Source organism: Phacochoerus africanus, chromosome 8, assembly GCF_016906955.1.
Source record: "Phacochoerus africanus isolate WHEZ1 chromosome 8, ROS_Pafr_v1, whole genome shotgun sequence".
Lineage (NCBI taxonomy): Eukaryota > Metazoa > Chordata > Mammalia > Artiodactyla > Suidae > Phacochoerus > Phacochoerus africanus.
This window is the reverse complement of record NC_062551.1, coordinates 81075241-81359419: the sequence shown is the minus strand read 5'-3', so window position 1 is coordinate 81359419 and position 284179 is coordinate 81075241. Positions and strand designations below refer to the sequence as shown.

The 284179-nt window shown below is 45.8% G+C and overlaps 12 protein-coding genes, 1 non-coding gene and 1 pseudogene across 33 annotated transcripts; 6 read left to right on the top strand and 8 right to left on the bottom strand.

The window, feature by feature from the left end:
- Positions 1-5443: 5443 nt before the first annotated feature.
- Positions 5444-5549, bottom strand: LOC125134764 (U6 spliceosomal RNA). The gene has a single exon (XR_007136768.1). It is a non-coding gene; the product is annotated as a U6 spliceosomal RNA (small nuclear RNA).
- A 27137-nt stretch (positions 5550-32686) lies between these two features.
- Positions 32687-34592, top strand: LOC125133338 (RNA transcription, translation and transport factor protein-like; annotated as a pseudogene).
- A 10720-nt stretch (positions 34593-45312) lies between these two features.
- SRSF10 (serine and arginine rich splicing factor 10) lies at positions 45313-57758 on the top strand. Of its 9 annotated transcripts, none has more exons than XM_047792507.1 (7): positions 45315-45512; positions 46963-47067; positions 50618-50721; positions 52481-52643; positions 53140-53193; positions 53325-53426; positions 56737-57758. In XM_047792507.1, exons 1-7 carry the CDS (start codon positions 45448-45450, stop codon positions 56795-56797), a joined length of 654 nt encoding a protein of 217 aa, XP_047648463.1. In that variant the 5' UTR covers positions 45315-45447; the 3' UTR covers positions 56798-57758. The 9 variants fall into 9 exon arrangements, with proteins under 9 accessions (XP_047648466.1, XP_047648462.1, XP_047648461.1 ...); XM_047792508.1 differs by lacking the exon at positions 56737-57758 and adding an exon at positions 55994-56497; XM_047792510.1 differs by lacking the exon at positions 53325-53426 and having other exon boundaries at positions 45313-45512; positions 53143-53193; positions 56504-57758.
- A 2871-nt stretch (positions 57759-60629) lies between these two features.
- Positions 60630-64230, bottom strand: PNRC2 (proline rich nuclear receptor coactivator 2). The gene is made up of 3 exons (XM_047792501.1): positions 64058-64230; positions 62947-63152; positions 60630-62657 (listed from the first exon to the last, which is right to left on the bottom strand). The coding sequence occupies exon 3, from the start codon at positions 62637-62639 to the stop codon at positions 62220-62222; it is 420 nt and encodes a 139-aa protein (XP_047648457.1). The 5' UTR covers positions 62640-62657; positions 62947-63152; positions 64058-64230; the 3' UTR covers positions 60630-62219.
- Positions 64066-65158, bottom strand: LOC125133872 (uncharacterized). Its single transcript, XM_047792502.1, has one exon. It carries the CDS (start codon positions 64674-64676, stop codon positions 64281-64283), a length of 396 nt encoding a protein of 131 aa, XP_047648458.1. The 5' UTR covers positions 64677-65158; the 3' UTR covers positions 64066-64280.
- A 29485-nt stretch (positions 65159-94643) lies between these two features.
- Positions 94644-126872, top strand: CNR2 (cannabinoid receptor 2). Of its 3 annotated transcripts, none has more exons than XM_047792496.1 (2): positions 94644-94775; positions 124618-126872. In XM_047792496.1, exon 2 carries the CDS (start codon positions 124663-124665, stop codon positions 125743-125745), a length of 1083 nt encoding a protein of 360 aa, XP_047648452.1. In that variant the 5' UTR covers positions 94644-94775; positions 124618-124662; the 3' UTR covers positions 125746-126872. The 3 variants fall into 3 exon arrangements, with proteins under 3 accessions (XP_047648452.1, XP_047648451.1, XP_047648450.1); XM_047792495.1 differs by lacking the exon at positions 94644-94775 and adding an exon at positions 104936-105082; XM_047792494.1 differs by lacking the exon at positions 94644-94775 and adding an exon at positions 113342-113951.
- Positions 126873-129961: 3089 nt separating this feature from the next.
- On the top strand, positions 129962-147922 carry FUCA1 (alpha-L-fucosidase 1). The gene is made up of 8 exons (XM_047792493.1): positions 129962-130409; positions 135695-135829; positions 138613-138750; positions 140456-140561; positions 143442-143642; positions 145279-145469; positions 146829-146928; positions 147152-147922. Exons 1-8 carry the CDS (start codon positions 130018-130020, stop codon positions 147290-147292), a joined length of 1404 nt encoding a protein of 467 aa, XP_047648449.1. The 5' UTR covers positions 129962-130017; the 3' UTR covers positions 147293-147922.
- Positions 147923-155677: 7755 nt separating this feature from the next.
- On the top strand, positions 155678-174864 carry HMGCL (3-hydroxy-3-methylglutaryl-CoA lyase). 5 transcript variants are annotated; one of them, XM_047792484.1, is made up of 9 exons: positions 155678-155805; positions 160037-160120; positions 163276-163383; positions 164098-164193; positions 166207-166355; positions 169015-169078; positions 171267-171455; positions 172842-172967; positions 174196-174864. In XM_047792484.1, exons 1-9 carry the CDS (start codon positions 155722-155724, stop codon positions 174295-174297), a joined length of 1002 nt encoding a protein of 333 aa, XP_047648440.1. In that variant the 5' UTR covers positions 155678-155721; the 3' UTR covers positions 174298-174864. The 5 variants fall into 5 exon arrangements, with proteins under 5 accessions (XP_047648440.1, XP_047648438.1, XP_047648443.1 ...); XM_047792482.1 differs by having other exon boundaries at positions 155699-155847; XM_047792485.1 differs by lacking the exon at positions 155678-155805 and adding an exon at positions 156935-158092.
- A 481-nt stretch (positions 174865-175345) lies between these two features.
- On the top strand, positions 175346-180420 carry GALE (UDP-galactose-4-epimerase). Of its 4 annotated transcripts, none has more exons than XM_047792480.1 (11): positions 175346-175460; positions 177550-177753; positions 177888-178003; positions 178084-178197; positions 178452-178628; positions 178894-179007; positions 179101-179167; positions 179261-179346; positions 179462-179539; positions 179756-179870; positions 180039-180420. In XM_047792480.1, exons 2-11 carry the CDS (start codon positions 177633-177635, stop codon positions 180095-180097), a joined length of 1047 nt encoding a protein of 348 aa, XP_047648436.1. In that variant the 5' UTR covers positions 175346-175460; positions 177550-177632; the 3' UTR covers positions 180098-180420. The 4 variants fall into 4 exon arrangements, with proteins under 4 accessions (XP_047648436.1, XP_047648437.1, XP_047648434.1 ...); XM_047792478.1 differs by lacking the exon at positions 175346-175460 and adding an exon at positions 175866-175958; XM_047792479.1 differs by lacking the exon at positions 175346-175460 and adding an exon at positions 175895-175958 and having other exon boundaries at positions 176596-177753.
- Positions 180421-180473: 53 nt separating this feature from the next.
- Positions 180474-184914, bottom strand: LYPLA2 (lysophospholipase 2). 2 transcript variants are annotated; one of them, XM_047792489.1, is made up of 11 exons: positions 184774-184884; positions 183676-183743; positions 183231-183334; positions 182944-182975; positions 182748-182813; positions 182231-182278; positions 182070-182140; positions 181857-181930; positions 181676-181777; positions 181420-181593; positions 180474-181330 (listed from the first exon to the last, which is right to left on the bottom strand). In XM_047792489.1, exons 3-11 carry the CDS (start codon positions 183306-183308, stop codon positions 181280-181282), a joined length of 696 nt encoding a protein of 231 aa, XP_047648445.1. In that variant the 5' UTR covers positions 183309-183334; positions 183676-183743; positions 184774-184884; the 3' UTR covers positions 180474-181279. The 2 variants fall into 2 exon arrangements, with proteins under 2 accessions (XP_047648445.1, XP_047648444.1); XM_047792488.1 differs by lacking the exon at positions 183676-183743 and having other exon boundaries at positions 184774-184914.
- Positions 184915-187254: 2340 nt separating this feature from the next.
- On the bottom strand, positions 187255-194365 carry PITHD1 (PITH domain containing 1). 2 transcript variants are annotated; one of them, XM_047792477.1, is made up of 6 exons: positions 194008-194307; positions 193336-193379; positions 192884-192961; positions 189648-189752; positions 188744-188852; positions 187255-188199 (listed from the first exon to the last, which is right to left on the bottom strand). In XM_047792477.1, exons 1-6 carry the CDS (start codon positions 194203-194205, stop codon positions 188098-188100), a joined length of 636 nt encoding a protein of 211 aa, XP_047648433.1. In that variant the 5' UTR covers positions 194206-194307; the 3' UTR covers positions 187255-188097. The 2 variants fall into 2 exon arrangements, with proteins under 2 accessions (XP_047648433.1, XP_047648432.1); XM_047792476.1 differs by lacking the exon at positions 193336-193379 and having other exon boundaries at positions 192884-192953; positions 194008-194365.
- Positions 194366-205489: 11124 nt separating this feature from the next.
- On the bottom strand, positions 205490-218596 carry ELOA (elongin A). The gene is made up of 11 exons (XM_047792475.1): positions 218404-218596; positions 213893-213949; positions 212985-213091; positions 210962-212156; positions 210478-210592; positions 209535-209690; positions 209336-209433; positions 208287-208467; positions 207872-207983; positions 207115-207296; positions 205490-205896 (listed from the first exon to the last, which is right to left on the bottom strand). The coding sequence occupies exons 1-11, from the start codon at positions 218554-218556 to the stop codon at positions 205835-205837; spliced, it is 2418 nt and encodes an 805-aa protein (XP_047648431.1). The 5' UTR covers positions 218557-218596; the 3' UTR covers positions 205490-205834.
- Positions 218597-258028: 39432 nt separating this feature from the next.
- Positions 258029-262269, bottom strand: RPL11 (ribosomal protein L11). Of its 2 annotated transcripts, XM_047792452.1 has the most exons (6): positions 262187-262266; positions 261291-261441; positions 260332-260438; positions 259922-260053; positions 258534-258644; positions 258029-258107 (listed from the first exon to the last, which is right to left on the bottom strand). In XM_047792452.1, exons 1-6 carry the CDS (start codon positions 262190-262192, stop codon positions 258078-258080), a joined length of 537 nt encoding a protein of 178 aa, XP_047648408.1. In that variant the 5' UTR covers positions 262193-262266; the 3' UTR covers positions 258029-258077. The 2 variants fall into 2 exon arrangements, with proteins under 2 accessions (XP_047648408.1, XP_047648407.1); XM_047792451.1 differs by having other exon boundaries at positions 258029-258644; positions 262187-262269.
- Positions 262270-265738: 3469 nt separating this feature from the next.
- On the bottom strand, positions 265739-275449 carry LOC125133846 (elongation factor 1-alpha 1-like). Its single transcript, XM_047792454.1, has 7 exons — positions 275242-275449; positions 272426-272605; positions 272033-272329; positions 269576-269726; positions 269233-269489; positions 267753-267987; positions 265739-266001 (listed from the first exon to the last, which is right to left on the bottom strand). The coding sequence occupies exons 1-7, from the start codon at positions 275383-275385 to the stop codon at positions 265880-265882; spliced, it is 1386 nt and encodes a 461-aa protein (XP_047648410.1). The 5' UTR covers positions 275386-275449; the 3' UTR covers positions 265739-265879.
- Positions 275450-284179: the final 8730 nt, after the last annotated feature.

The following is a 284179-nucleotide window of genomic DNA, read 5'->3' as shown; positions in this document are numbered from 1 at the left end:
GAATGAGTAACTAGTCTCCCAGGCACTGGGAATATGTCAGAGAAGGTCTTCGTTGTTTGAAGACTAACAGAGTTTAGCGGCCGCCTGGACCTAACAATCATTAAATATTATCTATTAAGTCTTTGACGACAGAGAAGAGATTTACTACACAGTACAGTCCTAGGTGGGGTCAGTGGAAGGACAGGAGGAGCTGAGCGCCCAAGATGGTGTCAGTTATGCCAACAGCCAGACACATACATATGTAGTAAAACTATAAAGTAAAGCCCAATGGGACTTAATCAAACTGACGAGCTTTTGCACAGCAAAGGAAACCATAAAAAAAAAAAAAAAGACAACTTACAGAATGGGAGAAAATAGTTTCAAACGATGCACCTGACAAGGGCTTAATCTCTAAACTATATAAACAATTTATACAACTCAACAGTGAAAAAGCCAACAACCCAATGAACAAATGGGCAAAAGACCTGAACAGACATTTCTCCAAAGAAGATATACAGATGGCCAACAAGTACATGAAAAAATGCTCAACATCCCTGATTATTAGAGAAATGCAAATCAAAACTACTATGAGGTACCACCTCACAACAGTCAGAGTGGCCATCATTAAGAAATCCACAAATATGGAGTTCCCGTCGTGGCGCAGTGGTTAATGAATCCAACTAGGAACCATGAGGTTGCGGGTTCGGTCCCTGCCCTTGCTCAGTGGGTTAATGATCCAGCGTTTCCGTGAGCTGTAGTGTAGGTTGCAGACGCGGCTCGGATCCTGCGTTGCTGTGGCTCTGGCGTAGGCCAGTGGCTACAGCTCCAATTCGACCCCTAGCCTGGGAACCTCCATATGCCGCGGGAGCGGCCCAAAGAAATAGCAAAAAGACAAAAAAAAAAAGAAAAGAAAAAAGAAATCCACAAATAACAAATGCTGGAGAGGGTGTGGAGATAAGGGAACCCTCCTACACTGTTGGTGGGAATGTAAATTGGTATAAACACTATGGAAAACAGTATGGAGGTACCTTAGCAAACTACACATACAACTACTATATGACCCAGCAATCCCACTCTTGGGCATATATCTGGACAAAACTTTCCTTGAAAAAACACATGCACCTGCATGTTCATTGAAGCGCTATTCACAATAGCCAAGACATGGAAACAACCTAAATGTCCAACACAGATGAATGGATTAGAAAGATGTGGTATATATACACAATTGAATACTACTCAGCCATAAAAAGAACAAAATAATGCCATTTGCAACAGCATGGATGGAACCAGAGACTCTCAGAAAGAGAAAGTCAGAAAGAGAAAGACAAATATCATATGATATCACTTATATCTGGAATCTAACATATGGCACAAATGAACCTTTCCACAGAAAAGAAAATCATGGACTTGGAGAAGAGACTTGTGATGGCCAAGAGGGAGGAGAAGGGAGAGGGATGGACTGGGAATTTGGGGTTAATAGATGCAAACTATTGCCTTTGGAATGGATAAGCAATGAGATCCTACTGTATAGCACTGGGAACTATATCTAGTCACTTTTGATGGAGCATGATAATATGAGAAGAAAGAATGTATATATGTATGTGTGACTGGGTCACCTTGCTGTACAGTAGAAAATTGACAGAACACTGTAAACCAGCTATAGTGGGAAAAAAATCATTAAAATTTTTAAAAAATTAAGTAAAGCCAAGGTTGTATTATTATAAAAAACAGGATAGTAGTTATCTGGGGTGGGAGGAGGGGAGATGATGGAATTGTGGGAGTTTCCATTGTGGCTCAGCAGGTTAAGAACTCGAAAGATGCATGAAGATGCAGGTCCATGAAGATGCGGGTTTGATCCCTGGCCTTGCTCAGTGGGTTAAGGATCTGGCATTGCTGTGGCTGTGGCATAGGCCAGCAGCTGCAGCTTCAATTCAACCCCTAGCCCGGGAACTTCCATATGCCACAGGTGCAGCCCCCAAAAGAAAAAAGTTTAAAAATGGAATCATGACGGTGGAGAAGATATGCTAGGACTTGCAGGGTGTTTACACTGTTCTAAGTCTTGACCTTGGAGTGGGATAATACACCACTGTCCTCTTTATAACAATTAGTTAAAATATATCTATGTGTACTTTTTATATAAGTAAGAGTCTGGAGAAAGATATGTAACAAATGCCTAACTTAGTATTAAGATTCAAAATATACAAAGAATTACCAAAATCAAAAGAAAAAGACAAACGTATTAGTCAGGAGACAGCAAACACACAGCAATTTGCACAGGGAAAGCTTAATGTAAAGAATTGTTATTGGATAATAGGGGACGGATAATAATTAACGACTAAGGTGTAAAGAGAATTCAAAGGAATGAAGCAATAGCAAATACAGGGATCAGGCATTACCTGCAGGACTCTGGTAGAGCACTCAGGGAAAGAGAGAATCTGGAAAAGATTCAGACCTCATTAGAGAAGATGCTGCTGCCCTGGATGGAGGAGAAGTTTTCTAAGATCCCGCAGGCCAGGGCTGGCGAGCCGAAAACTGCCCACTTGGGTGACAACAAAACTCACTGGGAAACCACGCATTGGGGAAGAAGAGCTGGGAGGCCACTCAGTGGGTGCCCGCAGAACTCACTTAGAAGATGCCCACAGGGGGCCCCTGAAACTCAGTGGGAAGCCGCCCACAGTGACTCTAAAATGTGAGCATCACTGATTTTCCCACATCCCGGTCACTACACACTGCTGGCTGCCCCATGTCACAGGAGCAAGAAAAGAACACAGAGATCATGGAAAGCCCCCTTCCTCCAGGAGTGTCCCCTGAGCGTGCTCTACAGACAAGGCCTAACGTCATGCCAGCCAGCAAAGGAAGAAATACTCACAGGGTCCAGGGTAACTGTCCCAAAGCAGGGCGATGAAGGGTAGGTAGCTTCAATGCTGAGACACAGTGACTTGTTAACTGGCACCACAAACAATAACCCAGACTGTCCTTCGAAGGATAGAAGAGAAACCAGTAAAACTGCTACCTCCAGGGAGAAGTTCAACAGGCAGGAAGGTAAAGCTGCATGTTTCACAGGGGCAGACCCAGGGGAACTGCCAGGAGTGAGATGCCCCCAAAGAAATCTGCCCAAGAGTGTTTCCTGCCCGAAGCCCAATGACATCAGCAGAAAGAGGCTGGATTTTAAGACCATCAAGCAGAAATAGGGTGGGCAGCCAGAGGAGGCGTCTTCCACTCTACAGAACTGTGGGGTGGGGTCCCCAGAAAGAAGACCTCCAAAACATCCACAAAATCATCCTTTATGGGACAGTCATCCTTCGACTTCCACCACATCCGAGGCACTAACACCAGATTATCACTGACGCTACCAAGAAAGACCTTTCCCTCCCCCTGCCCCAGTCCTAGAGGGACCAATAGTGGCCAGGAGGGGGGAAGGAAGGAAAGGGAAATTTTATTTGTTTATTTATCTATCCATCTATTTATTTGCCACACCTGCGGCATGCATAAATTCCCAGACCAGGGATGGGACCCTCGCCACGGCTGAGACCTGAGCCACAACACCTGATCCTTAACTGCTAGGCCACCAGGGAGCTCCCAAAAGGGAAACTTTTAAGTTGGATGAGAGTCTGAAGTTTTGATATCAGACTGGACTAGGACTTTTTATCAGCCTATCTGCCAAACCCACCATGAGGTCAGCCCTATATAAAGATGGTGAAGGATGAAGCTCATGCCTCCTGGCCCTTTCCTGCACCTCCAAACCACATCCATTCATTTTCCTAAGGCTGATTTCTAGCGATCCTCTTTCATAATTAAATGAAATGTTTTGGTGGGGCGTGGGGGGTTTCCTGGAAGAATTAAAGACTTCCTGTGCTGCAAATATTGTTTATGCCACTGTTGCTAAGAAACTCCTTTGTGATATTAATCCCCTTTGCAAACCAACTCTCTAGAGGTGCTCATTTCACTTAAAAGATTGTTTTTTAAAACCTGAAAATTCTTCCCAATTCAACGTAGTTCATATTGTCTCTGGGATCGCCCTATACTACAGCCCTATACTAAAGTTCAGAAGCATTTAAAGGCTTTTTTTCTAAAAAGACAAATTTCACTAAAATACATGCCGCCACCAGCATTAAGCGGCCTAAATCACTCTCCTTCCGCTAATAAACATCGTAGAAATTCCAACCTGTAAACTAATCTGAGCTTACACCGTCTTGTCAGAAGAAGATGCATAAAACATAATCCTGATTTACCCGTATTACTGAAAGAAAAAAGAAGAAAACAAGCCCCAAAAGACCTGCAAAAACACTCATAAAGTTTTAAGTTTCTGCCAAGCACCACAAAACAAATAATTCCACATAGCCCTCCCTGCTCCTGCTATCGGTTTATACCCTGGTTGTCAGTTCATTTTCAAGGTCAACAAAGGAAAACTGCTTTAGACTCACGCAGGAAAAAACCTTACCTTGTTCTCCTGAGCTCATAAACTGCTGGGAAGCACGAGGGCTTTTCTATGTGGGTCTGAGAGTCAATCCCCGAGAAGAAATCTACCCAGTGCAAAGAGTCAAGGGGTCAGACTCTTTTCTTAAAGCACGCAGCAGACACAACAAGACTAGTGAAAAAAACAAAGGGCACCAAACATTCTCTCTGTACAACATCACTGAGTTAAAACTTCACACACATCCACTAACAAAGTAATCAAAGTTACTCAATAATCCCATTTTCTTCATAGGAAGCCAAAACCTAAAAGAAGCAACTCTGGGAGTACCCATTGCAGCTCAACGGTAACGAACCTAGTAGGCAGGAGGACACAGGTTCGATCCCTGGCCTCGCTTAGTGGGTTAAGGATCCAGCATTGCCGTGAGCTGTGGTGTAGGTCGCAGATGCCACTTGGATCAGCGTTACTGTGGCTATAGTGTAGGCTGGCAGTTACAGCTCTTATTCAACCCCTGGCCTGGGAATTTCCATATGCCCCAGGTGTGGCCCTAGGAAAAAAAATATATATATACCAAAAAAAAAAAATGGTGTTTGATGAGCTAAAAAACTAGTAATAAACATATAAATAAATAAGAAAAGAAAAAATTTATTTTAATGAAGAGTGACTTTCTAAGTCACCGGTATCTGCAAGATACTTGGGGGTGGGGGTGTCGTTTTGTTTTGTTTGGGGCTTAAGCAACAAACGTTCATTTCCCATAAATCTGGAGGCTGAGAAGTTCAAGGTCAAGATGCCTGCAGATGTGGCATCTGGTGAGAACCCACTTCCTGGGAGGGCTTCTTGTCTTCTGCTGTGTCCTCACAAGTGGAAAGGGTGAGGGGACTCAAAACCATGGAACACTACGATACAAACCAAAAAAGCAAGTTGGATTTTCCTTGTGGCTCAGCAGGTTAAGGATCCAGCATTGTCGCTGCTGTGGATCTGGTTACAGCGGTGGTGTGGGTTCCATCCTTGGCTGGGGAACTTCTGGATGCCACTGATGCAGCCCAAAAAACAACAACAGAACACTTCATGAATGTTCATCTGATCCTTGTGCACAGGCCACTCTAATCTTCTCTGCATTGTTCCAATTGTAGTCTAAAGGTGCTTTGGGGAGTTCCCATGGTGGCTCAGTGGGTTGAGAACCCAACTAGTATCCATGAGGATGCGGGTTCCATCCCTGGCCTCACTCAGTGGGTTAAGAATCTGGAGTTGCTGTGGCTGTAGTGTAGGCTGGCAGCTGCAGTTCCAATCCGACCCCTGGCCCAGGAATTTCCATGTGCTGCAGGTGCAGCCCTAAAAATAAATAATAAATACTCCATGGAAGTGAGTCCTCCCACTTCTGGATCCCAGTCACTCACTTGTCCTCTGATCAAATGGAAAACCAGTGCATGAATTCCCTTTGGACTAGTTAGCACTCTAACCTCACATGTCCTTTGCTTCTTGCCAGAGATTGTTCTCTATTCCTGTCTCCATAACTCAGCGGCTTCTACCAGGGATTCAGCCCTGACTGTGAAATCCTAGTTTCTAAAAAAAGAGTACAAGGCTATTGGTTGGTCCAAAATGAGTGTGTCAAATTATTTTGTTAAATACATTGATCTCCTGAGCAGACCACTGACTAGAGGAATATTGGGCTGTCCCTGTCATTAGTAGCTTTATCCTGCTTTTCAATCTCCCAATCCAGGACTGTCCCCAAAACCTCACTAGATAAACCTTAAGTCTAAACACCCAAGTTCTGGAGACTGTGTCTATCTTTAAAAAAAAAAAATGCTATTCTAATGTATTTATACCTCACTTTATGTTAATCTTGGCTCAGAATGAACAGAAAACTCAGTCAAACAAGTAATTCAAATACAATCATAAACCAGCAACAATCTACCCATGCACCCAGCCATTCACTCAGCCCACAAATATTATTGAGCACTTATTAAGTGCCCAGGCCCTGTATTAATTGCTTGGAATAGTCCTGTGTGCAAAACAGGCAAAACCCCTGCCCTTATGAAGCTGCCGTTATAGTAGGGTAGGGAGAAGTGGGGGGGAACAGGGAGGGAGTACTGCTTGGTTGGTGCTGGTATTTCTGAGGCGGGTGCGGTGAAGCTGTTTCTGGAAATATTAAAAACACTGCAAAGTGGGAGTTCCCTGGTGGCCTAGCGGTTAAGGACTCTGTGCCACTGCTGTGACTCGGATTACTGTTGTGGCTCAGCTTTGATCCCTGGTCCAGGAAATTCTGCATGCTGCAACCTCCCTCAGGCATTGTCTATGCAGAGTCTAACAGGGACCAGGTGGCAAAGTAGAAAGATCTTTTTCAGAGTTCCAGCCCCAGCATCATAGAGAATATAGGAAGGTGGGTCGGAGCTAAAATAACCTGTAACTGGCACAATAACACATAGATAAGTTAGAAGATGATGAGGGCTACGGGAGAGAGAAAAGAGTCAAATAAAGAGGATCAGGAGCTGGGGCACCATGTTGCATATTAAATAGGTTGAGCAGGGAGTTCAATCCCTGGCCCAGGAGTTTCCATACCTTGGGTGTGGCCAATAAATAAATTAATTAATTAATTAAGGTGATCAGGGCGGGCCTCACTGAGGTGGTATTTGGGCTATAACTTTCTAACATGGTCCTATCCTAGATGTCTTCAAGGCAGATACTGCACTGCCAGTAATTGTCTAGGGCCAGCAAAATTCAGGCTTTTCTTACCCAAATTCATATTTAAAAGACAGAACTGCTCCAACTTCTCACATTTCACTTTCCAATCCTATGTAAACTGACTCTCAGGGGCAAAGTCCTTTCTTAAAAAACTGAAAAGATACCTGATCTGAGGGATTGATCACAGGTGGAATCACGTGGCATGACTCCATATTCCAAGAACATTCTAGAGAAAACGTCTTCTCTGAAACAGAGGCTTACTGGATATAAACACACACACACACACGTGCACGCGCGGGCGCATTTTTAAGATTACAAGAATATTGATACCAAGGATTGGAAATAAGTGAATTAGTAAAGCCGTCCAGTCATCTCAGAAACCATTTTAAACCTTGGCATAGTCCACTATCTAAAAATATAAGATATTTTTCAGATAAAAAGTAAAAGCCTGGGTAGAGTGACTCACAGAATCAAATAGCCTTGAGGTACAAATTAAAACCACGAGGCAATGCCACAATACTCCCATCAGAATGGCTGAAGTACATTAGAAAGAATGAAATGATGCCATTTGCAGCAACATAGATGGACAGAGAGATTATCACACTGAGCAAAGTAAGTCAAACAGAGAAAGACAAACATCATATGGTATCACTTATACGTGGAATCTAAAATATGGCACAGGGGTTCCCATCCGGCTCAGCGGAAATGAATCCAGCTAGGAACCACGAGGGTTTGGGTTCGATCCCTGGCCTTGATTAGTGGGTTAAGGATCTGGCGTTGCCGTGAGCTGCGGTGTAGTTAGCAGACAAGGCTCAGATCTCACATGGCTGTGGCTCTGGTGTAGGCAGGTGGCTACAGCTCCAATTCGACCCCTAGCCTGGGAACCTCCATATGCCGCAGGTGCAGTCCTAGAAAAGACCAAAAAAAAAAAAAAAAAAGACTGACCGCAAGTGTTCACAGGACCTAGAGCAGCTGGAATGCTCATACCTTGCTTGTAGGAATATAAATAAATAAATATAATTAATTAATTAACTAATTAATTAATTAAAATGGTGGGACTTCTTTAGAAACCCGTTTAGCAGATTTTCCTGAAGCTAAATATGTGGCTACCTAGATGGACATTAAGAAGGAAAACACTTAAAGTACGAAAAAGTTTGTCCTATTAGATTTGTGCCTGTGTTTCCTCTTATGTGAAAAATGCCTTAAATCTTCCTTCGGACAAATTAAAGTAGGGCCTAATCAAAAAGGCAGTTAACTGGATATGTACATAAAGTGGCAAAAAAAAAAGGAAACAAATGATTTTAACATAATGCTTATCCAACTAGAATTTGATCGTTATTCTTCAGAATAACTGAGGAGAGTATAGCAGTTAGGCTGGCACTCAGTATTTGGGCAGACAGTTCAAAAATTATGCTTCTCTGTCTCCATAATAAAATATAAATATCTGAAACCACCTAACCAAGTTGATGGCAAAAGCCACTTAATTAACTGCCAGATATTTTTCAGACAGCTTGTCAGCTACACAAGTTTCCCCCTCCCCCAAACCACCGAAGCACAGTTCAGGAGATATAAAAAAACATTTGATTTGTAAAGAAACAACACAAGGAGTTCCCATTGTGGCTCAGTGGTAACAAATCTGACTAGTATCCATGAGGATGAGGGTTTGATCCCTGGCCTTGCTCAGTGGGTTAAGGATCCAGCATTGCCCTGAGCCGTGGTGTAGGTCACAGATGTGGCTCAGATCCTGCATTCCTGTGTCTGTGATGTAGGCTGGCAGTTGTAGCTCCAATTAGACCCCTTGTCTGGGAACTTCTGCATGCCGTGGGCACGGCCCTAAAAAAGCAAAAAAAAAAAAAAAAGAGAGAGAGAGAATATATACAGAGATTTTCCACTTAAATTTCAATGTCTACCAATTCACAGAAAGAAAAACTCCAAAAAAAAAGAATATCAAGTCTTCTCTCCACCAACAGTTGTCACCGGCTGTAGTGAAGGTGGTTTTTTTGTTTTTGTTTTTGTTTTTGTTTTTGTTATTTTTTTGTCTTTTTAGGGCCATACCCACAGCATATGGAAGTTCCCAGGCTAGGGGTTGAATGGGAGCTATAGCTGCCAGCCTACGCCACAGCAACAGCACTGCTGGATCTGAGCTGCATCTGAGACTTGCATTGAAGCTCATGGCAACACCAGATCCCAAACCCACAGAGCAAGGCCAGGGATCAAACCTGCGTCCTCATGGATACTAGTTGGGTTGGTTTCCACTGAGCCACAGTGGGAACTCCTCAAAAGATCAGTTTTGACTGGCCACTGTGAACCACACAGTCCATCACTGGACTGCATTGTCTTCTTGTGCCCAAGTAATTTTTCACATGTTATCAACCCCATATAACCAATAAGCATAAAACCAGTGAGAATCTTAAAAGCACCACTAAGAAGCCAACAATTACAAAAGAAGCAAATGTCGGAAGTTCTCTTGTGGCACAGTGGTTAAGGATCCAGCACTGCAGCAGCTGTGGTGCAGGCCGCAGCTGTGGTGCAGGCCACAACTGTGGCGAGGGTTTGACCCCTGGCCTGGGAACTTCCACATGTGACAGGTGAGGCAAAACAAAGCAAAACAAAAGAAGAGAATGTAGAAATAACATGTATTTTGAAAGTGGTGAGAAAATGAGGAACAGAAACTTGCAGGTGCCTCTGAACAGTGGGAGCAGTTTTCAAGCACAAAAAATAAAGCATGCAATGTAGGAAAAGAGCCGTGTCTATCTAGCCCAAACTAAGCAGAAAAATAAAAAGGAAATTGAGACGGATGAAATGGAAAAAAGTTTCAATCTGCAGCTAAATCATCAGAATCAAATCCGGTATCAATCAGCTAATTTGTCTGGATGCAAGAAGTGGGAGGAGTTAAAGTTCAAGTCCAGGGGTTCCCGTTGTGGCTCAGTGATTGACGAATCCGACTAGGAACCATGAGGTTGCAGGTTCAATCCCTAGCCTCGCTCAGTGGGTTAAGGATCCAGCATTGCCGTGAGCTGTGGTGTAGGTCGCAGACACGGCTTGGATCTGGCGTTGCTGTGGCTCTAGCATAGGCCGGCAGCGACAGCTCTGATTAGACCCCTAACCTGGGAAACTCCATATGCCTCTGGTGCAGCCCTGGAAAAGGCAAAAGATAAATAAATAAATAAATAAAGTTTAAGTCCAAATTGATGTCAGCCCTTATGAATTTAAGAAGAGGGAAGGGGATGAGCCCCCCAGGCTGGGAGGCACCCACCCCACCCCAGGTAACCCCAGGTGACTGGATGGCTCCTGGTGACTGCCCCACCCCCACCAAGCAGCTCCCCTCAACCTCTTAGAGAGAAGAAACACTGAGAAGAGGCAGTCTCCCTAAACTAAATCCACAGCCCTGAGGACCTGAGAAAGAGAGAAGAGTAAATAATCCTTCCGCTCGCATCGTAACCCTTGCAGGGCTTTTGCACAGCCAACACCACCCGCCAGGTGCCTGCCCTGGAGGAAGGTAAAGATTTGTCCTAAGGCACTGTGGGTGGGAGGAAGCAAGGCAGACCCAAAAACCAAACCAAACAAGTCCTTATCAAGGAGCCAGTTATCCAAACATATATACAAACCTAAAAAAAGGAAGCAAAATAATTTTCCTCCAGACCCACTCCAACCCACAACGCAGGCCTCCTCCAACCCAGGCTGCAGATACCTCCATATGCCACGGGTGTGGGACTAAAAAATAATAATAATAATAATAATAATAATAATTAAATGATTAATTAATAATTAAAAAATTTTTTTAATTTGTGGCTTTTTAGGGCCGCACCCACGGCATATGGAGGTTCCCAGGCTAGGGGTCAAATTGGAGCTATTGCTGCCGCCTACACCACAGCTCACAGCAACGCTGGATCCTTAACCCACTGAGCAAGGCCAGGGATCGAACCCACAACCTCATGGTTCCTAATCGGATTCGTTTCTGCTGTGCCATGACGGGAACTCCCTTGCTTCTTTTTTTTTCTTTTTCTTTTTTTTTTGTAGATAAAAATTTTTTTAAACGTTTTGAATAGGTTGTGGGATGGCTAAACTTATCTACCTGAAGTAAATACCGTTTGCTTTTGGGGTACTCCACTTCACTTAGCAGGTGCTCCATTCCAATTATCTGGGAAAAAATCTCTAGAACAACAAAGATTCACCTTAACACAATAATAGGGAAGGCAACATAATTAACTACAAATACTATAGCAAATACTAAGCCTACATAGAAGAACTGAATATCACTTGGAACTCTGGGTTGAAATTATCACCCTTGGTCACCAAAGGGGCAGGCGGAGAGCCTTCTGGTCCTGGATTCTTGGCTTCGTGCCCTGTTTCCAAATCTCTCCCCACCCCCCACCCCCATGGGACTTCCTTAAATTCCCAAAAGTCTGACCTCATCCTGAAAGCCCATTCACATACCCATCAAGTGCAAGAGGGGCCTTCCACACCACTTTCCATTTACTAGAATTTTCTTTTCACCCCCTTACTCGTCAAAAGGAACGTTCCCCCCCTGCTGGAAAAAAGAAAAGAAATTCCTTTCAGTCGAGAGGGCAGTGACCATGACCTCCAGAAAGGGTCCCCAGTAAAGAGATTCATGGCTGAACAGGATAGATTTGCCACCATAACATACTGGGGTGTGTGACTATGGTTCGTGTGCACAAACGCAGTCCCATTAAGAGAGAGAAAGACTGTGGCCCAACAGCTGACATGTGTGAAGCATGCCAGCTGCCTCCTGTCAGGGGTTCCTGGCCCCCTCTTGTGTCACTCTGAGGGCTGCAAGGAGGTGGTGGCACTGGTGTTCTCTGGCCACGTTGATCCACTCCGGACTGCACATCTTGTAGCCCCTCTTGGACCAAAGCCCCCAAAGTGGCCTAAAACACTGCCCAAACCACTGCTGCTCAAGGCACCAGTGCATCGGTCATCATCACGCTGACCTGGACGCAAGGGTGCCTCTGGCTCACCCCTCATTCGGTCTGCAGCTTTGAGTTCCCCAGGCCATTGCCAACTCCTTAGCAACTACCAAAGATAAACAAAGCCAGACATGAGCTAAAACCGCAGAAATAGATTTCATTTAGTAACTACGGACAGTAGGGATGTTGCTGAGCTCCATCCACTTTGCACAGAGGTCACTGGGCACTTAGAGGGAGAAGGAGAGAGTGGGAGGGGAGACTGGGACTTGGAGGCCCTACCCTTCCTGATGTCGCCTTCTGGGGGGATGACTCTCGGGGACCTTGGGAAAGACACTCCTGAGCTTACATCTCAAAGGGACAGAGGGCAAAGAAGCCCTTTTTTATAAATGCTCTAAGAAAGGGAGGTCAGAGGCCTTTGCCAGGTGTTGGCTAAAACAAACAGTAAATTCTTTGCACAGCCCAGAACTTTTCCAGATAGGAACACAAAAGGGGACTCTGAGGAGTTCCCTGGTGGCTCAGTGGGTTAGGGACCTGGTCTTATCACTGCTGCAGCTCAGGTCATTACTGTGGCCCAGATTTGATCCCTGGCCCAGGAACTTCCACGTGCCATGGGTGCAGCCAAACAAAAGGGGGGCAGTGCTCCCAGATCTCAGGGACACCACCTTAGGCTGCTTGAAGCCATGCTAGGGTCGATCAGGTCTCTTAGTGTAAGGGTTTGGAGAGAGTCATCAAGCACCAAGAGGTCTTGCATGTCTCCCTACCCGTCCCCCAGATCCCTATCCCTGGGCTACTGACCTTGCTGTTGCTACTTGCCTGCCGACCCCCCACCTTAATTCTTGTCCACAAGCCGCCAATAGCACCATCCCAATGGCCACTTACGCATCTAACTCTGCTGCCTGCCTGTCGGCCACTGGCAGGGAAAGGACTCACTTCTCCTGGCTTGGGTTTCTGGTGCTACAACTCTCTCAGCTTCTGCACCAGAGTGTTCTCCTTCCCCAGCATAACCATGAGCCACCACCAAGGGTTTCCAGCCACAGCCTCCCTCTGTGTGTGGGAAGCCACTGACCACACCCATCCTAGGCCCCATATCTGAGCCTGGCATGGCCAGATTCCTCCTTCCCTGTTGTCAGCTCTCCCTGGAACACAATGCCACCTACAGTTGAACCTATATGGATTGACTAACTATTCCACTTCCACTCCAGATACGCTTGAGTAAATTCAGTCCCCCCCAGTGAGAACAAAGTTCAAATTATTTCCCTTGCTGCTCCTGGGTCGTAAATAAACAGTTCTAACTATGCAGGACGGTACAATTTTATAATATTATCCAAGGTGGATCCTGTTCCTGAATCCTTTCCCTCATCCAGACGCAGCCAAGGCATTTGAAGCTTACCCTCTGGGAAGCGATGAAAGACGCACCGAAACAGAAAGTCCATTCTTAGCTGTTGAGTTTCAAAATAGACCTTTGAAATTCATGGCAACGGCCATATTTGAAAAGGGGGCGGGGGCGGAGTGAGAAGCAGGTTGAATTTTAAAATCTAAGTCATGCAATATTCAAAGCATAAATCTTATGTCTCAATAAATTCAGAAGAAGGTGTAAGAACGTAAAAGCAGGGTTTTCCAGCCGCAGGATTGAGAGGAGAGAGGTGGGCTGGGGAAAGAGCAGGGAAGCTTCAGTGTCGGTGTGTCACTGGGAAGGGGCTCTGCTTCCTGCCATCTTCAATCCCTGGCCCCTTCTCAAGAGTGGATATGATGGGAGACTCCCTTAAAGGCTCAAGAGCAGAGAAGGCCAGAGGTCCACGTACCAAGAAGCTCACAAAATCAAGCCCCGGGCCCTTCGCTTGCATAAACTCTGAACCTAGTAATGATTGATTTTTTTTTTTGTCTTTTGTCTTTGTTGTTGTTGTTGTTGCTATTTCTTGGGCCGCTCCCGCGCCATATGGAGGTTCCCAGGCTAGGGGTTGAATTGGAGCTGTAGCCACCGGCCTACGCCAGAGCCACAGCAACGCGGGATCCGAGCCGCGTCTGCAACCTACACCACAGCTCACAGCAACGCCGGATCGTTAACCCACTGAGCAAGGGCAGGGACCGAACCCGCAATCTCATGGTTCCTAGTCGGATTCGTTAACCACTGCGCCACGACGGGAACTCCCTGATTTTTTTTTTTTTTTTTTTTTTTAAAGAGGGCTCCCAGGCTGTATAAGCTCCAGGATGAGGCCCTGAGCCCCACCTCCCAAGCAGAGCCTGGTGAAGCAGCGGGCCTCAGAGACCCTAAGAAGCTCAGTCTAGCCTGTTGGAGGAAAAGATCACAAGGAGCAGAGACTCATCCTTGCTGAGGCCCCAACCAACCCAACGGCTGTAGCAGTTGTAAGAGTGGCCCCAGCCAAGACCAGCAGAAGAGCCGCCCAACCCAGCTCAGCCCAGCCCAGCCCAAATAGCTGACCCACTGAATCCTGAGCAAATAAACTAATTGTTGTAATAAGCCACTAAGCTTGAAAAATCAGAAACAGATAACTAATACAGTGGTTTTGTATAAGCCCTTTTGATTTGCTAAAAATATTTACTGGGAAAAAGAAGTAAACACCACAATCATTTCTATAGCACGAGGAGTTCCTGTCATGGCTCAGTGGAAACGAATCCGACTAGGAAAACTGAGGTTGCAATCCCGCATTGCTGTGAGCTGTGATATAGGTCACAGACGAGGCTCGAATCCGGTGTTGCAGTGGCTCTGGCTCTGGTGTAGGCCGGTGGCTACAGCTCCAGTTCAACCCCTAGCCTGGGAACCTACGTATGCTGCGAGTACGGCCCTAAAAAGCAAAAAAAAAAAGTTCAACATGTAGACAGAGCTGTAAATTGGGACTCAGGGTTATGAGTTTCTTCCTTCCCTCCTTCCTTCCTTTCTTTCCCAACAATCTTTCTTTCTTTCTCTCTCTCTCTCTCTCTTTCTTGGCTGCACCCATGGCATATGGAAGTTCGCGGGCCAGGGATTGAATCTGAGCCTCGGTTGTGACCTACAGCACAGTTGCAGCAGCGCAGGATGGATACTTAACCTGCTGTGCCACGACAAGAACTCCGGGATGTGAATTTCAGACTGCTGCAGGCAAATATTATTTTGTCCTCTGTGATTCAGATGCCACACGTGTGTGCTAGGCAAAGTAAGTCAGAAAGAGAAAGACAAACACCATATGATATTAGTTATGCATGGAATCTAATACACAACACGAACATATCTACAAAACAAAAATAGACTCACAGTCATAGAGAACAGACTGGCGGTTGCCAAGGTGGAGGGAGGTGGGAGAGTGAAGGACTGGGTGTTTGGGATTAGCAGAGGCAAACTTATACATAGAATGGATAGACTACAAGATCCTAGTATATAGCACAGAGACCTATATTCACTATCCTGTGATAAACCTAATGGAAAAGAATTTATATACGTATAACTGAATCACTTTGCTGTATGGCAGAAATTAACACAACATTGTAAATCAACTCTAATCCAATAAATTTTTTAAAAAGAAACAAATGTGACATGTGAATTTTGGACATCAAGTGTAGGGGAGGATAAATGTTTCTTCTATCCTAGGAATTAAGTTTCTCAGGGCTCTGGAACAAGAGACAGACTAACAAGAGAAAATAAACAGAGCTGTGTTAATATGCATATTTTGTATAAACATGGGTGCAACTCAGAGATAAGGAACTCAAAGAGGTGACTTAGAACTCGGGCTTATGTAGCATCTTCAACAAAGAACAATAAAGTTGTAGAGCAATAGCAGGACAAAGGAAAACGGTTTTAGGCTTCAAAGAGCCACAAACTGTATGAAGATAATGATATAGGGACAAATTAATGGAGTAAGGTCTGTTTGCAGATTTTTTTTTTTGTCTTTTGTCTTTTTGTTGTTGTTGCTCTTTCTTGGGCCGCTCCCGCGGCATATGGAGATTCCCAGGCTAGAGGTCCAATCGGAGCTGTAGCCGCCGGCCTACGCCAGAGCCACAGCAACGCGGGATCCGAGCCGCGTCTGCAACCTACACCACAGCTCACGGCAACGCCGGATTGTTAACCCACTGAGCAAGGGCAGGGACCGAACCCGCAACCTCATGGTTCCTAGTCGGATTCGTTAACCACTTCGCCACGACGGGAACTCCTGTTTGCAGATTCTTTTGGTGCTGTCTCTGGGCTGGTAGGAATCTAGAGTCTTAGAGCAAAGGAAAATTTATATCCTGCCTTTAAGCCAAGATGGAGAAGGTATGGAGTGCTTTTCCTGCATTAGTTGTTTCCTTTTTTTTTTTTTTCTTTCTACCAGGGTTTGAATGGGAGCTACAGCTGCTGTCTACACCAGAGCCACAGCAACACCAGATCCAAGCTGCAGCTGCAATCTACACTGCACCTTATAGCAAGGTGCAGGATTCTGAATCCACTAAGCCAGGCCAGGGATCAAACCAGAATCCTCACAAAGATAACATTGGGTGCTTAACTCTCTGAGCCCCAAAGGGAATTTTGCATTTGCTATTTCTTAATTGCCTTCAGGTCAAAATAGCTGTTACATTAAAAAGATATGTGTTGGAGTTCCCATCGCAGCACAGCGGAAACAAATCTGACGAAGAACCATGAGTTTGCAGGTTTGATCCATGGCCTTGCTCAGTGGGTTAAGGATCTAGCGTTGCCATGAGTTGTGGTGTAGGTGGCAGACTCAGCTTGGATCTGGCATTGCTTTGGCTGTGGCTGGCAGCTACAGCTCTGATTTGACCCCCAGCCATGGGTTCAGACCTAAAAAAAAAAGAATTCAACTTCAGGGAGTTCCTGTTGTGGCTCAGTAGGTTAACAACCCGACATAGTGTCTGTGAGGATGTGGGTTCCACTCCTCAGTGGGTGGATCCATTGTTGACCCAAGGTGTGGAGTTTAGCTCTCGGATGGGGCTCAGATTTGTCGTTGCTGCGAGTGTGGCATCAGCTCCAGCGGCTGCTCCAATTCCACCCTTAGCACAGAAACTTCCATATGCTGCAGATGCAGCCCTAAAGAGAAAACAAAAAGAATCCAACCACAGTGGTTTGGTTTGCTGCGAAGGCCCAAGATGAATACCTGGCCCAGCACAGCAGGTTAAAGGATTCAATCCCTGGCCTGGGAACTTCCATATGCCGCAGGTGTGGCCATTAAAAAAAAAAAAGAAGGAGTTCCCGTCGTGGCGAAGTGGTTAACGAATCCGACTAGGAACCATGAGGTTGCGGGTTCGATCCCTGCCCTTGCTCAGTGGGTTAACGATCCGGCGTTGCCGTGAGCTGTGGTGTAGGTCGCAGACGCGGCTCGGATCCCGCATTGCTGTGGCTCTGGTGTAGGCCGGCGGCTACAGCTCCGATTGGACCCCTAGCCTGGGAATCTCCATATGCCGCGGGAGCGGCCCAAGAAATAGCTAAAAAGACAAAAAAAAAAAAAAGAAGAAGAAGAGGAAAAAAAATGCAAAAGCAAAAAATGAATAATGATGGTTTTACTGAAAGTTTTCAGGAGGGAATTAGATTATACATCACAGAGCCAAATTTCAAAAATCTTGATTCTGTAGGGAAGGAAAAACAATTTTCCTTTTATATTTATGGGTTCTTGGCTAAGACCCCTGTAATAAAAGGCAGAGAAAAGCATAAAAGAGGAAAAGCAAACAGAAGTTTATTGACATGTGTAGTTCATGTATACACGGGAGATACCCCAGAATAATGAGTACCCCAAAGAGGTGGCTTTAGAATTCAGAATTAAATACCATCTTCATGGAGAAAAAGGAGAAAGGATGTAGGCTTCTTAGGGGAGAGTACATGATTTATAGGAAGGATGAATGGATCCTTAGGAGAATGTATGGAAGATAAGAGAGTTTGTGGCAAAGTTGTCTGGGTGTGATACTGACGTCCAGTCTCCTCTCCTATGAATGAAACTGCCCTGGTTGATGAAATTCCCAGGGAGGGGATTCAGGAGATTTGAGTTCCTTTTGGAGGATGTATCTTTTAGGTAGACCAGGGAGTTCAGAGAAACATCTCCCTGCATGTGTTGTTTTTCAGATGCCTACAGTTTGAAATAATAGATACACCAAAGCAGTGTAATTTGGGGTGTGGCGTGTCCTAAATGTCTACAGTCATGTTTTGGCATGGCTTGTTCTGCAGCCCTTCAGGTCTTTCTTAGATTTTCTCTGCCTTTAGCAGCTGCCACAGTTCTTCCTCTCTCAGTGTCTTTCCTCTCTCTGTCTCTCTCTCTTTTACCTTCCAACCCCTCTTCGCCCTCTCAGTTGCTGATCCACCCCCGCCCCCCCGCCTCACCCCCCAGGTCTAGCTAACCCTTTCTTTCTTTTTTTTTTTTTTTTAAGGGCTGCACCTGCAGCATATGGAAGTTCCCAGGCTAAGAGCCAAATGGGAGCTGCTGCTGACGACTATACCACAGCCACAGCAATGCCAGATCAGAGCCTCATCTGAGACCTACATCAAAGCTCATGGCAACACTGGATCCTTAACCCACTGATCGAGGCCAGGGATCGAACCTGCATCCTCATGGATACTAGTCCAGTTCTTAACCCGCTGAGTGACAATGGGAATTCTTAGGTATCCCTTTCTTATAATGAGCAGTGACGCCACCTAACACTGTCCTTAGATGATTATCTACAACTAACTATTAAAATACTTTTGGTCTCAAGGACCAGACCTCACCAAGCCTTTGGGGAATTAAATGAGAAAAGTATGCCTAGCACCCAGACAGAGCAGATATGGCAAATATGTGTTCCTCTTTTTGCCTTCCCTTCCCCTGGACTGTGGTGGATACGTAGAAATGGAGGATGGGACAGAAAGCAAGCTGTCCTAAGGAGAACTGGGATGTGGGGATCTGTGATTCTGAGTCCTTTTCCCACTACGCACACAACTTGCCCGAGTCCCCACAATCTCCCTTTACCCTACTGCCCGAAAACATTCTTCCTTGTGGCCACCTCCCTACCTCTTTCTCCACTTGTTCTTAGCTACCTACCAGTAGATATTCATAGACTTCCCTAAATAGGCAGGCAAGTTACTCACGGATAAAGGACCCTGCTATTTCTCCTTGCTGCCTTGAAATCCCAGCCTCTACCCTTCTCACAAGGTACTGGTAGTATCACCAAACTGAACTTGGGTCCACACACCCAACATATAGCAAAGCCAATCTACTGGCATTATTACGGCAGCTGCCCAGCAGCCCCAAGGCCGAAGTGTACCAGCTCTGGGGACAGCCCTGTGGCTGTAGTGTACCAGCTCCAGCAGCTCTTTTACCCGGCAAGAAACCAAGCGAGCATTCGGAGAGTTGGAGAACCTGGGCTTATTACACCGGTGGGTTCAGAGGAGATCGCTCTCCGGAGTCTGAGCCCCAAAGAAGGGTTTCACAAGGCTTTTATGGCCTAGCTCTTCCAGGTCTGTACTTGGCAGACCAGCGTGGGGACAGGCAAGGTAGTAGATGCAGAAGCAAGTTTACAGAAGCAGATGCGTGGGGGCGGGGTGGTTGGGGCAGTTGGCCAGACTTTGCTTAGTCATCATGGCCGGGGTCTGTCCTTTCTAGCTTTTTATCGGGACATTTCTCCTACAGCATAGGTTGTGGTGAAAGTTTATTTCAGGGTGCTAAGCAAGGAGAACAGGCACTTCATGCTCAAAGCACCCAAACTCCCAGATGGAGTTCAGAGAAAGCTAATTTATTTTTTATTTTATTTTATTTTATTTTTTGTCTTTTTAGAGCTGCACCTGCAGCATATGGAGGTTTCCAGGCTAGGGGTTTAATCGGAGTTGTAGCTGCTGGCCTATGCCAGAGCCACAGCAACGGGGGATCCAAGCCACGTCTGCAACCTATACCACAGCTCACGGAACGCTGGATCCTTAACCCACTGAGCGAGGCCAGGGATCGAACCCGAAACCTCATGGTTCTTAGTTGGATTCATATCCACTGCGCCATGCCAGAAACTCCAGAGAAGTGTTTTTTAAAGTCAACATTTGTGGCAAGGGTTGCAGCTCATTGACTTTCTTCGGATTGGTTTGTGGTGAGGTCATGGGGTGGTATTTCAGGAATCTTAATCATCAACCTTCTCTTTCCAGCCAGTCTGGGGTCCACAAGATTGTGGTCTGCAAGTAGTTACCACCCTCTGTCTGGGTGGGGGCCTTCGTTTCTGCAGAACAACTCAAAGTTTGCATCAGACCCTTGTATATATTCTTTGAGGAGGAAGTAGGGCTGTCTTATCAACAGAACTATTGTTTCTTGACTGCTTTTTCTTTGTCCCACATTCCCTCACTTCCTTAATTAGCAATTGTTTTGAGTCTGTTCTTCGGAAGTTCTAGGAGACTAAAGCCTTTGCCTACAAATAAGAAACAGGGGACACAGAGGAGACTTTGTACCTGGGAGGGCCCCTGTGGGATCCTGCTTGGTTTCCCTTTTTTTTTGATACTCCTCAACCCTGGGTGGAACAGGTCAGGACAACAAAGGGAATACAGATTTGAATAGAGGTTAACCAGAAACTCCACAGGGAACTCGGTTTTAGGGGAGCTCAGTTTCAGTAGTTCTAGTTAGTCTCTTCGAGCAAAAACCAACTGCATGCCTCAAAACAGGCTCTGTGGCAATTTCTTCTAAAGTTAAACTTATATTTACCCCATGACTCAGCCATTCCATTCCTAGTATTACCCAGGAGAAATGAAAGTATAAGTTCACACAGAGATTTATACACAAATGTACATAGCACCTTTATTTGCTATAATTAAAGATGGGAAACAACCTGGATGTCCTCAACAAGAGAATGGACAAGCTGTGGTCGCGTCACCGAGTCCGAGCTCATACTGCTCACCTCGCAACAGGCCAACAAATCAAGAGACCAGGTGCTGGGCAAGAATAGCGACTTTATTTAGAAAGCCAGCCGGCTGAGAAGATGGTGGACTAGTATCCTAAAGAAGCATCTTACCCGAGTTAGAATTCAGCATTCTTTTGTATTAAAGGGGGAATGATCAGTGCCTGGTTGTTGCAAACTTCTTGATGTTGGACTCCTTTGTTCTTGCAGGTGTTTGTATAGGTCAGGTCAGGATGTTCCCATAAAACTCCCACAAGACAAATGGTATTCTCTCTTCAGCAGAGAACATCTCCAGGTGAATGGAAAAGTGTGATATACCTTTCAAGGTCAGAGCCTTGAGAATGGGCTATCCTGTATATTTCAGGCTGTAGGCAACATTCTTTTACAAAAGGACACAGCCAGCATGACTAAGCTTAGCAGGCAACAGAGCCGCAACGGTTAGAACTAAAGGACGAGTCCCAGTATGGAGTCAGGTTTGCTCTCTGTCACAGCCCCTCCTTACCATGACACCAGCCATAAGAAGGAATAAACAGGCAACCACACAGATGAATCTCAAAAACGTTGTGCTGAACAAAAGAAGACCACAAAAGGGCACGTACTCCACGGTTCTATTTACAAAATCTTCTAGAAAAGGCAAAACAAAAGCATGGTGACAGCAGACCAGCGGCTGCCTGGGGGGGGGGGGGGAATAAATGCAAAGCAGCAGGAAGAAAGTTTGGGGGTTGGTGGGAAAGGTTTGTATCTTAGTGGTCATTACTCAAGTGTATACATTGCCAAATCTCACCCAACTGTGCACTAAAATGGGTGTATTATATGCAAAATCCTCAGCAAAACTGAGCTTTTATTTTATTTTATTTTATTTATTTTGCTTTTTTAGAGCCGCAGCCATGGCATATGGAAGTTGCCAGACCAGGAGTCAAAGCTGAGCTGCAGCTTCCAGCCTATACCACAGTCACAGAAACACCAGATCCGAGCCACATCTTTGACCTACACCACAGCTCACAGCAACGCCGGATCCTTAACCCACTGCGTGAGGCCAGGGATTAAAACCGCATCCTCATAGCCACTAGTCAGGTTCGTTACAGCTAAGCTATGACCAGAACTCCCAAGTTGAGCTTTTGAAAAACTTCTGGGAGTTCCCACTGTGGCGCAACGGGATTGGCAGTGCCTCTGCAGCACCAGGAGGTAGGTTCGATCCCTTGGTGTGGCAATGGGTTAAAGGATCCAGTGTTGCCACAGCTGTGGCTTAGGTCACAAATGTGACTTGGATCTGATCCCTGGCTTGAGATCAGAACTCCATGTGCACTGGGCAGCCAAAAACAAACAAAACAAAAAAACCCAACAACTGTCTGTGTTTGCAGGGCTCTCAGAGGCAGGCTCTATTACACCTCAAATGCAACAACTGAAAGGAGTTATTCCAGTATCCCAAGGAAAAGCATCCCCAACCCCAAATTTGGGGGACCCCAGAGAATGCCCTCCACGCCCTCCAGAAATCTTTCTCACCCGGTTTGTGTTTGTGCAAATTGGGCTGATTGAAAGAGGTTTCCTAACTTAGTTCCCTCCTGCTGCAGCTGAGAGCAGGCCTGAACTATTTCAGGCCCAAGGGCAACATCCTTGAGAAGTTCTATCTGGAAGGAGTGGGAGCTCGCCATGGCAACCTGTCCTGGGCCCAGTCCTGGCCAGGCTCCAAGGCACACAAATAAAGCCTTTGGAATGCGGTGCAGGGCAAAGGGTGGGGAGGAGAGAAAGTTGCCAAGTTTCCATGAAAACCAATAATGTGAGGCCTCAGGCCCTGGGAGCTGGGGTGGGTCGGGGAGGGGGCAGAGACACAGAATCAGGAACCGCTCAGGGAACTATAACACGTTCAGAGACAGACAGATCCGCGCGCGCACACACACACACACACACACACACACTCTTGCCCTGCTTGGAGGAACGCTGCTTCTTCAAAAAGAGGCTTGATAAAATGAGAACCCTGGCTCTAGAGCCTGACAAACAGCCATTCCAGTGCCCGGTGACGCGTCCCAGTAACCTCGGGGAAGATTCTGAACTGGTTATCCATTTAGCCCACTCCTTCCCTCCTCCCCCTGTTTGCCTCGAGGTCACCTTCTCCCTGAGACCTTTCCCTGTAACCTTACCTCACATTGCAGCTTCCTCTGCCCTAAACTCCTGCTCTGCTTTATTTTTCTCCTGGCACTTAGCACCACCTGACTTGATATATTTTACTTACTCATCTCATTTGTTGTTGCCTTGTTAATATCAGTTCCACAAGGGCAAGGATTTTTGTCTGTCTGTCCCTGCTTTCTCTCCAGTGTCTAGATCAGTGCCTGGCACATACTAGGTACCCAAGAGACATTACGGAGCATGGGCTTCTCGGAACATCAGTTTTGTCGTCGGCAAAATGGCTATACTTCTACCCCCACAGGGTTGATGGGAGAGTTGGAGGAGTGGGCTTCAAGATGTGAATTAGGTGCCCAGCCCTTCCTGGGAGCACTAGTGAGACACACAGAGCCTTCATTTGGTGAGCTTAACAGTGAGAAGGCCCCTCATTACTGCACTTCTGCACTTTGGTCCATATTTAAGAACAACTTTCCTGAGAGTTCTCTTATGGCTCAGCAGGTCAAGGATCCAGCACTGTCACTGCAGCGGTGTGAGTGGCTGCTGTAGCATGGGTTGGATCCCTGGCCCAGGAACTTCCACATGCCATGGGCACAACCAAAAGAAAAACAAACAAACAAGAACAACTTTCCTGGATCTCTGCCTTGCCACTCTGACCCCTGAGTCCAAGAACTTACCTGTGTGTCCTTGCTCTGCAAAAATCACCAGAATTTTTTTTTTTTTTTTTTTAGGGCCGCACCCGTGGCATACGGAAGTTCCCAGGCTAGGGGCTGAAGCAGGGCTGCAGCTGCCAGCCTACACCATAGCCATAGCCATGCAGATCCGAGCTGCCTCTGCAACCTACACCACAGCTCACGGCAAGGCCAGGGATTGAACCTGCATCCTCATGAATACTAGTCGGGTTCTTTACCCGCTGAGCCACAACTCTGAAAATCACTAGATATTAAGGACAATGGAATCAGAGATTCAATCTGCGGAGAACATTTTTCTCCTCAATATTTCTGGGGAAATTTAGAAATGAACTAATACATTCAGAGAAAAACAAGTTCTCAAAAAAATGTGTAGATAATGGGTACAGGAAATGTTTAACCTGTAAAAGGAGAGAACAGGTATTTCTTGCCTCCAGGAAATGTGCCAGGTGTTAGCTACCTGACACATCTCATGTTGCTCCATCCTGTGTCACCCTTACAAGGAAGGGTCTAAGAATGACGAAACTGAGGTCAGGACACTGACCTGAGGCCTCAGAGCATTCACCAGTGGGATAGGAGCTGAACCCAGCATAGAACACAGCCTGTGTTCTTCCTGCTGTTCCACCCCTCCTCTTCTGAAAATTCATTGGGTAAAAGGCCTCTTTGCCAAGCTAGTGACTTTGGATACATTCTGTAGGCAATTCTAAAAATAAAGGAAGCAACTGAATATAAACATATGGTAACTACTAAGGAAGGAGGAATTATTTCTGCCTGAGATAAATTAGAAAAATTGAATCGAGGGAGTTCCCATTGCAGCTCAGTGGTAATGAACCCGAATAGTATCCATGAGGATTCGGGTTCAATTCCTGGCCTCGCTCAGTGGGTTAAGAATCTGTTGCGGTGAGCTGTGGTGTAGGTTGCAGACACAGCTTGGATCCGGTGTTGCTGTGGCTGTGGTGTAGGCCGGCAGCTACAGCTCCTATTCGACTCCTAGCCTGGGAACTTCCATATGCCACAGGTGTCTAAAAAGACGAAAAAAAAAAGGAAAGAAAGAAAGAAAAAGAAAGAAAAAGGTACTGAGAGGAGGTGAGACTGTTCTGGAACTTGTGTTTCTGTTTCATTAACTCATCTTTGCTGACATTATCACTGGCTGTTGGTTCTAACACATGGTAATGAACAGCACTTTCTATTCATATGAGTTTTTCCATCTTGTCATATTTTCAGCAGGTCATTCCTTTGGGATCTTTTATTTTTATTTATAGCCTTTTACATCATTTCATTGCCAGAATTTAGCATGTTCTGGCAATAGCCACTTTTGGGGGATGGGGCTGGAGCCTCCAACACTACAGACATTTAAGAAAGCAGAGCGCATGAAATTTGGAGTCTATTGGAACCAAGGCTCATGGTCAGTGACTTCACATAGGTAGCTTGAAATTAGCCAAGGTGAAAGCCTGCCTATCACAGAAACTGACAAATGCTACAAATCAATGCTCTTTTCTCCCCTGAGAGAGCTGGTTGTTAAGCATTACATCAATATACATCTGGCTTAGCTATCGTGAAAGAGCAGAGAGAATCCTGGATGGAATTTAGAAAAGTTGGGTTTTAGCCTGGTGACCTTACCAACCCACTTCAACCTTAGACAAGTCATCTGCCCTCTCTGGGCCTCGGTTTCCTTATCTGTGAAATGGAAGGAGATGGACTAGATTTGAAAACCAGGATTGTTAGGCTCAGAGTTATTCCTCAAAAAGAAAACAGCTTGGAAGTTCTTAAAACAATTTTCAATTTTTTTTTTTTTTAAAAAGGAGTGTGGTGTAACAGGATTGGCAGTGTCTCTGGAACACAGCTCACAACTGCAGCTCAGATCTGATCCCTGTCTTGGGAACTCTGTATGCCACGGGGTGGCCAGGAAGAAAGACAGAAAGAAAGCAAGAGAGAGAGGGAGGGAGGGAGGAAGCAGGAAAGGAAAGAAAATCATGCATGGATACCCCACAAGGTTAACTTAAGTAATAAATTGTTTAGTAGTTAAAATCTTGCAAAATCTGGAGCTCAGGGGAAAGCAGTTCCCATCAATCCACTATAGTGAGCATCTGAAATGGGGCAGTCACAGCTGGTCACTGATGCTATCGTGCTGAAGGAGACAGTCCCTCTCCCAGGAGCTTACAGAATAGGAAGGCAGACAGACAACCAGGCAGGCAGTGTAACAAATGGGATCTGTGCTCTGATGGAGAGAGAACCAGACTTTCAGAGACCATGCAGCAAGGGTGCTACCACTATTAGGAGAGTCTTCTTAGGAGAAAAGACCTCTAATGAGAATGAAAGCTGAGAGGTCAAACAGGGTAGGAACAATGGTGGAATTGCAGGCACGGAAAGTAGCTGCAAAGCACGAGACTAATTGATGCTGGAGAGGCACATACGGCCTTTTGCTATCAGGTAAGGAGTTCAGAATTTATCTTTAGAATATCAGGAAGCCATTGAAACGTGTGTAAACAGGACAGTAATTTGAGCTTTAGCAAGCTCATTCATATAGACACAGATTCGTGGACATGAAGAACAGACTTGTGGTTGTCAAGGAGGAGGGGGCTGGCGGAGTGCTGGAGTGGGAGGTCAGGGTTAGATGTAAGTTATTATATATAGAATGGATAAACAACAAGGTCCTACTGTATAGCACGGGGAACTGCACTATGTGATATCCTATGATAAACCATCATGCAAAAGAATATTTTTAAAAAGAATGTCTATATTATAAACCCAAATCACGGTGTCGTACAGCAGAAGTTAACACAAATTATACATCAACTGCACATGAATAAATAGGAGTTCCCTAGCAGCCTAGCAGTTAGGGATTCAGCATTGTCACTGACATGGCTCAGGTTCAATCCCTGGCCCAGGAAGTTCTAAATACTGTGGGCGTGGCCAAAATTTTTTTAAAAATTAATACAAAATACAAAGAAAGCTCATTCAAGCAGGAATGGAAAGGAAGTAACACTGGAAGCTGAGGGACCAGTTCAGAGGCTCTTGCAGCAAAACAGAGTCTGGAGACCCAGAGGAGAAAGTGAATGCATTAGGGTGGGTATAAGTACCCTGAGGCTGCTGTAACAAAGTACCACAAATTTAGCATCTTAAATAATGGAAATGTATTTGCTCACAGTTCTGGAGGCTAGAAGTCCAAAATCATGGTGTCAGCAGGGCCACACTCCTTCTGAGACTCTGGGTACTACTTCCTACTTTGTCTTGGCTTCTGGTGAGGCCATTGGTTCTTGTGTTCCTTGGTTTGCTGCTGCATGTCTCTAATTTCCGCCTCTGTGTTCTCCCTGTGGCTCTCTGTCTCTTCACATCATCGTCTATGACATCAGAAGCGCTGGATTAAGGATCCACTCTTCAGCATAATATCATCTTAACTAATTACATCTAGAACAACCCTATTTCCAAATAAGGTTACATTCTAAGGTTCTGGGGACTAGGAGTTTAACATAGCTTGGGGTGGGGGGAACCACAATTCAACTTGCAACAGGGGGAGATTTAAAAATTGAGTCAAGGGAGTTCCTGGTGTGGCTCAGCGATAATGGACCCCACTAGTATCCATGAGGACTGGGGTTTAATCCCTGGCCCCGATCAGTGGGTTAAGGATACCACATTGCTGTGAGCTGTGGTGCAGGTCGCAGACATGGCTCAGATCCAGCATTGGATCCAATTCAACTGACCCCTAGCCTGGGAACTTCCATGTGCCATGGGTGTGGCCCTAAAAAAAAAAAAGAATCAATCAACTGATAGATTGATTATGTATTGGGGGAGGGGCAAATAAAGGATAAAAGTCAAGGGTTGCACGGTTGATTTCTGAGTCAATGGTGGTCAAATGAACCAAGTCAGGAACACAGGAAGAGAAGTCGATTTCAGGAAGGAGGTGATGAGTTTCATTTAGGTTTAGTTCCATTTTGGTTTAGTTTCATTTGGGTTCATTTAGGAATGTGCTCAGCTGCAAAAAAAAAAAAAAAAAACCCCAAAAACCCAAGGCTAGCTTATTTTTCCCCCACATAGCAAGTCTGAAGTACACAGTCCAGAGGTAGTACAGTTGCACCCTGTACCCCCCCACACCCCATCGTCATCAGGAAATCACACTCCTGTCTTTCCAGTTGCCAACCTTAACCGTGGAGACTCACCCTCCTCTCTGTGCGTCCTGGTCATCCACAGGCTAGTACAACTCCAGCACCACCACTATGTTCCAGAGAAGCAGAACAAGGGGGCGCAAACAGGAGGAAACTGTCAGAAAAGCAAAACATCCAAGAAATCCTAAGCCCGTGTGTCATCTGACACCTCTGCCTGCAAAGGAGACTGAAGAGGACAGTGCTTTTTAAATTTTTTAATTTTTATTTTTTTATTTTTAAGACCACACCCACAGCATATGGAGGTTCCCAGGCTAGGGGTCAAATCAGAGCTGTAGCCACTGGCCTACACCACAGCCACAGCAATGCCAGATCCTTAACCCACTGAGCAAGGCCAGGGATTGAACCTATACTCCTGAATGCTAGTCAGATTCGTTTCCACAGAGCCACAATGGGAACTCCGACAGTCCTTTTTTTAGCTGGCAGTTTGCCACTCTGAACAAATGGCACACAGCCTGAGCCTGACCACAAAGGAGACTGGGAAACACCTTTCTGGGGAAATGGGACTCATGAGGCTAGAAATTCCCAGAGAAGGATTATGTGTAGCATTCAAGTGGAGCAAATCCAGTAGATGATGACTATGCATCTTGTAACCGAGCAGGACCCTGCGAGGCCTTCCCAGAGTGGCCCCCACTCTGGTCCTCCACTTGCCTTTTGATCTATAGAAAACTTTAGTCAAAGAACCAATTTAATCAGAAGAGTGAAAGAAAAAATACAGAGAAAAAAGAAAACAGGTAATAATTCAGACATTCAACAAAGTCAAGGACCTTCAGTTCATCAAAGACTGTAGATGATATTCTGAGCCATGTCCTTGGAGCTGCTCTGCAGGTGCTGAAGCCCCCACCAGGTAGAAGTCAACCGGATGCTGCCCACAGGCATGAAGACCCCAGACTGGTTGGAACCAGCAGGTTGATGACACTGACTCCTAGTGACCTCACCACCCGCCATTCAGGAAAATGTCCACGAGCTGATCACACCCTCCTCCTCTGTCGGGAGCCATAAGGCTGCTCCAGTAAAGAAAGCAAAGCCACAGTCGGCACCTGCATGAGGCTTGTCTGGTTAGCAGAGCTACATACAAGCTGAAGAAAGAAGAAGGATTGCAGAGCAATCCCTTGAAAGACATCGGCTCCAGGAAAATAAAAATGATATCCCCTAAAAAATATGTTAATCTATTTTTCTGTGTTTATCCTTCTTTTTCTATCTCCTATTCACAGCTTTCTTACAGTTAAAGATTTGCCCTGGGTATGTAAAACACTTGAACCAAAACAGAATGAAGTTATTTAAACAATGTAATGGAAAAAGCCTTTGTTTTGGAGTAACAATTTATGGCACCTATTTTGTGAGAGTATACAGGGGAAACTTATGATTTCAGTCCCCTTACTTAAAAAGAAGTTTGGGGCTGGGAAAAATGTTGTTTGGCCTATAAATTGCTATTTTCTATAATAGATATATTTTTATCAAATAACAGTGTCACCTGTAACTTTCATCCCTTGTGGGGGCATTTGTTAATTTTTGGGTATAATACTCCTTTCTATTGAAATTGGTGGTTTGGAACCTACGTAAATCAGCACAATAGGTTAAATGCTTAGCTTACTGGCGCCAAATAAATCGTAGTTTTAAGAACGTCATGAGCCCAAGGCTTTCATGCGTTTTGTTAACTACATACACCTTTAGTTAAAGAATGTTAGGTATCATAGTTTATTACTTATTAAAGCTTTGTTCTTAATATAGAATAGAATAGCTACTGTTGTTGACCTTTTAAAAAAAATACGGTGTGAAACTTTAAGTTTGTAATCTTGAAGGAAAATCTAAAGTTGAAAGGAACATGTTTTAACTAACCTTTTTTTTTGTATCTCAGGTGGAGGGAACAAAAGGGCTTTAAATCAAATGTTAATGTCAAATCTTACACAAAACCTGATTGTGATAGGGTATAAAAACTGATGCTTTTCATTTAATAAATTGGGTCATCTGCAGCATGCAGCTGAGGAGTTGGCTCCAATTCTTTCCGCGCCGTTTGTAGCCCATCCTCTCCTTCGGCACTCCCTGGTTGCTGGGGCTGGACCTCGGCACTCCTCAAACACTCTAAGACCCCTCAACACCCCCTCTAAGGGAGGGCATAATCCTTGAGGCATTAGCCTGCCTGCTGTGTTCCCCTCTTTGCCTGGCAATTTTTTTTTCTTTTTTTTTGGTCCTTTTCAGGTCGCACCCAAGGCATATAGAGTTTCCCAGACTAGGGGTCGAATGGGAGCTGTATCTGTTGGCCTACGCCAGAGCCACAGCAACATGGGATCAAGCCATGTCTGCAAACTATACCACAGATCATGGCAACGCCAAATCCTTAACCCACTGAGCAAGGCCAGGGATAGAACCTAAGTCCTCATGGATGCTAGTCAGATTTGTTTCCACTGAGTCACAACGGGAACTCCCTTGCCCAGCAGTTAGAGCTAAATTTTCTGTTTCCTCCAACTCCACCTCCAAGTTTCTACTTGGTGTCGGTGTACAGAGGTAGCCAATATTTCAGCAACAGTATCTATAGTTGGGGAGTGCTATCCAGGCTCAGGAGCATAGAAGTGTGTTATGGGAGTTCCCCTCATGGAGCAGCGGAAACAAATCCAGCTAGGAACCGTGGGGTTGCAGGTTTGATCCCTGGCTTTGTTCAGTGGGTTAAGGATCCAGCATTGCCGTGAGTTGTGGTGTAGGTTGTAGTCGTGGCTCCGATCCTGCGTTGCTGTGACTGTAGCTCATATGTAGCTCTGATTGGACCCCTAGCCTGGGAACCTCTATATACTTCGAGTGCGGCCCTAAAAAGCAAAAAAAAAGTAAATAAATAACCAAACAAACAAATAAATAAATAAATGGTGTTATGAGTTGAATTGTGTCTCCCCAAAATTTATATGCAGATATCCTTACCTGCAGTATTCACAGGGTGTCCTCATTTGGAGATAGGGTCTTTCCAGAGGTAATCAGGTTAAAAAGAGATCACTAGGGTGGGCCCTAATCCAACATGACTGGTATCCTGCTAAAAAGGGGAAATCTGGACACAGAGAAAATGCCATGTAAAGGTAAAGGCAGCAAGCCAAGGAACATCAAAGATTGCCAGCAAGCCCCGAGAAGCTGGGAGAGAGGGTGGGACAGACTTTCCCTCTCAGGCTTCAGAAGGAACGAGCCCCATCATACCTTGATCTCAGACATCTAGCCTCCAGAAGTGGGAGACAATACATTTCTGTTGTTTAAGCCACCCAGTCTGTGGTGTTTTGTTACAGCAGCCTCAGGAAGCTAATACCAACATAACTCAAGACACGGAAGTAGATAAGCTTGTCTAGAAAGATTGTGGGTTTTTTTGGAAATGTATAAAAATGTTTATCATTTTTTTATTTTTAAAATTTTATCGAAGTACAGTTGATTGACAATGTTGTGTTAATTTCTGCTGCACAGCAAAGTGATTCAGTTATACATATGTACTTGTCCATTCTTTTTCCGATTCTTTTCCCATATAGATGATCACAGAATATTGGGTAGAGTTCCCTGAGTGCTACAGAGAGGTCCCCCATTGGCCAACCATTCCATATACAATAGTGTGCATATGCTAACTCCCAAATCCCAACCCAATCCATCCCTCCTCCAACCTTTCCCCTTTGGTAACCACAAGCTTGTTTTCAGAAGTCTGTAAATCTTCTTCTGTTTTGTAAATAAGTTGATTTGCATCATTCTTTCTTAGGTTCCTCATATAAGTGATCTTTGTCTTTCTCCAACTGACTTACTTCACTTCATATGATAATCTCTAGGTTAGAAAGACCGTATTGATACAAAGGGAAGGGCAGGGAAAGAGAGGAAGGGTTAATGCCTGGGGACATATTGAAAGGAAGCCACCTCTTTCTCTGGGAGAGGAGAGAGGAAAAGCCAGATGCAGGTGAGATAAGGATTCCTGGGCAGGGAATCTATGAGGAAGCACTCCCAGGAATAACCTTGAGGGAAGTGGGAAGAGAGAGCAGGAAGGGAAGGGGGCTGAACAAGAATGCCACTACAACAAAGTGCCACAAAGGGTACCCTGACTTGGGTTCACCACCCCGCCCCAGGGAGCTCTCACACCTCAGAGTTACTGGGGTATTTATACTCCCAAAACCATCACTCAAAGGTCAAGCGCTGCCCTTTGTATGTGGAGATGGGGAGGCCGTAACTTCCCTGCCACCTGCAGTTCTCAAGGCTGGCAAAGTGATTCCAGCAACCTGACGGCAGTCCTCAGACAGGGACACAGGTGCCTGCCAGCAGCTGCTCAGATTTGAACCCTAGCCTGGGACATTCCTTATGCTGCCAATGCAGCCCTAAAAAAGCAAAAAAAAAAAAAAAAAGAAGAGAGAGAGTAACCCATGAAAGATTTGTATCCTCTTCTATTCTATAGGTAGGATATTTGAGGAGAGTGAAGAAGCTTTAAAGTATAAAAAAGAAAGCTGATGAGGAAAATACAGAAAGATTGCCAGGCAACAGCCAAGACTCAGTTTGAGAGAGAGACCATGACCTTGTTATGGCACAAACACCAACAGCATCCAGGCTTAACAGGACGGTGGGGCAAAAGAAGACAGTGATTGGCAAAGATGTGGTGAAGGCATTGGGTCTTTATTGGGCAGGAAAGGAACTTAGAAGAGAAAAAGTGATTAGAAAGGGGGACAACAGGGAGGCCAGGAGCTTGGCAGTTTTAACAAATTTGAAGAACAGGTCTAGTGGTAGCAACTGGGTAAAAAATGTGGAAGGATGAGAGGATGTGGTCACAGATGTAAGAAATGAAGGAGCCCTGGGTGATGCAAAGTCCAGAGTGTGATCATGACCGTGGGTACCTTAGAAGGAGCAGAGGTGAAACTCACAGGAGTTGAGGAAGGCAAAGAATAAATAGGCTGCTCTCAGCACATGGTTGGTGCCTGCCTCTCTCACTCCACGCCTCTCCTCTCCTGGTGGAAGTCTGGGGGACCAAGCCAGAAGCCAGTACCACTGCAGCCCTGCCAGCTACACTGTAAAGATGAAACAGAATTTAGAAACTATTGTTGGGCTTGAAGACCAGAAAATCAGACATGATGAGATTGAAGACAAATAATTTAAGAAACATCCACAGCAGTAACTAGCCCAAGTTCTTTGAAAAGTATGTCAGAGACATGAACTGTTCTTTTAAGATTCCAGATCACCAAGTAGCAATTGATGAGCTTCTCGGTTTAACTGTTAGACTTGAATGTGGAACATACAAGGACTTGTGACCAGATGTAGGTCATATGCAGACAGTGCAACTAAAAAATGCAGCGTCATTGATCATGGATGTGCACAATCCTGGTTGGAAAGCTGATGTAAAGGCTTTGCTAATCTTCTTTAGGTTCAGCATCATGATAATTACCTGGTAACCGTTGAGGCAATTCATATGGTGGTCCAGGAGTTCCTGACACAGGATGCAGTTGCTGGAGCAGATGAAACAAAAGAAGGTTTGCCTGTTGCTTTAGATGATCATATTCTTGGTTTTGACACAGGAAATGCATTCTCACGAAGCTGCTCAAATTCTGCTGCACAGAGACGAGCTCAGAGAGCTGCAGATAAAAATTAATGTCGCCATAGTGATTGTTCAGGCCATTCTTTGGGGGGGGGGCAGTGCACTGTGACATATGAAAGTTCCCAGGCCAGCTTCAGCTGCAACCTATGACACAGCTGTGGCAATGCCTGCTCCTTAACCCACTGCTCCGGGCCGGGGATCAAACCCATGCTGCTGCAAAGACAACACCAGATCCTTAACCTACTACACCACATTCTTTTTTTTTTTTTTAATCTTTTTATCTTTTTAGGGCTGTACCCATGGCCAATGGAAGTTCCCAGGCTAGGTATTGAATTGGAGCTGTAACTGCTGCCCTACACCACAGGCACAGCAACACTAGATCCAAGCCTCATCTGTGAACTACACCACAGCTCAGGGCAAAGCCAAATCCTTAACCCACTGAGTGAGGCCAGGGATCGAACCTGCATCTTTATGGATACTAATCGAGTTCATTACCACTGAGCCACAACAGGAACTCATTGCACCACATTTTTTTATTTGTTTGTTTGTTTTGTTTTGTTTTTTTATTTTTTGTCTTTTTGCTATTTCTTGGGCCGCTCCCACGGCATATGGAGGTTCCCAGGCTAGGGGTCGAATCGGAGCTGTAGCCACCAGCCTACTCCAGAGCCACAGCAACACGGGATCCGAGCTGCATCTGCGACCTACACCACAGCTCATGGCAACGCCAGATCCCCAACCCACTGAGCAAGGCCAGGGATTGAACCCGAAACCCCATGGTTCCTAGTCGGATTCCTTAACCACTGAGCCACGACGGGAAGTCCAAGACTGCACTACATTCTTGATGAGCCAAAGATAGACTACACACTGGAGAGAGTTGGAGGATGAATATTTTAGGATTTCAGCTTCTCACCTACTTAGTACACTTGGGAGCCATGTACACTCTGGCTTGTATTTGGAAATCAAACATCACGTTTTCGAGGCAGGAATCCCAGAAAGTGGATGATAGTCTAGAGATTTACCATCATTGCTTTTTCTTTCACAAAGTCCTGGAAAGTGGAGAGAAGAAAAGAGAAATAACAGGGTGGATATGGAATAGGTCATCTACATGGAAACCGAAGACTCACAGGAAGGCTCAGAGCCAAGAGCCAAATATAGCCCCGCTAACAGTAACAAGCGTCTCCGGCAAGTACTGAGCGCTTACTATGGGCCAGTGCTACACTGAGTGCTCCCCAGGCTTTATCCCATTTCATCCTCCTTCTCTTCCTTCAGGTCTCAGCTTAAATGGCACCTTCCTCCTAAACCCCCTCCCCCACGTAGCTCTCCTTCATTGTCTTAAACCCTTCGTGGAACATCTATCAGTTTATAATTATTTTAGTGTTTGCTTTTTAGCTGAATGAGTGTTGAATGTCAGTAAACACTCTCCAGGGTAGTCACTAGTACTATCCCATTTTACACCTAAGACAATTTCAGCTCGGCGATAAAGTGATTTGCCCAAGAGTACAAAGCTAGCAAAGTAGCAAATCTGAGACTGGAGCCCAGGAGCCTCTGACTGTAAAGCCGTGATCGTAATGATAACATGTCCAAAAAAATCTTCAGTGAATGAGAGGGGATGACCAGGAAGTGGGGAGAGTGGGAGGCAGAGATGGGTATACTGGGTTACATGATAGTCGAGGACCTTCATACACGAGAAATGGTTCAAAAGTAGCCCTGGGCAGGAAGAGGGCTCTTCTCCTACCTCCTGACCCCAGGGATCTGAGATGTGGGCAAAGAGCAGCATCCTTTTGAGAGAGCTGCCAAGAAATCTCTTAGAGGAGTTCTGACTTTTTCTATTAGCCAAGAGACAAAGAGAAATTTCCATGAAGAGCTCACATTCCTTGATGGGTTTGCTTAGCATAGGACAAGGGTGCAGTGGGAAGCTTGAGGGGATCAAAGCAGCAGGAAGAGGCAACACAGAGCAGAATGCAAGCAGGGGCTTAAAAGAAGATAGATAGTGGGGAGGCTTATATCTGGAGCCTTAAACCAAGGATCAGAGAGTTGCAGAGGAGGTCAGGTTCAACTGGTCACATATTTGCAAAGAATCAGTCCTAACAGCCTTCTGATGGACAGAAGAAATTCAGAGCATTCCGGAAGAAGTCAGTCTTGTTCAAAGATGGCTGGGCTTTTGAAGACGGTCTCATCCAGGATCATGGACCGGTCAGAAATTCCAGAATGGTGCAGTGGGTTAAGGATTCTGTGTTGCCACAGCTATGGCGCAGGTTGCAACAACAATGTGGGTTTGATCCCTAGCCTGGAAACTTCCACATGCCAAAACAACAACAACAACCACAAAAGAACACTGACTAGTAACAGTTCTATTTAGTCCCTAGGACTATATCAGCAGTTAACACAGCAGAGGGAGGGCGAAAGCATGAGTGAACAGGATGCAGGCCAGGGAAGGCCTGCTATTTGCTTCTAACAGAATCAGACAGCACAACAGGGGTGAGCTTGGAAGTTCCTGGACAAAAACTGTCTTCTCAGCTCTGTAACTCCAGAATATAACAGATGCCCATGGCACACACCAGAAAGAAGTTTGCTAAATGCTTGTTGATTGAATGTTGACTGGTTTATACTATTTGCAGTGGACTTTAGCAGAGGCATCTGGTAATGTGAAGTATTATAGAGACACTGAAGTTCAAGATTAGGTTTGAATAAAGAGTGATCAGTAGGTCTCTCCCTCAAATCCTTGAAATGTAGAGTATTTTGTGTGTGTGTAGTAAAAAACACCATCACTTGTTTGGGCCCCGGCCTCGCTCAGTGGGTTAAGTTTATCCTGGCATTGCCATGAGCTGTGGTGAAGATCTGGTGTGGCTGTGGCTGTGTTGTAGGCTGGCGGCTGCAGCTCCAATTCAACCCCTAGCCTGGGAACTTCCCTAGGCTGCAGATGCAGCCCTTAAAAAACAAACAAACAAACAAACAAAACCTAAGATTTTCCACATCTTAACCACTTTTATGTGTACAGTTCAGTCATATTAAGTATATTCACATTGTTGTGAAACAGATCTCTAGAACTTTCTTCAGTTTGTAAATCTGAAACTCTATACTCACTAAATAACCTCCATTTTCCCCCTCCCCACCAGCCCCCAGTACCCACCGTTCCACTTTCTGTTTCTATGACTTTGACGACTTTACATATAAGTGGAATCATACGGCATTTACCTTTTTGTGATTGGCTTATTTTGTTTAGCATAATATCCTCAAGTTTCATCCATGTTGTAGCATATAACCGAATTTCTTTTCTTTTATTAAAGGTTAAATAATATTCCATCGTATGTATATACTAGAATTTGTTTCTCCATTCATCTGTGTTGATGGGCATTTAGCTTTCTTCTGCCTCTTGGCAATTGTAAATGTTGCTGCTATAAATATGGTGATACAAATATCTCTTTGAGATCCTGCTTTCAATTCTCTAAGGTGTATACTCAGAAGTAGAATTGCTGGATCACATGGTAGTTCTATATTTAATTCTTTGAGGAACTTCCATACTGTTTTTGTGTTTTGTTTGCTTGTTTGTTTTCCTCTTTTTAGGGCCGCACCCACAGCATAGGGAAGTTCTCAGACTAGGGGTCAAATTGGAGCAGCAACTCATGGCCTACACCACAGCCACAGCAATGCCAGATCCTTAACCCACTGAGCGGGCCTAGGATCAAACCCACATCCTCATGGATACTAGTCAGGTTTGCTACTGCTGAGCCACAACGGGAACTCCAATACTGTTGTCAATACTGGTTGCACTATGGCACAATCTTGACAACAGTGCCCAAGAGTTCCAATATCACCACAACTTCACCAACACTTCTTAGTGTCTATTGTTGTGTTTTGTTGTTGTTTTAAATAGCCTTTTTAATGGGTGTGAGGTGATATGTCATTGTTGTTTTGATTTGCTTTTCTCTGATCATTAGTGATGTTGAGCGTGTTTTCAAGTGAATGTTGGCCACTTGTACATCATCTTCAAAGAAACGTTTATACAAGTCTTTTTTTCATTTTTTGATTGTGGTATTGGGGGGGTTGGTTGGTTTGTTTTAGGAATTATTTATACTAGATATTAATCCCTTATCATACATATGATTTGTAACTAATTTCTCCTATTCCATAAGTTGCTTTCTCTCTCTGTTGATTGTGTTCTTTTTTTCTTTTTTTTTTTTTTCCTTTTTTTCTTTTTAGGGCCATGCCTGCGGGACATGGAAGTTCTCAGGCTAGGAGTTGAATCAGAGCTGCAGATACCGGCCTACACCGCAGTCATAGCAGTGACAAATCTGAGCTCATCAGCAACCTACACCAAAGTTCGCTGCAATGCCGGATCCTTGACCTACTGAGTGAGGACAGAGATCAAACCCCTTGACCTCATGGATACTAGCTGGGTTCTTAACCCACTGAGCCACAATGGGAACTCCCTTGGTTTCCTTAAAACCACAAATGCCCATCACCAGCAATTCATTATTTAAAATGGTGGTTTACATTTTCTATTACTAACATCTGAAAAGTATAAGCATTTTACTGGAATACTCTCTGTTGTTCAATTTGATTGGTTTCAGAGTGGACTCAACAAAAAAATAGTTTTTGAATCTGCAAAGATGACCAGACCTGGACTGCATGGTTTTTTTTTTTACTGAGGGATTATCCCAGAAGTGAGATCCTTTCTGACTCCTCTTCAGCTATAATTGACTGGGATTAGGCCTTAGCTTCAGAAGTTGAGCAATATGTGAAATCACCTCTCAAGATGGTATGAATTAAATAGTCCCTAGGGCGAGAAATCTTTAATTTCGCCACCTATAATTCCCATGCTCCTGGGAAATGGAGCTGTAAACAGGTACGGTTAGATCTTTAGATCACTGGAAAGTTAACTATTCACTCAAAAATTGTTAACAGTTCCCAGGCTCTGGGGCACTCCAATATGAAAAGCCAAGCTGGGAGAGCCACTGTGGTGCAATGGGATCAGCAGCGTCTTTGGAGCCCAGGGATGCAGGTTCAATCCCCAGCCGGGCACAGTGCATTAAGTACCCTGCGTTGCTGCAGCTGTGGCTTGGGTTGCAACTGCGGCTAAGATCTGATCCCTGGCCCGGGAACCCCATGTGCCAAGGGGCAGCGCAAAAATTTAAAAAAAAAAAAGAAAAGTCAAGTTGAAAAGGGAGAACCAGCCAGCAAGGGAGACTGAAAAAGAGTGTCCACCAAGATGGGGAGAAAGCTGTATAGTGTCCTAGAAACCAAGTGAAGGAAGTATATTAGACACAGGATTTGATGAAAGAAAAGAAAGCCAGTTCTAGGTATTTCAAACAGAAGAGATTAATAAAGGAATTGGCTACAAGAGTATTAGAATAGATGAAGGAACAGAAGAGGAGAGAGACAATTATTCAAAGATTATCAACTTCAGGAAACCAGCACCACTCTGGGCTAGAGGAGCAAAAATGTTACCCAAAGACAAAAAAAAAAGGGGGGGGGTAGTTCCCGTCGTGGCGCAGTGGTTAATGAATCCTACTAGGAACCATGAGGTTTTGGGTTCGATCCCTGGCCTTGCTCAGTGGGTTAAGGATCTGGCGTTGCCGTGAGCTGTGGTGTAGGTCGCAGACACAGCTTGGATCTGGCATTGCTGTGGCTCTGGCGTAGGCTGGCAGCTACAGCTCCGATTAGACCCTTAGCCTGGGAACCTCCATGTGCCGCAGGAGCGGCCTAAGAAATGGCAAAAAGACAAAAAAAAAAAAAAAAAGTTACCCAAGCTCAGGGGCAAAGTGTGCCTAAGGCTCCTGCTGGCTGTTAGAACCTAGTTGTCTGAGCAGGAACCCAGGAGCCTGCAATTTCAGGTTGCTGCTCCCCTCCCTGCAGCCACTACCCAGATCCACTCCTGCCACTGTCACTAGAGCCAATGCTTTCACCACCACCAATGCTGTCATCTCAGCTATACTGCTGCAAGCAATGCCAAAGTTTCCACAAGAAACCAGAATCCAAAATGTGGTCAATTCTTTCTTCTTTTCACCTTCCGTGTCTTTTATTGACAAAACCTAAACAGAAGCCAGCCTGCACGGGAGTCTGGAAAATACAATTTGTTTCTCTCTGATACAGAGCAGAGAACAGAAGGGCAGATAAGGGCGGAGAGCAATAGGCAAATAACCAGGACCGTCTCCCCTTTGGTTACTCAGCATCCATTCTCCTTCTTCAAAGACTAAATTGAAGTTACCAATGCTGCCTGCATCTTATAAACCTTTCATAGCTCTCCATTATCTTCAGAGTAAAGCCAAAACCTCACAGCTTGGAGGTTAAGAAGCTGCCAAGCTGGACCAAGTTTCTCACCACTCCAATTAGATTGATTGTTGTTCTCACCACTCCAATTAGATTGATAGTTCTTTTTCCAAATGCATCTCCCTCTAAGACTTTAAGCTTGGAGCTCCCTTTGTGGCTCAGTGGGTTAAGAACCTGATCAGTATCCCTGAGGATGCAGGTTCTATCCCTGGCCTCACTCAGTGGGTTAAAGGATCTGGCATTGCCATGAGCTGTGGTGTAGGGTGCAGACACAGCTCAGATCTGGTGTGGCTGTGGCTGTGGCTGTGGCCGGCAGCTGCAGCTCCCATTTGACCCCTAGCCTGGGAACTTCCATATGCTGTGGGTGCAGCAGTTTAAAAAAAAAAAGGAAAAAAAAAACAGTTTGAGCTTATCATTCCCCTACCCAAAAATACATTCCCCATATCATTTTTCTACCTCTTCTGCTCTAAGCCCACCCAATGTTCACAGTGTGGCTCAGGATAAATTCCTCCATGCAGCCCCTGAAAGGCCAGTAGAAGAAAAATCCCCCTCGTCCGGACTCGGAAGAGGCGGCACCCCAAATCACTCACGAGATGCGGTCTTGACGCAAACAGCAAGAGGATTTTTATTCCAAGCGCGCTGGGGCCCACAGTCGTACGCCACACAGGGGTAGAGGACTGCGGCCCCAAGTGCGGAGTCGGGACAGCTTTCATGGGGTTCACAACAAAGCCCGCGCTTCACAAACCAATCATTTCAAAATATCACAAACCAGTCATTTTAAAACTTCGAGAGCCCGGGCATCGTGGACCAATTAGTTTTAAGTTGTTCTGGAGTTACGTGTTTGTGCTTGTTCCTGGGCAGGGGAGACATATTGTCGCCAAGATAGATTTACCAGGATTTTCAACATTTTATGGCGCAACCGATCTTACTGGGGTCGGTTTAGCGATTAACTTCTCCTCCTTTTATCTTATGAAAGCAGCTTTACAGAAGCCAAACAAGGAGTTAGGAACCCTTTTCCCTGTTATCTCAAGCAGTTTCAGGAAGTTTCATGCCTAGAGGCACGTACTCAGGGGCCTGTTTTTTTCCCTTCCACATAGTTTTGTACAGAACAGAAAGCAAGCCCTAAAACAGCAAGAAGTATGATCTTTTACCTATAGGGAACAGGGTCTGGAATTCGAGGGCATTTAGAGCTTTTTATTAACTTCCTGGGTTCTGGGAGGGTTAGGTTGCATTTTCATCCTTTCACCCCCTCCCAAAGGCACCAGCCCTTGGGCCTCTTTCCAACCTCTGAATTCCTCTAGTCTGTGCTGCTTACAGGGACCAACTAGCCTTTCTGGTATCCCCACAACACCTAGTGGCATTCTGCCTCCAACCTATCCACTTACCTGCTGATTTCTGGTGGTGGAGGCTAGGGAAAATGAACTAGCAATTAATCGACAGTTATTAATGTGAAGCCACATCACTTACTACTCAATATCAGCTTCCTGCAGCCTCCCATAGACCCCACTAAGACTGCCTGTTTGATTCTGAAATCTAATTTGGAGCAGTTCGTCAATTCTTCATAGCAAACTTCAAAGGAGTACAGTTGGCCTCCAGAGACACTGTTCTCAGATTACCATCAAACTAGCAACCTGGTTGAGGGTATTATTAAACCACAGAGCTTGCTAGCTGATACCAAGTCAAAGCAGAAGCAAACAAAATGCTTTCAGCGGGTGTTGCTCCACAGGAATTGGGTGCCCTGAGAAAACTTTCAAGACACTAAAGTGTAAAGACTCAGAACTAAACAAATATGTGTTTAGCGGTCCTGAGTCTGCTCCCGACAAAGGTTAAAAGAAGCCAAGCAGTTATAAATCCTCCTTTTCTATGGAGGTTTTAAGGTGTGGCTCAGAATGCTAAGTCCCATCAACAAATTGTTCATCAACACAAAAGGCAATTTGCAAAGAACCTGCAAACATGGTTCTTGTCTCAGTTCTTCCCTAGACGAAGCACATCAGTTCCCTCTCTGGATCTCGCTTTCCTCACCTGGAAAGTGAGGAATTTGAGCTGTTTAATCCCCAAGGGTCCTTGCGATCATAAAATCTAAAGGTATCTTTAACTGCTTTCTGCTCTCCTTTTACAAAACATCCGATTATTCACTGATTTTTTTTTTTTTTTTTGGTCTTTTTAGGGCTGCACCGGAGGTATATGAAAGTTCTCAGGTCTAATCAGAGCTACAGCTGCTGGCCTACGTCGCAGCCTCAGCAACGCTGGATCCAAGCTGCATCTGCGACCAGCACCACAGCTCTCGGCAATGCCGGATCCCTGACCCACTGAGCGAGGGCAGGGATCAAACCTGCATCCTCATGGCTACTGGTCAGATTTTTGTCTGCTGTGCCACAACAGGAACTCCATGCATTGAAGATTATTAACTGGCTTTTTGGAGGGTGGGCTGCACTTGAGCAGCATATGGAAGTTCCCAGGCTAGGGGTCAAATCGAAGCTGCAGCTGCCAGCCACAGCCACAGCAACACAAGATTCGACCCACATCTGCAACCTACACCATAGCTCACACAGCAACACCTGATCCTTAACCCACTAAGTGGGGCCAGGGATCGAACCCACATGCTCAAAAATACTAGTCACGTTGCTTACGGCTAAGACACAACAGGAACTCCCTAATAATCATCTGTTATCCTGAGAGCCACCACATATGACTGTTGAGGTTGTACAGTAAACAAATCCACAGGGCACCATCTATATTAGAGTCTGTGTAAACTCTCCTCCTTTGTTGAGTGGCACACAGCCTGAATATTCAAAAATAGCAGCCTTGACTATCCTCTTTGATTTGGAAATATTTAAGATTTCATCTTTTTTTTCTTTTTTGGCCGCCCCTTGACATGTGGAGTTCCCAGGCTAGGGATCAGATCTGAGCCACAAGTGCAATACTGGATCCTTTAACCCACTGTGCCCGGCCAGGGCTAGAACTTATATTCTGGTGCTGCAGAGACACCTCTAGTCCCATTGGGCCATAATGGGAACTCCATTTTCTTAGCATCCATTGTTTCCTGACCATGGGGTCCTCCAACAGAGATGAAACTACATTAATATCTGGTACTGAGCTAAGTACCAGACCATGGGGTCCTCCAACAGAGATGAAACTACATTAATATCTGGTACTGAGCTAAGTACTCTTGTATTGCTTTACTTGTAATGATTCCACTTGTAATCATGGCCATCAAATGAGAACAATAACATTTTTTTTTCTTTTTAGGGCTGCACCCACAGCATATGGAAGTTCCCAGGCTAGGGATCAAATCAGAGCCACAGCTGCTGGCCTAAACCACAGCTGCTGGCCTACACCACAGCCACAGCCACGGCAACGCCAGATCCGAGCTGTATCTATGGACCTAGGCCACAGATCAAAGCAATGACAGATCCTTAACCTACTGAGCAAGGCCAGGGATCGAACCTGCAACTTCATGGATGCTAGTTAGATTCTTTATCCACTGAGCCTCAACGGGAACTCCAGAATAATAACATTAATACACTATTTATTGATCACCTACTATGTGTAAGACTCTTTTCATGTATTACCACATTTAATCCTTGTAAAATCCTATCAGTTATAAATGTTTCATCCTTATCTTTGGATGAGAAAGTTGAGGCTCAGGGGTACTAACTAAATGCTAAGTCATATGCTAGTATGACTCCCAATTTTAATGCTTACAGAAATGCTTAGAAATGTGGAAATGTTCTAGAAGGAATGAGTTCTGAATAGTGTGACCACAGGGGATGTTTGTTGCTTTTGTAGGTTTATTTCCAAAATGTTAACAATAAATGCAGGGCATTTATATCTAGGAAAAATGTTAAGATATTAAAATGAGGCTAAGATATAACAAGCGATTTTTTTTTTTTTGCCTTAGGCAGATTCGACGTAGCAATCCATGTATTAGCATAGATCATCTCAGGAATAATATGAGCAAATGCATTAGTGGTTAATCTACCCACAAAGCAAAACTAGTGGGAGGCTGTGGTTCAAAGAAGAGCCTGTAATTAGGTAAATTGATAATGTGTTTACATGTGTGCCCCAAAGTGTCTGATCCACAAGGAAGGAATAGCTAAAAGGGAACACTGAGTCCTCTTCTGTCTGGGAAACTTGGCTTGTTGCCTGCTCATCGGAGTGAGAAGATGTCTAGGAAATACCAGGCACGTCTTATTAAACACATTTAAAGAGCAGGCTTCTAGATGATTATTTGCCTATGGAGACAAAGATAGTGCCCAGCCCCATCCTTGGCAATTGTCGGAATGAAACCGTTGTAGCCATAAAATTAAGCTTGATGAATTGACTCAAGGATTTGGCTTTGCTTACAGAGACAGGCTGATAATTCCAACACATGATATGTCTGCCATTGCCCACAAATCAGGAAAGAAGCTGTTTCGGGGTCAAGGAAATCCATAGACTTCACTTTCCGCTTTACCTTGGGGTGTTATTTGTGCAATTCTGAGAACAGCACCCAAGGAAAGTTGTTTTCTGACATCAATCTCAATGAAACATAATTTCTTCAAGAAGAGGCACAGTGCCAACAGACTGTTCTCAGAGATTAATATTTGGTTTTCAAAAAAATTACCAACTCTGGTATTCTGTGGTGCTCTTGACTACACATGGTAGCACTTTTTGTGAGGAAGGGTTGTACTTGCAAAATTCCTTGGTGTATCTCCTCGTCCACCTCCCACCACTTGCTGCAGATTTATAATTTGGTAAACTGCCCATCTCAGGCCCCAGATGAAAGGTGTTTACTTTCTCTAATTTTCCCAGTATCTTTTTCAAGACTCTGGGATCCTAAAGCACAAAAGATCAAAGGTGCACTTGGTGTGTGAGGCAGGAAGCAACTCCAGTGAGGGAAGTATTTGTACCTCACTTTCTCCTATTGTTTCTCAAGGCATTATGAGTAATAATAATAATCGCTAACATTCATGGAGGCTTCATGGCTGTGCCACCTGTGCAGATGCAAAGGACCCTGCTCTCAGACTTAATGCTCTGCTACTGTGATCTTAATTTTTGAATGTTTTCATTTTGCCCCGAGATCCACAAATTATTGGAGAAACACTGCAATACACGAACAAGACATACCCGTGAAGTTGTTAGCAAGGAATACACTGTAGATGACAACAGAGACCAAGATGTGAGGTTTGCGTCCCATTTTGGTAGGGAACGGCCTTTAATTAGGAGCAAACAGCGTGGATAGGTGAGGAAATGACCAAGAAGGGTACGTGAGAAGTAGCCTGGGCAAAGGCGCTCAGGGAGTGAGCGCATCGCGTGCAAGACTCACTGGAGAGACAGGCCTATCTCTCTGCAAGGACACACATCTCCTTCCTTTTCACACTAACACCAGAGGCTGTAAATTCTTCTCTTGCCGGTCAGCGATCTAATATAACGTGGGCCAGATAGAAAAAAGTAAGGCACTCTTTCCGAATTATATTTAAACTCCGTCTAGTTTGTAAAAACCATACAGTCTAGCGTACTTTACAGCATCTGACCTGGGGGGTTAGGAGGGGGAAAAGAGGTGCAAGGCAGAAAAGGGCGGGAAAATAAAGCACTAAAGAAAGAGCGGGCTGCGGGAGGGAAAGAGGAGGAAGCTCGAGAGGCCAATGAATGAGACCGAGGCTGCGGCACGTACTCCAGCGGTCCGCATGCGCAGGCGCACGCCGGATGATCTCGCGGGAGGGAACCGTTGCAGGTAGGAGGGGGAGGCGGGAGTGAAGTCTCGCGAGAAGGGGCGGTTGCCGTAGCGGAGCCCTCTGGCTGTGTGTGTCTGAGGATCCGCCGCCAGAGCTGCGGACGGTTTGCTGAGCCCGTTAGTGTCCGTGCTGAGACTTACGCCGCAGTCATGTCTCGGTATCTGCGTCCCCCCAATACGTCTCTGTTCGTAAGGAACGTGGCCGACGATACCAGGTAGGTACAGGGGAGGTACCCCGGGGCCCTCGCGGGGAGGCCGCAGGCTCGGAAAGGACCCGTGCGGCGGTGGCGGCGGCGCGCTGGGCCGGGGGAGGGGAAGGGGTGAAGATGGCGGGTCCCGCGCCGGCTTTCGGGCCCGAAGTAGGCCGCGCTGTCGCTGTCGGCTCAACCGCCGCGTTGGGGCGAGGGCGGCGCCGCTAGTCCTCCGGGGCCGCCGCGAGAGCGCGGGCCGCGTGGCGGGGTTTCAGTCCCCTCCCCTTCGCAGTTCGGGGGAGGGGGAGCTTCCTCTTCGTTTTCCCTCCACGCGTCCAGCCCGCGCCGAACGTCCGCTCCCCGTTGATTTGAAGTTCACGTTTTTTGAGGTGCACGCATCCTCGGCCCAGAAAATTTTTTTTAGTTAAAAATTGCTTTGCGGTGAAATAACGGGAGCGAGGGAGGGGAATGTGGCGAAGCACTTGCTACGCTATTTTTGGTTGCCGTTGTGTTACATTTGCGTGGTTTTTTTTTTTTTTTTAATGTTGGAGGTGTTCGGAGAAAGGGAATGTTGAGATTAGAGAAAAAAAATAACGGTTAAACAGTACAAACTAGTTCTTCCCATTTCTCGGAAGTAGTGGTCACCCTTTGAAAAGGGAAGTTTAGGAAGCCTCTACCATTGATAGCTAAATTGGATTAATCCAGTCCGTTCCTTTGTTCTCACCAATTCCCTTAATTGCTTGGAGTTGCCGTCAGAATTTTTTGGAAGAGATCTTATTACAAGATGAAACTTTGTATCACAAATAATCATTTTACACAAAAATTAATTTTGGTAGCCTTGTGTGATGTTTTCCTGTCCTAATTCTAAGTAAGAAAGTAAGCAATAGTAATTTGCGTCTAGGAAACTTTCCCTTTTATGTCACTTTTACATTTATTAAGGAATTATGTATACTTGTGACTTTTATTTTTCAAACCATATCTCCCAACTGTGGCTAAAACTTAGAGGTAAAAATAAGTGCTTGGTAATTTTCAGAATACTAGAGTTGCTTTGATATTGTTAAAAAAAAATAGCAGTACTTAAATACAACTTAAGGCTATTGTGCCTTTTATGAAAAATGAAGGCTGTGGATAAAAACAAGTGCTAAGTTGGAATCAAGTTTCTTTAAATGTCTTTTTTCCTGTTGTTAATGTGAAGTAGTAATAAGTTTTATTATAAACTGCATTTTTATCTTCCAAAATCTTGGATTCTAGCTTTCCTTTTTCAAAAAGACATGTATATTCTTACAGATGGTTATTGATGTTGAGTGAAATTTAGAAAGCTTGTCCGTTTCTTGTCACCCAGGAACATAGCACAGTCTCTTTAATTACAGAAAGAAACCTGTTTCTGAAATATTTCAGAAAGAAACCTATTTCTTACAAATAAACTTTAAAAGTAGTAAACATAAAAATTTGGGGTCTTTTCATGATGTTTTAGGTCTGAAGATTTGCGACGTGAATTTGGTCGTTATGGTCCTATAGTTGATGTGTATGTTCCACTTGATTTCTACACTCGTCGTCCAAGAGGATTTGCATATGTTCAATATCCTTTCTTCAGATGGCTGATTAGTGAGGGGTGTTGAAGTTTGAAATTCAAGTTTATGTAAGAGGTAACATCTAAAAAGTAGTTGTTTTTTTTTGTCCGCTAATAAATGTTTTGTCTTTTTTTTTTAATTAATTCTGACTCACATTGTTCCTTTTCTTAAAGTTAATCCAAAAATAGTAAAATATTTAAATTCCCATTCGTGCTGTTGAAACTCAAATCAGTAATTATAATATGTGAGTTAAATTTGAGTACAATCTGGTTGCTGCCACCTTTAATGTAACTCAAAAGTTAATATGTTCTTGTGCTTAGCAATTAAAGTTTGGTATTCTTGTTTGTTTTGAGTCACTTGATCAAAAACAAGTTGTTTAACAATGAGGTAAACTTCTTTAATATTGTCCCCTAATTTGCTGTCCTCTGTTGTTACCTCAGAGAATGTAAAGCTGTACAGTTATGGCGACCCCAAAGAGAAAGCATGAAAGAACCTTTAGAGTAGAGTTCAACACTTAAGGCAAGTAGACAAGCCAAAGACCTCTTAAGGATCAGGCTTGAAGAGAAGGGAGAGTTTGGGAAAAGAAAATATAAAGAAAAGCTGGAAGAAGGACAAGCCTAATGGGAGACAAAGCCTCGCTTTATCTACAAAAGGGGGAAAAGGTTGTTTTTCAAAGTTAAAGATAAAGCCATCTGTCATATTTGGCCAAGCATCTCATGACAAGTCCTTCTGACAAGCACTTAAAGAGTTAAAGGTCAAGATGAAGTTGAATGATGGCCAAGATTAAAGGAGTCATACCTGATGTATCCTACAGAATAACTATTTTCCTTTTTTTTTTTTTTTTTTTTTAATGTTTTGTAAGCAGTTAATTTTCAAAATTACTCTGGTTTGGTCTAGTGACAAAACCTGTAACTTGATTTATGTGGGCCTTTAATGTTGTGATGTGGTTTTGTATGAATGCACTCTCTCTTAGCTTGTCAAGTGTACCAGGATATAATGTTGTTAAGCTTAAATTCAGCTTATTTCTGTTTTGGACCAGGTGGTCAGATGCCATAGGGTAGCAGGCAGTGCTCTTTGATTAGCATGAGGTTTGGGGGCAGGCTGACTCCACAGAGTCATGCTTAAAGGGGAGACAGGTGCATACACTGGGAACTACTTAGAAACAGCTCTTGTGGTCTTATTATGTCAAATCCACTAGAGATACTACTGTTTATAGATTTTAAAGTGACTGCTAATGGCACACACATACTCCTAACTTCTCAAACTTAGCTCTGTGAAGCCTGCTGGCCCTGGCTGCTTCAGTACATATGATCAGTTGGCCCAGAATGGGTTGCAGAAGAGGGGACCTGATCAGGATCTCTGGGAAATTGTTCCCTGATCCAAGAGTTTCAGGTGACATTACTTCCTTCAGTGGAGACCATCTCCCTGTGACAAAGGTTCCTGCTGTGGACTTCAAGCTAGAGAAAATTCTTATTGCTTAAATTCAGTGGATCTCTTGAAACTTAGCAGAGTCCTAGCAAGACTTAGGGGAAATGCCAAAAGCTGCTACTCCTGCCAGGCAAGTGATCAAGGACAGTTGTGGGAATTGGTTGCAAAGCTCTGGTACAGAGAGGATAAAAGCTTTATCTGGCTTGGTTTAAAAAAACAAAAACAAAAAAGTAGCAATGCATTCTGGCTTACAGTGTTGACCTGATTTTATCTGGTTAGGGGTGGCCTGGAAACCAGGATCAGAGTTTAACTCAGGGTATGTGATACTTGAGCCAAAAGAGAGTTATTGTCCACAGTAATCTAAAGATGGATTATATCTATTTTTATACACAAAATCTTTCTATGGTCTTAAATTAGTTAAAAGGAAATAGATATCTTTTGATTTTCCAAAGGACCCCCCACACACACACACCAATACAGCGTTCTTCTGTGACTGGCATCAGAATGATATTTGGCTGTCCCTGGTGTGATTCTTTTCTACCTGACCCCATTCCCAACTAGTCTTCTCTTAGCAGTAACATAGAACCTTGCTATGGTCCATCCAGCCCAGGATTCTGTTTTTGAGGATAGCCCCAGAGGATGATTTTTTCTTGTTGGTAATTTTTTGCACTTCTTGGTCTGATTCCTTTAAGAAGTTGTTCTGTCTCAGGAAATAACAAAGTAGTATTCCCATTAAGTGAATGTATACTTTTCAGTTATTTTAGAACCTAACCACATTAACTTTGAGGGATGTTCAGTTAGAGTGTTGAAGGTTTTAAACTCCTGATCAACCTTTGTCTTTTCATGATGAAAGCCTCATGATTTAGGACTTGAGAAAACCTTTCCTTCACTACACGTAATAAGCCTTAGGAAGAGAGAAATGAAATGGGACGCTGCTGTGGTCCTCAAGTCCTTCCAAAACTAGAAATAGGAAATCTAATGAGGCAGCCCTTTTAATCTCTGCAATAAAAGTATTAGTATCAGTCTTGGAGGAAGGGAGTGTATCACTGCAGAGATGTTTTTTAATCACCATTCAAGATCTGTACTCCTCTCTCAAATATAAGAAATACAAATGACAAGTTAAAATAGTGAATTTTAGTACAGAGTGAAAATCCACACCCAAACCTAGCCTAGCTCCCCTTCAAAAGCTTTCATATCAAACATTGCTCTGAATGTGTTTGGGTTCCATTAGAATGATGATTTTAGGAAAGGAGTTAAATTTGGCCAAAACACCTTTGTAAAGCTTACATAGAGGGAATAGGACAAAGCATCTTAGCTTCTCAGATCAAAAACAGGTATCAGCAGTTGCTTTAGGCTTATAAATACTATATGGAAATTCTCAAGTTGAAAACCAAGTCCCATATCCACTTCTTTGCGGGAAGCTACATATTAAGTGTTGTGGTTAGGGCTTTCCAATCCCGGGATCTTTAGAAATGGTCTGTTACTTCTTGACAGCATCCTTTTATAATCTGTGCGTGGATGTAATATGATTTTGGTATAGCAATGTCTTAATTATTGCTTGATTCTATTTTAATATCTACAAGTGGCTAGCCTACCAGTCTTCCCAGTGCAGTATAAGGAAGACAACTACATGAAATGATCGTGTTAGATAAGTCTGAGAAAAAATAGCAAGAATTAATTTGAGCTTAATGCTTTCATCTCTTGTAAGGTAAGGTATATTCCACTTGCTTACACAAGAACTATTGGCATTTTTTTTTCATTCAAAACAAAAATATGAAAAACAGTTTTGATTTTAAGAAATTTTTGTTTTCATATGCAAAGTAGAATTGGCATTTGTTTTTCTTTTTTGTCTTGTTTGACTTCAGGATTACTTGGTGATTCAGCTATAACAAACCTTATTTCAAGAATAGCTTTATAATATGTATTCACCTGTGTTTTCAAACGTATATCTTAGGAAATCACAAGTGCTTTAAAACTGTAAAGCATTTATAGCTAAATCAATCAACTAGTAATTGAGGTCTGGTTGATTTTCTAGTATTGAGAGATTGTGACTTGTTCCAGACTTACCAACTGAATTTTCAATCGTTATCAAAGTTTGCAAAACTTCCCAAGCCCCTTAACATTTAGCACATTTGAGGATGTTCGTGATGCTGAAGATGCTTTGCATAATTTGGACAGAAAATGGATTTGTGGACGCCAAATTGAAATACAGTTCGCACAGGGGGATCGGAAGAGTAAGTACCTTTATGCCTAATATCTGTATCATACATTATTTTTAGACATTATTTTGAGAGTCCTTCTTGGAAGTATTTGTATAATTTGTCTTATCTGTTCAGAACCCATAAAGATAGTTTTCGAGGAGATTATCTGAAATAATTTGCAAAATTTCAGGGTAGACAAAAGGATTAGGAATGAGGAGATCAGTGCTTTTCAGCTGTGGTGTGTTTAATATACTGAGCGAGGAATTGAATGGAATAAAATTGGGAAAATTTTGGTTCTCTTGAGCCATTTCCCTTCATAAAGATCTTCAAGGTATAATTGGGTGATTATCTGGGTCCTGGCTGTAGAAATGAACAGATAGAATTAGACTGGGAAAGACTATATAGAGTAGACCTAGAATCAGTTTTGTGTTAGTACTTGGTTTATATTATTATTCAGGAATATACCAGATGTTGGCTTCATGCTAATGAGGCAGAAGTACACTATGGATTTTGGAATCAACTAAACCCGTGGGTTTGAATTCTGGCTCAACCATTATGTTACTTTGAGCAAGATACGAAAAGATTGAGATTAAAGTAACTCCTGAAGAGAGGAAGAACCACCTAAGTAGACACAAGCTCTTGTGATTCTCTAGTTTTTGGGTGGGTGTTGGGTTCCTCCTGGTTGGTCACTGTGTTATTTATACACACACATAAAAGTATCTGCTTCTTTGGATTGAATGAGATAACAGAATTGAGGACTGTCTGGGGGTGTGTCTAAGGCACATGTTCTTTTCTTTGTCATAGTTTCTTAGAACTGTGTGACTATATGTTACCACATTTTGACAGTACACATCATTCATAGATCACCAGCAAGTATTTCATCATTAATTGTATACCTAATGAATGGAAACCATGGCAGGATAATTACAAATTAGTATATGGTTCAAAAATTATTCATATTTTGGAGTTCCCCTTGTGGCGCAGTGGAAACGAATCCGACTAGGAACCATGAGTTTGTGGAATCAATCTCTGGCCTCATTCAGTCGGTTAAGGATCTGGCATTGCTCTGGCTGTGGCGTAGACAGGGAGTTGTAGCTCCAATTGGACTCCTAGCCTGGGAACCTCCATTATGCCGTGGGTATGGCCCTAAAAAGTTCAAAAATAAATTGTATTTTAATTTGGAATTCTAAAAATACTTTCATGGTATATTTTCCTGATGTACAAGTAGTTGGCATATTTTTGGGTAACAAACTAGATGGTGAGAGGTCTTTGAAGAAAAAATAGTTGAGGTATTTTGAAATTATCTTTTTTTTTGTCTTTTTGTCTTTTTTTTTGTTGTTGTTGTTGCTGTTGCTATTTCTTGGGCCGCTCCCGCGCCATATGGAGGTTCCCAGGCTAGGGGTTGAATCGGAGCTGTAGCCACTGGCCTACGCCAGAGCCACAGCAACGAGGGATCCGAGCCGCGTCTGCAACCTACACCACAGCTCACGGCAACGCCGGATCATTAACCCACTGAGCAAGGGCAGGGACCGAACCCGCAACCTCATGGTTCCTAGTCGGATTTGTTAACCACTGCACCACGACAGGAACTCCGAAATTATCATTTTTAACATAAGTCTTCTGATAGACTTACTTGAAAATAAATACCTTTTCCAAGATCAATGTTCATAATTAGTCTTGACACGGATTTGGAGGTAGAGGGAAGAGGATGCACGAATTTTCCGTGTAATTTGGAGGCTTAAAAACTATATTTTTAATGTTCATAAATATTTATGTTCCATTTATTTCATAGCTCCAAATCAGATGAAAGCAAAGGAAGGGAGAAATGTGTACAGTTCTTCACGCTATGATGATTATGACAGATATAGGCGTTCTAGAAGCCGAAGTTACGAAAGAAGGAGATCAAGAAGTCGGTCCTTTGATTACAACTATAGAAGATCTTATAGCCCTAGAAAGTAAGTGTGATATGTAGCCCAGTGATCTGTCAGAAAAGATTTGTTAGCCTTTAATTTTTTTAAATCATTTTGTATACTTTTAATTACATGCATTGTTAATGCTTCATTGAGACTAAAAATATTTTAGTGCTTCATTTAAAAAGTTTTATGCTTCACTTTTTAAATTAGACACTATTTATTTATTGTTTTTTAGGGCCGCATCTGCAGCATATGGACATTCCCAGCCTAGAGGTCCAATCAGAGCTGCAGCTCCTGGCCTCCGCCACAGCCACAGCAACATGGGATCCGAGCCACCTCGTCTGTCACCTGCACTACAGCTCACAGCAGTGCTGGATCCTTAACCCACTGAACAAGGCCAGGGATTGAACCTGTGTCCTCATGGATGCTAGTCAGATTCATTTCCACTGAGCCACGACGGGAACTCCTAATTAGAAATTTTAAAAGACTTTATAAATAGACATGTGTCACTGTTTGCTTTTTCTGATGTACTTTTTAGCAGTAGACCGACTGGAAGACCACGGCGTAGCAGAAGCCATTCCGACAATGATAGGTAAATAACTTTGCTTTGAAAAAGACTATACATTTTTCAATTTCAGAGTGAACTTTTACTCTAAAAATAACAATTTGATTAATATAGAATCTAATTTTTACTCTAATTGTATCTCTCCTCTGTTTTGAAAGATTCAAACACCGAAATCGATCTTTTTCAAGATCTAAATCCAATTCAAGATCACGGTCCAAGTCCCAGCCCAAGAAAGAAATGAAGGCTAAATCACGTTCTAGGTCTGCATCTCACACCAAAACTAGAGGCACCTCTAAAACAGATTCCAAAACACATTATAAGTCTGGCTCAAGATATGAAAAGGAATCAAGGAAAAAAGAACCACCTAGATCCAAATCTCAGTCAAGATCACAGTCTAGGTCTAGGTCAAAATCTAGATCAAGGTCTTGGACTAGTCCTAAGTCCAGTGGCCACTGATAGTATAAAACCATGATATTTTTAGGCATGTATCATTCATTTACTCATAGTTTGGTTTACTTAAATTATCAGGAATACAATGTTGCAATGATGCTTAAAAAAACACTTGTCAGTTTTCCCTGTACCAAGCAATGGTTATAATTAAAATGATATGCTGTTGAGAAGCCACTCTTAAGAGTCCAGTTTGTTTAATGTTATGGGCAGCTACCAATTTGTGGTGTCTCTGTATATTTTTGTAAAGATTCTCATTTTTTATGCTTGAAGTATTGGTGAAAAGATGTTGGTTGACCATAATTTGCAACATTGTCTTATTAAAAATAAACTTTGATATCCATATTTGGTAGAACTGTTAACCTAGAAATGTAGCTTGCTAATAAAAGATAGAATGATACAAAAGTGAAGTTGTAGCCACAGTACAGCACTGACTGATCAGACACATTTAGGTTCAGGGTGGACCTTTGTCTTGTCAAGATTGTCTAGGCCCGTGATGATAATTTATGGCATAGTGTGGAATAGTTATTTTGTTAACCCCACTGTTTTGGGAAATAATGCCAACTGGGTTGAGTAGCATTTTCAGGGAGATTGAGTTTTTTGACTGAACATGGAGGCTTCACTGCTTTTTTCTGGTTTCTGTGAAGATTTGGAACATAACAAACGTCGGAAAAACTCACCTTGGGCAGGTTGATGATGGCAAAAATAATTTTAAGAGAAAAAGAATGCTCTTATGTAATTACTCTAAACTTTGAGGAGCATTGCTGACCATAATACGGCTTAGTCTTCTTACTGCTCTTAAAAGCAGGTAAATTGTTTCAAAGTAGGTTTTGTTTGTGTGTATGTATAGTGTAAAAGAACTGAATTTTGATGCTTACAGCACTTGGTGTGTGCGTTTGTATCAAAATTTGCCTGTCTCTTTATGAAGGAGGCTTGTTCTTCACACCTCAGTTTATTTGATGTGAGGCAAGTTGAAAGACAACACTCCCACTCTGATTCTGTGGTGCCATGAGATTTAAAGTAATATTGGAAAAAATTTTTAAGAAAGGCACATCTCTTGAGGTGTTATCAGTGTAGTACCTAATAAAAAAATAATACCCTTACCATTTATAATTTCTAGCATCTTTCTGTGAGATCATTTTGGGGACAATAAAAAGTGACATGTCCAATCTCATTTCAGAATAAAAGCTAGCATCTTTAAAATTTTCAGATTGCTTGCTTACAGGTATAAGTAAGAAGTGTTGTGGAGAAACAATTCCTTTCAGAGGATTACTTTTTTCAATTTTGGTTTTAGTAATCTAGGCCTTGCCTGTAAAGAACAAAAGATGGTTTTTAAATAACTGTTTGTGGAATGTGTTTAAAGGATTGATTCTAGAACCTTTGTATATTTGATAGTATTTCTAACTTTCATTTCTTTACTGTTTGCAGTTAATGTTCATGTTCTGCTATGCAATCATTTATATGCACGTTTCTTTAATTTTTTTAGATTTTTCTGGATGTATAGTTTAAACAACAAAAAGTCTATTTAAAACTGTAGCAGTAGTTTGCAGTTCTAGCAAAGAGGAAAGTTGTGGGGTTAAACTTTGTATTTTCTTTCTTATAGAAGCTTCTAAAAAGGTATTTTTATATGTTCTTTTTAACAAATATTGTGTACAACCTTTAAAACATCAATGTTTGGATCAAAACAAGACCCAGCTTATTTTCTGCTTGCTGTAAATTAAGCAAACATGCTATAATAAAAACAAAATGAAGGAAATAATGATTAACTGGAATTATTATAGTTTTGAATGAGATTCTAAAATAGCAATGGAAACAGTCCTTTGTAGATTGAGGAATATTTAAAATCAGTATTGAGCCAGGCACAACTATTACTTTGGAAATGATAGAATTTACCAAAAAGGTACATCTTTTTACATAGTACTTTAAATTTCCATATGTAATGTCAAAGTTGTTTTGTGATTGCTTATTAAGCCCCTTAAGTTCAATAACTTAGACGTTATTGGTAGTGTTGAGACACGCATTAAAATCAAATTTGAGTCAGCTAATTTTAGGTTTATATTTTCATTATTGGATGGACCAATAATTCTGCTCTTCCCCATCCTAAACAAGATGGATTTGGCTTTATTTTTAATGGCATGATTTAAAATAATTTTGCCTTGAACGTGGGTGAGCAGTTAATATTAAGTGATAATCACTTTGAGAAACTGGTTTTAGATGTTTTGTGGTTTGAGTTCTAGCTACTTTATAATGATGAGTATAGCTGCTAAGATTATTGAGTATTTATAATGTGCCAGACACTGTTCTAAAAGCTTTATGTGTTAACTCATTTACTCATGACAAAACCCTGTGATAAATATACTTTATTTTCTCCATATCACAGATGATGAGCATATGGAGGTGCACAGAAAAGGCTATAAAAGCAGATCCAGGATTTCAGCCCAGGCCTGATCCTTAGATGATTTTTTTAAAAGGATTAAAATTAGAGTAGATTGAGGAAATAGCCCATTAAAATTATTTTCAGTTTCTACATAGAAATTAGAAGGGTTGATTTTTTTTTTCTTTTTACTTGTGTCACTTATTTTTAGACTAAGACTACTTTCTTGAGAACTTTATATGTTATTTCTGAAGTGATGTACCTAACATGGCTTCAAAGGGACTGTTTGATAGTTGAACCCATGATAGTTAGGATCCTACTGATACTTGATGAGGATCCTTATAGAGGCTTTAATCTTGGATTGCATAGTTGAGTTCCATAATAATTGAGTATCTACTGTGTGTCTGGCACTGTGCTCAATAGTGGAATAGAACATATCAAGACTCAAGTGAGGGCCGACATTTCACCTCTCTTTACTTAAGGTCTCTGCATTTTTTTTTTTTTTTTTTTTTGAAGCCAAGTAAGCAAGAAGAAAAATGACAGATATTGCTTCAGTGAGAAAGGAAAGGTGCTACATAGAGTATGAGCTATTAAGTTACAACCCAGGGAAAAGACCTGGGAACTATTATACTATTCTCTTGAAAATTTGGCCCTGTAAGCTGCTACATCCAGTTCAACTAACAAAATCCTGTATACCACAGAGAAGAATAAAGAAAACCAAACTGACAAACATCCTTCTTTTATTTAAGACCAAACTGCAGCTGGAATACCCAGTACAGTTCTGCTTACTACACTTCAAGAAAGATCTGAGAAAGCGGAAAAAGAACCAAAGAAGGGCAGTTCAAGCGACCAAAGGGTGGGTGGAAGGTGCTGCAGTATGAATACTGTACGAATATTTTGACTCTGGTCTGAAAAGATAAAAGAATGTTATCGAAACTACATGGAATAATTGAAGTCCCTTCAAGTTTGAAAGTAAGCATTTTAGGACAAATAAAAGGAAATTCAACTTTGTACTTGTGGAAACTCATCCCTAAATCTGAATAGGTTTATACTGATTCATGGGTAACAGATCCATGTTAAGTTATTGGAAACTAGGATGTCTGAATGTCAAGGAAGACAGCCATAGTCTCTTACAGTGCCTCTATTGGTCTGTCTCAAACTGAATTGGGTGAGAAAAGGTATGGTCCAGTATAAACTTTCTTGGTTATCTTTTAAAGTCAGTTCTATTTTTGCTGTTGGCAAATCTTGCCTTTGTTTATTCCAGTGCCAGTGTTTTCCGCGTAATGGTTTGCTTTGTTGGCATCTGAGTTTACTTACCTGTATGCCACATGCGGTTTACATCTTCCCTAAACACTCTCCCAAGTAAATTCCAATTATAATACTTGACATCCAGCTAAGAGGGTCCATCTCTTCTCACCTCTTTCCTAGTCAGTATATTGAGCAAGCATTTGCTGAGCCCTGATGTGGGCAAAAATTGTACTGGGTAATTGGGGAGAAAAATAGGTAAAATACACTTATTCGATAAATGTCTACTGAGCACAATCTAGTGAATCATTACAGTATGGCCTCATTGTTTTGTTTGAGGTGTATTATAATATTTTACACCGTTTATATCCTATGTAATTACAAAACCCAACATACTATCAAAGATAAGTAATTTTGTGGTTATTTGCCATTAAAAGTATACAGTATTTGTTTGCATCCCATTAGTACAAATAATGAAAAAATGATGTTTTCATCTGTAATAAACTGATTTATTGTGCAGTGACTGTAATATACTAGTTATATTAAGTTGTTAACTCTGCCTCCTCAAACACATATTAGGAAATAGTCCCCCAAATAAGTATTTAACTTTGCATCAGATATAAAGGAGACTCTGGGTGCTATAATTTAGACTTATTTTGAGGCAGACAGAGAGCTGTTATCCCACTGATTTAGTATGTTCTGTAATTGAGAAAATGTTCACCAAATTATACTTTTTAGTGATTTACATGTACATTTTATAGGGGACATGTTCTGTGTATAGTTAATAAATAACTTTTATAGCATCACAAAATGTTTTGGATTCCTTAGTTCCTTATTAGGACATGAAGTTTACCTATACATCGATTTCATCACTTGCATATTTGATTTGTCTTATTTCTGCCACTTTTAAAATTTTCCATGTAAAGTTATTCATCTAAATATATGGAAGTGTTTTAAGCTTGTAATTTATAAAGATTTTGAAAATATAGCAGGATACACCGAAAGATATGAAATGGAGGTCTTTTTAACTCCTATTTAATTTTTTAGTTTTTTGAACTTACCCAAGATCACACAGCAAGTAAGTGGGAGATACTAGATTAGTGTTCATGGTTTTTCACTTGGTTCCTGTTTGTTTCTGTTATTTTTTAAAATAAATTTTTAATAACTTAATGTGGTTAATATAATGGAAACAAGTTCAATTAGAGGGAAGATTTAATAATTTATAAAAATAATTTAATTACAAAAAGTATTTTGTTTGTAGCTTTCCTGAATGAGAGGCTAAATGTAATCCAAGATCTCATAGCTGTTATGACTCACTCTCCAGCCTGGCTTTTCAAATTTTAGTCTCACTGTATTGCATTTTGACCATATTCTTGTTTGTAAAATTCTGAGATATTTTGAAGTGGGGAGGCTGTGACTTCAACAGCACAGTGGTCGCGCAGGAGTTAATTTTAACAGTGTTCCATAGGAGGTCTTTCTCGCTTTTAGGACTTCCATGCATAAACTGTCCTGATTGATAAATGAAGTAAGCAACCTGTTTGTCTTCAACTGCTGACATCTGTGCATAGCTAGCTGCTATAGAAAAGGTCCCTTCCCGGGTTTTTTTCATTTGCCCCCTCCAACAGATTTGGTTATGTTCATTGCATTATTTCTATGTATTCCTAACAGTTGTTTCACCCCTATGTTAAAGATGGGATTAATAAGCAAGGCATGTGAATTCATTTTATTGATAATTGACAGAGTAGTTTGTAAAGAAGTAGAAAAGGCGTTTGTGTCCAGTTTTTTGTAGATCTCTCTGAATGCTAGATAATGAAATAAACTGGTCTAGGATCCAAAAAATCTTGGATTTTTTTTTTTTTTTTTAGGTTTAGCTCTGCCTTACAGATTTGTGGCCAGGTAGGCTTTCCTCATTTGTATAAGAGGTTTGAGATGTACTCTGTCCCACTTGTTTTGCAAAGTAATTGCCTATGAGAATACAATTAAACACTAGAAAACTTACCAAAACCCTTCGGTTTTTTTCCACGTTGTGCTTGCTTCTGGGATGAAGAGAATTTATCAGAACTTAAAGGATAGGTTATGGACTCCATCCTACTATATACACTGGCAGATAATGCTCACACTATGGCTAACTAACTACAGCCCTACAGGGATAAGTAGATTCTTAACAACTTTTTGATTCTTCAGAGTACGATTTGGGAAATTTCTGTCACTGTACTTCCTGTCGGCTAACCATAACTTAATACTTTCTGAGTTAGGAGATGTTGATAGGATAATTAGCTAATTGCTAAGTTACTCTTAGCTATTAAAAATCTTTATAGGCAAAAAGCTGTAATTCTCAACACTTTTACCACTTGAGTCAATCTCAAACCAAATATCTAATATATACTGGAGTTCCCATCATGGCTCAACGGAAACGAATCTGACTAGTATCTCTGAGGATGCAGGTTCGATCCCTGGCCTCACTCAGTTAAGGATTGTGGTGTAGGTCAAAGATGTGGCTCGCATCTTGTGTTGGCTGTGGTACAGGCCAGTGGCTATAGCTCTGATTCAGCCCCTAGCCTGGGAACCTCTATATGCCATGGATTCAGCCCTTAAAAAAAAAAAAGTATATACTGTATTTACATGCAACATCAAAACCTAACAAATAAATACCTGGGGTGAGAATTGTAATCTACTGTGATTCCAGTGCAGTACAGAAAAGAACTTGGCACTGTTTGTTAGTAGAAATTACACTGGAAATATAACAGGATGAAAGTGAAGACTTTTATTTCCTATAGTTTGCATGAGAAAATACAGCCTGGCCCACAGATTCACTGCCTAATTAGCGTACAATTTAAAAGTTACACCTTTAGGAGTTGCCATCATGGCAAAGAAATGAAAGGAACCATGAGGTTGTGGGTTCCATCCCTGGCCTTGCTCAGTGGGTTAAGGATGTGGCGTTGTGAGCTGTGGTGTAGGTTGCAGACGTTGCTCGGATCTGGTGTGGTTGTAGCAAAGACCAGCAGCTACAGCTCGTTAGACCCCTAGCCTGGGAACCTCCATGTGCCTTGGGTGTGGCCCTAAAAAACAACAAAAAGAAGTTACACCTTTATATGTTAAGTATGGGAACACAAGGGTTCTTGTCAACTTGGAATTCTTTTTTGCTATTTAGAAAGTAGGAAAGAGAAGGGTAATTAAACCTGTTTTATTCAAATCAGGTGGTTTCGGAAGCTCTATGTATTTGCTGAGAGATCACAGGCAGTTGCTTTTTTGATGGTAGGGCTGCTAATCCTAATGTACGTGAGCACATTGGTTGCCTTTTAAAACCAACAGTCCTATTATTCTAAGTTGGGTTAATTATGTGCATTCTAAAAATACTACACATTGGTAAATTTTTATACGATAAAAACTAAGCCACTGGGGTAAAAAATAATTTTATTTTTTAAATTTCATGCTTCAAATTCATTGATGTACATTAAGTACTATGTCTTTAGGGTGTCATTGTTTGACTTGGGCAATATTACCTAATCTGAAGTTATTTGGAGAAATACAATTTAGCAATTCTGCTCTTAAAAAACAATCCCCCAAAAGCCGCCAAATCAGAAAGTAGGGCACTTAACAATCAAGTTTTAAATAGACCCCCCCACACACATTTTAATTTAGCTGTTATAATTAGCATTTATCTTTAAGGCAGGCAAAACATGTCATTAAGGTATTGCAAGAAATTACATCTTTTGCACTAAGTGGTCCCCTGGGTTACATCTTTTGACAAAAAAAATACACTGGCATTGTATATTATACTCATAGGTTACACAAATTGTTGAAAGCCAAAATGAATCTTTAGGGTTAGGGGGACCCCTTAATAATCTTTGGGCTTAAAGAAAAAATAATCCCGTACTGCATTTTCACATCTCAAAAATAGGAAGTGTTTTAGCAGCTTCAAACCTCAGTTATATAAAACTTCTTACACTAAGATTTGCTTTGAAATATAGTTTACAGTGAGATCAATTATAATATACATACACTGGCACTTTAGCACAAGGGCAAACTTTTAAAAGAAGTTATCTTAGACCTTTAAAATTAGGCCATAGTATAAAAAAAGTTGATGTCTTACATTCAGCAAATTCATACTAAAATATTCTATTTTTGTAGGATAAATGCCAATAAAATTTTACATATGCTACAAGTTTATTACATATATTTACATGGCTCTTTCCTAGCTACTTAAAACTTTCACATTATACAGCTCCCCACTTTAAACAAGCTTTGCAAGGATGATGTGAAGCCAGATCACTGTCAGAATAGCTTGTGCAGTGCCATAATACAAAAACGCATTTTGAAAGCTACTTGGTTAACACCAAATACTATTTCCATAAAAAATGATTTTGGTGCCTTTGTTGGCAGACATCTATCCACTGCATGTCATATACAAGGCCAGTGGGGTATACTATTTCATTCTAATAGCCCCTAGTGCCCTGTACACCATTTAGTTAACTAAAACAACTATAATCTTTTTTAAAAGTTCACATTTTTTTGGCAGTGCATCAGGTTGTTGATATGTAACTGGTCTGGATGTTTCTAGAACATTGAACTCAATATTCAACTAGTTTTCAACCCCTGTATGTTTTAATTTGATGCTTATCATCAGATTCACCAGCTTTCAACAAGTAAACCTACTGATCCATGAATGATAATCTTAATTTTCCCAACAAGCAATAGAAAAGGTTGATTCCTTTATCACTCCCCAAATCTGCACTTGAATGGTTTCATTTGAATGGTTAATCCATTGAAAACACTTAATTTAGTATTGATATCAAGTACAAATATCCTTAGTTAAGTTGCACTGATTCTATCATTACATCAATGCACATAACACATAAAACAAGATGAAGTCTAATTATATTTTCTACGCAAGCTATTTTACAGATTAATTCCCTTGTGTATTTAGTCTGAAACAATTGCCAATTATCCCTAAATATTGACTAACTTTGAACATTAGTACTTTATCTCATACCTGTACTTTAAGTAAGGTTTTTAGTTGAAATGTCATTATTTCTTTATCGGAAGGATTGAAGGAAACAGGAACCCAGTGGCTTGGTGGTTTAGGAAGAACACTTGGTGACGGTGGCTCACTAAATTTGGCTCCAGCATAGTTCTGATTAGTTTGAGACTTAAAAAGTAAGGTGGGACTTGATAAGCTAGAGTTCCAATTTTGATTATTTGGAAAATTTTTGTTCTTCCCCCCATTTTGCATGGCTTGCCATGCAGCTGCTGATGAATTGTAAGTATGTCCTCTTTCCTTTTTCTTATGAACAATCTTCATCTGGGAATTCTGATCCTTGGTCTTCTGTCTATTAAGCTGTTGTTGGTTCTTACTAACATTTCTAGATTGAGGGGCTGGAATGTTATACCTCTCTCCACCACCCATCTTCAGCTTCTTTGTCACCTGTAAGCGAATGGAAACAAAATGCTAAGTAAAATTCCACTTAAGATAGTTTAAAACTTTAAAAAAACTTCAGTAGTCACAATTTGTAACCCCAGAAACCTTGGGGGAAGACTCAAAGATGTGCTATTCAGCTGCTTTTTACTTAATTACAGTGCCCACACTTCATATGCACAGCCTTTGTTACTTCTTGAGAAAAATGAACTTACAAATTGGTATGATCCTCTACTTAAACAGTTTAGGATGAGTCCATAAAAATGTCTGCCCCATTTCAACATGAAGTCTTGGATACCTTTCAGTCTGCTTTTCAGATTGCAGGATTTCCACCACCTGTCCTCTTCCTTGCCGCAAAGCCCAGGATAATAGATGTTGCTTTCTGACAGATCCTTTCCTTTGTCTCAATACAGAAGTTTTCATGGGCCGATCTGCTGAGTTCAGCCTAGGAACTGAGGCCAACATCTGAGTCTCCTCAGCACACAACCTTGAGAGAAGTCCTAGCTAAAAAGCAAAGATTTCTAAATTATTTCACGTGGAAAACAGGAGAAAGCGATCATTTATTATTTGCTACAGAAATAGTTAAATGGCTACTTCCTAATTAAAAGGCAGAAAATAATGTCTCTAAAGGTGGCTTTGACCTTAGAACTGTCATCATCTAAGAACTCTTCTAAGCCTTGAGATCCAGGAACTCATAAGGAATTGGGGAAGGGTGTCCGCCAGATCTCTCAATAAGTCGTATCTTTTTTCTAGGAACTTTTCAGATTCCCACACGGATTCTGTGACCAAAACCAGTCAAACCACAGAAGCATTAACTTTCACAGCCATGCCAAGAAATGGGCATAAACTGTTTCCTAAAGAGGCTATGTTTTTAAAGTCTCACCATTACTTTCCAATCTTTGCACACATTACACATCCGTTTCCACAAAGCCTCCTCTCCAAACAGGTTTACGTGATGTAGTGTTTCCTTTAGTTTTGAACTCTTGACTCCTCCCCATTTTAAAAGAAGTTCCACAAGCCATAACTGAAGTCACTGTCCCATCTAATATGTATGAAAATGCCTCCCTATCAGGAACATTAAACATTCAAGATTTCATTTGCTATTCCAAGAAACCAAGTAACCATATAAATAATAAGCCCTCTTTTTTTTGAAAGAGCGAGAGGCCCTTCCAGACTATTTTAACAGCCCTAAAGAAACTACGAATTCCCGGATCGTGAGTCATTCCCAACATGAGCCTGGAAAGTTCTGCTCTTCCGATGCGGTGGGTTTCCGAGCCGCCCCGCGTTGCTCGGGCCCGGCCGGGGAACCCGGTCCTCCCCGCCGCCTGCGCCCGCCGGGCACTGGATCTGGCTTCCTACCCCCAACAATGGGGAGCGCGGCCGCCAACATGGCCGCGCCCGCCACTCACCGACTTCAAGCTCGGGACTACGACAGCGGCGGCTCCTGCTCGGCGTCGAAGCCCCCCTCCCCTTCCAGGGAGAGACGAGGCACGGAACGAGCGAAGCCAACGGGCACCGACGAGCCTGCTGCAGGCCACCTTATCGTCCCGGCCGACCTCCTCCTTCTGCCTCTACCGACAAAATGGAGGCGACAGTGAGCGCAGAAGCTGGGCCGGGAAGCGCGGCGGCCAATCAAAACACGCTTTCGCGCGGCCCGGCCAATGACACGCGGGCCGCCGCCTGTTGCTGGGGCCCGACGGGGCCGAGGGAGGGGAGGTGGCTGTGGCCGAGGGTTTCAAATCCTCCTCGAGAGGAGCATGTCGGGAACGACCGCTGCGGGCCCCGGCTGCCGCCCCTTCTCGGGCCCCCGAGTGGCACCAGCCCCTTGCGGGAGAAGCCCACCAGGCCCCGTCCGACCCCCAGGTCGCGGCCAGCACCAGCCCCTCGCGCCGATTCCAGGGTCCGAGAGACGCGCGCAAGCGGCGCCGGGGAGAAGGGCGTCGGCCGCCCACTCGAGCAGCGGCTTCCTCCCGCGCTGTCCGGCCAGTGGGTCCCGTGGCACTCGGAACCAAGTGGGTTCCGGGCCATGGGGAGTCACTGGAGGGGGCGTTGAGTTCCCGAGTTAAGTTCACTGAGCCGAGTAACCGATCTCTTACACATGGAAGATACTCATCAAAGTTGCTTTCCGAGGCTGGCCCCTGGCCACTTAGTCCAGACACTCCTCCCTCTCTGTTCCTCGGTCACGCTAGCGCCCCAGCTTGCGGTTCCTTCCTGCCCTCCTGGCCCCCAGCCTCGAAATTCTAAGAAGCTACCTCTTCTGTGAAGGCGTTTCCGACGCACGTGCGGGTCAAGTTAATCAGTTCCTCCTTTGTGTCTCACTGGTCTTGAACTTCAATCACACTATGTGGTAGCTACTTGTCCGCGAGTTCCCGCGCACACATCCTCCGGGTGGGGTTGGGGAGGAGGCAAAGCAGGGTTCCCTTTCTCTGAACACAGAGCACGTTGTAAGTGCCCCAAGAAGAGTTTGTTGAGAGGAGAGTTCCCTTACTTATAACCCTTTCTGCAGTGTGTAAATAAAGGGAGGAGAAAAGAGTTCAGTTCATTTGCCAGTGAGGTGCAGCAAAGAGGAAAAGGACAACTTCTTGGGAATAAATGGATAAGCAACCCAAAGCTCGTGTTTTAAAAGAGAACACCAGTTTCTATGAACATAGGAGTTTTTTGATTGGTTGGTTGGTTTTGCCACCTCATGGGGTCAGATCCAAGCCTTTAACCAGATCCATTAACCCACTGTATCCAGCTGGGGATCCAACCTGCATCCTGGCAATGCAGAGACAGCCTGCCCATCCCCTTGGGCCATAGCAGGAACTCCCTGGGCTTTTTCTGTTGGCCTTGCCCTCTAGCATGTGGAAGTTCCCCTGGCCAAGGATCAAACCTGCTCCATAGCAGTGACCCCAGCTGCTGCAGTGACAAGGCAGGATTTTTTGTTTGTTTTTTAGTCTTGTCTTTTTACTGCCGCACCTTAGGCTAATGGAGGTTCCCAGGCAAGGGGTCAAATCAGAGCTGTAGCTGCCGGCCTACACCACAGCCACAGCAGTGCCAGATCCCTGGGGCTACACCACAGCTCACCTTAACCCACTGAGTGAGGCCAGGGTCAGACCTGTGTCCTCATGGATACTAGTCAGATTCGTTTCTGCTGAGCCATGACAGGAACTCCAAGGCAGAATTTTTAATATGCTGCACCACAAGAGAACTCCCATATGAGCATTTTTGTCACAGGATTTATATATGCTTTTAATAAGTCCCACATAATTAGTCTTATTAGCTTCAGTTTTCCTGCTACCATCATCTCCCACCCCCAGGTTCTCTAGCCATGGACTTTAATAAGATTTCTTGGTTTTTGTTTTTGTTTGTTTAATTTAGGGCTGCATCTGCAGCATATGAAAGTTCCTAGGCTAGGGGTGCGAATCAGAGCTGCGGTCTACACCACAGCTACAGCAAACGCAGGATCCAAGCCAAGCCTGCAACCTTAAGACTTCTTAAGAAAACCACTTAAGCAACTGCATTTTAAAAGAGGAGTTTGTTAATCAAATTAATTTGGTGAAACGTGTAGAAGAGAAGAAATATTTTTGAGCGTGGGACTCTGTGATGGTAATTATTATAGTCAAATTAGATGTACACAGTAAGCAACTGCTAAATTACTAAAAGTATAATCTATTTCCTAAAAATTGAAGAAGCTGCTTTAGACATCTGGCCAGATTATAGCCAAACTGTATTTAATGGATTCAAGACAAAAAGACCCTTGCAATGTATTTTTAATATTGTGGTTTGTAAAATGAACAGTCTAGCTCCAGTCTAAGCACTTTCTTTTTCCTAATTCTTTTTTATTATCATTTTCCAAATATCTTTCAAAGTAGTCCCTCCTACACTTTCCCCTCTCTGTTCTTTCTACCTTCATGGATCTGATTGTGTTACTTTTTAAAAAATTTTTATTGTGCGTGTGTGTTTTAAACAACACTTCACTGGCCTCGAATTGTATTACATAATTAAATTGCTCTCCAAATCTTTTTGGTTTTTCTGGGGTTTTTTTGGCCACCCTGAGGCACATGGAGTTCCCTGGCCAGGGGTCAGATCCGAGCTGCACTTGCAACCTATGCCACAGCTGCAGCTTAAACTGCTGCAGAGACACCACAGACCCCATTGCATCACAGCAGGAACTCCAATCGCTCTTGAAATCTTATATGTAGAAACACACAGGCAGTGGACTGGATGCTTACAAACACACACATGATGTATTGGATACTTACTCCGCCTCTCTTTGCCTTATGCTAAATAGTTTTGCTTGCATCATTTAATTTTCACAAATTACGGGGTAGGTGCTGTCTTTATCTCCTCTGTACAGATAAAGAATCTGAGGCTCAGATAGTTTAAAGCTGAAAGCCACACACTGAGACTCCAGAGCCTGCTCTACGATCTGAGGCCCTTCTGTGTCCTCCCCAGGACCCAAAAGGTGGTTTGCCCGGATCAGACATTAACTGGCTGCTGACTAGGCTGCAGGAGCACCTTGGGCAGTACGAAGCATCCATCTTTTTTTTTTTTTTTTTGGCTTCACCTGAGGCAAATGGAATTTCGTAGGCCAGTGATCAAATCCCAACCACAACTTCAATCTCTGCCACAGATGCAACAATGCCATATACTTATCCTTTGTGCCAGACTGGGATTGAACCCATGCCACCTCAGAAACAGTGCTGTATCCGTAACCTGCTGAACCACAGCAGGAACTCAGAAGCCTCCATCTTGCCATCTGCCTGAAGCAGATTCTATGCCAGAAAGTCAGAGTCAGGCTGCCCTCAGGAGAGCACTCTTAAACCTTTACCATGTCCCAGACTTGCAGAAGCCTCACAATATACCTCCAGCCTCATCCTACATTAATATTTCCCAAGTGCCCACAACCATGCAGAACTGGAGAGCACGAGTTAAAAACCACAGCCTCTTCAGGACATCTGATACAGCCTCTGCCTGTCCCAGGCGGGTCTTTAAAGTCTGTTCCACTGCCGTGATCCAATTAGTGGTTCTCAGTTCAAATAGGAAAATGTTGATACACACACACAGCTCTCAGGATGTACATCAGCCACCAGTGCTGGGTGCCAAGTGCATCATAGATATGTGGGTGTTTATAAACTAAACATTTATTTAACAAAGATTTATCTGGAGCCTTCTTTGAGACAGGCACTCTGCCAAGCCCCGGGACTACAGTGAATGAGGCTCCATCCCAGCCCTAAAGGAACACAGAAGCTTTTCCCTTTATTACCTATCAGAGAGGGAAGCTGGTGTTTGGGGAGAGTCGTTTCCTCAGTTCTTCCTCTAAGAGTCAAGGACAGGCTGTGCTAATTGTAAACACAACAACCAACCTGCTACCATTGCTAAGGAGTGCAGGTTACAGACACTGTGCTCAGACCTTGTGGGGTAGAAGGAAAAAGGAGAGGATTTCCATACTCCACTGAATTCCTTTCCCCGGAGAAACTGCTTTGAATTATGTATCTGTGGAAGCTCAAAATCAAGAAACCCTTCTAAGTGCCTAATCTGTAAGTAGAAGTGGGACCAAAAAGGTGTTTCTGAACATCTGACTTTGCAGAACTGGCCAGCTGCGGGCTGATGCTTGTATTTAGACCTCACAAGGGCCAGAGCAGGTGAGACAAACACCCACATTTGCCGAACATTCGGAACAAGTCTAGCCGAACGGACTAGCTTTCAGGCTGGATCACTTTCAGGGTGGTTCTTTTTCTTCCTCAAGCTCGTTTATGAGTTCAGAGTACAGCTTTGAATGCTTGCAAGACTGCCAGCTGATGGCTTATTTCAGTTAGAGGAAGCAATTCTCAGGGCCAGCCAAGAGTAAAGTGGACTGCCTGCCTGATATCTTGACGTGCCTTAGGGCTCTGATCCCCTTGCCAAACTAGTATCAAAGCCCACACCCCTCCACACTCGGTGCGTTTGTTTCCTGGGGAAGCGTCTGTTCCGAGTTGCACAGTTCCGCTCATATTCCCCAGAAGTTGCATATCAGTCCTTGGCCACTGCAGGCACTTCGGTCTAATTATTAAGTTGGGGCACAGGAAGTCAGTGTGAAACTCCCATACCTCCTGTGACACTTGTAAGCACGCGGGACCCTGTGAGGCCCTCCCAGAGTGGACCCCCAGGCTAGGGGTCAAATCAGAGCTATAGCCACCGGCCTACGCCACAAGCACAAGCAGTGACAGATCTGAGCAGCGTCTGTGACCTATACCACAGCTCATGGCAACACCGGATCCTTAACCCACTGAATGAGGCCAGGGATCGAACCCGTGTCCTCGTGGGTGCTAGTCGGGCTCATTAACTGCTGAGCCACGACGGGAACTCCACATAAAACTTTTATTAAGTAAACTTGAACGCTTCTACCTTGTTAGTCTGTTTTACATCCATTTAACTCTCAGGTCCAGCTGAAGAGCTTACAAAGGTGGACATAGATTTTACCCATCGTACTTTTTTTTTTTGTCCTTTAGGGCCGTACCCATGGCATGTGAAGGTTTCCAGGCTAGGGGTCCAATCAAAGCTGCAGCCACAGGCCTACACCAGAGCCACAGCAATGCAGGATCCAAGCCACATCTTCAACCTACACCACAGCTCAAGGCAACGCCGGATCCTTAACCCACTGAGTGAGGCCAGGGATCGAACTGCATCCTCATGGATGCTAGTGGGGGTTCATTAACCGCTGAGCCACCACGGGAATGCCCCACTGTATTTCTGATTCCAGTGTCTCACTCTGGTTGACAACTTCTGCTCTAAATTTTTCTAAGGTCAGTTCCCTGGCACGGACAGGTATGTGTGAAGGGCACCCCTCCGTCCTCCATAATCCTCAAAGGTGGTGATCACGCCAACCACCACCACCACCACCAATAACAAAAGTGAGAAACTAGCTCGTAAACACCAGAGTTACTTAGGTTAGCTTTGTAAAGCGTTTGTCCCAGGTGGATTCCCAGGCTCTACCAGCAAGCTCCCAGCTAGTCTGCTGATCCAAGCTGTCTGATCCTTGGAGCCCTCCAGAGGCTGAGCTCCCAGCACTTCAGGCCAGAAGCGGTGTGACCAGCAGGATGGGCAGCAACATTATGAAGAATGACCAGGAGTTCCCTGATGGCTCATCGGGTTCAGGATCTGGCATTGTTACTGCTTTGGCTTGGGTGGCTGCTGTGGTGTGGGTTCCACTCCTGGCCTGGGAATTTCCACATGCCTAGGGCATGGTCAAAAAGAAGGAAAAAAAAAAAAAAAAGAACAACCAAAACAAGCTCAGGCTGGCAATTGGATTGGTAATAAGAGGAAATCCAGCACACCAATACCCACCAAAAAAAAAAAAAAAAAAAAAAAAAAAAGTGGACTCTGAGAGCCATCTCCTCACATGTAAGACTGGGACAATACCTGTCTCCCAATGACTGACGCCCAGACGTAAGGAAGAGGCACACAGTCATCAGCTCAGAAGTCCTGAGAGGCTCTGAAGAGAATTAGATGAGACATGGACACCTTCCAGCTCCCACAACACGTGTGCTCAGCTTGACATCTGAACTCTGCAGACATCTCATGTTATGGCTTTCTACCCTGTGTTGCTTTGAGCTGTAGCACCTAGCACTTCTTACACATCCTAAACCCACACTCTCATTTCACAAGCCCTGTTTCCCTCAATCTTGGCATTAGCTCTACAGGAGAGGGTTTTACCATTCTGCAAATGAAGAAACTTATTCAAGTCCGCAACAAAGACCTTCTCAAACTTTTTTTTTTTTCTCCTTGCTTTTTAAGGCCACTCCTGTGGCATATGGATGTTCCCAGGCTAGGGGATCATTCACTGCCGGCCTATACCACAGCCACAGCCATGCCAGATCCGAACCACATCTTCGACTGCGACCTACACCACAGCTCACGGCAGCACCGGATCCTTAACCCACGGATCAAGGCCAGGATGGAACCTGAGTCCTCATGAATATGAGGATTTATTACTGCTGAATGAATGGGAACGCCTCTTAACCGGATGGGAACTCTTCTTAAACATTTTCATTGGAGGAGTTCTCCTGTGGCTCAGAGGGTTAAGGATCCGGTGTTGCCACTGCAGCAGCTTGGATCACTGCTGTGGCTTGGATTGGACCCCCGGCCCAGGAACTTCCATATGCTGCGGTCAAGGCCAAAAGAAAAAAAGAAAGAAAAGAAAAGAAAAAATTTTATTAGAGTTTGTCTTGTTACAGAAGTAATGTGTATTAACTGTAGAAAAGGCAAAAGCAAACGAACAAAAAATAAAAGTTACTCAAGATCTTGCCATCTGGAGATAACCACAGAGATAAGGTTTTAAGGTTTTAAGATGATTTTCCTATACCGAGAAGCAGCGTAAAGTGGTAAGAGCACAGACTCCAAAGCCTGTCCAGCCTCAGATCTCGGCTCTGTGACTTCCTGATGTATGATCTTGGCAAGCTTTTTAACCTCTCTGTGCTCGGGTTTCCTTATCGTGAAATGGGGATGGTAACAGTACTTAATGGAGCAGGGGTTAAATAAGTCAATGTCTTTGATGTACTTAGAGCAACACCTGGCACATAGAAAGCCTCAGTTATTGAGCTTTGTCTTTCTTTTTACAAAGATGATAATAAATGGTATATATTCTCTTGTTGCCTGACCTTTTTTTCACTTCTTAAACTCAATGTGCTGTGAATGTGTTTCTGTGTGTGCAACAAACCTTCGTTGGTAAGAGTGGTTTTTGTTACGAGGAGCTGTGGTTAATTTCACCAACCCCTCCCTGTTGTTTGCAATTTTTTTTTGCTGTTACTCGCTGTGCTGAATATTCTTAGAGATAAAGCTTCACTTTCTTAAATACATTTCCTTTAAATAAATTCCTAGAGGCAAAATTGCCAGGGTAAATATATAGGTGAAACTTCTGATTTATGCCCCACCCCCACCCCTCCCATCAGAGTGAAAATGAAGTTTCAGGCTTTTGGCTTTGAGGATAATATTCTCTTTCCTTGTTATTCAGGGCTCCTTCTCTGACATTGGGTCTGTAAGAGGCGTTGGTGAATTTACACAGAAGGGAAATGGTTTAAAGAATCTGAAAAGGGAGTTCCCGTCGTGGAAACGAATCCAACTAGGAACCATGAGGTTGCTGGTTTGATCCCTGGCCTCACTCAGTGGGTCAAGGATCCGGTGTTGCCATGAGCTGTGGTGCAGGTCGCAGACATGGCTTGGATCCTGTGTTGCTGTGGTTGTGGTGTAGGCAGGCAGCTGTAACTCCAATTAGACCCCTAGCCTCGGAACCTCCACATGCCACGGGTACAACTCTAAAAAGCAAAAAAAAAAAAAAATTCTGAAAAGGCTTTTCTAGACATCACATTTATACGTGGCCCTTTTAAAAAATATGCCTGTGGGACAGAACTTCCTTTAGGGGAACTTGAGGCTAATAAGCTCGACTTACTCATCACAGTTGACAGCCTCCATAGTCATTGATTTGGCAGTTGATGGGCTACAAACATCTGGAATTTTCCACTGACTCAGGCAGCCTGATGTTTGTTCTCTGGCTGATTGCTTGGGTTTGGGAAAAGACTGTGAGTCAGGCTTCCATGGCCCAAGAGCTTGTGTTTTGCCGCAGCAGAAAAAACATACTGACATAGTTTAATAGATGATTAAAATTCTTTGGCCTAGTTGACACCATGGTGTGATTACACAGGCACCAACAAGTCTCCATTAAACCCACAGCTTCTAATACATGGGGAAGTGAAATAATTTACCCAAGGGCAGTCTGATCTCTTGATTCCCATTCCCCATGGCTGAATTTGAATACCATCTCCTTGCCTTTAATTAATAGATCTTTATTATATTTTGTTATAACTATTACCTTGTGCAATTCAAAGGTACAATCTTTTGCATATCCCAAAGGTACCCCTCATTAGATAACAGCAGTAAGTTTTGAGCACTTACTATGAGCAAGACCCTGTTCTAAGCAATTTACATGCATTATCTTTTTTAATTCTCAGCACAATCTTCCTGAGATAAATAATATTATTATTCCCATTTGTCAGATGAGAAAATTGAGGTTTGGAGAGATAGGTTAAGCGATTTTCCAAAAGTCACACCCAGAGAACCCAAACCTGGGCCAATGAGATACCAAAAACTCTGCTTTTAGCCACGCTGCTCTACTGGCATAGTCTCTAGGGTCTGTGTTCTAGAAAATGCTCAGAATACAACTTGCCACCGTTTTGAGTCCAGGCTTTCATCAGCCCAGTAAACTTGCACGTATTTTCCTAATGCCAATTAGAAAAGAAGCAAAGAAAAAAAAAAAGAAGAAGAAGAAGAAGTAGAAGAAGAAGCAAAGAGGAGTTCCTGTCGTGGCACAGTGGTTAACGAATCTGACTAAGAACCATGAGGTTGCAGGTTTGATCCCTGGCCTTGCTCAGTGGGTTAAGGATCCGGCACTGCCGTGAACTGTGGTGTAGGTCGAAGACGCGGCTTGGATCCCGCGTCGCTGTGGCTGTGGTGTAGGCCAGTGGCTACAACTCCAATTAGACCCCTAGCCTGGTAATCTCCATATGCTGCGGGAGCAGTCCTAGAAAAGGCAAAAAGACAGAAAGACAGAAAGAAAAGAAAAGAAAAACTAGAGTATTTATAGTCTCCCCATGTGAGGTTATTTTCAGAGGGATCTTGCCCACAAGGGTGGTTCTCCCAGTGGAAGTATACCACTAAGAGGCAGAAGCTGAGGGAGCTTCTGCAGCAGCCAACCTAAGGAAAAACATGGCCCACAGCAAAAAAACTGCAGCCAGGTGAACTTACAAGAAGTGGGGGCTGAAGAGCCCCCAAAAGTACCCATGGGAGAAAGTGGAGGCTTCAGATATCCATCAAGCCAAGAAAACATGAAGCCACCTGGCAAGAGATCTGGTCAAGCAACTTTCTTGGAGTTCCCATTGTGGCTCAGTGGGTTAAGAACCCGACTGGTATCCATGAAGATGTGGGTTCAATCCCCGGCTTCGCTCAGTGGTTTAAGGATCCGGCGTTGCTGTGAGCTGCAGCGTAAAAGATGTGCCTCTTATCTGGCGTTGCTGTGGCTGTGTCGTAGGCCAGCAGCTGTAGCTCCCCTAGCCTGGGAACTTCCATATGCCCCAGATGTGGCCCTAAAAAGAAAAAATAAATAAAATAACAACTTTATTAAAGAAAAAAAAAAAAGGAACTTTCTTGGTCTCCTTTACCCGTCTTCCTCCAAGACTGAAATCTCAGCGATGTCAAAAGCTATATAGTTAGCAAGCGGCAGAAGGAGGAATAAGGAAAACCAGAGCATTCAACTCTGAACCTAATTCCCGGACTGGCCAAATTTAATTACCGAGTCAAAATTGAGTTTAAAAATGTAAAGTGATCACAGAATTCTATTACCCAAAAGAAAAATAACAGCTGGTACATACAGTACAGACAACATCAGACATTTTACTCATTGAAATTCGACAGCCAGTAGAACCATTGGGAACATACTGGCTAAATGACAGCCCTGCCTAGGCGTAAGCAAAAAAGGTCACCTCCTTATGAAAATGGGTATTTCATCCATTGACTGGAAAAGAACTATCAACCTGAACGTATTTAAAAGAATATGTTTATGCACCTAATAGCAGACCAGCAAACATATGAGGCAAAAATCGATAGAACTGAAGGAAAAAATAGAGAATTCCACAATGGTAGTTGGAGACTTCAATACTCTCCTCTCAATAAAAGACAGAATAACTAGGCAGAAGGTAAGTAAAGAGAGGTCTTGCAGGTGGTATGATTTTATATGTAGAAAACCACAAAATTCCACAAAAATCCATTAGAACTAACAAACAAATTTGACAAAGTAGCAGAATACAAATTCAACACACCAAAATCAGTTGCATTTTCTATAACAATGAATAATCTGAAAAGGAAATTAAGAAAACAACTCCATTTACAATAGCATCAAAAAGAATAAAATACTTAATAATTCAGCCAAGGGGGTGAAAGTCTTGTTCAATGAAAACATAAAAAAAATTCTAGAAGAATTAAAGAATACACGAATAGGAGTTCCCCGTCATGGCGCAAGAGAAACGAATCGGACTAGGAACTATGAGATTGCTGGTTCAATCCCTGGCCTCGCTCAGTGAGTTAAGGATCCAGTGTTGCCTTGAGCTGTGGTGTAGGTCACAGACGTGGCTCAGATCTGGCATTGCTGTGGCTGTGGTGTAGGCCGGCAGCAACAGCTCCGATTCAGCCCCTAGCCTGGGAACCTCCATATGCCGCAGGTGCAGCGCTAAAAAGACAAAAGACAAAAAAAAAAGAATACATGAATAAATGAAAAGACACCAACGTTCATGGTTTACAAGAGTTAATATTGTTAAAATACCAGTACTGGAGTTCCCGTCATGTCTCAGTTGTTAACGAACCCACTAGTATCTATGAGGACACAGGTTCGATCCCTGACCTCACTCAGTGGGTTAAGGATCTGGCGTTGCCGTGAGCTGTGGTGTAGGTCACAAACACAGCTCGGATCCACAGCATTGCTGTGGCTGTGGTGTACGCTGGCAGCTACAGGTCCAATTTGATCCCTAGCCTGGGAACCTCCATATGCCACAGGTGCAGCCCCAAAAAAGACAAAAAAAAAAAAAGATACCAGTACTGCCCAAAGTGATCTATAGACTCAATGTAATCCCTATCAATATCCCAATGACATTTTTTTTCAGATAGAAAAATCCATCCTAAAAATCATGTGGAATCTCAAAGAAGCTTGAATAGCCAAAACAACTTTGAAAACGGAAGGACAAAGTTGAAAGTCTCACACTTTCTGATTTCAAAATTTACTACAAAGTTACAGTCATCAAAACAATGGAAGACTGGCTTAAACATACAGATCAATAGAATAGAATAAAGAGCCCGCAAATAAAACCTCATATACATGCTCAAATGATTTTCAACAAGGGTGCCAAGACCATTCAGTGGAGGAGAGGGCAGTCGTTTCAATGACTTCATGCAAAAAATGAAGTTGGACTCTCATGTTTTACCATGGTAAAAAAAAGAAGTAAAATAAAAATACTTTTTTATGGAGTTCCCATCGTGGCTCAACAGTTAACGAATCCGACTAGTATCCATGAGGATGCACGTTCCATCCCTGGCCTCACTCAGTGGGTTAAGCATACGGTGTTGCCCTAAGCTGTGGTATAGGTCGCAGACATGGCTCAGATCCTGTGTTGCTGTGGCTCTGGTGTAGGCTGACAGCTATAGCTCTGATTAGACCCCTAGCCTAGGAACCTCCATATGCCTTGGGTGTGACCTTAAAAAGCAAAAAAAAAAAAAAAAAAGATACTTCTTTATACCACGGATCTTTTCAACGTGCCACGGTACTTGCTGAAACCCCCTGACGTATCTGGGGTCTCGGTCAAGGGTGCAAATGGAGATCCTCCCATCATTTGCCTAAATATTTAAATGGGACAAACCAAAAAAACATTTAAATAAAAGATGTCCAATCTTCCTACCTTGTCAAACTTACATTCATAATGACAACATCAATCACAAACCTTCATAGCATTTGGATGCAGTTGCCTTTTGTTTCAAGGCCATGGGGCAAGGTTGTGTAGAAAGCATTTCCCTGGGGCCTGAACAGGGTTAGTCCCAAGAGTGGATGCCAAGGATTGTGTCGTGGCAGCGCTGAGTGCCGGAAGCACCCTGTGTTCTTGCCACGCAGAGCAACCCATGTGGCCAAACGGTCCTTCAACGGTGATGGCTGGCAGGATTGGTTTCATTTAGATATGCGGTTTTGGTTCCTGTAGGCGTTCATCTTGAGATAGGATGATCATCACCTGTTTGTATATTGCATTCTGCACAATTTGGGGGGGGGGGTAATTTTGAGCTTTTATTTTAATCTCTCATTCAGGAAATAAGAGGCTCACTTCCTCCCAAGATTGCAATGGGGAGTCTGTCATCTCAAGGGCTTCAGTCACTTCCGGGCTCGACTTGGGAGGATCCACTTCCAGACTCCCTCACACAGCTGTCCACAGGCCTCGGGTTCTCCCTGGCTCTTGGCTGAAGGCTTCATTTCCTTGTCCCAGGGCCTTCTCTGCAAAAAGATACGCCTTTCAGCAAGGACTTTCCCTCGGGGCAGGCTAAAGCCTGAGAGCAAAAGCAAGGTGGAAGTCACAGTCTTTTTGTGACCTCATCTCAGAAGTAACATCCCATCACTGGTTTTGTATTGCGGTAAAATATAAATAACACAAAATTTACCACCTTAACCACCGTTAGGTGTGCAGTTCGGTGGCATTACGTGCATTTACACTGTGGTACAACCATCACCACTGCCCCTCTGCAGAACTTTTTATCATCTGAAACTGAAACTCTGTCCCCAATAAACAATAACTCTCCCTTCTCCCCTTCCCTCACCCCTGATAACCACTGTTCTACTTTCTGTCTCTCTGATTTGACACCTCTAGGTACCTCATTTAAATAGAATCATACAATATTTTTCCTTTTGTGTCCAGCCGATTTTACTTAGCATAACATCATCAAGGTTCATCCACGTCACAATATTTGAATTTCCATTCTTTTTTAAAGACTGAATAATATTCCACTGGTAAGGATATACCACATTTTGTTTATCCATTTATCTGCTGATGGACATTTGGATCATTTCCACCTTTTGGCTACTGTGAATAATGCCGCTTTTTTTTTTTTTTTTCTTTTTAGGGTTGCACTCCTAACATATGGAAGTTCCCAGGCTAAAGGGAGCTGTAGCTGCTGGCCTACACCACGGTCACAGCAATGCCAGATCTGAGCTGAGTCTGCAACCTACACCACAGCACATGGCAACACTGGATCCTTAACCCACTAAGCAAGGCCAGGGATCAAATCCTCGTCCTTATGGACACAAGTCAAACTCATTACCACTGAGCCACAGTGGGAACTCCAAATTATACTGCTATTGAAGTAGGATAGGATGTCATCAGCATGACTTTTGCCCGTAGAAAAACTTAAGCCAAAGAATAAATTTAATCAGAGAAGTGAGAAAATGCTGAAGCAAAAGAAAGCAGTCCCATAAGACCAAATAATAATCATATGGTCATTAAGCAAAGTCAAGGACTTTTAGTTCCTCTTCAAGGGCCACGAATACTATCCTGAGCTGTATCCTTTGATCTGTCTTATGGATACTGAAACCCCTACCAGGTGGAAGATGGCCAGAATGTAGGCATGACATAAGCTCCTCAATTCCAAGAAATGGCCTCAAAGAAATGAGAACAAACCAACCCTAGAGCTGAAGATTAACTGTACTTAAAACAATCAAGACTGGAGCTCCTACTGTGGCACAGTGACTGCAGCAGCTTGGTCTCTGCAGAGGTGTGGGTTTGATCCCTGGCTGGCGCAGTGGGTTAAAGGATCTGGCATAGGTTGTAGCCATGGCTCAGATTCAGTCTCTGGCCTGGGAACTTTCATATGCTGTGGGTGTGGCCATAAAAATTAAAGATTTTTTAAAATAAAATAAAAACAATAAAGATGACACCGATCAGACTACTACATGACCAATTTCAAGGTGACTGTCAGAGCTAACTCTGTTGTTTCTATACGTAGCCCCCTCCTTCCGTCTATACATCCCTAAAACTCCCCTTTAAAAACGATTGCCCCCTAGGAGTTCCCATCGTGGCTCAGCAGAAACAAATCTGACTAGTATCCATGAGGACACAGGTTCAATCCCTGGCCTCGCTCAGTGGGTTAAGGATCCAGCGTTGCCACAAGCTGCAGTGTAAGTCACAGATGTGGCTTAGATCCAGTGTTGCTGTGGCTGTGGTGTAGGCCCACAGCTGTAGGCCCAACTGGACCCCTAGCCTGGGAATTTCCATATGTCACAGGTGTGGCTATAAAAAGAAAAATAAATACATACATAAATGAAAAATAGCTCAGGCGAATGCGAAATATTATTGGTTATAATTTAAGAGTTAAATTAATGATTGGCAGATGTCTCAGATGAATGTTCCTACGTAGAAGACGGAGGTCTTTCAGCTGCATTTAGCGCTTGTCAAATGAATCCTATTTTGGTTGAATGTTGACTTGGGGAAGTTTGCTGCTCCCTGTGTGGAAAAGGAATGGCAAACCCATGTTGAAGAATTTCCCTTCTTGCTACGCTAGAAACAACCGAGGTTCTCCAGACTTCTACCAGAAGAACCTCAACTTGGGAGTTAGCATAGTGGCTCAGCAGTTAACAAACCCGACTAGCATCCATGAGGACGAGGGTTTGATCTCTGGCCTCACTCAGTGGGTTAAGGATCCGGCATTGCCGTGAGCTGTGGTGTAGGTTGCAGACATGGCTAGGTTCTGGAGTTGCTGTGACTGTAGTGTAAGCCAGCAGCTGTAGCTCCGATTCGATCCCTAGCCTGGGAACCTCATGTGCCATGGATGCAGCCCTCAAAAGACAAAAAACAAAACCTGAGCTTAAGGGAAGCTTCTGAATCTAATTTCATGGGCAGCTGCCTCATAATGTCAAATCTTGCTCAAGCTTCCCCAGAGTTTCCTGATCAGGTCACACACAAGAGAATTTTGTCAAAACAAGTTTCCACAGGACCTCTTGGCCTGAGAGAGTTCTGCTTTTATTTATTTATTTATTTATATTTTATTCTGTTTTATTTTATTTTATTTGCTTTTTAGGGCTGCACCTGCGGCATGTGGAAGTTCCCAGACTAGGGATCAAAGCAGAGCTGCCTCTGCCAGCCTACACCACAGCCACAGCAACACCAGGATCTGAGCCTCGACTACAACCTACACCACAGCTTGGGGCAAAGCCAGATCCTTAACCCACTGAGCGAGGCCAGGGATGGATCTCGCATCCTCATGTATACTAGTCAGGTTCATAACCTGCTGAGCAACACAGGGAACTCCGAGAGAGTTCTGCTTTTAAATAACTTTACCCCCACCTCCTCCCCTGTCAGATTCTCCTACTTGAATGGAAGGCTTCCTTCCTACCCTGAGGGATGTGTGTGCGGGTGCTGGGGGGAGGCTCTGCTGGAGCCATAAAGTCTCTCTCAGCTTCTCTTTTCCCCCTTTTTTTTTGAAACCACATCTGCAAACTCTCAGAAAGAAAATGCTAGGTTGAGTTTCAACCCCCAGGCTGGAAGGCATGGTTTAGAAGTGTTTCAGGAACACTGACATTTATTGTAAAGGGTTTTTGAAAGGTGTTCTCATTTTCATCACACTTTAATGAGCAGAAATAATTGCCTGAGTGCTTCGGCTTAAATGAGGAATCCACTCCATCTACTTTTTTTTTCCTGAGCTCCAATTCAGTCCTTGGAGCTGATTTGGATGCTCTGTGGGTGCAGAGGTGAAGATGACATGAGTCTTGCCTTTAAGAAGTTTTGACAGTGAGAGTCAGAATTGGGGCAACCGTGTACACTGCAGTGCAGAACAGGCCAGGTGCTCCGAGGGAGCTACAAATAGCTAGAAAAAGTTTTCTCCACCTTTACCCACAGCACGGCTTTCATTTACAGAAGCCCTTTCGCTTCCTCTCACAAGCTCTCCTTGAGTTTCGCACACCCCCCGCCCCCAACTGGGGCAGCACAACGTTACTAGCACAAGCTCCAAAGCCCGATGGCCTGGATTTGAATCCCAGCTCCACCACTCAGACATTGCACAACGCTGGGCAAGTTACTGAAAGTCTCTGGGTCAGTTTCCTCATTGGTAGAACAGAAATGATGATGTCTAGCTCACTGGGTAGTTGTGAGGATTGAGGGAAGTGTGGGTTTAAAGGGCTCAGAGCCCAGGAAGTGCTGAGCATTTAATTACATTCGCAGTGACAGCACTTCCATTTCATAAATGAGGAGCCTGAGGTTTAGCTAACTTGGGTAAGTTGGCTTAGCCCAGAATCATCCAGCTTGCATCCAAGATTTCTGACTCCACGTTCAATGCTCCGTCGGTGGTTCAGCAACCTGAACGCTATGGGAATTCAGAACCTGACCCAGGGTTTGGGAAAAGGGGTCCGGGTGGGGGTAGTGGAAATCCGGGGAGGTTACCTAAGACAGCATGCAATGGAGATGGTCCTTGAGTTCCCATATCGGAAAACTTTCATCTAAAGATGAATTTGTGGGAGTTCCTATTGTGGCTCAGCAGGTTACAAACTCGACTAGTATCCATGAGGATGTAGGTTCGATCTCTGGCCTCACTAAGTAGGTTAAGGATCTGGCACTGCCATGAGCTGTGGTGTAGGTCACAGACTCAGCTCAGATCCCACGTTGCTGTGGTTGTGGCGTAGGCCACCAGCCGCAGCTCTGATTCGACCCCTAACCTGCCATATGGAACTTCCGTATGCCACAGGTGTGGTGCTAAAGAGAAAAAAAATAAATTAGTTGAAATTAATTTGGAAAGATACCTGCACCCCGATGTTCATTGGAGCACTATTTACAACAGCTGAGACATGGAAACAACCTAAAAAAGTCCATCAACAGATGAATGGATAAAGATGTGTGTCACAGTGGGTCAAGGATCTGGCATTGTCACTGCAGTAGGTCCCTGCCATGGTGCAGGTTTGATCCCTGGCCTGAGCAGAGAGCAAAAACAAAAAAATGGAAGATAGGTGTATATATATAATGGCATACTACTCAGCTATAAAAAGAAGGAAATAATGCCATTTGCAACAATATGAATGGACCTAGAGATTATCATACTAACTGAAATAAGCCAGATAGAGAAAAACAAATGTCACATGATATCACATAGGTGGGATCTTAAAAAAAAAAAAGAGAGAGATACAAATAAACTTATTTACAAAACATAAACAGACCCACAGACATAAAAAACAAACTTATGGTTACCAAAGGGGAAAGGGGTGTGAGAGGGATAAAGAGGATGAGATTAACAGATACACACTATTATATATAAAATAACCAACAAAGACCTACTGCACAGCACAGAGAACTATACTCAATATTTTGTAACAGCATATAAGGGAAAAGAATCTGAAAAAGAATATATATATATATCATATATATATGCTATACATACTCACACACACACATATATATATGAGAGTATGAGAATCTCTAATTGCATGCATGTTGCTGCGAATGGCATGATTTCATTTTTTGTGGCTGAGTAGTATTCCACTGATATATGTACCACATCTTCTTTATCCATTCCTCTGTTATGTTGCCTCCATGTCTTGGCTATTGTAAATAATGAGGTTTTCTTCCCAGTGGTCTCAGGCAGTGTCTCCCTCATTCCTTTCCCCAGCCACTGGCCTCCCCTGGGGGAATGGAGGGCAAGGAGGTTCACCAAGATACAGATTGGATCGAAGGCCCCTAGCAGTGACCAAGCTATGTTGAAGCTGAGAGTGTAGCCTGGTGTAAGGAATGGGCACAGGCTCTGGAATGGGAAGTTCTGGGTTCAGATCACTGCTTCTCTATTCATTTGTGTGCCTTTGGGCAAATCACTGCACCATTCTTAGCATTAGTTTTCTCACTTGTGACAATGCATGGGCTTCAAAGCATTGCTATGAAGATTAGATGAAGTGATCTACATAAAGGACCTGGCTGAGTGCTTAGCACTTACTAAGCTCTCATCAAATGTTTGGTGAATGAACAAATGACGGCCTGAGTGAGTGAATGCATGAATGTTCTAACAGGGAAGGGAGGACACAAATGCAAATCTGGCAGACTAATTCCTGGGACCACTGGGAAGAAACCCCAAGTCCTGGGGCAGCCATGGGACTTGCATTTGCAAACCTGGCTGCACAGCAAGTTCAGATTAATGCCCCTATTGATTCTCTTATTCATACCTGACAAATAGGGTTTATTTCAGTGCCAATGCCGGTCAACAGTGGCAGCCTGGTATGTTGCACTTTGGAGGATGTGTGCAGTATCTGGGCTCAGCAGGAATAAGAGCCTCCAAGGACTAGTCATGTCTACCATGGGTATTAACTAGAAGTATCAGCACTCAGTCCTTGCATCCACCCTCCCAATGTTATAAAGTTACATCTCTTTTCATATGAGGGGACACTAGGATACAAGCTCCACAAGGCCATGGACTTTGTTTTGTTCATTGCTGTAACCCCAGCACCTAGAACAGGGCCCCATGGGTATTAGGATCTCAATAAACATTCATTGAATAAATAAGGCAGTTATGACATAGAGCTTCAATGGATTGACTTCAAGAGTGTCACAGTCCTGGGTTTGAATTGCAGCTCTGCCCCTTGCTGGCTGGATAACATTGGGCAAGTCACTTTCTATAACCTCTCTGAGGTTCAGCTACTTCATTCATTCATTTGTTCATTCAACAAATATGAGCTGAACACTTAGTGTATACCAAACACTGTTCTAGGCACAAGGGATGCAGACGTGACCAAAATAGACATAGATCCCTGATGCTGTGGAGTTTCTATTTTAGGGACAGGAGACAGACAATGAACAAAATGAGTGAAATCTGTAGTGGGTGTCAGATGATGATAAGTGCTTTGAAGAAACATCAGTTGAAGCAAGGGGACAGGAAAATCTGGGCTAAAGAAGGAGACTTGCCCCCTGGCCTGTAGGACCCTGTGAAGATGCGAGTCCAGGGCACAGAGGATGCTGAACCTGGTCTCAGCCAAAAACCCTTGGCGCTCCTTCTACCTCCTTCCTAGGAAAGGTTCTGTTGTATTTCCATATGTCATATAATATGGCTAAATGATCCTTACTGCTAAGTGTTGTGAGATTTTCTCACAGATGAGAAAGTTATTTGTGGAAATGTTTAGTTTTACCTAGAGATTATCACACTGAGTGAAGTAAGTCAGACCGAGAAAGACAAATATCAGATGATATCACTCAGATGTGGAATTTAATTAAAAAGGATACAAAGGAACTTATTTGTAAAACAAGCAAACTCACAGATTTCACAACCAATCTTAGGGTTACCATAGGGGAAGCAGTTGGAGGGAGAGAGGGAGGAATTAAGAGGATGGGAATAAGGTATATACACGACTGTATAAAATAGATAATTAACAGGAACCTACTGTAGAGCACAGGGAACTCTGCTCAATCATTTGTAATAAACTATATGGGGGAAGAAAGAATGGATATATGTACATGTATAATGATTCACTTTGCAGTATACCTGAAGCTAGTACAACATCGTAAGTCAATTATACGCCAATAAAATTAAAAACAAACAAAAAGGCGTATAACCTCCAAGGTTTTTCTGCTAATCACACGTTGTCTCTATTCACTTTGATTCCCAATTCAACTTTAAAAAATGTGTATGTAGTAGTGATATTTAACAGACAAAAAAATCAAAATCAACTCGTCCTAAATGTAAGGATCCTCAAAAAGATTGGCCTGCCCCTGTATAAATTCTGTGAATTCTAAGAACAAAACTTTGGCTGGTGTTCAGCTTCACTGTTTCTCTTTCACCCAGAGGGAAACATTCTTTGAGTAGGTTTACAGTAAGAATAAAAAAATAAATTTTTTCAAAAAGTTTAGTTCAATGCCTTGTATACCGTAAGGGTTCAATACGTGGAGACTGTTACTGTTTTCCTTTCATTTATTCAATGGACTTTTACTAAGCGACCTACAGAAAATCAGAGCTGGATGGCCCACCCCATCCTCTAGTTGTGTAGGAGAAGAATCTAAGTTTCAGACTTGGTTCAAGATCACACAGCCAGGATGAGGCCAAGCCAGAACTGGAACTTGGACCCCAATCTGGTCTTGCCTCCACCCTTGCTTGTGGACCATTGCTATGTCCTCTCATGGGTCCTGAAAGCTGTTGGAGAATTATTCATGGCACTTGTTAAAGCCTGTAAGAAAGACTTTATTCAAGGCGGGGTGGGGGTGTGGGGGTGGGGATGGAGAGGTGGGGGTGAGGTGGGGATGTGGGGGGGATGTGGGGGTGGGGAGTTCTCCATGGCTGTAGGGACCACGGCAATGGGCTTTTGCAGTAGGGGAGAGATTGGACTCAACTCTGAATACAGTATGAGCAAGGGGGGATTTATATCCAAGGAGCAGGGAGGGTGTGAGTGGATGGAATATTACTAAGAGGCAATATCCGAAGGGGAGGCTGTGGCTAAGTGGCCTAACAGGGATCCTGCTGAAGCCGGTCAGAGTGATCATCACCTGGGGATGGGCCAGGCTGAGGACCCCAATTAGATGTGGAGGGAGATCAGACATGGAGGATGGGGAGTGGGGATTCTTGCTAAATTTGGACACTCTAGAGATGAACATGAAAATCCGAAAGTCAAGACCTGATGGAAAAGTTCAAGGGAGCCTGAGTAGACTTTGGTCGAGGAGAGACTCTTTGTCGCTATTCAGTCCCTGATTAAAAGCCATGAAATTGTTTCATCGACTTCCTTTTCCTGGAAGGTTCAAGATAAACCTATTGACAGCTTCTTGAGCCAACTCTGAGTCAGGAGTGTCCAGCCAATTGGACATGTTGGCATCTGCCCAGAGTGGAAACTGCAGCCGCTGACCCTAAGGTTGCTTCATCACCGGGCCCAGCCAGTCTGGCGGCAGGAAGCGCCTTCCTCTGCCCCATTTCCCTTGACCCCAGCACGGAGGCCACGGAGGCTGCCTCCCCTTTGTTTAAGGAATGATTCTTCCGTTCCTTCCCTGCCTTTGGGTTCCTTTTGTCCTCAGCCTTCTTGTTCTCTAATGTGGGGAGTGAAAAAGGGTTCTCCCCTCCCCACTCCTACAGGAAAGTGTCCTCTCCCCACCTGCACCCCATATGCTGCCTTCTCCTGATCTCTGTTCTCAGATTACAACTCAGTGCCTGGACCCTGAACGTGTCTTAAGCCTTTTTGACTCCTTCAGAGTCTCAAGCACGGCTCTACACACATAAGTGGACAAATAAAGAACTACTAGCTAATTGACAGATGTAACCATTTAAGAAAAAAATACAGATTAAGTAGGACTTGGGACCTAGGGAAGATATGCTGAAGAATGTGCATAGGCCTGGAAGAAGGAGTCAAGATCAAATAGAAAAGCAGGAGGGAGGAATTCCTTGGTGGCTCAACAGGTTAAAGATCCGCCATTGGCGTTCCCATTGTGGCTCAGCGGTAATGAACCCAACGAATCCATGAGGACATGGGTTTGATCTCTGGCCTTGCTCAATGGGTTAAGGATCTGATGTTGCAGTGAGTCGTGGTGTGGGCTGGCAGCAACAGCTCCAATTCAGTCCCTAGCCTGGGAACTTCCACATGCTGCAGATGCAGCCCTAAAAGACAAAAAATAACAATAATAATAAAAATAAATAAGGATCCAGCTTTGTCACTACTGTGGCTCTGGTTACTGCTGTGGCACAAGTTCAATGCCCAGCCTGGGAACTACCTTGGGTGCCACCAAAAGAAAAAAAAAAGAGTACAGAAAAGCAGGAGGGAGGGGGCACTGCAGGTTGGGAGAATAGCATAACCAAAGATGCAGAGGCAGTGATATGGAGGCAGATCAGAATACCAGACCTGGATAAGAGGTCCACTAACAAGTGTTTCCAGATTTCAGTGTGTGACCTGTTGGTGGGTGATAAAAAGTATGTCTTTAGCTCCAAATAGCATTTTCAAAAAATAAAACAGAGTAGAATCAAAGAGAATAAAGAGGATTGTTATCATTACATAAAATTGCTGTTGTAATTTCATTTACAGTATGCAAATATTATCAATGTACTGGGTCAAAATGTAAAATGCATTTTTCATGGATTATAACGCAAAAATTTTTGGAGTTCCCTGGTGGCTCAGCAGATTAAGGATCTGGTGTTGTCACTGCTGTGGCATGGGTTCGATCCCTGGCCCAGGAACTCCTACATGCCGCAGGCATGGCAACGAAAATAAAAAAATATTCTTTCTTAAATCTCTTACCAAACCAGCCTGTTCACGTCATAGATGAGAGAACCAGACTTACAGAGAGAGCTAGGGCAGCCCTGGGACCTGACTCTCACTGCTCCTTCTCCACAAACCATTTCACTCCTGAGTTAGGGCTCCCATTCTTTTTACCATCCTGGAGACATCCCCTTAATTCATTCAACACACACTTGCTGAGGGCCCACCACGGGTTGGGCATTTGTGCCAGGAATGGGGATAGCATGAAGTTTATGATAGGAATGTGAGATTTACTGCCTGATGTTGTTTTTTTCTCGAGTTAACTGTTAAGTTTTTGTTCCGACTGGAGATGCTGAAGAAAAATTATTCTGACATTTATTAAAACAATAAGGAAGACTTCGTTCAAGGAAAACTGCAATAGGAAGATTGCAATAAGGGAAAGAGATGGGACTTAACTCCAAATACAGCAAGGACAGCTGGGGACTTAAAGAGCAAGATGAGGGTACCAGTGGGTGGAAAATTACTAAGAGACATCAAGGGTACAGGAATTTTTTTCTTAATTTTTGCTTTTTAAATTAAAGTACAGGAGTTCCCGTTGTGGCGCAGTGGTTAACGGATCCGACTAGGAACCATGAGGTTGCGGGTTCGGTCCCTGCCCTTGCTCAGTGGGTTAAGGATCCAGTGTTGCCGTGAGCTGTGGTGTAGGTTGCAGATGTGGCTCGGATCCAGCGTTGCTGTGGCTCTGGCGTAGGCCGGTGGCTACAGCTCCGATTGGACCCCTAGCCTGGGAACTTCCATATGCCGCGGGAGCGGCCCAAGAAATAGCAACAACAACAACAACAACAATAACAACAACAAAAAAGACAAAAAAAATTAAAAAATAAATAAATTAAAGTACAACATTGTGCCAATTTCTGCTGTTGAGTAAAGTGCCTCGGTCATACATATATATACGTTCTTTTGTAATATTTTCCATCATGGTCTATCCCAGGAGATTGGATATAGTTCCGCGTGCTGCACAGTAGAACCTCCTTGCTTATCCATTCTATATGTAGTAGTTCGCATCTACTAACCCCAAACTCCCCGTCCATCCCACTCCCTCCCCCCCTCCCCCTTGGCAACCACAAATCTGTTCTCTTTGTCTGTGAGTCTGTTTCTGTTTTGTAGATAGGTTTGTGCCATATTTTCGATTCCGCATATATGGTATCTTATGGTATTTGTCTTTCTGACTTCACTTAGTATGAGACTCTCGAGTTGCATCCATGTTGCTGCAAATGGTGTTATTTTGTTCTTTTGATTCAGTAACTTGATCAAGGTGACACAGCTGTTCAGAGGCAGAACTGGGAACAGACGCCCAGGCCCATCGACTTCAGAGCCCAGATGCTTAACCACCGCGTCATGTTGCTTCTCGTGGCCAGAATCCAGCTGGAAAGTCCAAATCCATTCCTCTGCTATCAAAGATGCCTGCCACAGGTCCTGTTCAGGAGCCCAGATATTATCTGCCTGTGTTTGCACTGCTGTCTAAGCCTAAGGGTGAGAGACGAGGCTATTATTAAACTCTCACGGGTCCCTAAGCCTGGCAGGCTCAGATCTGCCCTCAGCACCCACCCACGCTGTTATTTATAGAGCTGATTATTTCTCTGTGGGGCTGGGCTGTGTGATGCCAGGGCAAAGAGCCGGTGGTAATACCCACATGTGTGGCCTGGGCACTGGAGGTCAAAATTTGGCTCCAAACTCAGGTTCTGTTGATCAACCCTCTAATTCATCTCTTCAACCATCCTGTGTCCCCAAGGCCCCCATGGGCTTGCTGAGCTCCTCAACATCTCTGGCCTGGACTTGCAGCAACAAAGAGAAAAACATCTAAAAGCTGCCAGTAGAGTTCCCACTCTGGCGCAATGGGTTAAGAATCTGATTTCAGGAGTTCCCGTAGTGGCGCAGTGGTTAACGAATCCGACTAGGAACCATGAGGTTGCGGGTTCGGTCCCTGCCCTTACTCAGTGGGTTAACGATCCGGCGTTGCCCGTGAGCTGTGGTGTAGGTTGCAGACGCAGCTCGGATCCTGCATTGCTGTGGCTCTGGCGTAGGCCGGCAGCTACAGCTCCGATTAGACCCCTAGCCTGGGAACCTCCATATGCCGCAGGAGCGGCCCAAGAAATAGCAAAAAAAAGACAAAAAAAAAAAAAAAGAATCTGATTTCAGAGGCTTGGTTGGGTGGGGTGTCGCTGTGGAAGTTCAGATGCCATCCCTGGCCCCAAAGAGTGGATTAAAAGATCCAGCCTTGCTCAGATTCAGACCCTGGCCTGGGAACTTCCATGTACCTTGGGTGGAACCATAAAATAAAAATAAATAAAATAAAAGCTACTAGTGGCTCCCTCCCTCTCTGTGCTGGGATTAGCGGGATTTTGTCTTCTTTATATATATTTTAAATTTCAAAAATATCTGCAGTGAGAATTGTTTCTCTTTTAGGGGAAAGAGAAACAATTCTATGACTATGACTCTAGTCTATGACTCTCCATCCAGGTAACTAATTCATTGAGGTATTAAATTTCTTTTACCTCCCATCCTCCCTCCAACCCCCTCTGCTGCCGCCACTACAGGTAACCCCTCTGGGGTACCTCTTTGTCACCAAGTATCCCTAATTTGATTGGTTTTTTTTTTTTTGTCTGCACCTGTGGCATGCAAAAGTTCCCAGGCCAGGGATTGAACCCTCACAACAGCAGTGACAACACCAGATCCTTAACCCTCTGAGCCAACAGGGAACTCTCAACTATCCTTGACTTTAAATGTATCCTTGTAAAATATGTTGTGCCATTTTGTGTGTGTAGATGTTTCCTAATCTACAGAGACAGTGTGCCACATGTCTTCTTCTTCTCTCCCTTTTTCTTTGAACTTGGCACATAGGTGGCCATGGTCTGTGACTTCTGTTTACTTTCACAATTAGCAAAAAAGGCCCACTCATAGCACAGGGTGGGTCTGAGGGATTGCAGGGGTAACTGTGAGTGGAGTGGAGTCACACATCCTCTTCTTTTGAAACACGAAGGCCATGCCTTGGACAAGAGGAGAAGAAGTACCCTTGGAGAGGGCGTGCCTGTATTCATCTATAAGAAGTTTCCACTGGTCCTCGCTGGGAGGGGCTGGCGAGCGAGAGGAGGGCACAATGTGGAAATGCCAGAGCCGGAAGGGTCCTTGGCATAGGTGGCAAACCGGAACCGGCCAGAAGATGTGTTGTTTGTTCTTCACCATGTCTGACTGAGACATCAATGAATTTCGGGAGTTCCCATTGTGGCTCAGCGCATTACAAACCTGACTCGTATCCATGAGGATGTGCATTCAATCCCTGGCCTCGCTCAGTGGGTTAAGGATCCAGCCTTGCTATGAGCTTCGGTGTAGGTCACAGTCACGACTCGGATCTGGTGTTGCTGTAACTATGCATAGGCCGGCAGCTGCAGCCCCGATCAGACCCCTAGCCTGGGAACTTCCATATGCCGCAGGTGTGGCCCTAAAAAAGTAAAAGAGAGAAAGAGAGAGAGGAAGAAGGAGAGAAAGAAAGAAGGAGAGAAAGAGAGAAGGAGAGAAGGAGAGAAAGGAAAGAAAGAAAGAAAGAAAGAAAGAAAGAAAGAAAGAAAGAAAGAAAGAAAGAAAGAAAGAAAGAAAGAAAGAAAGAAAGAAAGAAAGAAAGATAGATCAAGGAATGTTACATACAAATCCAGATTTGCAGTGTCTCTTGAAAAATCATATGGTTTGCCCACTTAAGCTCATTCCCCAAGGAACAATCAGCAGAGCAAGAGGCATAGCATCCTTAGACATGGCAAGGGCTCTTCAGTTGGCCACAGGCCTTCCTCTCCAGTTGCTACACCCAGCTCTCTACCAGCCCCTACTGTGTTTGCAATACTTGCCTTACATTTCATCAGATTCTTAAAGGGGGCCATGAGCCCCCCAGAAGTTAAGAACTATAATCCAAAGATGCCAGCCACCACTGCAGACTGCACTAATTGATCACAGCAATTTTTTCCTGTTGAGCTTCAATTCAGCCACAGAATCCATCCCAAAACTATGTTCTAAGTGGCCGTCACCAAAATGCCAGCCTTAACACTGAGGTAAAATCTACCTGCTCTTCCTAGAAATCCAATCATCTCATTTTCTAGAGGAGGAGACTAAGGTGCAGAGACAGGAAGTGATTTACCCAGGGTCTACACAGTTTGAGGACCAGATTAGGATCCTTGCCTAAGGAGGCATAGTAGGCACCACCCCGTCTCCCCCCAAGTCTCCTCCTGATTCCAATTTGTCTCCCAAATAAAACTTGAGTAATCTCACTAAGATCTTACTCATTCACAATTGTTTGTGTGTGTGTGTGCTTATACATTTTAATTTTTATTAAATTCTTTCTTGTAATGGTATTACACTTTATTTAGAAAATCAGATAATATATGTTTATATATATGATCATTAAATCTCACTGTGCTTTAAAAAATCATCTTCAGTTCAAAAGGGGAAATAAGAGAAAGAAAATTCTGTTTATGTGTCACTCTCAGAACGTAAGAGGCTTAAAAACTTTCCTCTAAAGATGTCCACCTCCTAATTTCCAGAAGCCTGTAAATTATTCCCCTTCTGTGTTTTCCTCCCTTCTTTTCTGCTGCCTTGCATTTTCTCTTCCTCTCTCTCTCACATAAGGAAATATGAAAAACAAGCAGAAAACATTCTGAATAAGAATTCTGGAGTTCCCATCATGGCGCAGTGGTTAACGAATCCGACTAGGAACCATGAGGTTGCGGGTTCGGTCCCTGCCCTTGCTCAGTGGGTTAACGATCCGGCGTTGCCGTGAGCTGTGGCGTAGGTTGCAGACGCGGCTTGGATCCCACGTTGCTGTGGCTCTGGCGTAGGCCGGTGGCTACAGCTCCGATTGGACCCCTAGCCTGGGAACCTCCATATGCCATGGGAGCGGCCCAAGAAATAGCAAAAAGACAAAAAAAAAAAAAAGAAAGAATTCCGTAGGTTACTTTTTCCAAGAAATTAAAGATAAAACGCTGTCAGCACTTTACAACTTTTCTGTACACACTTTCTAGTCCCGGTGCCTCTCTAACATCACCAGGAGCAAAGCATTCACAATTATTTATTGAGCACTTATGGGCCAGGCACGAGGGCCAGTTGCAGAGGATCCAGCAGTGAATGTGAAAGGTGGACCGTGCTGTTGTGGGGTTTACAGTCATCCCCAAAGGGAAAGACAAGAATCCTAAGTGTAAGAAGTGCTTATAACTTGCCTGGGTAGTCAGGGAGGGCTTTCCAGGGGTGGCAGTGACATTGCAGCTATCATCTGAAGAATGAACTAGGAGGGGAAATTTTTCTACTCTGGGGAATGGCACTGAAGGCCCTGAGATTAGAGAAAGTGCGGCATCTTCAAGAACTTGAAACAAGGCACCAAAGCCCCAGTGGCTCAAATATAGAGAGAAGAGAGCTTCCTTCCCACCCAAATCCCCACTGCCCACCCCTGTCCCAGTTGAGCAGCTTTTCCTGTTTAACGTTTGGATGTCTTCTTTCAATGTCCAAGTCCCTTGCCTACTTAAAAACAGTTTTAGGTTTTGTTTTTTTCTCTTACTACTGTGTTACAAACCTTTTTTGAATTCACTACAATTATTTAAACCTATTTTTAATAGTCACATCCAATTCCAGCATATGGATATACCATAATCGATTAAATAATCCCCATCTTATTGAATCATTAGAGTGGGTGCTGGTTCTTACTAGCATAAATAATATCACTGTAACTTCTTCGGTCATATGATTCATTTCATGAAATAGATTTCTGCAAGTTCATTACTGATTGAAATGTTATGAACATGTTTAAGACTCAGGGGAGCAACAATAGCTTTATACACGTTATCTCACTTGATACCTACATTCACCCTTTGAAGATCCTCAGGTAAGGAAGCTAAGGCTCGGAGGAGGTGCATGACCAGGGTCACTTAGTCGCCTAGGTGACAAGGGAGCCGGTTGGAAATGTGGACTCTCAGGCCCAGCTCAGGCCCACTGAGTCAACATCCCTGTACCTTAATAAGCTTTCCTAGAGATTCTGATGAACTTAGCATTTGAGAAACATTGACTGGGACCAAGTTCCTCATTCCTAGTTGAAGAAATTGCTATCAGAGGAGTTCCCTGGTGGCTCAGTGGGTTAAGGATCTGCTGTTTTCACTGCTGTAACTCGGGTCACTGCCATGGCTGGAGTTTGATCCCTGGCCCGTGAACTTCCACAGGCGACGGGCACGGCCAAAAAAAAAAAAAAAGAAAAATTGAGGTCAGAAAAAGAAAGTGACCAGACACTGGAGATCCTCCCCAAATAAGAATTTAAACCTAGGTCTAACTCAATTCCAGAGACTATGCCCAAACCACTGCACCATGCTGGAGAACCTTGTGGCCCCTTACTTTCGGCTTCTGCTCCCACTAAGTACACAAGACTCTCTGTCTCATTGAACGCTTGCCAACATCACTGTCAGTTTCCTTTTCCTTTTTGCCCAATTTGTTAAGTGAATCACCATGTTTTAAGCCTGCCTTATGCAGCCATCTAAAAGGATGCTTGGAGTAAAAATTTGTAAAGATACACAAACACATGTCCACTTAAATATCACCACCAATATCTGCATTTAGTAAATTAAGATAATGGTATGTCAGGTTTTTAAAAGCAGAAAATAGCAACAGTTTGATGAGAATATCTCACATTGCTTGCCAGGGCATTTTGTTCTCATTGTCCCAAATTAATTCAGGCGCCAGCATCTATGTTGGAAACTGAGTCATCTGAACCGTTCAGAGGGCCTAGATGTTACTGAAGCTGCCTCCTTGAGACTTGATGGGAGAGATACCGCCCAGGAAGTTTCATTCTTCAATCAGGCCCCAAGTGTGGTGGTGCTCTGGGCCCAACTATGGACAGATGCATCCAGTAGATGGCAGCATCTCACAGAACGAGGACTGGGGAAGCCGACTGTCCACTAGGAACTGAGAAAACTGATGCCTGACCATCCCATGCAGGTGCACCTAGGCTCCCGTGGGGAAAAGGAGAACAGACTTCCTGTGTGGGTCCCATCAGCCCTACCCAGGGTACCCAGGAGACTTGGAGATTCTGGACCAACTGAGCAAAAAGGGCCCTTAACCATCATCTTGTCTAGTGCTGCCCAATATGTGTCCAAGGACCAACAGAATTACCTGGGAACTTGTTAACAATTCAGATTCCCGGGTCTCGCCCCACAATACTTTGGTCAGAAACTTGGGGTGGGGTGGGCCAGCAATCTGTTCTCACAAGCCCTTCAGGTGATTCAGATCCATTGGACGTTGCAGAAGCACCTATCATTTTAGGAGTAGGGAAATCGAGGCCAAAGGAAGTAACATCACATAGCCAGGCAGTGGCAGAACTACCCTGGAACCCAGATTCCCAGTCCTTTTTTTTTTTTTTTTGGTCTTTTTAGGGCCGTACCTGCAGCATATGGAAGTTCCCAGGCTAGGGGTCAAATCAGAGCTATAGCTGCTGGCCTACACCACAGCCACAGCAATGCCAGATCCAAGCGGCACCTGCAACCTACACCATAACTCATGCAATGCCAGATCATTAACCCACTGAGCGAGGCCAAGGATCAAACATTCGTCCTCATGGATACGAGCCGGGTTCTTAACCCACGGAGCCACCAGGGGAACTCCCCTACACAGTATTTTTAAAGATTTGACTTTGTGGTCAACCTTCTAAGATTGGAAGCCACTACATAAAAGTCAGAATTTCTAGTCTCGGAAAATGTGGCCCATCTTTCAAATGCTTTGACCATTGGCAATTGGGCCTGCACTCCCCAGGGGCTAGGCTTTCCTGGAGCTGAGAGGGGTGTTCCCCATTCCCCACAGCCCGCACCACTCCCTGGTGCCCCACCCCGGCACTCTTCACCCATTTATGTTATCTGCCTGGTGCCTGAATGCTTCTGGTTCAAAGCTCTGATCTGGAGGGGTAGAGGCATTCAAATGGAATGTCATTCTAGGTGATCTGTACCAGGCTAGTGCCTTATCCCCATTTTACAGATGAAGAAATTAAGGTTTAGGGAGGTTAAGTGAATTGCTTAAGGTCATAAGAACTGGCTGGATTAGAACCCAAATCCCACAGCTCCAGGGACAATACCCTGGTCAGAGATCCCCATGAAAAACAGTTCAACTCCAAGGGCAAGAACGTTGTGGCACTGGGGACCCAGAGGGGAAGTTGTGACAGGGACGGAAGGCCACACTCACTCATCTGTGAGAAAGCAAAAGCAAGAGACAGCTGGTTTGGGGGCAGCAGCCCAACAGGAGCTCTGGCTGGGCCCTAGGGCCAGGCTTTAGCCACACAACTGCCAGGACTCCTCAACACCCAGCAGGGTCAGGGAGCTCAGCCACAGACAACGGTGAGTAGTTTTTCTTGATGTTTTATTTGGGGATCCTTCCTCATTGCAGAAAACCTGTGTTCTTAACTTACCCCTTCCCTCCAGGGTTGGGAGAAGCTGGGTGGGCCTGCCAGGGGCCAGGAGATGGATGTCCCGTGAGGCCTCTTGAGGTTTTTGAGGGCCAGCACTGGAAGGCACAGGGCTGGTCCAATCCCTACCTTCAGACAGGTTAGCCCTCGGCTTTCATGTCTACCAAAGTTAGGATAGAAGGTGATGCTTGCAGCCTGCAGACAGCCTTGCATGTGCCAGGTGCTACTCTAAGGGCCTTTCATGGTTTAATTTATTTAATCCTCACAACTGTCTACAGTAGGTGCTATTATCATTCCCCACTCGGCAGACGGGGCCTCGGCTACTTACCTGATGTTACAAGGGCATGAAGTGAGGGTGCTGGGCTTGCACTTCGGCATCCGGCTCCACAGCTTACTTACTCTTCAACCACAAGGCTATCCTGCCTTACAAGGTAGGCTTGAATAGCAGGTGGTGGCCAGGAAAGAACCCCAAAAGACTAGGGCTCGAAGAGAGCACCTGGTGAGTCCTGGCCTTCATTTTACAGATGGGGAAACTGAGGCACAGAGAGACACGGCTTGCCCAGTTGGGGCATCTCGGTAGTGTAATGTGGTCTAGTTCACGCTAGACCCAGAAGACCAGGGGTCCACTTCCCTGGAGGTTCCACTCAGGGAACAGTAGTGCTGACACATGTGCACTGGGGCCAGTGTCTGGGTGTGAACCCCAGGGCTGCCTCTAGTAACCCTAGGGCCTTAGACAAATCACGCCACTTCTCTTCCGAGAAAACCTGGGCCCGAGACCATCACTCATAGGCTCATGGAGGGTTGACTGGATGACGCTGGCTCCGGGATGGGGGTACCTGTATTGGGAGTGGCTGCAGAGGAGATTCTGTTCTTCACCCCACCTGCCCTTGCTCTGGATTGGAGATGAGGATAGATAAAGCTACAGGCTGTTTTGCCCTAGTATGGGTGGCATGCAGACATCTTCCAGGCATGAAGACCAGGATTGAGTTGGAGGAGGGGCTAAGGAGGAATTGGGGGAGGCCCTGGGAGATGGCACCCCAATGCCATGGGCCCCAGCCAGTGAAGCAGGTCCTTTACCTTTTGGTTGGTTAAGGCCAGTTTAGGGTGGGGAAATGGCAGCCCAGCTCAGCTGAGCAGAGCCCTCCAGCACCAGTCTCTTCTCTTCCCTCCTCATCTCACTGCGTCTTCTCATTTTACCCCATGCTCTCGGATGTGTACAAGACATTCTTTTGTTCTTTTTTATTAAAGAATGTTCAGTAGGACTCTGAGCCCTCATCCTACTGGGCTGGTCAGAAGTTGAATCTGGAGTTCCCATCGTGGCATAGTGGAAGCAAATCCAACTAGGAACCATGAGGTTGCGGGTTCGATCCCTGGCCTCACTCAGTGGATTAAGGATCCGGTGTTGCCGTGAGCTGTGGTGTGGGTCACAGATGCAGCTCGGATCTGGCATTGCTGTGGCCTTGGTGTAGGCCTGCAGCAACAGCTCCAATTAGACCCCTAGCCTGAGAATCTCCATATGCCGTGGGGGTGGCCCTAAAAAGGACAAAAAGACAAAAAAAAAAAGACAGAAGTTGTATCTCAGCTTGTACTGAGTTTCCCTCACCCCACCCCCACCTTCTAGGACCAGACATCAACTCTTGGGGTCTTGTAGGAGCACAAAATGACAGAAGCCACCCTGGCTCCTCCTAGGATGGATGCCCATTGTCCAAAGGGGTTTGATCCCATAAAGTTCAGCTCTGTGCACTTCTCTGGCATGCCTAGAGTTCAGATTCTTTGCCAAGACTTGAATCCACTGTGTCTTGGGTTCAACCTCCAGGGTACTCCACCCAGCAACTTCCCCCAGAGGTCCTGCTATCTCCCCAAGGCACTTTCAGGCCACAGCCCAGGTCCCCAACCCTCAAGGGACCAATGGCCTTTGGTCCCTTCCTTGGGTGGGGCCATCTCTCCTTCAAATAGTTTGTTTCTACTCCCACCCCTGCAAAAACTCCTTGAGCCAGGAGACCCCAAGGGAGCTCCTCAAAGGGAGATGGGTTGTCCTACCTTATGGAGAAGGAAAAACAAATCTCAAAGGCAGTAGGGACTCCCTCAAGATCATGCGGCCAAGGAAGAGTGGAGCCCTTGTTGAGTCCTGCTTGGTGGGCTCCAAAGCTTGGGCTGTCATCACCGAATCCTCTGGAAGACCAAGTCTCCTTCACCAATTAGACCTTGGCTTAGTCACATCACCTGTGTAAACCTCAATCTCGTTAGTTCTAAAAATGAAGCTATAGTAGGAGTTCCCGTCATGGCTCAGTGGTTAACAAATCCAACAAGGAACCATGAGGTTGCAGGTTCAATCCCTGGCCTTGCTCAGTGGGTTAAGGATCTGGCGTTGCCATGAGCTGCGGTGTAGGTTGCAGATGCAACTCGGATCCCGAGTGGCTGTGGCTCTGGCATAGGCCGGTGGCTACAGCTCCAATTAGACCCCTAGCCTGGGAACCTCCATATGCCGCAGGAGCGGCCCTAGAAAAGGCAAAAAGACAAAAAATAAAAATAAAATAAAATAAAAATGAAGCTATAGTAGCATTACCTATTGTCTCAAAGGGGTGCTTGTTATTTTCTTAATTTAACACTTCCTGAGCATCCTCGTACCACAGGCAAGAGCTCTGCTAGGACGGCAGCCTCGCCTCATTCGATCCACATAGCAGCCTTATGAGGGAGATGTGTCACTACCCACATTTGCGAGGTGAGAAACTAAAGTTCACAGAGGCCAAAGACTGCCCACGTTCGCACAGCTGGTCACATGACAAAGCCAAGCCTCAAACCCAGGTCTGTCTGAATCCAGAACCACACTACATGGTGGTGAGAATCAAAAGGAGAACAGTGGTGGAAAGCATCTCATAAGCACGAAGGTATAAAGCCGGGTGAGCCCTCTTCCAGCAGAGGTCAGAAAACAGTAAGACCGCAATTCCCTCTTCCCACCAGCTCCTAGAGAGACAGGGTCCACCGTGCACGTGGACCTGGGTGTGTCCTGCCCCACTTCCCTGCAGAGAAGACCCCAAAGGAAAGAAAATGGCAGACCAGGGCAGATCAATGGGGTAGGACAGGTAGGGAGGAGCGTCCCCAGTGTCATCAGGCATGGGAAGCAGAGCTGTTGGTATCCCATCCAAATGTGAGAATGATTGTGAGACCTTGGGCAGAAGTGACTACATGGGTTGGGTGTCCTCTGGGTTTTGCAGCTTCTTCTCTCCTCCACCTGTTCACAGGCCCCCACAAGGGAGGTCCCCTTATCTCTCTCACAGTGAGTCAGAGGCAGCTCCTCCCACAAAGTCCCCTGTCTTCCCCTCCCTGGGGGTTGAGGCCACCCCAGAGTTCCTCTTTAAGAACCCCAGCTGTGTTCCACGGTGTTGCTTCTGTCAGAAATCAATGAGTCCATCTGTTAATGTGTCTCTGTGGATCTTCCTGGATCCTGGGGAATCTGATGGAGCCAAAAAACAGGGGATGTGAGCCTGCTGAGGACCAGGGGTCAGGGAGATGCTTCATGGACCTTCTCTAACTCATCACATTATACCCACTGGACAGATGAAGCCACCAAGGCTCAAGCACAGCAGGTAAATGGCAGGGAGAAGAGTCAGGCCTGGGTCTGTCTTTCCAGTGCCTTCCACCAGCATTCCCAACAAAGTTTTCCAGAAGATTCACATTAATAGAATGTTTCCTTTTTTTTAGTTAGTGAAATCACTTTGCTAATTAAAAGATATTTTTCTTTTAATGTGAGAGCTGCTTAAGGTAAATTAGAGAATCAAAAGCACCAGTTAGTGGTCATCAAACAAATGACTCCCAGTGGGCTGTTCATCATTTGGCCACTGGAGTGGCTTTGGCTGATACATGGTTTTCACTGGTCTTATTCTTAATCTTATGTTGCTTAATTTATACCTTTAATGAAACAAGCAAAGGGAACTCTGCAGTCGAAAATACAAGGAAATAGGACAAGGGACATGGTGACCCGTTTGCAAATTTGCCTCAGGGTTCACAATTTGCCTTTATCTGATCAAATTCCTTACATAGCTTATCAGGGAAATTCTTGTAAGTCACAGATTGTTAAAAGGAGAAAATAATATGTATTTTTTCTTTTCCTACGTTGAACACAGAGGTGATCTATACCTGCAAGGCATAGGCCGAGGGATGCTTGCCAATAGGGACTTGAGATCTTTTAAGCATCAAATGCAAGAATGCAAAGCCCCAACTCATAAAAGCGATTTCTGTCTTCTCGTTACATTTCAGTCCATTTTAGTGTCCATTTGGTGCCCCATAAAACCTCACTTTAAAATTTGTTCAACAACCATGCATTTTCTTCTGTCATGAATTTAAATTAAATCCAGCACATACACCACCTGTAAAGTGGGGAGAAGTCAAACTTTGTTTTCACATATCATGCATGTAATTTTTTTTTTCTTTTTGCCATTTCTTGAGCCACTCCCGTGGCATATGGAGGTTCCCAGGTTAGGGGTCTAATTGGAGCTGTAGCTGCTGGCCTACGCCAGAGCCACAGCAATGTGGGATCCGAGATGCATCTGCAACCTACACCACAGCTCATGGCAAAGCCAGATCCTTAACCCACTGAGCAAGGCCAGGGATCGAACCCATAACCTCATGGTTCCTAGTCGAATTCAGTAACCACTGAGCCACAACGGGAACTCCTCATGCATATAATTTAAATAAAATAAATTGTTGTGGAAATTTCTGAAATAATACACTTATTTAAAATAACACATTGAAGGAGTTCCCTTTGTGACTCAGTGGTTAACAAACCTGACTAGGATCCATGAGGATGCGAGTTTGAACCCTGGCCTTGCTCAGTGGATTAAGAGTCCAGCATTGCCATGAACTATGGTGTAGATCGCAGACGTTGCTTGGATGCTGTGTTGCTGTGGCCGTGGTACAGGCCAGCAGCTACAGTTCTGATTTGACCCCTAGCCTGGGAACCTCCATATGCTTCAGGTGGAGCCCTAAAAAAAAACAGTACATTGGACTTAATAACATTTCCTTTTTCATGGACCACACAAAAGTATGACATAGTCCAAATAATTCTCATTGGGGTTTGTAAAATTATTTATTACTGTGAAATAGCTCCTGGATCAGAAGTTGAAGATGTTCTTGTCCCATCGCCCCATTCTGTTTTTCAGTACACTAACTTGCCGGGTGAGAGGGCCACGCTCAGGGCATGTGGAAGTTCCCAGGCCAGGGATGGAACACAAATCACAGCTGTAACCAGAGCCACAGCAGTGGCCACCCTGGATCCTTAACCCCCTGAGCCACCAGGGAACTCCCACCTCGTTCTCCTTGATTTCTTAAATTTTGGATATGATCCTTAAGTAACCTGGCAGAGAAAATGCACACAAAAACCATAAACACAACAGCTGACATTTGCCGAGGATTTATTAAGAGCCAGCCAGGCGCAATGCTATGCTTTTTCTACATGCCACCCATCCCACGCATGCCTCACAAGAGCCCTGAGTGGAGATAATTTCATTACCCCCATTTTACAGATGGGGACACTGAGGCTCACGGTAGTGAGGTGCTTTGCCCAGGAGACCACAGATTTAATAAGGGGCAGAATCAGAATTCACAACGGTGACTCAGAGCTGCCTCTTAAAACTGTCGATTCCAGAGTTCCCATCGTGGCACAGTGGTTAACGAATCTGACTAGGAACCATGAGGTTGCGGGTTCGATCCCTGGCCTTGCTCAGTGGGTTAAGGATCTGGCGTTGCCGTGAGCTGTTGTGTAGGTCGCAGATGCGGCTCGAATCCTGCGTTGCTGTGGCTCGGGTGTCGGCTGGTGGCTACAGCTCAGATTGGACCCCTAGCCTGGGAACCTCCATATGCTGAGGGAACGGCTCTAGAAAAGGCAAAAAGGAAAAGAAAAAAAAAAGTCTATTCCCCTCTTATTCTGAGTCGATCTTTACCTATTAACCAGCTCTGTTCACAGAAGTACGAGATAAAATCTGGGTCACCCAGCAAAGAGTGTACTGAAAGAACCAGCACTGCTGGATCTGATTCCAAGTCCCAGGCCGGAAATGGTACCATGATTTCCTCTCACGGCCCCAGAGACCAAAAGCCAGACAGCCTCCCAAGCGCACATTAATTCTTTCTGTCACCGCTCAGGGCTGTCATGGAGGGCGTGTGAGGGTTGGCTCCACGGGGTTCTGGCTTCTCATCATCTCTCTGTGGCCTGAGTGCTCACATAGGCTTTAATTTATCCTCTGCCTCTCTCCAGCTGTCCCTGCGACCCTCCAGCCACTATGTCATCCTTCACAGATCTCAATGGCCTGATGCTCCACAACTCAGCCTCTTTGCGGGTGACAGTTTCCTCAATTATACAATGGGGGTCATACCCGTCCCCTCGTTGGCTTGCCATGTAGAATGTATGAGGTAACGTGTAAAGCATGGCACATGGGGTCTGGCACACGCTATACAGTAAGCACTCATTTGTGTTACTTTCTATTATTGTCATGATCAAATGTGTGTTTCCTGAGCTGAGCCCCCAGGGCTCTCCGCATCATTGCCCCAACTCTCTCGCCTCTGCTCAGGGGAACCAGCCTAAATTGTGACCTCCTACCCACACTGCCACAACCCTAGGAAAAACCAGAAGCAAGATGAGGCAGGGAGGGAGTTCCCGTCCTGGCTTGGTGGTTGATGAATCCGACTAGAAACCATGGGGTTTCGGGTTTCGATCCCTGGTCTTGCTCAGTGGGTTAAGGATCCGGCGTTGCTGTGAGCTGTGGTGTAGGTTGCAGATGCTGCTCGGATCCCGCGTTGCTGTGGCTCTGGCGTAGGCCGGAGGGTACAGCTCCGATAGACCCCTAGCCTGGGAACCTCCATATGCCTTGGAAGCGGCCCAAGAAATGGCAAAAAAAAAAAAAAAATTAGGCAGGGAGGAGTTCCCATTGTGGCTCAGCAGTAGCAAACTCGACTAGTATGTATCCACGAGGATTGGAGCTCGATCTCTGGCCCCGCTCATGGGTGAAGGATCTGGCGTTGCTGTGAGCTGTGGTGTAGGTCGCTTATACCATCCTGTGTTGCTGTGGCTGTGGCGTAGGCCGGCAGCTGCAGCTCCGACTGGCCCCCTAGCCTGAGAACTTCCATATGCTGTGGATGCAGCTCTAAAAGGCAAAAAATAAATAAAAATAAATTTTTAAAATAATAATAAAAATTTTTTTAAAAGATGAGGCAGGCCCCATCCTTTGGGATCTGGCCCAGCCAGGAAGAGGTAGAGCAGCCTATAAGGACAGCACAGGGGAACCAGAATGCTCACCACGCAGTCACCCTTTTCTTACACTCTGCCGCTGTACAGAGGAGCCACCGTGGAAAGGCCTTGTCTTGTTCATCTTACAGAGAGCGCTTCATGGGCAGACGGGGTGTCAGCCACTGCAGGTTTCTGCAATGCTCCCCAGGAGTTCCCGCCTCGGCTCAGTGGTAATGAGCCCAACTAGTATCCATTAGGACACAGGTTCGATCTCTGGTCTTGCTCAGTGGCTTAAGGATCTGGCATTGCCATGAGCTACAGTGTAAGTTGCAGACACTGCTCGGATCTGGCATTGCTGTGGCTGTGGCATAGGCCGGCAGCTACAGCTCTGATTTAACCCCAGCCTGGGAACTTCCATATGCCGCGGGTGTGGCCCTAAAAAGAAAAAAACAATGCTCCCCAACCCACGCACTCCCCTGCCCCACTACACTCCCCAAGGACTCCTGAAACAGAGATTTCACCAGCAGCAAGTACTCCCAGGGGGAGGGAGATTCAGAGACTCTTATTAGCATTTACACTTTATTTTTATTTTCTGTGGCCACACCTGCGGCATATGGAAGTTCCCAGGCCAGGGACTGAACCCAAGCCACAGCTTCAGCCTACGCTGCAGCTGCAGCAACACTGGATCTTTCAACCCACTGTACCCAGGCAGGGATTGAACCCACACTCCGCAGCAGCCTGAGCTGGTACAGTCAGGTTCTCAACCCATTGCACCACAGTGGGAATGCCCGCATTTACGCTTTAATGACTGAGTTCCTAAATTTTTCTGAAGCAGGTTTTCTTTGAAAGAGGAGGATAGGCCTTTAGTTCCTATCACAAAGATGAAGATAAGGGCAGAGAATCAGAGTGGTGCCCTGATTAGCACAGGTGCTCCCAGTAGGGGCAGAACAAAGACGTGTCTTCAGACAGCATGTCAAGGGGCCTATCTTGAGACCCTGAACCCGGGTTCTGGTAAAGCACGAAACAGGAAGCTCATGTACTTACAGCATTTTAAGATAAAGGTCCTCAGGACAAAGCTGCAGGATCAGGAGGTGTGACAACTCGGGCCTGGACCTGGACTCAAACTAGGCTCTGCCCTTGTGTATGACCTTGGGCAAGTCATTCATCTCCATCAGCTTGTCTCCTTGCCTGTAATAGAGAGGTTGGGTGAGAATAGTACCACCCTCTCTGCTTAGTGTGAGAAACTGAGTTTATGTGCAAAGCCCAATGCTTGAGAGTTCCCCTGTGGTTCAGTAGGATCTGCGGCATCTCTGCAGCACCAGGACGAAGGTTCAATCCCCCACCCAGCACAATGGGTTAAAGGATCTGGCATTGCCACAGCTGCAGCGTCTGATCCCCGGCCCAGGAACTCCATATACCGGGGGTGGCCAAAAGGAAAAAGAAAAAGCCCAAAGACCAGTGCTTGGCACACAGCAAGCCACTGTTAAGGTACAGCATCCCCTACTCCGAGATACCTGTACGTTCATAGTGGGGCAGGTCAGGCTCTGCAAGGCCTTTCCTAAGTCCTCTTGCCACAGATCCTTTGAGAGTCACTTTTGAAATGTTAAACCAGGTGTGCCCTTCCTGCTGATGTGTATTCCATCAGTCCATCTTTCCCCCATAAATCGACCAATTGTGTCTCCTTTGAGAATTCTAAAGACAGTATCCATCCTTGAGGATTTTCATAAGAGTCAGAGAATTCCTTCAACCAATTCATCCAACAGATATTTCTCTCGCTCTCCTTTTTCTCTTTCTTTCTTTTTTTCTTTTTTTCTCTTTGGCCTATGGAGTTCCCGGGCCAGGAGTCAGATCTGAGCCGCAGTTGTAACCTACGCCACAGCTGCTGCAATGCTAAATCCTTTAACCCATTCTGCTGGGCCAGGGACGGAATCTGCAACCTGGAGCTGCAGAGATGCCACCAATCCCATTGCACCACAGTGGGAACTCCCCGACAGATATTTCTTGAGCAGCTGCCTTGTGCCAGGCAGCATTCTGGGCACCTAGGGCACAGCAGTGAACCAAACAGACAATGAGCATCTGCTCTCTTGAGGCTGAGTTTCCAGGGCCCTGGCAGCTAGTGATGGTGCTGGAGGCCCAGGTTAGAGGAAACAGTTCAAGGGGGAAGGGAGGGAAAGGACACCAGGGAAGCGATGGTTGCCCAGAGTCCCCAGCCCCTTCCATCCAGACGCCTGCCTTCCATGAATGGGGTCTGGTACCAGGCTATCATAGCAGCCTGGCTTTGAGTTCTGACTCTGCCTCCTACAAGCCGTGTGAACTCAGGTGGATCCATCCTCCTCTACTCTAAGGGAGTGACAAATAAGACAGTCTACCTGCAAGGGCAGCGTGCAGGGCAAAGGAACAGGGTAAAAAGCCTCCTTTTAGTAGCTGCCCACAAAGGAAGCACTAGGGGACAGTGACAAATTCCTTTTCCTCATGTGCTTTAACCACAATGACATATCACAACAGACAATGCAGAAGCAGAGTTGAGAATCCAGCCAAACAATAAAGAGCTTTCCCCTCAAAGGTAGTTCCATTAAAAACATATTATTTCTGTTCACATGGAGCAAGTTTATTAAATGTTGTTTTTAAGTTGGCAGTTTTGAGTTCAAACACAGGAAAGAGGTCACCCACATCAAGGAAAGCCCTTTAGGGTCTGGTAACTTTAAAGATGGTAGAGGGGTGCTGAGACCAGGAAGTTTGAGAACTGCAGCTCCAGGATCTTTTGCAACCTGACAAATCCCGCCCACCCCCCCACTCCCCGCCTCCGCCCCACCCAGCCCCCTGTGGTTTCATTGCACAACCTACAAAGTGGAAGGACCAAGTTGGAAGGTTTTTGAGATCTCATTTGGTGCAGATGGACATTTTAGAAAGGCACTGTTTGGCCTAAGATTCCCCAGCATCGCTTGCACCCAAAACCGGAACTGGATTCCAGACTCCTGTCTCCTTGGCCCAGGACGTGAATCATGATTACACGCTGATGGGTACTGACTTCCTCTTTTTTATTTTTTATTTTTATTTAATTTTATTGGGATATAGTTGACTTACAAGGTTGCATTAGTTTCAGGTGTACAGCAAAATGAATCAATCATACATGTACATATATCCATTCTTTTTTCCCATACAGGTTATTACAAACTATTGATTCGATTTTCCTCTGCTATATAGCTGGTTCTCATTAATCATCTATTTTATACAGTAATGAGTATGTTATCTCCACCTTCCCAATTCTTCTCTCCCTCCAATGGTTTCCCCTGCGCTAACCTTAAGACTGGTTTTGAAATCTGTGAGTTTGTTTCAGTTTTATAAATAAGTTCCTTTGCATCATTTTTTATTAGATTTCACATGTAAGTGATATAATATAGTATTTGACTTTCCCTGCCTGACTTACTTCACTCAGAATGATAATCTCCAGGTCCATCCATGTTTCTGCAAATGGCATTATTTCATTCTTTATGGCTGAATACTATTCCATTGTATACATGTACCACATCTTTATCTATTCGATGGATATTTAGGTTGCTTCCATGCCTTGGCTCTTGTAACTAGTGCTGCAATGAACACTGAGATGCATGTATTATTTCGAATTATGGTTTTCTCTGGATAGATGCCCAAGAGTGGGATTGCTGGGTCATATGGTAGTTCTATATTTAGTTTTTTTTTTAACTTTTTTTTTTGGTGTTTTTGCTATTTCTTGGGCCGCTCCCTCGGCATATGGAGTTCCCAGGCTAGGGGTCAAGTCAGAGCTGTAGCCACCAGCCTACGCCAGAGCCACAACAACGTGGGATCCGAGCCGTGTCTGCAACCTACACCACAGCTCACGGCAACGCCGGATCGTTAACCCACTGAGCAAGGGCAGGGACCGAACCCGCAACCTCATGGTTCCCAGTCGGATTCGTCAACCACTGCGCCACGACAGGAACTTATATTTAGTTTTTTTAAGGACCCTCCATACTGTCCTCCATAGTGATTGCACCAATTTACATTCCCACTAACAGCGTGGAAGGGCTCCCTTTCTCCACACCCCCTCCGGCATTTATTGTTTGCAGACTTTTTGATGATGGCCAGTCTGACTGGTACTGACTTCTTTACCCCAGCCTCGTTAATAGCCCATCAGCCTCCCAGACACAATCTCAGCTTCCTGTTTACTCAGCTCCAGAAATCCTGAATGGAAACTGGATTTTCTCCCTCTGCTTTCCGAACACCCTTCCACCCCTCTCTCCTGCCTCTCACTTTTCTATTTGACCACCCTCCCCCCACACCAGCCCACGGGCACAGCAGACATAACATTGCCATTCTCGTTTGTGGCTAAACAGCAAAGAACTTGGGAAATTGAGGGAAAAGCTATAATATGTATACATATGATAGGTGCATGTGTATAGTGGCATTATACATATATGTGTATATACATACACACACACACACATATATATATTTATGTGTGTGTATGTACAGCAGTGCCAGACACTGTATTCAGCACAATGTTATCCCAACTAATCCTTATGCTTCACCACACCTGTGAAATATGTACTATTTGGGAGTTCCCTTGTGGCACAGCAGGTTAAGGATCCATGCTGTCACTGCTGTGGCTCTGGTTATAGCTGTGGTATGGTTTCCATCCCTGGCCCAGGAACTTCCACATGCCACAGGTATGGCCAAAAGTAAATAAATAAATAAGTATATTTGTTATTCCTATTTTACCGATGAGAAAACCGAGGAAAAGAGGGAAGTGACTTTACCCAAGGGCACAAAGCTAATACTTGGCTGAGTCGGGACTGGAACTCAGCCTGACTGGCAAATCTCTGGGGATAAGGAGATCAGGGCTTCACCAGGCTCGTGGGCACAGGACTAACACCTCGGCCGGTTAATGGTAGCGGTGGAGGCATGCCTGCATGAAACGGGTCGCAAGAGGAAAAAAACACCAAAAGAAAAGAGACGCCATTTGCCCAGGGACTAAAGACTGAAGATTGCCTGTGTCTGGTATCACACGTGGACAGGGTCATGCCTTAGCTCCTATTCCTTTAACCAACCTGACTTTGCCCTCACACAAAGGCTCAAGTTTTAGCTTCGCCTGCCACTTGCTATGAATTTAGGGCAAGTGACTCGCCTTCTCTGAACTCGTTTGCTCAAGGAATGCTACCTTCCCTGGAAAATAGCCACGAGCCCTCCCCCACTGGGCAAACTATCAAGTATGACATGACCTGTGGGCATTATTAGTCCTTTCCTAAAAGGGAAGTCGCTGGAGTACCAGGTAGTTAAAAAGAGGAAGAAGATACTCGAAAACATTCAACAAAACTGTCCTGTGGGCAGATTACAGATAATTCACCCTTTGGAGGTTGTAAAGAGAGCTCTAAGACCCTGGGTCCTCAGAGGAATGAACAGGAGCCCAGGTTTGGGGCACCCAGCCACTTACCATCCCTGGACCCCAAATTCCTCATCTATAAAACATGGAAAGTAACAGGGTTAAATGAGATTCTGAGTAGAGAGCGCTAGCCCAGTGCCAAGGGTCCATCGTCACCATCCTCCAATCTTCCTTACAGACAGCAGTACTAGGGTGACAGAGGAAGCAACTTCTCTGTCAAATTAACTGCTGTCAGGGCCAGGGTTTGGTGTGTGTATGTGCGTGCAGGTGTGTTTATGGCTACACCTGTGGCACATGGAAGTTCCCTGGCTAGGGGTTGAATTGGAGCTGCAGCCACAGCCACAGCCACAACCACAGCAACACCAAAACCTTAACTCACTGAGCGAGGCCAGGGATTGAACACATATCCTCATGGACGTTGTGTCAGATTCTTTTTTTTTTTTTTTTGTCTTTTTGCTATTTCTTGGGCCGCTCCCTTGGCATATGGAGGTTCCCAGGCTAGGGGTCGAATCAGAGCTGTAGCCACCAGCCTACGCCAGACCCACAGCAACGAGGGATCCGAGCCGCGTCTGCGACCTACACCACAGCTCACGGCAACGCCGGACACTTAACCCACTGAGCAAGGGCAGGGATCAAACCCGCAACCTCATGGTTCCTAGTCGGATTCGTTAACCACTGCGCCATGACGGGAACTCCTGTGTCAGATTCTTAACCCGCTGAGTCACAATGGGAACTCCCAGAGCCAGGTTTAAACCCTGAGTATCTGCTTCCTAACTTGGAGCCTTTTCTTTCTGCTGCATCACACACACACTCTATTGATCAATCAGGCAGCCAAGATACTGCTTAATTGTTTTAAATAATTATTTAATCTGTATATCGAGAATGCAGGTATTACAGGGAAAAAAATCTTTGCAACTCAAAAATAAACTTGTGAACAGTTTATATTCTTGTAAAAAAAGAAAAAAAAACACGCAGGTATCAGTTCCCCAGGTTACAGATGAAGAAACTGAGGCTCAGAGAGTTTAGGTAACTTGCCCAAAGGTCACACAGCCCATCAGTGGCAGAGCTGGGATTTGAACCCAGCAATGCCTCATTCAAAAGCCTCAGCATTTAACCTCTACGACAGTGGAAAGAGGCCTCAGACATCACTGAACTCAATTCCTCTGGCAGAGAGGGTAGAGATGACACAGACAGATGAGGAAAGAAGGTCCAGGGACAACAAGGGTCCAGACAGCAGGTGGTGACCCCACAGACCCCTGGGTGGAAGCGATGAATAGTGAGTGGACAGCAGACTTGGGACAGAATGCTTCAGCTCCACAGGACAGACTCATGGGGAGTTTCTTTGACAACCAATAGACATTTGATAAAGGAATTATGGAGAAGACCTTAACCACGATCTTTTACCTCCATTCTTTTTTTTTTCTTTTGGCCTTTTTTTGTCTTTTTAGGGCCGCATCCATCACATATATCCTTAACCCACTGAGCAAGACCAGCAGCAATCGAACCTGCGTCCTCATGGATGCTAGTCATGTTTGTTAACTGCTGAGCCATGACAGGAACTCCTACCTCCACTCTTAAATTACAAATTCATTCCTAAAAGGACTGGAGGTGGCCTATGTTATGTATTAGGGCAGTCAAAATAGAAGCAAAGGACTAGAAACCGCTAAAAGGAGCAGTGAATGAATGAGGAATCCACCTTGCTAAGGAAAAGAAACATGAAAATCTGTCTAAAGAAAACTGCTTTTCTCCTAATAGATATTTGTTCATTCATTTATTCAATAAGTTGATGTTTAAATATTTAAGAGCCCACTTTGTGCCAGGCCCTGTGCTCAAGTGCTGGAAATCCCAGGAGGAACGTACTAAAGAAATCAGTTTGGGAAACCACCCCTTTGGCAGCCCTTCGCATCTCTCCTCTTGGGTAATTTCCATACTGTCCCTCGCATAGATAAGTTATCCTGCAACGTACATCACCAGAGAGATTTTAAGTTCCTTCCCCTACGTGCTGTCCCACCTCCCCTGCCAAATCCAAATGACTATCCTGGTGGTCTGTTTACAAGGTCAAAGAGCTCAGACAGTTGCCAACTTTCTAGTTAAATTTCTGCTTTTGACCTGCTGCTTGTGAATTCTGCCTCTTTCCAAATTTTGGATCTGTGGCTCAGACCACTAAGGTGAGAAACTTCCAGGGAGGCTTAGGGTGCAAATGGATTGGGATGGATGGACTATGTCTGCCATGGTTTGGGGACAGGCAGTGGTGGTTCAGGGGCCAACAAATTGCCTTGATTATGTGGATGAGTTTCACATAAACTTAGCTCAGGCCCTTCTCGAGAAGATTTCCCCCAAGAATATACTATGGACCCTTTCTGGTGTGAGGGTGAGTAGAATAGAAAGATGCCTCTACTCCCTGATCCAGAGTCTACTCTCAGTTAGAAGCTCACAGCCCAGGAAGCGAGATGAGCCATGGACGTAGATAATGGAAGGTAGACAGTGATCCATGCTGTAGGACTTAGCGAATTTCATCCACCTAGGGGGTAAGGAGAAATCAGAGGATGCTTCCTGGAGGAGGTGGCTTTTGATATAGGGCCTGAAAAAAATAAGTAAGATTTGGGCAAAGGAACTCCACAGCCTGAACTCCAGAAAACTTTCTTGCAACTGCACCCAAGTGCTACCAAGCACAGAGGAGAACTAGGAAAGAAAAGTGGAAAGAAGGCCCAAAACACCCTTCCTATGGCTGGACACAGCGTCAAGAGCCCTGCTGGGAAACAGGTCAAGAGCCTCACTTTGATCTCTTACTAATGGATTGTTCATGAAGGTCAAATAGGTTAGTTTTTTTTTTTCTAATGTGATGGTTTGGCTTTCATGGCAGTAAAGTGTCAGCTGAGAAAGGGTGAAGGGCTTTCTCTCTGTCTCAGTTCTCAGGCAAAAGTTGGACAAGACAAGCAGAGAATCCTATAAACCAATTCTATTGAGTATTTCCTTCCTTTCATTAGACACACACTGTAAACCAGGCACAGCACCATACATTTAGCAAATGTCAATCACTTGATTGCACAACAATGTGATATGGGTAGTATTTCTCCCAGTTTACAGATGAATGAAACAGAGGCTCAGATAGGTGAAGTAACTTGCCTAACATCACACAGCCCATAAGGTACAGAGCTAGATTTGAACCCAGGGAGGTCTGGTTGCCAAACCTGTAACATTGGGATCCAACACAGTGAGTTTCCCAGAGGAGACCTAAGAAGTGATTCAGTCAACCCATTTCCTTTATTTTTTTTCTTTTTTGTTATATTCACTATTTTATTTGTTTTAGATTCCACACATAAACGATATCATACAGTCTCTGTCTGACTTTTCACTTAGCATAATGCCCTCCAAGTCCATTCATCTTGTTGCAAATGGGAAATTTTCATTCTTTTTTGTGGCCGAGTAACCTTTCATTGTATATATGTACCACATCTTTATCCATTCCTCTGCCGATGGACGCTGAGGTTGCTTTCATGTCTCGGCTATTGTAAATAATGCTGGTATGGACATTGGGGTGCATGTATCTTTTTGAGTTAGTTTTTGCATTTTTTGGATATATGGCCAGGAGTAGAAGTGCTGAGGCATATGGTAGTTTTATTCTTTGTTTTTTGAGAAACCTCCATTCCATTTTCCATGGTGGCCCACCAATTTACATTCCTACCAATAGCGTATGAGGGTTTCCTTTTCTCTGGATCCTCCCAACATTTCTTATTTGTGTTCTTTTTTTCTTTTTAGGGCCACACTTGCGGCATATGGGAGTTCCCAGGCTAGGGGACGAATCAGAGCAGCTACCGGCCACAGCCACAGTAATGTGGGATCCAAGCCCTGTCTTTGACTACACCACTGCTCTCGGCAACACTGGATCCTTAACCCACTGCGTGAGGTCAGGGACCAAACCCGAATTCTCATGGATACTAGTTGGGTTTGTTTCCACTGACCCACGATGGGAACTCCTTTATTTGTGTTCTTTTTGATGATAGCCATTCTGACAGGTGTGAGGTGATATTTCACTGTGGTTTTGATTTGCATGTCTCAGATGATTAATGATGTTGAGCATCTTTTCATGTGCCTTTTGGCCATCTGTATGTCTTCTTTGGGAAAAAGCCTCTTTAGGTCTTCTGCCCACTTCTTTTTTTTTTTTTTTTTTTTTTTTTTTTTTTTTTTTTGCTATTTCTTGGGCTGCTCCCATGGCATATGGAGGTTCCCAGGCTAGGGGTCCAATCGGAGCTGTAGCCTCCAGCCTACGCCACAGCTCACGGCAACGCCGGATCGTTAACCCACTGAGCAAGGGCAGGGACTGAACCCGCGTGGTTCCTAGTCGGATTCGTTAACCACTGCGCCACGACGGGAACTCCCCCATTTCTTAAACGGATTTTTTTTTAAGTTTTATTGAAGTGTAGTTGCTTTACAAGGTTGTGATCATTTCTGCTGTACAACAAAGTTACACATGTTCAGTTATACATATACACACGTCCATTCTCTTTCAGATTCTTTTCCCACATAGATTACCACAGAACACTGGGTAGAATTCTCTGTACTATACAGAAGGTCCCCGTTGGCCAATCATTCCCAAATCCCCAGTTGATCCCGCCTCTCTCCCCACTTGTTTCCTTTGGTACCCGTAAGTATTTCAAAGTCTGTGAGTCTGTTTCTGTTCTGCAAATAAGTTCATTTGAATCCTTTTTTTAGATTCCACATGTAAGTGATATCACATGATGTTTGTCTTCAGCTGTCTTAGTGACTTCACATAGTATGGTAATTTCTAGGTCCATCCATGTTGTTGCAAATGGCATTATTTCATTCTTTTTATGGCTAGGTAGTATTCCATTGTATATATGTACCACATCTTCTTAATCCATTCATCTGCCCGTGGACATGTAGGTTGCTTCCATGTCAGGGCTCTTGTAAATAGAGCCGCAATGAACACTGGGGTGCATGTATCTTTTCAAATTATGTTTTTTTCCAGATAGATACCCATATGATCCAACAATTCCACTCCTGGGCATCTATCTGGAGAAAACCCATGTGCTTTAAGAATGGGAAAAGAGGGAGTTCCTGTCATGGCTCAGTGGTAATGAAACCAAATAGTATCCATGAGGAAGTGGGTTTGGTCCCTGGCCCCACTTAGTGGGTTAAGTATCCAGCATTGCCATGAGCTGTGGTGTAGGTATCAGACACAGCTCGGATCCTGCGTTGCGATGGCTCTGGTGTAGGCTGGCAGGTGCAGCTCCGATTTAACCCCTAGCCTGGGAACTTCCATATGCCCTAGGTACAGCCCTGAAATGCTAAATTTAAAAATGTTTAAAAATGAGGAAAGACAGACTCAGAATGGAGAAGGGACCTGCCCAAAGTCACTCAGTAGCAGACAGGGACTGGACACCAGGCCACCTAATTCCTAGTCAGAGATAAAAATGATGTTTCTTGGCCTCCAATCCCAGCTTCTCACAGCAGGTGTAGTGGCCACAATCAAGGGCCAGCTCCCTCTCACCTCACAGGCTGTCCCGAGTGCCCGTGGGCTTTCAACACAGCGGTGCAGAGGGGCCCGCTGAGACTGTGGCATGCTTTCACTTCACACTTTCAGTTCGGGTCAGAAAAACCCCCAGGTGCCCCATTTCAAACTGCGCAGTTTCCCGGCACTCAAGGGTCCCCTCTGAGACACTCAGCAGGAGTCAGCGCTCCAGGTCCTGTTCACCCCCTCAGCATGGATGTGCTCTCGAGGGAAACAGTGTCACATCGTTTGGGGGCTATGGCATTTTTCTTAGGTGGGGAAAGCCCCTCAGTTGGTTGGTTCTCCTTTAACCTTAACATTTGTGTAAGTGTCAGGTCACAGAATGTTTTTGCACACCTCAGTGGTTCCTGATCTCTGGAACTCCACTGACGCGCTGATAAAACACATATATACAAACACTCTTCCTCTAACAAATGCACAGGCATGAAGTCTTACCCTTTGAAAGGACTGGGACCCTGTCACAACCTTCCCATGGGCCCAGTTAAAGAGCCGTGGTGGAACTTGTCAGCTGATTTGGTTTTCCCAAGGGACAGGTACAGTCACTGTCATTTCACAAAAGAGAAGAGGGGCACAGAAAGTTGAAGGGACTTGCCCAAAGTCACATGACCAGCCGTGGCAGAGGTGGAACAGGAACAGCTGTGCAGCGCAGCGAGCACTGGGTCTCTCTCTGTGCTGGGCATCCAGACAAGTCCTTGCCTTGAACGAAGGTTCGTCTAGAAGCCAGAAGCTCTGACTCCTAAAGGGATTTCGATGTGCTCGGAAGGAAGGCAGACAGGGAGCTGGGTTTCCGGTTGCTCCGTGCATCCTGTTGTCAGACGCTGTCTTGTTAGGACCTCCATCCAACTGCCTGCGTTTCCTGCTTTTTCTTACTTTGGACAATAACCACAAGCTTGGGTGAGGGGCAAATGCCAGCCACCGCCCCCCTGGAACCCCTCTTCTAGGCTGGACTCTGCATGGGGTAAGCCATTCTCTGATGGGAGGGGGCTGTTTCCTCAGGGAATTATGGGAAGAGAGTTGGAGGGCGATGGGACTGGGGCTTCAGGGGTGCAGGGAAGAAGTAGCAGGGTGGGGAACGTGGGAGCTGGGACAGGCTTCACACTTTCTGTTACTCATTTGTGTTCAGGGCTGAGAACTGGGCTGACACCGCTTCCTCTCTCACTCAGGGGTGACCTTGACAGCATGCAGCAAAGGGTACCTGTCTCAGGGAAACACCCCTTTTCAACTTTTCAGGATAGAGTCACTCTACACTTCAGCACAAATGTTTGGATTGTGGTTTGCAGAATGTGAAATCTAGTTCCAGCTCTGCTGCTGATTTGTTTACTTGATGGTAAAATGATAGAGCTAGATTGATGAGAGATTTTAAATCTTTTCTGTGGGGCCTGAGGACTCTGCAGAGGAAACTGGGCTACTCAGAAGAAAGGACATAGATGACATGAACTCAGATGTTACCTGATTTATGAAGAGGCGCTTCCATCAGTGGTAAAAAGCATTCTGGTGCAGCGGAAACAAATCCGACTAGTATACATGAGGATGCAGGTCCGATCCCTGGCCTTGCTCAGTGGGTTGGGGATCAGGCATTCAGGATCCGGGGGGCTGCCATGAGCAGATGCAGCTCGGACCCCTTGTTGCCATGGCTGTGGTGTAGACCGGCAGCTATATCTGTAGTTCCCCTAGCCTGGGAATTTCCATATGCCATGGGTACAGCCCTAAAAAGAAAAAAAAAAGCATTCTGCTCTTTTAAAAATCTGAAAAACTCTGTATTATAAGGGCTGCCACGCAATAAGTTCTTATAATATACCAGGCGTATTATTCTTAACAGCCTCAGCAACCAGGTAAATTAACCCCATTTGAAGAGGCTCCTAATAATAATAATAGTAACGATAACAAGTACTTCCCTGTGTTCTATTAATTTACTTTTCTTTAAAAAAAAAAAGCCCATTTTACAGATGGGAAATGGGAAAACCGAGACAGTGGTTATCGTGCATAAAGTCACCAAGCTAGGATTTGAATCTACACAAGTTCCCCTCCCCCTCACACTCCTCCTTGGGATATACTCTATTGGAAAGTCCCTTTCCATCCAAAGGGGTTTCATTCATTATGCAGTTTTTTATTTTTTCATTTTTTATTTTTCTCTAAAGTATAACTGATTTACAATGTTGTGCCAGTTTCTAGTGACTCAGATACACACACACACACACACACACACACACACACATTCCCTTTCTTATATTACCTTCCATCGTGGTCTATCCTAAGATACTGAATATAGTTCCCTGTGCATTAAACGGTTTTCAGGCATCAACTCTGTAGCAGGCATTGTGCAAGGCACTGAAGACCCAGAAATAATGCAGGCGCAGGCCCCGACCTTGACACGCTGTGTGGCCTCCTCCCAGGAGTTTAACATCTCTGAGCCTCCATTATCTATGAAATAACAATAACCCTTTTTTAAAAAAATTATCTTTTGGGAGTTCCCGTCATGGCTCCTTGGGTTAAGGATCCGGTGCTGCCGAAAGCTGTGGTGTATGTCACAGACGCGGCTCGGATCCTCCGTTGCTGTGGCTCTGGCGTAAGCTGGTGGCTATAGCTCTGATTAGACCCCTAGCCTGGGAACCTCCATATGCTGAGGGTGCGACCCTAGAAAAGACAAAAAAACAAAACAAAAAAACTTTTAAATCAACTTTATTGAGGCATTATTTACATAACAATAAAATGTATCCATTTGAAGGGTGTGCTACAATACCCTTTGACAAATGCGCCCACTTATGTAACCAGCACCATAATGAAGATTGTGTTTTTCGTATTTCTTATATCAGAGGTTGTATGAATTACGTTATGTTGTAGCTGAGAAAAATATTTTGTAGAGGTTACATTTCATACAAATGTGAGTCTGGTTGGAGAAAAGACTAAGGCAGAACTGGTTAGAGGACATGCAGAGTAAGGCTGGGAGCATGGTGTGTGACTTTGGAAAGGCTCGCTGGGCGAGAGATGGGTCCAAGGAAAAGGGTGAAGCCAGGGAAAGGAACCCTGGGGCAAAGGTGCAAGAAATCAGAACTATTTTAGGAATGATGAAGCACCCGGGCCAGCCAGACTGGGGCTGCCTGCAGCGACTGCAAAGACATACTTCTGACCTTGTTGTCAACAGATAGTAGACCTCTGTGGGATGGGCTAGCACTGTCTCATAAGCCACTGTCATTTACAACGTTCTAGTAGCCACATTAAAAAAAAAATAAGCCATTTGGTTGTGATGATTGTTGTACAGCTATAAATGCAATAAAATTCATTAAGTAATTAAAAAAAAGAAAGAAGCAACAGGCAAAATGTTTCTTTAGCCCAATATGTCATTTCAACTGGGGAATGGTATAAAAAATTATTAATGAGGTATCCTACCTGCTTTCTTCCATACTGGCTCTGAAATCTGGTGTGTGTTTTACACTTAAGGCACATCTCCATTCAGACAAACCGTGCTGATGATGCAGGTATAGATGGAACTGGAGTTGAACCCTAGTCCTCGCACCTGAATAACTAAGTCATCCTGGAGCAAGTTCCTAATTCAGGACAGTACGCCCCAGTGTTGAGCTCTCTTCTAAATATATTTTATATACAAATTCACTTAATTCTCATAACATGAATTACCTGTAACAGTAGTTTACCATCATCATCTCCATTTTCTTTTCTTTTTTTTTTCTTTTTTTTTTTTTTTCTTTTTACAGCCACACCTGCAGCATATGGAAGTTCCAAGCTATCAGTTGAATGGAAATGCCATGGCCATGGCAACCAGGATCCAAGCCACATCTGTGACCTATGCCACAGCTGCGGCAATGCTAGATCCTTAACCCACTGAGCAAAGCCAGGGATGGAAGCTGCATTCTCAGAGAGATAGCATCAGGTTCTTAAGCTATAATGGGAATTCCTCTCCCCATTTTCTAGATAAGGAAACTGAGTAGAGGGAGCCCAGAGAGCTTATCATTCCTAAGTCTTCTTCCTACATAAACTAAGCATGAGCACATCCATCCTGGAGGTTATTTTCAGGGGAGATTTGAAAATGCAGTGAGAGTTCCCATTGCAGCACAGTGGGTTAAGAGTCCGACTGCAGCAGCTCGGGTCCCTTTGGAGGCACTGATCGATCCTGGGCCTGTGCAGTGGGTTAAAGGGTGTGGCATTGTTGCAGCCATGGCATAGGTGTCAGCTCGAATTTAATCCCTGGCCCAGGAACTTCCATATGCTGCAAGTGCAGCCATTAAAAAAGAGAAGAAGAAAAGAAAATGCAGTGAAGGTCTTCTCATGAAGACACATCAGGAAACCACTGCTTGGGAAGCCAACTTATCCCAAATCCCACTCTTATCCCAAATCCCACTCTCTGAGACCCTCTAGCAGGACCAGACATAGGGTGAGGAGAGTGAGGCCCTCTCCATGGGCACAAAGTTTAAATGGGTGCCCCAAAATTATAATAAATTATGTTTGAGTATAAATAAAACGTTGAAACTTTATAATATACTGCTGTGAATTTTAATGTACCTACTTTTCCATTTTTCAATAGTAACTACTTTTTGGTGTTTTAATGTTTCATGTTTTGAGAGGAAAAAAAAAAAAGCCACAGAAGAATACTTGGAAATGTCTACTTCGTGGAGCACATTTTTTTCCCTTTGCCTCAGGCAAGGCATTGCTTTCTTGTGTAATCTGGGAGACATTCTGCCCTCCTTCCTATGTCTCTCATTCCCCTGCCACTGTCAGCAAGTTCTCCCCGCTTTATCTATTTTGTAAATCCTCTACCTTCTCCTAAGGAGTTGGATTTTTGGCTCAACATTGTATTGTTAAGCTGTATTCTTGTGGATACATAGAGTTCTGGTTCATGTTTTACTGCTTTGTGTATTTCTTTGTACGGATGTCTTAATTTGTTCACACAGTTTCCAGTTGGACTTTTCTCCATTTCAAAAATACTGAAATGAACACCCTCGTATGTGTCTCCCCTGGCACATTCTCAGGAGGGGAATGGGTGCCTACAAGGGCAGGGTTAGAGCTTTACCTTCACTAGATTTTGCTGAACTGCTCTCTAAAGTGTTTGCACCAGCTTACACCCCATCACAGCGCTGGGCATTCTCGAGCTGCACCTTCTCCTATACGCCATATTGTCAGATTTATTTTTTTGCCCACGTGACGGAAGTGAAACTTGCGATTCTGCGGATGCTATTGAGGTTACACATCTTTTCAAAAGATTGGTGACCATTTCTCTTTTATGCCTGATGTTTTTTTCTTATTTGTGGTTTCCCTCTTTTTTCTCAAGTGATCTTGCTTGAGGTTTTTCTGTTTTATTATCTTTTCAAAGAACTAGTTTCGTTCTTTGTCAGGGCTTTTTATTCTCTATTGTTTTTCCACATTATCAATTTCTGCTGTGGTGAAATTGTATGTGTGTGTGTGTGTGTGTGTGTGTGTGTGTATTTAGTATTTGTGTGTGTGTGTGTATTTATGTAGTCTTTTTAGGGCCACACCGGCAGCATATGAAAGTTCCCACTAGGGATTGAATCTGAGCTGCAGCCGCTGGCCTACACCACAGCCATAGCAATATCAGATCCCAGATTTGAGCCGCATCTGTGACCGACATACAGCTTGTGGCAACACTGGATCCTTAATCCACTGAGTGAGGCCAAGGATCGAACCTGTGTCCTCATGGATACTAGTTGGGTTCATTACCACTGAGTCATGACAGGAACTCCCTTCTTTGTATTTTTGCTGTTGCTCTTTTTCTAATTTCATGAGTTGCATATTTAGCTCATTAGTCTTTTTTCTTTTGTATAATATGAGCATGTGGGGCTATAAAGTTCCCTTTCAGCACCACTTAGATGCATCCCACGAATATTAATATGTTACAATACTAAATATTTTCTAATTTCCTTTATGATTTTTTTGATCCAGAAGCTTTCTACCTATGAAGTTTGTTAATTATATCAAGTTCTTGATTTCTAAAAAAAAATTGCACTGTGATCCGAGAACATAGGTTTGTATGTTACAGATTATCTAAGAATTGTGTGTGTGTGTGTGTGTGTGTGTGTGTGTGTGTTTTAGGGCTGCACCCATGGCACATGGAGGTTCCCAAGCTAGGGGTCGAATCAGAGCTGTAGCTGCCAGCCTATGCCACAGCTATAGCTACACGAGATCTTACACCACAACTCATGGCAATGCCAGATCCTTAACCCACTGAGTGAGGCAGGGGTCAAACCTATGTCCTCATGGATGCTAGTCAGATTTGTTTCCACTGAGCCACGACGGAAACTCTAAGATTTGTTGTAATTTACTTTCACCTAAGACTAGACCCGTTTGGGTAAATGTCCGCATTTGCTTGAAAACATGAGTATTCTCTCCTTATTGGGTGCTGAGTTCCCTCTATGACTATTAGATCGAGCTCGTTAATTGCGTGTTCAAATCTGGCATAGCCTATCAATTAGTATATTGTCTGCTTAATCTATTAACTTCTGAGAGAGGCATGCTAAAGAATCACTCACTATTGGATTTCATTTCAATTCCACAAATATTTATTGAGTAGCTACTATGGACCAGAAATTATTCTAAGCCGTTATATCAGTGAACAAAGTAGTCACTTCCTTGACTTTATGGAATCTAAATTCTAGTGGAACAGACAATAAGCAATAAAGGTAAATTATGTAGGATAAACTATATGTTAGAAGGTGATAAGTGATATGGAAAAAATAAAATATAGAGAAGAGTAAAGGGGACCAGATGAGCAGGAGGGTAGGGTGAGTTTCAATTTTAAATAGGAAGATAGAGTAGATGTCGTTGAAAAGGCAAAATTGGAGCCACAACTTGAAGAAGGTGAGATTGAGCCAAGGCTGGAAAAGAGTGTTCAGGCACAGGGAACAGCTAGTGCAAAGGTCCTGTGGTGGGAGGACATACCCTTTAGTAAGCCAGTGTGGCTAAAGCTAGTTGACCAAAGAAAGCATGGTTAGTAGGGAAGTCAGAAAGTTAATAGGGCCAGAACACACACAGCCTTCTGGGCCACTGTAAGTACTTTGGCTTTTATGCTGAATAGAATGGATGCCATGGGGGTTTGGGACAGAGGAGTGGTATGATCTGACACTGATTTTATTTTATTTTGGCCACGCCTGAGGCATATGGAAATTCCTGGGCCAGGGATCAAACCTGCACCATAGCAATGACCCAAGTCACAGCAGTAACAATGCCAGATCTTTACCCCATGAGCCACCAGGGAACAATCTGACACAGTTTAAAAGGATCGCCCTGGCTGTTGTGTTGAAATTAGACTAAAGATGGACCTAGGTAAAAGCAGAGAGTCAGTTAGGAAGCTATTGCAGTAAACCAAATGTGAAACGATGCCTGACTTTTAAAAGAGCCTACAGTAGATCAATACCTTTACTCACTTCCTAAATAAAGTTTCAATTCTATTCATCCCTCTTGGCTTTGCTACTGTCACTCACAACTTTACTTCCACTTTGTTTCATACCCTCCACATCAGTCTCTGTCATTATTATTAATTATTATTATTATCATTGCTATAGAGATTTTTGTGTGGGTTTTTTTGTTTGTTTTGTTTTTTGGGTGTTTTTTTTTTTTATGGCCACACTTGTGGCACATGGAGTTCCCAGGCCAGGGATTGAAACTGAGCCACAGCTGCAACCTACACCATAGCTGTGGCAATACCAGATGCTTTAACCCACTGTGCCAGACCAGGGATCAAACCCATGCCTCCACAGCGACCCAAGCTGCTGCAGTTGGATTCTTAACCCACTGAGCCCAGCAGGAACTCCCAGACATTGGTGTTTATTCACTTATATATTTATCAACTTATTTGTTCATAATGTCTTCTTGCCTTTTTGTTCTTCCCACTATAAAGAATTTCCTCCTTCTGGTGGCATATCCTTTAGATGTTCCTTTAGTGAAGGTCTGTTACTGGACAATTCTATGTGTATTTCTTTATTTCACATGATAGTTTAGATGTTCCCCTCTATCTTCTGGATAGTATTATTGCTATTGGCAAATCCACCTTTAATATCAATTGTGATTCCTTCGCAGGTTTTATCTCTTTTCTTTCTGATCATTTTTAATTTTTTTCTCTTTGCCTTTTGGTATTCTGAAGTTTTATTATGATATATGTGAATGTGGAATTTGTCTTTAAAATTCTGCTCAACACACTACTATGTACAAAAATGGATAAACAGGAGTTCCCCTCGTAGCCCAGTGGTTAATGAATCTGACTAGGAACCATGAGGTTGTGGGTTCGATCCCTGGCCTTGATCAGTGGATTAAGGATCCAGCATTGCCGTGAGCTGTGGTTTAGGTCGAAGATGCAGCTCAGATCTGGCGTTGCTGTGGCTCTGGTGTAGGCCGGTGGCTACAGCTCCGATTCGACCCCTAGCCTGGGAACTTCCATATGCCGTGGGAGCGGCCCTAGAAAAGGCAAAAAAAAAAAAGACAAAAAAAATAGATAAACAACAAAGACCTACTGTATAGTACAGGGAACTATATTCAATATCTTGTAGTAGTCTATAATGAAAAAGCATAGGAGTTCCCATTGTGGCTCAGCAGTAACAAGCCCGACTAGTATCCAGGAGGATCCGGGTTCAATCCCTGACTTCACTCAGCGGGTTAAGGATCTGGATTGCTGTGAGCTGTGGTGTAGGTCGAAGAGGCGGCTTGGATCTGGCCTTGTCGTGGCTGTGGCATAGGCCAGCAACTGTAGCTCCAATTCGACCTCTAGATGGAAACTTCCACACACCACGGGTGTGGCCCAAAAAAGACAAAAAAAAAATAAAAAGTTGAAAATAAAAATATGAAATAAAAAAATGTGTATACATGTATATAACTGAATCCCATTTCTTCAGTTTTAAACATGTTATTGACATAAGGGTATTTTACAAGGCTGCGTTAATGTCTGATGTACAGCAAAGTGTATAACTGAATCGCTTTGCTGTATAGAACCCTCTAAATCCACTGTACTGCCGTTAAAAAAACTTCTGCTTGAAGTTCATTGTGATTTTTCTATCTAAGGAGTCATGTCCAGGAGACTCTATAGCAATTCTCCACTATCTTTGAATACAGCCTCCCCAGTGCCTACCACCAATTCTATTCTTCTCTTCCAAAACTTCAGTTAGATATATTTTAATCTTTTTCTTCCAATCCTTCATGTCTCTTAACCTACCTTTCATATTTCCCAACTATCTATCTCCTTGTACTGCATTTTGAGATGTTTCCTCAGATCCAAACTTTTTTTTTTGCCTTTTTTTATGGACTCACCCTCGGCATATGGAGAGTCCCAGGCTAGGGGTCCAATCAGAGCTACAGCTGCCGACCTAGCCATAGCCACAGCAACACAGGATCCAAGCTGCATCTGCGACCTAACCACAGCTCATGGCAATGCCAGATCCTTAACCCACCTGAGCAAGGCTAGAGATCGAACACGCAACCTCATGGTTTCTAGTCGGATTCATTCCGCTGAGCCACAACAGGAACTCCAGATCAAAACTTTCAACTAGTCTTTTCTACTCTTTAACCTATCTTTAAAGGTTTCTGTTTTTCAGTGACTTCATTTTTCACTTCCAGAGATTCTACCTCATTCTTTTTCAGATCTGCCTAGTCTCTTCTTAAGTAATCATGTTTTTGATTCCTTGTTTAATCCTATTAAACACATTTTATAACATAAACCCGAGGTATGTGAAGTTCTTTTTTTTTTTAACGTGAAGTTCTTAGAAGTCTAATTCTTCTTTCTGACATTTCTGCTAACTCTTGTTCCTGTTTCCTTGTGCATTTTGTAATTTTGCATCATGAACGCAAATTCCATGGGCTTTTATATGCGGAAATCTTGTGTGACCTCGATAGAGAGTACATCCCTCTAGAGAAATCTGGAGACTGCTTTCTAATAATGTCCCATATAATGTCTGGGTGCCCTGTTTTTCTCAATATTTAGGACATATTTATACTAAAAAATAATTTAGGAGTTCCTGTGGTGGCACGACAGGATCAGCAGCATCTCTGGAGCACTGGGACACAGTTCAATTCCCGGCCTGGCACAATGAGTTACGGATCCAGTGTTGCCACAGCTGTGGCATAGGTTGCAACTATGGCTCGGATCTGATCCCTGGCCCAGGAACTCCATATGCCACAGGGTGTCCAAAAAGGAAAAGAAAAAAAGATTCACTATCTGACGTTCAAATTTATCTGGATTCCTATATTTTATCTGACATATCTACTGATGTGAAACCAAAATCTTGCTCACTTAAAAAAACTAGCAAACAAAACAAAACAAAACAAAAAAACTCTCCATGTTATCACTCTGGATTCCATTTAATTTCCTTTTGGTTTTTGTTTTATTTTGTTTTTTGCACGTGTGGCCTGTGGAAGTTCCCTGGACAGGGATCAAACCCTTGCCACAGAAGTAACCAGTGTCACAGCAGTGACAATGCCAGATCCTTAACCTGCTGAGAACTCCTCCTCTTGATTTTTGACCCTTGGAGATTTCTCTATTTTCAAAGAGAAATCTTGGGTGTCGTCTTTTTTTTTTAGCCAAAAAGCTTGCAGGTCACTTCTCTTTTTAACATTTTCCTATTTTATTGGAGTTCTCATAGTGGTGCAGCAGAAAGAATCTGACTAGGAATCATGAGGTTTCAGGTTCAATCCCTGGCTTCACTCAGTGGGTTAAACATCTGGCATTGCCGTGAGCTGTGGTGTAGGTTGCAGATGCGACTCGGATCTGGCGTTGCTGTGGCTGTGGGGCAGGCTGGCAGCTGTAGCCCTGATTCAACCCCTAGCCTGGGAACCTCCATATGCTGCAGGTACGGCCCTAAAAGGACAAAAAGATAAATAAATAAATACATATTTTTAAAATAATAAAATTTCCCTATCTCATTGAAGTGTAATCGACATATAACATTATATTGGTTTCAGGTGTACAACATAATGCTTTAATATTTGTACATTTTGTGGAATGGTCTCCACGATAGATCTAGTTAACATATGTTACCACATGTAGTTGCAAATTTTTTTTCTTATGGTGAGAACTTTTAAAATCTATTCTCTTAGCAACTTTGAAATATGCACTACAATATTATTAACTATAGTCACCACATTGTAATACATCCCCAAGACTTACTTTATAACTGGAAATTTGTGCTTTTGACTACCTTCACCCATTTGACCCGCCCCCAAACCTCTGCCTCTGGCAACTTCCAATTTGTTCTCTGTATCTACGAATTAATGCTTTTTTTGGAGGGGGGCGGCCAATGACATGTGGAAATTCCAGGCCAGGGATCAAACCTGCACACAGCAGTGACCCAAGCCACAGCAGTGGCAACGCTGGATCCTTAACCCATTGAGCCACCAGGGACCCCCTGGATTAATTTTCAGTTCCACAAATAAGTAAGATTATATGGTTTGCAGGCCACTTTCCCCTTCTTGAATTCCCGTATACCTCTCCTAAGGCAGACCTAGTACCCCCACCCCCCGGGGTGAAAAAAAGGTAAAATATAGAGCAACAAATACAAATTGCTATTTCCACATGTGATCCATCTGCACAGGTCAAGGGTTTGGGTAAAGTCATTGTTCGTGTGAGGTCACGATTGATTGAAAAACACTCATTTCCTCTCCTCATTGTACTACAGCAAAGGCTTCTTGGCAAGTCCGGCAGAAGCTGAAGGTCCCACTCCATGGAGATATGCTGGAAGATAGATGTAGCCAACGGCTCCAGGGACGACTTGGATTTCAACCCCCTGAAGGACTACATGGTCCTGAGCAGTTCCCAAAAGATCGCCATCGCGGTGCTGTGCACCCCTCTGGGCCTGCTCAGCGCCCTGGAGAACCTGGTCGTGTTCTACCTGATCCTGTCCTCACACCGGCTCCGCAGGAAGCCCTCCTACCTGTTCATCAGCAGCCTGGCTGGGGCTGACTTTCTGGCTAGTGTGGTCTTTGCCTGCAGCTTTGTAAATTTCCACGTCTTCCATGGTGTGGATTCCAAAGCTGTCTTCCTGCTGAAGATCGGCAGTGTGACTATGACCTTCACGGCCTCCGTAGGCAGCCTGCTGCTGACAGCCATTGACCGCTACCTCTGTCTGTGCTACCCCCCTACATACAAAGCCCTGCTCACCCGCAGGAGGGCACTGGTGGCCCTGGGCATCATGTGGGCCCTCTCGGCATTGGTCTCGTACCTGCCTCTCATGGGATGGACTTGCTGTCCCAGGCCCTGCTCTGAGCTCTTCCCCCTGCTTCCCAATGACTATCTGCTGGGCTGGCTCCTGCTCATTGCCGTCCTCTTCTCTGGCATCATCTACACTTATGGGCATGTCCTCTGGAAGGCCCATCAGCATGTAGCCAGCTTGGCTGAGCACCACAACAGGCAAGTGCCAGGAATGGCCCGGATGAGGCTGGATGTGTGGCTGGCCAAGACCCTGGGGGTGCTGCTGGCTGTGCTCTTCATCTGCTGGCTCCCGGCACTGACCCTCATGGTTTACAGCCTGGCCTCCCCTCTAAGTGAGCAAGTCAGGAAGGTCTTTGCCTTCTGCTCCTTGCTCTGCCTTGTCAACTCCATGGTCAACCCCATCATCTACGCCCTGCGGAGTGGGGAGATCCGCTCCTCCGCCCACCACCTCCTGGCCCGCTGGAAGAAGCGCCTGAGTTGCCTCGGGCCTGATGGAAAAGAAGAGTTCCCGAGGTCCTCAATCACTGAGACAGAGGCAGACGGGAAAATCACCCAGGGACCAGCTTCCAGAGAGCTATACTGCTCTGATTCCTGATGAGGCCTCTTTCACAGGATTAAACAAGCCACATCAGAAATCATTCACTCCCTGGAGGAGAGAGAGTGGCCTTGACCCTCTCACCAGCTCCGAAGACCTGTACCTCCGCCCTCTTTCGCTGATGAGTGTCGGTACTGACCCCTAGAGGGTAGCCTGGCCTTATCTATCTGCACACAGTCTGTTGGGTGGCCAGGCCCTGTGAGGGATGGCAAGGTGGGCAGAAGGCAAGAAGCCTGGGACAGGCTCAGTGCAGGACAGGACAACCCTCCCAGAAGTCAGCTCGTGACTGCATTCTCCTGAGGCCAGAGGAGCCAGGTGGAGCCTTCAGGCTCAGCAGTGAGGGATTCAGAGGACATCCGAAAAGAAGACTGGACCATTCTCCTGGGACCTCAGAGTATCAGATGGGATGGCCGGCTGGCCCTCTCTGCTTAATTGTTGGGGCCACCTTGGTTCTGGATCTATGAAAGGCCCCAACTTCAGGTCACCCTTTGCCACACAGGACCAGGAACTCTGAGGCAGTGAGGATCGAGGGTGTTGATCCACCTCTTGCAGAGGTGATGGACAAGCCCCTCGGTCAGGGCATCTTATTATTACAGCAATGGCCCTTTCTAACACCCTGATAATCCCCCCTTACAACCACTGTGTCCTCTTAGGTACCTGGGGAATACAGAGGAGGCTGGGATCACTTGAGACACAGAATCTTCAGAGAATTTTACTGACCTTGTAAAGTCCTGTTTAGTGGTAGCATTGGAAGCAGGCAGAGTCCCAGTCAAAGCCAAATCCAAGAAAAAAGAAGACATTCACAAAGACTTTATAAATCCCCAGATTTTCCCCAGCCACGCCTCAATCCAGCCCCTTTGTCGCCTTCACCCTCTATACCCTGTAATGAATAATAAACAGAGCAAGTGGGAGGAGGGGGAAAATTCCTCCCTCCTTACTACATGCCAGGGATAAGGCTGATGTCCCACAATCCATCATCTCCAGCAAGAATTCAGCCCCATGCTTTTGATGATCTCAGAAGGGCTTAGAGCAGTAGGCAAAAGAAATTGTTAAGGATGAAGAGGATTGCAGAGCAATTCTAATGCAATTATTTGGGACTATGGATGGAATAAAAAGAAAGATATGGATTAACTGTGTCTTCATTTAATACTTACAAGACAAGGTGTCCACCATTCATTCATCCCTCCATCTCACAAATACATGCCAGGCTCTGTGCTTGGTCCTGGATGTCCAGCCGTAAATGAGACTCTGCCCCTGTCTAATGGGGCTCACATTCTACATTCTCGTGGGAAGAGAGCCAATAAATAAAGAAGATAATTAGTGGCAGTACAATGAAGGAAATCATCAGGCTTGTGGGATAGACATTAATCAAGGCAGCTTTAGGTGAGGTGGACCTACTATGTGCTCTGGTCTTAAGAGTCAACTCTTTTTTTTGAGATTTTACTATGTGTCAGGCACTGGATTAAGTGCTTTTAAATGAGGACTCTCGGAGTTCCTGTTGTGGCGCAGTGGTTAACGAATCCAACTAGGAACCATGAGGTTGCGGGTTCGGTCCCTGCCCTTGCAACGATCCGGCGTTGCCGTGAGCTGTGGTATAGGTTGCAGACGGGGCTCGGATCCCACGTTGCTGTGGCTCTGGCATAGGCTGGTGGCTACAGCTCCGATTCGACCCCCAGCCTGGGAACCTCCATATGCCGCGGGAGCGGCCCAAGAAATAGCAAAAAGACAAAAAAATAAAATAAAATAAAATAAAAAATAAATGAGGACTCTCTGTCTTCACAATAACCTGAGGATGAAAGTTTGGTATCCTCGTTTTACAGATGAGGAAACCTCTAAAAGGCAAAGTCAATTGCTTATAGTCACACTACTAATATGTACCCAGAGCTGGGGTTTTCAGCCCAGTTTTGTTTGACTTCAAAGCCTGCCCACTTTTTGGTTTTTTCTTTTTTGGCCACACCCGTGGCATATGGAAGTTCCTGGGCCAGGAATCAACTCTGAGCCAGAACTGTGACCTACACCACAGTTACAACAATACTGGATCCTTAACCCATTGAGCTGGGCCAGGGATCAAACTGGCACTTCCACAGAGACAAGCCGGATCATTAACCCACCACACCACAGCAGGAACTTCCACTCCTGCCATCTTTACCACTAACCTCTTGGCCTATTTCAGTCAAAGCCTGCTTGATTAGGATAGCAATAAGAAGTCAGTCTATAAATAATAATGACTTTAAAAGTCTAATAGTGATAAGTATATATAAAGTATAAGTAATAATAAGACTTACTAAGTCTAATAATAATATTAGACTTTTGTAACATCAGATTGCTGCAACTTTGGGAGTTCCCGTTGTGGCTCATCTGTAATAAACCCAACTAGTATCCATGAGGATGTAGAGTCGATCCCTGGCCCTGCTCAGTGGGTTAAGCACTGCCCCATGGCCCAATCTGCAGTGTAGGTCGCAGGCTTGGATCCCAAATTACTATGGCTGTGGCATAGGCTGGCAGCTGCAGCTCCAATACAATCCCTAGTCTGGGAACTTCCACATGCAGCAGATTCGGCCCTAAAAAGGCAAAAAAAGGAGTTCCAGTCATGGCTCAGCAGAAACGAATCTGACTAGCATCCATGAGGTCACAGGTTCGATCCCTGGCCTCACACCATGGGTTAAGGATGTGGCATTGCTGTAAGCTGTGGTGTAGGTTGCAAACACAATTTGGAACTGGCATTGCTGTGGCACAGGCTGGCAGCTACAGCTCCAATTCTACTCCTAGCCTGGGAACCTCCGTATCCCTCAGGTGCAGCCCTAAAAGATAAAAGGAAATGGGCCCAGACAGTGGGCAAGATTTGCCCAAGGAGACCCAACAAGGTGATGTCTGGTGCAAGAAACCTAGGTTTCCCAACTTGCAGTTTTTCCACTATGTTGCAATGCCTCTCACCTTCCCCTGCAGATTTATGTTTTGGTTATGAGACGAAGGGGAAACGAAGGTCATGGCGTCCTTCATTTTATCTCCCTTAGAATGAGTTATAACATCAAAGACTATTACTCAACTTGATCACTAGAAGATGTGTACTAAGGATTTTTCTCTCTCTCCTTTTTTTTTTTTTTTAAGTGTCTGGGCTTGCTGTTTTGGATAATATTTCAACACAATCTTGCAGAGGAAGAAACAGAAGATAAAGAAAATGGCTGTTCGTTCAACAACAGCCATTGAGTTTCCTTATCACTGTTAGAATGAGGAAGTGCTCTGTCAACACAGTTTTGACACGTTCTCTTGCACCCCAGGAGAAGCAATGTTTGACAGACAGATTCCGCACGTGGAGGCTCAGGTTCTCGTTCCACCTCTGACCCAAACTAACTGCGTGGTTTTGGGAAACCCTGATTCTCTCTCCGGGTCTGTCTCTTCCATAAAATGGGAAGAGTAAGGAAGGGGAATAGCGTCAAGGATTTCCAAAGTCCCTTCCAACTCTGACCTGCATCAGATCTCCCACTGATGTGCAGGGACCAGCTGTGCCACATGGGGTCACTAGACTTTCCCACACCTTACGGCCTCACACTTAGAATGTACAAATTGTAGAGGAATTTGGTGATTTCCCTGCCAGACAAGGTTCACGCAGGTATTCCTTGGGCCTGAGACTCTCAATTTCCTCACCCTATTACTCTAAAAATTATTCCTTCTTGGCGGCCTGTCCATGACTCTCGACTCTCGTTTTTCCAACTAGCTGTTAAATTCTTTGAATTGCCTCAGAATTCTCAAAACAAGTTCAAAAAATATTAGGTAGGCAAAATGGTCACACTTGTTCTTCCTCTTTCAGAGCCCACTTTCATCTCTTGCCTTTTAATGCTTCCTTCCATAATCCTTCTACTCCGGGGAAGTTACAATGCCCTTCCGCCTGCTATTCCTGGCCTCTGGCTGCTCTCCTACATCACAGCTCAAAAAGTCTCCTAGAGCTTCCAACGGCAAAATGGACCACACACACTGGGAGTTCCACACCCTCACGAGTTCGCCCTGCAGTGAAGTCCCTTCCGAAGTTTTCAATCCACTGTCAGCACAGCACTGCCTACGCCTCCTAGAGTTTTTCTCGCTGTGATCACAAGGGCAGTGGCAGGGACCGCCCACCCGGAGGCGAAGGAGACTCGGTAGCCAAGCAGCCTGAGTTGCCCCACCCCTTTTTCCTTCCGAGCCAATCATTAGTTAGGGTGGGCGGGGACCCGCGCCCCGCACCTGCGCTTTAAGAAGGGGCGGTGGGGCGTAAAGGCGGCGGTACCACGACCCCGGATGAAAATGCGGGTGATGAATGCCCAGGTGCTACTGCTACTGCTGCTTCTCGGATTGGTGAGGGCTCGCGACTGCACCGGGTCTTCGCGCTGCACCGGCTCTCCTCGTCGCTACACCCCGGACTGGCCGAGTCTGGACTCCCGGCCTCTGCCGGCCTGGTTCGATGAGGCCAAGTTTGGAGTCTTCATACACTGGGGCGTGTTCTCCGTGCCGGCCTGGGGCAGCGAGTGGTTCTGGTGGCACTGGGAGGCCGAGAAGCTGCCAGCCTACCAGAATTTCATGAAGGAGAACTACCCGCCCGACTTTTCCTACGCTGACTTCGGGCCACAGTTTACAGCGCACTTCTTCCATCCTGACAGCTGGGCCGATCTGTTCGAGGCCTCCGGGGCCAAGTGAGTGCAGCTTCAGGGACGGGCGGGACGCCGCTTCCCGGCGTCCGGGAAGAGAGCCGGGAGAGGGCTTAGATAGGTGAGAACCGTGGAGGGGAAGGCGAGACGATTAGGTAGGTGAGAACCATGGAGGGGGGAGGCAAGACGACTTGCTGACTTGCCAGGTCACACAGCGGTCGGGGTCATACAGCTGTCCCTCTGACTTCAACACTCCCCCCCGCCCCGGTTCTGTGTTTTGCCTCCTGAAGGATGCAGAATTGAATGTGGCACTCCTGACCCTAAGGAGAAGGTACGTCTGGTTGAGCTTTAGAAGGAAATAAATGTTTCAGGGAGGTGGTGGGCTGGAAAGCCCTCAGCGTCTACACCTGTATATTGATTGAGAGGACTGAGCTAGGTGATACCTAATGTCCCTTCCAGGTCAACAAGACAATCAGGATTTTAAGCCAGTGGTATGGAGTCTGATCCAAGTTCAACTGCAAACTTGAACAAGGCATTTTACCTCCCTAGAGCCCCCTTCCGTGGTTTTGAAAGAATTGTGTTCTTCCTTGCAGCTTTAGTATCTCCCGGAGGGAAGGGGAGGGAAGGGAGTTCTGGTGTGCAGTGTGTTTGGGCATACAGATTCTCGTTCATCTGCTTTTCTCCATGCTTCTCTATGCTTCTTGAGCATAGAGAGTGCTCAAGAAATGTTTGGGTTGTTTTGAGAACTGTCACAACTTGCCTGTGAATGGTTCTGAGAACTGAAAGTGTAGAGCCCTGGGGAGGGAAAAAGAGGCAAGGCCTTATGAGGCCATGGAAGACTAGGGCCAGTCCTGGAGGAGTCATCCTTGAGGGTGGGATGTTGCAGGTCTTAGCGTCAAAGATGTTTGGCTTCTGGGAGGGAAGTAGGTTGCAGGAGGGTAAGAATGGAGGCAGGTAGGTCCCCTGGCTCCTGGCTTAGGGCAGTCTTCCACCCTTACCTTGTCTCCTCAGCTTAGTTTTTCTTGGACTTTAAGTTCTCTTGTACTAAAGAGAAATCACAACTGACATTTAGTGTTTGCAATTAAATGCATGGGAGTATAAGGCTTGAATAAACAAAGGAGGAGTTCTCTGTTTTCCGGGAGCCTTATAAATCCATAATTTTCTTTCTTTTTCTTTTTTTTAAGGCCGTACCCATGGCATATGGAAGTTCCCAGGCTAAGGGTGGAATCAGAGCTGCAGCTGCTGGCCTAGGCCACAGCCACAGCAACACCAGATCTGAGCCACGTCTTTGACCTATACTGCAGTTTGAGGCTAATGCAGGATCCTTTAAACCACTGAGCAAGGCCAGGGATTGAACCTGCATCCTCATGGATACTGGTCAGGTTCTTAACCTGCTGAGCCACAACGGGAACTCCCTGAAATCCATAATTTTTAAATGAAGAAGTTAAAATCTGGGAGACATCCTTTGTCCAGGACAAGATGTCCCCTTACAGACAAGATGATCTGACCAGCCCAGACAGAGGAAGGGGACAGATGTCCTAGACTCCAAATTCCACGACTCTAAGGTAAAGTTTCTTTCCACCACACTAGGAGTCTGCGATCGTGGCCAGAGGGATTGTTTCTCTGCCTGTTTTTGTAAGTTTCTTGAGATGAGAAGAAAATAAAATTATGCCACAGAGAGGAACATGGCCTACAGAGCCTGAAATACTGTCTAGCCCTTAAAAGTCTTGAGTTCCCCACATTGGCCAGTGATTAAATTTTCACTGTGGGCACTAGCTGTTTCTACCATAAAAGCAAATGAAATGTTGAGTGATTTGGTTATTTCTTTTTTTTCTTAATAATGATTTTTTTTTCCATTATAGTTGATTTACAGTGTTCTGTCAATTTTCTACTTCCCAGGTAATATTTGCTTTTGGTTTTTTTTTGGTTTTATTTGTTTATTCTTTTTTTTTTTTCCCACTATAGCTGGTTTACAGTGTTCTGTCAATTTTCTGCTGCACAGCAAGGTGATCCAGTCACACATACATGTATACACTCTTTTTTCTCACATTATCATGCTCCATCATAAGTGATCAGACATAGTTCCCATGGCTATATAGCAGGATCCCATTGCTTATCCATTCCAAAGGCAATAGTTTGCATCTATTAACCCCAAATTCCCAGTCCCTCCCATTCCCTCCCCCTCCCTCTTGGCCACCACAAGTCTGTTCTCCTTATCCATGATTTTCTTTTCTGTGGAAAGGTTCATTTGTCCCCTATATTAGATTCCATATATAAGTGATATCATATGGTATTTGTCTTTCTCTTTCCCACTTACTTCACGTAGTAAGAGAGTCTCTAGTTCCATCCATGTTGCTGCAAATGGCATTATTTTGTTCTTTTTTATGGCTGAGTAGTTTTTCCATTGTGTATGTATATCACATCTTAATCCATTCATCTGTCGATGGACATTTAGGTTGTTTCCATGTCTTGGCTAATGTGAATAGTGCTGCAATGAACATATGGGTGCATGTGTCTTTTCAAGGAAAGTTTTATCTGGATAAATGCCCAAGAGTGGGATTGCTGGGTCGTATGGTAGTTCTATGTAGTTCTATATTTAGTTTTCTGAGGTACCTCCATACTGTCTTCCATAGTGGTTGTACCAATTTCAGTTCCCACCAACAGTGTAGGAGGGTTCCTTTTTCTCCACACCCCCTCCAGCATTTGTTATTTGTGGATTTCTTAATGATGGCCACTCTGACTGGTGTGAGGTGGTACCTCATAGTAGTTTTGATTTGCATTTCTCTAATAATCAATGATGTTGAGCATTTTTTCATGTGCTTATTGGCCATTTGTATATCTTCTTTGGAGAAATGTCTATTCAGGTCTTTTGTCCGTTTTTCCATTGGGTTGTTGACTTTTTTGCTGTTGAGTTGTATAAATTGTTTATATATTTTAGAGATTAAGCCCTTGTCAGTTACATTGTTTGAAACTATTTTCTCCCATTCTATAAGTTGCTTTTTTTTTTTTAATGGTTTCCTTTGCTGTGCAAAAGCTTGTCAGTTTGATTAGGTCCCATTGGTTTATTTCTGCTTTTATTTCTGTTGCTTTGGGAGGATTTGGTTATTTCACTACTTGTCCTTTCTCCCCTTTTCTTTGGGCCTTTTGTCACCTATGTAAATGAGAGTCAATTAGTATGGGCTTGGTAAAACAAACAACTTACTTTTCTATCCTCTGCTAATTCCAGTAGAGATCTTTCTCCTTTAGGGCAAAGCATTTTTTAAAAAGCTAATCATTGGAGTTCCTGCTGTGGTGCAGTGGCTTAAGAGTCTGACTGGAACGGCTTGGCTTGGCTCGCTGCAGAGGTGTGGATTCAATCTCCCAGGGTTAAAGGACCCAGTGTTGCTGCAGCTACAGGCTCAGATTCAATCCTTGGCTGGGAACTTCCATATGGCACAGGTGCAGCCCTAAAAAAAAAATAAATAAATAAAACAAAACTATTCATTAATATACAGAAAGGTTGAAGAACCCAAGAACCAACATGTACATATTTTGTCTTACCTATTTCTTCTTTCCTTCTGTGCCTCCTCCTTGGCCCCTAAGCACTGTGGCTTCCTTAAATTTGCTTCCATTCTTGGAGTAGTACCCAAGGGGTGTTGTGATTGCAGCAACTTCCTGAGTGTCACTAACTTAGTCACTCATATAAGTACAGTTGACCCTTGAACAACACAGGTTTGAACTGCATGCATCCCCATATGTGGACTTTTTCCGATAAATATGTTGGAAAGTTTTTGGAGATTTGACAATTTGAAAAAACCCAGAAATAAACCACGTAGCCTAGAAAAGGGTGTGTCACGAATACATAAGATATACACACTTGTCTATTTTATCATTTACTACCTTAAAATATATACAAATCTATCATAAAAAGTTAAAGTTTATCAAAACAGAGGCACACACTTACAGACTCTACATGGTGCCATTTGCAGAAATGTAAAGTGAAAACATAGAGGTACAACCCCATTATTTTGTGCACACTGATTAGAACTGTGATGTTTTTCTTTAAAAAATGAGAAAGAAATGTAAAGATGCAGTATTAAAGCATAAGTGCGTAAAATTAACTGTAGGGCATCCTGTACGACTGTCATAATTTTGTAGCCACCTCCTGCTGGTGTCCCAGGGAGCTCAAGTGTTGCAAGTAGCCACTTAAAATGCATGTGACACTAATCATCTTTGCTTGAGCACTCATCCCTCCAATAAATTGCTTATCACAGCAGAAAATAATCTCTTGTGGTTCTCGTGTATTTTTCATCTTGTTTAGTGCAGCATTGTAAACCTTGAATAATACCATGGGACCTGTACAAAGTGCACCTAGTGATGCTAGAAGTGCTCCCAAGAAGCAGAGAAGAGCCATGACTTTACAAGAAAACGTTGGACTGCTAGATATGTACCCTAGATGGAGGTCTGCAGCTGTGGTTGCCTGCCATCCAGACATAAAGGAATCCAGCCTAAGGATCATTGTTTATAAAAAAAAAAAAAAAAAAAATTCATGGAGCTGTCACTGCAACTATGTCAGGAGGTGTAAATAAAACCTTGCACTTTTGACAAAATACCTTCTTATCTTGGGCTGAAAATGCAGCTTTTATGTGGATGCAGAATTGCTCTAAGAAAGGCATGCCTAAAGACTTGAATATGAGAAGTCATTGTTTGACAACCTAAAGCAAAAGGAAGATGAAGGAGGGTTTTGTTTTGTTTTTTTTCTTTTTCTTTTTTTTGCTTTTTTTTTTTTTTTTTTGCTTTTTGCTTTTCAGGGCCACACCTGTGGCATATGGAAGTTCCCAGGCTAGGGGTCAAATCGGAGCCGCAGCTGCTGGCCTACACCACAGCTCATGGCATCGCCAGATCCTTAACCCACTGAGCGAGGCCAGGGATCAAACCTGCATCCTCATGGATACTAGTCGGGTTCGTAACCCACTGAGCCACAGTGGGAACTCCCCTTATGGTTTTCTCAGCAACAGTTTCTTTTCTCTAGCTTACATTATTGTAAGAATACAGTATTTAATACATATAACATACAGAATGTGTTAATCAACCATTTATGCTATTGGTAAGGCTTACAGTCAATAGTAGGTGATTAGTACTTAAGTTTGGGGGGAATCGAGAGTTATACATGGATTCTCTTCTGCACAGGGGGTCAGTACCCCTAACCCCCAAGCTGTTCAAGAATCAGCTATACATTTCCTGTAGTCAAGTTCTCCCAACCATTTTAAAAGCCTCAGACATGCCAGGTAAGTTCATGCTGGTGGCCCACCACCCACTTCCATTTGTTCATATGGTTTCCATGTCCACAGATATGTAGTCCTGACAACAAAGCACCACGAAGGCTTCACAAACTGGCCGAGTCCTGTGTCTTGGAACTGGAACTCTAAGGATGTGGGGCCCCATCGTGATTTGGTTGGTGAGTTGGGAACAGCTATCCGGAAGAGGTGTGTATCCACAAATGGTTACTGCACTGTCACTTTTGGTCTAGCATCCAGTGTACCATGTCTTCTCTGCTCTAATGTGTTTTCTTTTTTTTTTTTTTTTGTGTCTTTTTAAGGCCGTACCCACAGCATATGGAGGTTCCCAGGCTAGGGGTTGAATTGGAGCTGTAGCCACCGGCCTACGCAAGATCCTTAACTCACTGAGCGAGGCCAGGGATCAAACCCTCAACCTCATGGTTCCTAGTTGGATGCATTTCTGCTGTGCCACAACAGGAACTCCTCTAATGTGTTTTCTAAATTTGCATTTAACAAGTACCTTGAAGGGCTTCTGGCTTTGAATTGGCAGCCTTTGATGCTTGGAGTTTTTATGTCAGCAAAGGTCATCAGATAAGTTCATGGCCCTGTCTGATTAGGTGAAGGATCCCTTGCATAGAGGATCTTTCTTTCTGGAAAGCTTTCCAACCCAGTATCTGAAGGAGGCCAGGGTTTGGTCTCTTACCTTTGTGTCCTCCTTAGCTGTCAACACAGAGCTTTGTAGGCATTCTGGGAAGGTTTAGATGAGTGGTAGATCAGGAGAGAACTGGAAAGGGCAGTTAAAGCAGCAAAAAGTGAGGTAGTGAGCCACTCTGTTGATTCTAATTAATGTTTTCTAATATTTGCCCCTTAATTAGAAGTGACGTCCCAAGCTCAAAGAGCTAGGAGGTGGTAGACATGGGTTTTAAACCCAGGTATTCTGGTTTTGGACCCAATGGTTCTGAGTATATTTCCTGTAAGGAGGAAAAGTGATATTTGCGTCACGCCCAACTTCAGCTCTATAGTGATCTGGCAAAATTGATGTCCTGTTTCAGGCAGGTAGCTGCCTGTTTGTATAAAGTTTGATTGGAACACAGTTGTGCCCATTCATTTATGTGTTGTCTCTGGCTGCTTTTAAGCTATAATTTCAGGGCCGGGATAGAGATCTCAATGTTTGCAATGCCTCAAATACTATCTGATTCATTAAGAAAGTATTTGCTGGAGTTCCCGTCACAGCTCAGCGGTATGAACCTGACTAGTATCCATGAGGACACAGGTTCGATCCCTGGCCCCGCTCAGTTGGTTAAGGATCCGGTATTGCCATGAGCTGTGATGGAAGTCACAGACATGGCTCGGATCCTATGTTGCTGTGGCTGTGGCTAGGCCAGCCGCTACAGCTTCAATTTAACCCCTAGCTGGGAGCTTCCATATGCTGAGGGTGCAGCCACTAAAAAAGACAGAAAAAAAAAAAAAGACATTTGCTGACTTATGTCACCTGCTAAATATTCGATTTCCCAATGCTGTGCTCTATTAATAGTCCTGCTGTAAAACTCTGAGATGTTGATTAGATCTGGACTCTAAGCTCCTTTATTGTTACATTTGTATCTATTTAGTCCCTGAATCACCTGATGAAATGCTTCAGTTTTATCTGTCTATTGAAGTGTTATCTTTTTTTTTTTTTCTTTTTAGGGCCACACCCACGGTACATGGAGATTCCCAAGCTAGGGGTCAGATTGGAGCTACAGCTTCGGACCTACACCACAACCACAGCAACGCAAGGATCCGAGCCCATGTCTTCGACCTACACCACAGTTCATGGCAACGCCGTATCCTTAACCCACTGAGCAAGGCCAGGGATCCAACCCGAAACCTCATAGTTCCTCCATGATTGATGTTTCCCCTGCGCCACGACAGGAACTCCTATCTTTTCTTTTTTTTTCTTTTTTTTGTTTTTTGTCTTTTGTTGTTGTTGTTGTTGTTGTTGTTGCTATTTCTTGGGCCGCTCCCACGGCATATGGAGGTTCCCAGGCTAGGGGTTGAATCGGAGCTGTAGCCACCGGCCTACGCCAGAGCCACAGCAACGCGGGATCCGAGCCGCGTCTGCAACCTACACCACAGCTCATGGCAACGCCGGATCGTTAACCCACTGAGCAAGGGCAGGGACCGAACCCGCAACCTCATGGTTCCTAGTCGGATTCGTTAACCACTGCTCCACGACGGAACTCCCTTATCTTTTCTTTTTACTTGTATTATAGTGTTTCCAAGACACTGTTCTTCATGCAAAACAAGCTTTATTGTGTATGAAAACAGGCCAGCTTAACCACATGTCATTTTTGGTATGTTAAGAACTATTAGTAAATCTTATAAATGAAACAATAAACCTACATTCATTAATTTCAACTATATAAAAATGTTACTGATGATTATTTCTGAGTGATAAGATTTTGGATATTTTATTCTTTATACCCGTCTCTATTTTCCAGTATCTCTTCAACATGTATTCATATGATTGACAAAAAACTTTTCTTTAATAGGACTATATGTTATTGAGATAATTGACTTAAAAGACAAAAGATGGCTTAAATGACATTTGGTGTTAAGATATTTATGTATAAAATAATTTGTTATGTGTATTATCAAAAACAAACTCAGGAAGTCCCCTTGTGGAGCAGTGGATTAAGGGTGGATTAACCCACTGCAGTGGATTAACCCACTGCAGCTTGGGTTCAGTCCCTGGCCTGGGAACTTCCACATGCCATGGGTGTGGCGAAAAAATAAGTAAATAAAATTTAGAACAATTAAAAAAGAACCTCAGTCATTTGCCTGAATGAAAGATAAGAGATAATTTAAGGAAATTATTGTAGCTCCTACACCTCTGCATGCCCTATGGGTAAGTTTCACTGAGATGTAAAAATGCTACAACTGATTTTTCTAAAATGAATTATTTTTTCTTTACTTAATGACAGAAAAATAAATTATTTTTTCTATTTAAGGAACATACGCTATGGACTCTATCACTCACTCTTAGAATGGTTCCATCCTCTCTACCTGCGTGATAAGAAAAATGACTTCAAAACCCAATATTTTGTCCGTGCAAAAATAATGCCAGAGCTATATGACCTTGTTAACAGGTACAAAACATAAATGTTTTTGGCTTTATGATTTTGATTGGTGACATCTGAGCTACTTATAAAATACTGTTAAGGTGAGGGGAGGGGGGAGAAGGGTAGGATATGGAAAAAAATCTAGAGGACATCAAAATAATAAAAGCAGTGGTTAAGACAAAATACAGTTTCTCTTCCTACTTTTCAAAACGTCCATCATATGGTCATATTGCCTTTATTTTTTTTTTGTTTGTTTGTTTTTTTAATATTGCCTTTAAAATTTGAAAGAAAACTGAGGACATTAGTTAAGTCAAAAGTTCAGTTCCCTGTGCTATTTTCTTTGTCAGGACCTTGGAGAAGGGCAACATGGTCTAATAGGCACTGTAGAAGAGTTGGCATCTGGCAGATTTGTATATAAAACCTGACTTTGGTTACTTATAAGCCTTAAACAGGTCACCCTTCTGAGCCTCGGATTTTCACTGTATACAGTGGGGGCAATAATGCCTTCTATGTAGAGCCCAGAATGATATGTGAAAAAAGCATCTGTCACTATGCCTGGTACAGAATAATGGTGGTGTTATTATCATTATTCTTAAAGTGACCACTTTCACTTTGGGATTTGTCACTCGTCTTCATGTTTTATTCTGAGTTTGTCCTTCTTGCCCCCGGGGGCTCCTAGATGATGATGGACCTTTAAAGACTAAGAGGCAGACATCTCTGCCTGGACTCTCATTGTAGACCAAAAGATAGATGACTTCTCTAAGGAAATAGTACAGCTATAAGAGAGCAGCATAGAACTGGATTGAAGTCCAATTCTTTTTTCTTACTGACTGTATAGCTTTGAGCAACCCACTTAATCTTTCTAGGTCTCAGTTTCTTTATCTGTTTATACATCACAGGGTTGCTGTGAGAGCTAATGAAGTAACGGATATAAAGTGCCTTGTACAGTTTCTCGTACACAGTAAAACATAGACTGTCTGTGTTTATCTCGCCTCTTACACAGCCAGTCTTTTCCCTGAAATCAACCTGCTAGCCTAAGTAACTATGGAGTACAGCACAGGATTAGGCATCAGGCAGATTTGCTTGTGGATTCCAGGTCCTGTTACTTAAAAGCTTTTCACCTAAAGCAAATTGCCCTACTGAGCATCAGATTCTTGCTCTCTAAAGAGGGAATAATATTGCTTACCTTATAGGTATGAATATACACTCTCACACCTTGTAGGGCTCAGAATAATCATATGTGAAACTGAAAAACAACTGTGGCTCAGGTGGATTCAGTAGATTTTTATAGTTAAACTTGAGAGAGTTGTCCCAAAAAAATGCATTTGGCGGACTAGTTCAAGCTCTTAATACATCTTTAAAGCAGAAACCTTAACCTATAGTTCTGTAGCACCACTCTTCTCATTGGAATTAGCTGCTAGAAGGAAACCAACTTGTAAATACACTGATTATAACTCTTATTTTTAACTTAAGACCTTAAAAAAAAGACAAGAAGGAAATATCTCAAAATGCTGTGGATTAAACAATGGTTGTGTTAGCTAAGGAGCTTGTGTGTATGTGTGTTGTCTTTTTTGTCTCTTTAGTTCTCCGCTTTCTCTTTACTGTAGTAATTTTATGTTACTTTCAAAATAGGAGAATATTAATTTTTAAATACTTGTTGCAAAGACGGCTCTGTAAGACTTTGGTGAATGGAGTCAGATAATAAATTTTGTTCTAACTGCGTGCCTCTCAGGTACAAACCTGACTTGATTTGGTCTGACGGAGAGTGGGAAGGCCCTGATACGTATTGGAACTCTACAGATTTCCTTTCTTGGCTCTACAATGATAGCCCAGTAAAGGTATGTGATTGCATGATGTATCTCTTATTTATCTGTTATGTTAAAAGAAAATGTGAGACTGCCGTGGCTCAGAGACCTTTTGCATGCTGCAGGCCCAGCCAAAAAAAAGAAGGAAAGAAAGAAAATGTGAGTCTCCAAGACCTGGAGTAATAGCAATAATGACCACAGCAATAATAATAAAGAGTAATGTCAACATGAGTATGGGAGGGACCAAGGGACTTAATAGATGTTAAAGGTTTCTCCTTTAATTCTTCTTTTCCTCCTCCCTTGGAGTATAAACTTTCTTTTTCAACTTTAATTCTTGATTTTGACAAGATAGCTGTAAATCTTCTTCAATGTAAGTTGTAGAAGAGAAATAGTATATAGAAAGTAGAGAAAATAAACTATAAGCAAACAGACATTAAAATGAGAAAAACACCCAGAAAATCAATATACAAAACATATAAAAATAAATAATAGGGATAAAATGGAAATATCTATGACCTCACCTACCCTATGTTGACTATGTAGTTTGACTCTTTTTTAAATTATTTTTTATTTAAAATTTTTTTTTTTTTTTTTTTTTTTTGCTTTCTAGGGCCACACCTGTGGTAGATGGAGGTTCCCAGGCTAGGCATCAAATCGGAGCTACAGCTGCTGGCCTACACCACAGCTCATGGCAACGCCAGATCCTTAACCCAATGAGCAAGGCCGGGGAATCTAATCCGCAACCTCATAGTTCCTGGTTGGATTCGCTTCTGCTGAGTCACGATGGGAACTCCCATAGTTTGACTCTTAAGGGGAAATTTCAGTTCCCTTACATCCAGATTGTTGAGGGAACTTTGCCTACCTTGTCCTCTTTCTCATAATCAGCGCTATTCCGCTGCATAATGGCTGCCCACTTACAGTTTGTATTTCAGTACAATTACAAAGTAGCAGAAGTTTTCATCTTCACTGTAGAAAATTTCCAACATTTTACATCATCTAGATTGGTTGTGGATTTTAAAGAAAAAAAAATACAAGTATAAGACCAGTTTGAACTGAGCTATCTTGGTAGATTTCATAAAACTCTAAGCCTCTCCTTGGGTTAATATTAGTAAATTCAGAAAGTGGGAAGAAATGAAAAAAAAGAAAGAAAGAAAGATCTGGGAGTTCCTGTTGTGGTTAATGAATCTGACTAGGAAGCATGAGGTTGCAGGTTTGATCCCTGGCCTTGCTCAGTGGGTTAAGGATCCGGCAGAGAGAGAGAGAGAGAGAGAAAGAAAGAAAAAAAGAAAGATCCTATGTGACAGAGGCCAACTCAGATTGGTTTTCTGAGATGTGCCAAATGTATGGGGACTTCTACTGGCAGAGTATTGTGGCTCTTCCCCAATGGTCGCCGGGTTGGGGTGGCTCAAATGTCGCGCGGCTGAGCAGGACCCTGCGGGCACTGTTCTACCCACTCTTGTTCTGCACACTTTCTCACGCGTTGGGAAAGGGGGTTGTGGTGGAGATATGCTCATGTTAGGAAAATACCTCTAGGAGAATCATCCTCTGTCCGCCCTCTCCATTCTCACTCCTGAGCTCTCCGCGGGTCTTCCCCAAGGGGTCCCCCTCCCCACCACCCCGACTACAATTTCAGCATGTTCCTGTCGCACTAGATGTCTTTCTCTTACCACCCATCTGGTCTGACATATTTTAGACATCATTTACCTTGTTACTATTTGTCTCTCTCACTGTCCGCTGTGTGAGGGCAAGAGTTTGGGTCTGTGCTTTGCTATGTTCCCAACCCCAGCAACAGTACTTGGTCCAGTGAGGCACATAAGAAGTAGTGATCGAATGTAAACCAAATCTAGCTCCTGGCAATTTATATTCTTTCCTGGAAGAAGTAAGAAACACTCCCAGATCAGTGTTCCCCATTTATGTTAGCCCCTGATTCTGATGTGGTATCCATGTATTTGTCTCACTGGCTAGTCTCTGCTGGATCCCTGTGGGCAAGAACTGTGTTTTCCCACCTTGGAGCCCAGTGTGAGCCTCATAGTAGCATTAAACCTTTACATTAGGATATTCCATGTAAGGAGTTCCCGTCTCATCTCAGCGGAAATGAATCTGATGAGAATCCTTGAGGATGCAGTTTCGATCCCTGGCCTCACTCCGTGGGTTAAGGATCAGGCATTGCCGTGAGCTGTGGTGTAGGTCGCAGATGCAGCTCAGATCTGGCGTTGCTGTAGCTGTGGTGTAGACCAGCAGCTCTAACTCCGATTTGACCCCTAGCCTGGGAACCTCCATATGCCTAAGGTGCAGCCCTAAAATGACTAAAAAAAAAAAAAAAAAAGATATTCCATGTAAGACTTTCTCAAAGTTCATCAAAACGTTGAAGGAAAGAAAAAAATGTTTCATTAATGACCTTTCCTTACCTAGTTAAAGAAAGTCAGGGCCATATAGGAAAGCATCCTGGTCTAGGTTCAGATACCTGATTCATCCCAGCTTTCCAAAACCACCTGGGGAGGTAACCTTGGGCAAATCTCCATTTCTCCCCTGATAGAATGAGATGATCTAAAGAGCCTGTCTCAGCTCTGAAATTTCATATTGCAAGGTTTTTCAGCATCGGTCTTAGTGACATTTGAGGCTGGTGTTTCTTTGTTGTGAGGGGACTCTTCCTGCCTGTCCTGAGACATTTAGAGGCATGCCTGGGCTCCTCCCACTAGGTGGCAGTAGCACCACCCCAGTTGTGACAGCCAACACCCGCTTTTGCCAGTCGTCTGGTCCAGGGCGAAATGGCCCCTAGCCAGGGACCACTGCTGTCAACTAAGTCTGCTCCTTGCTTCCAAACAGGCACCTAATTGATCAAACCGCATTACTCGAGGAAGCTAAGTGGTTTTACCCCCCGCCCCCATGACCCAGGACTCTTTCCTCCTTTAGGATGTGGTCGTAGTAAATGACCGATGGGGTAAGAACTGTTCCTGTCACCACGGAGGATACTACAACTGTCAAGATAAATTCAAGCCAGAGACCTTGCCAGATCACAAGTGGGAGATGTGCACCTCCATAGACAAGATGTCCTGGGGCTACCGTCGCGACATGATGATAACTGACGTTGCAAGTGAATATTCAATCATTTCGGTAAGCGCACCTGTGAGGGAGCTGTTCCCTGCTCTCTGCAGCCACCCTCCGAGCAAGAGTGGTGGGAGCATCCTGGAGGGCAGGGGGCCGATAGACTCCGTTAGGGTTATTGAACATACTCGCAAAACCTGTCCTAAGGAAATGGGTGTAATTACAGAAGAAAGACTCCTGTACAGAGATGTTCTTTCCAGGGTTATTTTCAGTTTGACCTTTGGGGCGTTTCCATTCTTGCGACCGTAAAGGGATAATTAAGTAGAATCAGGGATTTTCCCTAACCATGAAAGTGTTTCTGAATGTAATATGGATTAATGCTTAGACGGTTGATGAAAAGACAAGTTATGTGTTCTCACAGCTATATAGAATTAACCGCACAGGAAAAAGATCAGAAGGAAACATCAAAAGTTAATGGTGTGGGAGTTCCCATTGTGGCGCAGTGGTTAACGAATCCGCCTAGGAACCATGAGGTTGCAGGTTCGGTCCCTGCCCTTGCTCAGTGGGTTAACAATCCGGCATTGCCGTGAGCTGTGGTGTAGGTCGCAGACACGGCTCGGATCCCGAGTTGCTGTGGCTCTGGCGTAGGCCGGCGGCTACAGCTCTGATTCCACCCCTAGCCTGGGAACCTCCATATGCCGAGGGAGCGGCCCAAGAAATAGCAAAAAGACAAAAAAAAAAAAAAAGTTAATGGTGTGGTGTCTTCGGGGAACTGTAACGAAACCTCCTTATTAAAATGTTCCATCTGTAGCCTTAATTTTTCTGGGCTGCCCTGAAGTGCAACCATTTGAGGTCACAGTAAGCACGCACACAACCCACTCCAGAAACCTTGAAGAATATACCTCTTGGGAGTTCCTGTCGTGGCGCAGTGGTTAATGAATCCGACTAGGAACCATGAGGTTGCGGGTTCGGTCCCTGCCCTTGCTCAGTGGGTTAACCATCCGGCGTTGCCATGAGCTGTGGTGTAGGTTACAGACGCGGCTTGGATCTTGCGTTGCTGTGGCTCTGGCGTAGGCCGGTGGCTGCAGCTCCAATTCAACCCCTAGCCTGGGAACCTCCATATGCCATGGGAGCGGCCCAAGAAATAGCAAAAAAAAAAAAGAATATACCTCTTTACAGTGTGTTTTCCTGAAGGAGCAGCGTATCTGTCTATATAGCCCATCACATATAGAGTGCCCTGAAATTCACCAGATCTCTTCCATCTACCCAGAGTCTCCACAGCACCTGCTCAGCATCTCTCTCAGATCCCTGTATTCTCTCTGGATGGCTCCATGGACTTCTTCATGGCCAAGGGCTTTGTTTTCAGGCCCCACTCACACTTGGTGCTTCTGACACATGACCCTTCCTGCTCGTATGACACCATGGCAAGTGCAGGCTCACAGGGACATGCCCATGGTCACTCTCTGGAATTCCAGTTAATATATTTCTCCATCTCATAGCAGGAGTTTTCAGTTTTCCCATGTAAGTATGTCCTGCTTTCATAATGACAAAAGTGTATAGTATTTTCCAAAGGGTAAAGAATATTCACAAAGCAGTGGGAAAGGGTACCCTAGTTTCTTTTTCTTCTCTTCATATCTGTGTGTTCTAAGCATTTGGCCAGGCTTGGTGTTCAGAGCTGGGATTTCCTTGTTTCTGTCCTCTCCAGGAACTGGTTCAGACAGTAAGTTTGGGAGGCAACTATCTTCTCAACATTGGACCAACTAAAGATGGACTGATTGTTCCCATCTTCCAAGAAAGGCTTCTTGCCGTTGGGAAGTGGCTGAGCATCAATGGGGAAGCCATCTATGCCTCCAAACCCTGGAGGGTACAATTTGAAAAGAACGAGACCTCTGTGTGGTGAGTCTTGTCCTCTGTTGTGGGAAAGAATGGGATGTGACCCATCCTGAGCTGGCACCTCCTTGAGTCCACAGCGGTTCAAACCAGGCTGCGAGTCATCTTGAGGAACCCCAAAAACTGTTCTTTTGCTTTTAAATTTGTACCCAGGTTTATGTTTTAGGCCCCAGTCTATGTTTGAGGAGTGAGGGAGATTGTAGGGGTGGTAAGAATAAGGAGCTACATGGGAGTTCCCGCCGTGGCTCAGTGGTTAACAAACCCGACTAGCATCCTCGAGGATGCGGGTTCGATCCCTGGCCTTGCTCAGTGGGTTAAGGATCTGGTGTTGCTGTGGCTCTGGCATAGGCCAGCGGCTAAGCTCGGATTCATCCCTTAGCCTGGGAACTTCCATATGCTGTGGGTGTGGCCCTAAAAGACAAAAAAGACAAACACACACACACAAAAAAGAATAAGGAGCTACAAAGTATCAGTCAATTTGCTTGACAATGTTATTCCACCTGCTAAGAATAGTAAGAGTTAATATTTGTACAACACCTGCAAGGTGCAAGGCTCCATCTAAATTTTTTCTGCTCATTTTATCCCCTCAACAATCCCACCAAGTCCACACTGTCAGTAGCCCCAGGTTACAAGTCAGCAAGCAGGCTCGGGGCAGTCATAACACTTGCTGAGTATCACAAAGCTACTAAGTAGAGGTGTGATGATTCATACTTGGAATTGTGAATCTAGTTATTTGATCTCAAGCTTCAGCTTTTTCAGTTGCAACATGGTTGACACCTAACTTCCCATAGTGGTCATGAGGGTTAAACCAGATGACATATGTCAAGTAACCAGCAGAGTGCCAGATACCTACTAACTGCTCAATGAAAGACCTCTGCAAGTGTTCCACCATAGACTGGGGAGGGGGGCTCTTTGGATTGGTAGGAACTCATTCATCCCTCTGTTTTGGGTGTGTTTCTTTTTAGTGATTTTTCACCCTTGTCTCTAAGCATGGTGAAATCTTAGAACAAGCTTGTTTTCATTGCACACCTCATCTGCGTATTATCCTTGGCTCTTTTCACATGGATTCGGAGTTGAAGAAAGATTTGAATAATGAGGCAAATGGCTTCAGTGTGAAATAACTACTATAAGAGCTTAAAACATGTTAAATCTCAGAACCCCATCGAGAGAGAAAATGGAAGACATCATTAGAAAGAGTCTCCCAGGACTGATTTTTTTCCTGCAGACCTTAACGGGTGTTGAGTTGTTAGTGCTTCGTGACAGTAATGATAGACTGAAGGTGGATAGTTGAAAGGGGAATGGGTAAGTTATGTGTCAGGGTAACAAGCCATGTATCTTTGACAATGATGTTTCTTTTTTTGCCAGGTATACCTCAAAAGGATCAACTGTTTATGCCATTTTCCTGCACTGGCCAGAATCTGGAATCTTAAGCCTTGAATCCCCCATAGCTACCTCAACCACACAGGTAAAGAGCCTCAGTCCTGTCAGAGATGGAACCTTTTCTAAATGAATTGGAGGCCTCCTCTAATGCTTTCCTACTTCCCCAGATGTGTCCCATGTTTATTCCCCTTCAGACCATCTGCCCTGCCCTGCCTTGGCCTGGCATGGTTGTTTTCCACTGTGTTCAGGGCATATTCTGTGCTCATCGGTGCATTAAAGTGTGTTCCATTCCCTTCTGCTTTCTGCAGATAACCATGCTGGGAATCCAAAACGATCTGAAGTGGTCCACAAATCCAGGTGAAGGTCTCCTCGTGTACCTGCCCCACTTACCCCCCGCTGCCGTTCCGACTGAGTTTGCTTGGACTATAAGGCTGACAGGAGTGAAGTGATCATTGGAGTTCAAGAAGAAAGGGACACTGCTTGCACTTTGATTTTCCTCTTTATACAACCGTCGTGGTAATAAACTGCTCCTCTCTACTCAGAGATGGTTTTTCTAATACATTTTAATAAAAGGAACTGATTACATTACTCTCACAGGATCAAAGGTCTCAGCTCCATTGCTAACATAGCTCTCTCTGATCAGCAGAAGGGACTGCACAGTTAAGCTCTGAGTTTATCCACTCCCAACTTTGGGAGTTACCCACAACGAAACTTCCCTTCATTCTGTGTTTGATAACCTGCTTGTTTACTCAAATGACTTCAGGTCAAGAATAAGCCAAGTTACCCCACTGCCTATGGGAGGAGCTAACAAGGATTTGGCAAGCTCCACCAATGCTACCTATGTAGCATCAACTTACACCAACTATCCCCACCTACTCCCAGGAGCAGGAGAGCCTGGAAGGGAAGGAAAATGCTCCCCAGGCTACTAACAGCTTCTTAGAAGTTTCCAAAGCAAACTATGAGCACTGAAGTTCATTCTGTTTACAGTGAGACTATGAAGAAAAGGAATGTGATTCTGCCCTCCTTTGTGTAATACAATCATGAATAAATTTGCATGTCAAATCATTTTCTACCGAAAAGCATGTTATAGCTTTCTTCTTCCAATATCTTTTTTTTTTTTGTCTTTTTGTCTTTTTGCCTTTTCTAGGGCTGCTCCTGCAGCATATGGAGCTTCCCAGGCTAGGTGTCGAATCGGAGCTGTAGCCACCAGCCTACGCCAGAGCCACAGCAACGCGGGATCCGAGCCGCATCTGCAACCTACACCACAGCTCATGGCAACGCCGGATTCTTAACCCACTGAGCAAGGCCAGGGATCGAACCTACAGCCTCATGGTTCCTAGTTGGATTCGTTAACCACTGCGCCACTACGGGAACTCCTCTTCTTCCAATTTCTATATGGACTGCTTATTGCCTCCTCTTGTTAAAAAAAAAAAAAAAAAAGTGGGAGGAGGGGAACCTGCCAAGTCTCTTTAATGCAGAGCAAAAAAAGTAATTATTTTGGTTTTTCTGCTCCTCCTCACTTGTAGCACTAGTCTTTTTTTTTTTCTTTTTAGGGCCACACCTGCAGCATATGGAAGTTCCCAAGCTACTGGTCATGTCAGAGCTGTAGCTGCCAGCCTACACCACAGCCACAGCAATGCAGGATCCAAGCCACATCTGCCACCTACGCTGAGTTTACGGCAATACCAGATCCTTAACCCACTGAGTGAAGCCAGGGATTAAACCTTCATCCTCATGGATACTAATCAGGTTCTTAACCTACTGAGCCACAACAGAAACTCCCTCTAATACTATTCTAGTACTAGAGTTGACTACTAGTTCAGCCTCTTTAATTGTTTTAGATCAAATCAAGTTTTCTATTTATTTTTTTATTAACTAGATGTATTTAGAAATCCTTACCCAACATTTATAGAAATTTTGTTTTTCTCAAGCACATAACAAACATTTGCAAATGTAAATACCAAAGAAGCAGCATCATCCAGACTATATAGTATGTATACAACATAATTAACAGATTAGGAGTTCCCATTGTGGCTCAGCAGGTTAAGAACCTGACATAGTGTCCATGAGGATGCAGGTTCAATCCCAGGCCTCAGTGGCTTAAAGATCCAGTGTTGCTGCAAGCTGCAACATGGGTCGCAAATACAGCTCAGATCCAGTGTTGTAGCAGCTTCGGCGTAGGCCAGCAAGCGCAGCTCCAATTCAACCCCTAGCCCAGGAACTTTATATGCCACAGGTGCAGCCATAAAAAGAAAAGGAAAAAAAATTAAAGGACTATAAAAACTTGGAGGAAAAAAAAAAGTACGTTTAAAAATTTTTAAACACACTTCTGAGTACTTACTGATCAAAGAAACTAACTACCACATGGGGAATTAGAATATACTTAGGATGATAATGAAAACACTATGCATTGAAACTTGTGAAATGCAACATTAAAAAAGTCTTTAGAGAGAGTTCTGGGAAGATGGCAGAGAGAAAGCACCAAGAATCTGTCTCCTCGTTGCACTGGCAGAATCCGTCTGATGTAACTTTTTCAAGCTCTGGAGTCTACAGAAGGCTTGCAACTTGTAGAGGAAGACTTGAACAGGAAATACAGCTAATTCTGGTCAATTGCAGCTACCCGTCCCTCATCCCTAGTCACAGAATAGGCAGTTGTGCATGTGTTCCTGGAGCAACTTGCACGCAGCTTGCAAGAACCAAGGTGGGCAAGAGGATCCTGTCCTTCAAATAGCAGGGATTTGTTCTCTGATTGCTGCTTTTTATCACAGAGGTACAGGCAGAGAGGAGGGCAAGCCATTGTTGTACAATTTCCATTGTGGCAAGCCCCTCCTCCAACACCTAAAGTAACTTCCAGAGAATTTAAAGGGTTGGTGCCTTCCTCCCCTTTAATTTCCCCCCGCCTTTTGGGAGCTAGATGCTAAAAATTAGGAAATTTTAAAAATAATGGCATTTGTGGGGAAAAAAAAAATGACCATGCATACCCAGGGAAAGAAAAAAATTCTGAGACAACATTAGTTTACATCTCTGGCTTATCTTTGGCACAGAGATAGCCTAGAACAATCAAAAAACAACAAGCAAAAACAGTAACAACAGCAAACCCCGGGGAAGGGGGAGAATCTGATTTCTAGCATTGCCATATTATTAGATTCAAATGTCCAGTTTTCAATAACAATATACAAAGAAACATGGAAGTACGGCCCATTCTTGGAGTTCCCGTCGTGGCACAGTGGAAATGAATCCAACTAGGAACTATGAGGTTGCAGTTCGATCCCTGGTCTAGCTCAGTGGGTTAAGGATCAGGCGTTGCTGTGAGCTGTGGTGTAGATCACAGACGTGGCTCGGATCTGGCGTTGCCGTGGCTCTGGCATAGGCCAGCAGCTACAGCTCTGATTAGACCCCTAGCCTGGGAACCTGCATGTGCCATGGGTATGGCCCTAAAAAGACAAAAAGACAAAAAAAAAAAGAAAGAAAAAGATCTTCAGAGTATCTTCTATGACCACAACTAGATGAAGTTAGAGATCAGTAACAAAGAAAACTGAAAAATTCACAAAATTGTGGAAATTAAATAACACATTCAAACAACTAATATACCAAAGAAGAGATCATAAGGAAAATTAGAAAATATTTAGTTCCCTGATGGCTCAGTGGGTTAAGGATCTGGCATTGGCACTTCTGTGGCTCGGGTCGCTGCTGTGGTGTGAGTTTGATCCCTAGCCCAGGAAAACTTCTGTTTGCTGCAGGTGTGGCCAAAAAAAGAAAGTACTGATCTATTACAATATGCATCAACTTAAAAAAAGTACACTAAGTTAAAGAAGTCAGACACTAAAGACCACATATTGCATGGTCCCACTGGTGTGAGGTACCCAGAACAGACACATTCACAAAACTAGAAAGTAGACTCATGGTTAGCAAGGGCTGGGGGAGTGTTGAGAGGAGAAGAGGGTGACTGCTCGAGGGTATGGGGTTTCTTTGGGGGATGATCAAACTACTCTAAAATTGATTGTGGTGATGGACAACCTGGTGAATATCCTAAAAGCCACTGAACTGCACATTTTAAATGGGCGAGTTGTATAAGGTGAATCACATCTCAATAAAGTTGTTTTTATTTTTTTATTTTGTCGTCTTTTTGCCTTTTCTAGAGCCACACCCTCGGCATACGGAAGTTCCCAGGCTAGGGGTCTAAACGGAGCTGTAGCTGCCAAGCCTACACCAGAGCCACAGCAATGTGGAATTCAAGTCGCATCTGCGAACTACACCACAGCTCACAGCAACGCCGGATCATTAATCCACTGAGCAAGGCCAGGGATCGAACCCACAACCTCATGGTTCTTAGTCAGATTCGTTAACCACTGAGCCATGATGGGAACTCCAATGAAGTTGTTTTTTAAATGTTAAAAACCTAATACATAAAGGGGAGGTGAAGTCTCTGTGATGATTGATAATGAAGTCCTTTAGGCCTCGAAGTCTCAATCCCACCTTTCCACCTGCTCCAGGGTGGCCATCTAGGTCTACAGCCCCAGAAAGTCCCCACGTGTACAGTGTCAGGGCCCAGATGAGGTCTTTTGAGCTGCACTACACATCCCCTGGTGGCCACTGTGGCAGGATTGCCTACCTTCAGAGGATTCCCAGCCCATTAATAGGCTATGGGAGTTATTCTTGTCAGTGTCTAAGATAAGCAGAGTGGATACATAATTTGTCAATTTAGGACTTGAGGGCAGATGGGAAGAAGTGGCCTCCTAATGTCCACAGCTAAAGAGTCCAGCCATGCCTTGGGCCACAATTTTTTTAAGCAGTGCAATCCACTCTTCACTCAAATTATCTGGTTCTGGCCCAGTAATTTCAACACTGAGACATTTGAATTGAGGGCAAACCCAAGGAGTTCAGTTTACTCCTCTCCACTGAGAAAAAAGCCACTTACGGAAGTTCCCAGGTCCAGGATTGAATCTGAGCTGCTGCTTCGACCCATACAACAGTTTCAGATCCTTTAAACCACTGCACTGGGCCAGGGATTAAACCCACACTGCTGCAGAAACAATGCTGTATCCTTATCCCTCTGTGCCACAGCAGGAACTCTGGGGGTTGTCTTTTTTAAAACCCTATTCATAGTGCCTTTTGATGCACAAAACTTTAAAATTTTCTTGAAGTCTTTTTTTTTTTTTTTTGTCTTTTTAGGGCTGCACCCATGGCATATGGAGGTTCCCAGGCTAGGAGTCATATCAGAGCTACAACTGCTGGCCTACACCACAGCCAGATTTGAGCCACATCTGTGACCTACACCACAGCTCACGGCAACACTGGATCCTTAACCCACTGAGCAAGGCCAGGGATCAAACCTGTGTCCTCGTGGATGCTAGTCATATTCATTTCCGCTGAGCCATGATGGGAACTCCTCATGAAGTCTTTTTGTCTATTTTTTCTTTTGTTGTCTGTGCCTTTGTTGTCATAGCCAAGAAATCGCTGCCAAATCCATATCATGATGGTTTTGTCCTATGTTTTCTTCAAAGAGTTTTATTGTCTTAGGTCTTACATATAGGTCTTTGATCCATTCAGTTAACTTTTGTATGATGTCAGGTAGGGATCTCACTTCATCCTCTGCATGTGGATATCCAGTTTTCTCAATATTGTTTATTAAAAAGACTATCCTTTCCCCATTGAGTGATCTTGGCACCCTTGTCAAAGATACTTTGACCATATATATAAGAATTTATTTTTTATCTATCTGTTATTCCTTTGGTCTATTTTATGCAAGTACCGTGTTGTTTTGATCACTGTAGTAACAGTTTTTTGTGTGTATGGAATATTTAGGATTTTCTATAGATAAGATTATATAAGTATTACACTTAACAGTAAATATTTACTTAGTGCCAGCCACGTACTTGGTATTGTGAACACCACAGGAAACAACCAGTTAAAGTTTATGATCCATTTTGAGTTAATTTTTGTGTGTGGCATCCGATAAGAGTCCAGCCTCTTTCTTTTGCATGTGGATTTCCAATTCTCCCAGCACCATTTATTAAAAGTCTGTTCTTTCCCCGTTTGAATGACACTCTTGTTGAAATTTTTTCTTTTTTCTTTCTTTCTTTTTTTTTTTTTTTTGTCTTTTTGCCATTTCTTGGGCCGCTCCCGCGGCATATGGAGGTTCCCAGGCTAGGGGTCGAATCGGAGCTGTAGCCACCGGCCTACGCCAGAGCCACAGCAACGCAGGATCCAAGCCGCGTCTGCAACCTACACCACAGCTCATGGCAACGCCGGATGGTTAACCCACTGAGCAAGGGCAGGGACCGAACCCGCAACCTCATGGTTCCTAGTCGGATTCGTTAACCACTGCGCCACGACAGGAACTCCAAAAATTTTTCAAACATACATGCAACAGCCTATTTCTGGATTTTCTATTCCCTTGCATTGGTCTGTATGTCCTCCTTTATGCCACACTGTTTTAATCAATATAGTAAGTTTTGAAATTAGGAAGTGTGAGTCCTCCAACTCCTTTCTCTTTTTAAAGATCTCATTGACTATTCAAGGTCCCTTGAAATTCTGTATGAATTTTAGTATGCTTTTTTTTTTTTTCCTATTTCTGCAAAAAACAGTCACTGGCATTTAAATAGGGATTGCAGTGAATCTGTAGGTCATTTTTGGGTAATATTGACATCTTCATATTATATCTTCCAATTCATGAACATGGATATCTTTTCATTTATTTATGTCTTCTTTAATTTCAGCAATGGTTTGTAGTTTTCAGCGTATAAATCTTGAAAGTCGGAGTTCCCGTCGTGGCGCAGTAGTTAACGAATCCGACTAGGAACCATGAGGTTGCGGGTTCGGTCCCTGCACTTGCTCAGTGGGTTAATGATCCGGCGTTGCTGTGGTGTAGGTTGCAGACGCGGCTCGGATCCCGCGACGCGGCTCGGATCCCGCGTTGCTGTGGCTCTGGCGTAGGCCGGTGGCTACAGCTCCGATTCAACCCCTAGCCTGGGAACCTCCATATGCCGCTGGAGCGGCCCAAGAAATAGCAACAACAACAACAACAACAAAAAAGACGAAAGACAAAAAAAAAAAAATCTTGAAAGTCATGTTTATTTTAAACAGCATGGTAGTACTTTGGGGTCAAGTTCAGTCTTCTGGCTGCAGGCTTGAGGATTCTGTCCAGTAGTGCTCTAACTTATGATGGAGGATATTTTTGGTGCTTTGGAAGCATAACAAAAGACTTAATCATGTCTCATCTTCTCCCTAGCGAAAATCTGAGCCCCTTGAAAGCAGGGACAGTGCCTTTTCTGCTCCTCCCAAGAATGCTAGTCAGTTCACTCACCAGTTGGATATCCATGCACCCAGGAGCCACAGTGACTATTTACAAAATGCAAATTTGATCATATCTTCCTGCATAGAATCCTTCAAATGCATTGCTGTAAGGATAGCTGTTATTAACATGTTCTCCAAAGCCCCCTGGTATAGTCCCTGCCAATCTCTCCCATCTTAGTAGGAAGTCCCCTTTTAACTCCCTCCTGCTCTCCAGTCATTCTAGCCTTCTTTTCATCTTTCTGAAGCAATATTCTCAGACATTTCTAATTGCAGCCTACAGTAATAAATTTTACAGTGCAACCTAGTTTGTTGTGTAATAACAGAAGTTTTGTAAAGCAGTACTTAGATTTCTATTTATACAATGCACTGCGATATTTTCTATCCTACTTATTTTGTCTTATTTATTTTTATGGCCACACCTGTGGCATATAGAAGTTACCCGACTAGGGGTCAAATCAGAGCTGCAGCTGCCAGTCTAAGCCACAACCACAGCAAGATCTGAGCTACATTTGCAACCTATGCTGCAGCTTGCAGCAACGCCAGATCCTTAAACCACTGAGCAAGACCAAGAGATCAAACCCACGTCATCATGTATATTAGTCAAGTTCTTAACCCAGTGAGCCACAACAGTAACTCCTATGCTATTTCTTTTAAAAAGTACCCACTAAAGGAGTTCTCTGTCGTGGTGCAGGGGAAATGAATCCGACTAGGAACCATGAGGTTGCAGGTTCGATCCCTGGCCTCACTCGGTGGGTTAAGAATCTGGCATTGCTGTGAGCTGTGGTGCAGGTCACAGATGAGGCTCGGATCTGGCGTTGCTGTAGCTCTGGCGTGGGCCGGCGGCAACAGCTTTCCGATTAGACCCCTAGCCTGGGATCCTCCATAGGCTGCGGGTGCGGTCCTAAAAAGACCAAAAAAAAAAAAAAAAAGTACCCACTAAAGTACTATTTATTTAATAAGCCACTAGAGAAAAAACAAGCAACAAAATCCAATGTGGATTCCTGATTTTTTTAAAGCTTTTAATAAAAAAGGATTTTTTAAAAAGTACCCACTAAATTGATTTTATGACCAATGGGGTACAACACTGGTCACAGGCATTCAATTTTGAAAAACGCTGCTCTAAACATTCAATTTCTTTGCCTAGGGGCCTTTGCATAATGCTATGCTCTGTCCGGAAAATTCTTCTTGTATCCTCTTTACCTGGGTAAATCTTACTTATTCTTCGAGGTGTGAAATCAAAGGACGCTTCTCTTTCTTGAGTCAACTGCCTGCATTTGAGTCCCAAAGATCATGATTAATGAATTATTATATGCAAACAACTCAGAACACTGCATGGCAAATAGCAACGCTTCATCTTATAATTGCGTGATTGTTAACATCTGTCTCCCCATACCCCCTAGACTACAAACCCCTGAAGTCAGAGACTTTGGTTAACTTTTGTTCATCTTTATAGTCTTAGCGCCTCACTTCGCCCGGCACACAAAGAGCGGTCAGAAAAGACGAAAAACTTAGATAGGCTGGGGGCGGAGCCAGCGTAGTGCGTCACCACGTCGTCCCAGAGGCCCCGCCTGGGGGCGGGGCCATGCCCAGCTGGCGAAGGCGGACACGCGGGCCTCTGCTGGGCAGCCGCCGGGGAAGCTGGGGCAAGATGGCGACAGTAAGAAAGGTGCCGCTACGGAGACTGGTGGGCTTGGCATCCCTTCGGGCTGTAAGTGCCCCGACCCGCCCGGGCGCGGTCCTGAAGGCACTTTGACGGTGAAGGTCGGGGGCTTGACCCGTAGCGGCTGGTCTGTGAAAGGCGAAGGCCGACAGCTCTTTCACAGAGGTCTTCGGCGTCTTGAACCCTGTCTGTCCCGCCCAAAGCTCTTGAGGGGCATAGGGAAACTGAGGCCCAGAGATGGGGAGCGACTTGTCCAGGTTGTCAGGACCTGAGACGCCATCCCAGACGTCCTAATTCCCTGGCTTAGGTTCTTCCTGGTGTCTCTGGCATCTTTCTCTGTCCGATTGAACTTTAGACTTCAGACTAAAGTGACACAGTGAAAATCGAGAATACTCTGTCCGTTGCCAGTGGAAAAAGCAAGGTTATCCCCCTCTGTCCGTCTCCATTTCCAGCTCTTGTTGCGTTTGGGGACGCTTGGCGAGCTGTTCCAGGGTGCAGAGCAGGATTTGGATCATGTGGGGCTAAGTGTGATTACCTTGGAATTGTGTCCTGATGTTTTCCCTCTTCTTTCCCATGCTCAGTGAGTGGACCTAATCGTTTAAAGGGTTGAATACACTGTGTTGGTTAAAGCTCAAAAATTGTGGTGAGCCAGTGGTTATGACGCCACTTTTTAGGTTGAGTGACAGGTCTCTAAACCCCTTTTCTTGAACTATAGCATGAAAAAACGTTACCTCAGTGTGGGTTTGGAGATTAAAGAAGATGTAGGTAAAGCATTTGACATTGTTCTAGGCCCGTGAGTGATCGATGAATTTTGTTGCCTTAGAGTTTAGAAGGAATTAAAACTGTATGGTGGTGGGAGTTCCCGTCATGGCGCAGTGGTTAACGAATCCGACTAGGAACCATGAGGTTGCCGGTTCGGTCCCTGCCCTTGCTCAGTGGGTTAACGATCTGGCGTTGCCATGAGCTGTGGTGTAGGTTGCAGACGCGGCTCGGATCCCGCGTTGCTGTGGCTCTGGCGTAGGCGGGTGGCTACAGCTCTGATTCGACCCCTAACCTGGGAACCTCCATATGCCGCGGGAGCGGCCCAAGATATGGCAAAAAGACAAAAAAAAAAAAAACAAAAACAAACTGTACAGTGGTAAAAATTTCACTGTCTTGGGGCCCCTCTCAGAAAACCACTTCAGTGTCTCCTAGGCCACCCTCCCCCACCAACTACTCATGTGCCAGAAAAGCTAGTAATTCCAACTTGCAAAGTTAAGAAAATTAAATGAGATGGTGGATGTAAATGTGCTTTGAAAAAATTCCTGGTGTAGTGAGATGGTGGTAGGTAGGTTCAAGGTTACTAGCATAGACTTGGTGTCAGAAGCAGACAGTTAAGTCCAAACTTCCTCACTTCCTACTGGGTGAACTGGGGTCTTTCTGAGGCTGTTTCTTCCTCTTTGGAGTTGGGATAGTGATAGTCCTTGTCATGTAGGGACTAAATGAGGTGCTGATGTCTGGAAGTTAGCACTGGGCTTTAGTCATTATCGGCTGTTTGATATAGACACCATAGCTCAGAAGTTGTGGCCTGGGATTTGTGTGGTTAGAGGGCATTATTACTATGGGGAACTTTATAGAAGGAATGAAATAGGTGCTTAACCAGGACAAAAGGAGGCTGGGGAACCAAAGGGTGGCAGAGGTAATGTGGCCTAGGGATTGAGAGCAAGCACTCTAGATCCACACTGCTGGGTTCAGATAGTGGCTCAGTGACTACCATGTGACCTTGGGAAAATTACCTAATCTCCTTGGGCTTCAGATTTCTCACAGTAAAATGGAGATTATAGTAGTTCCTACCTAATAAGGTTGTTGAGAGGATGAATGGGTTAATATGTAAAAGGCTCCTATAAGTGCCTGGCAAATAGTAAATGCTTCGTAAATGTGAGTTGCTTTGTTGTTAGTATGTGAAGAGTTGTTATGGCAAGGAAGTGGAATTGAGTTTTTATTGTGTTCTCATAAAAGGAACTTGGAAACAGATTTTACACTTTTTCAGCAACATTCAGCAGTGATTTAATGTGCCCCTATTATGTCCTGGGGTCTTGGCAATGTAGCAGTGAATAAAACAAAGTCCCTGCTCATGGAGCTTGCATTCCAGTGGGATCCTTTTAGAGTAATGTACCAGCAGATCCTGAACCTCCCTATTGGAGGGAGATTCAGCTTGCAGGGACCTTCCACCTAGCTTGTTGACTTCATGGAATTCAGTGGCTCATCATTAGCCTCTAGGAAGCTTTGCTGGCTAAAACCAAGGCCAGTTCAGGTGAGTTGTTTAAGTTCTAGCTGATTAATAGCCAGGAATATTTCCTTCCTTAAGGATTTTAGGAATTTGGAATCCTTAGCAGATTCTCAATATACCTCTCTCCTTGCCCCATTGCACTATGTTTATCCAGATTAAATCTGGTAAAATGAAGTTAACTTGAAGAGTATCAAGTTATATATATATAACATGTATATATATATATATATATATATATATATATAATTTTTGTTTTTGCTTTTTGCCTTTTCTAGGGCTGCTCCCATGGCACATGGAGGTTCCCAGGCTAGGGGTCTAATCGGAGCTACAGCTGTTGGCCTGCGCCACAGCCACAGCAACACCGAATCTGAGCTGCGTCTGCAACCTACACCACAGTTCACGGCAATGCCGGATCATTAACCCACTGAGCAAGGCCAGGGATCGAACCCGCAACCTCATGGTTCCTAGTCGGATTCGTTAACCACTGAGCCACGACGGGAACTCCTCAAGTAATATTAAGAAGGATAGAGGAAAGAGAGAGAGAAAAGCCTTATATTGGTGGTGAAAAGGGGAAGATTTTATATAGAGGACTTTATATAGAGCAGGCTTTAAATAGAGAGGGAATCTCACTCTCTTAAATGTCTTCAACTGCTAAAGTTTTCATCTGTCAGACTCAGTCTCCTTGTCCTCATCCAGCCTGTGCTTGTATCAGAACAGAGCCCAACTCCATCTCCACAACCCCCCAAGGTCCAAGATTGCTCCTCACCACACTCAATAATTTCCCTCCTCTGAGGCAGCTATGACCTTCATGCATTTAGGTGTTGTTTTAGTAACTTTTGAAGGAGTGCCTGCTTTGTGCCAAGTACAGTGCCAGACACAAAGGATGAAGTGGCGATTGAGACAAAGTCCCCCATAGAGCTTATGTTCTACTGCAGGAGACCCTGAGAAAGTGATTATAGTCCTGAAAGAGAAAAGAATGAGGATGAGCAGTTTGGCAGCTTTACAAAGGGTAGTCAGAGGGGACCTATCTATGAAAGATGAGAGGGAGCCAGATGTGGGACAGGCCAGGTGAAGAGCATCCTGGGCAGAGGGAACTGAAAGCAGTGAGGCCCTGCTGTGGGTGAAAGGCCAGTGAGTGACCCAACAAGGTGGATGTGGAACAGCAGGAACAGCTAATGAGTTCAGCAAGAGTGGCAAGAGTGAGATGCTAAGAATCTTATGGTCCATGGTGGGTGGGAGAAGGGGATGAGTCATGTTTCTGGCTTAAGCAACAGGATGCATGTGGTGCTTTTTAACTGAGATAAAAAGGATAAAGTCAGACTGGGCTTTGGGAGAAATTAAACAGTTCTGTTTGGGGACTTCTATGTTTGAGAAGTACAAATAGGTCTGTGTAAAAAACAACCTAAATGCAACTGCCATTCAGGTGGAAATGGGTCTGGACTTCAGAGAAGTTGGAAATGGCCCTGTACTGGGAGCATGAATCTCTTACTCGTTCCTGTTTCTAAGTGAAATGTTCTTATTCTTTTTGTTCTTTGATTCTAAGACCGACCAAATATGGACGTTCTCCTTGTGGTCTAGCAGAAACGAATCCAACTAGTATCCATGAGGATTTGGGTTCGATCTCTGGCCTCACCCAGTGGGTCAGGGATCCAATGTTGTCCTGAGCTGTGGTATAGGTCACAGATGCGGCTTGGAACCTGCATGGCTATGGCATTGGCAGGGCCAGCAGCTGTAGCTCCGATTTGACCCCTAGCCTGGGAACTTCCTTATGCCGCGAGTGCGGCCCTAAAAAGCAAAAAAACAAAAATTAAAAATAAAATAAAGTAAAACAGACCAAATGTGAATTAAAGGGTAAGAAATACTGCTTCTTGTCTCAGTGAAGAGGCATACATTTTTTCAGATGTGTCCCCCTGGACAATTGTGACAATCTCCTCCTGTTACTTTTTTATTTCCTCTTTTATACCAAAGGTCAGCACCTCATCTGTGGGTACTTTCCCAAAGAGGGTGAAAATTGTGGAAGTTGGTCCCCGAGATGGACTACAAAATGAAAAGGTAAAGATGGAAATCAACCAAAACATTGTTTTTTCAGGTGTTGAGAGTTGATGTGATGGTGTAGAGTATGCAAGACGTGATCACTCTGCTCAACTGAGGCCTGGGCTGGGGAGGCCAGGCAGGCACCTGCGACAGTTCATCCATCTAGGATGGTAATGTCAGAAGTGTCGTGACCTCAGGTCCCTCTCAAGGCCCTGTGGCACAGGGTGGGCGGTAGGTGCAGCAGGAGTGTAAAAGGAAGGTGAGAGTGTGCCTTTGATCTGGCAAATCCCTGTGGGGGAATTTGCCCAGAGGAAGTCATACAGGTCACATGCAAAGATTTAGGCTTGGGGATTTTCCTTATAACCTTGTTGTAACAGCAGAACAGTTGGAAACAACCTAAATGTTCAATAGGAAGAAAGTTAGAACAAATACATTAATGAGTTAATAAAATGGAATATTTTGAAGCCACTAATAATATAGGGGAGGAGCTCCTGTGGTGGCACAGCAGTATCGAACCCAACTAGCATCCATGAGGATGCGGGTTCAATCCCTTGCCCTGCTCAAAGGGTTAAGGATCCAGCATTACCATGAGCTGTGGTGGAGGTCACAGATACAGCTCAGATCTGGAGTTGCTGCAGCTGTGGTATAGGCCAGCAGCTACAACTCAGATTCAAACTCTAGCCTGGGAACTTCTGTATGCTGCATGTGCAGCCCTAAAAAAACAAATAATAAGAAAAAAAATTTTTTTACATAAAGTAGGGGTATATTAAATGACTTAAGCTGATTATAAAATTATATCTATCTATATTAAAATATATATATATATATCTTTTTTTTTTGGCTGCACCCACAGCATGTGGAAGTTCCTGTGCCAGGAATTGAACCTGCCACAGCAGCAAACCAAGCTACTGCAGTGACACCACCCATATCCTTAACCCACTGCACCAAAAGAGAACTCCTATATATGTGTTTTTATTCTTACCCTTTTGTGTAAAAGCAAAAAAGTTTATACATGTGGGAGCATCTACCTAGAAAAGGGTCTAGAACAGTCTGTCCGGTAGAACGTTCTGTGAAGATGGAAGTGCTGTAGACTTGAGCACTCTTACAGTAGCCGCTAGACATGTGTGGCTATTGAGCACTCGAAATGTGACTAGTGTGGCTGGGGAATTGAATTTTTTAAATGTAATTTTAATAAATTTAAATATCCACATATGGCTAGTGTCTAATGTATTGGACTGGACAGATCTAGAAATTACATGTCAGGATATTAATAGTATTGTCTCTGAGAAGTTTTAAGGGTGCTTTTCTCTTGTTTTGGGCATATTTTTCTGAAATAATCATGTATTAATTATTTTTTCAGTAAGAAAACCTTTTTCTTTTTTATTTTTAAAGCCTCACCAGCCTAACTTTTTTTTTTTAATTTTTTTGTTTTTGTTTTTTTGTGGGTTTTTTTTGGCTTTTTGCTATTTCTTGGGCCACTCCCGCGGCATATGGAGGTTCCCAGGCTAGGGGTCGAATCAGAGCTGTAGCCACCGGCCTACACCAGAGCCACAGCAATGCGGGATCCGAGCCGCGTCTGCAACCTACACCACAGCTCACGGCAATGCCGGATCGTTAACTGAGCAAGGGCAGGGACCGAACCCGCAACCTCATGGTTCCTAGTCGGATTCGTCAACCACTGCGCCACGATGGGAACTCCCAGCCTAACTTTTAATAGTGAACATTGGTTGGAAACAATACGCTGTAAGCTCTCTGAGGGCAGAGTCATGTTTGTTCTGCTCACCACTGTATCTGTAGCTCCTAGCACAATCCCTGGAACATGGGAGGCTATCAAAATTTACTTTTGAATTAATCATTACATTAAAGCAGTGGGAGAGAAATTGGGGGCGGAAGGGTCCGATGAGAAGGACTTGGAGTTTTTAGGATTTTTGACCTAATCTTGTAAGTACTAGGGAGCCATAGGAGGCTTTTGAACAGGAGAGTGAGCTAACGGAGACTGTGTTTTAGAAGGATTCCTATGCAGGATGAATTGGCAGAGGAGACCATGCCGTAATGTACATGGGATAGCGACGGTAGATTTGGAAATAGGCGTCCATAGAATCAGGTGGGCAACTCTATGTTGGGGGAGGGAAAGAAGGAAGCAGTGGGGAGTTCCCATCGTGGCTCAGTGGCTAACAAATCTGACTAGGAACCATGAGGTTGCGGGTTTGGTCCCTGGCCTCGCTCAGGGGATTAAGGATCCAGCTTTGCCGTGAGCTGTGGTGTAGGTCGCAGGTGTGGCTTGGATCCTGTGTTACTCTGGCTCTGGTGAAGGCCGGCAGCTACAGCTCCTATGAGACCCCTAGCCTGGGAACCTTCATGTGCTGTGGGTGCGGCCCTAGAAAATACAAAAAAAAAAAAGAAAGAAAGAAAGAAAGAAGCAGTGGGCTGTGTGTGAGGATGAGCTCCTCTGCCAGCTGAGAGATGGAAAGAGGAGAGTGCGATCCTTTCCACCCTCACACTCCCATCTCTTGGAACTTAGAGCATTGGTCATCTCTGCCCTTTCAGGCCATGGTATGTTGCTCTTAATTCATTTATAATAAGGTCATAAAGTCACAGAAATTTAAAAGCTTGTATGGAAGTTCCTGTTGTGACTCAGCAGTAACAAACCCAGCTAGTATCCATGAGGACGCAGGTTTGATCCCTAGCCTCACTCAGTGGGTTAAGGATCTGGCATTGCCATGAGCTGTGGTCTAGGTCACAGATGTGGCTCGAATCTAGCGTTGCTGTGGCTGTGACATAGGCTGGCAGCTACAGCTCCTATTTAGCCCCTAGTCTGGGAACTCCCATGTGCTGCGGGTATGGCCCTAAAAAGGATAAAAACAAAAAACAGAAAAGGAAAAAAAAAACACCTGCATAACAGAAAAATATTGTTTCCGTGTAAGTATTAACCCCTTTTCAAGTGAGAAACTGCTTCCACTGCAAAACACCATCTGTAGAACTTGAAGACAAGCCTTGTACCGGATCTGTTGGCAAGGATTATTAATTCATATTAGTGTTTGGAAGTTGAGGCAGTGAAGTGCATGCTGTAGCAAAAACTTCAAACTAACAGGCTGCATTCTGAGACCTTTTTTTTTTTTTTTGACTGACTTTGCCTACCTGTCTTTTCTGGTGTTTTTCTTTCTCCACTGCAGAATATCATACCTACTCCGACAAAAATCAAGCTGATAGACATGCTTTCTGAAACAGGACTCCCCGTAATAGAAGTCACCAGCTTCGTGTCTCCCAAATGGGTTCCCCAGGTGAGCCCTAGCCCTCAGCACGAGGCATTTCTCAGATAAGAGGGATGTGACATTTTGCATTTGCTTTGGAAGTAAGTAGAAGGTGGGAAAGTAGGTGTCCAGGTCTCTGGCTTTGAGGGGTCTCAGGTGGTTCGTAGTAGTGTGGTGTGACCAAAGAGCACGGCCTGGGAGGCAGGAGGCTCGGATTCAGTCTTGGATATGCCCTGACTTGCTCGTTGAGGCCTTCCCCTCTCCAGGTTCAAGATGACCTCCCAGATCTCTTCTGGCGCTAGAAGTCTAGAATCTCTAGGCCTGTCTAGAGATGTGGCTTCAGCGTTTCTAAAAGGGAAAGACGGATGATTCCTGCTTCACAGAGACAGTCAATTGGGAAGAAAGATGGTTTTCTAACTGTCAGTTGACAGAGTGCTGAGCCCAGTGCCGGGCTTGGAGCACATTCTCAGCAAATGGCTAGAAGTCTCATTATTGCTGTTGCTGCTTATGTAAAGCCAGCAGTATTAGGCATATGGAGAAAAGGAGGATCTCACCCCTGCCAAGGAGGGTTCTTGGCTCATCAGCAGTCTAACAAGTAGTAAAAGCATTTGGGAGCCTTAGCTCTGCAAAAGGACTCATTCTCCAAGGGCTCTGGAGAACAGACTTTGTGCTAAAAAGGTTTTCTCTACCTGAGTTCTCTGCCGGCCCTTGGTGGTGACTTGCAATGTCTCCTTTGGTTCCCAGATGGCTGACCACACTGAAGTCTTGAAGGGCATCCAGAAATTTCCTGGCGTCAACTACCCAGTCCTGACACCAAATCTCAGAGCCTTCCAGACAGCGGTAAGAGGCTTCTGGTCTCGTTTGGGGGGTAGGGGGGGGGGCTGAAATGAGATTGATGGCGTTGGTCCCTGTCTTGTCTCTGGGCCTCAGTCCCTGTCCCAGGATGTCTGTCTGACAGCTTGGCTCCAGCAGTGATGGGCACCGTCAGACAGACCGGGGGCAGTCCTGGCCCTGCCACTCCCAGCTCTCTGATATTGATAAGCTGCTAAACCTCTGAGCCTCGGGTTCTGCCTAAAACACAAGACTAATGATAGTACCATGCATCAGAACTTAGGAAGCATGTAATTGCTTAGAGGAGCCTCATAGAAGATGAGTGTAATAAGTGTCAGCTCTTGTTGCTGTTGCCCGTTTCCTCATTAGACAAAGGTAATCAAACTCGCCACAAGAGTTCAAGGGTAGTTGCTAGTATCTGCCAGCCTTTTTATAATTTTAGATGAGAATGCCATTGGAGGTGTTGATTCTGGATTTAGGCAAAAAGCTTCTTTTAAGAGTGACTTCCAGAGAGTTCCCTGGTGGCCTAGCCGTTAAGGATTTGGCATTGTCACTTTGTCACTGCCAAGGCTTAGGTTGCTTCCTGGAACTTCCACATGCCATGGGCATGGCCAGAAAAATAAACATGACTTCCAGGGTGGCAATGGCAGCAAAAGTATTGGTTTTGGAGGAAGGCCAGGTTTTCTTTTTCATTGAGATAAAGTTGGAGTTCTTGTCGTGGCTCAGCGGTTAGCAAACCGGACTAGCATCCATGAGGATGCAGGTTTGATTCCTGGCCTCACTCAGTGGGTTAAGGAGTTGGTGTTGCTGTGAGCTGTGATGTAGGTCACAGATGTGATTCGGATCCCAAGTTGCTGTGGCTGTGGCTGTGGCTGGCAGCTACAGTTCCGATTGGACTCCTAGCCTTCAAACCTCCATATGCCGTGGCTGTGGCCCTAAAAGACAAAAAGACCAATAAATAAATAAATAAATAAATAAAGTTCACTGTATTAATTTCATTACAAAATACCAAAAACTTAGCTTAAAACAACAGAAATGAGAGTTCCCATCATGGCTCAGTGGTTAACGAATCCGACTAGGAACCACGAGGTTTCGGGTTTGATCCCTGGCCTTGCTCAGTGGGTTAAGGACCCAGCATCGCCGTGAGCTGTGGTGTAGGTTGCAGATGAGGCTTGGATCTGGCGTTGCTGTGGTTCTGGCGTAGGCCGGCGGCTACAGCTCCGATTCAACCCCTAGCTTGGGAACCTCCATGTGCTGTAGGAGTGTCCCAAGAAATGGCAAAAAGACAAAAAAAAACAAGAAAAACACAAATGTAGTCTTTCACAGTTCTGGAGGCTATGAAAGACTCCTAACTGTATGGTCGGTTCCTTCTGGGGGCTCTGGGAGAATCTGTTCCATGCCTCTCTCCTGGCTTCTGGTCATGACTGGCAGTCTTCAGCTTGTGGTCGCATCACTCCAATGTCTTCCGCATCCTCATGGCCTCCCCCCTCTGTGTCTGTCTTCACATGGCCGCCATCTTAGAGTAGGGACCAATGTGACTTCATCCTAATAATGACATTTGCAATGACCTTATTGCCAAATAAGATTGCACGGTGAGGTGCTGGGGGGTTAGCATGCCAACATGTCTTTTTAGGGCGCACCCTCAGCATATGGAGGTTCCCAGGATAGGGGTCAAATTGGAGCTGCAGCTGCCGGCCTACACCACAGCCACAGCAATGCAGGATCTGAGCCACATCTGTGACCTACACCACAGCTCACAGCAACGCTGGATTCTTAACCCATTGAGCGAGGCCAAGGATAGAATCCACATCCTCATGGATATTAGTCCGGTTCGTTACTTTGAGCCACAACAGTAACTCCTTTTTTTGGTCAACCTATCTTTTTGGGAACACAAAAAGTACACAATTCAACCTGTAATATTCATGTATCATAACATTCGCTGTAAGACAAGGATTTTTGCCACTCTGTGTTGATGTTCCTTGAAGAGAAAAACCTGAAAGAAATTCTCCTGGCTGTTGGCAGGTTGCTGCTGGAGCCAAGGAAGTGGCGGTCTTTGTAGCTGCCTCTGAGCTCTTCACCAAGAAGAACGTCAACTGCTCCGTAGATGAGAGTTTCCAGCGGTCTGACGAAATCTTGAAGGCAGCTCGGGTAGCCGGTATCCCTGTGCGGGGGTGAGTCTACCACATGGGTGCTGCCTGCCCTTTCCTCAGTACCATTCTGCAGCAGGGCCAGGCGCTGACTCAAGTGACCCTCCCTCGCAGACTCCTTATCCTGGGTGCAGGGAGGCCTAGCTCGCCACTCAGACATCTCATCCCAAGTAAGTGCAGTCAGAAGAAATGCAGGCAAATGCCTTCTCCAAACCTAAATTTCGGGTCAGTTCACCAGAGGAATCTGGCAGGACAGGATACTAAATGGGGTTCAATTAATTTAATCCTGGCTTCATCGCCAGCTATTCACACATCCCTAAGGAATGCCTTTGGCCTCTAAGATGTCTCCACCTTCACGCCTCTAATGGCAGCAGTGCCATGGATTATCTCATTGTGGCCTCATCATCGCCCAGCAGGGAGGGTGCTAGCCCCACTTCCAGATGACAAAATAGGCTGAGGAAGGATAAAAAGTCTGCTATAAGGCTACACAACAAGTTGCAACCAGAATGCTCTTTCAAAAGTTCACATCTGGGAGTTCCCATTGTGGTTCAGTGGGTTAAGAACCCGACATAGTGTCCATGAGGATGCGGGTTTGATCCCTGGCTTTATTCATTGGGCTGAGGATCTGGTTTTGCCACAAGCTGTGGTGTAGGTCGCAGCTGCAGCTTTGATTCCACCCCTAGCCTGGGAACTTCCATATGCCACAGGTGCAACCAGGGGATGGGGGAATGGCGGGGAGTGCACATCTGATCACATCCCTCCCTGGTTAAAAACCTTTTAGTGACTCATCAACTCCAGAGATTTCAGCATGGTTTACAAGCCCCTGAGTGATTCAGCCACTGCTATTCTCTGCAGCCTCGGTGCTCATTGCTCCCTTCCGGCCCTGCTTCCTCTGCATACTGCATTCCAGCCAGCCGGAACATCTGTCCATGTGTCCCATGGCCCAGTTCTCTCCTGCCTCTGGGCCTTTGCATGTGCTTTCCATAGACTCAGAATACTCTTCCTTCAACCTACTTGTCAGGGCTAATTCCTGCTCACCTTCAGGTCCTCTCGCAGATGCCATTTTCTCTAAGAAGCTTCCTCTTCCCTCAGGTGGCTTTGGAGCCCTTCCTCTGAGCTCCCATAGTCGCCTGGACATCCTCTAATTAAACACTGACCTGCTTGTCCCCACCCCCACCAGGCTCTGCTCCCCATGAGGGCAGAGCCCACATCTCTCAGTCCCTGGTGTGCTCCCTTCTCCGGCTCAGGGAATCGATGGGCCAGGGGATGGATGGGAGGCAGGGGCGTGTCAGGTCTTCCTGACTTCCAAGCCTGTGCTCTTTCCTCAGTATTTCTCTTAACTTTTCTTTGTTCAACGAAGATTGGGGAGTAAGGGGGAAAATTAAGATGGAAAAATACATGGAGATGTTTGGGTATGAAATTACTTATCCAGCAAACATGTATTATGTCTCTTAACATGTAGAGTAGTTTGCTAGACTTTAAAAGGATTTAATAGAGCCTCAGCCTCAGTAGGGTGGGTGGGCTTAGAAGCTGTGTACACCCAGCACCAGGCCTTACCATAGCTCCCAAGACCCCGAGATCAGGCTGGCGGACGCTCTCCAACTTCATGTTGCACTTCTCTGCCCCTTGCTCCCCCTCCCTCAGCCATTCAGTCCTCTGTTCTGTGTCTTTAACACACCTGCTCTTCTGTCTCTGGGTCTCTACACTGGTTCTTCTCTCTGCCTGGAACACAGCTCTCCCTCCATCTCAGCTCCAGCATCATGTCTTTACCGAGGCCCTCCTGGGCCATCCTAACTGCTGTTGGCCTCCTCCCGCCGCTCCTGTCTCACTTCCCTTGCCTTTTCCTTCCCAGCATATCACTGTCTGTGATTCTCGCCTTCACCACCTTGATTACCTTTTTATCAGCTGCCTCCTTACCTTGCAACCTTAAGCCCCATAATGGCAGGGACCTTTTCAGTCTTGCTCACTGGGCTTACCCCAGTGCCTAGCACTTTGTGGCAACTCCGTAAATATCAGTTAAATAAATGAGTGTATGAATCCTCTGGCAACTCACTGGAGCAGCTCATCCTTTGGCTTTCAAGCTGGCCCAGCCTTTTTTTTTTTTTTTTTTTAATTCTTCATTGATTCTGATAGTTTAAATATACCTCAAAAAAAATTTTTTTTTTGGCTGCACCCATGGCATGCAGAAGTTCCCAGGCCAGGAATCGAACCTGAGCCACAGTAGTGACAATGCAAATCCTTAACTGCTAGGCCACCAGGGAATTCCAGCCCCACTTTTTTGTTCCTGCTTTGGATTCACCTGTCCTTGGTCCTCTCCTGAGTTTCCCCCCCATCCCTCACCACCTGTCTTCTGCTGTCCCTTCCCCTGTGTGGCCCAGCTGGCTGCTCGGGTTGCCCTCTAGTTTCTCCTCCTTGGTTGGTCTCTGGCAACCACTCCCAAAACCTGCGCTTCCCGAACGACAAGCCTGTTCATTCCTTCCCCTCCCTGCCATGGCGCTGCAGTGCCCACTCCCACTGAGCGGCGCTGCCTTTGGCTCGTCATCATTGAAGTAGCTTTCACCCAGGCCCTTGGCCTCCTGCCCAGCTTCAGGTTCAGGTGTAACCAGAGATGTGAAACCAGCTTGCCCCAGCCCTGCTGGCTAAAGAGCTCGGGGACAGTGACACCATTCCTGCTTTCCCACAGGTATGTCTCCTGTGTGCTTGGATGCCCCTACGAAGGGAAGATCTCCCCAGCCAAAGTAGCCAAGGTGTGTGTGTGTGTGTCAGGGCGGGGTCTTGTGAGGGTGCCTGCCCCTGAGGGCATAAGTTGCTCTCGCCACCCTTTCCTTGTGGTCCCTAAGTTCCTTTGTTTGCCACTCCTTCATTAAGCCCCTCTGAGAGCCCAGCCCTGCGCTTGCTCCTGGAGGGCTACCTCCTAGCCTGGCATGGAGTCCCCGAGGCCCCTGTCCTCTACCCCAGAAGGAAAGCCTCTGACTCAGTTTCTAGGCTGGTGAGTGGACAAGTGAGAGTCCTCTGCAGAGGGGTTCTGGTACTGGTTGGAGAGTTCCTATTGTGGCTCAGCAGGTTAAGAGTCCAGTATGGTCTCTGTGAGGATGCAGGTTTGCTTCCTGGCCTCACTCAGTGGGTTAAGGATCTGGTGGTGTTGTGGCTGTGGTGTGGGCCGGCAACTGCAGCTCTGATTCATCCCCTAGCCTGGGAACTTCCATATGCCACAGGTGCAGCTGTAAAAAAGAAAAAGAGTTCCCGTTGTGGCACAAAGGAAACAAATCCAACTAGGAACCATGAGGTTGAGGTTCGATCCCTGGCCTCGCTCAGTGGGTTAAGGATCCGGCCTTGCCGTGAGCTGTGGTGTAGGTTGCAGACACGGCTCATATCTGGCATTGCTGTGGCTGTGGTGTAGGCTGGCAGCTGTAGCTCCTATCTGACCCCTAGTCTGGGAACCTCCATATACCGAACATGCGACCCTAAAAAAAAAAAGAAAAGAAAAGAAAAAAAAAGAGCAGTGGTTGGCATTCCCTGGTAGCCTAGTGGTTAAGGATCTGGTGGTGTCACTGCTGTGGCTCAGGTCACTGCTATGGTGTGGGTTCAATCCCTGGCCTGGGAACTTGCACATGCCCTGGGTGCAGCCAAAAATAAATAATAAAAAATAAAATAAATAAGCAGTGGTTACAGTAGCAACTGCTTATGGAGAGTGGCTTTTGTAGTCCAGACTTCAGCCTCTTGTTGCTGCCAGTCCTCCCTGTAGCCCTACAGAGGTTCATCATTGTTTTTCAGAAGCGGAAATTGAAGCTGAGACATTTAAGTCCTTTGTCAAGATCCCACAGCTAGAAAGCAGCAGAACCGGGATTTTACTTCAGCATCAGGTCACTCCAAAGTCTGTCCCTTTGGCTACAGCCTGTGCTGCCACACCTTCTATCACTGCCTGGGTGGGCAGTGGGGAGGGGCTCTGTTTCCTTTATCCAGCAGCCCATCATTGAGTGTCGTCTCTGTCCCTGGCCCTGCCGCACCCTTCCCCCACCTTCTCCAGCAGAACAGTGTAGGGCAGCATCTCTTCAGGTGGAGCATATCCTGCTCTTGTTTTGCAGTGATTTTAGGGTTTTACAAATGGACTTTTAAATAATTTTTTTTCTTTTTCGGTTACCCGGTGACACATGGAGTTCCCAGGCCAGGGATCAGATCCAAGCCCCAGTTTCCACCTACACTCCAGTTGCGGCAACGCCAGACCCTTAACCAATGGTGCTGGGTCAACACTGCAGAGACACTGCTGATCCCATTGCGCCACAGTGGGAACTCCAAAAATTGTAAGAGTTTTGTACTTCTCCTAAAGTATATTTCTCTTGGGAATTCCTGTCGTGGCTCAGTGGTTAACGAATCCGACTAGGAACCATGAGGTTTCGGTTCGATCCCTGGCCTTGCTCAGTGGGTTAAGGATCCGGTGTGGCTGTGGCGTAGGCCAGTGGCTACAGCTCCAATTAGACCCCTAGCCTGGGAACCTCCATATGCCGAGGGAGCAGCCCTAGAAAAGGCAAAAAGACTATATATATATATATATATATATATATATATATATATATATATATATATATCTAGCACCTCAGCCCCATGATTTCACATATCTTCTTACCAAGATAAAGCACCTGAAAGGAGTCAATTCTGCTGAGCCTGGAACAGTGTGTGAAGGTGGGGAGTGAAGGACTGGAGGTTGAGGCAGGCAGAGGAGGAAAGCGCAGGCCTTGGAGCCCCAGGGCCGCACCACTGGCCAGCTCTGCTCCCTATGTCCCAGTCTCCTGCAGAACGAGGATTATTAGCCACACTTAGAAAGTTGTAAGGAGCCTGTCGGCCAGTAGGAACTCGGACATGGGGGGTGTTCTGCGCAGGCTTCGGCCTCTGGCTTGAGGAGCCTCATGTCCTCCAAGTACCTGCCTGTCTTCCCAGGTCACCAAGAAGATGTACTCGATGGGCTGCTACGAGATCTCCCTGGGAGACACCATTGGCGTGGGCACTCCCGGGCTCATGAAGGCCATGCTGTCTGCTGTCATGCAGGAGGTGCCAGTGTCTGCCCTGGCCGTCCATTGCCATGACACCTACGGCCAGGCACTGGCCAACACCTTGATGGCCCTGCAGGTAATCAGGGCCTGTCCCAGGCTAAAGGCGCAAGTCCATTCTCCCAAAGGACATGGCCTGAAACTGTGTGAAGGTGGGGAGTGAGGGACTGGAGGTTGAGGCAGGCAGAGAAGGAAAGCGCAGGTTGACAACTGTGTTCCATTTATGCTTTCAGCAAGCACCCACTGTGCCAAAAGCCCAGAGCTGTGTGCCAGGCCCCAAGCTGGCCATGGTGGGCACAGACATGTGACCCATCGCTGGAAGCACCTGTATCTTTCTGTTAAGGGAGACATTCGAGAGTTAGGTAGTAACCCTAATGCATGTGACAAATGCCTCGAGGAAGGAAGCCTGGAGCTGAGGAAGGCACCCATCTGAGCTGGGGAGGTCAGAGAGGATTTTGCAGAGGAGTCCTGAGCGAGGCTCAACAGACATGAGGAAGTTAAGCAGGTGGAAGAGAGAAGTGGAATGGTAACCGGGCAGCACCACATTGTAAGACCAAGGTGGGTCCTGGAGCACTCGGGTACCCTGGCCCCGAGATAGCACGCACGGCTGTGTGTGTGTGCGTGTGCCTGTGTGTAGGGGAGCGGGCTGGAAGTAGTGAGGGAGGCAGAGGGCGCTCAGGGAGGGGCTTTAATGCGGTCCTCAGAAACCAGACTGAGACCTCAAATTGGATATCTCTCGAGGTTGGCGGAGCCTGGCCCAGAACGAGGGTCCCGTGATGCAGCAGCCCCTTAGGAGGAAAGTGCTGGCCTGGCCACGGGCTACTTAGCTCTAGGCTAGTCCAAGTCTAGCCAGTTGTCTAGGTTACCTAGAGCAATCCTGCGCCAACTTGTTTAGCTCTCAGGTTACCTCCTTGAGGCTCATATCTTTAAATTGGTTGATTCTATTACTTTCTGGGTCTATTTTCTCAGAGTTAAGGTTTAAGAAGAGAGGAGACAGTGAAACCATCATCTCGGAAAGTGGGAGCCACTGACCCAGGGAAATGGACTAGGCCCCCGTGGGGTTAGAGGCCCTCCGACGGTGGGCAAACGAACACAACAGGTTTTCCACAGGGGTCTGAAACCTTACGGCGGGCCTAGCGGGGGTTACTTCAGGTCAGTGATCAGGAAGGGCCTCTCTGAGGAAGTGACTTTCAGGCTGAGAAGGAGGTGAGGGATCTCCCATGAAAGGGAGGAGAAAAAATATTCCTGGCAGAGGAAAGAATGTAGCAAAAAAGACTCACAGTTTGAGGAAATAAAAAGGGAAACACTGTTTCTTTTCTGTGGGATTTTCACTTCAGCAGAATCATAAACCAAAGGAATGCGTTAGTCCTGGAATTTCCAGCAGCAAGTGACAGGTTTACAAGAACTGGCTCTGTGGGCTCTGGTCCCCACCGTGACAGCCGTGTTTCACCGTCCTTTTTTCCAGATGGGAGTGAGTGTCGTGGACTCTTCTGTAGCAGGACTTGGAGGCTGTCCTTTTGCACAGGGGGCGTCAGGAAACTTGGCCACAGAGGACCTGGTCTACATGCTGGAGGGCATGGGCATTGACACGGTAAGCCTGCCTGCCCCCTGGTGGCGACAGCCCTGAATGGACCAGAGCTCTGCCCGAGGACCAGAGCTGCTAGGTTTGTTCAGGGTTTTTGTGGTGGTGTTGGTGCAGCTAAGAGGGGAAGGGTGCCAGGGGATTAGGGCTGTGCTGTCAGATGTTTTGAGATAAGAGTGCAACTGATGGAGGCCACAAGAAGGCCAGGCTCACAGTGTCACTTTGACACTTCAGTTCCAGGAGGCACCAGGGTGTGGGGAGGAGCTTTGAGAGGGTTAAGGCCATGACCTGAAATGGATCCATTCCCTCTGGACCTTTGTTTTGTTCTCTGTAAAATAAGAGCAGCGGAATTAGCCAGCACACCGTGGCCCCCCCACCCCCGCCCCCCAGGCTCTGCCAGAGTCAGTAAAGGCCCTCAGTGTGGGGTGGAAGCAGTATAGCATCTGTGCTTTGAGGTCAGACAGAACTGGAGTCCCTTCGTGGTGCAGTGGAAACGAATCTGACTAGGAACCATGAGGTTTCAGTTCGATCCCTGGCCTCGCTCAGTGGGTTAAGAATCCAGCGTTGCCATGAGCTGTGGTGTAGGTCGCAGACTCGGCTCAGATCTGGCGTTGCTGTGGCTGTGGCATAGGCTGGCAGCTGCAGCTCCGATTAGACCCCTAGCCTGGGAACCTCCATATGCCAAGGGTGCGGCCCTAAAAAGACTAAATAAATAAATAAAACAAAACCTAGTCCTGCCACTCGCAGTCTGTGACTGGACAAATTTCCTCACCTCTCTGGGCCTAAGAAATGGGAATAATAGCACCAAGAAAATGCAGAATGCTTAGCCCAGAGCGGAGCACATAGTACACCTCAGTAAATAAGAGCTCCTATTATAACCATAGGTTTTCAGTGTGGCCCTTTCAGTTGGTGTTTTTACTCCTATTTTTCTCTGCCTCACGATCCTTACTTCAGGATGCAGTGTTTGACCCCTGAGGGTCAGGCCTGTGCTAGACGATGTTGTGCCCAACCACACTGATGAGATGGTTTCCCTGGTGGCAGCACTACAAACCATGTCACAGATGGAGGGCAGTCAGCAGGACTCCCAGCAGCCGGTGTCCCCTTGTCGGAGGCACAAGAGCCTGGTTGTCTTCACCCTTACTTTTTCAGTATCACAGTTTTCTGTCCAATCTGATGTTTTCCCTGGGTGTTGTGGACATGTCGTGACTTACTGCATCCTCTGATTTGTTTCTCAAAGGGTGTGAACCTCCAGAAGCTCTTGGAAGCTGGGGCCTTTATCTGTCAAGCCCTGAACAAAAAACCCAGCTCCAGAGTGGCTCAGGCTTCCTGTAAACTGTGAGCCCCTTGCCCCCTGAAGCCTTGGGGATTGCATGGGAATAGGGACACATGTGGATGATTCACGGATGAGCACATGGAAGTGGGAATGAAATGAACAGGTGCAGGCACCTCACCGCCAGCTCTGCCCAGTGGTCTCTCCTGGGGAAAGGAGGCAGATGGGCGCTGCCTGGCCTCAGGCCCTCCCTGTCCAACCTGAGTGTGAATGAGAGGCTTGGGCAGCTGGAAGTCTCCCTCCTGTACGGACCCAAAGGTCCAGGAGCTGAATACCTGTGGGCATTTGGGAACCCAATTCTTGGGCTTGGGTTGATCCTTAAGTCTCATCTCTGGGTGAAACCTGCCAGTTAGCCACTCTCCTCAGCACAATGCTGCCATATCCTTGGGGCCATCGCTCTCTGTATAGGGCAAAGGGGCATGGAGGAGTTTTTTCCTCAGCTGGCAGAGGGCATTTGGTGAAGGTGTGAGGGAGCAGTGGTAGCTACCTGCCAACTCCAGCAACTCTGGAAAATCTCCACTTTGAACATGATTTTTGAAAACAACTTACGTAATTAAAGGTTTAATGCCATAACCATGCCAGTGTCCTGTGCAGATGTGTGTGTGTGTGTATGAGAGGGGGAATAAAGCATCCTTCCAGCACTGCACGCTGAGAGGGAAACACAGACTTTATTTATCTCTGGGTTTTCTCCCTCATTCTCCTCCTGAAAATTTGGGAATTCATAGTGACTGGAAATCAGTGGCTTAAGACTTACTCAACTCTGGTCAGAGCACCCGGGAGAGGCTGTTTTTGGGGTTTTTTGGCCTGTGACCAGGCTGGTGCACAAGGTGCCCTGGCGCCTGTCCAGGCTGTAGGACGCACATTGTTTTGCTCGGGTTTTATCCCCCGTTATGTCATGCCTCTATACACAGCATCCCGTAGCCCTCCCTTCAAGCAGAACACTGTTTTAGAACCTACCAGGATAGGCAGTGTGCACACCATTCCCTAAGGCGGGGCGGGGGGGGGGGGGCACGGTTTACGTGAAGGCTGAGCGCAATCGGCGCTGTAATTCCTGTTTTAGTTTCAGAGCTGCCGCCAGCCCTTAGGCGGGTTTTCAAACTAGACTTTCCAGAACGACTGCCTCTCCTCCAGGCAGCCGTCTTATTTCATGCCAGGCTTACTGTGAAGAAAAGGTTTGTAAGATATAAAAAGGGTGGAAAACCTGCGGGCGAGCGTGGAGCAGCAGTCTTCGGCCCCAGCCTCGGCTGTGGCTCCTACCGCGGGGACAGGTGCCGGGCGCCCCCAACGAGCCCCATCTCCGGGGGCGCAGCGCCTGCTCTCAGGGGCTGGGACCAGCGCTCGTGTTTGGCGCGGAGGCCTGGGGCCTCGGCCAGGAAGCGGACCTCCGCGGCTCGGGCACTAGATCTTAAGTCCCAGCTGCGCCTTGCCTCCGCCCACCGCTCTGGCACGGCTCTGGGCCGCCCTCTGCGGGAGGCGCCGCGCAGGCGTCTGGAAGCGGCAGCGCCCTAGGTCCTCGCGGCGCCCCGTACTGCAGTCTCCCGACAGACACGTTTCCTGGGGGCGGGGAGGGGGCGGGGCCAGGCGGGGCCTTCGACTCTTAAAGGGACCCTTGAGCCGGGCGCCGGAGGCGGTGCTGTTGGAAGCAGTGCGGGGCGCGTGGAGCCGAGCAGGTTCGGGAAGGGAATGGGGGACCCGGGCGCGTTTGCGAGGGGCCGGGTGGTCCGCGGGGAGCGAGAGAGAGAGAGACCGCGTTCTGGGTAGAGTCCCGCCAGGGCAGGCCCGCCTCTGCTGGTCCCAGTTCCTGCTGCCTTGGCTGGGGCGGCCTGGGTTCATTCATTCCCGGCCGGAGGGCACCTAGTTTGTCCCCTCTCGGAGCCACCACCAGAATCCCAAGCCGAGGCTCCTTGCACTCGAGCGCTCACGGCCCTGCGACCCCTCCCCTCCATTTTGCGGACTGGGAAAACTGAGGAGGCGACAGCTGACCGAGGTCACTCCGCTGGTCGGAGGGAAGCCAGCCTCACCAGCCTTCCTGCCTCCGAGGGCCCCTCTGCCACCACTTTCCTGGGCCCCGCGTAGAGCTTGGAGCTCGGGGCGGGGGGGTGTGTGGGCGCGGGCAGCTTCAGAGTTGGGAGCAGAGTCCAGCGGGAAACAGTGAGGGCGGGGGGCGAGGGGCGGGGCTTTGAGCCTGGCGTTCCAGATCCTGGCCGGGCGGCGTTGGTAGCTGTGTGACTTAAGGCAAATTACTTCACCTCTCTGACTTTAGTATCCGTCTCTGTAAAGTGCCACTAATAACACTTGCCTCATCAGGATATTGGGAGAATTCAGGAAAATAATGCAAAAGTGCCCAGTACAGAGCCTGGCACTCAGCGGGCGTTCAGCAAAGTGGATCGGATCTGGATGAACCCAGAAGAGGATTGAGGCAACTTGGAGGAAGGCGGCTGCGGGCCAGCCTGTCCCGGATGAAAGGCCTCAGTGTCTGGGCTTTCACCCCTCCTCCACCGTCTCTGCCCGCAGAGTTTGTTCAGGGCGGTGGTGCACACCTGGCAGTGGAATCTGGGGCAAACGCCACGTCTACACCATCCCGCTCAGTGCCGCCTAGCGTTGGACGGTATCCTTAGCCTCAAGCCGAGAGTGGCATGGGCAGAGGCTGAACCAGCCTGGCTGACCTGGGGTGGGGCCCACTCCAGGACTGCAGGGCTAACAGCCCCCAGAGCTGGCCTCAAGGACTTCACCCTGAGGCCAACTGCTGTATTTCCTGCTTCCTCCCAGTTGATGGTGGGAGAGAGAGTCAGGAGCTACTTACAGCATGACGTTTTAGTCACTGAACCAAGGAGCCAGTTTATACCTAGGGATGGTAGAGGGACTGGGAAGGTCCGAGTCTGTACAGACAGATCCCCCTCCTGAGCTCTTGGAGTTCCGATGCTGCTGCCTTGTTTCCTTCTGTCCAGAACTGTCTGGTCTCCACACACCTTAGGGAAGGCAGTGTGGAGGCTCAGGTTCTATCTTCCCAGCCCTGGTCAAATTAGGATTAGGAATTAGGGCGCCTGTGCATCAACCTCCCCACCTGCACCATGTGGCAGCTTTTTAAAATCATCTCATTTAACTCTCACACTACCATGAGATATCTGTACATTTATAAACTCCATCTCATAGAAATGGAAACCATGGCCAAGAGAGAACTGGTCTCTAAGGCCTAAGGCCAGAAAGTGATGGTATCCAGACTTGGCCCAGGGCTGACTCTGGACCCACCCTATTACCTAGGACACACCACTGCCTCCCTCCAACCCCAGACTCTCACTGGAAGAAGACGCTGAGCGGGTAGTCTCTGTCCTGCACCAGGCACGATGGCAGAGAAAGTGCTGGTAACAGGTGGGGCTGGCTACATTGGCAGCCACACTGTGCTGGAGCTGCTGGAAGCAGGCTATTCCCCCGTGGTCATCGATAATTTCCATAACGCCATTCGTGGTGAGCAGCCTGGGAGGGAGGGGCGCTGGGGCTCCCAGAGAGGATGGAAGGAAAACCCCGCGAGGTACCTTCACCTCCAAGGGCTGTATGTATGGCCAGCCTCTTGGCAACCCAGGACCCATGTGCCCAACCAGGAGGGAGCTCCATGCCGGAGAGCCTGCGGCGGGTTCAGGAGCTGACAGGCCGCTCTGTGGAGTTTGAGGAGATGGACATCTTAGATCAGGCAGCCCTACAGCATCTCTTTAAGAAGGTAAGCGCTTGGCAGGCCATGGGCGCTGCCCAGGGCCGGGCCTATAAGCAGCCCCTGACCTGAGCTTTGCAACCCTGCAGTACCACTTCGTGGCAGTCATCCACTTTGCCGGGCTCAAGGCTGTGGGCGAGTCGGTGCAGAAGCCTCTGGATTATTACAGGGTTAACCTGACAGGAACCATTCAGCTTCTGGAGGTGAGACGTGGGACAAGGACACAGACCCTGGGAGGGCCCCTAGCCAAGCAGACAGTGCCACAGTAGGTAAGGCCCCTAGGGGGTAGAGTCAGGCAGGGCCTAAGCTGTGTCATCTTGGACACATTTTTACTTCTTGGCCTCAGTCTCCCCTTCTGGAAATGGAAGTGCCGGCACCTCAGCCTCACCCGTGAGGCATAAGGGGGACAGGATAACATGTGAGGCAGAGGCCACTGACGCCTCTCCCCCTCGGGCAGATCATGAGGGCCCATGGGGTGAAGAACCTGGTGTTCAGCAGCTCGGCCACTGTGTACGGGAACCCCCAGTACCTGCCCCTGGACGAGGCCCACCCAACGGGTGGCTGTACCAACCCCTACGGCAAGTCCAAGTTCTTCATTGAGGAAATGATCCGGGACCTGTGCCAGGCCGACAAGGTGAGGCCCCCTCTGCTTCAGCCTTGACTCCGCTCCTGGGCCCCTCACAGCCCCCATGAGCCGGAGGACAGGAAGCTGGGGCTCAGGAAGCAGCAGTGACTTGCACAAGGTCACAGTATTTGGGGCGGAAGGGCCCAATCCCCTGCTCCTTTCTAGGGACAGAGGACTGGCAGGGGCAGGGCGGGGGTGGGCACAGATTCTGGGTTCAGCTCGGATGGGCAGCCTGCACCGCTCTCCCCCCCATCATCTGACCTGCATCCCACAGGCCTGGAACGCAGTGCTGCTGCGATACTTCAACCCCATAGGCGCCCATGCCTCAGGCTGCATCGGTGAGGATCCCCAGGGCATCCCCAATAACCTCATGCCCTATGTCTCCCAGGTAAAGAAGGGAGAGGAAGGGCGGTGGCCCTAGGGTTGAGGGGCCCAGCTGGTGCCTAGGGCCTGGGAAGAGCTAACCTGACCTTCACCCCAGGTGGCGATCGGGCGACGAGAGGCACTGAATGTCTTTGGCAATGACTATGACACGGAGGATGGCACAGGTGAGCCCGGGACCAGGAAGAGCCAGGCGTGGGAGATGGAAGCGGGGCGGAGACTGTGCTGAACCCTTGCACCCAACCGCCTCCTCCTTGCAGGCGTCCGGGATTATATCCATGTCGTGGACCTAGCCAAGGGCCACATCGCAGCCTTGCGGAAGCTGAAGGAGCAGTGTGGCTGCCGGGTAGGGAGAGAAGGGAGAAGCAAGGGAGGGCGGGAGATGGAATCCTCAACTAGTGGGTCCCAGAGAGGTAGGAGGTGCGGCCCCACCACAACCCCTGCTCTCCTCCCCTGGGCAGATCTACAACCTGGGCACGGGCACGGGCTATTCGGTGCTCCAGATGGTCCGGGCCATGGAGAAGGCCTCCGGGAAGAAGGTAGGCTGGCAGCCCACCCTGCCCCACCCCAGCCCCTCCCACTGACCTATCTGGTGGGCATCCCAGCACTGCCCTGCCTGCTCAAGCCTGCCTTCAGCCTTGGTGCCTGAGAGCGAGACCCTGCCCTGTGCCTCCGTCTTTTGAGAGCCTGGTCAGCACTCAGGGGGTGAGGCTAGGGCTGGCTCAGCTCAGCTACAAGCACCGCTTTTCTTGCAGATCCCATACAAGGTGGTGGCACGGCGGGAAGGAGATGTGGCTGCCTGTTATGCCAACCCCAGCCTGGCTCTCAAGGAGCTGGGCTGGACAGCAGCCTTAGGGCTGGACAGGATGTGTGAGTGCTAGCCCTGACCTCTGACCCTGGTGCTGGCCTGACCCCTGGGAGAGAAAGGGGCTAGGAAAGGGCTGGTGGGGCCCAGGCCTGCCTAGCCCGGGCTGCCCGAGGTGGTGCGGGCCCTGCATTCCAGTCTGGGCCCTAAGCACAGACCTCGCCCCTTCCCAGGTGAAGATCTATGGCGCTGGCAGAAGCAGAATCCTTCAGGCTTTGGCGCACAGGCCTGAGATCCTCTGGGGCCAGAAAAGGAAGAGAAACAAATGCCTGCTCTCCAGCCTTCGGCACGAACCCTGGGGCCTCAGAGCCTCCCCTACCTCAGACCCCAGCTGGGCCCACTTGGCCCACCAGGCAAGAGGCCAAGGGCCCCACTGACCAGGTATCAGGGGTCTCTATTCCACAGGGTGTAGGAACCCATGAGGACAGGACCCCCAAGAGCGAGTGGGGGAAGCAGGACCCTGAGACACAGAACACCCTCCTCCCAGGCGCTAACTCAGACCGCTCTGCAGGAGCTTTCCAAAGTATTTACAATAAAACCCCTGCTGACACTGGAGCAGATTCCTCCACCTGGTCACTCTCTGCCCCTGGGATAGAATCATCCAGGCCTGAGAGGTGAAGCCATTTCTTTAATTTTATATCGGAATCCAGGACACAACAAGAAAAACACCCAAAACTACATGGAGACAGAAGACAAGACACAAGTCCTCCCCACCTCTCCCCGGGCCCCAGCGTGGGGGCGACGTGGGGTGGGACAGCTGGGGACGACCTTGAGCCTCAGTCCAGCCCTGAAGGCTCCAGGCCTGGGGGGAGGGTAATGGGGAGGCAGGGCCCAGCCCCCAAGTCAATAAATGGCTGAGGGGAGGCCCCTCAAAGGCCTCCACCCCCTCAGCAACACCCCTGCGCAGGGGCAGGGAGCACAGCAGCAAGGGGGTCTGGGCCACAGACATTCATGATTGAGAAGCAGCTGGAGTGGAGGAAGGAGACACGATTATCTGGGCAGAATATCAGTTGTGGGGAGGGGGTGGGAGGTGGGGCCTGGGAGGGCCCCATGGGCCAAACCCTGAGGTCACAGGAGGGGGCCCAAAGCGGGGCTAGTGAGTGAGGTCCTGAGTGAGTGGGTCAGCGGCTGGGCCCCTTTCTCCCGCTGCTTACAGCCCCTTCAATACTGCTGCCGTGGGGGGGCCCCACCTCCGGGGAAACGGGTAAGAAAGCAGCCCACCCCCGGAGGCAGCCAGCCAGGTGGCGGAAGCCTGGAAAGAGGGCCTCCCTTGGCCTGCCTGCCCCAGAGGCCTGTGGGAAAAGGATGGGTCCAGGAGGGTGAGAGGGGCTCGACCGGCTCAGATCCAAGATGGTGCCTCGGGAGCGGAGTCCTCCATGGGCCGGGGGACTGCGCCGGGGGCCAGCCACTCTTGTTAGACAGGAGGCAGCAGCTTCTCAAGAAACTCCTTCACAGCTGCCATCTCCTGGGGGTGAGGGGGCGCTGTGAGAGGCTCCTGGCTGGAGGGAGGGGAAGGGAGGAGGTGGGAGTGGGTGGTAACCCCTCACCACTGACCTGAGGACAGGAGCTGTGCATGACACCTGGGTAAGTCTTGAACTGGACCCTGGCGGGTGTGACAACAGACCGGAGCTTCTCAGCTGTCAGGGCCCCAAACCGTACCGGAACCATGGGGTCCAGCTCCCCATGGCACTGAAGGATGGCCAGGTCCTTGGCACTGCCGTTGGCTGCCTGTGGGCAAAGCCAGTGCTTCAGCACAATCCCCCTGCCACAAGGAGATGGAGGGCAGGAGCAGGGTTGTGGAGACACCCACCTGGGGGAAAGCCCGATGCAGAGGCAGCCAACAGCTCAATGCCACAATGCCAGCCAGAGGGTGGGGGCAGGTGAGGGCTGTGTAGAGGGACAGGGCCCCACCCTGGAGGAGAGAAAGAATGAGGGTCACGAGGGCACAGCTCAGATCCCATCCGCCAGCCCCCTCTCTCTCTCCTGCTCACCTGTGAAAAGCCTCCCAGGACGATCCGATTGGCAGGGATTCCATTCTTTATCTCGTGCTCAATCAAGGCCTTGACTGTGGGGAGGGGGCATGACTGGGTGGGGGAAAGCTGCTGGAGGGGCCCAGCGAAGGAAACCAGACAGAGGTACTGCCCAGCACTTTCCTGGGGGCAGAGGGGAAGAGGGAGGATGCCCAGGAGGGGCTGGGGCCTTACTGTTCTCTGCTGCCTTCTTGATGCCAGCCTCGTCCTCTGGGGCATCTGGACTCAGCCCCATCAGGTCAAACCTGTGGGAGCAGAGGCGTTTGCAGCTACTGGAAGACCTGGGCTGGCCCTGGGCCACTCCCTCCACTCCTTTTCCTCCTCCCCTAACTCACCAGGAGGGCATCACCATCTTCATGTTGAGTGTCACGGGGATCCGAGGCCTGAGGAGGGACAGCAAGAAGGGCCATCGTGCTCAGGAGAGATGAGGAAGCCGCTGCAGAGAGCCCGGGAGGGGGCAGGGCAGCCCTGGGGAACCCTCCCAACAGGCCCGGCCTCTGTTTAAGGTGTTGCCAGGCAACCTGCCACGTGGGGCTGGAGGCTGTGGTTGGGGCATCAGCAGTGGTGCTGGAGAGGCAGAGCCCAGTGCTCCGTGGGATGGGGTTCCAGTTCAGTCGGTGAGTACTTGGGGAAGGGGCACAAGAGGTCTGGTCTAGGCGTCTCAGGTATAGGAGGCCTTGGGCTGGGGGCTGGACCCCATTCCTGAGGGCTCCACAGAAATGAAGGCTGAGAATGGCACTTCTCACTGCTCTAGGCCCAGGCCCCAGGACGCGGCCGGCGGGAGAGAACAGGCCTGGGGGCCACGGGACCACCCCCCATCCTTAGCCGCTCCCTTTCTGGGGTGACACTCACGCATGGGGACAGATGTACTTGACATGAGGAAGCCGGATGGTGGAGAGGGCGTCAGCCCAGCTGTGCCTGTAGGAGGGAAGGGAGAAGAGGCGCCTCTGTGGAGAGGGAGAAAGGGAGGGTGCCGGCCTCTCCAGGCCTGCCCACCGGGCCCTTCCCTACCCCCAACCCAGCAACACCCCCTTGCCAGCTCTCTCACCCTGTGTCTCCAAGTCCATGTAAAAAAATAACCTGGAAGGGGATCAGAGATGGGAGAGAGGGCAGTCAGCATCCTGCTACCACTCCATCCTCCAAATTTTAGCCACCCCCCTCTGACCCCCAGGGGCCTGGGGGGTAACTGGGGGAGCAGCCAGACAGGTGAGGAACTCCAGGCCTCCTGGCCTCAGGCTCCTCCCCTCTCATCACTGCCATCTCCATTTCCCCACACTCCCTCCAGCCAGTTCCCCAGGTGGCCTGGGGGCCACGTGGGTAGGAGAGGACCCTTACCGCAGCCGTTTCCCGCTCAACTCCAGACACAGTGGCAGCATCGGTGAGCAGGGGCACAGACATGGTGTTACCACACATACACTGCAGGGCTCCACCGCTGGGGCCTGTGCAAATTTGGGGGAGTGGTCAAGAACAAGACCAGGCGGGGAGAGAATCCCGGCACAGGAGCAGAGCCTCAAACCCAGGGCCCATCCAGGCCATCAGCCCCCAATGGCACCCCGGGTGTTATCCTGGGCACAAAGACAAGACAAGCAAGAAGGGCCAGAGGGGGCAGGAGGTTTGCCTTCATCCCAGGGCTGAAAAGCAAAGGCAGCCACCCTAGAGATTCTGCTTCTGGCCCACCCCACAGCCTGAGCTTGCTGGAGATGGGCAGAGACAGGGCTTGGGGGCCACGGCGGGGGGTGGGGGGGGGGAAGCCAGGGCATCCCTGCTGCCTTCTCCCCACCTGTCAGCGGGTAAGGCCTCCTCTCCCTTCTCTCCAATCATCCCCCTCCTTCCCAACTTCAAGCCCTACTGGGAAATGAAGGGGAGAAAAACGCCAGGGAAATATGCTTTCAGCCCCTACCCGCAACCCCTCAGACATTTCCTCCAACTTCCTTCCCATCCGGCCCCCATCAGCCTTCACAGCAGTTTCTGGCTCAACCGTTCTCAGAACCCCTGGGGAATGCCCATGTCCCTAGAAGGCACATGAACTCTGGTCCAACACCCACCCCCTAAATGGTGCCCCATGACCCCCTGAATGAGGCTACCTGCTGCTGCTGCCCAATGACTCCAAAGAGGTCCCCCCAGCTCAACCAAGCTCTGGTACTCTCAAACACACAAAAGAATGTCAAGCTGGCTGACTTCTCCCCATCCTCAGCATCCTCCAAACTCCCCGAGAGGCTTCTGCTACTTCCCCCTAAGTGCCTGCCTTTCCTACCGGGCGCCCTCCCCTCCCATCCCACCAACTGGCTTCCACCTTCCTTCTCAGTCCCCGAGTGCCCCTATTCTCTGACCCCGGGGCCCCTCTGTCCACACAGAAGTGCACCCTTCGCTCTGAGCTGAGATTTCCTTCCTTACCCACTGGGCGACTTTCACCTCTCACTCCAGGTCCCTCCTCTCCGAGTGGTGCCTTCCCGCCCCCGACCTGGGGTCTTCCTCCCCACAGTAAAAACTACAACCCTGATCCAGGGTCTCTGACTCCCCACAATGGGAACTTCTGTTCTGACCAAGAGTCTTCCTCCCTATAGTGACATTTTTTCTATCCTGACCCCGGACCCGCTTCTGCCCACAAAGGGGCGTTCTACCTTTGACCCCGGAGAGCCCCCGCCCATAATGGGATCTTCCACTTCCGACCCTGAAATCCTCTCATTGTACCCGGACCCCACCTTCTTCCTCCTCTCTACCCTCCGAGTCCCCAAGACTGGCCAGCGTCTCTTCGCACCGCACTCCCCACCCCCATCCCTCACAACTGCGGTTGCCCCTCCCCACTCGCCAAGACCCTCGCGGTGGGCCGATGCCCCCCAGTGCCCTCCCTCCGCCTGCTGGCCCCGGACCAGAGTACCTCCACTCCCTGGGGGTTTAGAGACCTCTCCGGCGATTCTCCTCTTTCTCCCGCACAGACACACACTCTTCCCCCTCGGCCGCCCCCGCCGGAACTTCCGTTCGAGTCCCGGGAACCCAGCCATCCCGCTGCCGGAAGTAGCCTGGCCAGCAGTACGGAACCCGGAAGTGGGTGTCGGAGTTTCTTCATATAGGAGCTGCCATGTTGGGTCCGATGGGGCCACTCCCCGTAATTAAGCCACGGAGTCACCTGCAGAATCTGGGCAGTGCATCTGTGACTCCCACTTGCTTCCACCACCCATGCACCTCCTGGAGGAAACCTATCCTGAAGGAGAGGCGTTCCTCACACTAACATAGTCTCCCCCCTTCCCATCCCCACGGGCCACACGTCATTACGGTCATGGGTATCCACCACTGGCTTTCATGCCCTATTCCAGGATCATGGGTAGAGTTATACACTCACCTGACAAGATCCTTAGAGACTGTCTAGTCTTCCACTCTCATTTTAAAGATGAGGAAGCTGAGGTTCAAAGAAGGGAAGTAAACAGCAATCTCAGGTTTACACTGTAATGCTGCCTCTGCACCTGTTTCCTGAGCTATAAAGCGGTGATAATAACCACCTTTCCTCCTTCACACTTTCGCTGTTAGGCTCAAATAAGGTTGTGTGGAAGTGCTTTATACAGTATAAAATCAGTGTGAGGATGTAATGACTCTAAAAAGGACCCTGGGGGAAAAAAAGAGCACTGGCATCAGCAGTGTCTATGAAAACTGGACAGGAATCAAAAGTGTTGTCTTAGCTCTGCCCTACACAAACAATGCCACGCAGACAGTGCACAAGATAACCACCGTCAGTGAGCTCCAGTTAACAAAAAGGGTTTCACTTGGTCACCGAGGAGTCACTCGGTGCTTGCTGCACTGGTAAAATGGAACCGGGCTCAGGGTCCACATAAAGGCTGAAAGGGGAGGCAAAGTGAGCTGAAGGCTCTTGTCTCTGAAAGAGCCCGTGGGCATCTACAAACAGGAAATGAGTCATGCTCATCAGTCAGCAGTTTAGGACTCATTCACCCAGCATAACCTACACTAGTTTTTCTTTCAACTGAAAGAAAACAGTAAACTTGGAAGTTCAACAAAGCTCTTTTCCCCAGGTTAAGAGGCGTTTGGTCTTAAGTACTCAGCAGGTCAGAGACAGCCTAAAAAAGGCCTGAACAGGAAGAATTTGTGTCCACAGGACCATAGCAGGCCCAGCACCCAGGATTGGATGTCAGAAGAAATAGGATAAGTGCGTGAAGACCACACAGCTGCCCCCACTCCCAGAATGCCTGCTGGGTCAGCTTGTGGAGGAACTGACAATTCCTCCTGCATCCCAATCACCTGAGACATGGGTGGCACTTTGAGCAATTCTTCAGAGTAAAAATCAAATTCAGAGGCCCAGTCCCAGAGGCTATCTGTGATTAGTGCTTTAATCAGTGGAACTAATGAAAGGCTAGTTTGCTAACATTTCTAACTTTATTCTCCCCCTACCCCAAATTAAAACATAGCCCTTCTTTTATCTCCAAATGACCCAACTGAAACAAAGAGGCTGTGGTGGAGGAGTGAGGACCCCTAATGCATCAAGAGTTGTATTTGCAGAGTTCCCGTCATGGCGCAGCGGAAACGAATCTGACTAGGAACCATGAAGTTGCAGGTTCAATCCCTGGCCTCGCTCTGTGGGATCTGGCATTGCTATGGCTGTGGTGCAGGCCAGCAGGTGTAGCTTCAATTCAACCTCTAGCCTGGGAACCTACATAAGCCCCAGACATGGCCCTAAAAAGCAAAAAAAAATAAAATAAAATTCATTTGCATCCTAGTTGGTTTCAGGCAGCATCTCAGAAATTGTGAGGTTGACATGGCTTGGTGGTGGCAGGCTTCCTCAGAATAGGCTAGAGAAACAGGCTAACAACAGGGTGGACCAATCCTGCAGAGGAATTCCCTCACTGATCCCCATTATCAAATGTATCTATTTCCTGCAAGGGAGAAAATACTGACCATTTCAAATCCTCTACTTTTAGATACTTATATTCTCTCCAATTGCTATACTGAATTTTCAAACTTAAATCCAGTGTCTTGGGTTTGTTTACCTTTAGAACATACGTGCTGCTCACTTATTTCCTCACCACCATTTTTTCTGATGAGTTCCAGAATCTGCTCTCCCTTATTTTTGTAAATGTCACCCCACAAGTTACTTCCTTGCATGAAAAATGGAATGCAAGGTTTTTAACCTCACCTTCCTCTTTACAAAATGTAGGTAGGTGGGTGTAGGAGTGTTTCTAGCCTACTATATAGAATTCAGCCTGACCTTTCCTAGAGAAACTGATCCAGTCTTGATACAATTGTGGCACGTATGATCTACCTAGTATAAAACAACAACAAATTTCAAAGTTCCATACAGCTCCCAGTAAAGTTTTCATAAGTACTACCAAGAACTCAAAAGGATATACAAACATTAAGTCTGGCAAGGATTTATTAGGAAGCTTATTAATCACAGTGAATAAAAAGCCATGAACAGGAGAACTGAGATTTCCAAATTCTGCCACTGGGCTTACAATACTAGTGAGAAGCTAATAAACATTAAGGATGTCCCAAGGAGAATCTTACCTAAGTCCCAATCTCACCCGGACCAGCATACCCACAAACACAGAAATGATGCCCTTGCTCGCCTCAGATTGCTTACCTGGGCAGTAGGAAAAAAGACCTTCTCCTCAAGCTATTAAGCATCATCAGGTGATTCCTGCTCTTCTAGCTATAACCATGGGACACTATTGAATGACAGACAACTCCAAGCTGGGCAACTTGACAAGAATGTTGAAAGATGACAGGGAGAAGGAGCAAGCAGGGACAAGTATTTCTAGTTGGAAACCCTCCTGATGGTTAATACAAACACAATGCTGAGGCTTCAGAAAGTTTATGCAGCCCAGGAATAGTCTTCACTTTAAGAAAAAAAAAGTCACACAAAAATCCTGCCACAAAGCAACAAGATACTTGGAATCCCATGGCCACATTAACTGGAAAGGCAGGCATTATCCATGACTACCAGACGCTGACCAGCCCAAGACCCAATTTCTGCAGGCCCCTAGAGAACCACGATTGTCCCTCAGCGCCCACACAAGCCTTTCCGGGGGTGTGGTATCTTCCATAGGCCAGGTTTCTGCAGCAAGCTCCAAACACAAAGCTTGGCAGAGGCTGTAGCTGCCAACTCTCTCTGGAGCCCCATCTCTCTTTGTCCTCCCCAACAGGATGTCACGTATCTTCACTGACACAACGCCACTGTAGGAGCCTTGGCCAGCCCTTAGGAAATAAAGTGTGTCTGTGGGGTAACCTGATGGACCCTGTGGTCAGCTGGGTTGGCCGATGCTTCATAATTGCAGATGGTCACTTCATGTCGGCGAAGCTGTAAGAAAATTGAGAGGCTGGGTCAGCTGGCCATTTCCCAGACCACACAATGGAGTAGTCATTATTCAGGTTCATTTCTGCAAGTCATTGTCTAATCTCCTCCCTGTTCTGATACTTTTCATCCTGATAAGATCTGGATAAGACCACATCAACGGTTCACCCCGTAACCTAGAAGATTCATTCCTCCATTCTAATGGAGGCACCGTGAGAAAAGGACCTTGTCTATCTTGTCTGTCATCTTTTCTCTGGTGCCTGGAACAAGAAATGTTATCAACAATGTTCAATGAAGGAAAGAATTTTAAGGTGAAAAAACCGAATTGATATAATTGTATTATTTCAACTCCTTTAAAATTCCTATGGCCTGTTAAATGAGACAGTTTACAGTGATGAAACCAAGAAAAATTAAGAGGGACTAGGAGCAGTCAATGTCTCACCTGCCTTGTCCTTTCCTTTAAGCTCCCACTTCCACAGCATGCAGATACACACACACATATATGCACACATACTGGAGGGAGTCAATAATATTTCCAACCCCATCTTACCTCAGTCCATTCTCCTCTCAGGCCAATATAAAAGACCTTTGTGGTATCGGCTCCAAAGTTTTTTGAAATATGAATTGAAAGGTGATAGACATTTGAAAAACGAGAAATTCTAGAGGATAAAAGGAGTAGGGAGAGAAGACAACAATTAGAGTTCAATGAGAAGCTCACCACGATGTCAAAAATGACAGTTCGGACTCCACCTTTTGGTAAAACCCAGGCAAATGTCAGAGAACAATCTTGGGGTCTTACATCTCATTTTTCACCTTTAGACAAGCAATTAATACATTTACTGAACATCTGCCAGACCCTGCCCAAGATAACAGGAACAGAAAAATGAATCAACATTACCCCTGCCCTCAAGGAACAGGAAGGAGAAATGCCGTGTGACCACGCAGGGATGTGAAAACAAGCTCAGTAGGGAATGGAGAACTAGTGAAGAGATAAGGTGGTCACGTGTAACTCAGCCTGCTGTAAGCCCACTTTGCAGAGAGGAATTCTGAAAACATCTTTCCTAAGACCATCCCAGGAGCTCATTCAGATCTGCCAAATTTTTCTGGCCAGGCCCACGGCATGTGGAAGTTCCTGGGCCAGGGATTGAATCAGTACAACAGCAGTGACAAGGCTGGGTCCTTAACTCCAAAGCCACCAAGGAACTCCCAGATCTGCCAATTGCTTACAGGTTAACAAGTCTGTGGCTTGCACTAAACTTCTGCCAAAATTTGACCAAGCCTAGGATCATGCCTCCTCCACTGTTTTAACTTGTTTCTGACACTGAGAGAGCACATGAGACGAGCCCAAAACAATTTGTAAGCCCAGCAAGCACTAATGCACAGATGCTCATTGCAAATGAGGGAACGCCTGCTATTCTCGAACTCAGAGAGTGGAAGAGAGGCCCAGTGCTTACTTTGTAGCATACTCTAATTCTCCTGTAAGATCCCGGTTCAGACTAAAGGTCTGATCTGGCTCCCTATCTGTATCATCAAAGGACATCTGTGGAATGTTCTTGTACCTGAGAAAGGAAAGAGAAGAAAAATCAAGAAACATGCATTATCATATCTTGCAGTTTGTCAAAATTTCCTAGACTCAACTGCTTTCAGTTCTATCAAAAGGAGATCAAATTTTGGAAATGGCATTTTACTGGCATTTATACACAGATATCTTTAATCTAGCAAGAAAAGAGCTGAGAACTGCAACATAATCCAATGGCATCTTTGAGTGGGTTAAGATCACATGAGAAGCAATACACAAAGAGGTAGCTCAAATTAGGTCACATGCAGCAAGTGCATGGAGAAAATAAGCAACTCTGCACATTCAGACTAAGCTGAGGATGTTAAACAAACAGCTTACTCATGGGGGAAAAATACTTTGGCAGAAACATATTAAACACAGTTAAGAGATAAGATCAGGTAACCCAACGCTCAAGCATTTTTTTGTGTTCAAAATTACCCTACATACCGAATCATCTTACAATTCTTAAAAAAATACAATTTGGGGATTGCCATTTTGAAAAGAGCACAGAAGACTGCAAATTCACGATGGGCTTTGGAAAGTCAAATAAAAAACTGCTAGTGAAGAAAAAAATTGCAAGACACAGCAGTCTCTTCTATAACACAAATTCTAAAGGACTGAGCCACACACACCCCCAATCTCTACAGTGTTTTATTAACACAACACATGAGAGGGGCCTAGCAAAATTCATGTAATTTAAGAAAGCAAAGGTTTGCTTCAAAGTGTTTCTAAGAATCATGCACAGAATAATAAAAATAGTGAACATTTACAAGCAGCATTATGGGAGGCAGTGTAGCACTGTGGTAAAAAGCAGTGTCTCTGGAGCTAGACTTCCTAGGTTTAAAGCCTGGCTCTGTCACTTGCTAGTTGTGTAATCCTAGGCAAGTGATTTAACCTGTCTCTTAGTTTCTCATCTGTGAAATGGGGATAGCAACAGTGCATATCCCATACAGTTGATGTGGACATTAAATAGAATCAATTCTAAGAGACAGATTTGGTAAAAATTTTGTGACGGAGTATTTCAAACACATGCAAAAGTAGAGAGAGGAGGTCCCGTTGGGGCTCAGCAGAAACGAATCGGACTAGTTTCCATGAGGACGCAAGTTCGATCCCTGGCCTCACTAAGTGGGTTAAGGATCCGGGGCTGCTGTGAACTGAGGTTGCAGATGGGGCGGTCCATTACAGGCTATTGAATACAGTTCCCTATGCTATACAGTAGACCTTTTTATGTTTTTCATATAATAGTTTGTACCTGCTAATCAAGTAAGGATTTAAGAAAAACCTGTGGTACCATCTTATAATTAGCAATTAACAATAATTCTTTAATATCATCTAACATCCCAGTCTTCAAATTTCACTGATTTAAATCTCAATTTAATTTTTCTGAATGTGCTGATGATATGTCATAGTTGAAGAGGCATTCTTTAGCAATGTACATAAAATGGTGCATTTTACAATCAATGACATCTTAGATTCGGTACAGTGTAGTACATGAAAATGCTTAGAACTGAGGGCTATGTAAGTATTTGCACCTGCTTTTCCCAAACTGGGTATTTACTCTGTTCCAGACTTATCCTCAGCTTTTTACATGTTATACCTCATTTCTGTCCATAATCTTAAGAGATTCAGACTATAATTAACATTTTACATATGAAAAAATTGAGATATAGAGAAGTAATGCCCAAAGTCATGTGGCTAACAAGGGGTAGCCAGAATTGAACTCAAGCAGTTTATTCTGGAGCCCATTCTTAATCATAATGCAACATGGATGTTTAGTCCTCTCCAGCTAATCCAATCCATCTCCCAAGTAAATGGATCTCAAAAAGCTTCACCTCAAACATGTTTTGTTTCCTTAAAATGATTAAATGTGTGGATTTGCCTTCAAAATCATATTTCTAACATTAAAAAATGGTATCCATTTCTTAAATTTTTCATTTAAATTGATTAATTTTTCAAAAGAACTTTTTTTTTCTTTTTGCTATTTAGGGTCACGCCCACAGTATATGGAAGTTCCCAGGCTAGGGGTTGAATCAGAGCTATAGCTGCTGGCCTACGCCAGAGCCACAACAACGTGGGATCCAAGAAGCATTGCGACCTACAGCAGCTCACAGCAGCCCAGGATCCTAAACCCAGTGAACGAGGCCAGGCACATCCTCATGGATACTAGTCAGATTCGTTACCACTGAGACACAACGGGAACGCCTCAAAAGAACTTTTTATGTAAAGTCCTTCTGATATTTGTTTCTCCAGCACTCAGGAACTGGTCCCCCCACTGCCACCCTGCCTTTTTTTTTTTTGCTGCACCTGAGGCATGTGGAAGTTCCAGGGCCAGGGATCCAACCCACACCACAGCAATGACAATGCCAGATACTTAACTGCTACTTCTTTATTTTTTTGGCTGCGCCCAGGGAACATGGAAGCTCCCAGACCAGGGACTGAATCCAAGCCACAGTTGAAACCTATGTCACAGCTGTGGTAACACCAGATCCTTAACCCATGGCACCCAGCCTGGGATGGAACCCACACCTCCATAGTGACCCAAGCCACTGGAGTCAGATCCTTAACCCACTGCACCGCAACAGGCACTCTTCCTCCCTCTTAGAAAGGATCCACTGGAAGTTGTTAAAGAGGAAGTATGAGCTCTGGGGTCAACAGGTTCAGTTTTATAAGAGGCAGAGAGAACTGCTAACTAAAGCCATGCAAACTCAGATGGGGTGATTCCAGCTCAACAAAACACACAGAAAGATTATAAGTGTCTGAAAAAGCAAAGGAAAAATTTGAAGCTAACCCCAAGAGTAGACTCCATAAAGGTCATTTGAGATCTGCAGATGTGTTATTAAGAAAACTGCATAGTCATCAATAGTTGGCATTTATAGGATGCTCTCTGAATGAATGATGCCATAGCAAGGCTTTGAAGAGAGACAAGCTGTTGGCCCTAAAGATGCTTAATCTAAAAATGTCATTAATTCAGGAAAAGATAAGCATAATCTGTACAAACAGAAGACATTTTTTAGGGGGGGGGATATTTAACCCAGTATAGAAGAAAAAATCATTATTCTGGAATAAAGTGCTACCAGAGGAAAGAGAAAAAGAGACAGGAGCTTCTTGAGGGCCTAAACCCTTGCCACTTACAGTCTCATCTCAGAGGGGTGTGAGTCATCATCTTCTCCCATTATAATGATGCCTTTGAGCTTGACATTGCCTGTGAATCTGCCAGAAGGCAAAAAAGAGAGTTGTCAACCTGGGTTGGAATCTCTGCTGAGCTGTGTGATCCTGTGCAAGACCCTTCCCCTTTCTGGCCTTTAGTTCATGCACGTGTCAGACTTGTACTAGATAATTTCTAAGATCCTACCTGCCTCTGGCATTCTGTGGTTCTAAGAAATTTACCTTGACTTCTCAGTTATCGTTTAACAAATAACATCTTTTCTCAGTCTGCACCAAGAAAGCAATGATGCTTTTCTCCTCACACCCACCGCGGTAATTTGCCCCATTTCTAGAAACAGATGTGTGCTCCTGACACCACCAATGAATGAATCCTGAGTATAGCCTATTCAGCCTGAGGCAAACACCAAGGAGATACTTACGGAATATTAAACAGAAGCTCTTCATCTGCATCACTTTCAACAAACTGGAGGGAATGGGGAGGGGGTAGGAGAAAGCAACAAATATTTGCTGAGAGCCTACAATTTTAGGCATGTTCCACCCTGTTTTACAGCTGAAGTGCAATGCAAATAGTCAACCTCCCTCGGTTATCCAGCACTTATTAACATTCAGGGCCGATGAGCCCCCTGCAATTGTGTGCAAAGATCTACGATCCACAGCTTTCGAATGGCTCTGTGACCCCGCAATGGTGAACGCTCGAGATAGATATCGCGCTTTATCTCCCCAGGCCGGTCTTTGGTCTTCATCTGGTGATAAGTGATCAGGCTGCAATTGGACTAGTGGTCAAGCGGTAAGGAAGACGCCCTGATGGCCATCCTCCCCCACGACCTCCCGAAGCCCTGGAACTGAATGTTGGCTGTGTAAAGCAAAGTGCCCCTTTCTGTCTCTGGGACTCAGTTCCCTTAACCTGCAAAATGGGGAGACTCGCCTCTGTCGCCTCTCAAAGGGCTGGCAGGAGACGGGCATGGGAAAGCGCTTGCCAATCGGGCTGTGGTTATTTTTAACTTTGGGAACAAGGTTGACAGCAGACGGGCGGCCTGAGGCCCCGCGCGGGTCCCCGCCTCGCCCGCCCGCCCAGGCTCGGGAAGGCCCACCTTGGAGCGGTCGGTCCGCTCCTCCCAGGGCTTGAAGACGCCGCGACCGCTGCCTTCGCGGCTCTCGTTGAGGCACTGCAGCCGCTCCAGGTCGATGCGCAGGTACAGGCCGTAGGCCAGGCCGCGCTGCTCGGGTGGCTCCTCCCGTTCGGCGGCACAGCGGCAGCCGCTCCCGCCGTGGCTGTGGCCGTGCGACATGGCGACGCCGCCGCCGCCCGCGCGTCCCTTCGGCCCTGCCGCAGCGGCCACCCGCGCTCCGCTCTTTTCGCTCCGGCCGCCAAGCGCGCAGCGGCCGCCGCGTCGTAAAAGGCGCCCCTGTACGGCGCATGCGCATGAGGAGAACAGGGCGGGGCTCGGAGGGGGGTTACTTTTGACCCAGCGGTTTCAGGAGCCAGGGAGCTGATTAACGTCGACTCTTTCAGCCTTGGGGACGGATGTTGCTGCCTTCCCAGGTTTTTTGCCAGATGTGGCAACTAAAGGGCAGAGAGATTAAACGGTGTTCCGAGAAAATGTTGGGGCTGGGTTTCGAATCCCCCTCCCCTTTAGACTAAAGTCTGTTCCCTCTTTGTTTACCACCACCGTTTTTGGGGGAGCTGGTGGCGCAGTGATAAGGCCCTGAGGAGCAGGGAGCACATTATCACGGCCTCACTTGTGCGCGCTTAGGCCTTAGAGCTCACAAACCCACTGTCATAGCCACTATCTTCACAGTGGGCTTAGCGGTCGACATCAAGGGCTTTAAGGACAGCCAAATCTGGAGGCAAGTCCTGGGTCTGTTACTGACTGTGTGACGCCCCAGTAACTCATGTTCCCCTGAGACTTCGTCCTCCTCTGTAAAGTGGGGCTGGTAATATCTTTTTCATAGGATCGCAATGAGTATTAAATGAAATAATGCACTTCAAGAATTCAGCACAATAGGGAGCTCCCGTCATGGCTCGGCGGTAATGAACCGCACTAGTATCCGTGAGGACTTCGGTTAGATCCCTGGCCTCACTCAGTGGGTTAAGGATCCGGTGTTGTGATCTGTGGTGTAGGTCGCAGACGCGCCTTGGATCTGGCGTTGCTGTGGCTGTGGCCTAGACTGAGAGCTGCAAGTGGGATTCAACCCCTAGCCTGGGAACTTCCACATACTGCAGGTGCAGCCCTAAAAAGACAAAAATTAGGAGTTCCCGTCGTGGCACAGTGGTTAACGAATCCGACTAGGAACCATGAGGTTGTGGGTTCGATCCCTGGCCTTGCTCAGTGGGTTAACGATCCGGCGTTGCCGTGAGCTGTGGTGTAGGTTGCAGACGCGGCTCGGATCCCGCGTTGCTGTGGCTCTGGCGTAGGCCGGCGGCTACAGCTCCGATTGGACCCCTAGCCTGGGAACTCCGTATACCATGAGAGCAGCCCAATAAATGGCAAAAAATATATAAATAAATAAATAAGTAAATAAATAAATTTTTTAAAAAAGAATTCAGCACATTAGCTGATACATGGTAAGAAGTCAGTAATTGTGATACATCTTGATTCAAATTCAAGCACTTCCACTTACTCGCTGTGAGGCCTTGGGCAAGTGATTTAGCTTCCCTGAGAGTAAACTGAGTTTACTCCCTGTAAATAAAATAATTGGACTAGATGAATTTTAAGTCCCCTCCCTATGTGATATTTCAGAGCAGTTTTTTGTTTTTTTGTCTTTTTGCCTTTTTAGGGCCGTACCCGAAGCATATGGAGGTTCCCAGGCTAGGGGGTCCAATCGGAGCTGTAGCTGCCAGCCTATGCCAGAGGGTCAGCAACGCAGGATCCCAGCCGCATCTGCGACCTACAGCACAGCTCAGGGCAATGCTGGATCCTTAACCCTCTGAGCGGGGCCAGGGATCAAACCTGCAACCTCATGGTTCCTAGTGGGATCCGTTAACCACTGAGCCACGACGGGAACTCCCCAAGCAGTTTTTTGAAACAGCTGGCTGTGACCCATTCATCATCTCTTTTTTTTTCCTATTAATAAGTCAAAGTTCATTTAGAGGATTGTCACCAGCACTAAAAAACTGAGTAAAAAGTTCAGAATGTATCACATATTAAGTCTCAATTTTTGGAACTTTTGTTTCAGCTTTGGGTTTGTGTATTCAGGTGCAATTTAAGATTTTTTTTTTCTTGTTTTGTCTTGTAGGTTGAGGGCAGAAGAATGGAAAGCCCCCAAAAAAGGAAAGCCAAAGATTTTGTCCTTACTCCTTGGTGGAGACGGGCAAAGACAGGCTGGAGAGAGAGTTATGGGATACTCTGGATGTCCCCTGCCCTTCCCTTCTGGCTCTGGAGTCTCCAGACCAGGCTAGAACTGTAAATCAAAATATCCCTCTGTTCCATTCAGAATTTTTTTTTTTTTTGTCTTTTTGCCTTTTCTAGGGCCGCTCCCATGGCATATGGAGGTTCCCAGGCTAGGGGTCGAATAGGAGCTATACTCGCTGGCCTACACTAGAGCCACAGCAACGCTGGATCCCAGCCGCGTCTGCGACCTACACCACAGCTCACGGCAACGCCGGATCCTTAACCCACTGAGCAAGGCCATGGATCGAACCCACAACCTCATGGTTCCTAGTCAGGTTTGTTAACCACTGAGCCACAACAGGAACTCCCCATTCAGAAATATTTTGATGTCCTAGTGCAGTTCCTTGTGGAGTAGGCAAGTTTGGTTCTGATTCAAATAGCTCACTGCCATGACATACTCCTGCTTTCACCTCACAGTTTCAGGCAAGGGGCCTGGCTGGAGGTACATGCATGGTAAATATGTATTGAATTGAATGGTACACTCAGCAGTCTTGCTCTGGAAAGACCATGTCCCACTGCAAGACTAATCCAGGCCACACCCAAGCCCTTCTACTCACTTTTGGCTTCTTTCTTGTCATTTGCATCATGGGCCTCTTCACTGTTTTAGTAAGTACAGAGTGCCAGACATAGTGCTAAGCACATTCTGTAAGTTCATGTGGTTCATCTCAAGTACTGGTCACATGATCTTTAAAAGATAGGGAGTGTTATCCCATGTGATCTCCCATCTGAAAATGAGGAAAAGTGAGGCTGCAAGAGGTGAGTTAACTTGCCCAAGACCAGATAAGATAAGGAAGTAACTAGGCTTTGAGCACAGCCTGTGGTTTCCTGAAACAAAAAGGTATGCATGAAATAAATGTGTTGTATCAAGTAGTTTATACTGTGTAACAAATCACCCCCAAAATGTTAAAGCTTTAAGCAGTGTTTGTTATTTCTCATGGTTCTGTAGAGCACCTGGGCAGTTCTATTCTGGGCAAGTTGGCTGGGCTGATCAGTTTGGAATGGCCTCATTCACAGGTCTAGTTGATATGGCTGGGCAGCCATGGTAATAGCCTGGAGTCTCCAGCAGGCTACCTGAGCTCAGACACATTGTTGCAGTTGCTGAGTTCCAGGAGCACCCAAGGGAGGACCACTTGTTAACCCTGGCTTTTGTAATGTTTGTTACTGTCCCATCAGCCAAAACAAGTTTCCTAGGCCAAATCCAGATTCAAGGGTGGAGAGATGGACTTCACCTTTTAATTGGAAGAATGACAAAAATAATGTGGCTCCCCTCTCCCCTGCCCCCAATATACCTGTATTAGTTGTCTTTTGTTGTGTAACAAATTATTCCCAAAGGTAATGGCTTAAAACAATTAACATTTATTTCACAGAAGTTCCCATCGTGGCTCAGTGGAAACAAATCTGACTAGTATCCATGAGGACATAGGTTTGACCCCTGGCCTTGCTCACTGGGTTAAGGATCTGGGGTTGCCATGAGCTGTGGTATAGGTGGCAGATGTGGCTCAGATCTGGTGTTGCTGTGGCTGTGGCATAGGCCGGTGGCTACACCTCTGATTGGACCCCTAGCCTAGGAACTTCCATATGCTACAAGTTTGGCCCTAAAAAGACAAAAACAAACAAAAAACATTTATCTCACAATTTCTGCAAGCCAGGAATTTGGGAATGACTTTGCTGGGAGTTTCTGTCTTGGCTCTCGGGTCTTCTGAAGGCTTGACTGGGGCTGAAGGATCCTCTTCCAAGACAGTGCACTTGCATGGCTGGCAGGTTGGTGCGGGCTGTTGGCACGAGGCCTCAGTTCCTCACCATATGGCCCTCTCCAGAGGGCTGCTTGAGTATCCTCAGGACGTGGTGACTTTCACCAGTACAAGTGATCCAAGAGAGTGCAAAGTAGAAACTATGATATCTTATATGACCCAGCCTTAGAAATCACAAATTGTGGCGTTCCCATAGTGGCGCAGTGGAAATGAATCCGACCAGGAGCCACAAGGTTTCAGGTTTGATCCTTGGCTCGCTCAGTGGGTTAAGGATCCAGCATTGCCAGGAGCTGTGGTGTAGGCTGCAGACACGGCTCGGATCCCATGTTGCTGTGGCTCTGGCGTAGGCCGGCAGCTATAGCTCCAATTAGACCCCTAGCCTGGGAACCTCCATATGCTGTGGGTGCAGCCCTAAAATGACAAAAAGACAACAACAAAAAAAATCACAAACTGTCAAGTCTGCAAGATTCCGTGATCCCGTCGGTTAGCCATTCTCAGTATGAGAGGGAACAACATAAATGTGTGAATACTGCGGGTAGAACTCCTTAGAGGTCCCCTTAGAAGTGGCTGCCACAGTACCGCACATGTTAAGTGACCCCTGAAAATGAAAACATCTTTTAAGGAGTTCCCGTCATGGCACAGTGGCAAAATGAGAGTATTTAATAATAATAGTTAACAATCATATGGCACTAATAATGTGCTAATAATGGCACTAATAATGCCCGTTGTCCCAAGGGCTTTACTTATTATTATTATTTTGTCTTTTCTAGGGCCGCACCCACGGCATATGGAGGTTCCCAGGCTAGGGGTCGGATCAGAGCTGTAGCCTCTGGCCTATGCCAGAGCCACAGCAACGTGGGATCCAAGCCACATCTGTGACCTACACCACAGCTCACAGCAACGCCAGATCCTTAACCCACTGAGTGATGCCAGGGATTGAAACCCTCAAACTCATGGTTCCTAGTCGGATTCGTTAACCACTGAGCCACAACAGGAACTCCTTATATTATTTTTTAGTCTTCATAATTAGAGGTGTCCTATTATTATCTTTATTCTTATAGATGAGAAAACTGGGGCCCAGAGAGGCTAAGTAACTTGCTCAAGGACACACAGCTGGTTAGTGGTGGAACTAGGATTTGAATCCAGGCAGTGGACCTCCAGAGGCTGTGCTCTTAACCAGTTTGAATCTCCTCCAAATATTAATTAGCATTTATTAAGTACTTACTCTGGTGCCGAGCTGAGGCCCCAGAGCTCAGGCTCTTAACCACATGCTGCACATACCAGCCACGTTACCTTGGACAAATCATTTTCCTTAGAGCTTCAGTTATAACAATAATCCTTTACTAAATGCCCATTCCCTGTTGTATACATCACCTAATTCATCATCAACATCCTGGCTGCCATATCTTGAGCTCTTTTTATGTGCCAGGCACTATTGTAAGCACTTTTTTGTGTGTGTGTGTCTTTTTTTTTTGTCTTTTCTAGGGCTGCACCTGCAGCATATGGAGGTTCCCAGACTAGGGGTCGAATCGAAGCTGTAGCTGCCAAGCCTACACCAGAGCCACAGCAACTTGGGATCCAAGCCTTGTCTGTGACCCACACCATAGCTCACGGCAACGCCAGATGCTTAACCCACTGAGCAAGGCCAGGGATCAAACCCAAGAAACTTCATGGTTCCTAGTCAGGTTTGTTAACCACTGAGCCATGACAGGAACTCCTATTGTAAGCACTTTACATATTTAAACTTATTAAATCATTATATGATAGCTCTGCAAGGTTGGTGTATTTTCCTCATTCTTGGAGGAAGACATTGAGTCACAGAGAGGTTAAGTGACCTGCTGAATCTCGGAAGTGTGGGATTCAAAGCTGGGTGGGCTTGTGGATTCCCGAGTCCAGGCTACTGTGACTGCCTTTGGAGGTAGCCAGTATTTCCAGTTCTCTGCCTGAGGGTGCACAGATGGATTATACTTCCATAGCCCCTTGAATTTAGGGGCAGCCAATGAAAGATGATGGGAACGATGGGTATCATCTCTGGACATAGCTTAGGGCCCGGTGCAGGACTCTTTACTTGCCTTGAAAACCTGAGACGGCCTCCCTCAGCCTGGGTCCCTGAGGGAGGGTGACATAAAGCAGAGCTCAGTGGACCTATAGTGCAAGTAAGAAACAAACCTCACTGTTTTGAGCCACTGAGATTTGAGAGTTGTTACTGCACCATAACCAAGTCCACAGTTCTTCAACCCTGGCGCTATTGACATTTTGGGCCAGATGATTCTTTGCTGTGGGGACTGTCCTTTGCATTGTGGAATGTTTAAAATTTTTTGCTGCTTGTCTTATTGGGGGCTAAATCACTTCCGGTTGAGAACTCCTTCCCTATTCTATCCTAATAGTTTGATTATCCTGCCAGTCCTATATGAACCCCATTTAGACCTGGTTTCTTTAATATACTGTTAGAATCTGCTAATATTTAGGATAGACATATAACTATTCATAGTAAGATTGGTCTGTAATTTTTCTGGTGCAAACTTTATTCAGTTTCCATATCAGTGTTTTACTAGATACAATAGTACTTTTCTTTGCTTTGGAATAAAGTGGCATTGATACTATGATCTTTAAGGTTGAAAGAATTCTATAAAGGAGTTCCCATCACGGCTCAGCAGGTTAAGAATCTGACTAGTATCCTTGAAGACTCGGGTTCAATCCCTGGCCTCGCACAGTGGGTTAAGAATCCATCACTGCCATGAGCTGTGGTGTAGGTTGCAGATGCGACTTGGATCCCACATTGCTGTCGCTTTGGTGTAAGCCGGCAGGAGCTACAACTTCGATTTGACCCCTAGCCTGGGAACCTCCATGTGCTGAGGGTATAGCCCTAAAAAAGACAAAAGAGAAAAAGAAAAAAGAACAAGCTAAAGAATGGTGGAGCCAGGATTTGAACCTGAATCTGAGTCATTCCAAAGCTCATACATTGTTTTCCCAGTCTACTACGCATTCCCAAACCAGGTTGCTCATCAAACTCACTGGGGGAGGCCTATAAAAAAAAAAAAAAAAGGTACATATTTCCAGGTCCTATCTCTAATCTATTCAGATTTCTGCAGAGGGTGCTCAGAAATCTGTATTTTATTTTATTATTTACTATTTTTTTAGGGCCGTACCCACAACATATGGAAGTTCCCAGGGTAGGGGTCAAATCGGAGCTGCAGCTGCTAGCCTACATCAGTCACAGCAATGCCAGATCTGAGTTGCATCCATGACCTATACTGCAGCTTATGGCAATGCTGGATCCTTAACCCACTGAGCAAGGCCAGGGGTCAAATCTGCATCCTCATGGCTGCTACTTGCGTTTGTTACCACTGAGCCACAACAGGAACTCCCAGTTCTCAAACTTTAATGTGTACCTTATAAGAATTACTGGAGTGGAGTTCCTGTCGTGGCGCAGTGGTTAACGAATCCGACCAGGAACCATGAAGTTGTGGGTTCCATCCCTGGCCTTGCTCAGTGGGTTAAGGATCTGGCGTTGCCGTGAGTTGTGGTATAGGTTGCAGACATGGCTTGGATCCCTCATTGCTGAGGCTCTGGCGTAGGCCGGTGGCTGCAGCTCTGATCCGACCCTTAGCCTGGGAACCTCCATATGCTGTGGGTGCAGCCCTAAAAAGCAAAAAACAAACAAACAAACAAACAAAAAGAATTACTGGAGTTGTTTGTTTGTTTTATGCATGCTCTAGGGGCCCAATCCCAGAGATTCTATGCTTGCAAAACACAGGTATAGCTATGTAAAATTTTGATGGCTTGAACTTTCCTTGGAAGTTTCCAGCAAGGGTTGAGACAGTAGGCATCACTGAAGGAGAAGTCTGGGGGGCTGTGAGGACAAAGTGCCTATTTCACCATTTAGGCTAATGCCCAGGGAGATGCTCAAGTGGAGGTGGAGCCCTAGCGGAGAAATCCTGTGAAGGGGGCATCTGTCAAGGTGATAAGTCAGGTAGAGGATTCCTCTGGGCATCAGTTAAGTGCAGCAGAGAGAAGAAATCATTCCTACAAGTCATCAAGGCCTTGGTCTGGGCATCTTAATGCATTGGAGGCCAGCTGGGTTCCAGAAGCCTAACATCGGGTACACGTCTGTGTGTGAGACGGCAGATACCACTGAGAATATGTGCTTAGCATCAGACCAGTGCACAGCACTGCTGGTCACCATTGTGTGATCTTGGGCAAGTTCTTAATTTCCCTGTGCTTCAGATTCCTTATTTTTTAAATGGGAACCTTGATGACCTACCTTGTAGGATTGTTGTGATAACTGAGATGTGTGTATATTATGACAGTGGTTCTGGCACATGGTAGGATATGTAACCAGTGAGGTTAGTTACTTTGACCTGAGCACCAGACTTGTGTATTACTCTGTATCCTGGGGTCTAATACACAGGTTGTGGCTCAGGAAATGTTCAATTAATAAGGGACCAAGGGCTAACTTACAGATTCTGGGTGACATCAGCCAACAGATACCACGTGCCATAATTAACTTCAATGCCTAATAAGGTCCAACAGTGAGAATTTGATCCAGTAAAGACTTGAGAAAAATTAAGTCCAGACCGCACACCAAGAATGCCCTCTTTAGGAGAGAAGGGATAATAAAACTGTGTTGCCATGAGATGTTGGGAGTTTGATGTAAGAAACTTCATTTTGATGTATACAGGGGCTGAAATCAAGCCCTTGGCTCCGCCAGCAACACTGAAACTCCTCCAACGCCGCCAGAGCCAACACAGCAGGTTCCTACTGAGCCCTTGCTGCGTGCTCACTATGCTCTCATTAGCCATTGTAAGACTGAGGAGTCCTGCCTGGGTCCTCCACGCCTCTCAAAAGTGACCGTAAGGTGGAGTGGCACACACTTTGCAGTCAGAGAATCTGGGTTTCAACTCCTTTGCTTTGCCACTTATTAGCTATGCGGCTTTGGCTGTTACTTCAGCCCTTTGAGCCTCGGCTTCCAACTGTAAAATGGGGTAACTGCTCAGCACCAGGGTTCCAGGTGAAAGAGGGGACAGTGCCCAGTTCCCACTAGGTGCTCATTTTCATCTGAGTCTCCCTGCTCTGCTCACAGGGTTCTCTCCCTGCGAACCCCACTTTCCCAGTCCTGCTGTGCTACAGTGGAGACAGAAACCCAGGATCCTTTGTGGTGCAGCCTAAGGCCTGAGACCACTGCCTCACAGCCCAGGAAACACACCTGTGGCCGACATCCAGTCTCTGACACAGTAAGGGAGAAAGGAAGAAGGACAACATATGTTTTTTTCTTTTTTTATTTAGACATGGAATTTTCCTTCCTTTTCATATAACTTATCTAATTAAAATATTCATCTTGGTAGTTACCACAAAAAAGTAACATAGAAAATTGTATTTACATTTTGGGACCAAAATACAAATGAAGAGCAAGATAATGTCTTGCTTCTTTCCCTCCCACTTCCCAGAAAGAAAGAGAAAGCCCCAAAGAAAAATGCTCATTACACCAAGGATCACAAAGGGTTAATTTGTAATTTGGTGATTTGTATGTAGTGTAGCACAGAAAAAAAAATTGCACAAGTTTTTACACATGAGACCTAAGGTTCCACATCATCCTGTGTCTGCTCTTTAGCCATTTCAGTAACCCAGGAGAGGAGGTTGTTTAGAAACTCGGTTTTTCTTCTTCCTCACTCTTCTCACCAAGTCTCAGCCCTGATGCAGGCACCCTTGGGGGGGGCGGGGGGAAGCTCTGGCTCTATGCAAACAGGGGTGATCCAAAATCTTCATGTTCTAAAGATGGGGAGTAATGTTGGGATGTGCTTTTTCTTCTCTCCCTAGCTAAAGACTCCTAATAGAGGAAATTAAATCTTATGCAACGGAATCAAATATGAAAAACTAGTTTCAATGGCGAAGACTTGAGCACAAAGGGAAGAGACAAAATCAAGGTGGTGGACACCTAGAGGAAGCTATTCTGGGCAACAGATGTCTGGCACCAGGCCCAGTTGCTCATTTGGTTTTCGGTACAAGGCTTCCTAATATCACATTTGGGGAGCAGGCTGCGGGACTGGTGGAACGGTAATACAAACAATCCAGAGAAATAATGCTTTACCCAATTCAAAAATACAGCAAATTAAAACATACCAATACTTGCATCCCTCAGGCACCCTGCACAGCAATGTACACTGAGCAGTCCAGCTTTTGCTGCACACTTCTTGCTGCATTGCTCTGCAATCTTCAAAGTCAGCGTCACTTTGAGGTGTCCAGGATGATTAAAAACAGTGGGCTCCATAACCTGGGCTTGGAGTGAGCTTGTCAAAGGGACTAATAGCCAAGCTCTTGGGCTGTCACACTAAAAACGCCCTCAACCCATTGCTTAAGGATGGTCATCTCAAATGTACAGCATCTACTTCTACCTATCACAGCCGAGAGGGTTCCTACTAGATCAATGCCCTTCAGCTGCCAGGACACTGACCCTGTCCTCCTAGTTCTGATCTTGCCCCCTCTGTCAACTGAAGGTGAGATCCTCCCTTCCCAAACCCGGTGGATGCCCTTGTGGCTCCCCCATCCTGATGCTACAGCTCAGACACTTCCTGAAACTGGTCCTTCCCTCTAGGTTCTGGCTTACAGATGCAAAAAGTAAGAGATTCAAGCTGCGAAGTTCTCTCTGAAACATAACCAACTGTTGTGCTTTTCCGATCACATGATCCTACTTTTTAAAGAAAGGCAAAAACAAAACCAATTTCCAACATTGAATTACAACTTTTAAAATCACTCACTTCTTGTAGCGATTCACAGGGAATAAGAGATCAAAGTGCTGGCTTTTAAAACTCTGAAGTTGTATCTGTGGGGCTGCAAAAGCGCTGCCATCCATGTGTTTGTGTTTTGCCCCCATGCCAGTGGGGAGAAGGGAAAAAAGCCTAAATTTTAAGTTAGAAACCATAAATTGTAAAAAAAAAAAAAAAAAAACAAACACTGGGGGGGGGGTCTGTACCCTCTGGTGAGCCTCAAAAAAAAAAAAAAAAAAAAAAATAGGACCTGGCAAAAGGGATGGGGGAGAGTCTAGACCTTTACAAATAACTTCCCTTAATAAATACTATTTAATGAGTAGGAGAGAGATGCACCTTCACAGGACCTCAAAGCAACACTTGAGAAGGCTCTCAGAGGTGAGGGGTCCAACATGAACACTTCCTATCTCCACACGAGGCTCCCCCTCCAGGACAGGCAGCCCAGGCCTGGACCCCTTCTTCGCCCTTCATGCAGCAGGCACCACACAGGCTCTGGGCACACCCAGTCCTCCCTCTGGACGAAAGTCTACTCAGGAGAGGTGAACTGGGACGGGGGATGGCTTTCACTAGGCTTTTGTCTAACAAAGAACCCTTAAAATAAAAGGCTAAGTGTGTGGTGGAAGATGGAAAAAACCAAAACCAAAACAAAACAAAAAACCCTGGGGGTAATATAAATACAATCTGGGGGCAATATTTATTAATTAAAACTATGTCTTATAGTTTATAAAGAAGCTAATTAACAATAAAGGTACAATTGACCTTAAAATCCTCAGTGAGAATGAGGCTTCACATCTTCTTCAGAACTCTGAAGTGCTCGCCAGGCGGGGAGGCAGTGGCTGCGGACACAGGTGTAGGCACAACCCCTGCGGACTGTGCAGGACTCAAGAGACCAAAACGGTTCCACGAAGCCAAAGAGTCCGGTCTCCTTTGGAAGTTCCATTCCTCAACCCCCACTGTCTTCAAATTCGTCCCCCCCCCCCCCAAATTTCATTTCCAAGGTAAGTCCTCAGTTTATCGTCGGGAGAATCTATTCTTGAAAGCTTTAATCGTCTTGGCCATCATTGGGGCAATTTCTGTGAAGAGAGAAATAAGGCAATTGTTTCGGATCCACGGCAGTTTGGACACCAGTGGTTTACAATCAAACCAAAGTCCTGCTCCTCTTGGCTCTCCATAACCAGACCACTGGATACAAACAGCAGCTATCTACTGACACCATATAAAGGCAGCTGCTCAAAGCTGTCGCTTCCCCAGGCCCCTGACAATCACCCTCTCTTCTAATTCTCACAACTTCACCAAGACTCAGACTGGCCACCTTGCCCTGTATAGTAAGTGGCAGAACTGGAATTCAATCTTTGCCATACTCTAATAGCCATTCTGAGCCGTAATTTAATTCTGCCTCCCCAACATTAAACCAGCACAAAGCACCCCCTCCTACCCCTGTCTAACCAGTGCTGGCAACAGGTCTGAGATGAGCTAAATACAATTATCACCTAAGAAGTCCTAGCCTGCCCTCTCAACTGGTTAACCTGAGCCCAGCCAAAGCTTAAGCCCAGGACTTCTACCCTCCTGTGGGCCCTGAAGTAAATACAGAATAATGCGCTTTTTTTTGGCCTTTTCTAGGGCCTCACCCACGGTATCTGGAAGTTCCCAGGCTAGGGGATGAATTAGAGCTGTAGCTGCCAACCTATACCACACCCACAGCCACTCGGGATCCAAGCCGCATCTGCGACCTACACCACAGCTCACGGCAATGCCGGATCCTTAACCTGCTAAGCAAGGCCAGGGGTCAAACCTGCAACCTCATGGTTCCTAGTCGGATTCATTAACCACTGCGCCACGACAAGAACTCCAGAATAATGCTTTTCTTAAGTTAGGACACCCCCTTAGGGAGAGCCTATAGTAGTCAAGTTAGGAAAATATGAAATGGACCCAACTATATATCAAAAATAAATTCTTGGAAGCTGGGCTTATCAGGTCATAAAAGGTCAATAAAATCCTTTAGCTGTTAATAGTATGAACTCCACATTACTGCCTAGAGAAAAAGGGGTTTACATTCAAGTTAAAAAAAAAAAATACCAAAATGAGTATTCCCTATGCTCATAATCGAAACAATACACACCACACACAGTATGAACAAAGCAGGGGAAAGGAGGCACTGGCCTTTAGACCAGCTGTGGGCAAGGCACCACATAGGCTACATCTAATCACAAAGTGCCATGCAGCAGTAATGGCATTAAAGGGGTGCAAATACTAGTTTTGAAATACCTGGGCAGGAGCCCCAAGTTACTTACTCTTCACAGTCGGTTTCCTAGGGTCATAGGAAACAGTGTTGCTGATCACAGGTGCAGAGTGGACACCGCTTGTGCTCGGGCCGTCATAGGCTGGCTCCTCCGGGCTGGCGTTAAAGCTGTTGCTGCTGCCACTGCTGAAGGGTGCACGGCTGCTTCCTGCAGGGTACGGTGCCGGCTTGATCCTGGGACACAAAGCAAAGCTGCTAGTCAAGCGTAAGAGAGGTCTGCCCTTGGTACCAAGAGCCTGAAGCTGGCTGGTCCGAGGACTCAGGTCTGTGGCCTCGATCAATGGACCTGGTACCTTCGATTATGCTGATGGCTTGGAAGTGACAATGGTAACAGCCCTTTAGAATGAATGATGATCTCGACTGACTTTTCACTGTTTAGGTGTAAATCTGTATTTTGAAAATGCCAGTGTACTTAGATAGTTGTGTCATCATGGTAACATTTTTACTGTTTCAATGGGGGAAGGGAAAGCATTAGAGGATGTTTCCCAGTAGCCAGGCCCTTTTCTCCATTTAATCATGACCCCTTAAGGGGCAGGAATTATTATCTGGCCCACAATGCAGTCAAGGAAGCTGAGGCTCAGGGAGGTCAAGTGCCCAGCTGGTTAAGGTCAGCCTCCAGAACCCACTCTGCAAGGCCATGCTTTCACCCCCAAATTGCTTCCTGTCCTCAGGCTGCCCTTTCAGGCTAAATGACAAGATCCTGGGCTCTCTCCCTGAGCAGGAAGGAACAACAGGAGCAGAGGTCTTACCGGATTTTCTCAGGCACAGCTGCTCCTCCTGTTCCAAACTTCTCTTGCCTCCTTCGAACATCACGAGGTGGTTTGGCCACAGAGTTGACAAAGGCCATTTTTGCTTGTCGGCCTTTGGAGAAATGGAAGTTAACACCGGCCTTCTTCAGCTGAGATGCTACTGTTATTTCAATAATCTATGCTATCAAAAGATAAAGGTTTTGCAAATCCCTCCAGAGGTATGGGATTATCAACCCTGGAAGCCCCTCTCTAGGGCAGCATGGGTGGTGGTGGAAAAAGCATGCCACCTCTGCCCTCTTCCGCAAACACAAGAGATCCGGGGTTCAGAGATTCTACCTCAGCCAAGCCCACCAAAGCCCTGCTGTCGATCAGAACACGGGCTCACTGCTCTGCTAGACTCATCCTGCCCCCTTACCTTTGGGCTTATTGGCGTGTGCAGATCGGATATTCTTTGTGAGGACTCGTAGCCGCTGCTCTCGGGCATCCTGAAGCCGTAGGTACATCTCCCGCCACGACTCATACTCTTCTGGCCTTTCATCCTTAAAGTCTCGGTGACAATGGACTTTCCATAATTGATCTGTTTCTTCAATTAATACCTAAAATCAGAACCAGGATGTCATTTACACGCAAGCACTCTGATACATCTCTTTTCCATCCTTAATCACCCAGGGGTGACAGGTTCCTAATGATGTTTTGGTCCTCATAATAGTAGTAATATATTAAAATACCACAGTTCTAGGAAAAAACCCAAATCACTGAATTAAAAAAATGTTAAGTGTAAGGCACTATACTAGCTGCTTTGGGGGGTTGTGGGGCTAGGAGAGAAGCCAATACAAAAATTAGTTTAAGATCAGTCTTTCTCCTTTAGATAATCAGTGCAGGGCATGACCTGGGATGAAGTCAAATCCAGGCATTTCCCCAGCACTACACTAAACTGCAATGGCCAGGGGCCACCTAAGAAGGATATGTTATAGATCCCTCAGAATTAAAAAGAGTGGATGCAATCAAATGAGCATCTTCAGCATCAGGAAGATTTGGGGGGTAAATCTGCTGGTCTCTAGGAGACACCCAGCCAATCTGTGCTCTTACATTCACCAGACATCTGGGTGTCAACAAAGAGCTCTGTCCCTGCCTGGCATCCCAGGGGCTGTGCTGCCAGAATTCTCTCTTGACTTCCTAAACGAGGCAAGCTCAAGGGAGGTATGGGAAGTGGTCTCTGCCCTCCCACGGAGCCCTCGCTACACTCCCACCACCTTTTATTCCTACCTTGATGCTAGCCCAAGAGGCTCACTTAACATGCCAGAAGCAGGTGCTAAAAATAAGCTGTTTAAAGGCCCAGAGGCAAACTCAGAACAGTGATCTGACCACCACCTGCCCATCACTGTGGCCGATTCAGAGACAAAAGCTATTTCTGGAGATACAAGCCAGAAAACTGCTCTCTTCCCATGAAAACAGGATACTCACATGATTGTATTCCTCTATGCGATACAACTGATCAGGTGTACACCTCTCTAGAACAGGTTCAAGAACAGAATACGGGACGCCTCCCACTTCAAAGATTGCTGCAAAGAATCAAAGGAGAAAAGCACTGAGTAGCAGCCAAGTCACCGGTGTTCCAGCGCCACAACGTGCTTACGAGCCAAGGGAGAAGCATGGGACTTACAGTCGATGTTGTTTTTAAGTACTCGGATGCACTGCTCATGCAAGGTCATCATCTTGGGAAGATAGGCACACTTGGAACCAGAATATACTTGCATCTTAGAATTCATTCTTCGTCCGGTGAATCCGGCTTCTTCCTCTTCCTGGGGTGAGGAGAATGCTGTGGGATGAGGAAAGCAGGAATGTAAGTTTAAAAAGGCACTGAATTATCTAGTGAAAACTCTCCCTCCCATCCCATTCCTCAGCCTCCCAGTTTCCTTTCTCAAAGGCAACCAATGCTATCAGCTTCTTGTGTATCCTTCCAGGGAGTCTATACAAAAATAAGCTAATATTTTACTCCTTTTTAACCAATTAATATACTATCATCATTTCGTCATTTACATTTTAGAAATGACTCCACATCAGTATATAGATTTTCCACTTTTTTTGGGGGGGGCCACACCCATGGCATATGGAAGTTTCCTGGCCAGGGATCGAACCCTCGCCCACAGCAGGGACCCCAGCTGCTACAGTGATAATGCTGGATCTTTAACCTGCTGCACTGCAAGGGAACTCCCTAGACTTCTTTTTAAGCCCCTGGAGAATGTACAGAATAAAGGGATCTTAGTGAAAGGAACAGCTAAGATCAGTGAACACTTACTCTGTGGAAAAACCCAGAGCTCAGAGCGTTACTGGTATTATCACTTTCAATCCACCTAATAGGCAGATACATTAATCCCATTTACAGACTAGGAAACTGAAGTCCAAGGAAGTTGTTGTGATCCCATTTCACATAACTTCTAGTGGAATTCAGAGCTGGGAATTCAAACCCAAGAACTCCAGAACCTGTGTTCTTAGGAAATGTACCAAAATCTGATGACAGATCATGAATGAATTTTTAAGATCCTACTTCCATCAAAAACAAACAAAAAAAAACAACAAAAAAAGAAGAAGATACAGAAAATTACCTCTTCGCTTTGGTTGAAAGGAAGATATCAAATCGAGGGGAGGAAGCGGACGGTAATTGGCCTGTATCACAGGTAATGGAAGGTCTGGTAACACTGGCAACACCTCACTGGGGACCTGCAGAGAAAAGACAGGTGACTGGAGGGCCCCTTCCCAAGCACAGCTCTTTCCTACAGTCAATGCCCAGCAATGCTCACAGGGCAGATAACTGCCCAGGCAGATCCAGCCTGAAGAAGGGCGGCAGCCAGGCCTGACACCACTTGAGTCAGGAGATACATGCGATGGGCCCAGCACAATGGGACACTTCAGAAAATACTGTGCTTGGGTCCTACAGACCCTGGCACTAGAGAGGCTGGAGGAAATTACTTCGAACTGAAATTCAACAGGCCACCATGGAGACGCCAGCCAAGCAAAATGGCGATGGGGCGGGTCCTGGGAGCTCCACAGGCCCAGGTGCTCTGACGGGGAAGGGGCTACAGGGGTTACCTTTTTCGGTTTGGCTGAATCGGCTCCGGCTGGCAGAAGCTTCTCCAACTTGTTTTCATTCACCTTAGGTAATTTCTGAACTGAGTCCGAGTTTTTACTAGTGCTTTTGGAATCATTTTTTTTAAGTCCTTTTTCTCCAAGAGCTGTGGTTGACGTCTTCACAATCTTTTTCTTCTTCTTCCGGGGCTGGTCATAGCTGAGGTATGACTCAAAAGACATGGTGGGCTGCTCAAATTCATCATCTACATCTGCCTCTTCGGCTTTGGGTAAGGAGCCCACGGACTTTCTATCTGAATGAGAAGGTTTTGCTTTCCCTTCTTGAGTCTTTAGGTTGTTAGAAACCTTCTCTTTCACCTTGGGCAGCAGGTCTCCTGCCCCCTTGCCAGTGTCTAAGCCTTCTAGACTTTGCTTGTTTTTGTCTGATTTGGTTTTCTCTGGGTCTCTATGTTTTGGCTTTTTAAGGTGGTTGTCTGAAGCCACGTCCAAGGTGGGTGAAACCTTTTTCTTGGTACCGCTCTCTTTCTCCTTCTCTTTCCTGACGCCACTAGAGGGCGGTTTCTCCTTTGCACTGTCCCCAGAGGGCAGCCTCCGGTTTTCTTCTTTGGAGAGGGCCTTGTGTGATTTTTCTCTGCTCAAAGAAGACTTCTCGTCTCCTTTGGCCTCCACGGGACGTTTTTCTTTATGGGAAGATCTGTGCTCCTTGCTCTGACTCATGACTTCTCTTCCCTGGGCTTCACCCAGGTGGCGTTCTTGGCTGACCCCCAGTCTGTCCTGAAAGGCATTACCGTGGCCTTTGCCAGGCTTCTGGTGTGAAACAAAGGGCTCGTGGTCCTCCTCCAGGGATCTGTAATGGTCCCCAGACATCTGATGAGGGCTGGTGGATGACGGAGGGGATTGAACATGGCCGTAGTCAGAAGACTCGTGGTCTGAAGAGTAAACTGGAGAGGCTCTGTGGTACCTCTTTCTCTCGTCTCTCCTCTCCTGACTGTGAGATACTTTCTGAGGCCGCTCAAGCTCTGAGAGTTTTCTGTGTTTCTTCTGTCTATTATCAGGACTATACGACCGACTCCCGGAGGCTTTCCAGCTTTCTGGGTAGTCCCCCTCCACCTCCACCTCCTCCTCCTCCTTAAGGGCATCCCTAGGACGCTTTCGAGAATTGCTCTTCTCCAAGTCCTGTTCATCAGGCTCAGGGTTTCTAGAATAAACGAAAAAGCAGATACAGCAGATATAAATCTCAAGGGTAATCCTTGCTTAGCACAGTCACAGAAACTGAATCCATGAAAGAGATGAGAGTGTACAGAGTGAGAAACAAGGTCTTGGGAAGAAGGTAAATGATTTTGGCTCAAAGACACTCAGCTAAGTTTTAAAATAGGGAAAACACAAATATTCAGTAAATGGAAAAAGACGAGTTTAACTACAGGATACAAAGATCAAATAACTTGTGGATGTGAAAATGCTTAAAAACCTTTTCAACACAGGGAAATATCTGTTACATAAAAGGGGGGCTATAATTTATATTAGATTTATTCACAACTATGTATAAATGCCTTTATTTACTTATTTGCCTTGTTAGGGCCAAACCCTCAGCATACGGAGGTGCCCAGGCTAGAAGTCAAATCAGAGCTGTAGCTGCCAGCCTACACCACAGCCACAGCCACGTGGATTCTGAGTTGCATCTGCAACCTACACCACAGCTCACGGCAATGCCAGATCCCTAACCCACTGAGCAAGACCAGGGATCAAACCCACGTCCTCAGGAAACTAGTTGGGTTCGTGACCATTGAGCTATGACAGGAACTCCTGAAAATGCCTTTTAAGAACAGGTCAAAAAGAAACATTCCAAAATGTCAATAATGCTTCTCTTTGGATGGTAGAATTATCAGAAATTTTTATTCTTATTGGTATTTTTTTAATGTTTTCTAATATTCTATAATGATCATGAATTATTTTTTTATAAGTGAGGTAGAATAAATATTTTAAATAAGAAAGCAGAGAAGGAAAAACAAAGAAAAACTTTTCCTACCGTTCCACAGGAACCAGCTTTTTCCACTGGGCCACTAGGTCCCTGGCAAAACTTCCAACGTGCTCATGTTTTCGCAAGCTATTGACCGTTTTCCCAACTCCAGTCTCCTACAAAGTTGACAAAGGAATTGTTACAAGGTTGTGGAATTAGGCTCACAAGTTTCTAAGGAAAGAAGGCCTTTTACTTTTCAACAAACCAATACTTCCTTCCAAAAACATACCTTCCAAGTCTTAGTACAAGATTACTTTGTATCTATGCCCTCAAGCTCTGATGACACAGTAGCAAAGCATACCAGATTCAAAAGAGGTAAATGCTAAATGAAAACACTTCTAGAACTTTCACAATAATAAGAGTGATCATGGCAGGTGTCAGGCACGGAGCTAAGAGCACTACATACAGTGTCTGAATTAATACTTAAGAACAACTCTGAGAGGCAGGAACCTGCCCATTTCATGAAGGAAGAGCCTAAAGTTAGTTAAGAACTTGGATTTGAATTTAAAACTAGAGGCCAAAGCCAATATTCTTTTAACTTTTAGGAAAAAAATTTGAGATAAAATTGGTTTTTTTAAAATTCATTATTGTAATCATTTTAAAGTGTACAGTTCAGTGGTTTCCAGAATACTCACAATACCACACAAACCACCACCACTAATTCTAGAATATTTTCATCACTCTAAAAAGAAACTCTGTTCTTCCCAATTCCCCACCACTCCTAGCAATCACTAATCTACTTTCTATTTATGGGTTTGCCTATTCTGGACATTTCATATAAATAAAACCATACAATACATGGCTGCTTCTGGTTCCTTTCACTTCTAAAGCCCCTGCTCTTAAGGTTACTGTACAATATTTCCCATTGGGAAGGGTCTGGGATATTTACATGATAGCTAAAATTACACAGTTCTTACCGCAAGAATGTCTATTGTAATAGGCAAGGCAGAGAGTTTCTTCAAATATTTCAATAGCTGCAAAGAGAATAAAATAAATGTTAATTTCTATAAAATCATAATTATTCACTGGAACAAATAAGAGTAATATCTAATGGTTAAGTGAGTACTCTGTTCTGTTATACAGTATTAAGCAAGGTTATTACCCACATTTTACAAGTGTGAAAACAGGTTCAAAAAAGTTAAGTTACTTGCTCCAGGTTGCAAGTAGGGCAGGGTTCTCTCTAGCCTGTGGCTTTAGATTCCGTGCTTTCTCAACCACTAGGATGCACCAAGGGGAAATAAGACTTAGAGAAGAGAATCAAACCTATCAGCTCTAACAAAAGTCATTAGCAACTATCATTCTGCCCCAGTTCTGAGAAAGGTGCCAATTTAAGGAAATTACTCATGGACCCAGCATACAGAAAAGTGAAAAGGAGAAGAGGTCTCTATAGGAACAGGTGATCGTGTTTTCTGGAAAAGTCATAATGTTGAATAGAATTGGGTTTTTTCACTTGTGTTTTGCTTTTGATATAAGTGGGAAGCCAAGAATTTCAAGCTGCTAGAATCAGAGCTTTGCCATTGCAAATGGTGACTACAAAATGTCTGGGTAGATAAAAGAAGTGATCTGGGTTTGGCCACATTTCCTTTCTTTTAAACTAGGTTGAAATCAGAATAGCAGAGCTGTTAAGAGAGAGTTCCAGAGTCAGAGACAGGCTTCAGTATGGCTCTGCCAAGTCCTTGCCAGGTGATCTTGTGCAAGTCACTGACCTCTCTGAACCTCAGTTTCTTCATCTGCAAAACAGGAACTGACTCCTGTCTACTTCACAAGCTGTTAGGATTCAGAGACAAAAACTACAAGCAGTCTTTATCAATAAGGCCTGGAATGCTATACAAGCGCAATAAATGCTGCTGCTTAATCATTTCATCAAGTGACCACTCTTTAAACAGCTACCCTTGATTCTATACCTAATTTTCCCCAACCAATTTCTACTTACTCCACTTCTACCCAAAGTCAAGACTGCTGTGCCATTCTCTAGGAAATGCTTATGCACATATAAACACACTTACCATTCGAGGAGTGCTGAAAAGTACAAGTAGTTCAAAAGAGATAACGGTGACTATCTTTATATTTAAATATCTGATAACAATATCTGTTCTTTTTCCAGGTGTAGCCAAAGCTATAATTAGTATGCCATATTGCTATTAGGTGGAGTGGCAAGTATGTTTTTCTGGTCATTCTACTTCAATAATTACTGAACACAGTGGGCTAGGCAGAGCAATTGGATCATATGTGATAATCTTGTTTGGGAACAAATAAGAAGCTAAGTGGTGTAGTATCTTAGGAGGTTCACCTTCATAAGTGAGTGAAAATTAATCTCCATTTCAAATTCGACTACCACCATCCAACTCAGGACAAAGTATAAGCGTATTTCTTGTCACCCAAACTATTGGTACAGAGATCAATGCCATTTTTTTTTTTAAGGAAAATTTAGAATCATTGAAAAGGTTAAAAATAGGTTGTCTCCCCCCAATGCCATTCCCTGGAAGGCATTTATATACTATTGACTATGTGTTAGCTATTATGCTAAATTTTTCATGTGTTACCTCATTTCACCCTCATTAACCAACTCTATAAAAAGGATATTCTTTCCCCCCTTTTACAGATGTTGAAACTGAGCTCAGTGAGGTTAGGTGACATTGCTCAAAAAGCAAGTCAAGTGTGTTTACCACAGCATGTGCTACAAAGCCAGAGAAATACCCAACATAAAAACACTGTCCTTAGAAGAAAAGAGAACAGAGCAGTTCATATGCCTCTTAGTATACGTGACACAAAGGAGAAGAGCCCTTCCTTAAGGTTATATCGTCAGACAGCTTAGAGTCTACAGAGGAAATAAGGTCACCATGGGGCCAAAGAGTCCCAGGACCTCCTCAAAGACAGCATATAAGAATGGGGCCAGAAGTCACTGAAGGGTATGTTCATCTTGAAGATCAGCGCTAACTGGAAGAGAAAATGCTGCTTTCTGCTTTGTTTTAGGTTAGGAGGGGTGACTTCAAAGTAGACATAACTAAAATAAAACCTTAGAGATTTTCAAACCTATTTACCCAACATAAGAGAAAAATGGCTTCAATGAAGTTCAAAAGAGAACAAAGCATTAAAAAAGTAAAGCACTTTGGGCATCCTCAGGTAGGTGGAAACTTGCTGTTATCAAACCCATGGACCATTTGTAGAGTTTGCAAGAACTGGTAACAAGTCATTGAGAAACGTCAAACATTTGCACAGCCCACGCTTAGGAATCTCAGTTGTCCTTTGCACACTGCTTCAACCCAAAGAGCTAAAGATGTTCATAATGTTGACCCCTTGCTCTCCATGTGCCTCCAAACTGTGTCCTTAGTAGTTTCCACATTTGAACTGTAACATGGGACAGACAGGTAACTTAACCAGCCATGAAAACTGTTTCCATTTAAATAGAATATAGGTGTGGAATCAACCCTTAGGCTAATAATGGTTTGAAATCAAGATTTAGTTGGAAATTCAATACTGCTATATAATCATCTTGCAATTTCAAGAACAACCTGTGGGAGCTTGTTGGGTTAACAGAAGGTTGAGAAGGCCAGTGTGCCGGCTTGCAGTTTTTCTCTCTGCATTAGCTCATTTGTGAATGCTAACTATTGTGCCCTTTGCAAAAATGATCTTCATAATGCAAAGCCAGTGAAGTTCAGGGTGAGTTTCTATCTGGGAAGAGAAAGCCTGGATGCTCACAATAATCACTAACAGCTCATGTACAATGAAAAGCCAAACAAACATTTTCCTAATTTGAAATTTCATGCACATCAACTACTAGAAAAGTTACTCCAAAATTTAAATTCTAGTGGGAAGATGACTACAGATACTATATTGTGCATTTTTTTAACCTGATGGAAGACCAAACTGGAGAAATGGGGGGATTTACATAATATTGCTTTAAGGTTTTAATAATCAGTCACAAACCTACAGTGTTTGAGAAAACAAGCTAGTACTCAAATAATGACCATTTATTCGATGACCACAAAGGGTTACTTAAAAAGAAACTTGTAAATATGCCTGTCCATTAGGTACTGAAGCCATGATATAAAACATAACACAAAACAACTGAAAGCATTTAAGTTTTCACAGACTTAAAGCTAAAATGTCTTCCCCAAGAAGTGAATCTCTGAGCTAGGTATGCATGAGAAGAATTAAAAGTAGTCTGACAGCAAGAGGTTGTGCACTGCCTTTAGAAGTGGGGAGGGGGGGAACCACACCTATGACAGGCTGGGAATAAGGTGAAGACAAAGGGGCCCTTCAAGAAAAATTGTAAAGAGTGGGGATTAATATCTACTGAGCATTTCCACCTTTTTGGTTCAGTCCTAGGAAGAAGCAGGTGAGGAAACTGGCTTAGCAAGGAACATCCCCCATGGTTAATAAACGCATTAGAACTCAGATCCTCTTATCACTTTACCTCAACTGCCTTCCCGGATGTCCTTTTCAAAAGCCACTGTGGGGTTCAGAGATCCAACTCTTAAGGACTGCACACTCCAGCTATAATGCTGACAGAGAATGTCAAACATTTGCAGTGTTTTTATCAGTGTATTTCAATTGAAAAAAAAAAAAATCTAACATCCACCGGACACTCTCTCAGAGACAGAGAAGCTAGGCGGCAGATATTGGAGCGAAGAATGCATCTAACTTAAGAAAATAGTCAAGGGGCAAAAAATTTAGCTGAGTACAATTACAAATGGTTGCCTATCACTGGTAGCAGCCAGAAACGGTGGCTCTTACCTTTTCATCAAAGCCAGAAGAAAATCTAGCTGCAACTTCTAATCTTTTTTCCCCTTCCAATTACAACTTAAGTTTTTACCTAGGTGACAGGAGATTAATTTTGTTTTAAAAAGACTTACTGAGAAAGTGAAAAGGTCCACGTTCTAATACCACGTCAGAATGCAATAAAAATGTCTTACAGGTGTAGGACCACACTGAGCTTAGACTCCCCATCAAGCACTGGCAGAACCACCTCCTTCTCCCAACAAACATCAAAAGACACTAAGAAATCAGAAGCATTTCGCAGGGCGAGGGACGGAGCAGGCAGGAGTTAACTCCGGGCGAGCTCTCCCGACAGGAAACAGCTGGCCCGGGACGCCGGAGGAGGGCTCCGGGAGCCCCGCCGGCACGCGGTGGCCGCACGGAGCGCGCTCCTGCCCTCCCGGAGCCCGCGGGCGCCCCGGCCCGGCCCCGGAGGCAGGAAGGCCGGATCGCGGAGGCGCGCCGCCAGCCGTGCGGGGTCCCAGCGCGTGGGCAGTGGCCAATGGCCACGAACTTCCCGACCGCAGGCCGAAGCCCGGCGGGGCCGCGCTCCGGGTCCGAGACCCTACGGCCCGGGCCGCTCGGGAAGGGGCCGCCCCCGGGCCCGCGACCGTTACGGGGTCACGCCGCGCCCAACGCCCGCCCCGCTCCGCGCTGCCCACTCGCTCACCTTCTTCGGGTCCGGGTTCGCGGCTAGGCGCGCCTGCAGCTTCTCCACAACTTGGAGCGCCGACTCCGCCGCCATCGCTGTCACTGGCGCGGCCTCCTCGCCGGAACTGGGCTCGCGTCGCGTCCTCGGGCTGCAGCTCCGCCCTCCGTGCATCCCCGGCGGAGACGGAAGCGCGACTGGCCCCTTCCGGGCCTTGGCGAAGTGGGGGGGCGCGGGGCGTGGGGGGCTGGCCGGCTGCAGGCCCCGCCCACAGGGCTGGGGGGCCGGGGGACCAGGTTTTCAGCGCGTACCCCGGCCGCGCGCGAGCGCGCGCGGGGAGCTGGAGCCGCTTGGTCCCCGCGCGCCGACTCTGCACTGGTCCGCTCCGCACTGGTCACCGCTGGCCGGCCCCGCTTCTGGTCCTTGGTGTGCGGAGCCAAGGCCTGGAAGACCTGTCACGTGTCTAACCAAGGTGGAATGAGGCGAGCGCCTGAGACCCTGGCTTTATAAACCCTGGTCCACCCCCGTCCGCCGTAAGCCACGCCCTAAGTAACACCTGTGTGTGGGTCTGCTGCCCTGGGAATCAGCAGGGAATTAACATAGTGACCACCTCTGATTGGGCGCACTAAGCGTCAGCTGTAAACTAGCTTAATTTCACCTTCACTTAAACCCAAAGAAAGGAGTTATATTATCCCCATTTTACAGATGATGAAACTGAAGCCCTGGGAGTCGAACTTGCATGTGATCACATAACAGGAAAGAAGTGCGAAGCTGGAATTTGAATGTAAACAGTTTAGGTACGCTGTTAACACACATCTCTGAATAGGTCAAGGAGTTGAGGCCTAGAGAGAGAGAGAGGGATTTGTCAAGTCAGTTTAGCTACGTGAGGTAATTAATAATAGTCCATGTCTCACTTTTCTCCCAAAACAGTGTCTTGTACAGAGGTACCAAAGAAATACTTCTTCAATGAATAATTGAATGAATGAATGGCTGTTTTGTCTAAATCAGTACAGCCTGAATCAGACCAGCCCAAGACACCATCCTTGAGGGCCCTTACCCTCATCCTATAAGCACTAAATTTCACTATTACTATTATTACTACTAAAATGAAGTACTGAACAGTGGAAAATTGGTTTAAAATACCAGCATTGATCACATTTTGTTTGATTAGATCATATCGGATTATATCCTAATCTTATCACTATCAGCAATTTGGGAGCCTGACCTTTCACCCAATGCGGAAGGCCCAGCAGCTCTTCAAGTCCCAGCTCCGGAAAAAGTAAACGAACTTTCACGCACTCACTAAATTGAGAAGACCTCCCTAAGGTGTTCCCACCCCTCTGCTTGGTGCCCTTTCCTCTGCAACTAACCCTTTTCAGGGTGTAAACTGTCCATCTATTCTTCTGTCCTGTCACTGAGCTGTTTATCAACTGCAATCATTGACCTGTCCAACTTTAAATCTCTGTTGCCTGGCATAAACTAGTCCATAGAATCAGCACTGGATAAAAAGTCCATAAAGATTAATAATCACCTGCTTGGTGCCCTAAGACTCAATCATGAGGTATAATGGAAAACACATCAAACTAGGGTGAGGAGACTTGGATTCTAGTCCTGGCCCTAGAGTCTCCCTTTTCTGCACAGCAAATGCTTTTACATTTACATTTTAAGTTGCTTCCATTTTGAAAATGTAACATTGGTGTAATGGGAAAATGGGCCCATTCTTTAAGCAGAATTGCTGACTAACTGACCTGGCATATACTTGAGACACTCAGAACATTTTGTGCATGTTACCCAGGGAGATCTCAACAACCAGAATAAAAAGAAACAATGCATGCTGCTGGGGATACTGGGGAGAGCGCACCCCAACCCTCTACCCTATGTATGTCAACCTGAGACTTGCGAATATTGTAGTCTCACTTGAATATCTAACTACTTGGCAGATCAGTTAATTATGTTGTATATGTCACGCCGATTAAAAAGAAAGTTTTTTAGCCAGTTCTGAAAATGATATTTTGTATATATTCACTGGGGGATTACAATCTACTCCTTGGTTTATACAAGGGTTTTCAACAACAGAATGCTGTTCCCTAAAGTCTGAGGCTGTTTTGTCCATCTTGGATCAACAATACTTAGCCCACAGGTGGCATTCCATGAAGGTTTCTTGAAAACTGAACTAATTACTATTCAACTTAACGTTAGCCCAGAGTATCATCGGAAAACCTGATGAGGATTTCCCACCTCTCTTACCAGGACTATAGAGCCCCTTGTAGAAGACCTAAAAAACAGGTTCAGAAGGCATGTTTAAGGCTATACTGGGGAAGAAAAATGGGTAGGAAGGTTCTCATCTTTGCTAGGCACACTTTTGACTTTTTGCAACAAATATCTACTTTCCTTTTTTTTTTTTTTTTTTTTTTTTGCTTTTTAGGGCCGCACTCACGGCATAAGGAAGTTTCCAGGCTAGGAGTGGAATTGGAGCTGCAGCTGCCACCCTACACCACAGCCACAGCAATGCAGGATCCAAGCCACATCACGGCACCTACACCACAGCTCACGGCAACACTGGATATTTAACTCATTGAGCAAGGCCAGGGATCAAACCCTCATCCTCATGGATTCTAGTTGGGTTCATTACCACTGAGCCACAATGGGAACTTCAACAAATATGTACTTTTATAATAATAATAAAAAAAACCCATAAAGGTATTTTAATTTTGGAAAAAAGCAACCCCAGGCTGGCTGGCACTAGAGTCAATTAGAATCCTGAAAGACAAGTGAAAACAAACACCAAAGATGTTGTCTTCAACAGCAGAAGGGGGCCCTTGTCTTTCATGGAATGGTCCATTGGAATTCTGTGAGCTGGGCAGTGTGCTGAGTGAGGAATACTTCAGGGTGGAGGGCTTCCCCGTTGGACCACTCCTGGCTTGGGCGCTGCCACTCCTCTATCTTACCAAGTGGACAGAGTGTGAGGTTTGTTGGGTGGTGAGTGTGAAGGACAGAGGATTGGGGCTCAGTGACAACCTGAGCTCCAGTCCCTACCTCTAGCAATGCTGACTGTGGTCAACTTACTGGCTGAAATTGTTTCTTTGTTTGTTTGTCTTTTTGCCTTTTCTTGGGCTGCACCTGCAGCATATAAGACCTCCCAGGCTAGGGGTCTAATCGGAGCTGTATTCACCAGCCTACGCCAGAGCCACAGCAATGCCGGATCCGAGCCACGACTGCAAGCTACCCCACAGCTCACGGCAACGCTGGATCCTCAGCCCACTGAGCAAGGCCAGGGACCAAACCTGCAACTTCATGGTTCCTAGTCGGATTTGTTAACCACTGTGCCACAACAGGAACTCCTGAAATTGTTTCTTTATAGATTTCTTGTGAGGTTTATTAATATATTAACTGATACTCTACGTTTTTTTTCTCCTTTTTTTTTTGTCTTTTCTAGGGCCACCCCCTTGGCATATGGAGGTTCCCAGACTAGGGGTCGAATGAGAGCTGTAGCCGCCGGCCTATGCCACAGCCACAGGCACAGCAACTCGGGATCCGAGCCGAGTCTGTGACCTACACCACAGCTCACGGCAACACAGGATCCTTAACCCACTGAGCAAGACCAGGGATCGAACCCACAACCTCATCATTCCTCGTTGTTAATCACTGAGCCATGACAGGAACTCTGTTTTTTTTTTTTCTTTGCCATGCCCATAGAATGAGGAAGTTCCCAGGCCAGGGATCGAACCACACCACAGCAGTGAACCACCAACAAACTCCAGTAGCCCTTTTTTTTTTTTTTTTTTTTAAAGCATCAATTATTAGAGAAAATTCAATGCCTTGGCAAAGAGAATATTGTGTTCTGCTGTAAAAGAGAATATAAAACCCTCCATCTGGGCAGTTTTGTTCTGCACAGCTGTAGCCACTGTTCTCGTCCCCAGTGGGCTCATTTTTCTGAATTGACTACATTCATCTTTGTTTCACATCCTTCAAAGATGTTCAGTTGGTTATTTTACTTCACGATAGCATCTTTCTGAGTCTCACAGCCTGGGTTTGCCTTCCTCAAATATAGTACTGCAAGTGGAGACTGCCAGCCCTAGGGAATGGTGTCTGAGATTCAAAATCCACACCTTTCATAGACTTGCCTTGAAGTTCAATTAAATGCTCTACTAATTAGCTAAGGACATCAGGCCTAGAAACCCTCTGAGGCCCTTTGTCTAAAGAAGTAGACTGAAGCATTCTATAACGCCCAAAGAGAGCAGTCCATTGAGAATCTGTATTTACCAGGAAAAAAAGGCTACCCTAAAAATTAAAAAGTAACGAGAATATACTTTGATACCTTTACACTATGAGTTTTTATTTAAATTGTATCCAGGTAGTAACCTAACCCCCTTCCCTTAACTATCTTGTTTCATGTTTGTTGTAGCATCTGTCACAATTTGAAACGGTCATATTTCACAGTTCTTATTTTTATAGTCTCTCCCCACTATATAAACTCCATGCAGCATCACTGTAGCTAAGACTACCTAGAACATAGTAGGCACTCAATATTGACTGAGCTGAATAAAAGAGCTACCTCACATAATTGCTTACACTTAATGAGATTATGTGTAAACACATCTGGCAAAGTGCTAGTAATCAACAATATTATCTTAATTGATCCTCTGTCCAGGAGGGCAGACTGTCCACTGCCCTCAGCCCCAGAAACTGAAAATATGGTTGTGGTCTTTGCTGAGAATGCCCTTGGAAAGAAGTTGTTAGAAAAAAAATGTGAGCTAAAGGCAGCTATCCTGGAACACACAGGGCTAGACAACAGAGAGAAGGAGAAGGGGGAGGGAGAAGGAGATTGACTGATTGGGTTAAGTCTGGATGATTAAATTGCACCCCCACAATCAGCTAAGATCTATGAACCCTCTGAGTTTGGGTGTCCACAAATGACAAATTCTCAAAGCAGTCCATGTCTCCCTCATCCCTTTGGGAGAACAAACCAACCACCAAAGGTTCAGTAGCGATTAAGAAAGCACCACTGCAGCTGGGGTGGGAAGAACTGCTGCTGGTTGAGTGCCTCGAGGTGGCCCAGCTCGGTGCTACCTTTATAAATGTCATCCCTCCACCTTCCAACAATCTCATGAGGCATTTTAAGGATGAAGAACCTCAGGCTCAGAGAGGCTAAGCAACTGGCTCAAACATAGTAAATGACACACCCAAAACATGAACTGCTCAGCTCCAAAGCCCATCCTGGCCTGCACGCATGTCTGAACATCTGGGTTCTGGTCACTTCTTTCCTGACTCACTGCTTGACTCAGGTGAGGCCTGCTTCCTCATCTGTTAACTGAGGAGGCCTGATGTATCAAAGTAATAATTGCAATAACAGTGATGGTAACGCTACTGCCATTTCTTGGTGCTTACTGTGTGCCACATATTATGCTAAGCAATTTTCGTTAACTATCAACTTTACCTAAAACAATCCTGCAATATAGATACATGATCTCCATTCACAGATGAGGTAACTGAGGAGTTGTGACCTATCTGAACTCCCAGAACTTGAAAGCAGCACAGCTAGGAGTCAAAGCCAGGTTTGTCCAGCACCAATGCTCAAGCCCTTTGACCTTAAGCCGCCTTGCTTCCCCTTGCCAGAGAAAACACTGGGAAGACACTATCCAACGGACACACTTCATCCATCCATCCATTCATTCATTTGCTCCAGCTTTGGTGGTGGAGAGGATTGAGAAAGGAGAGGGGTAGTACCAGAAGAAGTTGCTGAGGAAGGCAGGGGGCAGATTATGGAGGGGTTTAGAGACCAGGGTAAGGATGTTATAATTGTTTTGTAAAGTTTTATGGACCCCGGGTAGGGGAGTGATAAAACCTATAAATTAATTTTTTTAACACTGTAGACAATGTATCAAGAATTAAAGGGAGTCCCCGTCGTGGCTCCGCAGAAATGAATCTGACTAGTATCCCTGAGGACGCAGGTTCAATCCCTCGCCTCGCTCAGTAGGTTAAGGATCCAGTGTTGTTGTGAGCTGTGGTGTACATCACAAATGCAGCTCAGATCCTGAGTTGCTGTGGCTGTGGCATAGGCCGGAAGTTGCAGCAACAATTCGACCCCTGTCCTGGGAACCTCCATATACTGTGGGTACGGCCCTAAACACACACACACACACACACACACACACACACAGAGAAAACAAAATTAAGGGCTACTTCTACAGTTAATTTCAAACAAACTCAACCATCCCTTATAATAGTCACTCCATCAGAGAGATATTATTGCCTAGTTATATAAAATAGTGCACACAGCACACCCACCCACACGGACACACACATCTCTATCATTTTATTATTCTTCAAAGCACTTTTCACCACTTGATATACAGTTTACCCTTGGACACCACTGGGGGTTAGGGGCCCTGACACCCCTGAAAAATAGAACTCATGTAAATTTTTTTTTATAACTCATATAACTTTATAATCAGCCCTCTGTATGTGTGGTTCCCCATATGTGGATTCAACCAGCCTCACATGGTAAACACAGTAGTATGTGTCTAGGAAAAAAATCTGCCTATAAGTGGACCCACACAGTTCAAGGGTCCACTGTGTTTTATATAGTGTCTGTCTTTCCATCAACAGAATGTAAACTCCACGAAAGCGGGAACTTTTTGTTCACTGCTTTATTCCTCACCACCTAGGACAGTGGCTGGCACACAGTAGGCAGTCAGTAAATATTTATTGCATGAACAAATAACAAAGGTATTTATACCTCCCCCAAGAACAGTCTGCATTTGCTGCCTCTGCTTGTTCATCTTCTCAATCAATACAAACGTTGGTTTCTATTCTCACCACTCTACTGAAAATAGCTTTTCTCAGGTCACCAGTAAAATCCCAGGTGCCCTACCTGAAGGTGTTTTTATTGTGTAGAGCTCTCTGCTGTAACTGCCACTGGTGATTTCTCTTCTCTGGGAAGTTCCATTTGTTGGCTACTTCCTCTCCTGATTAACTTCGATGGTTTCTGACTGTTCATTTTCTGTTTCCGTAATGATCCCCTTTCCCACCACTTCTCTGCCCTAAAATGCTGTAGTTCCTATGGGTTTAATCCTGGGCCCACTACTATTATGATGCGACTCTCTCTTTGGGCATTCTCATCTATTCTCGTGGTTTCTACCCCCATCTATAGGCTGGTGATTCACAAATCTATAGGTCTGTCCCAAACTCTAGATTGCCTGGATGGAGCTGAGAATTTACCGGGATGGATATTTCCCTGTGATGTTCCCCATGGCCCCATGGCTGGGCAGGTTCAAGATGGAACTTGCCATCTTCTCATTAAATCTCCTTTCCTCTGGTGAGCTAAGAGCTGCTGAGACAGATGATTAAGAACACTGCTTCGGAGTTTCTGTCGTGGCTCAGTGGTTAACGAATCTGACTAGGAACCATGGTTCGTTGCGGGTTCGATCCCTGGCCTTGCTCAGTGGGTTAAGGATCTGGCGTTGCTGTGAGCTGTGGTGTAGGTCGCAGACGTGGCTTGGATCCAGCATTACTGTGGCTCTGGCGTAGGCTGGCAGCTACAGCTCCGATTGGACCCCTAGCCTGGGAATCTCCATATGCCGAGGGAGCAGCCCAAGAAATGGCAAAAAGACCAAAAAAAAAAAAAAAAAGAAACACAAAACACTGCTGCTCCAGGACCCCCAGCTACTCCTTCAGAGGAGAGGGCAGAGATCTGTCTTTGACCTGAGAGGAAATGCAGTGGAGCACACTCACCAAAACGGCTGCCTCCACAGCTCATCTATTAGAGGCTCATACCACCAGCCTCGAAGACTGCCTGTGCCCAGTGATCTGCTCTGACCCTCCCCCTGGCTATTTTTTTGGGCATCTCCATCAGGGGGGTGCCCACGAGCATCTCAAATGCAAGATGTACAAAATTTACCTCATCATCCTCCCCATTCCCTGCAACTACAGCTGGCACCATCATCTGCCCCCAGCCTTCCAGGCTAGAAAACTGAAAGTCATTCTTCTTTTTTTTTTTTTTATTTTTCTTTTCTTTTCTTTTTCTGCCACCCCCATAGCATATGGAAGTTCCCAGGCCAGGGACTGAATCTGAGCCGGAGCTGTGACCTACACCACAGTGCAGTAACACCAGATCCTAAACCACTGTGCCACAGTGGGAACTCCCTGAAAGACATTTTTGATTCCTCTTTTTTCTCCTACCTCATCTAATTAATCCTGGTGGTTTTCCTTCTCAAACTTTTTTTTTTTTTTGTCTTTTTGTCTTTTGAGGGCCACACCCGCAGCATATGGAGATTCCCAGGCTAGGGGTCAAATTGGAGCTGTAGCTGCTGGCTTATGCCACAGCCACAGCAAGGAAGGATCCAAGCCACATCTGCAGCCTATATCACAGCTCATGGCAATGCGGGATCCTTAACTCACGATCAAGGCCAGGGATCGAACCCCCATCTTCATGGATGTTTGGGTTCGTTAACCACTGAGCCACGACGGGAGCTCCTCAGACATTTCTTGATTCCATCTTCTCCTCTAAATTCCTGCTGCTGTGAACCTTCCTGGGCTCTTTAAAGATGTCTAATCTCTCAAACTCTCTCTCTGCACACTTCTCTAACAATTTCTTACACTCCTTTTGTTTGTTTTAGGCTGAGCAAGCCAGGCAGTAGGATCTAGAAAGAGTTTTGTTTTCATTGAGCTTCTTTTTACAATTAGCTTCTTTTTGTGTCAAGCAATAATGTTTTTTTTTTCATTTTGACATAGTTTCCTTTTATTTTCTTAATTTTTTGGTCTCTTGTTCTACATTATTTATTTCTTAAGACAAATCCAGCCAGGTAAAGTTTCCTTTTAAATTAAATTTAAGGGTTTTTTTGTTTTTTGTTTTTATTTTTTTTTAAAGATGAGTCTCTCTCGGCTCTCGCTCTCTCTTTTTTTCTTTTGTCTTCTGTGGCACATGGAGGGTCCCAGGCTAGAGGTCTAATCGGAGCTGTAGCCGCTGGCCTATGCCAGAGCTACAGTAACTTGGGATCTGAGCCGTGTCTGCGACCTACACCACAGCTCACGGCAACACCAGATTTTTAACCCACTGAGCAAGGCCGGGATCGAACCCGCAACCTCATGGTTCCTAGTCGGATTTGTTTCCACTGCGCCATGAGGGGAGCTCCAAAGATGAGTCTCTTTACATAAAAATTAAGTGGATACTCAGTAGTTAAAATAAAAAAAGTGGTTCAAGAATGGCAGAAATTTGGGAAACACTAAGATCTAAGACCCTAGGATAACATATTAGCTTGAACCATATGAAAACATGATGATATCAGGCATTTTTGTTTTGACCTATGAAAATGACCATTTCATATGGTTCAACCTACTAGAAAGCCCTATATTTTCTAACCCTTGCCTACATTCCAGTGCAACCAACTGCTTACCACTGTCCTCCACATCACGTTATTTCTCTGCTCTGTGCCTTTGCCCAGGCCGGTCCTTCCACCTGAACCTGTCATCTGGCCCCCAGTGCAGGTGAGGGGCTCCCCCTCAGTGCTTCCCTAAAGCATTTAGCATGTTCATTGTCTCTCTAGCCAGCCTCTGAACTCCTTTAGGGAAAGGGCTGAGTTTTTTTTTAATGAATCCCTGTAACCTCTGCCTGGCACATAGTACACCCTCAATTAATCAATAGCTAACCACGTGAGAGAATAAATAGATATCTATAAAGAAGGGAGGCCCGCCTCTGCCTGGAGGGCCAGAGGAAGCTTCAGAGAGGAAGCATTTGACCAGGAAGGAACTTGCCAGGTGAGAGGTGAGTGGACGCACACTCCAGAGGAGGGACTGGAGGTCTGAGGGTCTGAGGTATTAGGGGAAATGGAGGCTGAGTGGAGGGTAAGTGAAAGGGACAGGAGGGAAAAGCCGATGCTCACAGTGTGTGCCCCACACAGTCTTGGTCAAGGTGCCCAACGCAGTACACACATCCACAAATACTTCCAGTGGGTGCTGATTAAAGGGGTGTGAGGCTGGTGTATTTTTCTACTTTGAAGACAAAAAAGCAGGTAATCTGAGCACAGATGCAAAACCAGCCATGCAGAACCACCATGTTCAAACCAGCATGACCTCCAGCCACAGAGAACCACCTTGTGCAAACCAGCGTGACCTCCCTGCAGCCCTCAAGGAACTCACTCTCTAGAAAAGCCCCTGAGGGAGTTCCCATTGTGGCTCAGAGGTAATGAACCTGACTAGTATTCAGGTTCAATCCCTGGTCCCATTCAGTGGGTTAAGGATCCGGCACTGCCATGAACTGTGGTGTAGGTTGCAGACTCGGCTGGGATCCTGCATTTCTGTGGCTGTGGTGTATGCCAGCAGCTTTAGCTCTGATTCAACCCCTAGCCTGGGAACTTCCACATGCCACGAGTATGGCCCTAAAAAGGAAAAGAAAAGAAAAGCCGCCCTGTAACCAAGAGTCAGAGAAACTGTCAACACAAAGACCAGGCTTGACTAGCAAATCCAGAGGAAAACCACCCCTGGGAGCAGAGTAGCCTAGGATGGGCAGATTGATTAGAGACAAACATGGGTTAGATACCTCCCCACCAGATAAAGATCCCTCATATTATATGAAGGCAGACTAGTTATAAGTTAAAAAATAAATAAATGGAAGAATTACTATTGTTAAAAGTGGGTTTTTTGGGAGTTCCTGTCATGGTGCAGTGGAAATGAAGCCGACTAGGAACCATGAGGTTGCAGGTTCAATCCCTGGCCTCACTCAGTGGGTTAAGGATCCAGCGTTGCCGTGAGCTGTGGTGTAGGTCGCAGACATGGCTTGGATCTGGCATTGCTGTGGCTGTGGTGTAGGCTGGCAGCTGTAGCTCTGATTAGACCCCTAGCCTGGGAACCTCCATATACCACGAGGGCGGCCCTAAAAAGCAAAAAAAACAAAAACAAAAACAAAAACATATGCTCCAACTACTAAGGGGACACTCACACCTCAGGTTTTTCATCCATCCTCAGCCCCCTGTTAGGATGATTTCTAAGCAGTTGGCTGTCAGAGTTCCAATATCTCGCTCTCTCGGGCTCCCATACCTCTTTCAGGAAACACTTCCCCAGGCACCTAAAAGAATCACTGTTCCCTTAAGGCCAGCCAGTTCCTCTTTTTACTTCCTGGTTTTAAGGGGCAAAACACAGACACATCTCTCTCAGTCTGTCTTCTCATCAAATCAGGGCGATTGTGCTATTGAATAAGTTGATAGCTAATCTAAACCAATACTCCCTGTGCTAAGAACTGCAAAATAAATTAAGAAATATCATACTCTTGAAACAGGACTTGATTCATTCAAATGTTTATTAAGCCCCTTCTCTGGCAGGTGCTGTGTTTGGTGCTGGGCCTCCTAAGGTGTGCAGACAGCCCCAAAGCCATAAGGAGTCCAGTCTAGTAGTGTGGTGTTATTCAAAAGAAAAATTCCATTAGGGAAGCCCTCAATATATCAACAACTAAAGCATGATCCCAAGACCTGAACCAAAAATTCTACCAAGGAAGAAGAAGCCTCTATAGATACATAATAAGATGTTCAATCTCAGGAGTAATCAGGGAAATGCAAATTAAAACCGTAATGAAATTCCATGTCAAATCCACCAGACTGAATTGGTACCTGATAGGAAAACTGAGCCAGCAGACCTGAGGTTGCAGCACAATAAACATGGCCAGGCACTGAGAGGCACAGGTACAGCAGGCACTTAGTAAATATTTTGCTAACCCAAGAATAGAAAGGCCAGAGTGGAGAAAGCAAAATGGCAGCTTGTGGGCTCAATATGGCCTGCTGCCACGTTTTGTTTGCCCTTGGAGTGTTTATAAATTTGAGCTAATTGCCAAGAGCTAAAAATCAGGAGATTTCACAAGTTCTCTCAAAAAACAGTTGAGCTCTAGCAGTTCTTGGCCAGCCTATGGGGCAACATGTGGTTGGAGCTGAGTAGTGGCTGACCCCACCTTTCACCACATCCCCGCCACTCTCCGGTGCTGGGGCTGACTTCCATCACCTCTATCCCTGAATCGGGCTCCCCCTCAATCCAAGATTTCATGAGATCCACTCTCAGGGATAAGATACAGAAACTGGGATTACCAACTCTGCAATGGGGACCAGGAACTATATAGCAAGAGACAATTTCTTCAGCAAGATATTAACTTACCACTAACCCAAATCCTTATAACTCTGCAGGAAACCAGGGCTCAGAGAAGTTAAGAAATTTGCCCAAAGTGTGGCAAGGCTGGAATGCAAACTCAGGAATCTTTGAGTTAGCCAATTTTTTTTTTTTGTCTTTTTGCCTTTTCTAGGACTGCTCCCACGGTATATGGAGGTTCCCAGGCTAGGGGTCCAATCGGAGCTGTAGCCACTGGGCTACGCCACAGCCACAGCCACAGCAAAGCGGGATCCGAGCCTCGTCTGTGACCTACACCACAGCTCACGGCAACGCCGGATCATTAACCCACTGAGCAAGGGCAGGGATCGAACCCGCAACTTCATGGTTCCTAGTCGGATTCGTTAATTACTGCGCCGCCACGATGGGAACTCCAGGAACAATTCTTTTATTTGGGAGAAAATGAAGTCACAGAAAGTTAATGAACTGGCGAAAGTCATATAGCTAGTAAGAGGCAGAACAGCAATTTGAACCCAGTCGTCTCACTGGAGAGCCTGAATCTCAGTGCAATGCTGACAGGCCTCTGGAGCATCACCCCAGATCCTGGACTTTACCAACACACAGTTCAGTAACTCCCTTTCAAGAGAAACATTCTGTGTTAGCCTTTAATACCAGAATGAGATAACACACGCCATCCTGCAAAGTATTCTTCCCCACTTAACACTACGCCTGGAACATTTTCCAGATCAGCACGGTCTCCCATTTCTAGAGACACACTACAGTTTATTTATCTCCTTATAAATACTTGTCTCCAGTTTTTCTTTACTTTTGTAAAAGAAAAATTGATACAGCAAACATCCTGTTTCTTCTAAATTTGTGCACTTGGACGTATCATCTGTAGGATAATTCTAAGAAGAATTATGGGGTAAAGGTCGTGCATATGTAAGTTCTTCATAGATATTGTCAAGCTGGCCTCTTTTTTTTGTTGTTGTTGTTGTTGTCTTTTTAGGGCTGCACTTGTGGCATATGGAGGTTCCCAGGCTAGGGGTTGATTCAGAGCCATAGCAACTCGGAATCGGAGCTGTGTCTTTGACCTTTACCACAGCTCACGGCAACATCCGACCCTTAACCCACTGAGCGAGGCCAGGGGTCGAACTTGCAACCTCATGGTTCCTAGTTGGATTCGTTTCTGCTGCCCTCTAGAGAGGCTCTACCAATGCACATTCCCCCTCAACACTGTAAATTGGGCCTGTTCTCCCTGCCCCTGCCTCCACTGGGTATATTTTTCGGTGCACCACACTCAAGTTGTCTCCCTTAAGCTGCCTCATTATTTTTATAATCAGTTCAGTCTCACCACTATGATTACAACTATAAAAAGAACAAAATAATCTACGTCTAGTTAAAAAAAAAAAAGGAGGGGGGCACGAAACACATCAAAATGATGGCAGTAACTGGATTTATGTGGGCATGATGTAAATGACTAAATTGTTTCCAGTACTTTCCAATTTTTTTTTTCCAACCTCACCCATAGCATGCAGAAGTTCCTGGGCCAGGGACCAAAACGACACCACAGCTGCACCTGGGCTGTTGCTGTGACAATGCCAGATCCTTAACCCACTGCATCACCAAGGAACTCCTCCAAATGTTAAATGAGTGTTACTCTGATAAAAGGGAAACCTTCTCCTTGCTGTCCCCCCCATTCCTGTACCCACCCCTCTTTGACTTTTCTTTTTTTTTTGTCTTTTTGCTATTTCCTGGGCCGCTCCCATGGCATATGGAGGTTCCCAGGCTAGAGGTCGAATCGGAGCTGTAGCCGCCGGCCTACGCCAGAGCCACAGCAACGCCAGATTCGAGCCTCATCTGCAACCTACACCACAGCTCACAGCAACGCCGGATCCTTAACCCATTGAGCAAGGGCAGGGACCAAACCCGCAACCTCATGGTTCCTAGTCGGATTCGTTAACCACTGCGCCACGATGGGAACTCCCCCTCTTTGACTTTTTCTTTTTTCTTTTTTTTAAAGAAAATAGGCCCAAAATGTGTCTTTGGGGCGGCATGGGGGAGAGGACCTAAAGAGACATGTTACCTGCCATAAGCCAGATTTTGTGGAAGAAGTGCCTGTGCCCACCCCTACCCCCCAGCCTCCCTCAAGTGGATAGTGAAGGTGGTAAGGAAGGAAAGAAAGTAGCTGGAATTACTCAGGGCCAGAGGCAAGGCAGAGGCAATTAGGGAAACCCTGGAACTTAACAGTCACAAGGCTAGTAAGAGAACAGACTGCTGTTTATAGAGGGCTGCTAGGTTTACAAGGCCAGGAAACCCTTCCTAAATCTGCATCTGCCCAGTATTTCCAATTCCAGGAAACCCCACCATTAAGTCAACAAAGTTTTCCAAACCTAAGCTTTGCAAACCCCACCTAAGTCAGGAGGCTATCCTAGAGTCTTACCTGTCTACCTCAGTCATCACATTCTGTTGACTCTATCTTCCTTAACTCTATCAAGGAGTTCCCTTGTGGCTCAGTCGGATAAGGATTGGGCATTGTCACTGCTGTGGTGTGGGTTCGATCCCTGGCTTGGGAACTTTCACATGCTGTGGGCATGGTCAAAAAGAAAAAAATGAACAAATAAATTTTCTCAAAATCCATTTGTTTCTCACATGATCTTAGTTGGGGCTCTCATTCTCTCTCACCTAGATCATAAACCGTCAGCACCACCGCCTCTGCACCCAGCCCCACTCGTTTCCCCCAGAGCCGTCAATTCAGAGCAATTCTAACCTGCCAACCTGATTTGGGTAGAACACCTCCACAGTCTCCGGAGGCCAGCAGCCCTGATTCTCCGCCCTGGCTGCACACTGGAATCACTCAGGGAGTTTTTGAGATGATCCCAATGCCCCAAGTCCCCACATCCTGAGATTCAGACTAAAATGGTTTAGGGTAAGGACCCAGATTTTTGGTTTTTAAAGCTCCCCTATGTGATTCCAATGTGTGGCTAGGGCTGAGAGCTGCTGGTATGGTGTTCGGGAACTCCATGTCACTTAGTTTTTCAGCAAATATTTATTGAGCAGACAACTTGCTGACACAGAGGCTAAGGGAGGAATAACATGTAAGCCCCTCCATGAAGCCCATGGTCTCAGGATCAATCCAGCTCTTAGTACTCTAAGCCTTCGTTCTGTGTCCTCTCACCTCCCACTCTTTATCCTCGTCATCCAGACTGACTGGGATTCCCCAAACTTGCCCCATAGTAGCCTCAGGGCCTATGAACATGCACCTCTCTCAACCCAAAATTCTAGCCCCCAGCCTGCTGGCCTAGTTAAGACTCAGTCTGAGAACCACTTCCTCTGAAAACCCTCGACCTAGCCCTGCCTCCGTATCGCCCCAGATTAGCAACGCACCCGTCTCTGTATCTATGGCTGTCATTGCCCATTTCACTGTCTGGCACCCTCACCAGACTGCGAGCCTTTTTGAGGGCAGGGAGAGTGACTAAACCATCTCTGTATCCCCAGTGGAGGTGCTAAATAATGAATTGTTTGGTGAATCTATTAATGAGTGAACTTGAATGACAGAGAGGAAGGTCTGGTATCCACATAGGACAATGTAAGTTATGAGTAGTTTGGAAACTAGTTAGAGGAGGTTTATAGCATCAGAGGCTTCAGGAAGCCAGGCTCTGGACAGGACGTTTTGTAACTACCAGGAAGGCAGATAGATACACTACATAGTTAGCAGAACTAAAACAGTGGTAGCTGCCTGTTGCCTTACCACTTTGAAGAGGTGGCCTGTGTAGTAGAAATAACAGAGGATTTGTGTTCTAATTTGGACATTTGCTTGTTACGTGACTTTGGGTTCAGCCTACCCCTAATATTTGCAGGGTCAGTGGCAGGAGTGCAAATGGAGGCTTGCATACAGTATGTCTAAATAACTAAAAGTTACCAAATAAACTAACACACCGTTTAAATACAGTTTCTATTCTCCTGATAAATATACCTTCATAATGACTGGGAAGAATAGTTTAAATTTTGAATTATCTGAGTTCTTGGGAATATGGTTGCACAAGGACCTGACCTTCCTGCTTCCCTTCCCACCAGTGGCGGGGGGGTTGGGGGGAAGGCTATGGAATGATGCCCCCCTTTCTCAAGATGTCTGTGAAAATGCTGTCTGACATGGGAAAGGGGAATTAGATCTTTAATCACCTGACCTCCAGTTGGGGAAGTCATCCTAGATTCTTCTGGTGGGCTCAATGTAATCACAAAGATCCTCAGAAATGAAAGAGAGAGAAGAATGAGAGTCAGAGAAGATGCAATGACAGAAGCAGAGTTTGGAGTGATGGGATCGCTGCCTTTGAAGACAGAGGGAGGAGGCCGCAAGCCAAGAAACATAGGTGGCCTCTAAAAACTGGAAAAGGCAAGTAAATGTCTCCTCCAGGGCCTCCAGAAAGGAGTACAGCCCTGTTGACACCTGAGTTATAGGCCACTGAGACCCATTTTTGACTTCTGGACTCTAGATGTTTGTTTTCATTTTTGTTTTTTTTGTCTTTTTGCCGTTTCTTGGGCCGCTTCCGTGGCATATGGAGGTTCCCAGGCTAGGGGTCCAATCGGAGCTGTAGCTGCTGGCCTACACCAGAGCCACAACAACACAGGATCTGGGCCGCATCTGCGACCTACGCCACAGCTCACGGCAACGCCAGATCCTTAACCCACTGAGCAAGGCCAGGGATTGAACCCGCAACCTCATGGTTCTTAGTCGGATTCGTTAACCACTGAGCCACAACGGGAACTCCTGTTTGTGATAATTTTTACAGCAGCTACAGGAAACCAGTAAATGGCCCCAGGCTCTGCCCTGAACCATGAGCCTCATGTTCACCTACAGGTCCACACAAGTCCTAAGAGCACTTCCACAAACAGCTATCCCTTGGCCACCCTGTGGGCCCTAGGGGTACACACACCAGTGTTCTCAGGAGAAAGGACCCCAGGAAAGCAGCTCCAGAAGAGAGCTGGGGACCATTTGAGCAAGGAAATGTGGGTTTTCCACACTTGTGGCTTGTCTGGAGGCGGGTATCGTCTCTGGGTTGGCACAGTTCCTGGGCCATGTGGAGGGCACACAGCTCGCAGAGGGGATCCAGGTAAGGACCGTTTAAAGCACAGAGGCCAGGAGCCCACAGGCAGTACTGTCTTGAGTCAAATGGCTTTGCCTCGTCTGTAACATCAACCATTTGGATCATTTCTGAGCACTTAGTGCCAAAGTGTTAGCTTAGAGAGAGCTGAATGGGAGACAAGGAGCTGGCTGGCACAGGGCACTCCCTCAATAAACCCACATCTCCTTCTCTGCCTACTTAATCTTAACTAAACCAATAGGCTTGCAAATGAAAAACAAAAATCCATTGCTTAAACCCTTTGGTGGCTTCCATTTGTTCTTGGGAGGAGCCTAAAATCCTTTGCAAGGCCCTGCAAGCCCAACCTCCCCTTCCCACTCGGCCTCTCCCTCTGCTCCACCACAAACCTTGTGCTTCCTCAACTGCACCAAGGGCCTTTGCTGCTCCAGGCCTCCCCCTGCTATAACTTCCATCTGCTGTTCTCTCCTCCACACATACCCACCCCACTTTCAAAGGTGACTCTTCAGGTCTTGGTTTAAGTGCCATTTTCTTGAGGAAGCATTGCCAGTTCCCTAATCCCACTAACCATACCAGGTTCACCTGCTCTCTCCTCTCCCAACTCCAGGGGGAACTCTCTGTAGCACTTGTCACAATGGCCATCATACGACTATTTGTATTACCTTATTTTAGTTAAATATAAGATGGATCTTGGTTTTTTATTTTTGGCCATGTCCTTGGCATGTGGAAGTTCCTGGGGCAGGGATCAAAACCATGCCACAGCAGCAACCTGAACCACTGCAGTGACAAGGCCAGATCCTTATCACTGTGCCACAAGCGAACGCCAAGATGAATCTATTTTCACTTCATTGTCTTCAAGACAAAGTCCAAAATGTATTACTTGTTTTACTGTGGAAAAATATACATAAAATTTACCATTTTAACTATTTTTTAAGTGTATGACTCAGTGGGATTAAATATACTCATTATCATACAACCAGCACCACTGTCCATCTCAGAACTTTCTTCATCATCTCAAACTGAAGCCTAACACCCATTAAACAACTCCTCATTTTTCCCTCTCTCCAGCCCCTGGTAACTACTGTTCTTTCCTTCTCCGTGAATTTGACTATTCCAGATACCTCATATAAGTGGAATTATACAATAATTTGTCCTTTTGTGTCTGGCTTATTTCACTAAGCATAATGTCCTCAAGGTCCCTCCATGCTGGTGCATGTGTCAGAATTTCACTCTTTTTCACAGCTGAGTAACATTCCACTGTATGGATGTACCACATTGTTTATCCATTCATCCATCAGTGGACACTCTGAGCTGCTTCCACCTTTTGGCTACTGTGAATAATGCTATGAACATTGGTATATCAATGCCAGTTCCCCTGTTTTCCCTTCTGTGTATATACCCAGAGGTGGAACTGCTGGATCAAATGGTAATTCCATTTAATATGTATTGCTCTTCTCCATTCTTCTACACTCTTCCTGACCCTTTCCTTCACTACAGCCTTTAGCACCATGACGATAGGACCCATATCTGTCTTATTCTTAGGATCAGCACAAACTGGTGCTTCAATTGGTATTTATTAAATGAATGAATGAAGGGAAGATTTTTTTGAAAGTTTCCATGTCTTTCTATGCCCCCCCCCACCCCCCGCCTATGGCTTATACTTGAAGCTATTAGGTAGAAGCATATAAAACCGAGTCCAAGTATCTATGCTTCACTTTTCCTCTTGAGGCAACAGGAGCACACCGTGAAGAGCTGCTCTGAGTCAGAAGAACAGGGTTAGAATTCAAGCTCCACCACTTCCTGGTGGTGACTCTGAGCCTCTCTCTTCTCATCTGTAAAATGGGAATATTACATAACTCATAGGGCAACCATAAAGATTACCTCAAATATGTAAAGGGCCTGGAATCAAAGAGATGCTGTCAATAAAATGTTAGTTCTCCCTCTTCTCGTCCTCTAGTTTTCCCCCCCAACTGTGTGTGCTCAGCTGAGGAGCATGATAATCTGCTTTGGAAAGCCTTTATGGTTTTGATCACCACGGGGGGAAATTTGTAAAACAAAGACCAAAGGAACACACTCTAGAGCACCGAGCAATTCATTATATACCACACATTCTCTCCACAGAGGCTCAGCCCACAATTAGAGCTGAGAGTCCCTACTATTCCCAGATCAGAAATTTCAGGCACATTGACAAACAGTGACCATATCTGAAGTGATGCTGATGGGAACATCTCACAAGGACAGATAGACTGTTGGAGTCTGCATGATACTTTCACTACATTATTTTTTTGAGCCAGGCAGGAAACAGATAGAGAGCTGAAAGACTGGTCTAAGGTTACACAGCCTGCATATATTGATACGGTATAATGCAAAGTATTCAGGGGATTTGGGTTCAAATCCTGACTCTGCCATTCATTCATGCTGGGGTTTTAGGCCAGATAAAGCAAATGAGACTCAGGTAATCTGCTTAAAAAAAGAAGTAATAATTACTTGAGGAGTATGACTTTTAGATCCTTGACCTCCAAAATATGGTATTTTGCCTTCTTTGAGAGAGAGGAAGGAAAAAACTGAATACACAGGAGGAAAGGCCAGCATCAAGCTCTACTCAAAGTATACCTGGAAGACCAGCAGCAGCAGCAGCATCACCTTCGAAACTGTTAGACATGCAAATTCCTTTTTTTTTGGGGGGGGGTTGTTTTTTTTTTGTCTTTTTGCTATTTCTTTGGGCCGCTCCAGCGGCATATGGAGGTTCCCAGGTTAGGGGTCGAATTGGAGCTGTAGCCACTGGCCTACGCCAGAGCCACAGCAACGCGGGATCCGAGCCGCGTCTGCAACCTACACCACAGCTCACGGCAACGCCGGATCCTTAACCCATTGAGCAAGGCCAGGGATTGAATCTGCAACCTCGTGGTTCCTAGTCGGATTCGTTAACCACTGCGCCACGACGGAAACTCTGAGACATGCAAATTCTTGATTCCACTGTAGATCTACTAAATCTGCATCCCAAGAAGGCCCAGGAATACATATTTCATTAAATAACTCTCTAGGAGATTTGTAAACCCACTAAAGTTTGAGAAGCACTTTGCTACACACAATGCATAAACCGATTCACCCTATAGCCTGGTAACTCCCAACTTTATATCTATTTCCTTCACTTATCCAACTGCATATCTGATGTCTCCATTTAGACGACTAAAAGACATCTCAAATGTAATGTGTCTAAAACCAAACTCTTGATTCTCTCTCTTTGACTCTGCTCCATTTGCAGATTTGCAGTCTTTCCTCACTAGGAACTAGCACGGCCATGGCCCCAGCTCTTTCGAGCCAAGAATCTTGGTGGCAATCTTTTTTTTTTTGTCTTTTAGGGCTATACCCATGGCACATGGAAGTTCCCAGGCTAGGGGTCCAATCAGAATTGTAGCTGCCGGCCTACACTATAGCCACAGCAATGCACAATACAGGATCCAAGCCGTGTCTGTGACCTACACCACAGGTCATGGCAACACTATGGATCCTTAACCCACTGAACAAGGCCAGGGATTGAACCCACGTCCTCATGGTTACTAGTTGGGTTCGTTAAACACTGAGCCATAACAGGAACTCCTCTTGGTGGCAATCTTGACGCCCTTCTCTCTCAGTCCCTTTATCCAATCCAATCCATCAACATATCCTGCCATTCCAATCTTCAAACATCCAGAATCCCACTGCACTCACCATGTCTTCACTACTACCAGCCTGGTCCAAGCCCTCTCACTGTGGAGTCTCCACATCCATTCTTTGCCCCTACAGCCTGGTCTCCTCAAAATTACACTTTTAAAAACATACATCATGATGACAATGTCTTATTACTAGTGATGTTAATCTTTTTTTTTTTTTTGGTGGAGGGTTGCACCCACAACATATAAAAGTTCCTGGGCCAGGGACTGAACCCTCACCACAAGCCATGACAGTGACAGGGCCAGACCCTTAACCTGCTGAGCCACCAGGGAACTCCTACAATATATTTACTTACTGTTCAATCCTAGAAGAAATATAAGGTAATTTCTGATTTGCTAACTCAATACTCCTTTTCCTCTCTCTTCCCCACCTCCAGGTGATGAATATATTTACCAACTAGAACACAGTGTTTATATAGAGTTCTTTTTGTCTTTAGCTTTACAGTTTCTAATATTCACCAAAGTTACTTAGGTAAGACCCCTTCTTCTACCTTTTTGGTAAAGTGTCAACATCACATAGCCCCTGAGAGCAATGCAGTGAGGACAGCATATCACCTCTGCAGTATTCCTCCCCCAAACGCACTAACATCAATCTAATCAGGGGAAAACAGCAGAATGACCCAACGTGAGGGACATTCTACAATGCAAGTGATCCGTACTCTTCAAATGTCACGAAAGGCAAGGAAAGACTAAGAAGTACCACAGACAAGACGAGACCAAAGACAGACAACAGCTAAGTGCAACATGGGCTCTGGATTGGATCCTGGGATAGAAAAGGGGTATTAGGAGAAAAACTGGTGAAATCCAAATAAAGTCTCTAGTACTGTATCAATATTAACTTCTTAGTTTTGATCATCGTGCTATGGTTACATAAGATGTTAGTATCAGGGAGACCTAGGCAAAGGGTATATGTGAACACTGTTATATTTTCCCATTTTTAAAAGTTTTATTGAAGTACAGTTGATTTACAATATTAGATAAAGAACGCCCCCCCCCCCTTTTTTTTGTCTTTTTAGGGCTGCACCCATGGCATGTGGAGGTTCCCAGGCTGGGGGTCCAATTGGAGCTACAACTGCTGGCCTACGCCATAGCCATGGCGACACAGGGTCCAAGCCGTGTCTGCGACCTACACCACAGCTCACAGCAACACCAGATCCTTAACCCATGAGGCAACCTCATGGTTCCTAGTCAGATTTGTTTCCACTGCACAACAACGGGAACGTCACTCCCCATTATTTTTAAAAAAATTTTTATTATAATTGATTTACATTGTTCTGTCAATTTCTGCTGTCATGACCCAGTCACACATCTATACACACTCTCTTATGTTTCTTTCATCATGTTCCATTACAAGTGATTGGACATAATCCCCTGTGCCACACAGCAGGACCTACTGTCTATCCCTTCTAAATCCCCATTATTTTTTAATTGAAATTTTTATTGAGATAACTACAGATTCACATGCAGTTGTAAAAAATAATGGATATCCCTTATGCACTTTATCTAGTTTCTCCCAATGGTATAGTATTTTGCAAAATTATAGGACAATGTTACAACCAGGATACTAATATTGATTTACCCATCTTCCCCAATTTACTTGTACTCATTTAGGTGTATGTGACATCTATTTTTTCTGTCTCAAATCGTTCCAAAACAAAAAAGGTATCTTTTTTTTTTTTTAATTGAAATGTCACAAGCACAAGGGAGGAACCTACAAAGGATAATCTCAGTTCCCTTCCCAAATCCCCTCAATACCTTCCCATCACATAACAGATCCAAAAGCAAAGGAGTGTCCACTGTGGAGCAGTGGATTAAGGAACCCAGCGTTGTTGCTGGGTGGCGGGAGTTTTGATTCTTGGCCTGCTGCAGTGGGTTAAGGATCTGGAGTTGCTGCAGGCTGTGGCTCAGATTTGACCCCTGGCCTGACCCCAAAAGGTCAAAAGGCAAACAAACAAACAAAAAACAAACAAAAGATTTGACTCCTGGTCTGGGAACTTCCATAAGCTGTGGGTAAGGCCAAAAAAAAAAAAACAAAAAAACCCTTAGATACTCACTGATCATATAAATTCAGGACTACAGCACTTGTTTAGAGCTATTAAATTCTCTTGTCGACTTTTGCCTGACCTCTTCCTTCTCCTTGAATGAGTAATTTCTACTCTGGATGAAAATGATGAAAACAAATGGCTCTTCCTCTTTGCTGCAGAGTACACAGTATTCCGTCTACACAGAGGTCACCTCACATCATTCAAGGCTGCCAAATCTGACCTCCACTCTTAATCCCCCACTGGTTTGTCTCCATGAAACCATTTTCCGTAGATCACATCGTTTTCTCTCCACCTCCATCACCCTGACTAGCAAATGATTTTCAAAACAGACACCTCTTAGGGTCTCCAAGGAAAAGTACAAATTCAAATTTGCTACAGACTTCCAGGTTTGCTTACAAACAGGTGCAATTTTAACTAAACTTTGCTAAGACCAGACACCACTCAGCTATTCCCTGCCTGCCATCCCCTCTCCAACTGCCTCAGTTCAGGTCACACAGTCTCACAGGAGGAGTATGGGGAAATGTTCCTGGCGCTTCTGCCTCTGCCCAGTCTTGATGCCCCTTATGTCATCGTAACTTCACTTATATTATTTTCACTTTTCATAAGAACCAAATCAGAAAGGAACATTTATTTATCCCCACTTACCAACAGAAGGAAATTCTGCTGAACTGAATTAAGAAACTCACTAAGATCAGCAGGTTATTAGGAGCCTGGGCTGGGATTCAATCCCTGGTATCTGTGGCTCCACAGCTCATGCCCTCCCCATTCCAGCCGACTGGCTTCCCAAAGCCTTCCGGTTATGCCCCCAACACTACTCTCAGCTCCAGAAACAAATAACACAACATCCTTTTTCCTGCATCCCATCTTAGTGGTCATGACTGCCTCATCTGAAATGACTTTCCTCATCCCCTTCTTTGCTTTGTCTGATTTACTCATGACAATGACATTTAAATCAAATGAGTTTTTTGTCATCATCAACACTCCCGCACCACACACACACACACACACACACACACACACACACACACACACAGAGTACTCAGAGAACAGCCTGAGCAAACTTCTGGCACACTATACACGAGTCTTCTAACCTGCAGTATCCTAAAGTGTGGGGTGGGTACACAGACACAGTATTAAGCAATATTGGGAGTTCCACTGTGGCTCAGTGGTAACAATCCAGTGAGTACCCATGAGGATGCAGCTCCAATCCCTGGCCTTGCTCAGTGGGTTAAGGATTCAGCATTGCTGTGGCTGTGGTGTAGGTGGCAGCTGCAGTTCCAATTCGACCCCTAGCCTGGGAACTTCCGTATGCCTTGGGTGAGGCCCTAAAAATATAAATAAATAAATAAACAAACAAATAAATAAAATTGAATCACAAAGTAAGAAAGTTGGAGATCCCGTCGTGGCGCAGTGGTTAACGAATCCGACTAGGAACCGTGAGGTTGCGGGTTCGGTCCCTGCCCTTGCTCAGTGGGTTAACGATCTGGCGTTGCCGTGAGCTGTGGTGTAGGTTGCAGACGCGGCTCGGATCCCGCGTTGCTGTGGCTCTGGCGTAGGCCGGTGGCTACAGCTCTAATTTGACCCCTAGCCTGGGAACCTCCATATGCCGCGGGAGCGGCCCAAGAAATAGCAACAACAACAACAATAACAACAACAACAACAACAAAAAAGTAAGAAAGTTATCACCTTCCCAATTCTCTTTTTATTTCTGATAATAGTAAAAAAATTATTTTCTTTGGAAGACATTAGGAAAAGAGCTCTATAAAGGCAACATATCAAAAAGTAGACTCCAAAAAATGTCAAATCATTATTCAATCAAAGTATTCAGACTCAACAAATGAATCATGAATTTTGGTTTGGTAACAATTTCCAGACAGTTGTAAATTAAATGTGAAAATGCTGAATACCCAGGTTACCCACAACAAAATAAATCTTATACAAGGGGCAGAAAGAACTGTACTTTCCTTGTCCCTACTGCCAAAATACACAGACTGGATTAGATGTAGCAAGATTTCTTCAAGAAAATTCCCTTTCGATCTCTGACTACGAGGATGAAGTATCAATGAGGAGGTGCTTAAGAGCACAGCCTCTGTAACCAGACTGCCTAGGTCAATCCCTGCTTTGCTACCTAACAGCCAATTGACTTCTCTTTTTTTCTTTTTTTAAAAATTTAAGATAAAGAAAAAAAGGAGTTCCCATCATGGAGCAGCAGAAATGAATCTGACGAGGAACCATGAGGTTGCAGGTTCAATCCCTGGCCTCGCTCAGTGGGTTAAGGATCCGGTGTTGCTGTGAGCTGTGGTGTAGGTCACAGATGTGGCTCAGATCTGGCATTGCTGTGGCTCTGGTGTAGGCTGGCAGCTACAGCTCTGATTACAACCCTAGCCTGGGAACCTCCATATGCCACTGGTGCAGTCCTCAAAAGACAAAAGACAAAAAAAAATAAAAAATAGAAAAAAATAATTAAAAAAATTGGGGGGGCAGAGTTCCTGTTGTGGCACAGCACAAACAAATCTGACTAGGAACCACGACGTAGCTGGTTTGATCCCTTGCCTTGCTCAGTGGGTTAGGGATCCAGCATTGCCGTGAGCTGTGGTGTAGGTCACAGACGCAGCTCGGATCTGGTGTTGCTATGGCTGTGGTGTAGACCAGCGGTTACAGCTTCAGTTGGACCCCTAGCCTGGAAACCTCCATATACCACAGGTGTAATCTTAAAAAGCAAAAAAAAAAAAAAAAAAAAAAAAAAAATCGGGGGGTGGGGGGGGCATTCCCATTGTGGCGCAGTTGGAAACAAACCCAACTAGCATCCATGAGGATGCAGGTTCAATCCCTGGCCTCACGCAGTGAGTCAAGAATCCGGTATTGCCATGAGCTATGGTGTATATCACAGACATGCTTAGATCCCACACTGCTGTGGTTTTAGCATAGGCTGGCATTTTTAGCTCTGATTTGAATCCTAGCCTGGGAACTTCCATATACCACAGGTGCAGCCCTAAAAAAGCAAAAAAAAAAAAAAATTTGGCCATGCCCACAGCATGTGGAAATTCCCAGGCCATGGATTGAACTGGAGCCACAGCAGCGACCCTAGCCACACTGGATCCTCAAACCTCTGAACCATCAGGGAACTCCCCAACTGACTTCTCTATGCCTCAGTTTCTTCATCTGTACTCTACAGATAGGAGTATTAATGGTGTCATTCCAAGGATCAGAGAGTTAATAAAATATTGCCCACACAGGGTAAGCGATCAGGAGCAGAGAGTTATTATAGCTCTCTTTAGCATCTCTGTAACTACTGCAATTTATTCTTTTTTAATTAAAAAAAATATTTTTTGGCCACACCTGTGGCATGTGGGACAGCACTGGATCCTTAACCCATTGAGACATAAGAGAACTCCCTTCTTTTTTAAAAAACTGAAGTGCAGCTGATTTACAATATCAGTTTCAGGAGTAGAGCACAGTGATTCAGTTTATATACATATATACACATACATATTCTTTTTCGGAATCTTTTTTTTTCCTTTTGACAGTCGCACCTGAGGCATATGCAAGTTCCTAGGGTAGGGGTTGAATTGGAGCTGCAGCTGCAGGCCTACACCACAGCCATGACAATACCAGATCTGAGCTGCATCTGCGAACTACGTGGCAGCTTGAGGCAATACCAGATCCCTAACCCACTGAGTGAGGCCAGGGATCGAACCCACATCCCTACAGACACTATGTCGGGTTCTTAACCCACTGAGCCACAAGAGGAACTCCAGAATCTTTTACCTTATAGGTTATTACAAAATATTGAGTATAGTTTCCTGTACTACACCTTAGGTCCTGGCTGGTTATCTGCTTTTTATGTATAATAGTGTGTACATGTTAATCCCAACCTCCTAATGTATCCCTCCCCTGACTCCCCTTACTTATTCCTTAAGAGAACAAGCCTCAGGCCCAGTCTTTAACAGGCAACAGAATCTAACCAGCTGGTAATACTGATGTTCCATTTATAGTAGGATATAAAGAGATACAAATTTAACAATAGAGTCCATTTAAAATAAACACTTGATAGTAATACAGGTGGTACCTGGATAGGGCAAAAAGTTAAAAACAATAAAATCAGTATTAAAAGCATAAAAGCTAGAGAAGTATACTCAAGTGTTCTCACACACACAAAAAGATAACTATGTGGGGAGTTCCCATCATGGCTCGGCGGTTAACGAACCTGACTAGGATTCGTGAGGATGCGGGTTTGATCCCTAGCCTCGCTCAGTGGGTTAAGGATGCGGCGTTGCCATGAGCAGTGGTATAGGTTGCAGACGTGGCTCGGATCCTGTGTTGCTACGGCTTCAGTGTAGGCCAGCAGCTGAGGCTATGATTAGACCCCTAGCCTAGGACCCTCCATATGCCTTGGGTATGGCCCTAAAAAGCAAAAAAAAAAAAAAAGATAACAATGTGAGATGATGACAGGTGTGTTAGCTAACTTGATTGTAGGAATAATTTCACAAATGTATGTATATATCAAGTCATCACATTGTATACTTTAAATAGATATAATTTTATTTGTCACTTAAACCTCTATAAAACTGAGGGGAAAAAAAGCTGTGGAAGTGTACTGTTGACTTGTTTATTTGTCTCCCCCACTAAACTGCAAGCTCCGCAGGGACAGAGGCCGTCTACCATTGCTGCATCCCCAGATCCCCATACCCAGCAGGCACACAGTGGTAGTCAATAGGAATTTGTTGAGTGAATGATTTACAAAGAAGTATACAGCCTAGCCCAGTGGTTCTCAAAGAATGGTTCTTGAAGAGAACTCTTGTGGTGCAGCAGGCTAAGGATCCCAAGTTGTTACTGCAGTGGCTTGGGTCACTGCTGTAGCACAGGTTCAATCCCTGGCCCAGGAATTTCCACATGCCACAGGCGCAGACCAAACAGCAAACAAACAAACAAAAAGAATTGAATTAGTAGCCTAAGTATTGCCTGGGAACTTGTTAGATATGCAGATTCTCAGACACCATCCCAGATCTACTGAATAAGAAAGCAGGATCCCAGCAACCTGGTTTTTACAAAACCAGAGATTTTACAGGAGATTCTGTGCACTCTTAGGTTGGATCATCAGTGATCTGTAGGACAAAGATACAGAGCAGCCCTGGGAGACAGCCAAGACAGAATCTGGAGAGCAAGAGCAGAGAGGAGAGAGAGAGCTACTCACACTGTCAGGTCCGTGTTATCAGGACAGACCTACAGGTTGAGAGCTACCAGGAAGAGCAAAGACTCTACCGTGGAAAAGCTTAGTTCCTTGTGGATCTATCGAGTACCAGGCCAGGAAGCCAGACGATCTGGGTTAGGCTTGGTTCTGCCTTTAACCAGCTGTGATCTTGAACATGGCCCTTTAGCTTTTGACCTGTTTCTGCACCCAGAGGGTGCTCCACTGAGAGGGTCCTACCCTTCAGGAATCTTCCCTCACATCTGGCGGAGGACTCTCCCAGATGACTCACTCCTTCTCAAATGCCTAACATCTCTTCCCCCCTCCTTACTCTCCTACTTTACCAAGAAAACGGAAGCTCAATCAGAAGAGAATACCCACAGATCTTCATCCCACACCTACCACCTATCAAAATATACACCCACATATATAACCCACATACTCAGCCTTTTTGAATTTTTTTAATTTAATGATTTTAATTTTTTCCATTATAGTTGATTTACAGTGTTCTGTAATTTTCTACTGTAGAACAAAGTGACCCAGTCTCTCTCTCTCTCTCTCACACACACACACATTCTTTTCTCACATTATCCTCCATCATGTTCCATCACAAGTGACTAGATATAGTTCCCTGTGCTATACGGCAGGATCTCATTGCTTATCCACTCCAAATGCAATAGTTTGCATCTGTTAACCCCAAGCTCCCAGTCCATCTCTCAGTCTCCTGACTTACCATGCTACCCCAGCCACAATTCTAGCCAAATCTAATCCCTCCATTTGTGTGCTAAAAGCAACCCCTCTCACTTATTCAAAGATATTGCTACAGTGAATCTCCCCTCCCCCATACCAACCTTTCTTTCTACTGGACTATTCCAATCACCAGAAAAAGTTACCTCACCCATCTTTACTCTCTGTGACAGCAAAACTCCTCCTAAGAGTTGTCTATACCAGCTGTCTCCAGTTACTCTCCTCCCCAGTGAAATTAAGAGAATCTTAGGCCCACTCTACTCAGGCTGTCACCTTTACCATCACACCAGCATTGCCTCAGTCAAGGACACCAGTGGCCTCCATGCTGTGAAGCCCAGCAGTCAACTCTCTGTGCTCACTCCATTCGATCCACTGGCAGCACTTCCCTGAGCTCATCGTCACGCCCTCCTCGTGCACACACTCTCACTTGGCTTCCAGATACAAAACTCTTATTTTTCCTCCTATTTTACTGGTCCCTCCTTCGTAGTCTCCTTTGCCTATTCCTCTTCTCCCAGACCTTTCAATGCTGATGTATCACAAGATTCAGTCCTGAGTCATCTATTCATCCCACTCACTCCTTTATAATTTCACACAGTCTCAAGACTTTAAATATAGATACCTTGATGCTGAAGACCTCCAACTACACATCTGCAGCCCAAACTCCAAACTCTGGGCTGCCTATTCCACATCTCCCCTTGGATGATTAACGGGCATTTTAAATTAAACATATTCAATGGCGTTCCTGTCGTGGCTCAGCAGAAACGAACCTGACTAGTATCCATGAGGAAGCAGGTTCGATCCCTGGCCTCGCTCAGTGGGTTAAGGATCCAGCGTTGCCATGAGCTGTGGTGTAAGTTGCAGATGTGGCTCAGATCTGGTTGCTGTGGCTGTGGTGTAGGCCGGCAGCTACAGCTCTGATTTGACCCCTAGCCTGGGAACCTCTATGTGCCGCAGGTGGGGCCCTAAAGACAAAAAATAAATAAATAAATAAATAAAACATATTCAAAATGGAATTTCTAGTTTCCTGTCGTATCTGCTCCAAATACAGTCTTTCCTATTGAAATAAACAGCAACTCCATATTTTCTGTTGATTAGGCCAGAAATTTACTTATTTATTTTGCTTCTTAGGGCCACATCTGCAGCATATGGAGGGTCCCAGGCTAGGGGTCTAATCAGAGCTACAGCTGCCAGCCTACGCCACAGCCACAGCAATGCCAGATCCGAGCCGTGACTGCGACCTACACTACAGCTTACAGAAACACCAAATCCCCAAGTCACTGAGTGAGGCCAGGGATCAAACCCGCAACCTTATGGTTCCTAGTCAGATTCGTTTCAGCTGTGCCACGATGGGAACTCCGAGGCCAGAAGTTTAAATCATTCTTGATTTCTCCTTCTCTTATATCCCTGGTCCATTTATTCAAAGAAATCCTGGTTTACTTTTAAATTCTACCCATTGTCTGGTAATTTCTCACCACCTCCAATACTGCCACCATGTCGGACCCAAGATGACTGCTTGGATTATTGCAACATTTTCTCACAGGACTTCGACCCACGCCCTCACAGTCCAGTCTCATCACAGCAGCGTGAGGCTCAACATGGAAGTCGGACCATGTGATGCCTCTGCTCTAACTCTGCAGAGCGACCTTCCTCATTTCACTCAGCCTTTATTATGGCCTGCAAAGCCCTACACAGCTTCCCCACCCCTTACTCCTCTGACCTCATCCCCTCCTAACCTTCCCCTCCCACCCTGCCTAGTTCTACAGATCTCTGTGCTACATGCCCCTGGTTGCTCTAGCTGTTCCCTCCCTCTGGAAAGCTCTTCCTCACGGATCCATTTGGCCAACTCTTACCTCCGGCAGGTCCTCCCGAATCCCACTTTCTCACTGAGGCCTGCCCCCTTCCCCCTCCCCCTCACCACACCCGGCTTTTTCTTTTCTCTGCAGGGCACATCATTTTACACACAAAACATACTTTACGGGAGTTCCCGGCATGGCTCAGCGGAAACAAATATGACTAGTATCCATGAGGATGCGGGTTCAATCCCTGGCCTTGCTTGGTGGGTCAAGGATCCAGCATTGCCCTGAGCTGTGGTGTAGGTCACAGATGAGGCTCAGATCCCAAGTTGCTGTGGCTGTGGTGTAACCTGGCAGCTGCAGCCCCAATTTGACCCCTAGCCTTCCATATGCCACAAGTATGGCCCTAAAAAGCAAAAAACAAACAAACAAAAACTTTACAATTTATTACTGATTATTTTCCATCTCCTTCCACTAGAATTTAAGCTCCATGAAGACAGAGATCTTTGTTTTTGTTCACTCAGGTATCCTAAGAATCTTCAACAGTGCCAGGCACATAGTGGGCACTCAAGAAATTTATTAAGTGACTTAAGCAGGACACATTTTTTTAGACAGTCGCATATCTATTCAGTATATTGAAATTTAATATGCTGAAAGTATATAAAGTAATATAATACACATGTCAAATCTGTAAATTCAGTAGTGACAAATTCTTTTCATGACTTTTTTTTTTTTTTTTGGCCACACCTCAGATGCAGAAGTTCCCAGGCCAGGGATCGAACCTGTGCCATAGCAGTGACAATGCCGGATCCTTAACCTGCCGAGCCACCAGGGAACTCCCTCTTTTATGACTTTGAAAGAAAATATGTGGTAAATAATAACACTTCAGAAATAACCTGAAGGTGGTTTACAAAGTGAGAAAACTCTTCCCTCTATATACAGACAGGCAAATTCAGACCCTGTGCCATTCTACAGGGCCTTCCCAGTGTAAGGGTTGCATGCTAGAACTTTCAGACCTGGCTGAGCATACAAATCATCTAGGATGCTTGTTACAAAAAAAAGATTCCTATATTTTACTCTAAGCACTCTAGGGTTGGGGCCTGGAATCTGTATTTTAAATAAATGTCTCAGGTGATCCTCCTATAACTAGTCTAGTACTGGACAAAAATTAGGACTTAGGGACTGCTGCTGGGTCAGAAAACAACCAAGGAGGAGTTCCTGTTGTGGCGCACGGTTAACGAATCCGACTACGAACCATGAGGTTGCGGGTTCAATCCCTGGCCTTGCTCAGTAGATTAAGGATCCGGTGTTGCCGTGAGCTGTGGTGTAGGTCAAAGACATGGCTCGGATCCCATGTTGCTGTGGCTGTGGTGTAGGCCGGCGGCTAGAGCTCCGATTAGACCCCCTAGCCTTCGAACCTCCATATGCCTCGGGAGTGGCCCTAGAAAAGGCAAAAAGACAAAAAAAAAAAAAGAAAGAAAAGAAAAAAAAACAACCGAGGACTCTTTGGCTCAGATGTTCTGACTTCATGACTGAAACACAATTGTCTACCTTGTAGAGTAGGGTTTTTCTAATGGATTAGAATCAGCATTAGGAAAAAAAAAGTTTTTAACAGAACAGATTATAAAATAAGAATGCACTGCCTATAGTAAAGGTATTGTTTTATGAAATACTTTTCAGAGGTGAGTACATATGTATATAATAACAGTGATATAATTTTGTGTGTGGGGGCTGTGGTCAAAAAATGCTGAAAGCTATCGTTGAGAGAGAACAATGAACCTCATCTTTCCCTGTGGTAAGAATACGAATTTCTGAGCCCTGCAAAGTTCAAGTCCAGGAGTTCAGGAATCCGCATTTTTAACAAGTGACTGACACAGGTGGCCCTGAACTTTGTGAACTCAAACGCGCCCCCAGGACCCAACTCTAGCAGTGCTCTTCAATGCCGAGGCAGGGGGAAGGAGGGGGCTGAAAGGCCCTTGGGAGGAGCAAATACCAACCCTCCATTTTTTGGTAGCGCTAAGGGATGATTGGGAAAAGTACAGTTAGTATCACTGTCCTGTCATATTGGGGAGGGACACTAATTTGTTATTTACAGCATTAAAAAGGACACTGGATTTTTTTTTTCCACCTAAAAAGTGAAGGAAAGGAGTTCCCGTCGTGGTGCAGTGGTTAACAAATCCGACTAGGAACCATGAGGTTGCGGGTTCGGTCTCTGCCCTTGCTTAGTGTGGTATAGGTTGCAGACGCGGCTCGGATCCCGAGGTGCTGTGGCTCTGGCGTAGGCCAGCGGCTACAGCTGCGATTCAACCCCTAGCCTGGGAACCTCCATATGCCGTGGGAGCGGCCCAAGAAATAGCAAAAAAGACAAAAAAAAAAGTGAAAGAAGGAGGAATGTGCACTTTTTGTCCACTTAGCAGTAGGGACTGTATCTGGTTCAATGCCATGCTTCAGGGAGGGAAGCATTCAAGTTCGTGCTGAATGAATCACAAGAGAGAGAAACGCTCAATTGAGAGAACAGGAAGCTGTACATGGGCCTCTCCAAGTTGCTGTCATCCTCAAGGCCCAGTTCTTTGTAGATTTTAGGGACACCTTGTAAGAAAAGCCCAGAAAATGATCCCCTAAATCTGAGCTTATTCAGTACCTTGACAGTGAATAACCCCCATCATCTTTCCTTTACCAGGAAAAAAAAGCCCTCAAGTCACAGAATAAAACCTCTTACATTTAAGCCTACCACTGACCACAAAGAATATATATTCAATAAATATGTAATCTTTACATACTGACAACAGCTCCTATGTGATTTACATATACTACTTTTAATTCTTATTTTATTTTTTGCTTTTTCTAGGACCGCACCTGCAGCACATGGAGGTTCCCGGGCTAGGGGCTGAATCAGAGCTGCAGCCACAGGCCTACACCAGAGCCACAGCAACTCGGGATCCAAGCTGTGTCTGCGACCTACACCACAGCTCATGGCTCAACGCCAGATCCTTAACCCACTAAGCAAGGCCAGGGATTGAACCTGAAACCTCATGGTTCCTAGTCGGATTCGTTAACCATTGGGCCATGATGGGAACTCCTACTACTTTTAATTCTTGAAAATAACCCTGTAAGGTAGGCCTTGATGTATCTCACACAAGGCCTTAGGCCCAGAGAGGCTGGCTGACTTGCCTAAGGTCCCCCCCAGGTAGTAAAGGGCAGTGCTCCTGGCTGTGCCCAATCTGAGCAACCGGCTGGTCTTGGAGGTCAGACCCTGGGAGACGCAGCCTGTACAGTGAGACACAGCCTCATGCCTGAAGTTACAGAATGTCAACGACAAAATGCACACATCTCCCATTCTGAAGATCCTCCTTCCTTTAATTGTAACTCAGTAGTTATTTGGGCGTTTGTCCCTACAGACCCAGTCATTGAAAAGTAAAGACCAACTCCAGTTCTATGATTGCCCACCTTCTTGGGGACTTGGGGAATATACGCTAGCATTTTGTGGGTTCAGTCAACCTAATTTCAAGGAAAATTTGATAGAAGTATATTTCAAGGGGCAGATGTGTGGTTTAATCTTATTAAAACAATCACCATAAAACTACAAAAAAACAAAACAAAACAAAAAACAGCCGGTCTCAAGGTTCTGGAGTATGATGGCCTTGTTTGAAGACTGGTTCTACCACTACTTGTGACTTTGGGCAATTAATACCCTTGCAAATGCCTCTTTCTGTGTGCTCATCATTGTAACACTTCATAGAGTTATGAAAACTAAATGAGACAATATGCGTGTCAGGAAAAAATCCCAACCAATATCTGGTAAAGCCTATCCCTCCCCTGCAGTGTGCCTGGACCATTACCCTGAGAGTAACAACTATCACATAGTTTTCTCCTAAAATTAGAGTTGGAAAAGGGGTGAAGTGGCTGATGGGGCTTTTCATAGAAAACAAGCCTGTTATTATCTGCTATGGACCTGCAAGGAATTTGAGATGCTTAAATTCCAAGTTATGTGCTCTGATCCACTGTGATATACTATGTAATTAATGATTAATAAGAACCAATCTTTTTTTTTTTTTTTTTTGATTTTTTAGGGCCACAACCGTGGCATATGGAAGTTCCCAAGCTAGGGGTCGAATCAGAGCTGTAGCTGCCTGCCTACGCCAGGGCCACAGCAATGCGGGATCCAAGCCACGTCTGCGACCTACACCACAGCTCATGGCAATGCCGGATCCTTAACCCACTGAGCAAGGTCAGGGACTGAACCCGCAACCTCATGGTTCCTAGTTGGATTCGTTAACCACTGCACCATGACGGGAACTCCCAGAACCAATCTTTAATAACAAAAAATAGAAATATGCATAGGAAGACACTTCCAGAGGCAGTCACCACAGCATGAAAAGGGTTAAAAGTCACTATCAAAGCAATGCATGCACACCGCAGGGTGACTCAGGGAGTCAAGAACATCATTTCTGCTTAAGCTGTCAAATGCCTTTGACTTTCAAGTTACTTTCAGAATCCAGGTAACTATTGACATATCTATCACATAACAAATCATCAAATATGATTATACATAATTATAAAATATTCTAAAGCCATACTATACAAGGTTCTTAAATTTCTACAATCAAATCGTTTTTGTTCAGATTTGTGAAAACGCAAACCATCTGTGTTTGTTTTCTAAGCTTTCTGGCACTTGCACCTTGAATAGTCAGTTCAGTTCTCCTGGTGGCCCCCCTCCGTGCCTTAGGCTGGATTCCCCTCTGACAACCACAACCATGGTTTCCATAACAAGCTGCTCTGAAAGCGGTTCTGTACCCCCAGGCACCAGTTAGATCCCCAGTGGCAGGCAGCTTAAACCATTTGTGGGTGGTTTCTGGGCCCTGACCTCACCACTCCTCTAGAAGGCCTGGGCCTTAACCCTTTAAGACTCAGGTCTCTCTGGCAGCCTACTCATTATGGTCTTTACCCATCAGTTGGCTCAGCATATACGTGGAGTTTAACAGGTCGGGACCAGCTGGTGGTTAAGCTGCAGGAAAAGGCAAAAGCACAAAATCCAATAGCTCTGCTATGGATGGAGGGCCAGAGGGAGCAATTTACCCTGTTACACAGGACCTTACCGTACTCACAGGACAGAGGGCCAAAAAAACAGGACAAAAGAGCTTCTCCTGAGGCAGTTCTATGGAAGTGACATTCCTGACATCGGGTGCTGGCTGCATAGATTAAGACAGTTTATCCTACACATCCAAAGGATGGCATATTATTGAAGCCACTATAATGACTTATGTTGAGGTGAAAAAAAGCACAAATTAATGTTATTGCTATAGTTTCTATCAAAAAAAAAAAAAAAAAAAAAGCCAGAAGTTACCATTGGCCATGTTTATCAACTAGCTTTTCCAATGGAGAATCTACTGTCTTAGAGCTTCTCATGAATAATTTTTTTTTTTTTTTTGACTGTGCCCACATGTAAAATTTCCAGGCCAGGGGTCAAACCTGAGCCACAGCAGCAAACCAAGTCACTGCATTGACAACACCAGATCCTTAACCCACTGTGCCACATAACTCCTCAATGTTTTTTTTTTTTTTTTGTCTTCCTGCGGCCGCACCCACCATGGCATATGGCCAGGCTAGCGGTACAACTGGAGCTGCAGCTGCTGGCCTGTGCCACAGCCACAGCAACAAAAGACCTGAGCCAAGTCTGTGAACTACAGCAACCAGGGATCGAACTCGTCCTCATGGATACTAGTTGGGTTTGTCACCTGCTAAACCATAACAGTTAATTTAAGTATGATTTCTGATTGAGGTTATTTGGCTGTTTCCCGACAGCTCAAAAGAGCAATACATGCAAGCACACAATTTTCTGAGACTACTCTTTCCTGGAATTTGATCTCTCCCATGTGGCCATCTGGTGCAGATGAAAAATGCCAGCACCCTGGAACAAAACAGAAGTGGTCTCCCCTTTTCTGCCTAATTCCCCTTCCTAAAATCTGTATTGTCACAGCCCTGGAGCCTGTTATCTGGCTCCTCACCGCCTGATATCATCTACTACTCTTCCCTGACCCTTGCTCTGTGGTTGGGTTCTCCCTGTTGTTTCTCAACCAAGGTTGACCGTGACCTCCTAACATCTGCACCCCTGGCTGGCCCCACCGTCTGCTGAAGCTCTCCTAACCACCCTGTACTTATCCCCGTAGCACCTCACACATTTGTGCGATGACAAATTTGTGTGGCTGAATGTTTTTTCTTTTCTTTCGTCCTTTTAGGGCCACACCCTCGGCATATGGAGGTTCCCAGGCTAGGGCTCTAACCGGAGCTGCTGCTGCTGGCCTAACCACAGCTACAGCAACACCAGAACCTAGCCATGTCTGCGACCTACACCACAGCTCACGGCTGAACGCCAGATCCTTAACCCACTGAGCAAGGCCAGGAATCAAACCCGCAACCTGATGGTTCCTAGTCAGATTCGTTTCTGCTGTGCCAAGACGGCAACTCCTATGTGGCGGAATGTTTGACATCCTTGAGCTCCAGGTACTGATACCAACAGCAGCCCTCGTTAGCAATGCCCCACGACGGGGACAGGAAGCATCACCCCAGCTGGATAAGTCTGCCCTACAGTAGCTGCAGGACTACAACACTCTTCAGCCAAGGCGCATTTTGTGTTTGGGGGCCTGGAACTCGGATATAGACAGATGCCCACCAGAGACACTACCTTGTTCTGAAGACAACCATAGGCAGCGTGAAGGCAGAGTCACCCAACTCAACCCAAATTTTAATGGGTAGCAGCTGAGGCAGTAAGAAAAAACACACAGCAGGAACTTCATAAAACTAAATTTATTTAAGAAATCTCCTTGAATGTTATGCCTTTCCTCTGTTTGGCATTAGGATGTGGTCAGTGCTTCTACTCTTTGGTGCGCATACATCATCACCTACAGGCCTTATTAAAAGGAATTCAGGTCTGAGGTGGGGCCTAAAAGATTTAACAGCTCTGCAGGTGGACCACTTATGACACTCGTTGCGGAAGCCAAGCTTCTAACCAGACAAGGGATAAGCGGTCCTGGCACGGCTGCTCTAACCTGGTTAGGGAAGTGTCCTCACCTGCTCCAGTTCCCAAATGTGTCATCACTCACCTATCACTGCCAGAACTACAAGTATAATCCAGCTGGCCTCCAAACTCCCTAGGGACTTTTCCCCACTGGTCAGGTGCCCAGAAGTTTAATTTTTAAATGGGAAGTGAACTCAACTGAGTACACAGTACAGCAGGTTGGTCACAGCGAAGGGTGGGCAGGTTTACATTGTACCTAATAATACTACAAACATAAAACCATAGCCACAGGAGTTCCATTTGTGGCTCGGCAGAAACCAATCCGACTAGTATCCATGAGGATGCAGGTTCGATCCCTGGCCTCGCTTAGTGGGTCTAGGATCCAGTGTTGCAGTGAGCTGTGGTGCAGGCCACAGACGTTGCTCAGATCTGTGGTACAGGCCGGCAGCTACACCACAGGATAGTTCCCTAGCCTGGGAACTTCCATGTGCCTCAGGTGCAGCCCTAAAAAACAAAACATACACAGCTACAAAACCAGGGCATGAAGATGGCAATACCATTAGAAGGACTTTTACCTTCTACATTTCATTTTCCTGAAGATGAAGCTAGCATACACTTCCATCTCCCCTGGAAAAGAGCAACTTCCCACAACAGTTAGCACCCAGGACTAGTTAGCTACATATTCACCAAGAGTTAGTTTGTTCTCAAAGGTGTTTATTCCAGGTGCAGTTGTTCGTGGAATTACAGATGTTCAACAATGAGGTCCCCCAATAAAAATGAAGCTGAATCACAAGAATCAGGCTCCTTCCGAAGTTTTTTACTCCATTTACAAAGTGGTGGCCCTATAGTAAAAGATTGAGAAGTGAATGCATGTTGACGTTTTAAGTGAAACAGAAGTTTATGCTAACTCATTTCATGATTTTCCCCTTTAACCAACTGGATCTCTGCGAGATAAGACTGTGTTATCAGAAAGACAAAATAGTCTTATTTTCATAAAAAGTTGGGCATACCAAATAAGCTTCAGGTTAAAAAAATACCAATGAAGGCAGCTAACAAATTAGAGAACCATTTAACAGCAATGAAAAGATGGCCCAGGGACAACTGAACTCAAGTCACAAGTGAGTGCATTACTGAATTAACTTGTGGTCAAAATATAAACTTGACCAAAAACTATGAACTGGCCAAGTATCGTATCCAACAGAGAAATAGTGGCTTTTGAACATCACTGCTTCAGTTAAGCTGCCTGGAAAAATACAGTTAAGAAAGTCCCATTTTCCCATCAAAGGGGGAGCAAACTGCTAAGAGCCAACACTTCCCACATTTGGAAATACAAAATTAACCCTTTTTGAGCCCTATGCGCCTGGTACAAGCATAAGCATTCTACGAATATTAAACATGTCAACCCTGGGGGACAGATACACTATTACTGCCTCCATGATACAGATGAGGAAGCTGAGGCAGATTTAACGTAACACTAATAAAAGGCAGGGCAGAGAATCAAGTCCAGGCAATCGTATCTCCCTCCGTTCCAACAACCCTAGATTCTCCTTTTAAAGGAAAACTGAGTCCAATATCGAACCCCAAACACCACATCACGCCAAAGCCTCTAATCCTTTCAGACACCAGTGCTGGTAAAACCTCTAGTGAAGAACAGAATCACTGCACAGAGGGGGACCCTGCACCCACTTTAATCAAGGCTCTAAATTCAAACCCCAGCCCAGACCACCCCGACCCCTCTAGGGTCAGTTTCCACGGGACTACTACCCCACAGCCTGTCAACAAGGGTGTGGTGAGCGCAGGCAGTGCCGCCAGGCTCTCAGGTTTGGATCTGCCAGGAAACACTGGCATCCACTCAGGGCATGACAGGGTTGTTACCAGCTATTCCCATCGAAGCTTTAGTGGCTTGAGGTCCAAGGACTTGAATATGGCCAGGCTCCTTTCACAGAACACACACAATAATTGTACATTTCAATGAAAACTTTTTATTAGCCTTTTGAATAGAAACGGGAATTTATTTGCCAGGAAGGATGATCCCATCATACTGAAAGAGAACAGATTTTATTTTTTCAGAACAGGAGGTAACAGTAAAGATCGCAGCAATGGCTAACGTTTGAGAATTCAACTCACATACATGGACTTCAACTGTCAATCCCATATGCTTAAACAGGAAGCTGGCCAGTTTTAACAACTGCTACACTGTGCTCACCTGCACTGTACCCTGAGAAGAGGGGGGGATCCTATTAAAACCATATCCCTCCCCTTCCAGCTACCTGCATTCATGGGGCTGCAGAGAAAGCTTGGTTCTGGAAGGTTTAAACCACCAACCCTGGAAGCCCATTTGCTAGGTGCCCAAAAGTTCTATCTTAAAGAAGCTACCCACCAAAGGGTGCTAGATTTTTCACCCCCATATCCCAACTCCATTCACCAACACCACACTCCACCACTTCCTGAGACAGATCAAGTTTACCTTCTGCTGGAACCAGCGCATGGCCTCCTCTTTGCTGATTCTGTGTTTGGCCCCAATGCAGCCTGTCCTGCGCTTCTTGTCTGCGATGCTGAAACCTGGCCTACCCAGCACCTGTCCCAGGAATAACCAACAGTCACCTAGCCAGCTCAAAGTCAAGAGCAGACAGACAAGACTCACACATTGAAGAGATTCCTCTCTGAGAGTCACCCGGTGGCCCAATGAACTCTGGAGCAAGAGACCCATTCCTCAGTGTCTGATGGAACTGTGACCAGCAGCCTGGATGACACACCACCTTACTATAGGTTTGCTCTGGAGGCCAGACTTGCAGCACCTCCCCGCCACCCCCACCTAACTTCCAATGGTAGCTAAGGATTCACCACTGCCTCCATATGCCATTTCATAAAGTAACACTTGAACAAGTCTTATTTTCTTATGTGCATTGTAGAAATTTCAAAATGTCCAGAAGCACAAAGAAACAGTTAATTTTCCCCTTCTGCTTCAGCTCCAATGTTCCTTCTTTTTCTTTTTTTTAAGGGCCACACCTACAGCATGTGGAAGTTCCCAGGCTAGGGGTCGAATCAGAGCTACAGCTGCTGGCCCACACCACAGCCACACCAGATCCGAGCCGCATCTGCAACCTATACCACAGCTCATGGAAATGGCATCTCCTCAACCAAGTGGGGACAGGGATCAAACCAGCACCCTCGTGGATACTAGTCTGGTTCATTACCACTGAGCCGCAATGGAACTCCCCAAAGTGCTTTTCTTATACGTTTGCTGTCCCCCGTGAGCGCCTACACATCGCTATCGTTTGTCTGGATGTTCAAATCTACTAATGAGGGAGCTGCTGTTGCTTGGGTTCCCTCTAGTCAGGACTCCCGAGTTTTGCGATTTACTCTGATGCCTGGACCAAAGCATTACAGTAACACAAATGGCCACTTATACATTCACCCGCCCCCCCCATCCTGAGCAAAGAGCCTCATCACCAAACTTGCTTCTCTAGATGGAAGCCACCCCATTCCCAGGGTCTGGGGAAAGAGCAGGGAAAGAGCAGCCTCAGTGCAGCTAACCCCCAAGCCAAATACAACCCCAATACTCTCTCCCAAATTTTCAGTTCAGTGGCTGGATGAAATGGTTTCCTTTGTCCATCTTTAAGCCACGTCAGTGCTAGACCATAAGCCTGACAATGGTAGAGATCTTGCCCATCTCGTTCAGTCGGTGCTAATAACCCCACACCTGTCACCACCGAGGCCTATCTTCCCAACAGAGAGAAGACAGACAACACTCAAAGCCCCAGCGCAACATGTGAATATCGAGAGAGCACAGATGAAATAAAGGAGAAGCAGATCCCACTCTCACAGACCAGGAGTGGAAACAAGTATTCATACCACGTAGAAGTCCAGGCCGTAGATACCAATGCTTGGGTCATATTTGATCCCCAGATCGATGTGTTCTTGGATCCCAAAACCAAAGTTTCCAGTATCCGAGAAGTTATTTTTCCTTAACTCGTACTCTCGCACCTGTGGAGAAAAACAGAGCAATCATTCCCTGTCAACTCACACCGCAACACTCAGGACCCCAGAAACACAATCCAATGTAATTTGGACAGGAACGAAATCAGATTTTTCCCCCACTCCAAGTCACACTCTACTGTGGATTCCACATAACTTCACTAACTTTCCTAGGGAAGGGAATGACCCATTAGAAGTTCAAAAGATCTGAAAACAGTAACTATTGCCACTGTCAGTATGTTACTGGTGCTCCTTACTACTATTACCCCATGAGGGGTCAGCCTCACCTTTAGACCTTTCTCAAGTATTTCTTCTGCCTTGGCCCCACGGACTGTGCAGTGGACGGCAATCTTTTCATTTCTCCTGATGCCAAAGGATCTGACGGTGTATCTAGCTGCAGATGGGGTAACAAGGAGTCAGCTCTTGGCACACTCTCACTGAACTCCCCCCTTCCCCAAAACACCACCTCCACAACTTCAGAGGGACATCAGGTATCCACCCACTCTATAGCAGTGGTATTCTTACCAGTGTCACCTATATCTGTTCATCATTCATTTATAACACAGAAAACAGATCTTCCAACTTCCAAGTCACAGACACACTTCAGCAATTAAGATGTTAAAGTCATAACGTCAAAGTCTCAAGAAAGGCAAGTTCACCATCAGACTAGGCCACTAAATAGCTTACATTCGCTAACACTTTACTGTACTTGTACCCCATTTTACAGGAGGCTGTGGGAGGTTAACTTGCACAAGATCAGTTGATAACAAGAGGTAGGCTGTGAATTCAAAGACTTGCCACATTCCCTTACCCTAAAGCAACAAAATTCTAAACACACACTCACACCCAAATATATGTCTAACAATAACAATGCCGACAAGGTGCTTGGCATGTAGCAGGCATTTCATATAACCCATTCTATCTCCCACAACCTTATAACGAAATATGATCATCCCTGGTATACAAATAAGGAAAGTAAATCACAGACTAGCAAGTCATGGAACCAGGATTTGAACCAGGTTAATCTAAATACACAGCCTATTCTTAACGTAGCCTACATAACCCTGCTAATCAATCAGACTTTGTATTTCAGCCCACCCCTATCGTGAAAGGAAGATACTCCTTGGGAAACTCAAGAAGGCAACGCTTAAGAGATGTCAACTGTCACCTTCAAAATGGATACAAAACAGACTGGACAACAGGTTAAGTAAGGAACGTCGGGACATACCCAGACGCCACTACTCACCTTTGGAGAACACAGGAGTCTGGCCTGTGAGCTGCTCCAGCACCTTGGCTGCCCGGGTCAGTCTGTCTCCACTCTCCCCAACGCAGATGTTGAGGCAGAGCTTGCGGATGCGAAGTTCCCGCATGGGGTTTTCCTTTTCACCTTGATCCTGCTGCAACAGGGAAGCGCCGCGGTCAACACACGGAACCCGCCACAGCTGGCAGCCCAATAGTTACACAGCGTTGTTTCTGCGCATCCCAAACCCCAAAGGAAGCCCTGGAGGTTAAAGAACTAACACTACGTTTGTCTGGGAGGCATTGGAGAAAGACATCTTGGGGTTTTGTTTCTCCTTCCCCGGGCACGGAACAGGTGAAGAGCAACAGGACAGGTGTGGTGTAAAAGTTACACTAAGGATGCACCCCAAGGTCAAACTATGGTGAAGGGCGCCCCCATTACACGACCGACGAGGGGGGAGAAAGCAGCGAGCACATGGCTGTGCAGCGTCCCGCACCCGATTCGGAAGCTGTCTAGAGGCTGCGGCCGAAGCCTGGCGTCCGCCCTAAGGGAGAAACCGGTAAGGCTCCCCAGCAAAAAGCAAGTTTCAAGGTCCCGGGAACATCAACAGGTCCGGACCCCGCGTCCCAGGCCGCTCCGATCATTTCACCGGCCCTCGCTGCAGCCCGCAGGCCGTGCTTTTGGGCCTCTGGCGGCTGCCCCGAGCCCGCCCCTGGGAGGGTGGGAGGAAAGTGACAGGATCCAGCTCCGTGCCCTCGCCTCGCGTGGGTCCGCCAATTTCGGCACGGCCAGCATTGCGGGATCCGCTCTCCTAGCGCCGCGGGCGAGATAACCCTTACAGGCTCCGCTGGCCCTGGATGGAGGCGGATGAAGGGAAGCAAAGCCGGGGATCCCACACTCACCGCCATGATGGGAAACAGGAAGAGAGTGTGAGACTTCTGACCCGCGGCCTTATGGGCCAGGAGGCGGGCTCTTATCCCAAGCTAACCAGCGAGACGATGAAGAGGAAGAGAGGCGCGTCTGGAACGGCCTAGAGTTGGCTTCCCCCTCGTGGACACAGATGGCAACTGCAGGTGACGCTGGCTACTGGGATCTGGGCTCTCCAAAAGCGGTTTTTAAAGCTCCCTGAATAGGTATATTTCCTTGAGCTTCCCGTCCCTCTTGAGGTTGTTCCCGCCCATAGACTCAGAAACGAGTGGTTCTTGCGTGTTGAGACGGCCAGAAAGACACTAAGTCAACTGTGCAAGTTATAAAGTAAAAGTTTTATTCTGTAACATTGTAAACAAATGGCATTTAAATATTTAATAGTAATTAGAGCAGAGTGTTGGCCAAGAGGGGTAGATATGGTCCTGTCTGGGCTAGCTTAATAGTTATGTGACTTTGGGCGGGTTACTAATTAGACCTCTCTCATCTTTAGTTTCCCTCAGTTTATGGGAGTTCCCTGATGGCCTAGTGGTTAAGGATCCAGTGTTGTCACTGCTGTGGCGCAGGTTCGATTTCTGGCTGAAAAAATTTCGCATGCTTGGGTGTGGCCAAACACAAAACACCTCGGCTTTAAAAAATTTTTTTTTTTAACATTTATTCTGGCTACTGTTTTATTGAAGGACAGCTATAACCTCTTTGCATTTTGGCTCTTTTTTTTTCTTTTTTATGGTTGCGCCTGCAGCATGTCACAGCAACACCAGATCTGACCTATGCCCCAGCTTTCCATGACCCAGGATCCTCAACCCACTGGGCAAGGCCAGGGATCAAACCCACATCCTCATGGAGACCATGTTTGGTTTTTAACCCACTGAGCCACAATGGGAGCTTCCAAAACAGCTCAGCTTTAAACTGAGAACTTATATCACGTGGGGATTGCTGTGAAAAATGAATTGTGTAGAGCACATAGTAAGCCCACAACAAGTGGTTACTCTTATTAACATAAACCCACTATATTCAAGCAACCCCTCTCCCCCCCAAAAAAAAGTATTAGGCATGGTATATTATCAAGAGTGTCATCTTGCGGGCACACAGATGGCTAGCAGATTGGTCTCTAGCAGACAAGGACTCCAGTCTCAGGCAATAACAGGCCTCCCTGGGTTGCACTAAATCCTCAACAGCAGGATCCAGCAGGTGCCAGGATCCACACCCCAGGCAGAAGCTGGCTTGGGTAGGCCAATTCCTCTGACAAGGACAAATGGAGACAGGAGAACATACAGGGCTTTGGTAGAAAAGGAGCCAAGGGGCTTTCTCCTGCTGCCATAATTCCTTCCTTGTCCCCACAGGGGAAGAGAGGTTCTTCCTGTTTCATCTTTAGGAGAAAAAAAAGGGCACTTCTGGGAAGCTGGGCTATTGGAGGAAGGCAAAGAGAAGAGGCCCATCCTTTGAGCCTCTTCCATCAAGCACCCAGTGCTAGTCCAGAGTAGGGGGCCTCAGGTGGACCCCTTGGATGGGGAAGCCAGGGGCAGGACTTCTCCAGAACTCCAGGGATAGGATAGCTGAATGGATGGGGAGTTCCCATTGGGGGGCAGCAGTAACAAACACAGCCAGTATCCATGAGGATGTGGGTTCGATCCCTGGCCTCACTCAATGGGTCAGGGATCTGGCATTGCTGTAAGCTGTGGTGTATGTCACAGATTCAACTCGGATCCCATGTTGCTGAGGCTGTGGTGTAAGCTGGCAGCTACAGCTCCAATTCAGCCCCTAGCCTGGGAACCTCCATATGCTGTGGGTGTGCCCACCCCCCCAAAAAAAAGACAGCTGAATGCAGCATATGATCCCGGATTGTCTTTTGCCATATTATTAGGACCACTGGCAAAATTCGTAGACTTCAGAAATGTATGTATAGTTGTTTAATGCTTGATCTGATTTTGTGAGCTTGGTTACATAAGAAAATGTCCTTGGGTTTAAGAAATACACCTTGGAGTTCCTGTTGTGGCTCAGCAGGAGTTTGTGACATAGAGTTTGTGGAGATGTGGGTTCAATCCCTGGCCTCACTCAGTGGGTTAAGGATATGCATTTCCACATGCTGTGGAGAAGTTCACAGATGCAGCTTGGAGCTGGTGTTGCCATGGCTGTGGCACAAGCCTGCAGCTATAGCTCTGACTTGACCCCTACCTTGGGAACTTCCATATGCCAAAGGGGCAGCCATTAGAAAAAGAAGAAGGAAGGAAGGGAGGGAGGGAAGAGAGAAAGAAAGGCATTCAGTATTTGGAGGAAATGGGCAGCATATCTGCAGTTTACTATCAAATGGTTCAGAAAAATATATATATTTAGAGGGAAAAGGATAAAGCAAATATGGTAAATTTAAGATTTGGGGAATCAAGATGAAGGATACATTGGACGTCTTGCCACTTCTCTGGAACTCTGAAATTGTCAAAGTTGAGAAAATAACGTGAGGGAAACACGTACCTAGGAAGATACTAAACAGCTTCTCCTTGAGAACTCTCCTCTCATTCCCTCCCTCCACAATTCTCCTCCTTCCGAGTCCCTGGAGAGCGGTACCCACACAGGGTAGTGAGGAATAGCTAATTATGGCTCATAGATGATGCCAGTAGGTACCAACTCACTTAACCTTCAACATCCCTGTGGAAGCAAACATTATCATTTTCCCATTTTACAGATGGGCACACAAGAGGTTTAGTAACATTTATAGATATTATTTAAATCAGGGGGTCTAACACCAAAGTCCAGACCTGTTCCAGGAGCTGATGAATGAAACCAGGGCCAAAAGCTGCCCCGGGCTTTCCCCTTTACACCTTTTCCTCCCCGTGACCATCTCCGCAGCCCCTGCCCCCCAAGCTCTCTGGTTCTTTGTTAGGGCCCAACCTTTGCATATGAAGTTCCCAGGCTAGGGGTGGAATCAGAGCTGCAGCTGCTGGCCTACGCCACAGCCACAGCAATGTGGAGCTGCACCTGTGACCTGTGCTGCAGCTTGTGACAACGCTGGATCCTTAACCCACTGAGCAAGGCCGGGGATCAAACGCACATCCTCATGGATGATAGATTTCTTTTCTCTCTCTCTTATTTTAGAGCCACACCCATGGCATATGGAAGTTCTCAGACTAGGGGTGGAATTGGAGCTGTAGCTGCTGGCCTACACCCCAGCCACAGCAACGTGGGATCCAAGCGGTGTCTTCAACCTACACCATAGCTCATGGCAATGCCAGATCCTTAACCCACTGAGCGAGGCCAGGGAACAAACCTGAGTCGTCATGGATACTAGTCAGGTTCATTACTGCTAAGCTACGATGGGAACTCCCTGGATACCAGATTTTGAACCTGTCGAGCCACAACGGGAACTCCAAGGCCCTCTGGTTCTTGCACCCCTCAGGGCCCCAGAGGGAAGGCAGAGGGGCAGGATTCAACCCCGCTGCTTCCTCCTCGCTTGAGACATCCAGGTCAGCAGATGCAGAGGCCAAAAAGAGGTGCTGAACTTTATTCCCATGCCTTCAACTCATCAGCAAAAAGAAAACCAAGTTAGCAGGGGCAGGTTTAGGACAGTGCAGGCAAGAGAAGCCCAAGTTCAAGGCTTCACCTTGAGCCACTCTGTCCTGGGTATAGCTCTGCCTGGTGTGGCCCTGGCCCAGAGGGGCCGGAGGAGCCATCACCACTCACTTCTTGGCAGCTTTCATGGCGGCCTTGGTGACTCTGCCTCCAGTAGCTGCTTTTTTCTCCACGGCTTTGATGACCCCGACAGCCACAGTCTGCCTCATGTCCCGTGCGGCAAAGCGACCTAGGACAAAGGATGTGGAGAAACAGTGGGGAACTGCTGCCAGTGCACAAGCTCTGCGACAATGGCACAGGAAGTCAAGTGTCTCAAATAAGTGAGCACACTTTGAGTGTGCCTACGAGCTCCCTGAATTCTCCCAACAACTCACAGTAGAGCTCATCAGCTCTATTTCATACGTGGCCAAGAAGCTGAAAATCACTTGGCTGTAATGGTTGGAAACCCAGAAGTCTCAGCACTTACAGTCTTAGTTGCTCAACTCTCCTGCTTCCCTAAGTCAAGGTCATGGGGAAAGTATGCTAGTATCCTAATGCCCCCAGCCTTCAGGCAACTAGCACACTCTGCTCATCTGGGGATGGGGGTGGGGATCTCATTTGCATTTAATTATGAATCTGGCAGTTGCTTCTCTTGGGGGTTCTTGAGTGCTCCCCTGACTTCAAGCTGTGGAAGGAAGGGCTTTGGCACTTGGCTTCAAGTCTCATAGTATTTTGGGCAGATGAAAGAACTAAGTCAGCATTGCAGGGTTCAGGCAGCAGCCTCTGTAGCTCACCTCTAATATTAGCCATTTGAAATTCACTCCCATCTCCATTAACTAGGAGACCCTGAGGGCAAGGACTTGTTTATTTGTAAATATCTATATTTAGTACAGAGCCTAGTACAGAGGAGGAAGTGCCTACTCCCTACATATTGAGTTCAGAAAGTTCCAGAGATTAGTGGTTCAGGCCGAGTGGATCAGGTTCTGTCATGCATAACAGAATTAAGGAATCTAAGAGACTGGGTTTCTTAGGCTCCATCAGTGGTTTTTGTCATCTGCCAGGTCTGAAAACTACTGCACCAGAGAGTAGCGGAAAGAAAAATTCCCTACTAATCTCTGAGTGACTCCCCTTCTCTAGGTTGGTGCTTCTGAAACCTTCAGGGGAAGTCCAGTTACCTGGAGACCTTGTTAATGTGAGAATTTGAATTCAGCAAGCCTGGATGGAGCCTGAGATTCTGTATGTCTTTTTGCTTTTCTTTCTTTTTTTGCTTTTTTTAGGGCTGCACCTGTGACATATAGACGTTCCCAAGCTAGGGGTTGAATTGGAGCTGCAGCAGCTGGCCACAGCCACAGCCATGCGGGATTTGAGCCACGACCTACACCACAGCTCACAGCAACGCCAGATGCTTAATCCACTGAGTGAGTCCAGGGATGGAACCCAAGTCCTCATGGATGGTAGTTGGGTTCACTATCACTGAGCCACAGTGAGAACTTCAGATTCTGCATTTCTTTTTTCTTTTCTTTTTTTTTTCCCGTGTCTTTTTAGAGTCACATCGAGACATATGGAGGTTCCCAGGCTAGGGGTCGAATCAGAGCTGTAGCTGCCAGCCTACTCCCTAGCCACAGCAATTCAGGATCCAAACAGTGTCTGTGACCTACACCACAGCTCACGGCAAAGCTGGATCCTTAACCCACTGAGTGAGGCCAGGGATTGAACTCGCATCCTCATGGATACTAGTCGGGTTCCTTACCGCTGAGCCACAATGGGAACTCCAGATTCTGCATTTCTAACAAATTTCCAAGGGATCTGCATGTTGCTGGTGCACAGGAGGAGCACACTTTAAATTAGCAAGGCTCTAAAGTGGCCCCCTGCCTTCCTGCGTGACACTAGGCAAGCCGCTTTCACTTTCTGGGCCCTTGGAGCCTGGCACTCAGATCCCCTGACCGGGTTCTGCTCCCTGGGAGGGGGCAGCTCCGACAGTCAGCCGCTGTTGGGCCTTACCAAGGGGAGGATACTCAGAGAAGCTTTCCACACACATGGGCTTGCTCGGAATCATCTGGACGAGGCCAGCATCCCCAGACCTCAGGGCTCTGGGATTGTCTTCCAGCTTCTTGCCTGAGCGCTTGTCAAGCTTCTCCCTCAGCTCTGCAAACTTGCAGGCAATGTGGGCGGTGTGGCAGTCCAGAACTGGTGAGTAGCCAGCTGCAATGCTGCCAGGATGGTTGAGGATGATCACCTGGAATGCGGGGGGTGGGGTGGGGATGGAGGATGGGAAAATGGGGGATGGGGAGGGCATTAGCCAAGCATCCTTCAAAGGAGGTGGCTCTAACTGGCTACAGGGTCAGGCGCCTTGGACACGTTTTAAATTATAGTGAATGTTTGAATGTTTATAAGGTATACCAAGTTCCATGCAGAGCAAATCTCATTCATTTTAATTTAATTTTCATAGCAAGGGGCCGGAGTCGCCCAAAATCTTGCAGCAAGGAAGTGGCAGAGTGGGGGATGATGATACTAAAATCTTCACACATAGATATGACTGTGTGTACCACTTCTCCCCACCTTTTAGGAAAATGGACTGTAAGACTAGCAGCCACCTAAGTTGTTAGGTGGCCCCAGGTCTGCTATTTATATATCACCTCGTTTAATACTCCCAAGATTGCTGCAAGGCAATACCAGCCTTGACATGCACAAGAAAGAATGTACTAGACCATTGCATTAAGTAAGGGCTTCTTGAAGTTCCTGTGTGCTGAAGCTGGTTAAGGGTCCAACGTTGCCATAGCTGGGGCACAGGTTGCAACTGCAGTGCTGGTTCGATCCCTGGCCTGGGAACTTCCTCATGCTGAGGGTGTGGCCAAAAAAAAAAGGGGGGGTTGGGGGAGGCTTCATATTCCAAGTCTGGGCCAAGAAAATACGAGAGCTCCGGCCACGAGCTCTGGTGTAGGTCGCAGACGCGGCTCGGATCCCGCGTTGCTGTGGCTCTGGCTTAGGCCGGCGGCTACAGCTCCCATTCGACCCCTAACCTGGGAACCTCCATATGCCATGGGAGTGGCCCAAGAAATGGCAAAAAGACAAAAAAAAAAAAAAGAAGAAAATACCTGAAAGCTCCAAACATACAGATTCCCAGGTTGCACACAAACCCACTGAGTCAGAAGCCCTGGGGAGAATTCTAGGAATCTGCATTTTTGAAACACTTCCCTGGTGATTTCTGATGCCCTTGGTTTAAGAACTACCACTTTAAGACATCAAGGTCATATTTTAGAAGCTAACCAGATCAGCAAAATGCATTACCTTGTTCAAGGGCAAAGAACAAATACACTGCAGAGTCAGGATACTAACCCAGACTGTCAGGCTCCACTTACACTGCTGTCAAAAGCCCAGCACAGAGCCTGTGCTCAGTGACCGCTTCCTGAATGACCCAGTGACCCATCCTCACAGATGGAATGGCCACCTCAGGAGGGCACCTCTAAGTGTCCTTTCTCACCTGGGCGAGGAAGCTCCCCACCTCTAAGGGAGGGTCATTCTTGCTGTCCCCTGCCACGTTGCCCCGCCTGATGTCCTTTATGGACACGTTCTTCACATTGAAGCCCACATTGTCACCAGGCAGGGCCTCGGCCAGGGCCTCATGGTGCATCTCCACAGACTTGACCTCAGTGGTGATGTTGCAGGGGGCAAAGGTCACCACCATGCCCGGCTTGAGGATGCCAGTTTCCACCCGGCCCACAGGCACGGTGCCAATACCTGGAGGAACAGAACAACCAGGGCTGTCAGCAGCCAGACCCTAGTGGGTCCTCAATCCCAAGAACCCCTACCCAGCCCGTACTCACCCCCAATCTTGTACACATCCTGCAGGGGCAGCCGCAGGGGCTTGTCTGTAGGGCGGGTGGGGGGCACGATGGAATCCAGGGCTTCCAGTAGCGTCGTGCCTACCACGTTCCCGTCCTTCCTGGTAATCTTCCAGCTTCTGAACCAGGGCATCTGGAAAAGCCACCAAATGTGCAGCCCACTCAGCCCTGAGAACATCTGTCTCAGGCACCAGCCTGCATTTAACTTGGGACCTAGAGCATTTTCCCTGTGCATTCTGAGCCCAGGCTTCCTCATCTGTAAAATGGCAGCATCATTGCCTATATGCAGAACAGTGTAAAGTCACAAAAGACCACACCCTGTCCACCGAGCGCAATAACTGGTGCACACCATGTGCCCACTAAATAGTGGCAATTGCTCCAAACCTCACAGGCATTGCCCCTGAGTTGAGCCGACATATTTCAGGAAGCAGAGATTCCTAGAGTCTGAATACCCCTCAGGTCTCATTCCATGTGTTCATTCCACAGATGGAGAGACTGAGGTCCAGAGAAGAGAAAGGATTTGCTAACATTCAACAAAGTTAGGTAAACATCAGGAGTAAGAATAAAAACAAGACTACTCAAATATTCCAACACTCATACCTTCTAAAGACTAAGATGTTCTTTAACAGAGGTACCCAAAGAATGCGCTATTGCATCTGAAGACCGAAGAAGCAGACTCTAAGCGAGGACACATTATTGAGTAACAGACCTTCTGGGAAGGTGACGTTCAGTATTGCCAGTGCCTTATATGCATGCCATTTACTCATTGTATTTACTCCTCTATAAACCCTACCCAGAACTCATCAGAGACATCATCTTTGACCTCAAAGATGTATCAGTCAATTGGAAATCCAGGACAGATGACCGAGAAAGAATCAAGGTGGTCATGTAAAGGTCAAGTGGGCTGACCAAAAACTGGTCAGCACTTGGGCTTTATGGGTCAGGCAGGTGACTGGAGTCCTGATGAATCTCCTCCTTTTCGCCATAGCAAATGTTGAGCAGATCTCTAGGCTTTGAAACCTCAATGTCACATCTGTATCCCAGGAAACACCAGCCCTTAGCACAGGGAACTATAGAGAGGTAGGTGCCCTAGCCCCGAAGTCATACACAGCCAAAGTCTCAGTGAATGGTCACTCTCAGTCCTTGGTGAGACTCTCAGAAGGGAGACGGGGCAACAGTTGCCATGGGTGAAAGGGTTGGGAAGGGGATCGGGAATGGTTTTGTTGGATGGGGAAGAAGGCTCCTGTCCAGGAAGCCTTCTTCCATGGGAGAGAAGCAGGGCTGTGCAGTACAGAAGTCCCACACAACACGTCTTGCCTTGTGGACTCAAAAATTAGTAGCATGAGAAAGAAGGCTACCCTTTCTATTAATACGCAACGCTTAGAGATGGTCAGGGAGAGGGGAAAGGAGGGAGACTTGAAAAAATGTAATAAGCAATTTTATAGAAATAATTCAAGCTCATGAAAAAAAGTATTCCTTCTCTTTCCTGGAGGGGATAATTGAGAGTCAGAAGGAGGGCCAGAGGACCAATGACTGGCAGATGGCCAAACCAGCCTCTGCCAACTTCTCCTCAAACACCAGCCGCCTCCGTGAGGATGAGCTCTTCAATTGGCTTGATGAACTTGGCAACTCACTTGGCTCTATGCCAACTCATAGACCCTCACAACAAGCCTGTGAGGTCAGCATCATCCCCATCTTGAAGCTGGGGAAACTGAGGTCTCTGATGTGACAAGTATTTCTTGAGAGCTGGGTCCAACCTCCAAGTCTACTATCTAGTCCACTGGCTGCCTGCTTTATTCTTTTAGCATCTAGAACATGGTAGGTGCCTAATAAATTCTCAGAAGGACATGAGCATGAAACTCTCTTATCTCAGTCACTGAAATGTGTGATAAACAGGGGTTAAAAGCTTCAGATTTGTCACTTTAGATGAGCCCCCTTGACCACCAGCTCATTCATACCTGGTCCCTTCACCTTTTATGTTTTTCTCTTTACTTGTCACCATGTAGTATTTTACTCTCCCACAGCTCCCAACACACACACCCCACAGAGTGTAAGTGCTGTGAGCAGAGTTGCTTCCTAGTTACAGATACTCTCAGCACCAAGGACAGTGCCTGGTGTGCGAATACCATCCAAAGGAACACACTGCCCCTGGCAGTTCTAATCTTTCTCAAGGACAATTGCGCAGAATATGTCAGAAGAGTCCAAAGCAATGCCACAGCAGTGACAACACAGGATCCTTAACCCACTGAGCCACCAGGGAACTCTCTAGTCATGTAGTCTTGAGTTAGGAATCAAATCATGTACCCATGGAGATGGAGATCACGCACAGTGACTGGCCTAGAAGCACACTCTAAATCCTGGGTATTATATTCTAGGAAAAGCCCCAAGATTTGAGCTGGAAAGTCTCCTTTAATTGGCCCTGCCCCCATCCAGCCTCACCTTGGCGCTGGGTTCTATCATGTTGTCCCCAAGCCAGCCTGAGATGGGCACGAAGGGGACAGCGTCAGCGTCGTAACCGATCTTCTTGATATAGGTCTTCACCTCCCTGCTGATCTCCTCAAAGCGTGTGCTACAGTAAGGAGGCTCCGTGATGTCCATCTTGTTGACCGCCACGATGAGCTGCTTCACGCCCAGCGTGTAGGCCAGCAGCGCATGCTCACGGGTCTGCCCATTCTTGGAGATGCCAGACTCAAACTCACCTACACCACTCGCCACAATCAGCACAGCGCAGTCCGCCTGGCCCGAGGGACAAAGAGGAAGGCCCAGGTCAGACCTGGCCTGGGACACTCGCTGCCCACCCCCATCACTGGGCTGAGGCCACTCTGGTGGTACCTGTGAGGTGCCTGTGATCATGTTCTTGATGAAGTCGCGGTGACCCGGGGCATCGATGATGGTGATGTAGTATTTCTTGGTCTCAAACTTCCAGAGTGAGATGTCAATGGTGATGCCGCGTTCCCGCTCAGCCTTCAGCTTGTCCAGCACCCAGGCGTACTTGAAGGAGCCTTTGCCCATCTGGGCCAGGAGTGAGAAGGAAAACCCCAGGGTTACCTCAACTTCCAAAGCTGCCCATTGACCAAGAAGAAAATTCTCAAGTAACTTGGGACTCAGAGGGCAGTGTATGGAGAGGCTTTTGCATTTTGGGGGGTGGGGGTTTAGGGTCACACCCTTGGCATATGGAGATTCCCAGGATAGGGCTCAAATTGGAGCTGTAGCCACTGGTCTACACCACAGCCGCAGGCACGCCAGATCCAAGCTATGTCTATGACCTACACCACAACTCACGGCGATGCCGGATCCTTAACCCACTGAGCGAGGCCAGGGATCGAACCTGCATCCACATGGATCCCAGTCAGATTTGTTTCTAATGAGCCAAGACGAGAACTCCTTGTTTTTTGTTTTGTTTTGTTTTTGTTTTTTCTTTGTCTTTTTGGGGATGTACCCACAGCATATGGAGGTTTCCAGGCTAGGGCTCAAATCAGAGCTGTAGCCACTGGCCTACACCACAGCAATGCCAGATCCGAGCCATGTCTGCGACCTACACCACCACTCACGGCAATGCCAGATCTTTAACCCACTGAGCAAGGCCAGGGCATCAAACCCACATCCTCATGGATGCTGTCCTCTATTAAGCAAGGCATTAAAAATATTTGCAGAAAGGTTAACTAATGCCACCCCTCTAAAGTTTTTTGTTTTGGAAAATAGTTATTTTTCAAACCCAAAAAGTATGATGTCACTATGGAAGGAGATTTTCACTGTTATTTTTTAATGAACTCAGTGTAAATTCTGAGTATGGTAAATAGAGATATATCTAATTTACCTAAACAAAAATTCTTTGGGGTCTCTTTAAGAGCATAAAGGATTCCCAAGACCATGAGACCCCCCCATGTCAGAGCATTTGTTTTTTATGTTCCATAAACTTCTCTGTTATGCTTCCACCATATTGGCTGTCGACCAACCAGTGTTTTCTCAGGGTTTTACAGCTTTCCTCACCAGTCCCTGCCACACAAGTGCCCCCACAACAATTTGGACTGTACCTCAGGAAGCCAAGATTAGGAAAAATGCAATCTAGTAGCAGATGACACAAATCTGTGCCCTGTTAAGTACTGTCTTATTTATTTATTTTCTTTTTACGGCCACACCTGCGGAGTATGGAAGTTCCCGGGCTAGGGGTTGAATCAGAGCTGCAGCTGCCAGCCTACACCACAGCTCATGGCAACACCGGATCTGAGCCACATCTGTAAACTACACCACAGCTTGTGGCAACACCAGATCCTTAGCCCACTGGGTGAGGCCAGGAATCGAACCTGCCTCCTTAGGGAGACAACATTGGGTCTTTGACCCTCTGAGCCACAAGGGGAAACTCCCAGTACTGGCTTTTCGATCCTCCCTATTTATAGGTCCACCACAGCTGGTCCTCCGACCTGCCCATCTTGTTGAGATGCTTCTTCACCTCACCCCAAGGTTTTCCACCCACCTTCCCGGCCCTCCTTTCTCATTCCCTGTGTAGGCTCCCCCCTTTCTCTGCCAACTCCAGGTCTCTGCCCCTCACCGTTTCCCACAGCACATGCTCTGCTCACTCCTGTGGCCTAGTCTCCAGCCTGGGCTTCCACCCCGAGCTCCAGACTTCAGTATTCTGCTGCACCCTGGACACCAACACAGAAGGTCCCATGGACACATCAAGTGTCCCCCACAAAGAACAGACTCATTCAGACCCAGACCAGCTCTGCCTCTGGGATTCACCGACCATCCACTTGCCCAGGCCCCAAGTTCCTCTTCCTCCCTTCCCCAGAGCTCACCCCTAATCTCTGTGGATCCCCACACCTCTGTGCCCCTGGACTCCAGCCATTGCTTGCCAGGCCCACTGCTGCTGCCTGAGCCCAGGCCACACCCCTCCTTACCTGGTTGGCTGCAGCAGCCCCCAGGGGTGGGCCCTTTGGTCTGTTCTCCCTTTGCTGCCCCCAGCGAGCTCTTCCTAATACCCTGACCCTGTCACTCCCTGCAGGGACAGTGACCAGCCTCCTTAGCAGGGCTGTCAAGGCCTAGGTCTCCTGTCTCATCAAACAGCCCTTCTCTACCTCAGGTGCTCTGACCTGTTCTTCTGGTCTCCTTGGGGTCCACAGACACTCTCCTCACTCCCTCAAGACTCAGAGGAGGTCCCTCCCTCTGGGAAGACTTCAGGGCCTCCCAAGCCAGGTTCATTACCCCTGCCCTGGGCTCCTACAGCACCCACATTCTTACTGAGCTTGGCATGAGGCATGAGGGTGTGTGACCAGGAGTTATGGGCAGGAGAAGGCTTGTTCTGATCACCACTGTATCCCCAGGGGCTCGATGGTAGCTGCATGGCAGATAAATCCTTTCCCCATTTAAATGGGGCTGTGACTTTACCTCCTGAGATACAGTGTGGCACACTCGAATTTAAACCTTGGCCCTGCCCTCCGACGAGGTATTTAACCTGTCTGAGCCTCATTTGCCTCATCTGGAAAATGGCAGCCATACCACCTGCCTGGAATGATTGAGAAGACAAGCACCTACCAGCTCAGCAGGTGCTTGGGGGGAGTGGGCTGCCCCTCCCCCACTGCAAGACCAGCCTCCCAGGGAAACTAAGGCTGGGAAGTGGGGGGGGGGGCGCTCAGGCAGAGCAGCCTCACCTCCGAGGCCTCCTTCTCGAACCTTTCAATGGTCCTCTTGTCGATGCCCCCGCACCTGTAGATGAGATGCCCTGTGGTGGTGGACTTGCCCGAGTCCACATGGCCGATGACCACAATATTGATGTGGGTCTTCTCTTTGCCCATGCCCGGAGCTGCTGGGAGAGAGAAGGGCAGGTGTGCTCAGGGCCCCTGCCCCCAGCTCACCTCCCCGGGCAGAGAGTGAGACAGGAGAGGAAAATAGGCTGACCAGGAGGGCACCTGGGGAGGCTGCTCTGGCCTCTCCCCACAGCTCAGGGGGGTCGTGCCTACCTCTTGAGTTGGGAGGAGCCCCTGCACTGCACCTCTTGACACCTAGAACCAGGCAACTGGGTGTCTGGCCCCACCCCCTTTTACAGTCCACATCCCGGGCCCGCCCCTTGCATCCCCACGTCTCCATTGGCTCCTGCTGGCCCTCTGCCCACCAGGTGGGAAAAACCCAGGGCCCAGCTCTCAGGGGGTGGGCTCTCAGGTTTGAGGTGGGGAGAGGGACCAGAGGTTGGTGCCTCTGGGCTTTGAGATGATGAATGATACTGATGCCCTCTCCCCACCACCCCCAGTGCCAGGCTGGGCACTCAGAGTTGGCCCAAGGGTCAAGGCAGGCCTGAGGACAGGGGTGGGGGTAAAAGCAGGTAGGTGGTCCTGCACTTGCTGAGCCTGGGCGTTCAGATGCTTGGGTGGGAAAGGGTGGGGGGAGAAGGAAGGAGGGGTGGGAGCTCTCGCTGTTTACTTATCTGCCTCCTGGGTCATCCCTGCCTCCAGCAGCCAGCCAGAGCCTGACCCTGGCAAACCGTGAGCCTACGGAGTGAATGGGGAATGATCACCTCTCACCTTCCAGGCCCTGCCCCCGGAGCCCCCAGAGCGTGCACCATCCCCTTTATGTCACTCCTGACTCATCTGAAAAGTGCAGCCACAGAGGCTCAGAAGCAGGACCACCAGGGAGAAAGCAGCAGAACTAGGGCTGGAGCGCAAGTTGTCTGACCCCAGCATCTTAGCCAGAACCCAGCCCTGCCTCTCAGGGAATTAATGTCTGAAGAAAGGAAGGGAAAGAGAACGTGACTCCAGCCACAGCCTTGTTTATCTCTGTGGTCCCCGCCTCCCACACGGGGTTGCTGAGTGAATTTTGAGAGTGGGATCTGGGGGTGGGGTTTTGGGGGGGATGATGAGCTGGAGGGGTGTCTGTCTACTGGACTGGAGTGTGAGGGCAGCACAAAGCCAGCATTCTCCAGAGGTTCTGGAAGGAGACACACACACACATCAGTTTTTGAGGGCCAGGGTCTGTGCCTGAGACCAGCACGACGCAGGGAAAGGTGGCAGAAAGAACAGACTTCCGAGAGAGGCTAACCTAACTGGATTACAATTCTTGCTTTACCACTCTCTCTGCAGTCCCCCAGCCCCTCTGGGCTCACATCTACTCGGTGTTGCAGTAATTCTAGGAGATTGGGCAACACCCCCTTATAAATCCCCATGATGCTGCTAATAGGTCCTTTAAGAGACAAAGTAGGAACACGTGGGGGCGCGCTAACCACAAACCACAGAGAAAAATGTTCTTATAACCAGAGCGATTGGGTGCTGGGGACAGCTGGGGGGCTGTTATTAAACACTTTGCTGACGACCTGACCAATTCTGGTCCTTGCTCTTGGATTCAGGTGGTGGTGGAGAAATGGCTTGTGCGGGGATGATTGGGTCATGTAGTTAATTTCAACATCATCTAAGCTTTGTCTTTTTGTGTGTGTGTTTTTTACTGATTATTTTGCATTTTGTTATGGTAACAGAACTTTTTAGCTATAATCCCCACAAGTTCATAGAAGGTAAGGTGAGGCCCTAGGGTTACGCAAAAACTTGATTTGCCTCTTGGAGGGTGTTGAGCCAAAAGACAAAACCAAGCCAAAGAATGGGAGGAGGAAGCAGTTGTTACTTGCAGCAAGTAAGGAGAACACCAAGGATCTTTCCCAAAGCCTTCATCAGCAAAACTGGGGAAAGCTTTTTTTTTTTCTGTCTTTTTGCCATTTCTTGGGCCGCTCCCGCGGCATATGGAGGTTCCCAGGCTAGGGGTCCAATCAGAGCTGTAGCCACCGGCCTACGCCAGAGCCACAGCAACGCGGGATCCGAGCCGCATCTGCAACCTACACCACAGCTCACGGCAACGCCGGATTGTTAACCCACTGAGCAAGGGCAGGGACCGAACCCGCAACCTCATGGTTCCTAGTCGGATTCGTTAACCACTGCGCCACGACAGTAACTCCAAAACTGGGGAAAGTTTTAAGCGAAGGGTCCATGCATATTCATTAAGGGGCTTGGGTGGTGTGTGCATATTCATGGAGGGGTTTGAGCAGAGAACAATTCAGTATAGAACTGGGGCAAAGGTTGACAGAGTCCAAGCTTAAGTTGATTGAAGTCAGGAGAGTCAAAAAAGAGCAACCTCATCATCCTTGTGGTTCCAGCTGATCCGGTGGTTAAGTGCTCAAGGAGGGTTTAACTTCTGCAGAACAGCTCAAGAGAGTGTTTCAGGCTAATCTTTACCATTGAAACGGACCGGGGAGTCTTTACAACTGATTTATAGTCTTTGTTCTTGTTACCTCTCTTGCCTGTTCCCTTGAGATTATTATTACTGAGACGCTTTCAAGGGAAGGCATTGTGGCCAGGCTTCCATCACAAAATGGCTTAGGCCTAAAAGTGGCTTCTCTTATGTCTAAAAACTATTGCCTGGATCTTTTCTCCCGAGGACCCCCCCACCCTATCTATTTCCACTACAGGCAGTTGTATTTCCCACCCACCCCTGACCTTGCAGCTCATGTTTCTGAGAATATCTGTGGAGCACTGAGAAGGAAACTGGCTTTAGGATCCAAAGCCCAGGCCCCAAGTCCCAGCTCTACCACCTCATGGCTGTGTGAACTTGGGCAGGTCACTTGGCCTCTCTGAGCCTCATATCTCATCAGTAAGAGAAGGGTGGTGATAGCTGACCTCATGGGCTTATCGTGAAAATCATGTGATATGTAAAATTATTTTGCTGCAGGACTGTCTATTGTCAGATGGCATTAGCCTGTGGGAATATGTCAATAAGTGCCTAATCAATGGTTTTAAGGTGCTGATTATTTGCTGACCCACCTCCCCAGGTGGGTCAGAAATTTCATTTTACCTCTCAAGAGGTTTTCTGGTATCTGGGTTATTTATTTTATTTTAATTTTTATGGCTGCACCTGCAGCATATGAAAGTTCCTGGGCTAGGGGTTGAATCTGAGATACAGCTGCCGGCCTATGTCACAGCCATGGCAACACCAGATCCAAGCTGCACCTGTGACCTATGCCATGGCTCGTGGCAACTCTGGATCCTTAACCCACTGAGCAAGGCCAGAATCGAACCTGGATCCCTCATGGATACTAGTCGGGTTCATAACCCCCTGAGCCACAGTGGGAACCCCGGGATCTGGGTTTTTAAAAACACTGGACTGGGCTTTTTGCCTAGGTAAAGTAGGTAGTGACTCATTTGTCCCCGAGAGCCCTTCTCTGCACCAGCCAACCATCATCCCAGAAACTCTGCCATCAGCAGAGTCTTAGTTTAGGCTGCTGTAACAAAATACTACAGGCTGCGTGAATTAAGAACAATATAAATTTATTTCTTGCAGTCCTGGAGGCTGGAAGTCTAAACTCAGGATGCTGGCATGGTTGGGGGAGGACCTTCTTCTGCGTGGCTGACTTCTTGTGTCCCCATGTGGCAGAAGGGGCAAGCGAGATCTCTCAGGCCTTTTGCATAAGGACTTAGTCCTCAAAGGCCAGATCTCCTTGTACCATCACATCGGGTGTTCAGACTCAAATAGGAAACATTCAGGAGTTCCCGTTGTGGCGCAGTGGTTAACAAATCCAACTGGGAACCATGAGGTTGCGGGTTCGGTCCCTGCCCTTGCTCAGTGGGTTAACAATCCGGCATTGCTGTGAGCTGTGGTGTAGGTTGCAGACGCGGCTCGGATCCTGCGTTGCTGTGGCTCTGGCGTAGGCCTTGGACCCCTAGCCTGGGAACCTCCATATACTGGGGGAGCGGCCCAAGAAATAGCAAAAAGACAAAAAAAAAAAAGGAAACATTCAGACCAGAGCAAGCCATGTGCTGCTTTGGGTTCTTCTCTTAAAACATCACCAACAACTCCCCCTGCTCCCCTCCAACCCACTTCTTTTCTTTTCCTTTTCTGTTAGGCCTTTTCCCACTGGCTTGCTCATTCTTTAAAAGCTGCCTTTGGATGCTTTGGTTTGCCCCAAGGCTTCAACCTCCAGATAAAACTGCTTTCCAGGGAGTTCCCATTGTGGCTCAGTGGTAGCAAATCCTACTAGGATCCATGAGGACTTGGGTTCAATCCCTGGCCCCACTCAGCGTTGCCATAACTGAGGTATAGGTTGCAGATGCAGCTTGGATCTGGCATTGCTGTGGCTGTGGCTATGCTGGGTCAGCAGCTGTAGCTCTGATTAGACCCCTAGCTTGGGAACTTCCATATGCTCAGCATGCGGCCCTAAAAAGTAAAACAAACAAGGAAACAAAAACTGCTTCTCGCTCTGAGAAAAGCCAACACTGGAGACTCCATTACTCCGTCTTCCAGGACAAGGACCATGGTTCAGTCATCTCCGTATCCCCCAGACCCCAGCAAAGGGCCTGGCACACAGTAGGTCTTCAGCAAAGGCCTGTGGTATTGGCACGTAGTCTCCAGAATCAAATGAAAGTGTCTTTCTGTCATCCCTGCAGCTAGGAATGAAAGTACAAAACAAGCAGGCCAAACTCAGTATTTCACAGATTTTTTTTACAGGCTTCCCCCTGCAACACTAAACTTTGAGTTTGAAAAAAATTAATTAATAAATTAATCATTATTAAAGCAATACACGTAAATCAGACAAAGAAAAACACTATAGGATCACACTTGCAGGTGGAACCTAAAAAATAATACAAATGTATCTATATACAAAACAGAAACAGATTCACGGACATAAAAATCAAACTTCTGGTTACCAAAGGGGAAACAGGGAAGGGAGGGATTAATCAGGAGTATAGAATGAACAGATACAAACTACTATACATAAAATAGGTAAGCAACAAGGGTTTACTGTATAACATAGGGAACAATACTCAATATCTTTTAATAACCTATAATGGAAAATAATCTAAAAAATATATAATGGAGTCACTTTTCTGTACATCCGAAACTAATACAAAATTATAAATCAACTAGGGAGTTCCTGTTGTGGTTGAGCGGGTTACGAACCTGACTTTGTCTATGAGGATGCAGGTTCAATCCCTGGCCTCACTCTGTGGCATAAGGCTCGGGCATTACTGTGAGATGTGGTGTAGGTCACAGACTCGGCTCAGATCCGGCATTGCTGTGGCTATGGTGCAGGCTGGTAGTTGCAGCTCTGATTTGACCCCTAGCCTGGGAACTTCCATGTGCCATGGGTGCAGCTCTGAAAATAAATAAATAAATAAAAAGCAATATTCTAAATCAGTTATACTTTAATTAAAAATTATGATACATAATTAATATGGAGTTTACAGAAAAATAGAAAGAAAACCAAGCTATTCATAATCATGCAACCACCCAGGCACTATCATAATTAAATTGTCATATTTCCCTCATGTTTTTCCTTTTTTTTAGGTTTTTATTTTTTGTATTAAAGTTGATTTACATTGTTCTGTCAATTTCTGCTCTTTTTTTTTTCTTTTAAAGGGCCACACCTGTAGCATATGGAAGTTCCCAGACCAGAGGTGGAATCGGAGCTGCAGCTGCAGGTCTACGCCACAGCCATAGCAATGCCATATCCAAGCAGCATCTGCAACCTACACCACAGCTCAGGACAACACCAGATCCTTAACCCACTGAACAAGGCCAGGGATCAAACCTGCATCCTCATGGTTACTAGTTGTGTTCCTAACCTGCTGATCCACAACAGGAACTCCTCATGTTTTTCCTTTAAAAAAAAAAAAAAAGAACCCAGGAGGAGTTCCCATCATGGCACAGTGGAGGTGAATCCGACTGAGAACCATGAGGTTGCGAGTTTGATCCCTGACTTTGCTCAGTGGGTTAAGGATCCAGAGTTGCTGTGAGCTGTGGTGTAGGTCACAGACAAGGCTCTGATCTGGCGTTGCTGTGGCTTTGACATAGGCCGGCAGCTGTAGCTCCAATTTGATCCCTAGCCTGGGAACTTCCATATGCCATGGGTGCGGCCCTAAAAAGCAAAAAAAAAAAAAAAAAAAAAAAGGAACCCGGAAATTCCCTGGTAGCTCAGAGGATTAAGGATTGGGCGTTGACATCGCTGTGGCTTGGGTCAGAAATGTGGCACAGGTTCAATCCCTGGGCCCAGAACTTCCACATGCCATGGGCACACCCCCCAAAAAATCCTAGTGGATAAAGAAGATGCAGTCCATATAAACAATGGATATTTATCATTAAGCATCTACTATGTGTCAGGCAGTGTTCTACACCCTGGAGGATGAAAGCAACAAAGCCCTGCCCTCAGGTGCTGGCATTCTAGCTTCCCTCATGTCTGAGAGGCAGCTATGGTGTGGTACTGTTGGGCTGCACCCCGCAGGCCTGCAAGCCCTATACTTGCCCAGCCTCAAGACCGAAGAAAGAGGCTGGAGTTGGAGAGAGAGACTTCAGTGGTTTAATGCATGGGGAAACTCACACGTCTGAAGCAAAGTCCTGGAGCAGCACCCCATTGTGTGCGGTGGATGGCAGATGGTGGGCAGGACAAGGCAAGAATCTTCACCACTCGGTGGGGGGCTGGGGAAGATTACTAGTTATAGAGGGAATTGACATCAGGTTGGCTCATCGTTTACCAGGGAAATCAGCAGGGGAGCACACCCCCCTAGTAAACTATCGTAGTAGAGATAGCTCTGATCTAAAGATTAGAACAGTCGCTAGCTGGGATAGGGAGGCTAGTACATAGGCGTTTGCGGATGAGGGTCTATGATTAAGAGGGAAGATCAGGAGTTTCGTTTTGTGTCTCAGTGGGTTAAGAAGCCAACTAGTAAAAAAAAAAAAAAAAAAGAAGCCAACTATTATCCATGAGGGTGCAGGTTCTCCCCTTGGCCTCACTCAGTGGGTTAAGACTCCCGAGCTGCTGCAAGCTGTGCATAGGTCACAGATGTGCCTTGGATCCCATGTAGTGGCTGTGGCGTAGGCCGGCAGGTGCAGTTCCAATTTGACCCCTAGCCTGGGAACTTCCATATGCCACAGGTGCAGCCCTACAAAGAAAAAGATAAACATGCAGATGGAGTTTCCTGGTGGTCAGCATGTTAAAGACCCAGGGTTGTTATAGCTGTGGCTCTGGTCACTGCTGTGCTGTGGGTTCTATCCCTGGCCCAGGAACTTCTGCATGCCACCGGCATCTCTGTCACTGACTGGCTCAGTGGCCTCGGACAAATCACATACCTTTGGTCCTCATTCCTTCTTTATAAAAAAATTCTTTTTCAAAGGTGGGCAGAGATTGGAGGTACTATGGAACTCTCTTTCAAACTCTCACCTTTTGGGGTCCATTCTGTGAGCTCTAAATTCAGTTTCTAATCACCTTCACCCAATCTCTCAGAGACCTCAAGCTTCTCAGCTGGCCCAGGCTTTCCCTGCCTGTAAAACGCAGCTTTGATGAACTCATTTGCCCTCCAGCGGTGACTTACTGTGTTGTCTAAGGGGCAACATAGGATTGGAACCTAGAGTGGGGAGTTGGGGTTAATTAGTGAACGTGGTTGAGACTGTAACTGGGAGAACTGTAGACGGTGCCAGAGTTGGGGTCTGAGCCTGGGTCCAGTTCTTCCCACGAACCCCTGAGGAAGAGGGGACCTGGGAGGGAGAAGGGGAAAGGAAGATGTTGGGGGCCACAGTGGCAGAGAAAGCCAGACTGGAGAGAAGGAGGGAGAGAAACAGAGAGAAAGGGACAGAGCAGACCTATGGGGAGAAGCAGAGAGAAGAACCCCCATTTCAAGCTCTTGGAATCTGTGAGACACCCCTGAGTCTTTGTAACGGATTCTCCCCACTTTCTTCTATTAGACCCCAGTTAATGTCTGTTCTTTGTCACCGAAGCTTTTTAAGTCACATGGTTTAGCGTGCAGAGGTTTTGTTATTTTTCTGAAAAGCTGAGTATGTTTTCAATAGAAAAAAAGAGAAAGCTAAACAAGAGCAGAGGCACCCACACACCCACAAACCGAAAGGAAAACAACCATTAGTTACTAATTTGAGATGTTTCCTGAGCACCCATAATATGTCAAGCATTATGTCCAGAGACTTTTTTTTTTTTTGGACAGCCTTCGGCATATGGAGTTCCCAGGTCAGGGATCAGGTCTGAGCCACAGTTGCGACCTAAGCCACAGCTGCAGCAACACCGGATCCTTAACCCACTGTGCCGGGCCTGGGGTCGAACATGCATCCCAGCGCTCCCAAGACACTGCGGACACTGCAGATCCTGTTGCGCCACAGCGGGAACTCCACGTCCGATGCCTTTTATACACACATTATCTCCTCTAATCTTCACAACAACCCTTGAGCTGTAGTTTTCCCCCATCGGAGGACTGATTCATTGAGGCACAGAGAGGTTAAGGGACGCCTGCAAGGACACACAGCTGGTGAGCAGCAGAGATGCTGTGAGTCAGGGCTTGGTGAGATGACAATAAGCTGGGTCTTACCTGTGTCAGCACAGCTCAGGAGTGAGGACATTTCCTGGGTCGGGGAACGCTTGGCTCAGACAGTGTAGCTATCCAGAAAGGTTACACCCTGCCATGACTCAGTTATTCTGGCTCTAGAAGAACATCGTAATCTTTCCACAGCTTGAAGCACAGAGGGATAAGTGGGAGAAGAAATAAAAAGTACTCGGAATCTCTAAGTATCTCTTATTTTCCATTTTCTCAAGGTTTTTCCTTATAAAAAGCCTCCTTG

Bases quoted from the DNA above. Each gene is read 5' to 3' on its own strand.
- SRSF10 (XM_047792505.1), top strand. From the start codon at position 45,448: ATGTCTCGGTATCTGCGTCCCCCCAATACGTCTCTGTTCGTAAGGAAC. The intron at 45,513-46,962 runs GTAGGTACAGGG...ATGATGTTTTAG, and splicing joins AACGTGGCCGACGATACCAG to GTCTGAAGATTTGCGACGTG. The intron at 47,068-50,617 runs ATATCCTTTCTT...AACATTTAGCAC, and splicing joins AGAGGATTTGCATATGTTCA to ATTTGAGGATGTTCGTGATG.
- PNRC2 (XM_047792501.1), bottom strand. From the start codon at position 62,639: ATGGGTGGTGGAGAGAGGTATAACATTCCAGCCCCTCAATCTAGAAAT.
- LOC125133872 (XM_047792502.1), bottom strand. From the start codon at position 64,676: ATGGCCCGGAACCCACTTGGTTCCGAGTGCCACGGGACCCACTGGCCG.
- CNR2 (XM_047792496.1), top strand. From the start codon at position 124,663: ATGGAGATATGCTGGAAGATAGATGTAGCCAACGGCTCCAGGGACGAC.
- FUCA1 (XM_047792493.1), top strand. From the start codon at position 130,018: ATGAAAATGCGGGTGATGAATGCCCAGGTGCTACTGCTACTGCTGCTT. The intron at 143,643-145,278 runs GTAAGCGCACCT...TGTCCTCTCCAG, and splicing joins GTGAATATTCAATCATTTCG to GAACTGGTTCAGACAGTAAG. The intron at 145,470-146,828 runs GTGAGTCTTGTC...TTTTTTTGCCAG, and splicing joins AAGAACGAGACCTCTGTGTG to GTATACCTCAAAAGGATCAA.
- HMGCL (XM_047792482.1), top strand. From the start codon at position 155,722: ATGCCCAGCTGGCGAAGGCGGACACGCGGGCCTCTGCTGGGCAGCCGC. The intron at 163,384-164,097 runs GTGAGCCCTAGC...TTTGGTTCCCAG, and splicing joins CTCCCAAATGGGTTCCCCAG to ATGGCTGACCACACTGAAGT. The intron at 166,356-169,014 runs GTGAGTCTACCA...GCTTTCCCACAG, and splicing joins GCCGGTATCCCTGTGCGGGG to GTATGTCTCCTGTGTGCTTG.
- GALE (XM_047792480.1), top strand. From the start codon at position 177,633: ATGGCAGAGAAAGTGCTGGTAACAGGTGGGGCTGGCTACATTGGCAGC. The intron at 178,198-178,451 runs GTGAGACGTGGG...CCCCTCGGGCAG, and splicing joins GAACCATTCAGCTTCTGGAG to ATCATGAGGGCCCATGGGGT. The intron at 179,540-179,755 runs GTAGGCTGGCAG...CTTTTCTTGCAG, and splicing joins AGAAGGCCTCCGGGAAGAAG to ATCCCATACAAGGTGGTGGC.
- LYPLA2 (XM_047792488.1), bottom strand. From the start codon at position 184,897: ATGGCTGGGTTCCCGGGACTCGAACGGAAGTTCCGGCGGGGGCGGCCG. The intron at 182,814-182,943 runs GTGAGAGAGCTG...TCCCTCCTACAG, and splicing joins CATGGACTTGGAGACACAGG to GCACAGCTGGGCTGACGCCC. The intron at 181,931-182,069 runs GTAAGGCCCCAG...CCCTCCCCACAG, and splicing joins CAAGAAGGCAGCAGAGAACA to TCAAGGCCTTGATTGAGCAC.
- PITHD1 (XM_047792476.1), bottom strand. From the start codon at position 194,341: ATGCGCATGCGCCGTACAGGGGCGCCTTTTACGACGCGGCGGCCGCTG. The intron at 188,853-189,647 runs GTAAGCACTGGG...TTTATCCTCTAG, and splicing joins GAATTAGAGTATGCTACAAA to AATTTCTCGTTTTTCAAATG. The intron at 188,200-188,743 runs GTAAGATGGGGT...ATTTTCTTACAG, and splicing joins TGAGAGGAGAATGGACTGAG to CTTCGCCGACATGAAGTGAC.
- ELOA (XM_047792475.1), bottom strand. From the start codon at position 218,556: ATGCACGGAGGGCGGAGCTGCAGCCCGAGGACGCGACGCGAGCCCAGT. The intron at 209,691-210,477 runs GTAATTTTCTGT...CTCATCCCACAG, and splicing joins CTTTCAACCAAAGCGAAGAG to CATTCTCCTCACCCCAGGAA. The intron at 207,297-207,871 runs GTAAGACCTCTG...TTTGTGTCCCAG, and splicing joins GCTGTGCCTGAGAAAATCCG to GATCAAGCCGGCACCGTACC.
- RPL11 (XM_047792451.1), bottom strand. The intron at 260,054-260,331 runs GTGAGGCTGACC...TTTTCTCCACAG, and splicing joins TACTTGAGAAAGGTCTAAAG to GTGCGAGAGTACGAGTTAAG. The intron at 258,645-259,921 runs GTATGAATACTT...TTCCTGGGACAG, and splicing joins ACGGCCTGGACTTCTACGTG to GTGCTGGGTAGGCCAGGTTT.
- LOC125133846 (XM_047792454.1), bottom strand. From the start codon at position 275,385: ATGGGCAAAGAGAAGACCCACATCAATATTGTGGTCATCGGCCATGTG. The intron at 269,727-272,032 runs GTGAGGCTGGAT...TGGCTTTTCCAG, and splicing joins TGATAGAACCCAGCGCCAAG to ATGCCCTGGTTCAGAAGCTG. The intron at 266,002-267,752 runs GTAAGGCCCAAC...CCTTTGTCCTAG, and splicing joins CTCTGAGTATCCTCCCCTTG to GTCGCTTTGCCGCACGGGAC.